We start from the raw sequence: 288,358 nt of genomic DNA on the forward strand, positions 1-288,358 counted from the left end.
GGCTGTGTCATGATTCCTGATTATGAATTGAACATGGGTGGACCAAACTCATTGCTTAGAAAATATTTCAGATGAAATAAACATAGGTAATTTAAAATATGAGTTTTATTTTTATTTTTTAAGTTTATTTATTTATTTTGAGAGAGAGAGAATGGGTGGAGGAGGGGTAGAGAGGGAAGGGGACAGAGGAGCTGAAGCAGGCTCTGTGCTAATAGCAGAGAGCTCGATGTGGGGCTCAAACTCAGAAACCATGTGACCATGACCCGAGCCAAAATCAGACGCTCAATTGACTGAGCCACCCAAATATGAACTTTTTAGGCTATAGTTTATTTATTATTATTACTTTGGGAAAAATGAGTTGTTAATACTATTACTTAAAAAATTGCCACACACTTTCCTCATTCTTGCCCCAAGGCCTTTTCCTTCCTCCTCTTGCCATCGCTGCTCACTTTTCTAGTCGCACGGGCATGCAGTTGTATTGTTCCTGAAACATTGGCCACCGGAGATATGAATTATGATTGATTTGAGCAGTTGGTAGTATGGAATTGAAAAACACAGTCCTATATGTTGATAAAATAGACACTGTTTATAACTAAAGAGTTTAGGGGTAAGGTTTGAGTTTTATCATAAACAAAACTTCCTTTGAATTCTTGCCTAAAAATTTTGACTGACTCCCTTTAAATAAAGTAAAGGACTACAGTTTAGTATTTATGTTAAAGATAATCACTATAATATTGTCTAAAAGAAAGTTGAAAATATGCATAATTTTTTGTAGGAGTTAGGAAGCCTGTCCCTGAAAGTTTTGCGTTATCCCAGCTTCTGACTTTATCTCATAACTTGAGGTTGGCCGACATTATGCTTTTAGAGATTTCCTGTCTGTGTGTTAAGGGTGAAATAAGTTCAACATTAGTACCCATTTTTCTTGAGACAAGGGAGAGAAAAGAAAGTGACATCACCTTTGGTGACATCATGCAAAAATCAACCTTCATTTTGCATTGGTTCTTGAAAAAGCCTGTCTTCAGTGAGAAGAATCTTAGAACAAACTATGAGTAACATCATATAAAAAGCAAGTTGAGAAACTCAGGACCAGAATATGGTGTTACTTAATGTGCAAACATGGTTTGTTTAGAGGACTCTGCTGTTTAGGACACACACACACACACACACACAAACACACACACACACACACACACACACACACACACACACCACTGAGCTGCAAAGTGTATGTTGCCTTTTGTATTTTGCAGCTTCTGACAGTTGATGCCTCAATTTTGCTAGAACTTCCAAGGGCTTAGTTTGGGGTAAATAATAATCATTTAGTGCATTAATCTTACATTCTCAAAAATGCCATTTTGTTTCCTCAGGACAAGACTGTCAAATCAAATTTACTCATAGACCAATTTCCCCTCATGAAAATCCTGGTGGGCTGAACTAATATTTCATCAAAAAAAAATATGCCAACTGAAGTAAAGCTGTTTACAATGAGGTTGTGTCATTGAATGATGACCTTCTGCAGGCTAAAGCTGGCCCACAGGCTCAATGTTTGACATTTATACTCCAGAATATTTCAGGTTTACTTCTCCTAATAACCAAGGTAACACTGTTTCTAGGCTTTTAGGCATGGAAGGGATTTTGAGAGCCCTTTTATTGATGATGTAGGAGGACTGAATCCTTTTCTCTTCAGTGGGACATTTTGTACATATGTGATATGGATGACAACATGGATCCTGTTTGACAACACTTTTGGAGAAATAGCAAAAGGAAATAAGTTTAAAGCGGAGGATAAGAAATTTAAGTTGAATACAAAGAAGGTGCTGAAAGAACAAGCAAAGGACGTGAGAAATAGCACTGGCTTGTGAATCTCTCTCTCTCATTTTGTGGTTGCATATGTGTGGATGCAGTTTGTTAGAGCACATGACATAATCATAATGGTTGCATTTTCTTTTTCTTCTTATTCAGATTAACTCAATTCATAGTGATATACACTAAAGAGGTCATAATAGTGAGTAAAAACTTAAACCTGAGTGAAAGTAACTTGATCCAGTGATTGGGTTTGGCCCTTAGCCTTGACAGACATGGTTCTAATCCAAGGGAGTTGATTAAAAATAAATCACAAGAGACCAAGGTGTAACTGAAATGCCAATGTATTACATTCCAGTGGGAAATAGTCTTCTCTGGTGAGCAGAATGATCCTATCCTCCACCCAAGGTACCCACCTCCTAGAATCTGAACCAAATATAATGGGAAATGTTGGCTGTCATCTTGGCATCCACTACCTCCTTATCCATTTCTAAACAAATCTCTTTTATCCAAGGGTCATTCACTCCCACACATAGCCCCTGTGCCTCAGGGGAAGCTGGTTGAGACCATATCTTGGGGTTCTGATTAGTCTAATCTAGTCCTTTCTGCCTTAGTTTGCAGACAGTCTGGCCCAAATCAGTTTGGTTCAATCGGAAACAAGAAGAACTTTTCTCAGAGTTTTTGGAAATGCAGCTGTCTTGTTATGAGGCATAGCTACAGGAAGCCAGCCTCTTACTGTATATAAATGAGTAGCCATTTAGCCCGAGTTGCTATAAGGGGCATCCTACAGCCCTGAAGGGAATCCGCCTTTAGGATGAAACTGCCAGTGTTGGTGTCAAAATGGAACGATGGAAACAATCTGTGTCCTTGATGAGATCCTTGGTCAGTTAACCCTAAAGCCTTTTCTACGGCTGGAATTTAGTTTTGGTTGCCAGTATACTTTATTATTGTCACAGATATTTTGGGTTAAGTTTTCAATTTTATGCAGCTTAAAAACCCTAACAGTTATAGGGTTTGTTACCAGAAGTGGGCTCCATCAAGTAACAAATCTTAAGCTATGGAATTGGCTGAGTGTAGGAGGTAAGACAGAAGGAAGCTTGGGTTTTCTATCATTGACATGCCAGAGTGAAACATGTGTCATTTCCCCATTAAATAACATACCTTCCAGAGCTTTGGGATGAAAGGATTTGGTAGAAAAAAAAATCAAGCTATTGATTACTTCTTGCATCTTCCAATAAGATATTATAAGAACAAAATAAGACCCAGTACTCATCTTGGATGTTGCCATTGGAGGAAAATGGGGTTTCTTTTAGAGAGAAGCATTATGGGGTGCTAGATTGGTTCACTCAGGAAGTCCCTTCACTACCAGAATGAGAACCCAACCCATAGTTAGAGCAACTACCAGCAAATGCCAGCTTATCCCAGCAGAGCCACAGTCAACCCACAGACTGTGAGCAAGAAATAAATCCATGCAGTTTTATTGCAGTTGGGGCTTGTGTGTTACACACAATTATTGTAGCAATAGCTGACTAGTATAGTGAGAATGAGAGATGAAGGAGAGGAAGCAGTTTCTTAGAATCTTAAAAATTACAAATTACCCCCACGTTTGTTTTAGGAGTAGATGCAGCCTAAATCTATTAGGAATGTGGTGGTGGGGGTGGGGGGAAAGTAAGGTTTAGTTTGAGGGACCATTTTCCCTTTTCATGAGAAGGAGGAACTATGACTATGTTGGATTCACCCGTCAAGTTTTCTACCTATCCATGTGGATGACCAAGCCATGAAATGGAATGCAGTGAAAGGAGGAGAGGAGAAAAACGGGAGGCCCCTCAGCTGTCTCTGTCTTTGCTAACACCGCTAACAACCCGAGCAAGAAAGGGTTGTCTTTAGAAATGACATATGGCTAGGTAGGTTTTGAAAAATTAAAAATGGAAAAGGATTTCTAGTGTTTCCAGCTTATTAAGGCATAAAAACAAGAACCAATTTGCAAAGATGTGGGCAGTAGCAGAATGGATAGTGGAGGCTGATTAGGTATGTCTGCTCAGGGCGACTCATTAAAAGCACCCGACTAGAGTCCTGAAGCCGCTATAATTCCCACTGCCTCCCACCATTACCACTTTATCAGCTTCAGAGGGAAGGTCCATTTATTCTTCAAAAAGGCCCACTCCTGATGTGTGTTGTTCCCTTTTCTTGACTTGTAGAACCACACCAGGATCATTCAGTTAATTTTGGATGGAGGTGCATGGCAATACATCTCCTGAGGCAGGAGATTGAAGCTTGACCTTGCACTTCTGTGCCTGACACTTCTAGGCCTTCATCTTTCTTCGAGGCAACAACATACTATTACAGATGAGGTAAGACACCACATGCTCAGTCTCCATGTGTGTTTAAAATGTGGATTCAGCAAGTTTGTCTCTTCTCTTTGCTTTGACTATGGGGATGGGAAGGCTGCTTTGATCTTCAAAAATTATGACTATAAGTGATGCCTATTCAAATATTGGCTCAAGATTAAAACAGTGATTGCTTTTGAGTTGTTTTTAGAATCTTTCCTTTCCAAAGCCCCCTTTCTGTCTTTGGACGTGTTAGGTGCTGACCAAGTTCAAATTTCCACATGATATCTATGTATCTGAAATGTATGTGACACACAAATGCTGGGTAAATATTTTATGTTTTAGGTTTTTTTTTTCTTGCCATGAAAGTGATGCATGATTATTACAAAAGTGCGCTGTATACTGAAAAACTGTAAATAAGGAAAAATTTAAAACCTGTGGGGGCACCTGGGTGACTCAGTTGGTTAAGTGTCCGACTTCGGCTCAGGTCATGATCTCAGGGTTCGTGAGTTTGAGCCCCGTGTGGGGCTCAGAGCCCGAATCCTGCTTCGGATTCTGTGTCTCCCTCTTCTCTGCCCCCCGCCCCCACTCATGCTCTGTCTCTCTCTCTCTCTCTCTCAAAAATAAATAAACATTAAATTTTTTTTTTAAAAAAACCTGTAAACACACTACTCAGGAATACTGCTTGCATTTATATCTATATATTTTTATAAATATGTGTATATGTAAATCTTATATATGTATATAAATCTTTGATATAAATTATTATATTGGTTATACAGCTTTGAATTTTCCTTTTTAAAATAAGCTGTCACCCTGTGAACTTGATGGTGCTTAATTCAGTGTGCCTGTTGTATTCACGGTGAGATTTATTATTTTTCCTATTGGTGCTTTGTTTAAAGAGCTTTTTGTAGCCTCGTATTTTCAGTCTGGCTTCACAGTGTGTGGAGACATGCTCTCCCATGTGTGTGAATGAGTATCTTTCATTTGCTACTCTTGCCAGAGAGAATGACAAATCCAATTCTGCAGTTTAAGATTTATCTCCAAGATTGATATGTCTTTGGCCATAAACTTAAGTGCTAGGTAGTCAGGCTTCCAACACGTATTAATCCCATGCCACGTGCAGAACTGGATGCTAATTGGTTTAGAGCTTTTGGTGGATGTAGAAGGACATGGGTCCTCAAGTGACCAGCAGTTCATGAAACAGCTGCTGAGGGCAGAATGGGTTACCCTGGCTTCTGGCACTGGCTGGTTTTGTGGGGAGATGAACGGAGTAGGGTGGCCGAGCTCTGGGGTTCATCCTTAGAGCAGGGAATGCTATACTCACATGCACAGAGGCAGAAAAATTCTTTACAAGTGTAAGGAATGGCGAGCAGCTCCACTTGGCAACAGCAGAGGAGCCACGCGGGGGAGAACAGACTGGAAGCTGATTTGTTTGGAGGGCCTGGACACAGGGCTGACAAGCCTGCATTCCACAACACAGATGGGAAGGATCCCCAGCAGGTTTCCCAGCTGGGGAGTGACATAAAGACGAGGACATTCAAAGCTGATTATTTTATTGTTTGGGTGTATCTGCAGCTCCCGTTATTTGGTATGATCATTCTAAGAGCATGCTTGCTAGGCTTCTGCCCTGTCAGAGTCTGGCCATTGAAGTTGTGTGCAGCTTGTGCAGCTAGCATCATATCCTGTCCCACCAGGAAGGTCCAAGGTAGGCCAATTCCAGCCCCTTGAAATAATTAGTTCCCACTGCTCTTTGTGTACAGAACCAAAAAGATCAATTTATTGGCATTGTGGGTAATTTTCAGAGACTGCCAATAGAATGTATTAAACTAACTGGATTGTAGGAGGACAAGGGGGATTATTTTCCAACCACAAACCCAACTCAGGGGGGAGTTCTTATCTTCCTTTGTGCTCGGAAACTAGCACAAATTTTACCGTACAACGTGCATGTGCCTGCTCCCATACATTGCTGGTGGGATGCAAAATGGTACCTGTGTAGGAGAATTGGGTCATTTCTAACAAAATTACATATGCATTTACTCTTTGAATTATTAATCCCACTTCTACGAATCTGTCCCAAAGATATAATGGCAAAAACTACAGGAAGACATATGCCAGGTTGGTCGGTACAGTACATTGCAGCAAAAGATTGGAAGCAACCTGAATTCCACCAATGGGAGACTGAAAAGTGTTGGCACATCTACACACAGGAGTACTATGTAGCTATAAAGAGGAGTGAATTATAATTCTATATGTTGCTAGGAGTGGTTTTCAGCATATATTATGTAAAAAAAGCAAAGTGGAGAAAAGTGTGTATGTTTTTTATTTAAGAAAGGGGGTTATGAATAAATATATGTATTCATACATAATATGTGTATTTACTTTCATTAAAAAGGAAGAATAAGGGGCACCTGGGTGGCTTAGTCGGTTAGGAGTCCGACTTCGGCTCAGATCATGATCTCACAGTTCATGAGTTCAAGGCCTGCATCGGGCTCTATGCTAATATCTCAGAGCCTGAAGCCTGCTTTGGGTTCTGTGTCTCCTTCTCTCTCTGCCCCTCCTCCACTCACTCTATCTCTCTCTCTCAAAAATAAATAAACATTTAAAAAAAAGGAAAGAATAAGCCTAAAGCTAAAAAATTTTAAAAAAGAGATTACCAGTGGGGAAGGAGTCAGAAACAAGAAAATAAGATGAAAGGGAAGGGATAGAAGTGGGACTTCTCTGAATATACCTTGTTTTGTAGATTTGAATTTGGGAATGTGTAATTATTTTATGTAATTATAATACAAAATTAAGTTTGAAAAGCAATCTCTAACAATAAAAAAAATGATGTGAAACATCTAAAACAAACTATGTGACAAGTTTTTAGATAAACATACAGAGAGGAACTGTTCCATGTGATTTCAATTCAACATAGTAATTTGACTTTACATTCCTAGAAGAATACATGCGAAGGACAGAAAGAACTGTAAGAATATTTTGGTCATGTTGGTGTTGTAATGTTGACATTGTTGTGTGTGAGGGTGGGACAAAGCAAATGTGTACTTATATTGGCAATGTTTGGGGTCAGTATTTTCAGCATGGAAAAAAGGAAATACAGACGTAATATAGATAAGATTAAGTAAAAATCTTATATTTTTGAATTTGAAATGGAAATATTAGTATACACTTGTGTTGTTTTTCATCTTTAAAAAACCCATTTTCTAGTTTTGAACATGAAAAGTTCTAAAAACAATGATCAACCCAGTAGCAATGAACATCCTTGGTGTCCAGGTTTTATGGTCAAGTACCATTTTCCATTAAAAGGAACCTGGGCTCCCTGGGAAAATAGCTGCTGCCAGAACTGGGGCAGAAAATGTACCAGATAAGCCCAGAACATCCTGTTATACTAGGAATCAAGGAAACTTTCAATGACTATTGTGGGCTTCTTAAAAGGACACAAAAGCCACTTGAGGAGGGACGATTTGATCATCAATAAGAATTGCAATTGCAATAGATCAAAACATTTATATATGTGTAATCCATGTGCGCATTCTGATTAAAAACCCCACAAAAGTCATTGGTCACCTTTGGATTTCTTTTGGATGTATTAGAGAAGTAACAAGATATTTTGAAAACCAGAATATAATGGGAAAAAATCCTGCTTTTGTCTTGTCTTCTTTACATGAAAGGCACATGGTGATAATCAAATAATTGATAAGAGCAAATTCCTCTTTAGAGAAACATATTAGCTAGTAATTGAAGGAGGAATGATAGAATTATAACACTACTCTTGCAACCTCTAACGAAATACTGACATTGATCATTAATGACTACTAACAATGCGAAAAGAGAGAACACCAGCCTTTTTTGGCCTTCTAATGGGTGATTACAACACCACCTATTAAGGATTATGGCCAAAGAATTGTAACTGAATATCATCAAGACTTTAGCTTTAATTACCAATTTATAAGAAATACAGAGGACAGAGGAACATTTTCAGGAAATATAGGAGACAGGTAAATAACATCATGAGACACAATGAGCAAAATCTAGACTGGAAAATAATATGGGGCACATGACTTAGTAATTCAACAAAAACATTGCAAGAAAAAAAGTTTGGAGAACTAAAAGAAGTAAACCAACTTCTCCATATAGATCTTATTTGGATTCTGATTCCATCAACACACTGCAAATATACAAATATGAGACAGAGAAATTTGAATATTGGCTGATGATATTAAGAAATTGTTGTTAATTTTTACTCCTGATATTGGTATTATCTTTTTTCTGGTAAGCACTGAGATATTTTGCAGGTTGTATGATAGAAAAAAAAATCTCAGATTCACTTCAAAATAAGTATCATGCAATGGAGAGGACAATGAGTGAGGCAGGGTATGAAACAAGATAGACTATGCATTATTAGTTGAAGGTTGGTGATATGATGACTATAGGCATCACAAAATCATGATAAGCAGGCTTAATTCTTTCAAATAAATATAAAGAATAGAACACAGAGGAAAAAAAGCAATGTCTTCATTTCTTCAAAGTTTACCAATCTGCATCAAAGTTCATGAGTAGTCTTTTAGGATTCTAAGACTCTATTATCATGTCGAAAATACAGTTGATTTCACTTTTTGGCTCTATTAAGACAATCAATTAGAACTGAGAACTTCCATAAAATATTTGAATTTTACCTCAGTATTCAGTGATGAATTAGACAATCCCAAATGTATGGGCTTACTAGACAAGGTGACATTTCTGACCGTGATGTTTATACAGAAGTCATCTCTAACATTAGAGTGCACTGTTGATAGTAGTCTAGGCTTTCGGTAAGTGTATTTGCTGCGGACTGTGGGCTTTATTTCTTGCTAAGCCTTGCTGGGTGTCAGCACAAACACTGCTCATTTGTCATCTTTTACTAAGCAAAACTTTTCCGTACAGATGGCACACACATCTACTCTTTTATCCCCGACCTTCCTGGGACCTTTGTTCCCATCAGCAGTCTTTTCCTTGACTGCCTTACTGTCATCTCAGAGAATCTACCAATCCTCTTATTTCTTCTGAAGTGCTTCCCTCTTGACAAAGCCTAGCACTTGATGACCTCAGTCCCAGGAAATATTCTTTGTGTTTGTCTTTCTTTGCCCATGACTGCAGGGCAGTCATCTGGGGAACTGTTTACGGTTTCAGATATCACCAACCACTACTGAAAAGGAAGAAAAATAAAACTCTCTTTCTTTTGAACTCCGCAGAGATATAGATATTTTAAACTCGGGAAGACAGGAAAGGAGGGCCTCACTGACACCTTTTTACCCTCATTGTCACAGTGATCTGTCTACTTTTCATTCTTATTTCAAGGTGGCTTCTGAATTGATTTCAATAGTGTCCAATTCAAGTATAATTTTATGGTAAGTAGGGTCTGAGTTCTTTTTAGAATTTTGTTAAATGGATAAGTGAAAATCACCAAAGCTTACTTGGGAGTTAGATAGTTTTGAATTCACTGTGATAATTTATGCAATTAATAGATAAATCTGTGCCGCCCTCCAAACAGAGATTAATTGAATTCATTTTGATAACCTTATTCTTCAGACTTCTTTGTTATGTGCAAGCACATTAATAATAGACATTAATAATACCTTGGATTTGTAAAGCGTTGCTATATTCAAACCATCTACATCGATGTTATCTCATTTTAAAAGGTGGGCCCAGCAAATATTTGAGAAATTAAGAAATTTGGATCCAAAGATATCGGAAAACTTACCAAAGCTAGTAACAGAACACAGAATCAAGGAATGCTCTTTTATACATCTCCTTTCCTACTTCTACCCGTCCCCTCAAAAAACCCAGTATGTAGGCTTGATCCCTACTTTACTTCTTAAAGAAGCAGCTTTTGGTTTTATCGATATTTTTGTAATTCAGAAAACATCCCTTTATTATCTCTCAGTTTTTGTGGAGTTTGGACAAAGCTTAGTTGAATACTTTGTTTAGGCATAGTAGGTGTCAGCTGGGCTTGTGGTCTCATCTGATGCTTGAAAACCTGTTACAAGTTCATTCAGCTTACAGACAGTTCCTCACAGCTGTAGAATTCATGGAAGCTTTCATCTTCTTTGAAGCCAGTAAGAAACTCTCTCTCTGGTGCTTCTTTTTTTTCTTTTTTAGAACTCCCTTAATTAAGTCAGGCCCACCCAAAATAATTTCCCTTTTTATTAACTCAAAATCAACCAATCAGTAATCTAATTACAGGAGTGAAATCCCACTCCCAAAAGGAGGAAGTTATATAGGGCATGTAGACCAGGAGGTGCTAAACTTGAGGCCATCTTAGAACTCTGCCAACTACAGCCTGTGTACTGAAAACTTCAAAAACATTGCTTGAGAAATTTAAAAGGAACTAAATAAATGGAGAGGCATACTATGTTCATAGGTTAAGACTCAATATTGGTAATATATCAATTCTTTCCAAATTGATTCATAGATTCAACTCGATCCAAATTAAAATCCTAGTGGGATTTTTGTAGATGTTGATAAACTGGTTCCATAATCCAAATAGAAATGTGGACCCAGAATAACCAAAACAGGTTTGAAAAAGATCAAACTTGGAGTACTAATACTACCAAATTTCAAGACTTATCAAAAGGCTACAGTAATCCAGTCAATGTGGTACTGACACCAACATCAACAAATGGAATAGAAGAATGATTCAGGAAATGGACCTGCACATGTATAGACAACTACTTTTTATCTTTACCTTCATTAATCCATTTTCTTTTCTTTTTTTTGCATTAATCCCTTTTCTAATGCTCTTTTTTTCTTCATGCAATGTTTCTGACCTATATAATTTTCCTTCTTTCCAAAGAATTCTTCAACATTTCTTGCAATGGTTTCATTGATTTTTTCTTTTGTTCTTCTGTTTTCAGTTTCATTGATTTATGATATTAAATTTATTGTTTCCTTTCTTCTGTTGCTTTGGATTTAATTTTTTTTTCTTGTTTCTTAAGCTTGAAGCTGGGATCATTAATTTGAGACCCATCTTCTTATAAGCATTTTAATGTTGTAAATTTCCTTCTAAACATTGCTTCAACTACATGCCACACATTTTGATATGTCATATTTTATTTTCTTTCAATTCAAAATGTTTTCTACCCATGAATTATTTTGAAGAATGTCACTTATGAGGTTATTCACTTCTCGTTCAATTCCATTTTGGTCAGATAACATACTTTGTACAATTTCACTCGATCATATTTTGTTAGGCTTTGTTTTTTGATCCAAGATGTGATCTGTGTTGATGAATACTCTACGTTCACTTGAAAAGAATGTGCCAGGGCACCTGGGTGGCTCAGGAGGTTGAGCATCCCACTTCGGCTCAGGTCATTATCCCACAGTTTGTGAGTTCTAGCCCCACATCAGGCTCGCTGCTGTTAGCCTGTCAGTGCACAGCCTGCTTTGGATCCTCTGTCCTGGTCTCTCTGCCCTTCCCCCACTTGAGCTTTCCCCCAAATAAATAAATATTTGAAAAGAAAAGAAAAAAAAATGAAAGGAAAGAAAAGAAAAGAATGTGTATTTTACTGTTGTTGGGTGAAGTGTGCTATAAATGTCAACTATGTCATATTGAATGACAGCACGGTTCAGGTCTTCTGTATCTGTATTAAACAGCTTGGGCTGCTATAACAAAATATCATGGACCAGGTGGCTTAAACAACAGAAATTTATTTCTCCCAGTTCTGCAGGCTGGAAAGTCCAAGAACAAGGTGCCAGCCGGGTGAAGAAGGGCTCTATTCCTGGCTTGTAGGTGTCCCCCCTTCTCATTGTGTGGTCACATGGCCTTTCCTTAGTGTATTTGGAGAGAACTTTCTCTCTTCCTCTTTTATAGGACCTTTCCTCTTTTATAGGACCTATAGTCCTTGTTAGGACTCCATCCTTATGAACTCATCTAACCTGAATTACCACCTGAAAGCTCTATGTCCAAATATAGTCACAATGGGAATCAGGGCTTCAACATATAGATTTTGGAGGTATACAATTCAGTCCCTAGCAATATCCTTGCTAATTTTCTAATGATTCTATCCATTACCGAGAGAGAAGTGTTGAAATCTCTGAGTATAACTGTGAATTTGTTTATTTCCCCTTTCGGATCTATTTTTGTTTCAGATATTTGAAACTGTATTAACAGTGCATTCATTTTGGGGCAGCTGGGTGGCTCAGTCAGTTGAGCATCTGACTCTTCATCTCAGCTCAGGTCATGATCTCAAAGTTTCATGAGTTCGAGCCCCATATCAGGCTCTGTGCTGACAGGGCAGAGCCTGCTTGGGATTCTCTCTTTCCCTCTTTCTGCCCCTCCCTCATTCACGCCGTCTCTCTCTCTCTCTCTCTCTCTCTCTCTCAAAATAAATAAATAAACACTTAAAAAAACAGTGCATTCATTTTTAGGATTGTTATGTCCTGTCGGTGAACTGACTCTCGTGTAATAAACTAATGTCCCTCTTTACCCTGGGTAATTAACCTTGTTCTGGAGTCTTTTTCTAAATATGAATGCAATTACTTCAACTTTCCTTTGATTAGTTTGCATCATCTATCTGGTACTCTGTTCCTTCTGTTTTTCTGTTCCTCTGTGTCCCCTTTCCTGCCTGCCTTCTTTTGAATTTTTTGAATTCCTTTAATATTCTATTTTAAATTATGTCTTTTATGGCATAATGTTTGCATTAATTTTTATGGTTGTTCTAGGGTATAGAACCTTTCAATTTAGAGCTTATATATCACTACTTCAAGTAAAATGTAGAAGCCTTACAGCCATATATCTCGTTAGCCTCCCTTCTTTAAGTTGCCCTTGTCATATGTATTACATCTATACACATTGAAAACTCTACCAGACGTTATTGTAATCTTTGCTCTTCCTTATTTTTGATGTCCTAAGTTTTACCCATGTATCATTTTGCTTCTATAAAACTTCCTTTAACATTTCTTTTAGAGCAGGTCTGCTGGCAATGAATTCTCTTAGTTTTCCTTCATCTGAAAATGTTTTTATTTTGCCTTCATTTTGAAAGATATATTTGCTTCGTATAGAATTCTAGGTTGACATGCTTTTCTTTCAGCACTTTAAAATGTTCCCCTGTGTCTCTGATGAGAAATCTGTGGTAATTCAAATCATCACTGTCCTATATGCAATGCATCATTTTTTTTTTCGGGTTGCTTTCAAGATTTTTTCCTTTGTTTTGTTTTCCGAAGTGTGATTATTGTGTCTCTGGTGTGATATTCTTTGTATTTTTTTAATCCTGTTTAGGGTTTGACGAGCTTCTCAATTCTGTAAATTTATATATTTTATCTAACTTTTAACATTTTAGGAAATTACTTCTGCACCAATTTCCTTCTTATCTTCTGAGACTCATTGACATAGATGTTAGATATTTTGATATTGTCTTATAGGTTCCTAAGTCTGTTCACTTTTTAAAATCTTTTTCTTTAGACTGTTCTTTTGATTGGACAGTTTCTATTGACTCTTCAAGTTCTCTTGCCTTTTTCTTCATTTGTCTCTATTCTGTTATTGCACGCCATCAGCGAATTTTTTAAGACATTGTATTCTTTGTTCTAAAGTTTCCATATCTCTGTTGTCAACTTCTGTTTTTCCATTCACATTAAATATGGTTTACCTTTTCATCAGGGAGCATAGTTATAAATAGCTCTTTTAACATCTTTGATGATTTCAACATCTGAGTAATCTTGGGGTTGGTTTTCATTGGTTACTGTTTTTCTCACAAATGGGCCACGTCTTCCTACCTTTTTATATATTGAGTAATATTGGGACATTGAGTAATTTTCCTGGAAATTTTGATATTATGCTGTGAGGCTCTGAATCTTTTTAAACTCATCTGGAAAATGTTGGTGTGAGTGTGTGTGTGTGTGTGTGTGTGTGTGTTTGTGTATCTTGTGTGAGTTAATACACAGAATTCAGAAATCATCTTCTCCAGATTCCTTTTCTCTGGGATTCTTCTGCCTTGCCCCCCTATCCTTCCCCCCATCAATCTGCATAGATTGCTTTTCTTGGTCCTACAGCTAAGAAGATAGTGTTTTCCTTTGAGATTTCATTGCCTATGAAGCCATTGCCATAGCCCCTAACCAGTGCCAGTATTTGGGTCAAAGCCATGAGAGAAAAGAGGGAAAAAAACTTTAGGAAACTCACCCTCCCCCCCATATGGGTCACTTCTTTAATTCCTCTCCCCAGTCTGCCTGCTTTTGTTTACTTTTCAGAATCCTCAGATAGTTGCTTTTGTATTATATCCAGAGTTTTTAGTTACAATCAATAGGCTTACTCCATCTTGACGAGGACTAGAAGTCTCTTCCACTTCACTTTTAGGAAGAAACGCAAGCTTCGTATTTGCTCTATAGTCTCTTGCCAGATTCTAGGCCAAATACAAGCCCTTTAAACAAGTCATAATAGCCCTTTGTCCACTAGGAGGCAGCACTAACAAGCCCCACTTGCCCCAGGCCTCTGCAGCCTCAAGATCATGGATGTAATCTTGGTAGCCTGTGGCTTCAAAGTTTTGCTCGACACATCTCCAAAGGCAAGGGAATTAAACGCAAAAATGAACTATTGGGACCTCATCAAGATAAAAAGCTTCTGCACTGCAAAGGAAACAATCAACAAAACCAAAAAGCAACCGACGGAATGGGAAAAGATACTTGCAAATGACATATCGGATAAAGGGTTAGTATCCAAAATCTATAAAGAACTTACCAAACTCCACACCTGAAAAACAAATAATCTAGTGAAGGAATGGGCAGAAGACGTGAATGGACACTTTTCCAAAGAAGACATCCAGATGGCCAACAGACACATGAAGAGATGCTCAACATCACTTCTCATCAGGGAAATACAGATCAAAACCACAATGAGATACCACCTCACACTGGTCAGAGTGGCTAAAATTAACAACTCAGGAAACAACAGATGCTGGCAAGGATGTGGAGAAATGGGAACCGTCTTGCACTCTTGGTGGGAATGCAAACTGGTGCAGCCGCTCTGGAAAACAGTGTGGAGGTTCCTCAAAAAATTAAAAATAGAACTATCCTATGACCCAGCAATAGCACTGCTAGGAATTTATCCAAAGGATACAGGAGTGCTGATTCATAGTGGCACATGTACCCCAATGTTTATAACAGCACTTTCAACAATAGCCAAATTATGGAAAGAGCCCAAATATCCATCAACTGATAAATGGATAAAGAAGATGTGGTTTGTATATACAATGGAATACTACTTGGCAATGAGAAAGAATGAAATCGTGCCATTTGCAGCAACGTAGTTGGAACTGGAGGGTATTATGCTAAGTGAAATAAGTCAGGCAGAGAAAGATAGATATCATATGTTTTCACTCATATGTGGAATTTGAGAAACTTAACAGAAGCTCATGGGGGGAGGAAAGGGGGAAAATAGTTATAGAGAGGGAGGGAGGCAAACCATAAGAGACTCTTAAATACAGAGAACAAACTGAGGGTTGATGGGGGGGTGGGGGAGAGGGGAAAATGGGTGATGGGCATTGAGGAGGGCACTTGTTGGCATGAGCACTGAGTGTTGTATGTAAACAATGAGCCATGGGAATCTACCCCCCCTCCCAAACCAAGAGCACGCTGTACACACTGTATGTTAGCTAGTTTGACAATAAATTATATTTTTAAAAAATTTCCACAAAGGGAAACACTGGGGCCTCAAGCTCCCCTTCTGCACTCTACCCACTTCCTACTTTTTCCTTGTGGGTTCTGGGTGGCTAGGGTGTTTGCTGATTGCAAGTGAGTTCATTCTAGGTCTGTTGCCAGTGCTGCTGCCTTGTCCACCTGTGGTCGCATCCATAGCAGTTATGACTTCCATTGCTTGCTCAACTCGCCATGGTTGCTTGGGTGGAAGAAGCCTTCTCTCCCTGGTCATGTTTACAATTTGTTCAGTAGACTACCAAAGCTGACCTTCAATATTTTCAAAGCCTTTCCTCTTCTTTTTTTCTACATATTAGGTTGGAAACTGTGGGAGTTGTTAGTTTCTGCTCATCAAATTATTTCTGGCTCTTCAATTTCTCAGTACTTAGTAGGATTGTTTTCTTGGCCCTCTTGTAGTTGGGTCAGGTCACATGATTAATTATGGCTTATAAACTGAGTTGGAAGTGATAAGTGATACTTCCAAGTGATAAGTGGAAGTTCCAGCCTGGAAGTGATTAAAACATTAATTGTGAGACATCCTAGAGTTCTGCTTTCCTCTTTCAAAGTGATTGGTAATGGTCCAGGTTGTATCTCCTTTAACAGTCTAGGTCTCAGAGTGAGAGCTACATGGGATAGAGCCACCTGAACACTGACAATGGCCATGTAACAGGAATGAGCATGAGTGAGGAATAGACTTTTGCTGTTTTAAGCCACTGAGACTTGGGGGTTATTTGTTAATGAAGCATTACCTAACCTAGCTTAACCGATACAGAAACTGCATGAAAAGGACTACCTAACATCGTACTAAAAAGCATTCCTTCTTACCCATTTCAAATAAGGGTCTCAGGGCAGAGGCTCTTCATCTTGCCTTGGTCCTGGCTAATTGTAAGTTCTCTGTCTATCCAGACATTTCTCTTGGAACCTGAAGCTGTCTCTGTCTTGCTGGAGTTTAAATCTTGGTTTCCAGAACCTGACTGCCAGTCTTGACATTTGTAATCAACTTTCATTCCATGAGACCAAGGGGATCTTCATGCAACCAGAACAAGTGGCAGCCTGCCATTGAAATCTGGAATTCAAGATATGGGCTGTAATTTAGACTTTCCTCTCTTCCATTCTACACTAAAGTTGTTTACTTTTTCCCCCTACCTTTGTTTCAGCTATTTTCCACATTTTTTCTGATTTTTGCACTTTTCTCCTTTATCTCTCTTTTATAACTTCCCACATGGAAGACATCTGGTTACTTATTGTTATATTCCTATATCCTTCTTTCTCTTAGTGGATTACCCTTTTCCTTATTTAGATGACACTTGATGTTATCATTTCAAGACCCTTTAACAATTTTATTAAAGTTAATTCTGTGACCTGTGTGGCCCTTGTCTAATTCCTGCATCCCAGGCCTGAAGAAGCAATATATTAAATCTCATGGCATAAGAGTATATATAGAGAAAGTATACTACATAGTCACAACAGATAACCCTTATATATCACTTATTATGCACCACTTGTTATGTATGTACTTTTATAACCTCACTAGTATCTATGAACTCATTCACAGCTCCATATACATACATGGGTATTATAATCTCTATTTTACAGATGAGGTAACAGGCACAGAGTGTTATATGACTTGCTCAAGCCACACAGCTTATAAGTGACAGAGCCAGAATTAGAAACCAGGTGATCTGGCTCCAGAGTCATGTAAGTCTCTTGTTTCCATATATACACAGAAGGTTTTAAACCGTGAGTCAGTAAATCATGATCCTCAGGCTATTTATGATTTACTGCATGTTTATGTAAATAAAGTTTTATTGGAACACAGTCATGTCCATTTGTTTAATATCATCCATGACAGCTTTCAAGTGATAAGGGCAGAGTTGAGTATTTGTGACAGAGATTGCATGACCCACAAAGCCTGAAATATTTACTATCTGATCTCTGTTTTAAAGGATGAATAGGGATGTTCTAGACAAAGTGTTCCTGGCAAATGGAATGACATGCAAGAACGCATGGGGCATCAATCGCAGAGTTTTTCTGCACCTGCACCATAAATTTTTAAGAGAAGAGATTCTATCTTCTCATCATGGTAAGAATACCACAAGTGCTCAATATTCTTGTTGAAAATATTTATCCAGTTTACTCACATTGTTACACCACTCATAAATGTATTAATGACTGCTGTACTTATTTTTTATGTTTCCTGGCATTATTGAGTATGGCCTTATGGGGCAGGAACCTGAGAGGGTAATGAGTAGCCCAGTGAACTGAGCATATTATGAATTCACGTTACGGTAATTTAAATTACATTTATTCATCCAAGTATTTGTTGATAGGTTGTATAATTTGAGCTCAAATGCGGCTTATAACAGAAAATAATCCTAGTGAATCTGATGAAATTCCAAAATGCCGTATTTGTCTGTGCATTTCTGTTGCTGGTGGTAAGGGAGTTAGAACATGTACACGTGTGTGCAACCATGTGCACACACGCTCACTCACAAAACCTTCCCCTCCCCAACAAACACACCCACAAACACATTTTAATAATTGGTGTTTCGTTTAAACCCATTTCCAAAATGAGCATTTTACTAAAAATCATTTAAAAGAGAAACAAGATCAAATGGCTCTGTCATAATATCTTTCTTGCCTTGGAACTGAGGTGGATCATTAGAGGGACTCACATTGCTTGTTCACGTCTCACAGTTGTTTATTGGTTGCAACGGTAGAAAGGAAGAGTTTTGTGTCATAATGACTTCACAAGGCTTTGATACTTCATACAAGGGGAAACTGTTGCTTGGAAGAATGTTTCAGGACAGAAAGGAACGATTGCATGTAATAAAAATTGTTGGAATTTCATGTATATGCTAGATTGAAGTTTATAGGTAGAAACGTGTTTGATCTCTCTGTTTGATAGATCGGGCTTTTGTTTTGCTATATCTGATGAATAAGATAGTGCTTTCCTTTGTACCTATTTCTGCTGAACACCTGAGATAGATGAGTCATTACATAAAGTCTTATGGCAATAAAACTTAAATAGATAATTCCATAGTTCTTTAATTATTATCTATTTAGACCACTCTTAGACACTAGAATATCTTATTTATATAATATGTAAAAAGTATTCCATAATATGTATGAGTATACCAATCAATGACTATTTATGAATAGGAAAACAACGTACGAATTGAAAAACACTGTTTTTAATAGCCCAAGGATGTGGTAACTTCTCTTTTTGTGTTTCAACACTATTGGATCATTTCTCTCAACAGTGTCATCTAATAATCTGAGATCTTTTGCACAAGCACCTTCATCATTTTCTGAAATATATGCTACCTGAAATTATATTTTGCTTGTCCATACAGGTAATACTTGATGAAAATTTAAATGGGGCTCTATAAGAAACACTATGATCTGTCCCCCAGGTATTGAATTCTTGCTTACTAACTGTAGCTGAATTAATTTAATATGCTACTTTTGTTAATTTTTAAGATAGACTTTTTTTTAGGTTACTATAAAGCAATTAAATGAGATGAATGGTTTTCTTTTTGGCAGAAAATAGAAGCTGGAGAACCTAAAATTGGGTGGAAATTCCTTAGGGAACAATTTACCCAATCACTCACTATTTTATTTTATCAGTCAACATGAATGTATTAAGCACTTACTATTTGCACTGGCATTGTGACAGGCCTAGGATTAGAGCGATAGAAGACAAAGGCCCTATCCTCAAGGAGCTTACCTTCTACTTAGGAGACAGATAGATACCTGCACAGTGGTAACACAACATGATAAATGCTATCAAAGAGGTGATGTGCTTGTTGTGGGGCTGTGGGGCTTCAGACTAGGAGGTCTACTATATAATTAAGGTACACTATATAAGATAGAATGAAACAATTAATAAAATTGGAAATTTGAAAACATCTTCCTAAATAATTGATGAGTCAAATAAAGAAATAAAAATTTTAATTAAAATTTAAACTATTAAAATTTAAATAAAATTAAAAATTAAAATCAGATATTAGAAAAAATTGCTCAAGTTAGAAAAGAAAGACTGAGGATTAATGAGTCATGTATCCAACTCAAGAAGTTTTTCATAAGACAAGCTACTTAAGCCCAGAGAAAATACAAGTAAGGGAATAAAAAGGATGAGAATAAAACTTTTTAAAATAGAAAACAGTGATGTAAGAGTAAATATTATCCACCAATAGCTGGTTTTTTGAAAAGAGAAGAGATGTCTCTGGCAATATGGTCAAGAAAAAAGAGGACACAAGGGAATAACTTGTGTTATTAAAATATATAAAAAATTACAAAAAACTTTATGCCAATGATTTTGAAAACTTAGATGGAGAAATTTCTTTTTTTAATGTTATTGTCTTTTTCTTTTTTCTTTTAGACAGAGAGAGAGAGAGAGAGAGAGAGAACACGGGTGAGTGGGTTGAGGGTCAGAGGGAGAGAGAGAATCTTAAGCAGGCTCCATGCTCTGTGCGGAGCCCGATGTGGGGCTCAATCCCACAATCCTGGGACCATGACCTGAGCTGAAATCAAGATTCAGACGCTCAACCAACTGAGTCCCCCACCAGGCGCCCTGAGAAATTTTTAAGTAAATATAACTTACCAAGACTAATTCATTACAAAATTCAACAACCTGATTAAGATTATAAAATTAAAGGAATTGAATAGGTAAAAATCTACCTTTGATCCATACACAAAAATAGTCAACCAAGATTATTTTTACAAAGTAATTTCTACAAAATACTCAAAGACCATATAAACCCCATCTTATACAAATGGAACTAGGATATAGAAAAAAAAAGGAACATATTCCACAATTTTTTTTCATGAGATTAATTTAACCAAACTAAACAAACCCAACTTGACCAAGTTAGCCTCACAAAAGAATGGAATGAAAGGAGAGCTTAACATGAGCATCTCTATTAATGTATTACGTTGAGCCATATGAAATTGCCCTTTTCATCATTACAAAACAGTCATATATGAGCAATTTCTTTTGGCTCAACCTAATAATTCCCCACCTTAGTGGGCTGAAGAAGAAAACAATTTGATCATCTCAGCAGATAAAGAATAAAGGCTTATTCTGAACATCAAACTTAGTGGTGGGGGCGCCTGGGGGGCTCAGTTCACTAAGCATCTGACTTCGGCTCAGGTCATGATCTCGCAGTTTGTGGGTTCAAGCCCCGCGTTGGGCTCTGTGCTGACAGCTCAGAGCCCAGAACCTGCTTCCAATTCTGTGCCTCATTCTCTCTAGGTGCCTCCCCTACTCACGCTCTGTCTCTGTCTCACAAATTCACACAATTTCATCTAAAAAAACCCCACAATTTCATCTAAAAAACTTAGTGGTAAAGCATCAATAAGCATTTCCTATAAAATCAAGAAAGAGACAAACAGCCATCACTACTTTTGTTGGGCACTGTACTAATATGGATTGGAAAAAATAAAAGAAACAAATTGTACAATATATATATTTTCTATATAAATAACCCAAGAGAATCTACGAAGTATGCAAAAATCAATTCAACCATGTGGCTTGATATAAGATCATCAGGAAAAAACTGAGTTTTTACAAAGCAAAAATAAACAACCTACAAAACAGCAATGACAAACGTAAAAGATCTAGGAAGAAAAAAACTAACAAAAATATGTATTTTTTTTTGGAGAAAATTACAAAACCTTTAAGAAAAGCAATTAAGATGGCCAAAATAAATGGAAAGCTATAGATAATACTACTTGGTATTTTAAAGATATTTATTATTTCCAAGATATTTGATAAATTCAATGCCATTCATTTTTTCAGTAATCTCTACATTCCACATGGGAATCAAAGTCACGAGTCTGAGATCAAGAGTCAGATGTTCTACTGAGCCAGCCACACACCCCAAATCCAATGCCACTCAAGTAGAATGGAGAATTTTCATGGAAATTTACAGCTTAGTCATCAAATTTATATAGAATTTTAAGAAGGAGGCCAAGAATAGTCAAAACAATGTTAGGAAGAAATAGTTGGAGGACATACTTTATCAGATAACATGGTTTATTAAACGTGAAAGTAATTAAGATAACATGGTATTATCTTGGAAACATACACATAGACCAGTGAAACAAACTCAACAAGTGCAGAAATAGCTCCCCTGTATCTAGGGACTCAATACGTGACAGAAGTGGCAATACAGGTCAGTGGCATTGTATTAGTTTCCTAGGGCTCCTGTAAAAAATTGCCACAAATTTGGTGACTTAAGACAACAGAAGATTCATCTCACAGTTCTGGAGACCAACAGTTTGAAATTGAGGTGTCAGTCGGGAGGGCTGTGCTCCCTCTGGAGGCTCTAAGGGAGAATCCTTCCTTGCCTCTTCTAGCTTCTGGTGGCCCCAGGTCTTTGGCTTGTGGTAGCGTAACTTCAACCTTTGCCTTCATCTTCATATTGCCTTCCCTGATGTGTCTGTGTCTTCTCTTTGTGCAAGAACACTTTGTTGGGGCACCTGGGTGGCTCAGTCAGTTAAGCACCTGCTTCAGTTTCTGTTTCTCTCTCTCTCTCTGCCCCTCCCCTACTTATACTCTGTTTCTCTCTCTCTCTCAAAAATATATAAACATTAAAAAAATCCACTTTGTCATTGGATTTAGAGTCTATCAGCTTAATCCAGAATGATCTCATCTCCACATCCTTCACTTAATTACTTAAGTGCAAAATAAGGTCACATTCACAGGTACTAGAGGTATGGACTTGGACATTTTGGGGGGGACATTTGGGTGGTGCACAATTTAACCCACTACAGGGAGTAAAGGAGAGATAGTTGAATAAATGTTGCTAAGGCAATTGGTTTTCATGTAGAAAAAAATTTGCATTCCTAAATCACACCATATTCACACCAAACCTCCATGTGGATAAAATACCCAAATGTGAAAAGGCGAATTTTAAATTTGGAAGAAAATATGTGGAGTTTCCTTATGATTCATGTAGGAAATGATTTTTCAAACAAGGTCCCAAAAGCACAGGCATAATGGGAAAAAATGGTAAATTAGAATTTGAATTTAGAACTCCTATCTATGTATCAAAGCTACCATAAATAATAAAAACAAGTCATATTAGGAGAATAGATATTCAATGCACATAACTGATAGTATGTAAAAAGAAAATAAAAAAACAATAAAAAATGGGCAAAGGTATGAACAGGCAGTTCAGAAAACAGGAAACCTGAATGGCCAATAAACCTAAGATGCTCCAATTCATTACCAACTTGAGAAATGAAATTCCAAAGAGAAATGAGATTCCATTTTATAAACATTGGAGTTGTAAAAGTTGAAAAGCCTGAGCTTACCAATACTTGGTAATATAAATTGGTATAACCACTTTGGAGAGCAAATTTGCACTGTCTAGCCCAGCGATTCCACTGGAGACATGTACATTGCAGCTTTGAGCCCTTAGCAAGAGAATGAATAATTTGTAGTATATTCATGCAATGTCATACTCTCTAACAGTTGAAATAAATGACTTAGTGGTATCTCTGTCAGCCTGGATGAGTCTTTTAAATATGTTAAGAAAAAAAGCAAATTTCAGAAATGTAGACACAGTGTGATGCCATTTATACAAAGTTTTAAAACATGAAAATTAATGGTATATATTGTGTAGTGATACCAACATTTGTAGCAGCAGCATGAAGATCTCATGAGAATGCTACTCATACTCTGGAGAGTATTTCCTCTGCTGGAGGTGGCAGAGGGAAGGAAACTTACTAAGGAAAGGTGACATACAGGGTATAAATTTCATTTGCCATGTTTTAATTAGGCTAGCTCATGAGTACGTGAGTATTCATTATATTATATATATTTGCTAGACTTTTTGTATTTGTGAAATCTTTTAAAATCTTTCATAACTTCAACAGAGCAAGGTAAGGGATGATGGAGTTGTTATAAAGAGGATATTGTTCTAATGATCTGAGTCTTCTCAGATTTAAAATATGAAGAAGATGTAACTAAAATTATAGCAAGGTGGGATTTAGATATAAGGAAGAATGAGTGAAGGAAGAACATGGGGAGTCTGTAGGCCTGGGGCTCAGTTTTGATTCTGTCATCAATTAGCTCTGGTACCATGGACACATCTTTTAAATCATCCAGACCTTTGGAAAGTTGGATAGGATAATGGTCTTGATCGAATATAGGTAAAATGTCTTACGTTTGCAAAATTTACAAAAACGTGGCCATGTGAACTTACAAATTAGAAGGCTGCACTGGAGTAAGTAGGCAAAAACCAGACCTTTGTTGATTAGAGTTCCAGAATACAGTGATTCTTTGGGGCTGAGGCTGTGGAGTGAGGAGGTCGAAAAGGTGGATAACTTCGGGGCTATCTAGTGAAAATGTACATACCCCAGGATCCGGCAATTCCTCTGGAGAGTTGAACAAAAATGTTTACTGCAGCTTTGAAAGAAACTAAAGGAGAAATAGAAATATGGCAGAGATACTCTTCTAGTACAGACATTAAACAATCAAAGACTGGACAAGAGAAATTGGGAGGGATTTTGTGTGTGATATTTCTCATCTTGCCAATCATGTTACATCTCAAATAACACTTGTACTGACACTTTGCAAACTGTAAAACAAGATGCGGTAGAATAAGTATTAACTGCAAACTCCTTTGAAGGATAGAGCTAGGAGGTTGGTCGGGTGGCAGGCTGATTCCTAAGGATCCTCAAAGGGTGACATTTGTCAAAGCAGACCAGAGACTGCTTCTCAGTCAGTGAAAACTTCTTCTAATCATTGCATGTGTCAAATTGAAGCTGAGGATTCTTATCAATGCCTAATCATAAATGGAAGTTCTCTCCTTGAAAAAGATTTTCTGTGAACCTAACAGATAATCTTAAAAGTAAATGAAACAAGGGGCACCTGAGTGGCTCAGTTGGTTAAGTGCCTGACTTTGACTCAGGTCCTGATCTCACAGTTCACGAGTTCAAGCACCATGTCGGGCTCTGTGCTGACAGCTCAGAGCCTGCAGCCTGCTTCAGATTCTGTGTCTCCCTCTCTCTCTGCCCCTCCCCTGCTCATACTCTCTCTCTCTCTCTCTCTCTCTCTCTCTCTCTCTCTCTCAAAAATAAATAAGCATTAAATTTTTTTAAAAAGTAAATAAAACAATAAATGACATTATTAAATTATAAGCTAAAGCTTTTCTAAATTATTAATAAAAAAGTTTTGAACAGCCATCTGAAGGAACTGAGTTATCTTTCTATTGTCTGTATTGAAATGATACTACAAAACAATTATCACATGAAAAGGCAATCAAGGCCTATATATGTATCAAAATGTGAGAAAAAGTATTACAGAGGTGGGTCAGGCTTTCAATTAGTAAAACCATTATTGTTTTACATATTGTTTTACTTATTGTATTTTTCGGCTCTTTAAAATGTGTACTTTATTGTGATTTTTCTCCTTCTAAAGAAACATTTACCTTTATGTGTACCTTTTTATTCTTAATTTTGTATTCTCTTCCTGAAAGGTAGTTCCCCAAATTGCATAAGCCTCAGATGCCACAAAACCTAAGTTCAAGAAATTGTAAAATCCCAAATGCCAATTTACCACGTACATTACAGATCCTAACTGTGTCAGGAATTATGATACTTGGCATCCTTATGCCTAACCTGTTAGATGCCTCATTGTCACACTTACTAGAATTATCATTATTATTTGAAAATGAGCATAATCTGTTGTAACAAAATCAGAGTAGTTGAAATCCATACAACTTGGTTATGAATCTATGTTGGTAGAGCTGAATAGAAATAATAATTACAAAAATGACAATATATCTAACTTTTGTGGAGCCCCTACTATCTGCCAAGCCCATAGTGTGCCCTTCACATCTAGTCTCTGTTCATCCTCATGTTAACTTTGTTAAAATCGTCACGTAAATAAGGGCAAATGTCCAGGCAACACATGTGCTAAATCCTGCCGGATCAAGGATCATTGGGAAAATCTTGTGGAGCCAGGATCGGTAGCAGATGTGCTGGTCTTCTCTTGTTTATCCATTCTAGGGAAGTCCATGGTGATCTAACAGAGCCAAACATTCACTTCCAGGGAAGGTGTCCTGATTCTTGGCTGTGGGGCTTTTAGGCTTCGTGATTAAATGTGAAGGCTTTATAATGTGTCAACTTGGCTAGGCTAAGCTACATTTCCCAGAATTCCTTTCTTGTATATTTCCAGTTAGAGTGAGCACAAGGAAGATTCTGGAGAAACTTGGAGGGCTGAAAGGGAGGCAGCCACCATTTTGTAGCATATACACATTGTTGCTGATCTGCTTACTTACCTCATAGGTGGAAAACATTAGTGGTCTAGGTGTGTTTTTAGCTCTTTGACGAAGGGCCGTTGTTTTCTCCAGGATAACCTGGTGAAGGAGACGAGAAGAACAGATATGAATTTTAGTCCATCCTTGACAGTTTCTAGCTTGTGCTCGTGGGGTTCCAGCCTAATTAATGTTCTTTCCTTCCTGACTGCCTGTGCTGTAGACTTCAAGATCCAGCATCAGATATGAAGACGGTCTTACAGAGGTTGTTTAATGAGTTCCTACAATTGTGTAAGCAAATCGATAACAAATCCATATCTCTATTTCTTCTATCTATCTATCTATCTATCTATCTATCTATCTATCTATCATCTATCCATCCATTATCTATCTATCTATCTATCTATCTATCTATCTATCTATCTATCTATATCATCTATCTGTCTATCTATATCATCTATCTATCTATCTATCATCTATCTATCTGTCATCTGTCTATCTATCTATCTAAATATCATCTATCTATCTCCTACTTTTATGCTTTTCTGGTTGAATTCTAACTGATACAATTGAACCACCCCTCTCTCTGATACAGCAAAATAGTGCTAAGATTCACTACTTCACTATTGATGGTTAGGGAAGAATTTATCCTTTACCTGCCATAATTACAGAACTAGAGCCCGGCCTTCAATTGAGCAGAGTTGATTGCGCTCATTACTGGGTCATAGCTGGTTTTCATGGAGCTTTGCTAAAGGCTAGCTTCTTTTCTGAGAAACCAATTTTCAGGGAATTGGTCTTAGACAAATGCGGCAAACTGTATTTTCCAAAGATGGTTGTACTAATATGAATCACATCCCACATACTCTTCTAACCATGTGACACTGCTACTCCTCCATTTAAAGATGAGGCTTAATGTTCCGTCCCCTTGAACCTGGGAAAAAGTTTATAATTTCCTTCACTAACAGAATGTAGCAGAAGTGATACTGTGTGACTTCCGAGGCTAGATTATAAAAGGTGGTATGGCTTCCATCTGGTTCTCTCTCTGTCTCTCTCTCAGGACACTTGCTCATGGAACCCAGCCACCATTCTATAAGGAAGCCTAGACTAGCCCATGCAGGGAGACCATATGGAGCAACCCATGTGAAGAGGAGCTTAAGTCATCAACTGATACCCAGCATTAGCCACCAGACACATACTGAGTGAGGCTTTAGAAATTTCTGGCCTACAGCTTTTGAGTCTTCCAGCTGAGGCCTCAGACGTAATAGTGTAGAATGGAACAGAGATGACCTTTCTGTGCAAACCCCTTGGCAAATTAAATATTTGTGAGCAGAATAAATATTGTTTTCTTTGCCACTAAATTTTGGAGTAACTTGTTATTTGGCGCTAACACGTGGAAAAGACAAGTTAGCGTCGTGTAATAGTTATCTGTTGCTGCATAACAAATTACTCTAAAATTTAGTGATTTGAAAGCATAAATATCTAGGATTTCATGCAGTTTCTGAGGGTCAAGAACCCACGAGTGGCATAGATTGGTGGCTGTGGCTCAAGGTTTCCCACGAGGCTGCAGTCAAGATGTTGGTCAGGGCTGTAGTCGTCTGAAGGTCTGACTAGGCTAAAGGATCATCTTCCAACATGTCGCTCTCATGTGGTTATTGGCAAGAAGCCTGGATGTTGGCAATAGGCCTCAGTTCCTTGCCATGTGGGCCTCTCACAGAGTTGCGTGAATGTCCTCATGATGTGTCAGTTGCTTTCTCCTGGAGCAGAGAGAAAGAGAGCAAAAATGAAATGAAAATGCCTTTTAAGGTCTCATCAGAGAAGTTGCACACAGTCATTTCCACCACATGCTATTTGTTAGAGTCACTAAGTACAGCCCACGTTCAGGAGGAAGACATTTAGGCTCCACTCTTTGAAGGAGGACTGTCAAAAAATTTGTGGATATATTTTAAAACCACTACTCCCTGACCTCAAAGGTAGCCTCAATGCCTCCCTCCCCCACTCTGTGCTCATCCCGTCCTCTTTCAACAAACAGAGGCTGTGGGGCCAGTTATGCCATCTTCCTGGGAAACACTGGAAAACAGTTTGGAAGGGTGCAGATTACATTCACCCGATTCAGTTAGAGAAAGGCCGTTGGTAAGAAGGATCCGGGGTGGGGGGGGGGGGTGGCTGTGTTGTCTAATCTGGAAAGTGTGATAATTCTGGCACCTTTGGCTGCTGTGCAGAGGGGGTTGAGAAAATCTTAACCAGAATTTTCAGTATGGCTGCTGAGTCTCTTCCAATGACTGGGGAACATGTGTCATTCTGGATGAAGAAACTGGCTCCCTGAATTGTTGCACAGCCTTGGATCCGTTGTCCTCATGTTGATCATGTCATTGGTAGGGATTGCGTGTTTTAACTCAGTGGAGTTTGCAAGAGGCCACGAGATACCAGTAGCGAAGTAGTGTTGTTAGAAGAAACTAGAATGGCCTACATTCTCAACTTCCCCATGTCTCCACCACATCTGGGACTGAGTAGAAGGGCTGTTGACAGATGAAATGAAAAGAACACTTCTTTGAGAGCAGGGTTATGTGGATGGCAGTTCTCCTGGAGAGCAAGATGCTTAATGGGCACTGTCCTCCAGCCCCCCAAGTCTCCTGTAATTTCTGATGTTATGACAGAGATTCCTTTGAATATCTGGAGTTTAAAAAAAGAGAGAGAGAGGGAGAATATAAGCATCTCACTATCCAGCTTTCCTTTCCAGGTTTTCAGTATGTCTAATGTTTGCTTCAGCTGCAATCTTTTGCCCCAGGCAGCAGTGGGTTGTTATTTGCCTTTTGATGTTTTTAAGGAATACCTTCTGTGTAGCCTCTTTGTAGCCTAAGAAAGCACTGAGTTAGGCTAAACAAAGACAAGCATCTTGTGTCCGTCCTTCAGGTAGTCCACCCTACAGGTCAAAACAGTTCTTGGAAAACAAAGTCTGCTGTCTTCCCCTGTAATAAGGGTTCAGAGTTCTTTTTTAAAAAATGTTTAATGTTCATTTATTTTTGAGAGACAGAGCATGAGTGGGGGAAGGGCAGAGAGAGAGGGAGACACAGAATCCGAAGCAGGCTCCAGGCTCTGAGCTGTCAGCGCAGAGCCCGACACAGGGCTCAAACTCATGAACTGTGAGATCATGATCTGAGCAGAAGTCAGACGCTTAACCGACTGAGCCACCCAGGCGCCCCAAGGGTCCAGGGTTCTATACTAGGAATGTGGGCTGATGTCTTCAAGGCTTACCAAGCCAGGTAGCATATGGGGCAAGGGCAAGTAAAAACACTGCAAAGCTCTCCCACCATTTTTAAATTGCTTCTTTCTGGGTTCAGCATTTGCTTGGTTGTTGTAGACCTTTGACTATTTTCCAGAGTTTCCTGACAGTTTTTGCTCATCTTTTTGGTGTTTTTGTGGAGGGGCAGGCCCTTGGAGCTACTTGCTTTTCCATTTTTGCTAACCTCACCCCTTCACAATTTGGTTTTGATTCAGCTATTTTTTTTAATTAAGCGTTTGCTATTCACCAGACGATGTGTTACATTTTTACTTTTTATTTAGCCCTCACAGTAATTGTAGGAGGGCAGCACTATTATCTCCATTTCACAAAAGAAGATATACAGACTCAGAGAATTGTTCAAGGTGATACAGACAGGAGCAGATACAAATGAGCTTGAACTCAGATCTGTTTGATTTCTAACCCTAGGCTTTCAGCCACTAAGTTAAAACAATATGTTAAGATAGCCAGGCACACATAATCAAAGGTGTTGCCTGACCTGATTCTAAAGACAGTTTTATGCTCAGGGATTAATTGTAATTTGTTTTTATGAAAGGTAGTGTCCATTTTCTATTCTTCACACTTTGCATCTGAATGGCATTAACTGTGTGTGAAGAGTCTCAATAGAAGTAAGAGAAAGAAAAATATATCCTAGATGATGCACCAATCGTCATGCAAAGTGGATGAAGAAGCTTTGAGGATGGCCAAAGTCAATGGAAAAGGGGCCAAGAGATGATGCTTGGATACTTGACACATGATTGATTATCCTCTTCTTGCTTCTAATTCTTTAGATGGAGCATTATTATTAGGGAAGGTGCAAGGGCTCTGAATCCAGATTCCCTGGCTTCAAATTCTGCCTGTGTTATTGACCATCTCTGTGACCTGGGGCAAATTAATTAATCTGTCTGTGCTTCGGTTTCCTTACTATGAGGTATGGAGATAACAATGGTATACACATCATAGTGTGCCTGAAGATTAGAGAGCTGGCAAGGTAAAAAGCATTAGGAACATTGTCTGACACAGAGTAACCATTTAAAAAGGTTTCCTATTATTAGTAGTATAAATCTAAGTAGAAAAAAACAAAAAAACCTCATTTTTCCCCATCAAGATTTTATTTTATTTTATTTTTTATTTGAGAGAGAGAGAGAGCAAGGAAGAGGGGCAGAAGGAGAGAGAGAGAGAGAGAGAGAGAGAGAGAGAGAGAGAGAGAGAGAGAGAGAACCCTAAGCAGGCTACATGCTTAACATGACCCTGGGATTTATGACCTGAGCCAAAACCAGGAGTTGGATGCTTAACTGGCTGAGCCATCCAGGCGCCCCCCCCCCCCCCCCGCATCAAGATTTTAATGGTCATACTTCATTATCACCTCCCTTTGCCCAGGCTTCTCTTGTTTTGCATTCGACCTTGTTAGGGTGACCATAAATCAAAGGGGGAAAAAGAAAATTGAATGTGTTTCCTATCAGGCCTCTTCCTGACAAATTCTTCAATTCTCCTTCATCTCAAAGAGGATGAAAATGTACAGACAGGCAATTTTTTTTCGTAACTGAAATTGTACAGACAGCCTTTGCGCTTCTATCGAAAGTTCCATTTTCATTTAGCATTTATTTCCCTCTTTCTAATTTTAAGTTACAAAAAATCCTAGATAACGTTAATCTCAACAAACTTTTATTAATGGTGTTACCTCTGGCATACCAGGATGATGAAGCAAAAATATAAATAGAAGGAAGAATCTTTTTTTTGAAGATTCCTCTTTGAAAATGATTTTGGGATCCCATGGACATGAAGATTTATATTATTTTTCCACCATGATACATATTAAGAGTTATCTTGATGAGAGTAACACAGTCTCTTGGAGTCACCTTAAAACACAGCACTGAGACTTGCACTGTAGTAAAAATTTTGAAGCAAATCGAAACAAAGGAAGACAATATGCAGATAGATGCAATAACTCTTTGCATTGCTGTGTTTGCTATTTTCAATTTTTGAAACCTTAGAATCCCATTAGTTATTAAGAACCAACTAGGTGGGAAGTTGTCAATTTTTAAACTAATTTTGGACTTCTAAGAGGAAAAATAAACCTAATAATTTACAGGAGCTGCAAGCCTCTCTCACACTCTTAAATATAATTATGCCACAACAAACATGGATAACACTGCCCAAAGTGCAACTTTCAGACTAAACAAGAACATTTAAGCCCTAAGGAAAATATTTACGAACAGTGTAAAAGGGGAATAATGGTAATTTATAAGGTAGATTGGGAAATGAGATTCAAAGGAATATTATATTCAAATGCTGCTATATTATAGTTAGAGAGTTAGTGTCCCTGAAGCTTGAAAGAGAAAGAAAGAAAGAAAGAAAGAAAGAAAGAAAGAAAGAAAGAAAGAAAGAAAGAAAGAAGAAATTAGAAAGCTAGTTCTTAGTAGTTGAAAGATATGGCAATTATCCTGGTTGTAGTTAAGGGTACAGGTAATTCATTTTAAGTAACAAACCACTGTATTTCCCTTCCTGAGATCTCAGTGAAAAGCAATTTCAATAAGATAGAAAACACCAAATTGAAAAAGTGGTTGATTTGGCTTTTTTCATCACCTCATGGACCAAATCAAAAAGATTGTAAAACTGATTGCCCCAATTGTAAAGAAATGTACTGGCCAAGAAGAAGGAGTCGTCCTGAAGTTAATTCAGAAGCAAATGCTAAAATTGATGAGTGTTTTTCTTAATTCTTTTTTGTTTGAGAATGGAGAGCTGATATTGCTCAGATTTAAAAACAAAAACCAAAAAGAGGGAACTCAGGAGTCACAACTGGATTGCCATGAAACATTACTAGGAGGTCTGATAGACTCAGGGTGGGTCACTGAAGACAGAAGACCTGGTATAAGATACTAGAGAGGTCTGTGTTCTATGTGTCCCTTTGTTTTGGAGAGTGAGAGATGCCATGTACTCCATAGTGGAAAGGTCTATAGCTTTCCTAACTCTGGCTTGCTGCCTTGTGTTAGCAAAAAGTTACTTTGGGAGTCATGGCTCCAAGATTTGACACTCCTATTAAGAATTTTAGTTTTTTAAGTTTATTTATTTATTTTGAGAGAGTGAGAGAGAGAGAGAGAGAGAAAGAGAGAGAGAGAAGAGGGGAGGCACAGAGAAAGAGGGAGAGAGAGAATTCCAAGCAGGCTTTCCACCATCAGCACAGAACCCAACACGGGGCTCAAACTCACGAGATCACGACCTGAGCTGAGATCAAGAGTCAGATGCTCAACCAACTGAGCCACTCAGGTGCCCCAGCACTCCTATTAAGAATTTTAGAAGTTAGAAGTTTCCCATAATGTTAGACTCAAAGGGAGAAAAAAATTACCAATGGGTGGTGAAAGATCTGGCCCTTTTTTGAAGACCTTAACATGTTGTAGGGCTGACTTCTGCAGTCCCCCCCTGCCTGCCCTTGCCACCTCTCTGACAGACCCCCTGTGGCTTCCTCCTTCTGTGTTTTCCAAGGGCAGACACTGAGACAAAGTTTGGGGTACACAGCATTTACAGATATACACCATTATCTGGGAAAGGAAAGGAGGAGGAAGTAGGACAGGGAAGAAGAAGAACTCAGAGGTTGATGTAGCCCAAACAAAGCCTCAGCCAAGTCAGGGGGAGGTCCGGAGTGAGTTTTGCTCATCTGTGTTGTCAAGCCTCTGGCCTTTCTATCCCACCTAGCATGATCTTGGGCATGACCCCAGGTGTGAACTCTGGCCAAGTGGGTCTCTGCAGTCCTGGTGGATCATGGAGGAGCTGACAACCGGGGCAAGTCCTTCCCTGGAGGGGGTTCCAGGTGTCCCCTCTCCATGTCTACCACACCTATACTCCAGCCATATTTGAATTTGCCAATTCCTCAAAACTCACAGAGCACTTTCCTGCCTCTTACCTTTGTGTCTGCTGTTCCTGTTCTCGAAACACTCTCCCTCCCCCCATTATATGCCTAGTTACTTCTCGTAGCATGTCTCATAGTTTGTAACGTGTACTATTTCGGGGACTAGATTATTTGACTAATTGGTCTGCATAATTATTTATCTATTGCTTATCTTCCCTATTATGTTATATATACTATAAGCTCCATGACAGCAGGATCGTGTGTAGTTTCTCTTCAGAGACTGGTGGAGTGCCTAGCATATAGTAAATACTCCATAACCATTGAATAAATAAATGTACAATGGGAAACGCACCCTGGAGGCCCTGAGGTCCTACTGAGAGAAGTATCAGAGGTGGGAGAAGGGTATTGGTGAAAGGTGGAACCACACTCAGCTAGTACATAGAGCTGGCTCTTCAACAATGAAGCATATGTTTTCCATTCAGAAGTTAAAAATGCAAATCATTCTACTCTTTAAAAAAGTCACCATTCTCCCAATATCATTGAACTGAACACATATTTGGGAGCTGGTAAGCCATTCTTGTGGCAAAAATCCAGGTCGGAATTCTTCCTTCCTAGCACTACACCTCATGGGACGTTTTGTCCCAATGTATGACATGATGACTCTCAGAATACTCGATAATTCTCCTTTCAGGAGCTTCTGTAGATAAAAAGGTCTAATTCCCATTGTCTGGCTAGCTCTGAAATAAACCAGATTCAGGTGCTTACATAGCTGGTCCACCCCACGGGGACAGAAGGATCTTGCACCTGTTACCCAGACCCTACACCCATGAGGTCCCAGCATGGCAGTTCATTAAGACCTGTCTCATAGGTAGACAGGGTAGGAATAAGTATAGTTACCATGTATGTATAGTTACTATCAGCTATACCTAGACTGTGCTAGTAGTTTCCATGTGGGATTTCTTTCTCGACATTACCCAAGAAACACGTGTTTCCCAAATTTGGAATCCTCAGAAAAATCAGCTGAGAAATTCAGAAAGTGAGAAAATGTATTATAATTCCCCTGAAAGAATTAAAATTTAAGAGTCAACAGAGAGACATCACTGTTCTGAAGGAATTCACCGACATCAAATGGAAGGCAAGAGTAAGAAACGCAGACACACTGGGTAGAAGGTATAGGTCAACATTTTCAGGGCAGGACCATGGAGAAAAGTGATCATGATCTTTTCAGTCTTGTTTTCAGCCGTTGTCACTTAAAAAGTGTGTTTATGGCCGTATCTGCTGCCAGTGGTGAGTCATGCTTCTTGGAAATAAAATAAGTATTAGTCCGTTCATATGCACAGTATACTTTAGAATGTTTAAAAAAATTTTTTTAATGTCTACTTATTTCTGAGAGAGAGAGAGACAGAGTACAAGGGGGTAGGGGCAGAGACAGATGGAGGCACAGAATCCAAAGCAGGCTCCAGGCTCCAAGCTGTCAGTACAGAGCCCGACGCAGGGCTCGAACTCTGGATGGATGAGATCATAACCCGAGCTGAAGTCGGACGCTCAACTGACTAAGCCACTCAGGCACTTCTACACAGTATACTTTAAACAAATCCTATGAGTTGAGGCTCAAGAAATAAGTTTTGGGAGCAAAATAGGTCCTCAATGTGGCAATTTTCACATGTGATTTTATGTAGTACTGTTAAACTTAACCTTGCTAAGAGATACAAATATTATTTGAATACTGCCCAATCATGACAGCTGGCATTTCTGACTTCGAATATCTGTTGTTGGCTACAGTTCTCTGTAAATATTACAAAACTTAATATTTCTTATTTGTTAAATATTTTTTTTTTAAGATATCAGTAGTAATGAGTAAAGAGTATGAGCAATGTCAGAAATTTGGGTTAGATTTTTGGCCAGTGGGCCAGATCCCATCCACCACCTGTTGTAGATAAAGTTGTATTGAAACACGGCCTTGATCACTCATTTACGTATTGCCTATGGCTATTTTTATGCTGTAGCTGCACAGCTAAATAGTTGCAACACAGACCGTATGGCTTACAAAGCCTAAATTATTTACTACCTGGCCCTCTGTAGAAAATGTTTCCTAACCTCTCGGTTAGGTCAACGGAGACTCTGGCATCCTACCAGAGCTCAGCTCTGGCACCAGCGGCATCTCTCCTGGCCTATCGCTCCCACCAGGAGGCTCCTCCAAGCTTCCAGCTCTCCTGAGCTGGAGGTCTAAGGCTGATAATGGCTTCTTGCTAGTGTTAGTGGCAGGGTGACTCGATGTCCCTCGTTTGTTTTCTTAATTCTCACAATTTTGTAAGTAGACCTTAGTTAAAAGTCTTTTCATCTGGATCATCTGGGGTGAATTTTTCCTCCCTGGACCTGACCAATGCAACATGACTGCATGCCTCACCTTGGCCACATATGTGAACAGACCCCACTGGCAAGGGACGCCAGTTTACGCTGAGCCAGAGTGCTGCACTGCCATGGCTAAGATGACTCATCTGTTGGCTGAGGAAGCCAACTAGTCTTCACTGTTGAGTTAGTGTCCCCAGTCTAGGTTTTGCCTTTAAGAATAGCTGATCCCTTTCAAACACTGTTGAACCATCCTCAAGGTCCCAGCATGCTTGGCAACTGAGTTTTGTACAAATTATACAAAAGCCAGTAAATTTCCATATCCCCTTTTCTAGTAAAATACGATGAATTTAGGAATCTCCATGAGTTAAGCTGGTTTTAGTTTCTCTGCTGGTGTCTAGATCAATTTCTTCTAAAAGGGAGCTGACATAGTTTTTTCTTTCAAGTTTATACTATCAGAAGAACAAGTGAGTCTCTGTCTATATTTATAGGATTTTGGCTGGGATGGGAATGCCATGACATCAACTCCAAGTCTGGCTTTTTGCAGTTTTTATTTGATGAGGTGACTTACAAATTTCCTGTCCTTGCTGGCATTTCTTTTTCAGGAAAGTTTTGAAGAAACGATTTTTTGGCAATGTTGATTATAACCCAGGTTGCTCCAAAGTTTTCCCAAGAATAAAAATATTATTTTCACATTTTCAATTAGATTTGCCATCCAAAGTATTAACTTCAGAACATACATTTGACCAAGGGAGGTTATGGAAGAGATAAATTCTCATTTCTCATTGTGATGAGAAATCCCAAAATATGAAAATCCTAGATGGTACTCTTGACTTCAATAATTTTGTGTCCCATCTTTCTTTTGCCTCTTTTTTTGGATTATTTAAAATATTTTATACAATAATTAGTTAAACTAAATCCTACACTCCCATTCAAGGAGTGTTAATAAAAATTTTAGGAATGTCAGCACTCTACAATATTGATGGTTGTTAAGTTGTTACTTATGAGGAAAACACCATGAGAACAGTAAGTACTAAGCAAACTTAGTAACTAACACTTCCTTAGCTCCTTATAGTTTACAAAGCATTTTCTCACACATTGTCTCATTGATCCTCACAATAATCTTGTAAGGTAAATATTCTTGACTCCCACTTTACAAATGAGGAGAGTGAAGTGAATTTATTTGCTCAATGTAATCTGCCTGGCAAGTTTTCATATTGCTAGTGGGCTCAAGACTGGTGTGGAATTGTGGGGTTGACTGCTGGATCCTCCATCGGGAGGAATGGGAGTTTGGCGAACTGAACCAGCTGCAGAGAGTAGCCCCGGCAAGAACACCTGAGCAGGCTGATCCCAGAAGCTGACAGGAAGAGAAAGTTTGGGCATGCTTTAGGCAACCATTGGTATCAAGGCAGAGGCTATTCTAGCAGGTAAATCACAGCAGTGGAAATAGACACTGAGTTATTCTGGAGTGTTCAGGGAGAATTCCAGGTAGAAGCTTGGTGCCATGAACTGGGCCAACAAGGAGGGTAGGGAAATGCCTATCAGTGCTATTAATTCTGGGTTTCACCCATGGGGATACAGAGACTCCTGTTATATATCCTGCCGCCATTCCATTGACTGACTTTCTTGGTGGGCGCTTTTGGTGGCAGGGACAGGGACAATGAGGGTAAGAGACATTAGGCAGAGGCTAAGCCTCGAGGGGCTGTTCTTAGTTCTCTTCTTCCATAGCCTGTGTACTTTCCACTGTACCTCACTACCTGTCATGGATGAGGCAGGGCAGAAAACGAAGAGGGTAAAGAGACAAAAGTCAAGTGACCAGTTGGTAAAGACAAAGATGGGTCTCATCAGGAAAGGCTCAAGGTGCAAGCGAGTTTTTAGCTTATTCTCAAAGGAAACAGAACATATGGCCTGTTATTTGTTGTGACCCTTAAGAAAGTTAACCAGTAGGGGTGCCTGGGTGGCTCAATCAGTTAAGCGTCCGACTTTGGCTCAGGCCTTGATCTCATGGTCCATGAGTTTGAGCCCCGTGTCAAGCTCTGTGCGGACAGCTCAGAGCCTGGAGCCTGCTTGGGATTCTGTGTCTCCCTCTCTCTTTGCCCCTCCCCTGCTCATGCTCTGTCTCTCAAAAATAAATAAACGTTAAAAAAATTAAAACAAAAAAGAAGGTTAACCAATAATGTTAATTGTACTAAGGCCCAATCATATTTTATCATCTTTTCCAGGGAAGTCAGTTTGGTCAACTTTCTTCCAGTCTGTCTTCTTTTCTAAATATCTATTCTTAGTTCCAAAGACCGATTGAAGCAAAGGATCCTGTCTTGCATTTTCCATGCATATAAAAAGTCTTTAGAGCTGCACTCTTCAATTGGGTAGTGATTAGCTATATGCGGCTATTGAGAACTTGAAATGTGGCTACTCTTAACGAAGATGTACCATAAGTATAAAATATATACTGGGTTTTGGAGACTTAGTATGAAAGAAATGTAAAATCTCATTAATAATTTTCATATTTATCACATTTTGAAATAATATTATTTTATATATAATGGATTAAATGCAAATATTATTAAAATGAATAACACCTGTTTCCTTTTCTTTCTCTTTTTTTTCCTCCAAGATTTTATTTCAATTCAAGTTAGTTAACATATAGTGTAGCATTGGTTTCAAGGATCCTTTCATTTTTCTCGTGTGACTACGGTAACTTTTAAAATTGCATGTGTGGCAAACATCGTGTTTCTATTGGACAGTGCTTCTATAGGGAGAAACACCAGCCTCCTGAAGGGTTGCTCTCTTTCGACCTTTGCCAGATGATTCTCTTTCCCCTAGGCCAGTTCTAGCAAGTCAAATCATGCAGATTTCATAATTGGAAGGAAGGCTGCAAGTCATTTGGAAATTAGGTGATGAAAATGCAATAGGACCATAACTCCTGCATGACAATTTGCTTTTCTGAGCCTTTCTTATTCCAAATGGAATAGTCCCTGCTCTGTTCTCTCCTCTGGCTAATTTACATCTTATTTTCTTTCTGTCAGAAGTGTCATTTCCTGTGATTGATGAAACCGGCTTGGTTAAGTGCAAAAACAAGGCCACCATGGTATTCAAACTGGATTCACTACAAATATTTTCCTCCTCTGGATTGGGAAGAATTCATATAGTGGCTTGGAAACCCTTTGTAAAAATTGCAGTGTTTGGTTACTTTCGGAAATTGTAATCAAGATTACGGGAACAAAAAAATATATGATTATCCTTTACAAATATGAAAAAAAATCGAGATGCTATGTGGCAGAACAATTTTTCTTCAACCCTAGGTCGTGTCTATACATGGCCTCTGAATTTATCATTTTTTGACTCAAGGGTTTAGGGTCATCTTAGTGATGGGTTTCTACACAATTAATTAGATTGACCATGCAATAGATTTAATTCACTTGAGTTGATTCAGTTTTTAGAAATTATTTTAACAAGCCCACAGCCTTTATTTTATGAGCATTTCTAAGTCAGTAACAACAAAGTTAGAACTCTATAATTATTATTACTTGAAAATAAGTAGGGTACCTAGATGGCTCAGTCGGTTAAGTGTCAGACTTTGGGTCAGGTCACAATCTCATAGTTCGAGCGCGGCATCAGGCTCTGTGCTCACAGCTCAGAGCCTGGAGCCTGCTTCAGATTCTGTGTCTTCCTCTCTTACTGTCCCTCCCCCACTCTCATTCTGTCTCTGTCTCTGTCTCTCTCTCTCTCTCAAAAATAAACATTAAAAAAATTTTAGAAAAAGAAAATAAGAAAGATATGTTAATCAAAAGGAAGCAGACCCTTTCTCTTTAAGAGGCAGCTGGGACCAGCTAAATGGTAATACATACTCCCATGATGCCTTTTACCTGCTTTGCTTGAGTTTCTTTTTAAATTATCTTTATTGAATTTATTAAAATATCAGTAGCTCAGACTTGTTTATTGTTTTGTATTACTATGTTAAGTTACATATAGTAAAATTCACTATTGAGTTTTAACACATGCATAGATTTTTGCCACCACCACTAACAGGATATAGAACGATTCCAACACTCCCCCAAATTCTCTCCTACTATCTCTGTAGGCAGACGTTTGTCCCACCTATGATCCCTGGTAACCACACTGATGCGTTCTTTGTCCCTATAATTTTTGCCTTTTAAAGAATACCATATTAATGGAATCATGAAGTGTATAATCTTTTGAGACTGGTGTGCTTTAATTAGCATAATGTATTTGAGATTCATTCATGTTGTTGCAGCTATCAATAGTTCCTTTTTATTGCTGACTACACTATGTTTACCCATTCACGTAATCAGGGATGTTTGGGTTGATTCCAGATTTTCACAACTACAAATTATACTGCTATAAATGTTCACATACAGGTTTTTGTGTGAACATAAGTTTCATTTCTGTAGGACTTCTGGGTCATACATAAGTGTGTGTTTAAATTTATAAGAAATTGCCAAGCTGTTTTCCAGAGTGGCTGTGCCATTTTGCATTCCAGCCAGCAACATCTGAGAATTTCGGTTGCTTTTCAGACTCTCTGGCAGTAGGCAATAGCGGTATTTTTTTATTTTAGCCATTCTAGTAGGAGTGTAATGATATCTCACTGTAGTTTTAATTTGCATATCCTTAATGATTAATCATGTTGAGCATCTTTTCATGTGTTTATTTGCTATCTATATATCTTCTTTGGTAAAATACCTATTTGAATCTTTTGCCCAGTTTTTATAATTGGTTTATTTTCTCACAGAGTTTTGAGATAGGACTTTTGTCAGATATGTGACTTTCAAATATTTCTCTCAGTCTATGGCTTGTCTTTTCATTTACTGTGTCCTTCACAGAGCAAAAATGTTAAATTTGGGAGCTGTCTATTTTTCCAATTTTTTCTGTCCTGTGACTTTGTTATGCTTGCTTATTACTTCCAGAAAAAAATTTTAAATGCTTATTTATTTTTAGAGCGGGGGGAGGAGAGAGAGAGAGAGAGAGAGAGAGAGAGAGAGAGAGAGGGCATGAGCAGGGGAGGGATAGAGAGAGAGAAAGAGAGAATCTCAAGCAGGATCTGCACTGTCAGTGCAGAGCCCAATGCGGGGCTCCAACTCACAAACCATGAGATCGTGACCTGAGCCAAAACCAAGAGTTGGACGCTCAACTGACTAAGCCACCCAGGTGCCCCATTCAAGGGAATTTTTTGTAGATTTAAAAAAATTTTATACATAGATAATCATGTCCTATGCAAAAATTGTCCTTTCTAATCTATGGACCCTTATTTCTAATTCTTGTCTTTTTTCACTACCTAGGACTTCTAGTAAGATGCTGAATAGGAGTGGTGAGAGAGAACATTCTTGCCTTGTTTCTGACCTTGGGGGAAAGTGTCCATACCGAAGTACAGTCTCAAGTATGATTGTAGCTGTAGACATTTTGTAGATATTCTTTATCAAAGTGACAAAGTTACTCTCTATTTCCTAGTTTGCTGAGAGTTTTTTATCAGAAACGGATGCTGGATTTGTCAAATACTTTCCTGCATATATTGATATACTCATGACTTTTAGCTTACTGATGTGATAGATTATATTGATTTATTTTTGAATGTTGAACCAGCCTTGCATACCTGGAATAAATCCTATTTGGTCATGGTATATAATTTTTTTTTTAATTTTTTTCAACGTTTATTTATTTTTTGGGGGGACAGAGAGAGACAGAGCATGAACGGGGGAGGGGCAGAGAGAGAGGGAGACACAGAATCGGAAACAGGCTCCAGGCTCTGAGCCATCAGCCCAGAGCCTGACGCGGGGCTCGAACTCACGGACCGAGAGATCGTGACCTGGCTGAAGTCAGACGCTCAACCGACTGCGCCACCCAGGCGCCCCGGTATATAATTTTTTAATATATTGTTGGATTTAATGCTAATACTTTGTTGAGAATTGTCGCATCTATGATCATGAGAGATACTGGTCTATCGATTTCCTTTCTTGTAATGTCTTTATCTGATTGTGGTATTAAGGTAAATCTGGCCTCATAGAGTGAATTAGAAGGAGTCTCTCTGCTTCTATTTTCTGAAAGATATTGTGGAGAATTGGTATCATTTCTTCTTTAAAGATTTGATAGAATTCACCAGTGAAATTATCTGGCCTGATGCTTTCTTTTAGAAGGTTACTAATTGGTGATAAATTTTTTTAGATGTATTTATTTTGAGAGAGAGAGAGTATGAGCAGTGGAGGGGCAGAGAAAGAGTGAGAGAGAAAATCCCAAGCAGGCTCCATGCTGCCAGCACAGAGCCCAACTCCGGGCTCAAACTCATGAACCCGTGAGATCATGACCTGAGTGGAAACCCAGAGTCACATACTTAACTGACTGAGCCACCCAGGTGCCCCAATTTAGTTTTTTATTCAGCATACCTACTTTTCCTTTTGTGAGTTTTGGTAGTTTGCATCTTTCAAGGACTTGGTCTATTTCATCTCAGTTATCAAATATGTGGGCATAGAGTTGTTCATAGTATTCCTTTATTGTCCTCTTAATGCCCATGGGATTGGTAATGATGGCCCATCTTTCATTTCTGATATTAGCAATTTACGCCTTTCTTTTTTCCTTGGTTACCCTGGCTAGAGGTTTATCAACGTTATTGATCTTTCCAAAGAAACAGCTTTCGATTTTGTTGAATTTCCCTATTAAGTTTCTGTTTTCAATTTCACTGATTTCTGCTCTAATTTTTATTACTTCTTTCCTTCTCCTTGATTCTAGATCTTATTTTCTTTTTTTAAGAATTTTTTAATGTTTATTTTTGAGAGAGAGAGAGAGAGACAGAACATGAGCAGAGGAGGAGCAGAGAAAGCTCTGAGCTGTCAGCACAGAGCCCAACGTGGGGCTCGAACTCACGGACTGTTGAGATCATGACCTGAGCCGAAATCGGACGCTTAACCAACTGAGCTACCCAGGTGCCCCTATTTTCTTAACATATATTTAATGCAACAAATTTCCTTTTACACACTACTTTTGCTGCATGGCACAAATTTCGGTAAGTTTTATTTTTATTTTTATTTAGTTCCACATGCAGATCCTGAACATGTTTTGTTAGATTTACACCTATATATTTCATAGGGAGGGGCATTATAATTGGTATTGTTTTAAAATTTCAGTTTCTAATTGTTCATTGTTAACATATAGAAATGTAGGTGTTTGTTGATCTGGTGTCTGTGAGCTTGCCAAATGCACTTAGTAACTTTAAGTGCTTTGTTGAAGATTACTTGAGATTTTCTATGTAGGCAATAGTGTCATCTGGGAATATGGATAGTTTTATTTATTCCTTTCCAACATGTATAACCTTTATTTCTTTTTCTTGATTCATTGCACTTGCTAGCATTTCCAGTATGATACTGAGTAAGAGTGATGAGAGTGGGCATCCTTGCCTTGAACCTGTCATTGGGAGAAATCATTCTTTCACCATTAAGTATGATGTTAGCTATAGGGTTTTTATGGCTACCTTTTATCAGATTGAGAAGTTCCCTTATATTTCTTGCCTGCTGAAAGTCTTTAATCATGAATGGATGTTGAATTTTGCCACATGATTTTTCTGTATTTTTTTTTTTTTTTTTGGTATCATCATTTTTTTCTTTTGTCTGTTAACATTGGTTTTCTAACGTTGAACCATCCTTGCGTTCCCGGAGATAAACACCACTTGGTGCGGTATGTCGTTCTTTTACTTACCATATTGCTCGTTAAAAAGCTAAGATTCTATTGAAGATTTTTGTATCTATTTTAAGAAGGATGTTGGTCTGCAATTCTCTCTTCTGGTATTCTCTTTGTTTGGTTCTTGTATCAGAGTAATGGTGGCTCATGAAATGAATTGAGAAGTGTCCCCATATCTTCTTAAATGCTTAGCAAAATTCTACAGTGAAATTAGCTGCGTCTGGAGTTTTCTTTTTTGGAAGAATTTTAACTATTAAGATCAATTTCTTTAATAGATACAAGGCTATTCAAGTTATTTATTTTTTCTTGTGGTGAGTTTTGGTAGGTTTTGTCTTTCAGGGAATTGGTCTAGTTTATCCAAACTGCCACATTTATGTGCATAGAATTGTTTTTAGTATTCTTTCATTGTCCTTTAATGTCTGTGAGTCAGTAATGATATCTCCTTTTTAATTCCTGATATTTATCATATGTATCTTCTCTCTTTTGCTTGATCATCAAGCTAGAGGTTTACCAGTTTTCTTGATATTTTCATAATATCAGCTTTTTGCTTAATTGATATCATCTATTTTAGTTTTCTGTTTTACTGATACCGTTGTTTTCTCTGTTCTCAATTTTATTAAGTTTTTTCTCTTCTCTTTATTATATCCTTCCATTTGCTGGCTTTAGGTTATTGTCTTTTTTTGATTTCTTTGTTTGGAAGCTTAAGTTATTTATTTGAGACCTTTCTTTTCCTTCTGTTTTTAAACATTTTTTATTTGAGTATAGTTGACACACAATGTTACATTAGTTTCAGGTGTACAACATAATGATTCAAGTTCCCTATACATGATGTGTATAGATACATGACCTTTCTTTTCTAATTTAAGCATTTAATGCTATAAAATTTTCTCTAAGCACTACTTTGGGCACATCTCACATTTTGTAACATACTTTATTTCTATTTCTATTCAGTTCAAAATATTTTCTAATTTTCTTGAGACTTCCTCTTTGAACCATAGATTATGTATGTGTTTGTTTAATTTCTAAATGTTTAGATATTGCCCAGATATCCTTCTGTTTATCAGTTTGTAGTTTAATCATGTTATATAGTCAGAGAATATCCTCTGAGTAAACTTAATTCTTCTAAGTTTAACAAAGTTTGTTCTGTGGCCTGGCATATGGTGTAATTTGGTAAGTATCCCCATAAACATTTGAAAAGAATGCGTATTCTCCAGTTGTTGGGTGGAGGGAAGGTTGTATAAATGTCAATTAGATCCAATTAGTTGGTGACGTTTATCCTTTAGTATCTTTGCTGATTTTATGGCTATTTGTTCTATGAGTTGCTTAGAGAGGAATGTTGAAATGCACAGATGTAATTGTGAACTTGTTTCTCCTTTCAGTACTGTCAGTTTTTGCTTCACTTATTTTGCAGTTTGGGTGGCAGTTGCATACACATTTAGAATTTTTATGTCTTCTTGATGAATCATTATGTAGTGTTCCTCTTTGTCCCTGGTTATTTCCCTTATTCTGAAGTCGACTTTGTCTAATATTAACATGCCCACTCCGGCTTTTTTCCTTTTGATTAGTATTTGCATGTTATATCCTTTTCTATCCTTTCATTTTTAATGTACTTGTATCATTGTGTTTCAAGTAGGTTTCTTAGAGACAGGATACAGTTCTTCCTCTGTGTGTGTGTGTGTGTGTGTGTGTTGTTTTTAAATCCAACTAAATATCCCTGTCTTCTAATTGGTTTGTTTAAACCCCTTACATTTAATCTAATTACTGATATAGTCATATTTTGGTGGAGCATTTTATTATTTGTTTCTGCTTTTTCTCTCATGTGTTTCTTTTTTTCTCTCCCTCTTATTTGTTTCATTCCTCTGTTTTCCCTTACTTCTCTGAGTTATTCAAATACTTTCTAGAATTCCATTTAAATCTCTCTATTGAGCTTTTCATTATATCTCTTTGAATTGTTTTTTCAGTGATTGCTGTAGGGAATATAATATATACGTCAAACTTTACACAATCTCATTAGCGTTAATATCTTACCATGTCGCACAAAATAAGGAAAATTTGTAGTTATATAGTAATTTTAGTCTTCCCCCTTTAGAAAGTTTTCATATGTATTCTGTCTACCTATATTGAAAATTTCATCAGACAACATTATGATTTTTGCTTCTGACAAATATTATATTGTTACACTAAGTTAAAGGACAAAAAAGGATCCATTTTATTTAGGTAGATATTTACTATTTCTGTTGCTGTTTAGTCATTACTGATATTCAAGGTTTCCTTTAGTCACTATTTCCTTTCTAGTTGAAGAATTTCTTTAAAGCAAATTTATTAGTAAGAAAGCCTGTTAGATTTTTTTTCATCTGAAAACATCTTTATTTTCCCTTTATTCCTGAAGGATATTTTTACCGGTTATAGTAGTCTGGGTTGACAGGAAGGTCTTTTCTTTTAGCACTTTAAAAATATTGTTCCATTCTTGGTCTCCATGGTTTCTGATGAGAAAACTCTGTGCTCATTTGGATCTTTGTTTTCTGTATATAATATGTTGTTTTTCTGTGGATGCTTTTTAGATTTTATCTTAATCTTTGATTTCCAACAGTTTGTTTATGATGTGCATAGACATGGTTTTTGTTCGGTTTATTCTCTTTGGGGTTCACTGAGCTTCTTAGATTTATAAATTTTGGTTTTCCACAAAACTTTGAGAGCTTTGTGGAAATAGCTCTCAGCCACTATTTATTCAATTTTTTTTTCTCCTCTCCTTTTGAAAATTTCATGATACGAATGTTAGACCTTTTGATACTGTTCCATAGGCCTGGAGGCTCTGGGATTTTTTTTTATCTCAGTTTTTCAGATTGCATAATTTCTAGTGATGTATCATCAAATTTACTAATCTTTCCTCTGTCATCACCATTCTATTAAGCGCTTTTGATTTTCCAATTTCTGTTATTGTAGCTTTCAAGGTTAGGATTGTCATTTGGGTCATTTTAATAGCTTCTATTTCTCAATAAGAACTTACATCTTTGCATTTCTTTCTAGATTGTTCACCCTTACTCCTTATAGCATGATCATAGCTGCTCTAAACTCTCGTCTGGTAATTACAACATGTGCTTGTCTCCAGGTTGGCATCTGTTGATTGTCCTTTCCCTTGACAATTATTCAAATTTAGCTGAATCTTTGTGTGTTGAGTAATTTTGGATTGAATTTGGACAGTTTGAATACTATATTGTAAGACTGAGTCATATAAAAAATCTCCCAGAGAATGTTATTTTTAAATCTTGTTTCAACAGGCATTCAGTGCTGTTCCATACAGACTACAAGTCTTGAACCAGCTTCCGTGGACTGGGGTTCTGAGGTCAGCTCAGTTTTCAAAGCCATTGCCATACTCCTCCAGTTTGTACTGTTTTGCACATCTTTGCCATGTTCATTACAGCTGGCTTCACACATGAGCAATTTGGGACTGAGGTAGTGCTTCATAGAGAGAGTTAAAAATCCCTATTTATAACTTCATCATTTCACTAATTCTCTCTGATTCTTGAGATTCTTTTACTAGTAGTTTGGTTACAAAGTCAGTGCTTTAATGTCCCTGCATTTTCATGCATTACTTGTGACCAGGCCTCACTTAGGGCAAAAGAGTGCCTTTTCTTTGCTGGCACTCAAAATAGCTTGGGACCATCTGCATCTTGCTGGGGGCAGGGGACTCCTATTTTGTTGCTCATGCTGTTGAGTCCAAAAGGGTTTGTCCCTCACTTCTGCTTCTCTGGCTACAGAGAGTGACTGGATCTGACTTTATTTGTGCCTCTTAGTTATTTTGGTTTGGGGTTGCCACAGAGCTTAAGCCAGGATGTAGAAGACAGGGGAAAAGACCCCAGGCAACTCATTGCTGGGTTGTCCTTTGAGTATTGAATTCTATATCTATCCACCTGCTCTTATTCTTTTATAGTCTTCTAATGGCATCTTTATGTATTTTGTGCAATGTTCTCTGTTATAATCACTTGGGGAGATAGGATAGAATGTATTTACTCTATTTTTACTAGATCCAAACTCACCTGCTTTGCTTTACAATCACATGATATTCATGCTATGAAAAGAAAATATCTGGTTGGGTCGGGGCAGGAGGAGTGTTTTTTAAACATGAAGATTCTCAGGGCCTATCCCACAAAATAAAGCAGAATGTCCTGGGGTGGACTGAAAAATCTAGATTTATGGAATATCCTCAGGAGATTCTGATGAAACTGTCAAGTTATGAACCTACTTTCTGGAATCTGATTTGCAGGTATGACAATTGAGACCTAGATGGTACTCTGTCCACAACCCAGCTCATCCTTCATTACCCATGTTTTTTCACCCTGTATGGCATATTTTGTGCTAATGGGAAATATTTTACTACTGCATTAGGGGCCAAGCTCATTAGTGCAACCACTGCGTGTTTAAACCACAAGGTAATAGAATAGGGCAAATGAGTAAAAATGGCTCCTTGTGACAGTTGGAACTGGTTTCTTATAAACATTTTCCACTAGGAAAAGCTTTGTAGACAATGAGCAGAGAAAAATAAGCAGAAAAAAAAAGCTTACAGAAATTCAGAAAATTGAAAATTTGGGAAGATTGCCCAGCTGAGCTATTTGGCTAAAAGAAGCCAAATTGAAGGAATGGATCTGAGTCCTCGGCAGAAAAGGAGCCAGAGGAGAAATTTTCAGGTTTGGGCTGAGACTGTAAGGGAAAGATGAAGAAGACAGACTGGTAAACCAAGGCCCAAATGTAACCTAAGAATTGAGGTGAGAACAGGATTGGCTGAACTACTTGTGAAATCACTTCCAAAATAAAGGAAGACCACGATGGGTAAGTTAAGCTGAATCAATCTAGTTTAATTTAACGGGACTCTGTGCTTGTTTGTTCCCACATATATATCATCTTGTCCACCGTAGATGGCCGTGCAGATTGTATGGCACACAGTTCCACAAGGCATCTACTCACTTATGCATCCTCCCTAGATTTGTGTACAGCTATATGTGGTAGCCTTTCTTATATCCCTAAGATTTTTTTGCTAAGCAGGAAAATGGTAACCTCTTCTAGATGACAAAGTGTTTACTATGCTTGAAAGTCACTTGGTGTTGGGGGAGGGGGCGGTGGCTAGTAGTGGAAAGTAACTGGAAAGGCCTTAGTGTAAATTGATTTTAAGATGTATTGGAATCCAGGGGCCCCTGGGTGGCTCAGTTGGTTAAGCCTCCAGCTCTTGATTTCAGCTCCAGTCATGATCTCACGGTTCGTGAGCCCCTCATTGGGCTCTGTGTTGGCAGGATGTAGCCTGCTTGAGATTCTCTCTCTCCCTCTCTCTCTGCCCCTTCCCCACTCACACACACAGTCTCTCTCTCTCAAAATAAATAAATAAATTTAATAAAAAATATGTATTGGGATCAAGAAATGGTGAGGACTCATAAGCTGCAATCATTAAATTTTCTATTACTATAACCCACTTCCCTCCTTCAAATTCTCCCTCATCACCTCCCAGAATGCGTTCCCAAGGGAGACATTTGGCTACAGGACAAGGCCCAACAAACATACACTTTTTGTTACTATCATTCCAACATAACTCCCTGAGCCAACATGGGAAATCTTTTTTTCCCTAGGTCTAAACCTCTAAAACTATTTTTTTCTTATCCTTCTGTGCTAACCCCCAAATCTTTCAAATCTTACCACATTTGTTGCCCAATCTTATGAAAAATAGACTCAAAGCAAGAAGGATGGAGGGTGTATTGGAAACTGGGGGATGCTGTGGAGTGGTATGAAAAATCTTATATAAGGATTGTTTTTCAAAATGCAATTCTTTCTAAGTATTAGGGTCACCCTGGTATTTTGTCAAAAAAGGTATATTCTTAGCACGTAGTATCTTTATATGTCATGTTGGTACCTAATACTGCAAAGGTGTATTCCTGAAGGCCTGTCTCTGTCCCAGAAAAGAATTTTAAAGGATGTTTTGATTTTGTCAAAGAAACATTTGCAAGTCACTTGGGGACTTAATTTATAAATTATCAAATAGTCAGCTACTTACCCTTTGGCCTAGAAATTCCACTGCTAGGTAATTTACCCAAGAGAAATGAAAACACATGTTCATACACACACAAAATTGTAAAAATCAAAATAGTCATAGCAGTCTATAATACTTGTTGGACTTGAAGCAAATCAAATGTCCAGCTTTAGCAAAGTAGATAAATAAATTGTGGTATATTCATACAATGAAATACTAGTCAGCCAAAAAAAAAAAAAGGAATATACTACTGTTGTATACTTCCTAATGGACATTGTGCTGAGCAGAATGTTTGTGAGTGAAAGATCCCAGACACAAAGAAGTAATAACAGCACATACTGCATAATTCTCTTCATGAAGTTCTAGAATAGGCAAAACTAATCTGCGGTGTGAAAAAAAGCAGAAGAGTCGTTGTCTTTGGGTTGGGGTGTAAACTGACTCGGAAAAGATATAAGGGAACTTTCTGAGATGATGAAAATATTCTATATCTGAATAGGGCATGTGGGTTACCTACGCATGTATATTTGTGCAAATTACAGTTAAGATTTTTGCTTTCCAATGCATACAAATTTTACCTCTATGAAGAACTGTATATAAATAATAATTGAGTGGGGAATACAGAGAAGTATATGATGAAACAAGAATGGCTACATGAGATTTATTATATTAGTCTGTTTACTGGACTTTTTCCATAATACAAAGTTAAAAAACCAGTCTGGAAGTCTTGGAATCTGATCTGATTTCTTTTGCCTGTGTGACTTTTTTGTTGGTTTACTTAAAATTTTGATTTTTTTCAATATGAATTCAAGAAAACAAGAATATCATTAATTCATAAATCCTGAAGTCATTGGTGCTCTCAAGGTTACAAGCTCCATCCATGCTAGGTTTGTAGTTACACTAGCCTTCAGTTTTTATCAGTTACATGCTTTTATAAAATTGATTTTAAAAACCAAATAAATGAATGCTTGAAAGACTCAGAGGACTTTATCACATGTTAGGAGTTGGAGGTGGCAATTCATACTTTTTATTTATTTTTTTTAAGTAGACTCCACACCAAGCATGGAGCCCAACCTGGGGCTTGAACTCATGACTGTGAGATCAAGACCTGGGCTAAGATCAAGAGTCTAATGCTTAACTGACTGAGCCACCCAGGTGCCCCCAGTTCTTGCTCTTAATAATAGCCAGACTTTTTAATATCTATGCTTTGTAACTAGTCATGACAGGTATGGTGATCACTCAGAGAGTTAGATAATTAGGGTCATCAGCTTGTATCAGGGTACAGTGTCTTCTGGTGCACTTCATGGCGTCTGCCAGTAGTAGACAACCAAACACTTGTTGACTGAATAGCTACTTGACAAGAGGAAGGCTCAGACGTTGTGGCTACCATAAGTTTCCATATAGTCAATAAACTCAATTTTCCGTTTACTTTGTAAGATATTCTTGGGTCACCTCGGTGGCTTAGTTGGTTAAGCGTCTGACTCTTCATTTCAGCTCAGGTCAGGATCTTGTGGTTTGTGGGATCCAGACCCCGCATCAGGCTCTGCACCGGTAGTGTGCGCTGCTTGGGATTCTCTCTCTCTCCCTTTCTCTCTGTGCCTCCCCTGCACGCCTGCACTCGCTCCCTCTGTCTCTGTCTCTGTCTTTCAAAATAAATAAACTTTAAAAAAAAAGGCTTTTTTTTGGCCTAACATGGTGATTTAACTAGTGTATGCAGTGTTATTTGTCAATAAACGCACTAAGGTTCAAATAATTGGCTTATGTGTATGTAACACATACAAACATAACATATTCATTTCCAGGGGCTGCTGTAACAAATTACCACAGGCTTGGTGGTTTAAAACAACAGCAATGTATTCTGACACATTTTTGAAGCCAGAGTTCAAAATCAGCTTTCCTGGTCTGAAATCAAGGTGCTGGCAGGGCCATGCTTTCTGGAGGCTGCCAGCCTTCTTTGGCTTGTGACCTCGTCACTCTGCTCTCTGCCTTTGCAGTTACATTGCTTCTCCTTTTCCATGTATGTTAAATTTCCCCCCGGCTCCCTTTTATAAGGATGCTTGAGGATAATCCAGAATAATCTCCCCATCTCAGGATCTATAACTTAATCACTGCAAAGTCTGCCATATAGAGTAACATTCACAGGTTCCAGGGATTTAGATGTGAACCTGTCTTTTGGGGCCATTACTTAGCTTACCACACAGAGCTAATCTAAATTGAAGATTGACTGTAATATATACATCCCAGTTGCCTTTTCCTCATTCACAGAAGCTCATGACACTAAGGATATTTACCATGTAAATATCAACCGACTGGACATTGTCAGTGAAGAATGAAATGTCATGATTCAATAAACTGTTGTTAATAATTCCACAATATGCTTCCGAAACAGATAAACTCGATCAGTTATAACCATTTGTAAACATTGAAAAGAATTCATGAGCATCTGGGTACCTCTGGGAATAATTTGGCCATTAAAAAAGACAGCAAAATAATAAACCAATAGAGCAACTTACAAAGTGTTTAGAAAAAGAAACACTGTTTATACCAGCTACCCACTTCCTCTCTGGTTTAAATTCAAGCACTGCAGAAATATGTTAAATAAGCACATTTAGCATCCTCGGTTTATAAAAATGTCTTTTGTCAGTTTGATGCAAACTTCATTGGGAGAAATAAACAATAAAGTCCAGAATTACTGTTCCAAATTGCAATTGCTGAAAGCAGGGAAGGACAGTGAAAAACCTCGAACAGAAATGACACTTAAAAATAAATCCTTCAGTGACTTCCAGGCTGTCTAATAATCTATTTCCCATAGCACAGAGCATTTGTTGTCTCTCATCTGAAATGGATGGTTTTGTCTGGCTGGAGCTTACACATATGTACATTTGTTTATTCTCTGAAGGTGATTCTTCATCATAAGGTATTGGAAACAGATTCTCCAGGGAAAACATCTGTTCAGCTATAATGCTAGCATCTGCCAAGTTAGGTGTCCTAAGAAAAAAGAACTTTATCTTGGTGGTTCAGGGACCTCAAATCCACAAGCTAACTCAATATCAGAAATCCACAAGCTACCATAGTATCAGACAGACAAGCTGCATTTCTCCTCCATTGCTCCTACACATAGTCTGGCTCTGGCTATGCCAGGCGCAGAACACATCGTGAGATGGCATTCATTGGTCCTGGGGTCAATTCTGGAGGCAGAGGCCATTTGGTCCACTTAGCAAAAGGTCCTCAGACCGAACTAGACACTGGCTCTGCATTAACATTTCCTTAGAACTTTCCCTGTTGCTTCAGGTGGGCTTGATATTTATGGATCCAACGTCTTGGGTTTGGCACAACATGAGAGAGATACAGTGTGGTGAACAGGAACATGAGCCCTGGAGCCAGACTGCCATGGTTCAGGTGCTCAGCTCGGCCACAACTGTGTTACTTGGACAAGTTACTTAACCTCTCTGAGCCTCTATTTCCTCATTTGTGAAATAGAGATAATTATTTCGGAGTTGGATGTAAATACACAAGAGGTTTAAAAGCACTATATGCAATCTGGAAGTATGTGCTCTTAGAACTGTTTAGAATGAATAACAAAATCACTGCTGCTGACCTAGTTAAACCTAGGTAGTAACTAACCCTTTGATAAAAGCTCCCTGGGGAGCAGCTCTGAGACTCCAAAGGATTTTAATCTACATATATCCTTACTTGACTTCAACTCTCTTTAGTCCAACACAATCTATGGGCTTCCCTCACCTTTAGCCTGTGCTCCCTGCCGTGGGGATGGTGAGAAACGGGAGAACTTTCTGGAATTCACAGAGGATTTGTAAGACCTGAGCTGATGGGTCTTCAGCTCCCACTCAATTCCCATTCCACAAATGTTTTCCAAGTGTTTCTGGAAGGTAAGGCATTTTGGTGCTGAGGAGGATTTTGGTACTGGCAAAAACAATTTTTGGTTCTAAAATATGTCTACTGTCCCCATTTTTCTTGATCAGCCCTTATCTGATTCTGCCTCTTGTGTTTAACTCTGTGCTAACAGTTTCCTTTGCTCCTTCTTCTGTATTGTTCCTTTATCCACTGTAATGCAGACCCACATTGCTGTCATTCCTGGAGTCCATAATGAGGTGCCAATGAGAAACTTAAAAAGTTGAAATGAGATTTCTTCTTGACAGTTAAAGTTGAAAAGCCATATGCAATCGATTAGAAGGGAGAATTCATTGCTTAAAGAGGCAGCATGGCTCGGGGCGCCTGGTTGGCTCAGTTGGTTGGGCGTCCAACTTTGGCTCAGGTCATGATCTTGCGGTTCGTTGAGTTCAGGCCCCGTGTCAGGCTCTGTGCTGACAGCTCAGATCCTGGAGCCTCCTTTGGATTCTTTGTCTCCCTCCCTCTCTCTCTCTGCCCCCTCCCGCTCATGCTCTGTCTCTCTCTCTCAAAAATAAATAAACGTTAAAAATTTTAAAAAAAGAGGCAGCATGGCTCTTGGACCAGCAAGCCTGGACAGCAAACTCTGTTGACATTCCTGAAGAACAAAACAGTCTTGATAGTGGTGGAAAAGGACTGCCACACCTCAGGAATCTGGGTTGAGTAGAGTGGTCGGATCCTTGGCAAGACTCTCCCTATGCTGGGTTAGAAGGCTCAGGCTGCTTCAGCTGAAGAATATTTCTCAGGCTCACCTAAATTCTCTTGCTCTGAATCCGTAATCATCAAGACCTCTGGCCTCCCACACAGAGTGAATGTGCTGATCTGCCCCCAGGAGTCTTCTGTTACTCTTGACATTTTTATTTCTCACGGTACATGGATGAACCATCATTTTGTCAGGTCTACCATTTTGGTTCCATGAACTTGCTGAGTGTGAGGATACATCTCAGACCGGGGGCCAAGAGCAATGTCCAGGCCAATCAGGTTCTTGGGTCTGCCACCTGAGGCCTAGGCTTTGTTCCATGCTAGTGTTGCCCAGTGATTACTACCTTTGACAAACAAATAACTTCTTGGGGCACCTGGGTGGCTCAGTCCATTAAGCTTCTGACTCTTGGTTTTGGTTCAGGTCATGATCTCATGGTTTATGAGGTTGAGCCCTGCGTCGGGCTCTGCACTGGCATTGTAGAGCCTACTAGGGATTCTCTCTGCCCCTACCCTGCTTGTGCTCTCTCTCTCTCACACACACAAATAAATAAATAACATTAAAAAAATTACTTCTTGCTTGGATTGACACATCACTTTCCTAACTAATTTCTCATTTTTTCTGCCTCTTGGTTCTTTCCCGTCTAGTCCTAACTGCAAAGGCTTCTCCATACCAGTTTGCATTTTATCACGTCACTTACTCAGGACACTACAATAGCTAGCTATTGCTTTCCAAAAGGATTTAGAGTCATGGGGTCACATAACAGATTCCCACCAAAGAATGTTTTGTCCCATTCCGACTGCCAGACTACCAGAAATGTGATGATCAGAGCTCCATTCCCTTGTATATAAATGTGTTTTTCTCTTCTGGCTGCTTTAAAATTTTTCTCTTTATTTTTGTTTTTCAGCATGCAGACTATGATGTACCTATATCCTTGCTTCTTTTGTATTTACACCACATGGGGGAGGGGTCACAGCTTCCTGAATATGTGGGTTGTTGATTTTAGTAAATATGGAAAAATTTGGTCAATGTTTCTTCAAAGAATTTTTAGGCACCATTTGTTTCTCTTTCCTCCATCTGAGAATCCAGTTACAGTAATGTTAGATTGCTTGATCCCATCCTGCAGGTCACTGTGATTCATTTCACTCTTTTTTCAAATTTTGTTCAGTCTGCGCTTCAATTTGGGTAATTTTTTCTGCCTTGTTCTCAGTTTTTTGATTCTTTCTTCTGTCAGATCCAATCTACTATCAAAATCATTAAGTAAAATTTTTCTTTTTGATATCGTATTTGTTTTACTTCTAGAATTGTTATTTGCATTTTTTTACAGTTTAAGAATCTCTCCTGAAACCTCCTATTCCTCTACTATTTACCCATTTTTTTTTGCTGTGAATTATTTAACAAATTTATCATACTAATTTACAAATCCTTGTCTGCTAATTACAACATCTGAATCATCTAGGGGTCTGTTTATATAGACTGCTTTTTCCCACATATTCCTCTTTGGTTTTTTAATTTTTTTAAGCTTATTTATTTATTCTGAGAGAGAGAGAGAGAGAGAGAGAGAGAGAGAGAGAGAGAGTGTGTGTGTGTGCAGGGGAGGGGCAGAGAGAGAGGGAAAGAGAATCCCAAGCAGGCTCTGTACTGTCAGCACAGAGCCCAACACTCGGGGCTCAATCTCACCAACCATGGGATCATGACCCGAGCTGAAATCAAGAGTCAGAGGCTTAACTGAGAGAGCCACCCAGGTGTCTCTTAGTAATTTTTGATTGTATACTGCACAATACATTATAGAGATTCTGGATTCTCTTATCTTCCTCTAAAGGGTGTTGAGTTTTGTTTTGGTAAGCCATTAAATTACTTGACTTTTTTGGAGATTTGGTTTGATGCTTCTGTAAGCAGCTCTATCTTAGTTTTGTCTTTTTTCCTTAAATAAATCCCTTAATCTTGCCATATGGTACATATTACAATGATGCGACATGGACAGAATTACAGTGGAAAGTCTGAGGTGTTTACTAAGCCCCTCTAACCCAAGACTACCCAACTGCAAATTCTTTCTCCTTTCTAGTGGGCAGCTGTTAAAACTGCTATTTAGTTTTCAGCTTTCCAGCTACTGTTTTTCTCCTAGGCTCCATGGACTCTTATCCCCTGTGTTACAGTTCAGATATCAGTCACAGATTTGAGGGAGGTTTGCATGCACACTTTGTGACTTCCCTCTCTGTGCTCCGTCTTCTCTGGGATTTTCCCCTCCTCAATTCCCAGTTGCTCTGTCAGGTCTAAATTCTGTCTTAATAATCTTCAGGTCAAGAAAACTCAAGATTTCTGCTTTGGCCGTATCTGGCAGATTGCAAGACTGAAGAATACCCTTTCAAAAGACAGATAAAAAGACATATACAAATGTGAATCTCAGCCAGTGTGATTCCTGTTGCATAGGCCAAATTTCCTCCAGTTTCTTCCTGCTTTGGGTTACTGTCCAGTGCCTCCAAATAGCCATTTTATATGTTGTTCAGAGTTTATAGTTGTTATCAGTAGAAGGGTTAGTCTAATATCAGCTGCACCACCATGATTAGAAGTCCTAGGTTCCCTCTCTGACATTGTAAACTATCCCTACAGTGGTTAATGCATGAAACTCTTATTGCCTATAAGTACATTTTCTAGGACAGCAGCTGGGGTTCTCTTTGATTGCTTGACCATGGCCACGGGTCCCTAGTGACCAGCTATTTCCTGCCCATCTCATCTGCCCACCTACGGCAGCTATTTTGGCACAACGGGAGCTTGTGGGAGTGATGTTTTTAAAGTGATGTGAATTGTTATAGTAACTGACCAACTACTATGAGGTCAACTGGGTGAGTATCAGAAATATACAATACACTCATGGAGCTCTTTGGGAAGCCAGTATAACAATTTGGGACAAATACGTTGGTGTCAGATAGCCTATGGTTGATTTTGAGTGATTCACTTAACTTTGGTGAGTGTCCATTTTCTCATGGTAAAAGAGGGATATTATCTCACAGGGTCATTGTGAGAATTAGATAAGTGGATACATCTAAATATAGGTGTAGATCTAAATATAGATGTAGATAGAGATACAAACTGATACGTATGCATACACATACACAAAGCCTCTGGCATTAAGTGTTCATTAAATTGTTGCTAAAAATTTGACAAGTCAAGAAATCATCTTTGCTATGACCACACTGTTAGAGAGGGTGAAAGGAACAAATTCAGGATGAATTTTCCCTGGATCACCGTTTCTCAAAATGTGATCAATAGACTCCCTGAAACAGAATTATCTGAGGTTGATTGTTAATAAGTAGATTTCCTGGATCCCATCTTAAAACTACTAAAACCAAAACCAAACTGGCAGGGGTGGGTCTAGGAAAACAAATTTCTAATCAACTCCCCACGTAATTCCTATTCTCATTAAGTTATAAAAACTGGATAATTCAGAGACAAAGAGATGTTTCTTGTGTGGGAATGGAGGGTCTGGAAGACTTTGAACTCCTGCCTCACCTTCCAGAAGTCTAGATTTTATTGCCGTTTTGGCATTGATGTCTATAAGCTTATTATTTTAGATGGAGACTGAAAAGTTTTAGTCATCCTTAAGTGTCTGGCTGGAGGGCGATTGCAGAATGATTAAGCCAAAAGAGGTTATAATTCATCCTTCAAATTCACGGTTAAAGGCATTTTGCTGTATAGCTCCTCACCTGTAAAGTATTCCACAGCTCTTAAATCATCCTTTACTAAGTGGAAATCCCAGCTTCCTAAAAGAATAGATATTGATTTAAATCTTTCATTTCTCTTGCTTTCAACAAACATGTTAAAAACAATTAAATTTTGGATTCCACTTTGCATTCCCTTTTTTAATATATATTTTTGAGAGACAGAGTGTGAGCGGGGGAGGGGCAGAGAAAGAGGGAGACATAGAATCCGAGGCAGGCTCCAGGCGCCAAGGTGTCAGCACAGAGCCCAACGCAGGGGCTCGAACTCACGAACTGTGAGATCATGACCTGAGCCGAAGTCAAACGCTTCACCGACTGAGCCAGCCAGGCACCCTGGCGTTTTCGTTTTTAGTGTGAAATCATGGCAGGGTTTTGTGATATACTTCATACTGATCTGAACTTAACACAGCATAGGGTAATTATAAGGATCTTGGACACAGTGAGATCACGGTTTTTAAAATCTGAGGGTTTTGGGGGGAAGGAAACAGAAGTTCCTATTTTCAGTGAACAAATAAGACTGAGTGTCACCAAAGTCAGAGGGAAGAGAGGCAAGGATAAGGGCTCACAAGGATGAGTCATAGGTATGTAGTATATTGCCTGTCCCTCAATAGGTACTTCCCAGGGACTTGGTGCATGGGCAAATGAATGAATACACGTTAAGTGCTTGTATTTGGAACTGATGTTATTCCACTTGTGAGTGAGTGAATCACTACATCCTGTCTTAGGAGCCTCCTTCTCTCACTTTCTCCGCTGCTGGAATAGAGAGATTTTAGAAAGTGTCAATTGCTGGGGGCTCCTGGGTGGCTCAGTTGGTTAAGCGTCCAACTTCAGCTCAGGTCACGATCTCACAGTTCGTGGGTTCAAGCCCCATGTTGGGCTCCGCACTGATGGCTCAGAGCCTGGAGGCTGCTTCAGATTCTCTGCTTCAGATTCTGTCTCCCTCTCCACTGCCCGGCTTGTGCTCTCTCTCTCTCTCTTTCTCTCAAAATTAAATAAGCATTTAAAAAAACAGTGTCAATGGAGCGCCTGAGTGGCTCAGTTGTTTGAGCGTCCGACTGAGCGTCCGACTTCAGCTCAGGTCATGATCTCACAGTTCGTGGGTCCAAGCCCCGCCTCGGGCTCTGTGCTGACAGCTCAGAGCCTGGAGCCTGCTTCGGATTCTGTGTCTCCCTCTCTCTCTACCCCTCCCCCACTCATGCTCTGTCTCTGTCTCTAAAAAATGAATAAACCTTAAAAAAAATTTTTTTTAAAAAGTGTCAACTGCTAAAGTTGCTGAATGGCCACCAGGCTGGGACAGAGCTGGAGATGATCTATCAATGCCCCCCTGCCCGTGGCTCCCTCTATGGGCATGCTTCTCTCTATCACCCCACAACCCACTTCTCAGAATTCTCCACTATTGCTTCCAGCTTACTCATCTATATTGCCTCCCTGAGCACTACTCAACTCAGGGGTCTTTCCCTACTGCCCTTCAAAGGAACCTTCCTGAAAATCTTACCAGACAAGTGATGAGCAGAATCTATAACCATGAAACAAACCCCTTTGATCTGGAAAAAATAAATCCAACACCGGGCGAGAACTGACAGATACCTGCTCATGAGCAGCGGTGGTGGTGTTGTGGATTTGCTTACTAGCTGTTTCACTTGCTGAGGGAATTGTTTTAATTTTGCAGGCTGTGGCAGACCTGGAGAAACATACTCTAATATGCAAGGCACAGGCCCCAATTAATGTTTCACCCATTGCGTGCAGCTTGACAGTTCTCCTGACTCGTTGCAATCATAAGTGTGAAACTCTGGGGGTTTCCGTTAAATTATGTTGTGACACGCAGACTAATTTTTTTCATTCCCAAACCTTACCTTCTATTGCAAGAATATTAGGGCACTGCCTTTATGCAGTGACTGCCTACCTGTACACACATAAATAGTAAACCATGTTTTGTTCGCAAAAAGACTTGTTGGAAGTGTAAGGCATGTCCCATCCCTGTTTATTGTGTTTTTAGGCAAGTGGTCACACTATGAAAAGTTGGCAGCTAACACAGGATACTACAGACCGATAGCTGATGTTTGGTGAATGATTTGTATTGGTGGACCAGGTACCGAACAAATTGAAGGCCATTGTTAAACATTCCTAGGTTATAGCAGACACTGTCGAGGTCCTGCTCGTATCCCCTCATTCACAGCACCGGGAGTGGGTTGAATAGAGGCCTCCCAAAAGATATGTCCGTGTCCTAACCTCCAGAATGTGCAAGCCGTGACCTTGTTTGGAAAAAAAGAGTCTCTGTAGATGTAAGGAAGTTAAGGATCTTAAGATGAGATCATCTTAGATTTAGGGTGGACCTGAAATCCAAAGACAAGGATCCTTGGAAGAGAAGAGGAAAACACAGAGAGACATGGGAGAGAGATGGGGACATGAGGACAGAGGAAGAAACTGAGGTGATGTAGCCACAAGCCAAGGAAAGCCTGGAGCCGCCAGAAGCTGGAGGAGGCAAGGAAGGATCCTCCCTGAGGCCTTCAGCAGGAGTGTGGCCCCATTGACACCTTGATTTCAGACTTCTAGTCTCCAGAACTGTTACTGTGAAAGAATCCATTTCTGTTGCGTTCAGGCCCTTGGTTTGAGGTCATTTGTTATGGCGGCTCTAGGAGCCGGACTTCAACCTGCCAGAACCTGCATTTCTTTACCCAAAGCCTTCCTCTGGATGCCAAGACCGACCCCACCCACTTATTGAGCAGGCTAGGCCAGCTGCGTGTTGTGGGGGGGGGGGGGGGGTAGGGAGGGAATGAATGCCCCTGATTCAGCAACTCTCATCTAAGGACTGATGGGAGTCAGTGCATGAAGTCACCTTGGCAAGGGTGACTCTGAGGCATATAACCTCTATCCTGGCTTCTAGAATTCAGCTCCAGCTCTGAACAGTGGTAACTAATGAGATGAGTTCTGTACCGACTTTGCTCCCTTCCCCACTTTCAATTGTCTACTCCCATACCAGTTTTTGCTGGTATAATCTCCCAAATAAACTATTTCTACTTAAAGGCTTGTCTCAACTCAAGGTCGGCTTCAGTGGGGGGAGGGGGGAGGGGAGAAGGGGTGGGACCCAAAATAAAACATGGATATAAAAGAAAGAACACATTGTTCTGGTAGCCTAGAGAAGGTACAATCTTAGCGATGTGGTGCCTTGGACAGTCTCCTGGTCTGTTTTATGAAAGTTGTCTGATTCTATCCTTATTTGTACCAACATAAACCTACTGTCATTAAAAACGATTTCTCAGGGCGCCTGGGTGGCGCAGTCGGTTAAGCGTCCGACTTCAGCCAGGTCACGATCTCGCGGTCCGTGGGTTCGAGCCCCGCGTCAGGCTCTGGGCTGATGGCTCAGAGCCTGGAGCCTGTTTCCAATTCTGTGTCTCCCTCTCTCTCTGCCCCTCCCCCGTTCATGCTCTGTCTCTCTCTGTCCCAAAAATAAATAAAAATATTAAAAAAAAATGATCTCTCAAGATATATATCTATCCACAACCTCCTTTTGAAAAGGATGTGAGGTAGCTTTTGAATTGTGATATTTAGGGGCACCTGGGTGGCTCAGTCGGTTAAACATCTGATTCTTGATTTCGGCTCAGGTCATGACATAGGACAGAGCCCCGCATCAGGCTCCACGCTGAGCACCGGAGCCTGCTTAACATTCTCTCTCTCCCCCTCTCTCTCCCCCTCCCCTGCTTACACTCACTCTTTCTCAAAATAAAATGAACTTTGAATTGCGGTATTTTATATATCATGTTGAATTCTTTTATTCTCTCCACTACAGAAGAATATTATGGTTTCCTGGCACATAATTGGTGCTCAATAAATATTTGTTAAATGAATGATTTACTTAAGATATACATATTTGGATATAATATCTCAGAAAGCCTACCATATGTATCATAAAATTATTGTAGAGAATATTATGAAAATGAGTAGAACATTTGTCTTTCCTTTCAAGTGAAAATGTTTGATTGATACTGTTTTCTAGACCACTGTTCAATGTAAAATTCACTTTAATTTAGTTAATAGCCATAAGTAGTTTATCATATTTCAACTTTCAACTGTTCATCAGTCTCTGCTTTATGTGATAAATGATTAATAATATCCCTGCCCTCAAGTTTGGGGTCAGTGTTAGTGAATGGCAACTTGCCATTTTTACCTTACACCAACATGCTTTTCTCTCTCTTAACAATCAGCTGCTCTTTTGCAGACTTTAAAAATTCTTTATCTTCAGTTGTTCAAGTCTAAGTTAGTTACTTCTTCCATACACTGTGAAAATGAAAAAAAGTTATGATTTAATAATAACTAAAATGCCATAATTAGTTTTCCAGATATCATATTGCAACTTTCACATTATTTGTTTTTATTCAGTATATTCTCCCCTTCTTGGTTCCCAAAGACTCTTCCTTTGCTTCCATTTATTTATTTATATATTTATTTTTTCAAAGTTTATTTATTTATTTTGCGAGAGAGACAGTGAGTGGGACAGAGGCAGAGAGAGACAGAGAGAGGGAGAGAGAGAATCTGCTTGGCATCCTCACAAACCATGAGAACCTGAGCCGAAGTCAGACACTTAACCGACTGAGCCACCCAGGTGCCCCTTCCTTTGCTTCCATTATTTATTTTATTTTATTTTATTTTATTTTAAAATTTTTTTTGAATGTTTACTTATTTTTGAGAGACAGATAGACAGAGAGTGAGCAGGGAAGGGGCAGAGAGAGAGGGAGACACACAATCCCAAGCAGGCTCCAGGCTCTGAGCTGTCAGCACAGAGTCCGACATGGGGATTGAACCCACAAACTGTGAGGTCATGACCAGAGCCGAAGTTGGATGTTTAACTGACTGAGCCACCCAGGCACCCACCTTTGCTTCCATTTAAACAAGTGAACTGGAGGGGTGCCTAGGTGGCTCAGTCGGTTAAGCATCCGACTTCAGCTCAGGTCATGATCTCATGGCTTGTGGGTTCGAGCCCTGAGTCAGGCTCTGTGCTGACAGCTCAGAGCCTGGAGCCTGCTTCAGATTCTGTGTCTCCCTCTCCCTCTCTCTCTCTCCCCCTCCCCTGCTCGTGCTCTCTCTCAAAAATAAACATTTAAAAAATCTAAGTAAGTGAAGTGGAGTGCCTAGATGTTAGTCAGTTAAGCGACCCACTCTTGATGTTGACCTCTGTCAAGATCTTGCAGGTTCGTGGGTTGGAGCCCCACGTAGGGCTCTGCTCTAACAGTGCAGAGCCTGCTTGGAATTCTCTCTCCCTCTTTCTCTGCCCCTTCCCTGCTCTCTCTCCCTCTCAAAATAAATAAATAACAAGTTTTTTAAAATAAAAAATAACTGAACAAGAGAACCAAAAATTCCCAAGTGGAGAAAAAGGTGACTATTTTCTCAGAACACTTTTCACTAAATGCTAAGTCTGTCTTCGTATTTAACAATGCTTGCTTGCTTAATGTTTGCCTGAAATGGTTAAGTGAATCTTCTCCAAATATTGGTAAAATGTTTGTGAAACCACTGATTTCATTGCTCTTTTTTTTTTTCTCTTCTCAAAATACTGAGGAGGCAGCCTGAAGTTCAAGGAAACAAGTTCATAAACAAAAGGTCATAAGCTCTACAGGATTTTAAAAACAGAAACTTTTAGTGCAGTTAGACCCTGCTGTTGCCAAAGTGTTTTAGTTTCAAAACTACCTGGAAATAACCGCACAGTCGACTCACTTTTAAAAAAAATATTATTTGTAGCCTTTTAAAAAGGTACTGCCCACTCAGTGACATTTTTTTTCCCTAAGAAAATACAGACAATGATGAGGTTCAAGTTTGTTGAAGAAAAAGGACAACCGACAGTGGAAAAGTCTGCTGACCTCATACAACAAATAAATGACTATTTCCCTCATTCCAAAAGCAGCAGCCTCTTTGTAAATTCTTATTACTCATTTCTTAACAAAACACTTTTGGGTTCATGCATTCAATCAAGAAATCTTTATTGGAGGTTTCATAGATCTTTAGAATGAAGTAGATAATCCTTCCTGCTTCCATTTATTAATTTATTATCAAAATGCCATTCGCTGGAAAAATATGAGCACATTTTATATTAATGTAACCAGACAGTGTATTAACTTTAATCTTTAATAAAAATTACAGAGTGGGACCGAAATGTGATAATGTTTCAATAACCCATTCTTATTGTCTATGTTCACAGTGAACCAAATGCTTATCCCTGTTTTCCCAGAGCAGGAAACAAAGTAGTTTTTATCAAAAGGAAGCCATTTGCTGACATGTGGATTTGCGTGAGATTTTAAACGTGGTGTGGAAAGTGCAAAGTCTGGGGACAAATGTATAAGAAAGAAATTAAACTGAGCTATTTGTATTGAAGTACAAAATTCCAGGCATTAAAAAACTGATTGATCCAAGGATGAAACCAAAGTTAAGATCCCATTATTGTGTCAGTCTTTGAGGGAGAAAAAAAAAAATCTCATCGTCTAGATTTTATCATAAATGCCGGTGCAAATAAGTTTTCAGTTGGGGGTTATGAATTGAATTTAAAGCAGCACAAAGTACTGTATTAACAACTTTTAAGTATGTTATTACCTTACGCAGCAATCTGTCCAGACATCACACAAATAAAAAGGGAAGCCTCAGAGTTTCTGCAGAAGCAAGAATTTCACATGATTTCCGTTGTTCATTTCTGGGCTAATCTGCTATCAGTGCACTTCTCCCAAGGACCTGGCTGTGATTTTTACTGGGTTTTGGATGGCTTCATTTTTACACTTGTGATGCCATTTCAGGTGTAGAGATAGAACATTTCTTCCCAATTATCCTTTGCGAAGGTGAGGACTTACTATCAGTGATAATCTAGTAATTTGTAGACCATCCTGCAATGCATGAGATGGTATTCATACCCAGATCTGCCTAATATCCTGCTGCTTATGCTCACTGAGTAGGATCCTGACAGCTTGTTTGCATTTCCTGAGTGGGCACTGGGCGCTGGTGGCGTGTGTGTGGAGGGCAATGTCCTGCGTGGTCGGGTGGTAAGAAAAACCCAGTTCAGAAAGCTCAGGGATTCTCAGACCTTGACTGTAGGTCTTAGGTTATAAAGTCTTACCTGGCCATCTAGTGCAGCAGTTGAGATATCAGGAATATTTCCTATTCTTTGCTCTGGGTCAACTCACCAGGAACTGTGTGCTAATCTGGCCTCTCCCCTGGCCAAAATGTAAAGTCAGGGCTCCTGGGTACCGTTCCATCGTCACCTAACACAAGGGGGATCTGTGACAAATCTCTGCTAACAGTGTATCCTTGCACAGGTAGTTTGGTTTCAAAGACTTTGCAAAGAAATTTACAAGAGAAACTCCAAGCTTCTCGCACAGGAGACTGGACCCAACCGAACCGTCAAGCTTTTCCCCAGGACTGGGTGGTTGCTGAGGGCCTATGTGAAGTAAGCTTCCTGTCAACACTCAACACAAAATACCGTGCTTTGAATTAAGTAGGATATCAAGAGCATGTGAGCTGGGGCTCACGTCACCCAGGTCTGAATGGGATGTTTTCAGGGATCCTGTCACTGTTTGTCACTCCTCAGGATGTTCGTGAAGAAGGGAAACACTGAACAGGAGAGTTAGACACTCTTGTGCATGGAGTAGGCTTCAGCAGATTACAGAGAAAGCCATCCGTCCTTGTCAACAGCTTGTAGAAAGAGCAGCGAAATGGAGACCACGGCGTCTGATTGTCACCATTGCATCGCGGCTGTCTGCCACCTCTGAGCCTCACAAACATTACAGCAGAGTTACAGACGTAGTCCGTCCACTTAGAACGGCTGCCTGCTGGGCAAGTGTTGGTTAAAATAGAAAAAAAAAAAAAAGCAAAGCACAATAAAGGTGTTCTCAGGGCTTGTGCAGTCAAGCAAATCCGTTTATAAAGAGTGATTTGTTTTAGAGGTTAGGGGAGACACTGTCATTCAAGACATTTCCAGACACGAAGTAAATGATAGCTTAACAATTCAAATACACATGAATCTTTCCCCCCTCCAGATTTCAGCTTTATGATACTCAAGGCATCGATACTTGTGTTTGGTGAGAGATATTCTGTCCATAGCACTAATGATTTATGGCAACTCTATAATCCCACCAACCCTGGCCACCGTCTTCTGTATTCCTTGCGGAGCTGGGCCCCCAAAGTAGGGTTATAAAGAGCAGAAATTGTATCAATTTTCTGGACTATGCCATTGCAGCTTTCCATGACAAGGCTCCAAATTACACTTACCCCTCAGATCAACTGAGATGAACTCCTTTTTACCTTATCGAAGCCTACTTACGGTGTCCAAGTATAATTTTCAAAAAGTTAAAAACACGACTCATATGTACAGAGCATGAACACATGTCAAAGATTTATTAACCTATCAGAGAATTGGTGACATGATAAAAACTGGTTGAAAGAGCAGTTTTGAGCATTTATAGGCATTTAAAAGGGACGTTAAAATACATTGCTGTCAGATGCAGAACTGATATCCCCCAGGACAATGAAAAGCCATAACCTTTGGGACTGGCTTTTCAACCAGATAGAAATTATTTGCATTGTTACTGGAAAAGATCAATAAGTTAACATGTAACTTCATAGAATGCGAGCCAGTAATTAATACTAAATAGCAAAGTCCAGCAAAAGTGCATTCCTATAGATAAGCTTGTTCCAATATGACATTGAAAGAACTTTATGACCAAGCTTCAGATATTTTTTTCCTTCACGCCTTGTGTTCCATTGACAAGATGAATCTAGATTTCATTTTCTCCTGCCTCCCTTTCCACCGCTGCCCCAGTTTGATTTAAGGCCTTCTGGTCCTGCAAAAATATCCACTTCCCTCTGCCAATAGGAATCTCCGGGGCTAACGAGAAGAGATCATCTTTTTGACCAACTATAGATCTACTCTGCTGGGTGCCTCGGCTGCTACTTCTGCCTCCCTGGCCATCACAGGATCGTTCATTGCTGCTCAGCTATTGATTGGTGGGGCATTTGAAGCCTCTACAGGTACAAGCCTCTACAGACCCTTTGGCCCTGGTGTTGAGCGCATAGTGGTCTCTTCTCAGGAGAATCTGCACTGTGCTGATAAATGTTTAACAACTGGCTTGGAAAAAAAAAAACCCGAAAGCCCTGAGTTGTCATGTTGGGCAATTTTTATGGTATAAACACTTCCACCACGGCTGATTTCAAGCTGCCAATGTGATGTCAACCAGCTAAGCCTGCGCAAGCCAGCTCTAGAGGTAGAAGAGATGCCGCTCACCATTGGGATAAACACTGCTCAAGAATCCTACAGCAGGATTCCTGTGGCCGTTCCCAGGGTTTTAGTAGAGCAACTCTCATCACCTTTTCTTACCAGCTTCCATGTTCCTCTCGATGACCCAGTAGGAAAGCCTCAGTCATTGTAAGGAAGAGGCAGTTCCAGTGAGACCCAGAGCGATCTGATGGCCGGCTTTGCTAAACCTGGCCAGGACTAGGTTCACCGCTGGTCTTAAGAATGGAAAGCTACAAGAAAAAAAAATGTTTAAAGTTGTTTTACTAAAATCCTGGGAAGCATTCAGCCTCAGGAGCACCACCGTGAGATCCCTCAGTAGTCGGAACTTGTTTGAAACTGCTATCAACTATAGGTGTTTAAATGTGTACAAGCCAAATATAAATGTACTCAGTGTTCTGTCTTAAATCTAAGTAACCTGCTCCAACATTTATGCCTTGCTATTATATCTAATCTCTGAGCTCTTGCCAGTTCAGAAAGGCAGAATAACCAATAGAGTTTTTCTCTGTTGTTATGGCTAAAATTGACCAGCCTAAGGATTGCCTGTCAACCTCAACTCCCTTGAAGAATTGTTCCTGTTTCACTACATCACCTGGAGCATTTTGTTTTCTTGGACCTCCTCCTGGACTTTTATGTACTTCTTGAGCACTGTATCAGCGCTGTGCACGATGTCCCAGCTGCAGACACATTGCATTTGGTACAGAAATAGGAATAATTTCTCATTTATTTTCTATACTCCTTCAGAGGTGTGAGAGAATTTTGTTACTTTCTCTTATTTGCAGAAGCATGCCAAATCAGTTGTCTTCAGGAATTCAACCAGGTATCTTCATGTTTTAAGAAATTTCTGTTTATTACACCCCTCACATGGACAGGGACTTAAGTCACCCAAGGCTCCCGCTAGCATATTCAGGGCCTTTGTCCGGAATAAAGATGCTCCTTCCTCTAATTGAAAGTAGCTCTGTGCCAAGGCCCAAGACCTGTTGAGCAGAACATGAGCTGACTTTCAGCGTTCATTCCTAGCGTGTCTGATGGCATTCACCTTCCTGCCTGGAGTGATGCTGAACATCCATCCTTGTCTCCTGCCTCTACATCAGACCTTCAATCTCTACAAGAGTCCCCTCAAAAACAGAACCTTTTTTAGATCCCCTTCTGAAGGAGAAACGCTATAAAGGCAGTTCATTTTTTAGAAGCTGAGACATGAAGCAGGCTGAGACTTGTGTCGCCGAGATATCCACTCCCTGCCCCAGCCCAGACCTCTGGACCAGGCAAGAGGTCTTCAAACTTTTAAAATTTTTGCATACCTCCTAAAATAAAAATACTTGCAACAAAAGCTATGAAGCCCCTAGGACATTTTAAGTTGACATGTAAAATTTTATATCTTAAGCCTAAACAGCTGCAAAAGATGTCGTTTGTGGTATATTATAAATAATTGACATTTAAAAAGAAAAAGAAAACTCTTACATTCCCCTTTTGCATGTGTCTTAGCCCGTTTGGGCTGCTCTAATGAAACACCAGAGACTGAGTGGCTTATAAAGAACAGAAACTTAGTTCTCGTGGTTTTGGAGGCTGACAAGTCCAGGTTCAAGGCGCTGGCAGATTTGATATCTGGGAAGAGCCCACTTCCTGGTTGACAGATGACCACAATTTTGCTGTGTCGTCATGTGGCAGAAAAGAGGAGGGAGCTCTCTGGGGTCTTTTTTATTAGGCTACTAATCCCATTCATGAGAATTCTGCCCTCATGAGCTAATCACCTCCTAAAGGCTCCACCTCCAAACACCATCACATTGGGGATTGGGTTTCAACATATGGTGTGTGTGTGGGGGGGGTGCGGGGCAGGGGGAAACATTCAGCATACAGCAGAAGTTTATCCAAAAGAATCTAAACATCATAGTTATTCGATACCAGCCATCACCCTTTTAAAAAAAGAAGCTCTTCTTTAACAGAAATCTTATATCTTTCCTTCATCTTGTTTGAGCTCCTGGTTCCATTGTGCTTCCCCTGCAGGATTTTATTCTAATGTAATACATTTCGCGTTTGAAAAAAATTTAGTAACCACCCTATTATACTCTCTACAACATAATGTATATAAATTGACATTATTATTATTATTATTACTTCCTGTGACCACAAGGCTGTATTCAAAAATGTCCTCTGGATTGAGTCTTTGTTACAAAAATTAGTTGTTCCCAACTGATTAAAATAACATAAACATACTACATATTTTGATAATCATTAAACAGAAAATGTAAACTTTTATTGAAAATACATTTCCTAATACAGTAAATGGGGATCTTCAAGACAGTATTTTGTGTGTTTATGGATGAATATTTTTTATCGCCAGGAGGAAATAGGGCTTAGCATGAGTTTATTCTTATTTTTTAAAATAATACCAGCCATAAATAAGATGAAAGGAAAGGGTTTGTTACAGTAATTTTACTCAGTTGTTTGAATTCCTTCCAAGTATATACCAAAAGAGCAAATGGAAATCTATTTTCAAAAATAATCTTAAATAATCAGCTGACAACTCAATAATCTGATAAAAGGTGGAACCACTTGACTTGCAAAAGTTTTATGTCCTAGTCTTAAGAGTTCTTCATTTTTTAATTTTTTAAATTATTTTTTGTTTATTTATTTTTAAGAGAGAGAGAGAGAGAGCATGTGTGTGATTGGGGGAGGGGCAGGAGAAAGGGAGACAGAGAATCCAAAGCAGGCTCCATGCTGTCAGCGCAAAACCTGATGTGGGGCTCAAACCCACAAACTGTGAGATCGTGACCTGAGCCGAAGTCGGATGCTCAACCGACAGAGCCACCCAGGCGTCCCAAGAACCCTTCATTTTTTTTTTAAGTGCCAATCCCAGTTATATTAAATTGCACCTTTGGCATTTTGAAGATTTTCATACCCAAGCACAATGCACCAGAGTAATATTCAGAAAGGGAGAGGTACCCCTTTCTTCTACAAAGCAGGAGAAAGGCCGCTGTGAAAAAGGAGGTCAAAAGGGACAGAACTTCAATCACGAGCCTGTTCTCAGGCAGATCACACTTGGAAAAATTGAGATCTGACACTGTTCCCATTAAAATCCCGCCATGTCCACATCATGGAAAGTTTCCATGTGCTTCCCAGGGAGGTACCAGTTTGAAGACCAGTATACCTGCTACCTACAGTTGCCAGATTTCGCAAATGAAGGTGCAAGACACCCAGTTCTATTTGATTCCATTTAAAGAACAAATAAGTAGTAGAAGGATGTCTCACGCACTAACTGTGCCATGCAATATTTGGGGCATACATACGCTAAAAAGTATTCATTGTTTATCTCAATTCGAATTTAACCAGAAGTCCCGTATTTTCTTTGGTAACCCTAGTTACCATTCTAGTGCAAATTACTATTTCAGATCTTGGGGAAGTGATCTCTGCTTGCTGACAACGAAACTTCTCAAAGGGCAAGTTTATGTCCTACTCATCTTTGTAGTTTTTGTTTCTCAGCGTCCAGAGAACTAGTAAACATCCAGGAGTTCTTGTTGAATGCCTGAACACAAGAATGGTTGCTCCTTACTTTATTGAATGGTAAAGAACTAAGCTGGTGCCCTCCACGTGAATAGCCAACTGCTCCTGGTCTTGCAAATTACTCAGCCTCCTGCTGCTACATCTTTGCTTGCATAAATTCTCATGCCTGGATATTTATTTCTTTAATCCTACATCCCTAGGCATAGCAGTCATTTTACTCAGTTTCCATGCCCCTACACATCGAAGAACCTTCCAGTGGCTTCCCAACCCACTCTGAATCAAATCCGAATGCCTTATCATGGCTGACAAGGCTGCATAGGATTTAGCTCCCTTCTGTCTCTCTGATCCTACTATTCTTCCCATTCTTAGTTCTGCCCTGGCCACACTGATTCTTACCCCAGGGCTTTGCATTTGCTGTTCTTTCTGCCTGAAATGTTTTCCTCAAGATCTTTGTGTGTCTTATTTACGCATCTCATTCAGGTCTTTGCTCAAATGCTGCTTCCTCAGGAAGACCTTTGTTGACCACCCTGATTGGAATAGCTCTCCTCCTCCCTGCACCTTAAAGGCTGCCTGGCTCTTCCAGTTGTGACCAGACACTGGGCTTTCTGCTAAAGATGCTGGAGAAAAAAAACCCTGAAGTGCCTCCAGGCCTGAGCTTCCCAGCCCCAACAGCAGGGGGCTCAGAGGAACGTGTTTCTCTCACTTCCACCTTTCAAACCTCAGTGGGTGCATCTGATTAGTGGAGCCTTAATCAGAGCCAAAAATCCTAGTTGCAAAGCAGTCTGGGAAATGTACTGTTTAGCTTTTCAGTTGCTTATTTCAGCAAGATAAAAAAGGAGAGTGGAATGAATGTCATATCCACCATATCCACCACAACTATGTGGCCATTACCTATAGTGTTGGAAAGAATATTTATACGTGAAAAAATTTGGGAAACAGGAATAAAATAGACAATTTTGTTTCAAAAATTAATATGGTACCTATTTATAGTAAACTGGAAGAATATATAAAAAGCTAATGGTATTTCTGAGTGGTGGAATAGTGAAGGAATAGTGAAGGAATAGTTTCTTGAATAGGATGGAGGTGGAGAAGGGGTTCAAACATGACAGAAGGGCCATCTCCTAAGAGGCTGGAGAGAAGATAAAGCCAAGTGTACAAAGACGAGTTGCAGTTGAGGAAGGAAACAGTGAGGTGCCTCTTAATTGTTGACTCTGTTTTGCTGTGAAGTGGAGGCAAGGCCATCACTAAGAGTGAAGGGAGAAGCTGTAAGGTTGGAGACACTAAATTAATGGGGAGAGTTCCAGACTACAGATTCGGAGAATGGCAGAGACAGCTGCTTAGGCTCCAACACAGTTGTTTCTGGTGGGCATTGACAGCCTAGCTTATGTAAAGAACCAGCCCGTCTTGCTGAGGCCATTTCTCTAGCAGTGACTCAACAGCCACTGAGGCTCGTTCGGCCTGGGGTGTCACATTCTTCAGCCTACCTGACATTTCTTGAGTGAAGTAAAGCTTCCTATCAATAATCATTGACTTTGACCACATCAGACATGACTAGGCATCAATAAACAGTTTTTTTTTTTAAATTACGGACGTAGATACATTGTAAGCAATAAGAGTTTGGGTTCTCAAGTACAACTGCCTGGATTACAAATCCAGCCTGTGTCACTTATTAGAGTTGTGTGCTTTCTTTATGCCTTAACTTTCTCATCTGTATGGTGGAGGCGATAATTGTATGTATTTCATAGAGTTGCTGTGAAATTTTTTTTATTATTTTTTTTAAGTCTATTTATTTTAAGAGAGAGACAGAGCATGCACACAAGCAGGGGAGGGACAGAGAGGAGAGACAGAATCCCAAGCAGGCTCCATATCATCCACACAGAGCCTGATGAGGGGCTTGAACTCATGAACTGCGAGATCATGACCTGAGCCGAGATCAAGAATAAGATGCTTAACTGACTGAGCCATCCAGGCACCCCAGAGTTGCTGTGAAATTTAAGTGAAATAACACAATGTGTTAAGAACAATGTCTGCCACATCATATGCCCATAATACAACCTGTTTGCCATTGCTATTACTGTTATCTGTTAATGTGGGGGGGGGGGAGTGTGAAAAAAACTGTGATTTAATTTATTACCTTTTTCCATTTGCCTACTAGCTCTGACCTCAGGCTTCTTGTTATACTGACACAGTTGAGAATTAAGGGCCTTTAATTAATCAAATATTCTGATTAAGAGATCGTGGACATATATATTGATTAGCAATTTTCAAAGCAGTGCTGCACAATAAAATACACACAACATGAATTTTTCATTGTAGATAATCTACGCTTTGATGGATTAGGAGGGTCTAAGTACCCGTTACAGACTGGCTTCTCCAGGAAGCAGATTATGAGATGGATATTAACACACAGGAAGTTTATAAAGGAGAGCCCCTGAGATTAACACCGGTGGCAAGAAGGGGAAGGAAGCAGGAATGAGCAGGGAAGGGAGTCAAGCCCTAATGCAGCCTCTAGTGAAACAGCTCATCTCATGGGGGAGCTCTGACCCTCTGATGGCCCCTCAGCCTTGTCTTGAATTGAAGTGAGGGAGGACAGCCTTCGTGTCTGTCTACTTACCAAATACTTGATGCAGGTGACCCCTGAAAGAAAGCGTGACCATGGGCACGGTAGTTTACTTTAGCAGAAGCAATCCTCAGAGAGGGCTGAAAGCAGAGGGCCACCTTCCAACAGCCCTACCAATGGCTGCGGGGATAGTCTTTCCTTCTTTCCAAAGGGGGGAAACTGGGTGCTACATTAGAGAGTCCACCACTTGAGCCTTTAAGCACTGTCATTTGAATGGCACTTACCTGCATATGATAGATATACAGTTCTAGTTTTTTAATTTTTTTATAATTTTATATTTTTTAAATTTACATCCAAATTAGTTAGCATATAGTGCAACAATGATTTCAGGAGTAGATTCCTTAGCACCCCTTACCCATTTAGCCCATCCCCCCTCCCACAACCCCTCCAGTAACCCTCAGTTTGTTCTCCATGTTTATGAGTCTCCTCTGTTTTGTCCCCCTCCCTGTTTTTATATTATTTTTGTTTCCCTTCCCTTATGTTCATCTGTTTTGTCTCTTAAAGTCCTCATATGAGTGAAGTCATATGATTTTTGTCTTTCTCTGACTGACTAATTTCACTTAGCATAATACCCTCCAGGTCCATCCACGTAGTTGCAAATGGCAAGATTTCATTCTTTTGGATTGCCAAGTAATACTCCATTGTGTGTGTGTGTGTGTGTGTGTGTGTGTGTGTGTGTGTGTGTGTGTATACCACTTCCTCTTTATCCATTCATCCATCGATGGACATTGGGCTCTTTCCATACTTTGGCTATTGTTGATAGTGCTGCTATAAACATTTGGGTGCATGTGTCCCTTTGAAACAGCACACCTATATCCCCTGGATAAATACCTAGTAGTGCAATTGCTGGGTCGTAGGGTAGTTCTATTTTTAGTTTTTTGAGGAACCTCCATACTGTTTTCCAGAGTGGCTGCACCAGCTTGCATTCCCACCAACAATGCAAAAGAGATCCTCTTTCTCCTCATCCTCGCCAACAGCCGTTGTTGCCTGAGTTGTTAATGTTAGCCATTCTGACAGGTGTGAGGTGGTATCTCATTGTGGTTTTGATTTGTATTTCCCTGATGATGAGTGATGTTGAGCATTTTGTCATGTGTTGGTTGGCCATCTGGATGTCTTCTTTGGAGAAGTGTCTATTCATGTCTTTTGCCCATTTCTTCACTGGATTCTTTGTTTTTTGGGTGTTGAGTTTGATAAGTTCTTTATAGATTTTGGATACTAACCCTTTATCTGATATGTCGTTTGCAAATATCTTCTCCCATTCCACCAGTTGCCTTTTAGTTTTGCTGATTGTTTCCTTCGCTATGCAGAAGCTTTTTATTTTGATGAGGTCCCAGTAGTTCATTTTTGCTTTTGTTTCCCTTGCCTCTGGAGACGTGTTGAGTAAGAAGTTGCTGCGGCCAAGGTCAAAGAGGTTTTTGCCTGCTTTCTCCTCGAGGATTTTGATGGCTTCCTGTCTTTCATCCATTTTGAGTTTATTTTTGTGTATGGTATAAGAAAGTGGTCCAGGTTCATTCTTCTGCATGTCACTGTCCAGTTTTCCCAGCACCACTTGCTGAAGGGACTGTCTTTATTCCGTTGGATATTCTTCCCTGCTTTTTCAAAGATTAATTGGCCATACGTTTGTGGGTCCATTTCTGGGTTCTCTATTCTGTTCCATTAATCTGAGTGTCTGTTCTTGTGCCAGTACCATACTGTCTTGATAATTACAGCTTTGCAATACAACTTGAAGTCTGGGATTGTGATGCCTCCTGCTTTGGTTTTCTTTTTCAAGATTGCTTTGGCTATTCAGAGTCTTTTCTGGTTCCATACAAATTTTAGGATTATTTGTTCTAGCTCTGTGAAGAATGCTGGTGTTATTTTGATAGGGATTGCACTGAATATGTAGATTGCTTTGGGTAGTATCGGCAGTTTAACAATATTTGTTCTTCCTATCCAGGAGCATGGAATCTTTTTCCATTTTTTTGTGTCGTCTTCAATTTCTTTCATAAGCTTTCTATAGTTTTCAGTGTATAGATTTTCACCTCTTTGGCTAGATTTATTCCTAGTTATTTTATGGGTTTTGGTGCAATTGTAAATGGGATCAATTCCTTGATTTCTCTTTCTGTTGCTTCATTGTTGGTGAATAAGAATGCAACCAATTTCTGTGCTTTGACTTTATATCCTGCAACTTTGCTGAATTCATGCATCAGTTCTAGCAGTTTTTTGGTGGAATCTTTTGGGTTTTCCATATAGAGTATCATGTCATCTGTGAAGAGTGAAAGTTTGACCTCTTCCTGGCCGATTTGGATGCCTTTTATTTCTTTGTGTTGTCTGATTGCAGAGGCTAAGACTTTTAATACTATGTTGAATAACAGTGGCGAGAGTGGACATCCCTGTCTTGTTCCTCATCTTAGGGGGAAATCTCTCAGTTTTTCCCCATTGAGGATGATATTAGCATTGGATCTTTTGTATATGACTTTTATGATCTCAAGGTGTGAGGTGTGATCCTTCTATCCCTACTTTCTTGAGGGTTTTTATCAAGAAAGGATGCTGTATTTTGTCAAATGCTTTCTCTGCATCTATTGAGAGGATCATATGGTTCTTGTCCTTTCTTTTATTGATGTGATGAATCACGTTAATTGTTTTGCGGATATTGAACCAGCCCTGCATCCCAGGTATAAATCTCATTTGGTCGTGGTGAATAATTTTTTTAATGTATTGTTGGAGCCGGTTGGCTAATATCTTATTGAGGATTTTTTCCATCCATGCTCATCAGGGAAATTGGTCTATAGTTCTCCTTTTTAGTGGGGTCTCTTTCTGGTTTTGGAATCAAGGTTATGCTGGCCTCATAGAAAGAGTTTGGAAGTTTTCCTTCCATTTCTAGTTTTTTGAACAGCTTCAAGAGAATAGGTGTTAACTCTTTCTTAAGTGTTTGGTAGAATTCCCCTGGAAAGCTATCTGGCCCTGGACTCTTGTTTTTTGGGAGGTTTTTGATTACTAATTTGATTTCTTTATGGTCAGAAGTCTGGTCAAATTTTCTATTTCTTTCAGGTTCAGTTTTGGTAACATATATGTTTCTAGGAATTTGTCCATTTCTTCCAGATTGCCCATTTTATTGGCATATAATTGCTCATAATATTCTCTTATTATTGTTTTTATTTCTGCGGTGTTGGTCGTGATCTCTCCTCTTTCATTCTTGATTTTATTTATTTGGGTCCTTTCCTTTTTCTTTTTGATCCAACTGGCTAGGGATTTATCAAGTTTGTTAATTCTTTCAAAGAACCAGGTTCTGGTTTCATGATCTGTTCTACTGTTTTTTTGGTTTTGAAAGCATTAATTTCTGCTCTAATCTTTATTATTTCTTGTCTTCTGCTGGTTTGGGGTTGTATTTGCTGTTCTTTTTCCAGCTCTTTAAGGCATAAGGTTAGGTTGTGTATCTGAGATCTTTCTTCCTTCATTATGAAGGCCTGGATTGCTATATACTTTCCTCTTACAACCGCCTTTGCCGCGTCCCAGAGGTTTTGGGTTGTGGTGTTAGCATTTTCATTGGCTTCCATATACTTTTTAATTTGCTCTTTAACTTCTTGGTTAGCTCATTCATTCTTTAGTAGGATGTTCTTCAGTCTCCAAGTATTTGTTACCTTTCCAAATTTTTTCTTGTGGTTGATTTTGAGTGGTCTGAAAATATGCACGGTATGATCTCGATCTTTCTGTACTTGCTGTGGGCTGATCTGTGTCCCAGTATGTGGTCTATTCTGGAGAATGTTCCATGTGCACTGGAGAAGAATGTATATTCTGCTGCTTTAGGATGAAATGTTCTGAATATATCTGTTAAGTCCATCTGGTTCAGTGTGTCATTCAAAGCCATTGTTTCCTTGTTGATATTTTGATTAGATGATCTGTGCATTGCTGTGAGTGGGGTGTTGAAGTCTTCTCCTATTATGGTATAACTATCAATGAGTTGCTTTATGTTTGTGATTAATTGATTTATATATTTGGGTGTTGCCTCATTTGTCGCATACATGTTTACAATTGTTAGGTCTTCTTGGTGGATAGACCCCTTGATTATGATATAATGCCCTTCTTTATCTCTTGATACAGTCTTTATTTTAAAGTCTAGATTGTCTGATAGAAGTATGGCTACTCCAGCTTTCTTTTGTTGACCATTAGCATAATAATTTGTTCTCCATCCCCTTACTTTCAATCTGAAGGTGTCTTTAGGTCTAAAGTGGGTCTCTTGTAAACAGCATATAGATGGATCTTGTTTTCTTATCCGTTCTGTTACTGTATGTCTTTTGATTGGAGCATTGAGTCCATTAATGTTTAGAGTGAGTACTGAAAGATATGAATTTATTGCCATTATGTTGCTTGTAGAGTTGGAGTTTCTGGTGGTGTTCTCTGGTCCTTTCTAGTCTTTATTGCTTTTGCAATTTATTTATTTATTTATTTATTTATTTATTTATTTATTTATTTATTATTTATTTAATCTTTTCTACCCTCAGAGAGTCCCCCTTAAAATTTCTTGCAGGGCTGGTTTAGTGGTCACAAACTCCTTTAATTTTTGTTTGGCTGGGTAACTTTTTATATCTCCTTCTATTCTGAATGGCAGCCTTTCTGGATAAAGAATTCTTGACTGCATATTTTTCTGATTTAGCACATTGAATATATCCTTTCTGGCCTGCCAAGTTTCTGTGGATAGGTCTGCTGCAAACCTGATCTGTCTTCCCTTGTAGGTTAAGGACTTTTTTTCCCTTGCTAGTTTCATGATTCTCTCCTTGCCTGAGTATTTTGTGAATTGGACTATGATATGCTTTGTTGATGGTCAGTTTTTGTTGAATCTAATGGGGGTCCTCTGTACTTCCTGGATTTTGATGTCTGTGTCTTTCCCTAGGTTAGGAAAGTTTTCTGCTATGATTTGCTTACATAACATTTCTACCCCTATTTCTCTCTCTTCCTCTTCTGGGACCCCTATAATTCTGATGTTGTTCCTTCTTAATGAGTCACTGATTTCTCTAATTTTTAAATCATGCCTTTTTGCCTTAATCTCCCTCTTTTTTTCTGCTTCATTATTCTCCATAAGTTTGTCCTCTATATCACTGATTCTCTGTTCTGCGTCATCCATCCTTGCTGCCACAGCATCCATTCGAGATTGCAGCTCAGTTATACTATTTTTTTTCAGCCTGATCAGTTTTTACTTCTTTTGTCTCCATAGAAAAGAATTCTAATCTATTTTCGACTCCAGCTAGTATTCTTATAATGATTCTAAATTCTGGCTCAGACATCTTCCTTGTGTCTGTATTGGTTAAGTCCCTCACTGTCGTTTCTTCCTGCTCTTTCTTTTGTGGTGAATTCCTTCGTTTCGTCATTTTGGAAGGAGAAAAGGAATTAATAAGGTAGAAAAAATTAAAATTAAAAAACATTAAAATTAAAAAATTAAAAACACCCACACACAAAATTGAATAAATGATTCTAGATCCTAGGTGTGTTTTGGTCTGGGTGTTGAAAGTGGCTTGATAGATTAGAGAAAAAGGGGGGGGAAAGAAAAAAAAGGAAATCTTGAAAATTTGAAAAAATGAATACACTGAAATAGACTAAAATGAAATGATGGAAGTAAAATAGAATTTGAAAAAATTTACACAAAAGTAAAAAATATAGTAGAAAAAAATAAAGAAAAATATTGTTAATAAAAATTGAAAATAAAAATGAATTTTTTCTGTTTCTGTATTCAAGAAAAAGAAAAGAAACCAAAAAGAGAAAAGAAAAAGAAAAAAAGAAAATTGAATAGTTGGACTGGCTAACAGACTGAAATACGACTGAAATTACTGCATTTTCCCCTAGAAGTCAAGCCTTGAAGCACTTTATAGTCCATAAACTAAGCAGGCAGTGACTCTTGTGTTCTTGAAGAGCGAGGTTGGCCCAGTTGGGCGGGGCTTAGTGTAATGACTCCCTTCTCCACTAGATGGCGCTGCTTAGCTTACTGGGGTGGATTGTTGTGGCACTTGTAGGTGCATATGCGCATGCGCGGGAGGGGTGAAAATGGCATCACCCAGCTACCCAGTCCCTAGTGTCAGAACTCTGTTCTCCCCAATCAGCAGTTACACCCGTCCTCCGTCTTTGGCTTTCGTCCATTCCCCATTTCCACTCTGTTACCAAGCCCCAGGCAGCACCTCCCTCCCGAGTTTTGTCTCAGATGCGGCTGCCTTCCCTGACCCCCCTCACTTCTGAGGGACTGCTGCTTTGACCCGCTCTGCCCCTCTGCAGAGGGTCTCACCGAGCAATGGCTGGGTGCCGGCCGCACCCTGGAACGCTTGTGGTACCGTGCTGCTGCCAATTCCCAGAGACTGCGGCTGGGTGTCAGCCCACTCCAGAAAAAGTTTGCGAGATAGTGTAGCAGCAGTGCCTCAGGGATTATGGAAAATCACAACACACATCTAGCCCCAGGCTTCACCCCCAATGACCTTGTTCCAGCACCAGCAAATGTGGCCATGTCTGGGGTCTGCTGGGCCAAGGTGGCCTCACAGCCTCTACCAAATATCCTTTCAGCAGTGGAACCGCTTCTCCCCGTGTGGCCCGAGAACCTCCCGGACCCCACTCTGCTCCTGGGGATTCGCCCTTCCCACCAGAGCACCGCCAGGTATCGAGCTGCGGAGTTGCAGACTCTGCGCTCACCTCGTTTACAGTCTTAATGGAATGTAAACCCTCTCCTTTCTCTTTTCTCCCTTTTTAGTTCAGTCCCTGTGGCTGTTTCCAATTTTCCAGTTTCTCTCCAGCTGCTTTTGGGGAGGGGTGCTTTCCCCATTTTCTCCTCCCCACCCCCCGTCGTCTCTCCAGATGCAAAAACAGCTCCCTGTTTTCTGAGGCTTCTCTTTCCCCCAGTTCACCTCTCTGTGCCATGTACCTGCTGAGTTCTGTGGTTCAGGTTGTACAGATTGTTTTGCTAATCCTCAGATCAGTTTTCTGGGGGTGCAGGATGGTTTAGTGTTGGTTTGGCTGTTATTTCATGGACGTGAGACACACAAAAAACTTCCATGCTGTTCTGCCATCTTGGCTCCTCCCCCTTTTAAAAAATTTTTTAAATGTTTATTTTTTTTCAAGAGGGATAGAGAAAGACAGTGTGAGCAGGGGAGGGGCAGAGAGAGAAAGAGAGACAGAATCTGAAGTAGGCCCCAGGCTCTGAGCTGTCAGCACAGCTGACATTGCAGCTCAGCTGTCGTGAGCTGAACTCACGAACTGTGAGATCATGACCAGAGCTAAAGACGGATGCTTAACTGACTCAGTCACTCAGGTGCCCTGATGTACAGTTCTATTAAAAGAGAACTTTGAGGGGCATCTGGGTGGCTCAGTCGGTTGTGTGTCCAAACGTTGATTTTGGCTCAGGTCATGATCTCACCATTTATGGGATCAAGCCCTGCATCGGGCTCTGTGCTGACAGCTAGGAGCCTCCTTGGGATTCTCCCTCTCTCCATCTCTCTCTGCCCCTCCCCTACTCATGCTCTCTTTCTGTCTCTCAAAACTAAATAAACATTTAAAAAAATGAAAACAGAGAACTTTGATCTGTCAAGTATCAGAGATTCCGCAGTGCTTTGGCTTTACAGGGAAACAGAATTTAAGAGGTTTATTTTTTGCCTGTGAAGCAATGTCATCCTTCTACCATGGAGTCCTGAGAACATAAGCATCTGTACATGTGTGCGTGTGTGTCCTCCAAAAAAACCTGGAGGCCCTGTTCTCTTCTTCTCTCTTCCTGTAAACCATCTCTCCCAGTCTTGCTTTATCTGTCTCTTCTGTTCAGTGTTCTTTAATCCTATACTTCCTTGTAGCAGAAGGGAATGTAAACCAGAGCCACTGGGGAACTGACCTTCTTGGGTCATTTTCTACAGATGCAGAGGATTAGCTGAAACAGGCAGTCTTGAGGGGAAGGATTACCTGAAGGACACGGTATGTCCCAGGGGAGGGAGGTCAGTGTTCTGGCAGAGATGACAGTCACAGTAGCTGTTGTCCTACGGTGATGGCGGCCTGGGGACAGTGTGGTGAACACTGGCCATTGGGCTTCTGTTTGGGAATAAGAAAGGAGTGGCTGTCTTGGCAGTGAAACTATAGTATTTCACCATACCCACTGTGTCTGCTAGGGCTCTGGATTAAATATGGGGCTGGCACTAACTTACACCTTCCTTCACCTTCATATTACCTTGTTCTATCTGGGACTTCACGTTTTTCAAGGGATTGAAAAGCATTTCTCTTGCCCCGGCTGCCTGTTAGTAAGGGCCTGAGGAGGAAGGCAAGACACAGTTATTGCTTCTACCACTATTTCAGTCCTGATGGTGGCGCAGGTAATTATGCTTGGAAAACATTTACGGTAAAGTAGAACAGAGAAAATCTCCGTGGCCGACTCTGCAACGAATAGGAAATGGCGGCCATAAATAGTGGTGTCTAAATGAAGGGCTCCAGCATCATTCCTCCCTGCTCCCCGTTCCCACCTCCATTCCAACCCCACCCAGGATTTCTTAATTTCTTCTTCCATACACAGGTGTTGAGGATTGAGAACTGGCTGGTAAAATGCGTTCCCTTTTCACAGAGGGAAAAAGTATGAGTTATGGTGGAGGGTAGGATGTGGTAACGTAGGATGCCACGGTCAGCTAGATGACAAACGTTTGTTGCGTGGCTACGGCGGCACACGGCACAAGGAGGATGCACATGAAAAGCAAGGGGTCTTGCTGTTTACGTGCTGCCCCTGTACCTTGTCTTTACCTCTCCAGTGCATTCAGGTGTCACTTAGAATTGTTGGCATGAGTATTTTGTTGTCCGACATCTTTCTCTGGCTGTTAGAGCCTACTAACCTGTGTATAGGGCATCCCAGAAGTACTGGGAATTAATGCTCCCTATGATTGACAGGAGCAGGTGCATAAACAGCCCACCTCCATCCCCCTCTACACAAGCTCCTACAGGTCCCCACTTGATTCAGCTTAGGGTAGCTTGCTTGATAATGGACCTTTTATTGGCTGCCTTGTTTTTCTCAGTTTCACTTCCCCACTCCTCTGTGGGTGTTTCCAGAAATCATCTCCCAAAGCAACCACTGGTACTTGGACCCTTACCTCAGGGTCTTCTGGGGGAACCCAAACTAAGGCCTAGCCTGTTGGAAAAGGTAGACATACTGTCGAGCGTGAAGAAGTACCATTGGCTTCAAGTTACAATCCTTCTGCTTAATTTTCTGTGTGGCATGCAGAGTCCTCTGTCGTGAAGAAGAGAAATAGGTAAAGAAGCACTTATTTTGCTCTTGACAATACAGGGAAGAGGTTTCACTGTTTTATTGAAAAAGGAGGAATACAATCATGAATCCAGCCATGGGCATGATGCCTCTGTCCTCCGTGGGGAGAAGGTTGAGAAGGCTTCTGGTGTGCGTGGCAGAGTCTGGCTGGGGGTGGGGCTACAGGGCTCTGCTGGGCAGCAAGGAGAGGGGAGATGCAGGTCACATTTTCAAGACCTTGGTGGTAGATTAAGTAACCTTCAGCCCACGTTTGATAACTTGATATGTAATGCTCTTTGTTAGCCTTTTTTTTAACTTTATTTTTGAGAGAGAGAGAGAGAGAGAGAAGGAAAGCATGAGTGGGGGAGGAGCAGAGAGAGAGGGGGACAGAAGACCCGAGGCAGGTTCTGCACTAACGGCAGAGAGCCCCTTGTGGGGCTGGAACCCGCGAGCTGTGAGATCACGACCTGAGCCGACGTCGGACGCTTAACCAACTGAACCACCCAGGCGCCCCTTTTTGGTAGCCTTTAAAACTAAAAGCAAAAGGCTCAAAAGTAATAGGATTGGGACTAAGAAAAAACCCTCATTTTCCAGGCAGTTACTGACCCTTGCAAAGTGGCTTCCTTGTGTTAATAGTGACAAGCCACCAGCCTCCGAGTTATTTATTACAGTGGAACAGCTGCAAGTCTATGAGTATGGATGTGTTCTGTAAAACCCTTTAAGCTTTCTTTCAAATACTGATTTTATTAGCATCAGTGATTGTCTCTGTTGAGTAGTTCAGCATGTAGTGAGCTGCACTGTTTATCTTTAGCCAGCGCTCAGAAACTGTTACTTAAGTAATGCAAAGGAAAGCCATTTTTGTTTGGGGCGTGCTGGCTCAAATCCCTGCCTGCTCTGTTCACCTGCTATTTACCTAGTGTGCAAGCAGGGCACTGCAGAGCAGAGCTGAGAAGTGGGATGCGAACCCTCCTTGGCATCCGCATTCCCCCTCTCCACAGAGGAGCTCCTTCCTTCCCTCGGGAAACGGGAAAGAGGTGCTAATAGCATCTGGGGTAAACTGCGTTCAAAATCTTGCTCTCAGGGGCATGGCTGCCGGCCAGCCCAGCCACCGTGGACTGGTGTTTCATTTCCCTTCTCTTCCAGCTGGAGAGAAGCGGAATCTCAGGGTTCTACCAGGCAGGGAGGGGCCTGGAGGAAAAAGACTGGGTCTGAGCGTCTAATTGAATGCTTGCCCAGGTGCAAGAAATCAATTCTGTCCTCCCCACTGGAGGGATCTCCTCTGCGGTCACGTCCCCTTTTATCCAAATATATGGCACATTCGAAGGCACGCATTCAGGAGCCGACACCCGCAGCACCTTAGTGTCACTTAGTTCATCACGCCCCCTTCGACAAGAACCTTTCTTCTGAGTAACAGTAGAAAGTTGTTATTGTTTCCCTGGAGGGAGAATAATAGATATCTTGATGTGACACGTTCTGTGCAACGGGGACCCTGGCAAACAGTCTGCCGATTTCACAGAAAATAATTTGATTTCTGAAATCGTTATTTCAAGAGCATGCTTTTTTTTTTTTTTTTAATTTTAAATGAGGATTCCACCTGCTGTACAGGGAGGAGTGAGGGAAAGGTGCCAGGAAGTGAAAGCCTGGTGAGGGAAATTAGAGACGGCTAAGTATTCTTAAGGAGCTGCGGCAAACACTGGGCACAGAGGCTGGCATTGGAAGGGGGCCAGCCTGAGCAAAAGGGGCTGACTGTCCTCCTCGCCAGCTCCAGTGGGCAGAGCTAGCAGAGGGGAAGCTGAAAAAAAAAGGGAAGTTGAGGAGGATAAAAGTGAATAGAAAGGAGACTATTAATTCAGAGTCTTTAGGAAGAATTTGTGCTTTTACGAGGCAGCTGTTAAGGGGACCAAGGGGGAAAGATAGGATAGAACCACAAGCCTTCTTCTAGAAGAGTTACCAGTTGAGAACACAGGCCTCTCTCTGTGGCTTCATCGTTATGCTTTATTTGCTGCATAATTCTCCCTGGGTCTTGCTCCTCTATGGAGATTTCTGATGAATTAAGCTACGCTGGTGTGTTATTTGGGGCTGGACACTCACTGTGTTTCTCTGCACAGGTCGTATATTTGCATTTGAAAGACGGTCTAAACTTGAAGAAATAATGTATCATGAGGGAATGGCAAACTCAATGAGGCCAACGTCAAGTGTTGTCCACCGCATCCCCCCCTTTCTTGTCACAGATCCATTTGTTGTGAGCTCAAAAAACATGATCTCAGGGTGCCTGGGTGGCTCAGTCGGTTAAGCATCTGACTCTTGATTTTAGCTCAGGTCATGATGTCATCGTTCATGAATTTGAGCTCTGCATCGGGCTCCATGCTGACAGTCAGTGGGGAGCCTGCTTGAGATTCTCTCTCTCCCTCTCTCTACTACTCCTTTGCTTGCACTCTCTGTCTCAACAACAAATAAACATTAAAAAAAAAAACCATGATCTCTCCAAATTTCTGTTGAACTGTTCATCACATTTCTTAAATGTGTGGAATGCAAAATGTAAAATATCATTCCAGAAAAAGCACAAAGAAATCACAGGCAGGTTACAAGACCTGATGTCAGAGACGTGTGAGCTGAACCAATGCCCTCACCCCAACTAGCCCAATGTTTGGCTGAAGGCATCTTCAGAAACTGCAAGTTTTACTTACTGTCATGTGAGGTCTGAATCAAGCATCGAGCAGAAGGCTCAACCTCGGAAGTTATCCAGCCACAGTTGGCCTCTTGTCAGAGTTTTCCAGGATACAAAGGCTTGTCCTAGAGCCTCTCTATACCTGTGGCACCTTGACAGGTAACCACCTAATTCATAATTTACACTCTGGGGTACTAGGCAAGGTACAATCCCCCCCACGCCCCCCCAGATTCCAGTCTTCCATGAACAGATTTATTTCTAATGTGCTTTAAGGTAGGCCAGCACTGTTCAATCGAACTTTCTGGGATGGTGGAAATGTTCTATGTCTGCGCTGTCCATACATAGCCTCTGGCCACATGTTATTTAGCACTTGAAATGTGGCTAGTTTGACTGGGAAGTGCATTTTAAATTTTATCTAAACTTAATTAATTTGCATTTCAATTGCAACATGTGGCTAGTGGCTACCGTGTTAGACACAGGGCAGAAGCACACCCCAAAATATGATAAAATGGAATAATTAGCAATATTTATCTTTAATGTCAAAGAGAAGCCTGGTACTGTGGAGTCCCCCATTTAAATGGCCATTTTTCTGGGTGGCCATGTCTGTCCGTGACTTTCACTGACTGCTACCCAATGTGTCTTCAGGGAAACATGTAAATTTGGTGTTAAGTGTAGAGTTCCCTTGTCCTCTTTTTCAGCCTCCAGGTCAGACTAACATGTAGGGCTGTTTTCTCCTCCAGACAATAGGCATTGCCTCCCAAAGCTGGATCCTTTCGTTCCGTAAAAGCGAGAAGCTGGAGTCTTTCCAAAGAATAAAAGCTTTCCTTGAAGACTCTGCCTAGGAATGACAGCATTAGTGGTTTGAATACATTAAAGGCCGGATCACTCTATGCCCACTCCAGGCGGATCACATATATACATATTTTTAATTCCTTGCCCTTGGTCAACCAACATAAGGGAATTGGGACTGAAATCCCATGTGAGCCTCCTTGGAATTTAAAGCCCACTTTGCTAAGACAGGATTAGGCAAGATAAAGGAAAAAGCAAGAAAATGAACACAAACACAATTAGACTAGACCAGCCCTCGAGTCAAGTCATGTGTAATTTCCAATACAAGAAGATTTAATTATGCCATCATGACCAAAATCACTTATTAAGTGCCCATTTATATGTGATGCTGGACCGGGAAGATATACAGAGAAAGTCCGCCTCAGTCTCAGCCCACTAGACAGACAATAATGAAACAGAGAGATATTCAGGATGGGAATTAAATGCATTAATGAATATTTACATTCAGTGCAAATGTAGCCCCCACAGAGCAGGCTTGAAACTCAAAAGACTAAAGAACAAAGCTCTGGACTGTTCTGTTGGATGCAGAAGGTGGGGGAGGAGGCTGTTTGGATCTCTTGTTCTCTTTGCTATGTGCATGAACGTGCTGTTTGTCCTTTGGGAAAGGTGTGTGTGTGTGTGTGTGTGTGTGTGTGTGTGCGTGTGTGTGTGCGTGTGTGTGTGGCGCAGGGGGTGGGTTCAGGATTTCTGCAGCCTGGAGGCTGTTCTCTTCCTGCTCCAAACCAGAGAGACACAGCGAACCACCACCTCTCCCTGCAGCATGCACTAATATAGGTTACAGAAGGTGAGTGGCTGAGAGAGAGAGAGAGAGAGAGAGAGAGAGAGAGAGAGAGAGAACAAATGAGAACTCCAGCAAGCCACACAGCAGTAGAACTCCACTCAACACACAACACCGGGAATCCCTCTAGACTAGGGGTGAAACAGGGATCTTCTTCCCCAAGGCGATGGAGGTGAGAGGGACAAACTAGGCTTGGGGAAAACCCAGGGAAGAGACACCAGAGCTGGTAATCCAGAAACTGAGAAGACGGGGGGGGGGGGGTGGGGAAGAAAATAAGGAAGAAAAGGAGACATTTGGGGGCAATTTCTTATAAGTCACAGTTTTTCAAAGTGTGTTTTTAGGATGGCACATGCTGAGGTGGCTTGGCTAACTTGGAAAAGTTCGATGGTTTCAGTGAGCTAATGACAACCAGCGGCTTGGTCAGTTAGGAACGGGCAGTTCCAGCATGGCGCAGAGAGCTGTGCAACAGTCAGTTAGGAGCCTAAGAGTTTTGAGATCATCCATATCCAAACTGAGGTGGCATCCTTGAAAGATTAGGAAAAGCATGAGGATTCTCTAAGTGTGATGGCTCTGATGGGAAGAAATGGCAGGAAAGAGATGTGATGGATTGACCTTTTCAAATATCGCGCCTGGGTGGCTCAGTCGATTGGGTGTCTGACTCTTGGTTTTGACTCAGGTCATGATCTCGCAGTTCATGAGTTCGAGCCCCACATCGAGCTCCGCACTGGCAGTGCGGGGCCTGCTTGGGATTCTCTCTCTTCCCTCTTTCTCTGCCCCTCCCCCGCTCATGTGCTCAGTCTCTCTCTGTCTCAAAAATAAACTTAAATAAAATAAAATAAATCAAATACCAGATGGGCCCCTTGTGTAGAAGAGCTATCATATTAACTGTAAGAATTCAGCTGGTCTGTTTGTGGTTCAGTCTCCACACGTGGTATACACTGGACCAGTGCCTTGCTCACGGCGCTCTGTTATTCATGTTGCTAAATAGTTTATCGTATCCCTCGCCTCATGTAATGCAGAAACTCTTCTTTCTAGAGCACGCTGAAGTAAATCCCAGAGCACGCTCCAGCTACCTGTTATCCCAAATTCCTCTATCTGTCTGCCTTGGGCTTCTGCTCTGAGTGGCCGTGGAGCCCATTCTGCCTCATGGTAGGTAGATAGCTCCTGCTAGTTATTATAGTTACAGCTGTTATTTATTGCTAACATTTATTGACTTCTTACTGTGTATTGGGGCTATACATGTATTCTTTCCTTTAATTTTTACAGTAACTTCATAGGGGAAGTACTATTATCCACATTTTATAGGTGTGGAAACAGATTGGGAGATGGATGGAATAGTGGCCCTCCACCCCAAAATGCGTGTCCACCCAGAACTTCAGAATGTGACTTTGTTCGGAAATAGGGTCTTTGCAGATGTAATGAGTTAAGATGTGGTCGTGTAAGAGTAGGGTGGGCCCCTAGCACAATGATGGGTGTCATTGTAAGAAGAGGAGAGGGCACACGGTGATACAGAGAGAAGAACCCATGTGAAGGCAGTGAAAAGATAATACAGCAACCATCACCGGAAGCCAGGAAAGAGACATGGGACCCATTTCTTCCTGAGAGCTTCCAGAAGGAAGCAACCCTGTGGACCCATTGCTCTAGGACTTCTGGCCCCCTGAACTATGAGAGAAGACATTTCTGTCATTTTAAGTCACCCAGTGTGTGGTAACTTCTTACGGCAGCCCTAGGAAATGAATACAGAGGTGTTAAGTACCTTGTCCCAGATCACACTGTTAGTAAAGATCCCACTGTAGAAGCCAGGGCTTGAAACAAGATCTGTCTGATTCCAGAGCCACCATACTGAACACATACACTCTCCTTTTTCTCCATAGTACAACATCAAAACACTTCCACACTCCCCAGAAATTATCCCCTCTGTGTCATACTGAGGAAGCATTAAACATTCTCCTTGGCCCTGGAAACCTGGGTTCTGTTACTTGACCATTTCATACCTACTTTCTGTGAGCTACACCAGTTTCTCTGGTTAAAAACAGGTATAGGCAAAAAAAAAAAAAAACCCACACACAAAACAACAAAAACAAAACAAAAGCAGGTATAGGTACAGGTGTACATGTAAATACAGATATAAATAGATATAAATAAAATTCAGCGTAAGGAAGGTTTTCACTCCTATTTGCCTTGGTTTCCCAGATACATGGCGTGGTGTTCTCCATATCTAACAAAAGTTCAACAATGTCTGTTAATTAATTAGGAAAGAAAGAATGGACATCTTCTCTTGAGGGCCTTGTAATCTCATTTCAATGATTAAATAAATCTCTAATCCCAAGTCTGTGCACCTTGTTAAATAAAGTGAGGAAAGCTTGGAAATTAATTTCTTTAATATGTAGCGATTAAGAGCATGGGCTTTTGAATCACTGGTCATGGGCTCACTCACCTCTTCACCACTGCCTAGCTGTGTGTCATCGGGCAAGTTGATTTATCTCTCCGAGCTTCCTTGTCGTTGTTTTCAAAATGATGGGAACACTAGCCACTGTATAGGGTTTCATTACTATTAAATGAGCTAATGAGTAGAATACACTTTACATGGTACCTGGCTCATACAAAGTGATCAGGCATGGTGGTTCTTGGAGCTGTAGGTGTACATAAATATACAGCATGTGCATCGCTAGGATTTTAATGCTATTATCACATGAAGATATAGAGAGCAACATATATCTTAATTGCTACTAAAGTTGGATTCAGTCAGTTGCAATGGAACGTTTGGTTTTCTGCCTCTAAAGTCCTCTGTTAACAAATCCCTGTAGGTCACACTAAATGTAGCTAATTCAGACAGGAAGCCCCAGAATGGCAATGGCTGCTAAGATATTGGTGCACTGAGTGAGCAGGGGAGGTAAGCAGCCCCCTGCCCCCAGGAACCTGGTTGCCTTCATTCACTACCTGGACACCTATGGCTGTCCCATGCCTTGTGCTATCAAGGTACCTGTGCATAGTAGATGCTATTTCAATGTGTCTGTGCCTTTAACTGAATTCTTATTAATACCAGCCTCTCAGAAAGCTGTTGGTTGGAAATTGCTGGCAATCACATATCTAAAAATTTCTCGGTAGCAAAGAGCTGGGTAATATCACTTAATTGGAAGATACCAGTGATCTGGCTGCAACTGTGTTTGCAGAACGTCTGGCATCTCCACCATTTCTGAGCCTTCTAGATTAAGCAAATGGCTGAAATTCTGATCTTCTGCATGCAAACTCCCTGGTCAGCCGGTTACTCTGATGCAGGCCCAGATAAATCTCCAGAGCTCTGTTTCCCTTCCTGCAAAATAACATTCTTCTTCCTCACCTCTCATTTTTCTTGCTGAGTGGAGAAAGTGATATCTTTATGACCCTTAGAGGCAATGCATGATTTAGAATGGCTAAGTAAAGAGAGCCGTAAACAATGGTTGGGATGCAGAACGCTCACCACCTTCTAATTTATTTCCTCTCCATCTGACTTCAGACGGGAAAGGAAAAGTTGCTGTTTATTTGCAAGAACAATATTTTTATGGCTCAGCTTTATCAAGCTAGGTTCTGAGTCTGTTTAACGTAAATTTCTCAGAGTTAAATGCCAATTGCATCGAAATGCTCTAAGGCCGAGGTATAAATGAGGTAAAAGTGGGGCAGGGCAAGAATTTCAGCAAAATCATCCGTACAGTACCGTCTGTGGAGGTTTTGGGTCCAGCTGGGCCAAACATATGCCGAGGAAGGTGAGTAGGCCCTCTCCCCCTGTTCCTCAGACTCTGGCAAGAGGGTCTATGTTGACCCTGCAGTGTCTTTATATTATGAAATGTTTCCTACTTCTTCTCCTCCTTCTTGCCAGTTATCATTCATGTCTAGCCTGCTGTGTTGATCTGGATCATCCTCTACCATTCCCCAAAGCGGATCCTGAGATGGGGATGATTTGGGGGCAGCTTATTTGGGAGGGGACCCCAGGAAATGCCGTGAGGGAGAAAGAGGAAGTGAGACATCGAGCAGAGGATACCAATAAACGGGGTGCAAATGAACAGGTTAGTTCTGTGGGCAGCGGGGGCAAACTCCCACTGAGGAGCTTCTAAGAGACTGTGTGGAAGGTGTCTGAGAATCGAGAGGCAAGGAATGGGGGGCATTTATCCGCCAACTCCCATCTCTCTTTGGTTGATGGCTGCTCCCAGGGGATGTTAATTCCTGGCCACTTCCGGCCTGTCCTGCAGTTGGGGCTGTGCTGCAGGACAGGCCCAAAGTGGCCAGGAATTAACACCCCCTTGGGAGCAGCCGTCAACCAAAGAGAGATGGGAGCTGGCAGATAGGTAGAGTCACAGATGCTGGCTGTAGAAAGTCCCTGGAGGTGTGCGGTGACAATAAGGAAACTGTGCACTGAAGCTGCAGGTGACTTCCCGGGTGGGTCAAGGCAATATGGACGGGGAACCAACAGCGGATGGAACACCTAATATCTGCCTCCTTCATCTCTGCTCAATCCTATCTCCAACCCCAACCCCAAGCCCACTGCCCTTGCCTCTCAAATCTCATCCCAATTAGTTCGGCTCCCCCCGGCAAGAAACACTTGCTATGGTCCCACACCAGCCCCAACTCACATATTTAAGCTCACATGTTCTGTTTTGTTTTTAATTGTTTAAGCTTAGTTATTTTGAGAGAGAGAAAGAGAGGGTGAATGAGCAGGGGAGGGGCAGAGAGAGGGAGAGAAAGAATCCCAAGCAGGGATTGGTGCAGACAGTTGCAGAGCCCAACATGGGGCTCAAATCCACGAACCCGCGAGATCATGACCTGAGCCGAAATCAAGAACCGGATGGCTTAACCAACTGAGCCATCCAGGTGCCCCTACGGTCACATGTTTAAATTCTCTGCCTGGTCTCTGGAGGCATTTTTTTTTGGTGATCCCCGGAATAATTAAAGTGGGGATAAGAATGATAGTGGATAAGGTTTGGGGGAAGTGAGAAGTAATTGCTGACTGTGGGTAAGAAACTGAAACTAGGAGTGGAGATCAGGGACAAATCATGAGGCTTCGGAAACCTTGCTAAGGAGGAGGTGGCCGCATCACCTTACAGTTGTCAACTGGGTATCAGGGGTGGGCTGATTAAACATTTTGGACAGAGACAGAGAAACTGCTGTGAGCTCTCCATGGGGAACCTTTCCGTTTGGAAGTTTCTCGCTCTCAGGACTCATCTGCTGTCTAGCAAATAACGCTGACAGCATTTAGATACTGTGCATTCAACGGGACATTTTATTTTCTGCCTTTTCGTATTTGTTTTCATTGTTGAAATAACAAGCTTTGAAAATATCATCGATGTCAGAGACATATGCCTTGACCTTCACCACTGGTTCCTGGCAACCTACAGGGAAAGCAGACGGTACAGTGAGCAAGGGCTCCATCCAAAGCAGGATTTTAATTTATCCTTTCTGGAACTGGATGCCATGAAAGGTAGGAGGAGGTGTGATTACTGCTTAGTGAGTTTTACCACATACATCTTCTTGGCGGTCAAGCAAAAATAATCACCACCGAGAACATATAAGATAATAAACCATGAAAAACAATAATGTAATGAAATACACTTTTCCCACTAATTCTCCAGCACTAGTTTCTTCTTCACTGTGGTTGAGTAGGAGAGTGGTTTTTAGGAGGCTGCTTTGTTCACTCTTTAAATAAATGTTGGGCCGCCTGGGTGGCTCAGTCTGTTAAGCCTCCCACTCTTGGTTTCAACTCAGGTCATGATCTCATGGTTCGTGGATTCGAGCCCTGCATCGGGCTCTGCACTGACAGTGCAGAGCCTGCTTGGGATTCTCTCTCCCTCTCTCTGCCCTTTCCCTGCTTATGTGTGTGTGCTCTCTCTCTTTTTCTCTGTCAAAAGAAATAAACAAAAAAATGTTTATTGAGCACCTACTGTGCACAAAAGATTATTCTAGGCTGTATCCTAGACAGCATTACAAGGCCAAGAATAAAAAGAGACAAATGACATTACAAGGAAAAGGGTGAGAACAGACTCGTGTTTCTCTCTTCCTTTGTCTTGTGTTGATTCTTTTTTTTCATTGATCTCAAAGGATATACTGGTAACTTGACAGCTTGTGATGTTCCTCCTAATCCCCTTGTTATTTCTGTGGCAAAGAAGGTCTTAGAACTTATACTGAGCGGAGAGTCGGGGGGAGCCTCCTCCCCAGTAACATTCCCCTAAGGCCTGGGGGTGAGGGCAGCTGAATGAGAAAATACCACTTTCGTCCAGGAAGCATTTGAATTGATTTTGGTGCGCCCACACCTACTTCAGTAATACACCATTCTCTAGAGCGCAGACTTTCGGGAAAGTCAACTGCAGTGAATACCAGGACGTGCTGATCCCCCTTCAGGAACAAGCACTTAACTCCCCCACCTGCTAAAGTGCTGCCTGCAGGCGGCCTTCAGGTGTTAGCCCTTTGGAGACTGCCTCAGCTGAAGAGAACTGCCTGGCCCAAGATCTTGCCAGGGTAAGTCTGCATCCTATGACCAGCTGACCAGTGCAGATACGAGGGCTCAACCCCCTTGTCGTAACTTGACACAATGCTGAGGGCCATCTCGGCCTGCAGCACAGCCGAACTCCTGCCTGCTCTAGCTTCTCTCTCCTGCCCTTCACAGGGACAAACCCCCAAGACACTCCTAATAAATGTCTCGGCATGCTAATCTCCATCTCAAAATTTGCTTTCCGGAAACCCAAACTATGACATGAACCCTCCAGAACAGAACGTAGGCTAAACTCAGAAGTAACTAGGAGTGGGACATGAGAAATGACCATAATTATCATGAGCCTCTTACATAAAAGGCCGGGGGGGGGGGTGGAGCATGGAAAGCAACAATAGGCATAGAGGTCGGTGAGCGAAGTAGTCTTTGTTCCTGTGTGCACTTGGGGAACACCTGTGTTACGCACACGAGTGGGTGTGAGGCTGTGTGTATGCTGTTAATGATTTCCTCTCCGCACTGGAATGACAGTTGGCTGGTAGAGATGGAGGTAGGGATGGGTACGACTATAGCACTTGGCTGGAGGATTGTCTGTAGCTGTTTGCAAGCAGAGAGGCTCCAAAAACCCGATGGCTCTGTGGATGCTGCATGTGCCTTTCTGGCTGGTGTATTTGTCAGTTTTGAGCATTGCACATGCATTCCGCTGTCTTTGGCAGATGGCATTGGGAAATGCCTATCAAACCTCTGGCTTATTTGAGAACACGGAGGGTTCCTAAATGGAACGGAGGAAAGAACAGAAGGGAAAGAATTGCTTCTAAGAATATTAAAGGGCAAGGGGACCTAGAAGTCCAACTCAATAATGTGGGCAGGCGCCTACTATGTCGGTAACTGCTTCAAAGCCAGTATCAGAGAGTACGTGATGGAGTCTGGGCAGGAAGGTTGAGCACATGTGACAGGGAATGAGAACATGCTGTTGAAAAAAATAGAGGCCACCTCCGATTTATTCATCTCTGCATCACTAATGCTTAGCTCCATGTCTGGTATGTAGCTGGCGCTAATCACGTGTTTACAGCAGGAATGAACCACTGAGGTGATGCGTGAGTGAAAGCATATAAGGGCTGCAGGGGAGGAAAAGAACAGATAGTTGGGGTTGACTTAGGAAGGCTTCGTGGGGTTTGAGATGGGCATAGGTGGGAGTGATATTTGGCATGGTACAGAACTGTATCCTAGGTGGAAGGAGCAGTAGAGGTACAGGTAGAGAGGCTGGACTTTCAGAGTAGAAAATGAGAAAGGTCTATAGGAGGACAAGTTCTGAGCTGGCGACCAAGGAAAGAGAAGGGTCTAAAGGTTGGGTGAGGCCAGTTGGGGCACCTGGGTGGCTCAGTCAGTTGGGTATCTGACTCTTGGTTTTGGCTCACGTCATGATCTCACAGTTTGTTGGTTTGAGCCCCACATGTGGCTTCAGATTCTGTATCTCCCTCTTTCTCTCACTCTCTTTCTCTGCTCCTCCCCTGCTCATGCTCTCTCTCCATCTGTCTCAAAATAAATAAGTAAAACTTAAAAAAATATTAAGGTTAGGTGGGACCAGTTAATGGGGGTCATTGAGGGCTCCATCTGGCTTTGATCTGATGATCAGGGAAGACCCATCCAGAGCTCTTAAAGAGAGGACACAAGGTGGTGTTTTACAAAGGTAGGTATCTTTATTTTGCTTTGCAGGACTGGTGTTCTCTAGTTATCATTCTTGTCACCATCACTGTCACCACCAAAGAGATGTCTTCAGCTACTATTCGATACTCAAACCATAAAAAACAAGAGTCAAATTCCCCGTGATATTTGGTGAATTGACCACATGCATGTACTTCCTCCTTCTCCCAACACCAAAGTTATAGAAATGGAATAAAAACTCACTGCAATAAAGAGAATGATAGAGAGGGCTGGGAGCAGGTGAGATAGTTCAAAAAACTTCTGGAAGGTAGAAAATATAGTCAAGAGTTCACACTAATGAAGTAGGTAAAGGATGCCACACAGCCCAAGCATGCATGGAGGGGCTACAATTAAGGGGGGAGGGCACAGCCTGTTTTGGAGAATTGCAGACGTAATGAAGGGGGACAAGGGGGAGACAGTGAGGATTCATTGGCAGTCTGAATATGAAACAGAAAACTCACCCACTCATGTCTACAACTCCAAGCAAAAAATAAGAGATGTCTTCTCAAAATAAATCGAATGTTGCCAGGTAAAAATTTTCTACATCCATATCCAAATATGCAGGACTCCCATCCTTCATCCCCTCCCCCCCACCTCCAGCAAGCATTTAAGGAAAACCTCTTGCAGAGGCAAGAGATAATTGGGGGAGGAAAGAAGAGAGTTTGAAATCCAGGAGGAGTAAAGTAAATATTGTATTAATGAAACAAGGGCAGGACACCACGAAAAGGTGAAAACCTGAGAACAAGGAAGTATACTTAGAAATTTAAAATATTATGGCTAAAATAAAACATGTGGAAAAGAATTAGAAGATGATGTAAAGAAAACCATTCAAAAAGTAGAATTAAAAGAAAAGACAAATATATAGGCTGGAACTCTTAGATAGGAGCTGCCCATCCACAGGTAGAATATCCTCTTCCTCAGGGAAACTCCAGTTCTGCTCTTTAGGCCTTTCAACTGATTACATCAGGCCCACCCACACTGTGGAGATGAACTCCTTTACTTGAAGCCAACTGATTGTAAATGTTAACCATGTCAATAAAATACCTTCATGGCAACACCCAGATCAGCATTTGATCGAATAAGTGAGCACTGTAACTTAGCCAAGTTGATTCAAAAAAATTGACCATCACAGATGAAAACTATCACCACCACAACAAAAGAAGATCCATCCAGGAGGTCCAACATCTGCCTGATTAGGAGTTTCAGAAGGAGAAGATAGAGAAAAAGAGAGGGGAAGTTACCAAACCAACAAGGTGGAAAGTAAAACTGATTCCCAAACTGCAGATCGGGAACATGATATCCACATTCAAAATGCCTGTTGTGTGTCCGGCATAAGGGATATACAAACAAAGAGAACGGTGATCTAAAGAAATCACCAAGGATAAAGTTAGAGTCTTAAACATTTTCAGAGAGTAAAAAAAAATCACTGCCTACAGGAAACGAGAATCACACTGGTATCAAACTTTTCATTGTCAATACTGGACACCAAAGGATAGGGAGCATTGCCTTAGAAGGGATGACAGATCGTAATTTTCAACTTGTAGCTTTCTACGCAGTCAGATGCAATCTCCCCTCAAACATGATGGTAAAATACACTTTCAGAAATGTCCAAGAACTTGGTCTTCCACACATCTTATCTTAGGATACTACTTGAGGATGTGTTGTGACAAATCAAGGGTATAACCAAGGAAAGACGTGGGATCTGGGAAATGGTGACACCCTGGGGCAGCAGGGAAGGGACATCCCAGGATGACAGCCATACATTGCCCCCTGAGGAGGATGGAGGACTGACGGAGAGAGGTTTCCCTAAAACATACACACATACACACAGCAACACACCATGATAGGTTGGGGAGTTTAATCATCTGGGAGAGAGATATCTCAAAGGGGACGGGGAGAGACTGTTATTAGTATAATTTGGTTTGGCCACATACTGTATGATTTCATTTATATGAAGTGTCCTGCATAGGCAAATCCATAGAGACAGAAAGTAGAGTAGTGGTTGCCAGGGGTGGAGTGGGGTGGAGTAGGGTGTGTGGGGAGGGGGATGGGGGTGATGGCTAAGGGGTACATGGTTTGTTTTGGGGGTGGAAAAATGTTCTGAAACTGGTGGTGGAGTCACACCTATGCGAATTCACTAAAAGCCATCAGATTGTATGCTTAGATGAGTGATTTGTGTGTACATTATATCTCAGTGAAGCCGTTGAGTAAAAAAAGAGAGGCACCTGGATGGCTCAGTCTGTTAAGTGACCAACTCTTGATTTTGGCTCAGGTCATGATCTCACGGTTCGTGGGTTTGAGCCCCGCGTCTAGCTCTGCACTGGCAGCAGGGAGCCTGCTTGGGATTCTCTCTCTTTCATTCTGTCTCTCTGCCTCTCTCTCTCTCTCTCTCTCTCAAAAACAAATAAACTTTAAAAAAAATTCATGAAGGGGCACCTAGGTGGTTCAGTCAGTTCAGCATCTGACTTCGGCTCAGGTCATGATCTCACAGCTCATGAGTTCGAGCCCCATATCCGGCTCTGGGCTGACAGCTTGGAGCCTGAAGCCTCCTTCAGAGTCTGTGTCTCCCTCTCTCTGCCCCTCCCCCACTCATGCTCTGTCTCTCTCTTTCTCTCAATAATGAATAAACATTTAAAAAATTAAAAAAACAACTCATGAAGATTAACTGGAAGCTCCTCAAGGGAAATTCATGCCGTTGTCTTGCCAGCCTGGCGCAATATTTACAAAGGGCACTCTACCATACGCTGGCCATCTTCCGTTCTTCTCTGAGCTTCTATCAGCCACTTTCCTAGGCTGCTCCCAGCAGCTCTGCTCCTCGGCTGAACTCTCCCATCTCACACCCAGCCTTTTCCCCGTGGTTGGACTTTGGTGCCTTGTCCCTTCCCCCACTGCCGATCAGACTGGCTCCACTATTTCCCTTATTTCCACCAGTCTCAATACCGCTCACCCACCTCCTGCCTCAGTCTGCCAGGCAATTTCTAGCACATCATGAAATTAGCCTCCCTCAAACCCATGCTGATAAATCTCTTCTACAAAATAACGTCCTCCATGCTCAACTCGCGAGATGCTAGGACACTCCCTGCCAGAGATGCTTGGAGAGAGGGGTTCCCCCACTGGGACAGAGATTGGATTCAGAATGACCAGTTCTTCTTAAAATTTAAAGTGCGCACAAATCAACGGAATCAGCTGGCGATCTCGTTAAAAGGCAGATACTGATTCAGCAGCTCTGGGGCCTGAGGTTGTACATGCCCAACAAGATCCCCAGTGGTGTTCCAGCTGCTGGTCCTGGGACCCCACTTTGAGGATCAAGGAGATAGACCGTCTCTGAGGTCCATTTCATCTCTGACTTCTCATCTTATACCTGACGAAACTGATAGGGATCCCAGCTACATTTCATCTGACTCTGCTAATGCAGCTCATGAACACGAGCTCTCTCTGGAGGTCCTGCCAGCATAAGTTACAACTTAACAGAAAGGAAAATGGCTTTTCTTTTAGGCAAGATAACCTTGCTAGCATTGAGAAGCTATGGACCAAATACGGAGCATAAACTATGATTATAATACTATAGAATCTTCTTTATCCCATAGAAGTTGATTAATTTCAGGGGAATGTTTCTATTTGACTGATATTTAAGCATCATTTGTGAATGAATGGCATATAAATCATTTTTAGGATCTGGCAGACTGGGCCAGGACGAAGAGAATACACCATGATCATTTTTAACTCAACCACGGATTCACAACCCTAGAAATTCAAGAGGGTAAAACCTATAGATTTCCAGGTTACACTTCACACTAATTATTATCATCACTGTTGTTATTACTTTTATTATTTTAAATCAGAGTAATTCGGGAAAATAATTGAAAAACTCAATTTGTACATAAAAGTGTGTGTCATAAAAGGCTATCATTACTGATATCACCCCTTCCCAATTGCATCTACTTTTCAAATGACTTTGCCCCGTCCTTTTTTGTAGTTACCGCCACATCACTAAAGACAATAGATCTTCTACAATTTCTTGATTTATCAATTGCGCACTTTGTATATTGGCTCCTTGCTATGGGAAACGAGAATTTCACTCCGGTGTTTCTTCTCTCCTCAGCTAACCAATAAATTCATCTCTCTTGTTTGGTTCCATTATTAGTTACTTCTGTGGCTTTAAGTAATGTATTTTAATCTCTCTTTTATCAGCTAGAGAAGAAGTAAAGTATCCTTAGTTCTTCGCTTTTTAAGGTGAGGCTCATAGGGATGCTACCCTTTCTCAACTCCTTCTCCAATGCCTACCTCCTGAGTTTTGCCACCATATACTTATTTACATTTAGTCTTGCATTTGAAGGTTGATGACAATGATAAATACACAATTCAAATAAACAAATCTTTGTTTTTTTCTGTGGGGTGGTTCCACAAGTGGAAAATCAACAATGTTTACATTACTGTGGCTACGTAAACATTGTTCATCGGCAGCAAAAGAGTATATGGTATCTCCTTTCTCCAAAACGATTTCTTGAAACTTCGAATTGTTTTCATATTGCACTAACAAATTAGGCCCTCAACTTATAGAGATATTCTTAATTGAAGAGTGCTTATTTTATGAGTTAAAAGTGTCAGAAAATTCTCAGGTCTTTTTTCTGACCTTAACATGTTTGTGGGGCCTGTTTTAATTTTGTTCAGGCCCTGACTCATCCTTGTCTCTGGTTCTTAGTGAAGGCTGAGCTCAGGTTGTTCCAAGACACAGGATAAGAAGGAACATCTGGTTCTTCAAAACTCGCTCTGCAGTAAAAGACCAACAAACCTTTGATTATTATTCAGAAGCTGAAAGGTCAAGATTCCCTTCCCTTACTTGCATTAGTATTTTTTTAATTGAAGTATATTTGGTATAGAATATCCTATAAGTTTCAGATGTGCGTCATAGTGATTTGATATTTTTGTACATCATAAAGTGATCCTCATGATAAGCCTAGTTACCATCTGTCACCATACAAAGTCATTACAATATTATTGACTATATTCCCGATGCTGTACCTTTCTTAAACTGCACGTTATTACCCAATAGTGGGTCATGAAATCAGTTTACTGGGTCACAACTAACAGTTCTAAAAAGCGAAGTAGAATAGAATAGGCAGACTTCATTACCTATAGTAACATTTAGGCATTGTTTAAATAATATGTGTGTGTTCTGGTTGCATGTGAAATACAGATTTTACTTCTTTTAGTGTTGGTTGCTATTGAAAAAGCTTCAAAGATTCTGTCTTGTGTGCTGAATTGATCTCCTTTTGGACTAATTTCCAGTTTGGGAGTTGCCCTCCTTAACTCTGTGGTTTAAGGAGCTGGGACCACACCTTCAGTGTGTCTAATGGAGCTCCGGGCTCTGCTCCCCCTCTTCTCTGAGATGTATTTTCCCAAGAGGGTTACTGGCTCAAGTTCCTCTTGGATTTTTAGACCCCCAATTCCAATGGGACTCCTGGTGGGAAACTGGTCGTCTCTGTCAGGCGCTGTGCCTTGGCATGTTGAAAACCAGAACAGATGATTCCTTTGTTTTCTTTTATTTAAAAGTTTATTTATTTATTTTTGAGAGACACAGAAATAGAGCAAGCCGGGGGGGGGGGCAGAGAGAGAGGGAGAGAGAGAATTCCAAGCAGGCTCCATAGTGTCAACATAGAGCCCAACCTGGAGCTCAAAACCACAAATGAACGCTGAGGTCATGATCAGGACCGAAATCAAGATTTGGGTGCTTCACCTACTGAGCCACCCAGGTGTCTCTGAGCAGACCATTTCTTGAGAAATTATCTTTGGGAATAACCATGAAATAAAATGAATAATAATACTAGGTAGAAAAGAAATGTAGACAGGGAGCATTTTCTTTGATTTAACATTTGATATCTCATGCCAATAAAAAAATTAATAAAATAAATTTACAGTACAAAACAAAGCCAAAGGTATCAGATTAACACTTTTAGATGACATTGCTGTCATTTTTGAAAACAAACAAACAAACAAAAAAACAACAAAAAAGGGAAAACGCCATGGAGAAATACTTCCAAAGGGTGACCACAACCGGGTTCAGAGATTTCATCCATGGAATGACATAATTAAGTAACTCGATTTTTATTCTTTGTCTCTACAGTGCTTTGGTTCTCACTGTTTATTTTGAAAAATTTTTTAAGCTTATTTATTTATTCGAGAGAGGGAGAGAGAGAGCAAGTGCATGCCACATTTGCTCCCGCAAGTGGGGGAGAAGCAGAGAGAGAGACAGGGAGAGAGAGAATCCCAAACAGGCTCTGTGCGGCCAGCACAGAGCCCAACGTGAGGCTTGAGCCCACAAAACTCATGACCTGAGTCGAAACCAAGAGTCAGACACTTAACCGACTGAGCCATCCAGGTGCCCCTTAAATCTGTTGTTTAATTGTGAGGATGTGCAACACCACGGGGGTTGGAGACAGGAACGGCATTCAGTGTGAACCCGGGCGATTCAGAACTGAATTTTCTCCAGAAATGAACCCATGTAGCTTGGTCAGCATGTGTCAGGGCTAACTCCAGAACTGTGAATTCCCTCAATTCACTTCCTTGTGGAATACTGTGTTGATTGAAGAATAACCACTAAAAAGTGCCACGGTGAAGCTTCCATGTATATTACAGTATGAAACCGTAAAAGTAACAGCGCCAAAAGATTGTTTGGAGGAGGAGTATTTTATCACTGACTTGTATAGACATGCCACTGCATGGTGAAAACAAAGCCGACCCCAGTAGCTAGTGTTATTATTGTTTTAAAATTATCCGTACACAGCGCACCCCTTATAGCCTGCACCTGGGACTGACCATTCCTGCTCCCCCACTTGTGGTACACCCAATTTCAGAAACAAAAGTTGTGCCCACTCTTTCACAAGGTTTTTTTGCTGATTTGTTTAGGGCCCTTCAGTAACATTAGGGAAATAAATGTGTAAGGCACAACCCAGTGATTCTTGCTCACAACTAGCCCCTCATTTTCCTTTGCTGGGCTCTAAGCCAGGGAACAGGTTTCTGGACTTTTCTTGGCTCTGAGGTAGCACTCCCAGTGTGTGTGTGTGTGTGTGTGTGTGTGTGTGTGTGTGTGTGTCTGTGTGTTTAGCAAGTTGCTGGGGAAAGAGGGTAAGTGTTGGGTGGAATGAAGAAATCACAAGACAACAGATTTCACTACACAGTGTACCTAGGGTATACGTATATGCTAAGTGGAAGGAAAGCCTTGAGCATTCCCTAATACTCCTAAGATAAATTAAAGTACAATCAAAATTTTGTGGGGTTTTTTTTTTGGCTAATATACAGTAGTCCCCTCTTATCTGCATGGAGGTATGTTCCAAGACCCCTGGTGGATGCCTGAAACTGTAGATAGAACCAAACCCTATATATATTGTGTTTTTTTCCTATACATACATACGTGTGATAAAGTTTAATTGATAAATTAGGCACAGTAAGAGATTAACAATAATAATAAACATAGAACAATTATAAAACAATATACAGTAAAACCTGGGATTGTGAGTAGCTTGTTCCATGAGTGTTCTGCAAGACGGGAAAACATTTCTAATAAATTTTAACTTGATAAACGAGCGATGTCTTGCAATACAAGTAGTTCTTGATGCCGAATGTCACATGATCACAACTGAGCCGATGGTTCTTGAAATTCACTTTGACATACCAAGTGCTTTGGATTTGCAAGCATGTTTCCGGAATGAACTATGCTTGCAAACCAAGGTTTTACTGTACTGTAACAAACTTTATGTGAATGTGGTCTCTCTCTCTCTCCAGATATTTTGTTGTGCTGAACGCACCCTTCTTGTGATGATGTGAGATGATAAAATGCCTATGTGATGTCATGAAGCAAGGTGCATGTCACAGGCATTGTGACGTAACGCTAGGCTACTATGGATTTATTGATGATTCCTCAGAAAGAGGATCATCCACTTCCCAACCTCAGCTGACCCCGGGTAGCTGAAATCATGGATAAGGGAGAGCTACCATACATGCATGTTCCCATGGCCATCCTCAGGGACTGTCTCTCTGTTTCCCACACCCATCCCCAGTTGTTTTTTTTCTCTCAGTTACAGAAAGCAACTCAAAATAAACTTTCCTTCGGATTCTCTAATGAGAGCCACACTTCCATCTGGCCTGCCCTTGTTTTCTTTTTCTTCACCTTTCAAGTACGAGAACATTTGAGACTGACTCAATCTGCCTTCAGCATTATAAATGTGCCTTCCCAGTTTACGTGCTTACCTCTCTCAACAACAAAGGTTTCCTAGCTTTGTATGCATGCGGCTTACCACGGCTTACCATGGCTTACCACGCTAATACCACCCCCCAGCCTAGCCTGGCATTCAGAGCCCAATGGATGGATTTCTTCCAGAGGGAACACAATGCTGAAAATGGAGGAATATCTTGGTGCCAATAAAATGTTCTGAAACCCTAACTCCCTGACTTCAAGCAGCTTTCCCATCTTCTTTTGAACTCAGCATTCTCCAGATAAGAATCAGCCCAGGCTTCTTGATTTCTCCTCTTGTTTTATATGCACTGTGGCCTGAAATGTGGCCCTGGGACTCCCTCTGTCCTTAGGACCAGCTCAGCCTGTGCTTCTCCTTCAGCTTCAAATAGTGAAGAAAGTCCTAAACCCCTTACTTTCTTATTGTCCATGTGATTGGCATAGCTTGCTGCTCGGCAATGGAGATATCCACTTGGGGGTCCTAGGCAGCCAAAGGGAGTATAAGCCTCTTGAGGGCAGAGTCTGTACATCTCGAAGAGTTTCGCGTCCACCATCATGTGCAGCATATATCCTTGGGCATAATGTATACAGAATAAATTTGCCTCATGAATAAAAAGCTTAAAAATAGAAGGTACGAGAGAGCCGTAAAATGTACTCCCGTGTTAGAGTGTGTGTATGTATGTGAAGTTATCATTTAAAATTCTTCGGGGAGCACCTGGGTGGCTCAGTCAGTTAAGTGTCTGACTTCTGGCTCAGGTCATGATCTCACAGTTTGTTAGTTCGAGCCCTGCATCAGGATCTGTGCTGACAGCTCAGAGCCTAGAGCCTGCTTTAGATTCTGTGTGTGTGTCTCTCTCTCTCTGCCCCTCCCCTGCTTTCTTTCTCTCCCTCTCTCAAAAATAAATAGACATTAAACATTTTTAAAAAATCTGTGTATTTGTCATTATAAAGCAAAAGCTTTCAAAACAACAAGAAAAAGATAAACACACCAATAGATAATTTGGGAATGATGTGAACATTTTTTTTTGTATGTTTCCTGGTTATTTATGTTTCTTCTTGTGTAGAATGTCTGCTATCAATAGCAATAAAGGAAGTACAAGTTTAAACAATGGCAAGAAACCACTTTTTGACCTACCTAAGTGGCAAAGATTTTTTAAAAATGTGTAATACTACCTACTGTTGGGAAAGGTTCCACGTGGAGTCTAATATACTAAGACACTGTAAGGGCAGAGAATCTTCATGAATGGCAGTTTTCATCAAGAGACTTAAAATGTACATATTCTACAACTTATTTGGAAAGACTGTTTGACAGTATCTTCTGAAGCTGAACATATGCCATCTTTTATGATCTAGCAACTCCATTCCTAGGTACACATCCAAAAGAAATGTGTACATATGTTCACGAAGAGACATGTACTAGAATGTTCATAGAAGCACTATTCATAACAGCCCTAAATTGAAAAGTACTCCAGTGCCCATCAACAGTAGAGTGGGTAATGAGCGGTGGCATATTCACACAATGGAATACCATCCAATAATAAGAATGAATAAATGATTACTAAACCCAACGACAGAGATGCGGTGCACCAACGACATCATGTTGAGTGATAGGGGCCAGATAAAAAAGAATACATACCGTATGAGTGATTCTGCTTATATGAAGTTAAAAAAACAGCAACACTCATTTATTGTGTTAAAAGTCAGTATAATAGTCACCTTTGGGGTGTTTAGAAACTGGGACAGTGGCTTTGGGGATGCTGGTGATATTTTTTTGATCTGAGTATTGGTTCTATCAGTGTGTTCATCAAGATACAAATTCATCAAGCAACACACACGTGATTTGTGTGCTTTTCTGGATGGATGTTAAACTTTAATAAAACTAAAGTCTGCATACTCTTTTACCTAGTAATTTCACAACTAGTGTTTTATCCTGCTGAAATAATTGTAGATGTTCACTGAGGATTTATATGCAAGGCTTTTCCTTCAAAGTGTTACTTTTAATAGTGAGAAATGAAAAACTACAGAAATGTCAAATGATAGTGAAATGGTCAAATATATTATGGAACAATATGTACCACCCTGAAAGGTCATGTTTAGGATGAATACATAATGACATGGGAAAATATGATTTCATGTAAAGTGATAAAAAGCAGGATGCTAAACTGTGTACAGGGAATGATCACAATTTCATTAAGAAATGTATCCACATTTGGGGCACTTGGGTGGCCTAACGTTGGTTAAGCATTGACTCTTTTGGCTCAGGTCATGATCACATGGTTTGTGGGATTGAGCCCCTGCATTAGCACAGAGCCTGCTTGGGGTTTTCTCTCTCTCTCCCTCTCACTCTCGCTCTCCCTCTCTCTGCTCCTCCCTCACTTGCACATGCACACGCACAAGGGCACTCTCTCTCTCTCTCTCTTTCAAAGTAAATAAGTAAACATTAAAAAAAATGTAGGGGTGCCTGGGTGGCTCAGTTGGTTGAGCATCCAACTTCAGCTCGGGTCATGATCTCACGGTTCATGAGTTCAAGCCCGGAGTCAGGCTCTGCACTGACAGCTCGGAGCCTTGAGCCCACTTCGGATTCTGTGTCTCCCTCTCTCTCTGCCTCTCCCCCACCCCTGCTCACAGTCTCTCTCTCTCTCTCTCTCTCTCTCTCTCTCTCTCTCTCTCAAAAATAAACCTTAAAAATATTAATGACCTGGTGTCATATGAGAAAATATATTTTTTAAAAATTAAAAAATAAATAAATAAATAAAAGAAATTTATCCAGTTCAATGCCAACACCAATCATTTTGGAGTGGTTGGTTTTTCAGGTGGTCTTATTTTCTTCATTATACTTTCTTTAACTTATATTCTAAGTTGTATGCAATAACAATATTATTGCTTTGTAATCAGAAAATGTATTTAAAATTTTTATAAATTCATGATCCAAAGAGGATTCTGCCATCCTCAGTCCATGCTTTCTCACAGCTTATGAAAACAGAAAAGTCAAACAGCCAAACTCCATTCTTGCTGCCTTGGCCCTCAAGCCAATTTTCTCTCTCCAGGCCTCCTGACTCCAACAGAAGTATTCGAAGCCCATGGAAAACCTCACAAATCCTAGAGAGAGTTAAAGAGGTAAGTGAATTCACCTCCTTTCTGAGTAGCAGGTGTGGACCCGTGGTGAAAGATAGGAACTGCTGGAGGAAGGAAGCCAGGTGAGAGGAATATGATATCTGCTCCTTTCCTAGGCTCGCAGCAAAGTGAGCCCTCTATAGGCTTGGAGGAACCATCGTTGCAATAGCTGCTTATTTCCTTCGGTCCCTGAAGTTCCAAAGCTGGAGAGTGACAGCGGACGGCAAACACTGGGTGATATTTTCTGTTTGTGAAGCTCAGTGACAAATTACCTTGTGCACGCGTTGGTGGAGATGGTCTGATCTGAACTGCATTGTTGAAGCCAATCGGAGGCAAAGCAGGGTGGCATTTCTTAGACCCGGGCATTGAGACTTTATCAATGGGTCTATATCACAAGCCAAACATTCTACTTGTTAACTGCAATGTAGTCAGTTCATCTTAGATATGATAACTCACGAGGCACCTTGAACATCTGAGTACAGAAGTTTACGGTAATTCACAAGGCAGCACGCCATACCTAACAGTTCATTGTATGGTCAGAGGGACGCTGTGGGCAATTATTTGCACAGTGTCCAGAATATTTGTCCACGTCACAATCCCTTTGCCAAATGGAAGGTCTCAGCCCAAAGTGTTACAACTGTCAAAACTATTCCTGTTCAAGTGCCCAACATCTGTGATTTGGTTCCTGGCAAACCTTATCATCTTAAATATTATGTGAAAGATATAGCTACATGAGGCAGTAGTCAAGAAGTTGGTAAGAAGGTATAAAACGGGGTGCTCTGTGAGAGCTAAACAAGGAAAATATATACAAGCCTAATATACTTATTTTATAATATTTTCTAAATGTTAAAAATTCTATAAATATAATGTATATTACATTTTATTAAAATATAATAAAAATAAAGCAGTTGGTGAGGACAAAAGAGGAAGGGAAAAAAATACCCTTCCAGCTGACAGCAACATCAGTCTGTCTGCAAGTTGTATCATTCCACTGTGGCAGGAATACAGACGGTTGCTGTTTTTTAAGTTTATTTATTTATTTTGAGAGAGAGAGAGAAAGTGCCAGTGGAGGAGGGGCAGAGAGAGAGAATCTCAAAAAGGCTCCACACTGTCAGTGCAGAGCCCGACGCAGGGCTCCAACCCACAAACCATGAGATTATGACCTGAGCCGAAATCAAGAGTCAGACACTTAACCGACTGAGCCACCCAGGCACCCCAGCAATACAGAAGGTTTTGAGGCCTGATGCCAACAAATCATATACCTTGCCACCAGCTGCTTTGATGTTTCATGAAGATGGAAACCATGTGGTTTCGGTTGCCACTATATTCCTCACGTATGCGCTTTGTGGCCTGTATTAGTTTCCTATAACCGCTATAACAAATTGTTACAAACTTGGTGTCTTAACACAGAGGAAATTGATTTACTCACAGTTCTGGAGGTCAAAAGTCTGAAATTGGTATCGCTGGGCCTAAGTCAAGGTGTGCATGAAATCAGGACTGCATTCCTTCCAGAGAGAATCCACCATCTTGAAATCCCCCTGTGCTCCATCCTTACCTGGCCTTCTCCTCTGTGTATGTAGTCAGATCTCCCTCTGGCTCTCTCTCTCTGTCTTTTTTTAATGTTTATTTTTGAGAGAAAGAGAGAGACAGAGCACGAGCAGGGGAGGGGCAGAGAGAGAGGGAGACACAGAATCCAAAGCAGGCTCCAGGCTCTGAGCTGTCAGCACAGAGCCCAACGTGAGGCTCAAACCCACAAATTGTGAGATCATGACCTGAGCCAAAGTCAGACGCTTAACCGACTGAGCCACCCAGGTGCCTCTCTGGCTCTTTCTTATATGGAGACTTGTGATTGCATTTACAGCCCGCCTGGAAGGTCTCCCTATCTCACATTCCCTACCTTAACTCTATCTGCAAACACCCTTGTCCCAAATAAAGTAGCAGTTATAGGATCCAGGAATTACAGCCTGTTATCTTCGGGTGTCCTTATTCAGCTTACTACAGTGCTTAATAAATATTTGTTGAACGACTCTTCAATCCATCTAGAAATTTCATTTCTAATGGCAAATTAAATTTGCACTCTGAATTTACAAATCAATCCCTAATGAGTTTTGTCAGCTGAAGGCAGCATCCAGCATAGAAGCAGCTCAAATACTTTGAGAAGTCTGGGTTTGCTGAGGAACACCCTGGGCTGTGGAGAGATCACTAAAGTGCCTTGTGAGCACCAACCAGGTTCTGAATTTTACTGAAGATAGCTTTCCTCAAGGAAAGATCTCCTAAACTGAAAACTCTACTTCTACAGCTATATATTGAAAATAAGCAATTTGATAAAATGCTTTAGAGAAACTTTGCTGCTGGCTCAGCATTGCTCAAAAATTAATTTTAAGTGAATTTAAAAAGTCATAGCAACATAAAAATGAAAATGCATGCATGGGGAGCCTGGGTGATTCAGCAGGTTGAGTGTCTGGCTCTTGATTTTGGCTCAGGTCATGAGCTGTGGGATCAAGCCCCATATGGGGCTCTGTGCTGCGTGTGGAGCCTACTTAAGATTCTTTCTCTCTCTCTCTCTCTCTCTCTCTCTCTCTCTCTCTCTCTCTCTGTGTGTGTGTGTGTGTGTGTGTGTGTCTTTCCCACCCCTTCCCCTGCTCACACATGCTCTGTCTCTAAAATAAATTAAAAAAAAAGAAAATACATATATGTACTTTTTGTTTCTTTTAGGGGTTAGCATGAAGTACATCTTTATGTCTACTGGTAGGATCAAACTCCCCGGGTCAAACCCTGCCCATTGTATATGAGAGTGAACTTCAGAGTGCGATATTGCTAAGCTCTATGTCCTTCTGCTTTCAAACTAGGTAACTGGGCTGTTTTGGTCCCATAAGTCTCCCCTTCCTTCTCTGGTCTGCCTCTGCACTTTTCCTTCTCCCTGATGCTGGGTGGGGACCATGCCACTCACCAATCTGGAGTCTTCTTCCTCAGTGGGTGGCAAGAGTGAGCCGACTGGGTGAATGGCGTTCCTTATTACCATACCTTGGATTTCACTGAAGGCCTTCCCTGAGGACTCTGCAGCGCTTACACATATATGCTTGTCATGCTGTCTACAATCTTTTGAAGTGGCAGAGACAGTGAACATTTATAAGAGACAGAGATGATGCCGGCCCTCCTCTTAAGTTGACTTAAGCATACTATGTCTGTATCTGGCATTCCATCAACCAGGACTCTCCATTTATGAGCAGATCTGAACATCAAAGTAGGTGGAGATAAAAACCCGTGTTATTCATGTAACCCTAAGTCACTTAAGAACCCTGAAGGGGTTTTAGAATTAGCTAGGAAAAACTTTGTTGTATTCATTGTGGTTTTAATAGTCAGTATGGATTTTATCATAGTCAAATCTTTGAGAATTTTTAACCCCCAAATGCTATATCCTATTGCTTGATCAATGAGAGTGCCAAAGAACTTTGGACCTTTAATAAAATTTGGATGCCCAAGTTCTGCCCCAGATTCACCAAGTCAGGATGTCTTGTAAGTCCTATCATCTATCTGTCTATCTATTATCTATCTATCTATCTATCTATCTATCTATCTATCTATCTATCTCTATTTCTATATCTCTCTCTGTATGTCATATTTATGTATATATGTATATGGTATTCATTTTAACTTGTTATTAAGGAATTTTTCAAATATACACAAAAGTAGAAAACACAGTATCCCCCATCCAACTTCAACATTTGTCAACACTCTGCTGTATTAGTTTCAACTCTTCTCTACTCCCCACACTTTTTTTTTCCTGGAATATTTTTGATGCAAAAATCAGACTTCAGATAATGTATTTTTAAAAATATATGTCAGTATCTATCTCTTATTTTAAGAAAACATGACCAAAATATTATCATCAACACCCATAAAGTTAATAATAATTCTTAATTATATGACATGTAATTTCCCCTAGTTGTCTCAAAAAAAATGTCTTATATGGTACAGAAAATCAGACAAGGTTCACACATTGTATCTGGATGATGTGTTTCTGAAATCTCTTTTGTGATAGTTCTTCCTCTATTCCTTAGCAAACTCTACACATGTTACTCCACCTAGCGGTATATAGAAATATTCCTATTCCTTTTTAGAGCTGCATAGGACTCCATTGGGTAGATGTACCATATTTTATTCAGTCCTTCTCCTGGAGATGAATATTTGTGTCATTTCTAGTCATTGGCTATTACAAATAATATCTTTTTGCCAGTGTATTTTAAGTATAGATTCCTAGAGGTGAGATTGCTGGGGCAATTATTGCATATTTGATTTTGCTTTCTCATCAGGAGATTCTAGTACTTTGAAAATATATTTTGCCTTTATCTCAACTTCCATGCAGTTTTATGGAGAATGATGTCAATTGTTAACCTTCTGGTTTGCTTGCCAGCACCTTTCCTTCTGCCCCCTGTGACTTTTTTGCACTGGGATCGATGACTAGTTTCAAAGTCTTGAGGTCTTTGTTCTTCATGGTTACCAGGTTCTGAAGACTATACATAGCCAAAAAGCCAACTCACTTATGATGCAGTTTATTGGCGTTGTTAAATTACACATGTTATCCATTTGGTTAGAAATTTCCTAAATACTCTATGCCTAAAAACTGGTATTTAGTATTTCGAAATCCACAAATGGCAGCCATATGAGATTTCTATCCACCACCACCCTCACTCCAGTGTCATCACCATTAAGATAATTACTCTCAGGAAATTTGCAAGAACAGCAGTTATTCTGCCTCAAAGTTCCTGACTGAGGTTGAATGATTCAGCAAATATAGGGGGGAAAGAAGGTATTCTCTATATTTTATTTTATTTTTTAGTTTATTCATCTATTTTAAGAAAGAGTGCTAGTAGGGCAGGGACAGAGAGAGAATGGGAGAGAGAATCTCAAGCAGGCTCCATGCTGTTTAGTGCGGGGCCCAATGTGGGACTCCATCCCATGAACCATGAGATCATGATCTGAACCAAAATCAAGAGTTGGATGCTTAACTGACTGAGCCACCCAGGTGCCCCTCTACTGTATATTTTAGAAATCAGATTCATTATTGATAGCCAAACACATTCAAGCTTAAAACAGAGGCTGGAAGAACTTGAGATGTAAGAAAATAAAAATATAAGAACAACAGCTATTAAAATATTCAAAGCAAAAAGGAACAAGTTGTTATGTATAAGTGACAGTCCAAACATTCAAGAACGCTAATATGCATATTAAGATCTTCCTGTTAATTTATCTAAGATGTTTCTGTACTTTTTCTGAGACTGAGCTAGAATGAGCCAAATCACAGCTAAATGGGCTATATAGGCAACCAGGTAGGTGCCTTGGCATGAGCCAATAGTGGCTATCTCCACCCCCAAATGCAAAGCATTTGTGGTGATTCCTTCCAAGCAAATGCTGGTGACTCAGGCAGGTGGGGAAGAAATATTCTGCCGTACATTGACTTAAGCCGGAAAATGGTACATTCTTTACTTTCCACTCTCATCCTTCCCTGAAGTCACACTGAAATGTTGATTAGAAACTGAAAATGTTCTATTACACATTTGTAAGTAAAATACAACTTTGAGGTCAGAGAGACCAGAGTTTAACCTCAACCTCTCAGTGACTGTGGGACTTTGTCCATGCTATAGGCATCCTGAACCCCATTTCCTCATTTATAAAATGGAGATAGTGATGCATATTTGTTGTGTAAGGCCTACGATTAATGCTCAACATTATGTGCTGCCTTGATATCTGGTAAAATTGAGGAGATTTGGATGACCTATCCATAAATTCCCTCCCTACTCTGCTCTGGTGCATAAGGTCCCCTACGCAAACAACCTCCCTTATCAGAGGGACCAGAAACAGTTCCTGCTTATCCCTGAGGGGGGAGATTGCAGTTCCTTGCCAGCCCATGGAATTATGCAGAGCCAATCACATTCTTCTGTGGGAACCAGGGGGTATCCCACCCTCTTGATACTACAAACCCTACTTCTTAAAGCACCTGATGGCTCAGTGTGTTCTCAAGTGCAACCCCCATGGGGCCCTGCATGGCATGGTATCCTTTTCCTCTGGGCTATGAGTATATGTGACAAGTAGAATGCTGTCAATCTCATCTGTGCAGTATGGGATGTCATGCACTCGGCCATCTCCATTACCTTAGGGTGGGAATCCTTCCTTCACCAACGGGGTGAATAGGAGGCTATTAAAACAATATCTCAGGGCACCTGGGTGACTCAGTCAGTTAAGCGTCTGAATCTTGATTTCAGCACAGGTCATGATCTCACAGTTTGTGAGATTGAGCCCTGAGATGGGCTCAGCGCTGACAGCACAGAGCTTGCTTGCGATTGGCATCTCTCTCTTTCTCTGTCCCTCCCCTGCTCGCGCTCTAAATGTCTCTCTCTCAAAATAAATAAATAAATAAACATTTTAAAGAAAAAAACCAGTATCTTATAGGGCCATTATAAGTAATAAGCAAAATTAAGTTAAATACTTGGGGGAAAGATCTGTGTTACCTCTCAGGGTATGTTGAAGTACTGAAGACAGAAAGAAGGATTTCTGCCCTCAAGGCATTCAAAGCATAGTGGAAGAAAGGCATCACATAACACTGTAGTCCTTGATTTACTTGTGGAACCCCGGGTTCCCTGTGAGCCAAAAGAAGACATACAAGTTAGTTAACCTTCATCATCTCTCCTATAAAACGGAGATAATCATACCTGCCTCATAAAGCTGCTTTGAAGATTTAAACAAGCAATGCATAAATCCCTTATCCCAGTTTCTGGCATGCAGTAAGGGCTTAATAAGCAGCAGATTGAGTTGAATTTGAAGGACTAATAGGCATTACTAGATGAAAAAAAAAAGTACAGTAAAACCTTGATTTGTGAGCATAATTCGTTCCGGAAGCATGCTTATAATCCAAAGCACTTGTATATCAAAGCGAATTTCAAGAACCATTGGCTCAGTTGTGATCATGTGATTCGGTGTCAAGTACTACTCATATTGCAAGTTAAAATTTATTAGAAATATTTGCTCATCGTGTAGAATACTCGCAGAACAAGTTACTCATAATCCAAAGTTTTACTGTTTTTTACAAATGCAAAAGCCCCCAGTTTGTTTCCAAGGGTTGCCTCCCCCCCCCCCCCCCCACACACACACACACCAAGAATATCTTTCTTTTAGGGGAAAATAGGCAATTAAGATGGACAGAATAATGCTGCATCTTACACTAGGCAATGCCACACTGTACGTACTAATACCACTGCCACAGAAGTTCCCAAGGAATCCTACAAAAACACATGGAAGGTGATCATTTTGCCCGCCCTGGTATGTTTCTTAGGCAGGTAGGACTGGTTGAGTCTGTGGATTTTGTTTGTTTCTTTTTTTTCCCCTTTGGTTTTTAAAAAAGGCTTTTTGTAGCCTTTGCATCATTTTGTTAATGATGAAAAACACAGGCAGCGTTCATGGTGCAGCGTGATAAATATCACCCCTGTCTTGTGATGCCTCCTCAAAGACGACCCATATGCACTGAATCTCGTAATAGCGCTATCTTATTGTGAACTGAAGTTTAATTGACAATTACTTGCAACCCTTGGCCATTTATTCCCACTTATTAAATGAAAGGGCAGCATGGCAGAGCAGAGAGTGGCCCATTCAGGTGTCACTGAACCGTGTCTTTTGTCTCAATTCTGCCCCTAGAAAAATGGTAGCACCTAGAGAATGTCTCTTAACCTCTTTGGTTTCTTCTTCCGTGGAAAGAAGTGAAGATCCCTTGTAACTAACAGGTTGGGAATGGGAGAGTCAGTGTTAGGAGTTCAGAGTCTGGCAGATTTGGCTTTAAATTTTGATTTGTCACTCATTAGCTCAGGGACCTAGATATGATCTCCTTGAGGGTCAGTTTCCTACTCTCTCCTAAATTGTATTACCCTTATTTTACTGAGGGTAGTTATAAAGGTTAAATAATGTAACCAATCCATTTGTAATTCTATTGGGTCTACCTTCAAAATAATTCCAGAATCTGATGACATCTCTTTACCTCAAAGCCACCATCGCTTCTTGCTTGGATTATACCAATGACATCCTAAATTCTCTCTATAGCTTCTGTCTTTTTCCACCCAACAGTCTGTTTTCAGCGCAGCAGCCAGAGCAATCCTTTTAAAATTTGTGAATTCATGTCATTCTTCTTTTTTGTAAGTTTATTTTTATTTATTTTGAGAGAGCCCATGCACGTGAACAGGGGATGGGTAGAGAGAGAGAAGGAGAGAGAGAATCCCAAGAAGGCTCCATGCTCGGCACAGAGCCCAATGTGGGGCTTGATCCCACCACCATGTGAGATTATGAACTGAGCCAATGTCAAGAGTTGGGTGCTTAACTGACTGAGCCACCCAGACACCCCATGTCATTCTTCTAATTGAAAAATTTCCAGTGGTTTCCAACCTTACTCGGAATGCAAGCTCACATCCTTACCATGACTGATGAGGCTTCCCACTGCTGCCTCTCTTGTGACTGTCTCTCATCACTTCACTGCAGCCACACTGGCCTTCTTCATGTTCCCTAAAATACATCCACAGGTATCCTATGGGGGCACTACCTCACTGCCTTTGGGTATCTTTTCAAATGGGGCATTGTGTTTATAAAGGTGTAATGGATATGCCAGGGATCAAGCCTAGGACCTCAGACATGCAAATCTGCCCATCTTCTTTTAAATGGCATCCCTCAGCCTCCATCCCATTGCTCTCTATCACCCACTTTTATTTTTACTTTATAGAGTTTGCCTTCTTTTTCTATGTCTCACTGACAAGAATGGAAATTTCATGAAAGCAGGGATGTTGTTTTGGTCATTGAGGTAGCCTCATCCCCTAGAATAATACCGGGTACATAGTAGGGGCTCAACCATTATTTGCTGATCTAATTAATAAGTTATATAACTTTTTAGGCACTTCCGAACTCCTCTCTTAGAAACATAATACTTGGCGTCTTTTCGCCATATTATTTAATTAACATGCAGTGCTGGACAGACCCTGGTTTCAGCTCTACATGTAAAGAGCTTGGAAGTCCTCACTCCTGTCCTTATGAAGAGAAAAATCGAGACACACTGTAAATCACCAACTTTTCTTGGACCCACTAGAGAACTGAGTTTCCTGGGCAAAGCATCACTCAGAAATCTATACAGGCAGGAGCATGCAGATAGTCACAACAGGGTCTTCTCCATAACAAAGACCCACCCTCTGGGGGGAAGAGATGTTTCTCCTGGAGCCTCATCTGTCCTGGGGAAGAACATTCCTCCCACAGGAGCCAGGCCCCTCTAGTTCTTCTGAGTCACCTAGCAGGGGAAAAAGCACAGTCAACAAGGGTCAGGGCTTCAAGGAAATAGATTGTGAGTGCTGCAGTCAGTAAAGGAGTAGGGAGCTGTGACGAACAGCTATGGCACTGGAGAAATACTTATAAAGGTTAACGATCTGAGACACAAAACCGCTAAAACACTGAGATTTAAGCAGAAGATTAGACAACCTAACCTCTCACATACTTATCACCAGACCCACAGGGCTCCAGTATAATAAAGGTGGATTATAGTTAAAAGAGGGGCAAGACAGACTTTTTCTGAGAGAGAATACTTTGGGAAGTGTCCTTGTTTTTGTCTTGGGGAAGGACACTAGAGGATTTTGAAGTCTCTGGCACCTAGAGTCCAACTTCTAGCCAGATTAACATCAGTCCTTACACTAAAGACCTCTTTACCTCAATTACTATTACCCAATACAACGTCTGGTGTTCAACAACGTATTATAAGCCATGCATAAAGGCCAGATAAAACACAGTGTGAAGAAATAAAGCAATCTTCAGAGACAGACTCAGATATGACACAGTTGTCAGGATTATTAGACAGGGAATTTAAAGTAACAATGATTAATATGTAAGGACTTTAATGGAAAAAGTAGGTAACATGCCAGAATAGAGGCGTTATGTTACATATAGATATGGAAATTGTGGAAAGAATCAAATGGAAATGCTAACAATAACAAGCATTGTAACAGAAATAAAGAATACCTTTGAGGGACTCATCAGTAGATCTGACATGGCAGAGGAAAGATTCAATGAGGTTGAAAATAGGTTAACAGAACCTTTTCAAACTGAAAGGCAAAGAGACTAAAGAATGGGAAAAAAACAGAAAAGAGGTATAAGACAATTTTAAGAAGTGTAACATACATGTAATTGGAATACCAGGAGAAGAGACTGGAGTGGAAGAACAATTTGAGGTAATAATGGCTGAAACTTTCCAAAACTAATGGTAGACAGGAAACCACAGATCAAAGAGGCTCAGAAAACATCAGGAGGAAAAAATACCAATTTCTCAAGCAAAACAAAAACACAAATCCATACGTAGGTACATCATATTCAAACTGCAAAAAAAGAAAGAGAGAATCTTCAAAAAAGCCAGAAAAGTTGGGGCAGGAAGAGTGGAAACCCTTCACCTAACCAGAAACAAGGATAAGAATTACAGTGGCTTTCTCATCAGAAACCATGCAAGCAAGAAGAGAGTACAGTGAAATATTTAAAGTGTTGGAGGTAAAAAAAAAAAATCACCTACCTAAACTCTATATCTAAAGAGCGTGGAGAAGAAATAAAAACTTTCTCAGACAAACAAAACCTGACAGAATTCATTGCCAGCTAACTTGCCCCGCAAGAAATGTGAAAAGAAGTTCTTCAGGCAGAAGGAAAATGATATAGGTCAGAAGCTTGGATCTACATAAAGAAAGGAAGAGCAAAGGAGAATAAGTAACTGAAAATACAATAAAATCTTTAATTTTTATTCTTAAATAATTGAAGTAGTACTGAGTGATCATAACACATGAATAAATGAATGACATCTGAAGTGAAATGAATGTATGACAGAAAAGTTACAAAAATGTGAGGAAAGGATTGGAAATACTCTAGAGGCTTAAGGTACTTGTACTATATGTAAAGCTTGTTCTTTAAAAGATCAATGAAATTGATAAAACTGTAGCCAGGCTCTAACCAAGAAAAAAAATAGAGAAGACACAAATCACCAATATCAGAAATGAAAGAAGGACCGTCACCACTAATCTGATCTCATGGACATCAGAAGGATAATAAAGAGATACTATGAATAGCTATATGCCCGCACATTTCTTAACTTGGATGAAATGGATCATTTCCTTGAAAGACACAAACTACCAAAACTCACAGAAGGAGAAGTAAGTAATCTGAATATCTCTATACCTTTTAAAGATATTGAATCAACAAATAATAACCTTTTACGAGAAAGCACCAGGCCCAGATTATTTTACTGGTGAATTGTACCAAGTATGTAGGGAAAAAATGATACCAATCTCTGTGATCTCTCCAGAAGAAAGAAAAGCAAGGAATACTTCCTAATTCATTCTATCAGGCCAGTATTGCCCTAATACTAAAACCAGATAAAGACATTATGAGAAATAAAAACTACAGACTGATCATCTTTCATGAGCAGACATGCAAAAATCCTCAACAAAATACCAGCAACTTTAATCCATCAATGTGTAAAAAGAATCATATACCATAGCCAAGTGGGATTTATTCCTGTTATTCAAAGCTCATTCAACATTTGAAAATCAGTTAATATATCCATCATATTAACAGACTAAAGAGTAAAAATCATACAATTTTACCAACTGATGCAAGAAAAACATCTGACATTAAACAATACCAATTCTCTGCAATCTCTTCCAGAAAATAGAAATGGAGGGAGCATTTCCTAATGCATTCTGAGGCTACCCTTGCCCTAATACCAAAACCAGATAGAGACACTACAAGAAAGAAAAAGAACAGATTGATATCTCTCATGAACAGAAATGCAAAAATGCTCAACAAAATACTAGCAGTGTGAATCAATCAATGTATAAAAAGAATTATGCACCATAGCCAAGTGGGATTTATTCCAGTTATGCAAGGCTGATTCAACATTTGAAAATCAGTTAATGCAATCTATCATATCAACAGACTAAAGAAGAAAAATCACATAATTTTATCAATTGATGCAGGACAAGAATATAACATGATAAACACTGTCAGCAAACTAGAAATAGAGGGGACCTTTCTCAACTTGATAATGAACGTTTACAAAAAAATATCTACAGGTAAAATAATATCTGATGGTAAGGAGACTTCTTCCCTAAGATCAGGAACAATGCAAGGATGTCCTCTCTCACCACTCTAATATCATACTGGAAGATCTAGCTAGTGAAATAAGACAAGAGAAAGAAATAAAAACGTATACAGATTGGAAAAGAATACATAAAACTGTCTTTATTTGCAGATAACATGATTATCTATGTATAACCAAAGAATCTACAAATAACCTCTTAGAAATAATGTAGAGGTTGTAGGACACAAGGCTAATACATAAAAGCTAATTGCTTTCCTGTATACCAGCATTGTACAAGTGAATTACTAGTTACATCAGCACCCCCCAAAATGAAATACTAAGGTATTTCAAACAAAATATGCATAAGATCTATATGAGAAAAAAAAACTACAAAATTCTGATGAAAGAAACCAAAAATCTAAATAATTGGAGCCATATTCTGTGTTCATGGATTGGAAGACTCAATATTGTTAAAAATGTCAGATCTTCCTAATTCAATCTATAGATTGAATGAAATCCCAAGCACATCCCAGTAAGTTATTTTATGGATATCAAAAACTGGTTCTAAAGTTTATGTATGGAAAGGCGAAAGATCTAGAACAATCAAAATAGTACTGAAGAAGAACAAAGTTGGAAGACTCACACTACTTGATTTCAAGACCTATTATAAAACTATAGCTTTCAAGATAGGGTGGTATTGGCCAAAAGATAGACACATACATGAATGGAACAGAACAGAGAGCACAGAACTGGTTCTACGCAAAAATGGTCAACTGATCTTTGACAAAGGAATGAAGGCAATTCAATACAGAGAGAATAATCTTTTCAACAAATAGTGCTAGAACAATTGGACATCCACAGGCAAAAAATGAACTTCGACTCAAACCTTACACTTTTCACAAAAATTTACTCAAAACGAATTGGACTATAGACTTAAATTTATAATGAAAATCTATAAAACATCTAGAAGAAAATATAGGAAAGAACCCAGGTGACTGTGGTTTTGGTAATGCCAAAACATGAAATTGGTCAATTTGACTTCATTAAAATAAAAAATCTTCCTCACTCCAAAAGATACTGTTAAGAGGATAAAAAGACAAGCCACAGATTGGGAGAAAATATTTGCAAAATTCACATCTGATAAAGGACTTCTATCCAAAATATACAGAGAACTCTTTAAAAAATTTTTTTTAATGTTTATTTATTTTTGAAGGAGAGAGAGACAGAGTGTGAGTGGGGAGGGGGCAGAAAGAGAGGGAGACACAGAATCTGAAGCAGGCTCCAGGCTCTGAGTTGTCAGCAAAGAGCCTGACACGGGGTGTGGGGCTTGAACCCACAAACCGTGAGGTCATGACCTGAGCTGAAGTTGGACGCTCAACCGACTGAGACACCCAGGTGCCCCTATAGAGAACTCTTAAAACTTAATAAGAAAGCAAACAACCTAATTTTAAAAAAATGAGTGAAAGATTTAAACAGAGATCTTACCAAAGAAGATATACAGCTGAAAAAAGGAGATGAAAAGACACCTGCTATCATTTGTCATTAGGGCGATACAAATGAAAACAATATGATACTACTACAGAACTATTAGAAAGGTTCAATCCAAACTCTGACAAAACTGGTGGCTAAGATATAGAACAACAGGAACTCTCATTCATTGCTTGTGGGAATACAAAAAGGTCCAGCCATTTTTTTTTTTAAAGTAAGCTCTAGGCCCAACATGGGGCTTGAACTCATAATCCTGAGAGCAATAGTCACGTGCTGTACTGACTGAGCCAGTCAGGTGTCCCGGTACAGCCGTTTTTGAGGACAGTTTGACAGTGTCTCACAAAGCTAAACAAGAGTCTTAACATATAATCCAGCAATCATGCTCTTCGGTATTTACCCAAATGATTTGAAAATTATGCCCACATAAAAGCCTGTATGTGAATGTTTATAGCTGCTTTATTTATGCATAATTATAAAAAACTAGAAGAAAACAAGATGACCTTTAATAGGTAAAGGAATAAACTGTGGTACATCACATAATGTAATATTTGGCAATAAAAAGGAATGAGCTATCAAACCATGCAAAGACATAGATGGACCTTAAATGCACTTCACTTAGTTAAAGAAGCCATTTTACAAGGTTACATTCTGTATGATTCCATTTATATGACATTCTGGAAAAGGCAAAACTCTAGAGACAGTAAGTAGGTTAGCAGTTGCCAAAGGTTTGGTGCGAGTACAATGGTGGGGTTGGGGGAAGCTTGAATAGGAGAAGCACAGGGGAATTTTTAGAGCCGTGAAACTATTCTGTATGAGACTATAATGGCAGATAAATGAGATTATGCATTTATCAAAACCCATAGAACCACAACCCAAAGAGTGAACCTTGTTGTATGCAAATATTAAAAAGTCATTTAGCAGGTCAGCGAATCCCAGGATGGAATGCAGAATATGACAAAAGAATCTAACTGTATTACAAATGTATTAAACAGCATAACCAAAGAGGGTGGGGAGAAATGTACTAAGCTAATGAATACAGTCTATAAGACTAAAAGATAAAAGGAACTGTATATAAGCACTATAGTTGATAAAATTGTTTCCCATTAGGATATTGGTTAACAATTCTGAAACTACTATACATTTATACTCGGATTAAGCAATTAAGCAAATGGACGGTAGATGGCTGAAGCCAGGTTTCTCGCTGTTGAAGTGAAAAAGTTATAGGGAAGCAAGGAAAAGTAACTTGAATAATCCACGTGGTAATGGATTGGATTTGGAAACATCAGTATGAACTCATGTTTAGCTTAATATAGATACAGATGGTGACACATAAAAATATTTATAGATACGTGCACACACAAGTTAGTATACACACATATATTTCCTTGCACTGTCTGTTGATAAGGCCTAGAAGCAACAATTCCCCAGTGGCAGTCATCACACCCAGAACCCAGGTCTTGGTTTGTAGCACCATTCTCCAATAAAAGGAACCAGAGCTCCTTGAGAAATGGCTGGTTCTAGGACTGGAGTAGGAAATATGCAGATGATCCTAGAGCATCTTTTACTGCGAGAAAATAAGGAAGTGTTCAAGAAGATCCACAATGATGGTGATATGTCAAAGAGACACAGGAACCAAGTGAAAGAGCTCCGTGATGGCTAAAACTGTGATGATTTGAGGAACAAAATGCAATAGTATTGGATTATAAGCCAGAGTATAAAATAAATATCCATGAGTCCATACTGACATGAGTCAACAATTCAGTACATAAATGGGGGAAATAGACAAATATCCCATGCAGAATCTATTTCAAATAATTCATGTAGATACTCTGCCCTCTTATAGGCATAATCCTCCAGTCTCTAAGTGTGGGCTGCGCGTAGTGACTGCCTTCCAAAGAGTTCACTGATAGAAGGGGGGAGAGAGGAAATAGGGTAGAGAAACCTGATAAACACTAGCTCAGCGAGGTGGTCAAGGTCAACGTCAATAGTGGTAAGTCATGTTGATAGTTGCTATGACACCCCGAATATGATATGATGACATTGGTGCTTTATCTTTGTGGTCTTCTTCCCCCAAATTTATAATCCCTGTCTACTAATGAGAAAAACATCAGAGAAATCCCAATTGAGGAACTTTCTACAAAATATCTGAGCAGTACTCTTCAAAACTGCCAAGGTCCTCAAAACTAAAGTCTGAGAAATTGTTGCAGCCAAGAGGAACCTAAGGAGACATGATGATTAAATAGAACGTGGTGTCCCAAATGGGATCTCAGAACAGAAAAGGGACATTAGGTAGAAACTAAGGAAATCTGCAGAAAGTATGGACTTTTATAAATAATAATCTATCAATATTGGTTCATTAAATATGTAACACATTAATAATAGGGAAAACTGGGTGTGGGGTATATGGGAACCTTCTGTATTATTTCGGCAATTTTTCTCTAAGTTCAATACTATTCTAAAATGTTTAAAAGTTTACTTAAAATTACAATGTTGATATAGAACTTTCAATTTTTTTAGGTGAGACCTTTATTTTTGAGCACAAAGCAGTGTGCTCAAGAATCTATTGCTGAGGCAGAGAATTGGAAATTCAATACACTGGTATTATTCACTAAAGCCCAGATTTTATCAGCAAAGTCTTCTCATTTTGTTCCTCTGCCTTTATTAGCATTTGCAACACTCTCAATTTAGCATCGTTTGCAATGTCATTACCATACTGGTTATTTCCTCTTCCAGATCATTAAGTTAAAATAGACCAACTCTGATACCACACCCTGTGGCAGTTCTGAGACCTTGTCCTCAAATGGCTGCAAAGCTATGAAGTTAGAAACCAGCTAAATAATAATTATCTGCAAATGGCAATTTCCTAACTTAATTGGTTGAATTTCATTCTGCAGGTGGTGATATTAAAGCAAACACTTTCCTGCTGTCCAAACAGACACGCCGTGGTTCTGAATTCTGATGGAAAGGTAACCAAGTGAGCTTGTTGTGGCGTTATTATTTGTCACTCTCCAGGGCTAATTGTTTATATCTCAGAAAGCTGGCTGTTACCAGATCATATTTCATTGACCCTCCTTCATCAGTTTGTACTATTTTCCTGTGTGTGGACTGTCTTTGTTTAAGGTTTCCCCATAGTAGAAACTAAACCATGTGTCTATTACCCACTACTTTCTTCCTGTGGAGTCACTAGCCGTATGGGCAGATGTACCTCTCAATTCATTTTGCACAAGTGAACATATTCTTGTCACCAGGACCCAGATCAGGAAATGGAACATTATCAGCACCCCAGAAACCCTCTTGTGCCACCATCCAGGCTTCACCCTCCACCACCACTTCCCAACCTCAAAGAGTAATCGCTACCCCAATTTTAAAACCATAGATTCATTTTGACTGTTTTTCTGCATGTTTTAAATGTGTAAATTGAGTCATAAGTTATGCGCTCTTTTGGGCCTGACTTCTTTTGCTCAGCATTTTGTCTGTAATAGTCATCCATTTGTTACGGGTAATTGTAGATAATTCCTTCTCATTGCTCTATCACATTCCATTGAGTAAATATACTTCGGTTTGTTCAACTGCCGATGTGCATTTGGGTAGTTTCTAGTTTTTGGCTTTTAAGAGCAGTACTGCTATTTAACTTTCTAGTTAGTATGCATCTTTGGGTGACTATGTGAATGCATTTTTCCTGGGTGATGTTTAGCTTTAGTAGATACATGAGACGATGAAGTGTAAAGTACTTGGAGCTTAAATTCAGATCAACCTGGTTTTACATTTCGGCTTTATGACTTCCTAAGAACTTGGACAATTTACTTAACCTCTCTTGCTCCCTTTTTTAAAGTCTTTCAGGGGGTGGGGATTCAAATGGTCCCTGCCTCCTAGGGCTGCTGTTCAGATTAAAAGAAATAATATCTGAACAAAATGTAATGCAGTGTCTGGCATAGAAAAAGTACTCAATAAATGTCAGCCATTGTTATTTATAAATACCATTTATTGAAAAGTCGCTCAACATTACTTAAGCTTCACACAGAGGTGAAATAAACAGCTTATTTATAGATTTTTTTTAATTGTAGGATCCTGAAAAAATGTGTGCAGACTGCATAAATACTATTTAGACTTCTCCATTCAGCTACACCCCAACTATTGTTCCTCATTCTCTCAAATTCTGAGCACACAGGGACATGCCTGCAGCTAAGCCTTCTCCATCCCACAGGCTCCCATGAAAGCTGAACATAAAATAAGGGAAATAAGTCTTCATTTCTGTCACAGTTTCCTTGCGGAAAGAATCGAAAGGATATTTGATACCTGGGACTCACTGCCAAATTTGTATCCATTTGGAACTTTTCATCTCTTCTAGATTATTCAGACCAGATCTTTAGTATTAAAAATATATTTCACAGTACAAATACTACGTTGAAATAGAATGCCACACACAAGAGATAGTCTTGTCTTCTTTGTGGAAAAAGGAACTTTTTCCCTTTCAATAAAAATAATTCATGCTGTCTATAAAAATATAGAAAGCCTACAGAGGAGCATTGAGACAAAAGTGAATAATATTTGTAATCTTATTGCCCAGAGATTTCTGGGTATTCTTTGAGAATTCCCCATTACAAAAATGTGGGAAAAACATTTAAAACACAGAAAAGCAAAATGAAACAGCAAATAAGAAATCACTTGTTCTCTCCCTCTCTAACTTTTTTTTTCCTTCCCCTCCCCCACGGTCTTCTGTTAAGTTTCTCAGGATCCATAAGAGACTCTTAAAAACTGAGAATAAACTGAGGGTTGATGGGGGATGGGAGGGAGGGGAAAGTGGCTGATGGGCACTGAGGAGGGCACCTGTTGGGATGAGCACTTGGTGTTGTATGGAAACCAATTTGACAATAAATTTCATATTAAAAAAATAAGTAAACATAAAAAAAAAGAAATCACTTGTGATGTCACCGTTCTGAGATATCTCTGTGGCTATCAGAAGTTGCTGTTTTTATTTTGTTGCTTTCTTTCCCTTCTTCCCCCCTCAAAATAATAATATCATACTATAATACTCTTTTGTAGCTTTTTTTTTTTAACCTCTTTTGTATTGCTTGATGTGTACAAAGTATCAAAAGACTTGGAGTGCCTGGGTGGCTCAGTCGGTTCAGTGTCCTACTTTGGCTCAGGTCATGATCTCATGGTTTCTGAGTTCAAGCCCTACATCAGGCTGTGTGCTGACAGCTCAGAGCCTGGAACCTGCTTCAGATTCTCTATCTCTTTCTCTCTCTGCCTCTCCCCCACTCATGCTCTGTCTCTCAAAAATAAACAAACATTAAAAAAATTTTTTTAATATCAAAAGCCTGATTTTTATTTTTGCTTTCATCGAAAGCCTGAGTTTTATTTTTATTCTTTTTTAAAGCCTGATTTTTAATGACTGCATAACATTCCATCTTATGACTTATTTGCTTAACAATCTCCTGGCTTTGAGTATTTAGTTCACATTTTTTTCATTATTATCAAGAAGCTTAAGAAGAGGTTCATTGTATATATATGTGTATATATATATATATATATATATATATATATATACACATATATATATATCTTTTTGCATCTCTGATTGTTTCCTTACAATGATTTTCTAGAAACAGAGTTACTGATTCAAAACCTATGCACTTTAGACAGTGTTGGATAACGTTTGTCAAATTGCCCTTCTAGAAGTTTTACCATTTTAATAGCTACCGTCAGTTTACAGGAGGACTATTTCATCATGCTTTTGGCAGTATTGAGCATTATGATTTTAACTCTTACAAATGTACTAGGAAAAAAAATGAAATATTTCAGTGTTTTTATTTTTCTTTGATTAACAGTGAGGTTGGGTATTTTTTCAGCTATTTTCCATTTTAATTTCTTCTGTGATTTAGTTTTTTAATATTCTTTGACCATTTTTCATAGTGTATTTATGTTTTTCTCATTGAGATGCTAGCTTTTTATATGTTAAGTGATTTTTATATACTTTTTATATTTTTTAATATGTTAAGTGGTTAATCTTTGTTTTTTTAGTTTATTATTAATACATTTCCTAGTTCATCATATGACATTCATAGTGTCCTTGTACATAGAGAAATACAAAAATTTTAAGCCAAGAACCAAGTCTTTTTTTAACGTAATCATGTGATTAGTTGTTCACAGTATGATGTCTTACATTTTATTTAGATGTAGAAATCCCTTGTCAGTCAAAAATTAATAAAATTATAATTTATAGTTAGTTTCTGCCTTTAAAAAATAATTTTGTTCTTAACATTTGACTCCTTGGTTCATCTGGAATTTTCTTGACATATTGAGATTATATCATGAAATAGGGTTCTAACTTGATTTTCTCCAACTAGTTCATTTTCTAAACCCCTTCTGTTAAATAACATCTAATTCTATTTCTTTGTGATTCCTTCTTTACCACGTTTGAAATTAAAATATATACTAAGGTATGTTTCATGGTTATCTATTTGTTCCCACTGATCTTTTATTTATGTGATAAATCTCTATTATGCATCTATACCTACTGTGTCCTAGACCCTGCTGCAGGCACTGGGACATATAAACTCTATAAGTTCAAGTCTTCTTATCACTTCCTATTTTTTTTCCCACTTGCTTCTTAACATCCAGTTAATTTGAAAGCCTTTGAACCGTAGGAAACAAATCTTCTTTTTCCACTCATTCTTCCATGACACTTTTGCCAGGGCCAGATGGATTATAGGGTCTTGATTGATTGGGAAAATCAATCAAAAAATGTTTTACTCCTTCCCTTTTTAGCTTTAGCTAAAGCAGAAAGTTTCTTTTTCAAGATGCAGCTATGGTAAGTGAGAACATTAAACCTATAGTCAGAAACCCTGGGCTGGTGATGTGATTATATACCAATTTCATGGCTTTAGAAAAATGTCTTTGCTTCTTGGGCCTCCGGCTTTCTCATCTTTAAAATGGAATTAATTGGGGCGTCTGGGTGGCTCAGTTGGTTAAGCGTCCGTCTTCGGCTCAGGTCATGATCTCAGGGTTTGTGGGTTCGAGACCGGGTAGGGCTCTGTGCGGACTGCTCAGAGCCTGGGAGCCTGCTGCACATTCTGTGGCTCCCTTGCTCTCTGCCCCTCCCCCACTTGTGCACGTGCCCTCTCTCTCACGCGCGCTCACTCTCTCTCAAAATAAATCAATAAGCATTAAAAAAATAAAATGGAATTAATTGTACTTGTCTTACAGGAATCTTTGAGGATGAAATGAGAATAGGTATTAAAACTCTTTGAAAATTGTAAAATGTCTTGAAAATATGTATTATTATTGTTATTTTTAGTCAAACTAACGTAAAATCGCCTGAAAGCAGGGCTCACATCGTGCCGCCTCTCTGATCCCTTGTCTATTAGCACTGTTTATTTAGTACCTATACTCATAGGGAACCTTCTGTAAACACATCAATACATTTCCCTGCTCAGGTAGATGCTGTTCTGATATGACCTCATGGAAACATCCTTTGCTTAGAAGATCTAAGTAAATAACTCATTATTTGCTATGGATTTCAGTTGCTTTTAGTAGCTTAGACAAGCATCCTGCTATCCCCAAGTTTGGGGACCATCTTAAATATTGTTTAAAAGAATAGACAGGATCTATAAGATAATACGTTAAGCCATTGACATTTGACAAGGATACCTCCCTAAACCCTCACAAATCTCCAAATTTGCACATACTCTGATAGCGTATGCTTTCCATCACTGAATGCACTAAATGTGACTAAAATACCTATGGTCGTATTTTTGGTGATTGTATATGTCTATTGGCCCCTTGGTCTTGAGTCAAACTGGTTGGACTTTGTTTTCCCTTAGAAGGTGGTCTTTCCTGTTAGCTCCTTGACCTGCCCTTAAACAGATCCCTGATTTGCTCGAATGCTGAATCCAGGATGACCAGAGCTTATGCCCAAATTGACATCCCTGCTCAAACGTGAATCATTTCTACCAGGAGGACAATTCAAAGACTTTGCAAAGTGGGTGAGGCCAAACGAATAGTCAGGAGGTTGAGGAGACTTGAAAACTCCAGCTGAAAAAAAATGGGGAGATGGAGTTCATCGGGCCTGTCAGGGTTTCAATCTCATTTTACAGACGTGAAAAAATAAGACTCGGGGATTTTGAATACCTTGCCCAAGGTCAAAGAGCTTAAAGGGTCAGAATTCCAAGCCCTGTTAGAATCTGTACGTCACATTCCCAACTACTTTGTTCTATGGTAATGTCAAAGACTCTTCTGGGTCTCAGATTTCTCCTGCTTAGGTGCTTAATAAATGTCCAGATAAATCAGGAATTGTGGGGAAAAATTTGTGCTTGTTATGTAATTGGAAGGTAAATTTTATTCTGCTTCAAATATCTCTGTGAACAATGGGGAGGCTTAAGCAGCTGGTAAGCAATTAGGGTTCTGGACAGCTGAGTTCCACACTGAGCAAGACAGGCTGGCAAGTGGCTGTGAGGGCGGGGCCTGGCTGCTCGGTGCCAGCGCTATCTGGCAACTTGGTGACCCCAGGATTCTGATCCCTGCAGCCCCACTGCACCTTCACTACTATGTTTGATTAATTCCTGCATCTGTCAGCGGACATGCAGGCAATTGCAATCCTCATGCTGATAGCATTTTCTCTTTAGAGAATTCTGGAATGGGGAGGGCCGGCTTGGAGCCCCGTCTAAGATTTAATTTTGTTAAGAACCAGAGAGTTCTTTTCTGTGCCTCTTCTTATTACCTGCTTGGTCTGTTAAAGATACAAAACGTGCCTCCCGATCAAAAAGCCACTTCCCTACACCTGCCTCATTGTCAGGGAGGCCTCATCTCACTCATCTTATTCCTTTAATTAGAGTAAAGGATGTAGGTCCATCTTCCTGTCCATCCAGCCCTCCTCTGGGAGAAACAAACAAACAAACAAACAAAAAACAAAACCCTCTCAAGACTTCCCTTCATTCAAATTTGGAGCCACAGACCTCTTCCAAACATGGAAGGGATTATCTATCTCCCATTGGGATTCATAGTTTTTATTACTGTACATTAAATACACATTGTGGCCAAATGCTAAAAGGCCAGTGTTAAAAATCATATTTGGTCAAAGCTAAAGCCAAACGTGAAAGCCACTATCATAAAATGAACCTCCAAGTCATAAGGAGAAATCTGAAAATGTACCGAAATATTTATTATTAAAAATCTAATACTCAACTTTTACAAGACTGACATTGTAGATTAGAGATGGCATTTTCTCAGGTGCTCTGAGCCGCTTGATTGATTGTGTGATCATCAGAATGTATATTTGTGATACCGAAAGGATGCTCACTGTCAAATGAGGCTGGGGGATTAGCAAGATATTTTGAGGCTTGTTCTATTAATATAGGATTCTGCTGGGGTAAGGCTGCCATCAGATTATTAAGCCTTCTTTCCTTTCCACTAGTAACCAACTAAGGCTAAGGAGGTTTCTTTCTCATCTGTTGGACTTGAACTTTGGTCATGGTGAGGCATTAATTGAAGCAATCCCCCTAAATGAAGTTCTGTGAGTTTCTTGAGAAAGATGCTTTCTTAAATGTTCAGACACACGGGGCGCCTGGGTGGTTAAGTTGGTTGAGCTTCCAACTTCAGCTCAGGTCATGATCTCATCATGATTCGTGGGCTTGAGCCCCGCGTTGGGCTCTCTGCTGTCAGCGCAGGGCCCACTTTGGATCCTCTGTCCCCTTCTCTCTTTGCCCCTCCCACACTCAGTGCTCGCTCACTCGCGTGCTCTCTCTCTCTCTCAAAAATGAATAAATATTTATTTAAAAAAATGTTCAGAAACAGTCTTCTATGTTATTTGGTTTAATGGTATAAATTGTAGCACTGAAAACAATCTCTTAAAAAACAGGCTTCTGATATAGTTTAATCTCTGTCTTTTGGACTTGTATTATTTCTGAATTTAAGTGTTTATAAAACATTTGTCGGTTCAGAAAGGAATTAATGTTCTTCTTAAACTTACCAACGAATACTCTGTGATTGTGGTGTAAACTGTCAATCTAAATCTCTACTTAACTATTTGAAAGTTCATAATAATTGTTTTGGAATATAAAATTAATAGCTTTCACATCATCATTAACTGCAGTAGTGTTTAACTTTTGCGAGGATCAATATGCGTTTATACTTCAACAGATTGAAAAAATTTCAATATATGAAGCACACATGATTTTTTTACTCCACATTATATGTAGAATGCCTACCTCCAAATTGCATCTAGAATTTGAATGCTAACATTTTGATAATACAGTAAATAAGAATTCTGTATCTTATTCATTTCATAAGTATTATCTTGACTAAATAAGAGGATGATCTACATTAGCACATGATCTTTGTGCACAAATATAGATAGCAGAAATGATATAGGTGAGGCATGTAGGTGGCTCAGTTGGTTAAGTGTCCAACTCTTGGTTTTGGCTCAGGTCATGATCCCATGGTTCATGAGATCAAGCCCTGCATAGGGCTCTGCACTGACAGCACAGAGCCTGCTTAGGATTCTCTCTCTCCCCCTCTCTTTGCCCCTCCCCTGCTCATGCTCTCTCTCTCTCAAAATAAATAAATAAATAAATTTTAAAAAGAAATTAAAAAAAAAGAAATTATATAGGTGTTTAGGCTTTTTAGCCTTCCAAGGGCCAAGACAGACACAGATTTTGTCATTATACTGGGTCCAAAGCCTACTGTTGGGTCCATCCTTAGCTTCCAGCTTAGATGGTTCTAGGACCAAGTTCAAACCAGCCTTCCTTTGAAAGGTCATCCCTTCACCTGACTCTAGTGCTCTCCCTCACTATGGTTCTACTGCTTCCCTTCTTCCATGGCCACACTTCTCAACAAAGGTCTTTCCCTCTTCCTTCTATTTCCATGTTCCTCCCTCTCCCGTTCACTCATCAAAGATTCTCCAAGCTTCTACAGTATGCAGGAAGCATGCTAGGTCCTGGAGACATGGCTGAGAACCAAGCATTCCCTTCTCTAGAGCAGCTGCTACTCTAGAGGTGGAAAGATGGGCAAATATGGGATTCCTGTCTACAGTGTGTGATTAAATATTGTGTGGCAGGAGAGCACAGGGCGCTGAGGAAATGCATAGGAATGTGGCACCTAGCCCAGCCTAGAAGGGCAGAGGAGACTTCCTGGGGATGCCCAATGAACTCATCCCTAGAAATCTACTGAAAAAGACCTGGGGGAAAACCAAATCAAACCAAGCCAAAGCCAAAGCAAGCATCAGTTTGGTTCTTGTCTCCCATGCTCACCCCAGTTGGTATTTTGAAAGACCATTACATGACCTTCTTGTAAAATCCAATGGTCTTTTTTTGTTTTTTTTTTTTTCTTCTCATGGCATCTGAAACTTTTGACCATGCCTATTTTCCCTTCACTTTCCTGACATGCTAATTGTCCTGGCTATCGTGGTCTCAATCTGCCACCACTTTTCCCTATCCTTGCTGATATCTCTTTTTGTGCTTTCTTTTTCATCCCCTCTTTCTCTTCCCTCCATCTATTTATGCAACTCACCCAAGGCTGAGCCCAGGATCCTTGGAATGTTCTTCTCCCTCATGGGAGAGTTCATTAATCCTCAGGGTCTCTACACCTCTAGTCTAACCATTCTTTCATTAGAATCTCCTGCACCATACTTCAGACTACATGCAAACTCATCCCATTCTATGTCTTCATATCTACTTACCTACCATAGTCCTCCTCCTGCAGCAAAACCCACCGTCAGGGAGAGAATAGACACCAGCCACAAACACCTCAGTTAGAATTTCTTTTCTCCTTCGAGCAATGGCACCAATGGTCACATTTTAAGCCTCATCTCAAACTGTAGAATACAGATTTTGGCCCCTGGGAATTTTATACCCCACTTCCCACTACCCTGAAGGAGATCAGAATATGCCACCTCAAAATATGCCACTTTGGCATAAGGATTATTTTGAGCTGAAGGCAAATGAGAAACCGCAGATGTGGGAAAAGTTCTCTACCCTCCCCTTTCTGCCTAAAGACAAGGTATAAATTTCCCTTTGCGAAGATGTTCCCCCCACCCTGCTCCCATACCAGCAAGAGGAAAATCACCAGAGGCACTCTTATCACCCCAGAGATGGCATGAGATTGAATCTGAGTAACAAATGTCACTGAAATAACCTTTATCTTCTATTAGTTTTCCCTTTATATTTATCACCCACAATTTACCACCTCTAGAGGCCCAAACTGTTTTTCTTTGCCTTGTCATTTCTCAAAAATTTCTCAACTGTTTGTTAAAGCGGTATATAATCTCTCAGGCCTCCTCACTTCCTTCAATTTCACTTCCTTTTCTGTGAGACCCCCATGTGTGTGTAAATATTTTAATATTAATATCAAATAAATTTGTATGCCCTTTTTCTTGTTAATAGGTTTGTTGTAAGTTTAATTTTCCCCAGAAACGAATCTAAGAGGGTAGAGGGAAATGTTTCTTTTCCCCCCTCCAAGATATACAGAGTAATTAAAAAAAATTGTTCTTGGCGGTGGCTGCATGTAATTCCTGACTCTTAAAATCATCACTGAGGATACATATGAAAAGGACTTCATGATACATTATTATTAATAAAAAATGAAAGGGTGCCTGGGTGGCTTAGTCAGTTAAGCATTCGACTTCGGCTTAGGTCATGATCTCCTGGTTCGTGGGTTTGGGCCCCGCATTGAGCTTTGTGCTGTCAGCACAGAGCCTGCTTTGGATCCTCTGTCTCCCTTTCTCTCTGCCCCCTCCCCTGCTTGCATGTGCATATGCACGCTTTCCCTCTCTCTCAAAAATAAATGAACGTTAAAATTTTTTTTTAAGTGAAGAGGGTTACAAAAGAATATATGAAGTGTTTTCCCATTTCTTGGGAAATATATATAGTGTATATTGTGTGGGTGTTATATGTATGTGTATTAATTATTTATTGCTGCTTTAAAAATTACTTCAAAACTTAGTGGCTTAAAACAACAAACGTTTATTATCTCATAGTGTCTGTGTGTCTAGAAGTTGGGAATGGCTTGTCTGGGTGGTTTCAGTTCAGGGTAGCTCGTGTCTTTGGACTCAGAATGTTGGCTGGAGCTACAGTCTCTGAAGACTTGACAGGGGCTGGAGGATCCCTTCCAAGATGGCTCACTCATGTGGCTGTTGGCAGGAGGCATCAGTTCTTCACCATATGTGCCACTCCATTGTGCTGCTTGAATGTCCCCATATGGCAACTGGCTCCCCCAGAGAGAGTGTTGAGACAAAGAGAAAGGCAGGGAGAGAAGGAGGAAGGGAGAGAGGGGGCTAAAGAGTGAGAGAGAGGGAGAGAGATGGAGAGACACCGAGATAGTTTTAGAAATCACATACCACCATGTCTTCCACATTTTAATAGCTACAAGTGAGTCTTTAAGTCTGACCCATTCGCAATGGGAATAGAATTAGGCTCCACCTTTTGAGGGAAGGAGTGTCAAAGACTTTCTTGGAAAAAATTTAAAACTACCACAATTTATGGGAAAATGTCTGTAAGAATAAATGCAACATTTTTAACAATGATTATCTCTGGGTGTTATTTTTAAGTTTCCTATATGAACATGAATGTATTAAAATAATACACATTTTTAGGTAGACTACAAAAAATGTGATAAATGCTGATGTTGTAGAATGCTGAACACATTTCTTGAGACATTCTCAATAAATCCACTTGAAATGATTTGGCCAGAAGTGGTGCCATGACTCACACCTTCCGAAGTACATATCATATTATCCTCAGTTTATAAAACTGAGGCATAGAGAGGTGAATTGAGGTTGACTAACCGCTCAAGGTCATAGAGTAAATAAGTGGTATATATGGGACTGGAATCTGGGCAGCCTGGTTCTACAGCCCCAGCCCTTAAACTAAATGAGACTTCCACAGTACATACTGGACTGAATGTAACCACGCTGGAGATCATACAAACAGTAGCTCAGAGAAATGAAGGAGTCAGAGTTCATCTAGTCAGGGAAACCTTCACAGAAGAAGCAAACAGTGAGCTGTGTCTCGAACAAAAAGTGGGATTTTAGGGAATCTAGGGATGACATTCCAAATGAGGGGAGCAGATGGGCCAAGGTCCAGAAAAATTTGGAGCCTGGCCTTTCCAAGGATGTCCCACCGAGAAGAGTGCTTCTGGTAAAGTGGAGGGGTTTCTGGTGAGTTGTGTGAGTTAACAGAAAATGGAGTTAGGTAGGGGTAGAGGTGGGAGGCTAGATTCAGAGGAACCTTGGCTGCAGGTATGAGGGCCTACCCTTTAAAAAAAAATAATAATGTTTATTCTTGAGAGAGAGAGCATGAGCAGGGGAGGAGCAGAGAGAGAGAGAGGGAGACACAGAATCTGAGGCTGACTCCAGACTCCGAGCTGTCAGCACAGAGCCCAACATGGGGCGCGAACTCACAAACCATGAGATCATGATCTGAGCCAAAGTCGGATGCTTAACCGACTGAGCCACCCAGGCGCACCTGAAGGCCTACCCTTAATTTATGTTGACACACAGACTTGGAGATTTTGGCCCTTGGCCACCAGGAAGGAACTTAGAAATTTTCTGGTCCATGCCTTTTACTTTAAATATAGGAACCTAAGGTGTGTAGAAGAAAATGATTCAGTCCCTTTCCAAATTTATTTTACTTACTTATTTTGTTAGGAGTTGTTGGACTGCTAAGACAGCCATGTTTTCCTTTAAAATTCTTAATTACCATGTTTTTATCATTAACTTTTTTCTCTAATAAAAATTATAAAGAATCCCTTTTGTTTTTTCTTCATGTTTGTTTACTTTGGGGGGAGGGGCAGAGAGAGAGAGGAGGACTGAGGATCTAAAGTGGGCTCTGCGCTGACAGCAGTGAGTCCAATGCGGGGCTTGAACTCGTGAACCATTGGATCATGACCTGAGTAGAAGTTGGACGCTCGGGGCGCCTGGGTGGCGCAGTCGGTTAAGCATCCGACTTCAGCCAGGTCACGATCTCGCGGTCCGTGAGTTCGAGCCCCACGTCAGGCTCTGGGCTGATGGCTCAGAGCCTGGAGCCTGTTTCTGATTCTGTGTCTCCCTCTCTCTCTGCCCCTCCCCCGTTCATGCTCTGTCTCTCTCTGTCCCAAAAATAAATAAACGTTGAAAAAAAAAATTAAAAAAAAAAAAAAAAAAAAAGAAGTTGGACGCTCAACCGCCTGAGCCACTCGGGTGCCCCTAAAGAGTCCCTTCTCTAAAATGGGCCACTGCAAGCTATAGCTCATTCTGCACTAATTGAATTTATATGAAGTCTGTGTTCTAGACTAGGACACTGCCATCAAAGAAGATCCATTGCCAAAATCGCCCAGGGCATTGCCTGTTGATATGGGAGATTTACTTATTTGTTTATTTATTTGTTTGTTTAATGCATGTTCTGGATGCAGAGCCTTTTTCAAACCTGATATACAAAGCTCTCCCCAAAGGATTTAGCAATTCATGGCCCATGGAAACTGGGAAATCACTGACGTTAGATCTACCCAGCAGACATTTGTAATTTATTAACTCTCAGAAATAATTTCCAGGGTGGAAAATGTTAGAATATTCAAATAACGAAAATACCCTATTCGCTTTCTGTTCTGTTTATCAAAGTTTATGTTGAAATGAAGCACCAAAAGAGCTGACATCAATTCTCTGTGATACTTAGTACCCATTTCACACCACAGGCTCTTAGATGATGTCATGTTAATTACCTAGAAAGGCTGGATGAAAAAAAAGTTTTTTCCTTTGATGACTAATGATAACTGGTGGGTTCTGCCCTGCTCCCCATGTTTTTCCAGCAAGGAGTTTTTGCTATAAATTAGGTATGGGTTCCAACTCCTGAAGATCAAAGTAATTCACAGTATGCACACACGGCCCCGGGAACTAAATAGGACATCTTTACCTAGCTGGGTAATTCCCAGGGTACCAACACTGCCTTGCACATAGCTACCAGAAGTGAATTATAGCTTACTCTTTGCCCTTCTTGTCTCCTTCCTCCCACCCTTGCTCCTTTCCTTCCTTCCTAGCAACAAGGTGAGAGAAACAATATGGAATTATTATGGGGGGCAGGGGCACTCCAAAACCAATCCGGGAACAGAACTGTATATGTGACATTATCAAAGAGGTCAGGCCATTAGCAAGGGCGATTAATGTACCCAATGGTGCCTCTCATTGAGGGTCAAGTGTCCTCAGTAGCTAATGTGGACAAAATGATCTTCAAGCATCCATTAAGGCTCTCAGATAAATGCCCAAAGGAATTAATTCAATAGCTACCTCTACTTGGGCACACTGTTCTCCCATGACCTGGGCCTTCTTACCCAGCCACAGCACCAATCTCCCCTCGGTGACTCATCTGGCTCAGCTCCACATCCAGGGTACTGCTCAGATTTTCACTCTTCGCACTCTTCCTGCCCCTTATTTATACACCTCTTATTTATACACCTCACGTGGTTATCTGTTTGTCTTGTTGACAACGCTTCCTTTCTTACACCCCGAATCATTCAATCAACCTAAATTGTCTCCATTTTGTGTAACTTCTTCTCAGGCTTTTCCTTGGATGCCATTTCCTCTGCATTTTTCTGCTTCTTTGATTTTTCTGCAGTCATAATTGTTATTCTTTGAAACTTTACCATGTTATTTTATAAATGAAAATTTCCCCCCACTAATGGGAGTGAGGTTGTGGGTATATAAGACACACGTTTAGCAAATGTTTCCCAAAGACAGAATAGGTGATTTCCCTCTTCATGTGTATTTATGTGTGAGTTTTTAAATCCATGACTTTATTTTGGAGTGAAATTGTGCTATAGATGTTATATTAGGGGGAAAAAAACACTTCAGCTCAATACCTGGTTACTCAATTACAATCTCTGTCACATATTATTCAGATTTCTGCTGAGATAATGTTGCATAAAAAAACAACTCTCCAAATCTCAATAGTTTGCAATGTCAAACATTTTTTTCTTACTCTTGGGTCTGTAGGTTGCCTAGGGGAGCAGCAAGTAGATGCACGTGATTGAAACACAGACATGGGGAGGGGACCAACAGGAAACAGTTGGAGGAAGGTGAGATTCCATGGGTAGGCAGGTGGCAGGTTTAGAAGGTCCTCGTGCAACTAACAAGCAATGGGGAGTCCCAAAGCTTTTAAAGTAAAGAAGTGGCATGATTTTATCCTAGAGCATAGGTAACATAGATGCTGCGTGGAGGATGGACTGGAGCTGGAATTGCATAGAGTCAGGTGCCCACCTGGAAGGCTGTGATAAGGAGTTGAACCAGGAGCTAGTGAGCCTGTGAAATAAGACCTTGGCCATAAGAGTGGAGCCTAGGGGTTCCTGGGTGTCTCCATCAGTTGGGCATCTGCCTCTTGATTTTGGCTCAGGTCATGATCCCAGGGTTGTGGGACTGAGCCCCACTTGAAACTCTCTCTCTCTGCCCCATTGCCCCTCTCTCCCACTCCTGTGTGCACTCTCTCTCTCTCTGAAAAAGAAAAGAGTGGAACCTAAAGCGCAGATACTAGAGATTAGTTTCAGGAAGCAAAATTAGAAGTCTATTTGATGTAGGAAGTAAGGGAGAGGAGAGGCTAGGATGAACCCAAGGTTCAGAGGTAATCTGGAAGAAAGTAGTACAGCCTTGGGGAGTGGATGAACACAGGAAAAACATGGAGGAAAGTGAGACCCTTGGTATCCTGTGCTGACCTCTTCAGGATATAACAGGACAGGCACAGAAACTTGTTTCCTTAGCCACAGAATTAGTTCAGAATGTGGGAGAGGTAGCTAGATGGTGACGATGAAGTTGACAATTACCATTGATATTGACAGTGAGCCCAGTACCGTCTCTTTCCATGCATTATCTCATTTGATCCTCACAACAATCCTATGGGACAGGTATGTTTACTCTCCTCATTTTTTACAGATGAGGAACCTGCCAAGCAGAGTTTGTGAGGCTCCAAAGGCACACAGCTGATAAATGGTAGAGTGGAAATTTGATTCCGGGTATGTATGTTTCCTCTTCACCTCCACTATGGTGAAGTGGTTGTTACCCCAAGGCTAAGCTGATATTTAGGTAGGCCTGGCTGGCCTATGCCCAGGAGGATGATTTCACACCTCCCTGAAGTCCTCCTGAAGCAGTCTGAATCATATAATTCGACGCTTTTTTTTTTTTGCACAATCATTGAGTGATTGCAGTGGCTTCATGATAATCATCTTCCTAACTAATAAGGTTAACCCCTTTTATGAGTAGCATTTTTCACTTCACAAAGATCTTTCATGCATCTTTGCCTTTGTTCCTTACAAAAATGCTGCAGGGAATGTAGACCAGATATGATGATCAGGAAGGGTCAGCAAACTTTTTCCCTAAAGAGTCAGATTGTTTATATTTTAAGCCATGAGAGCCATATAGTGTCTGTTGCAACTACTCAGCTCTACCCTTATAGCATGGAAACAGCCACAGAGAATTATGAATGAATGAGCATGGCTGTGTTCCAATAAAACTTTATTTACAAAATTAGGCAACCAGCTATACTTGGTCTGTGAGCCATAGTGTGCCAACTCTTAATTCTACATGAATATGCTTCCATTCAAAGTGCTTAAATGGGAGCGCCTGGTTGGCTCAGTTGGTAGGGCATGCAACTCTTGACCTCAGGGTTGTGAGTTCAAGCCTCACATTGGGTGTAGAGATTACTTAAGAAATAAAAAAAAAATTAAAACAAAGAAACAAAACCCACAAAGTGGTTAAATGATCCTCCCAATTTCATACCGCTTGGAGAAGTAGGGATGGAACCTAGTTCTCCTGCTTGCTTTATTCATTCAATAATTATCTGAGTCCCTGTTATGTGTCAAGCACTGCTCTAAATAGTGAGGACAAAGAAGCTCCCTATTTCCATGCAGTTTCCATGCTTTGGGGAGACAGATGATGGATAACTTGAGAAAGCGAAGAGTACCGTGAAGAAATTAAAGCAGTGCTAACTTGAGGATGACTGTAGCTATGGGAATCAGAGAAAACCTCTCCGAAACAGAAAAATTTGAGCTGAAACCTGGAGGAAGGGACTAAGCCAATTACACAGAGATTTGGAAAAGATGATTCCAGGCAAGTGGAATAGCTTTTGAAAACAGAACAAAACAAAACAAAACAGTGTGGCTGGAGCATAAGGGCAGGGGGAGGATAAGACCTGACAAATAGACAGGGGGTAAGGTATATAATATAATATAAAGGTAAGGATTATAAGCCATAGCAAAGAATTTGAATTTTATTCTAAGTGAAATGGGAAGCCAGTGCTTCTATGGCTATGACATGCCACTCTTAAATCTCTGTGCCTCCTCTGCTGCCCAAGCACGTGACAGATGTTCTCAGAATATATTCATTGATTGATGGGTTCTGTCACTTAGGTTCCCACAAGGCGGGAAGACCCATCAACATGCCGGGATCACTGAAGACCCTTGTGAGGGGACATATTTAATAGATCCTGTTTTTAAATAGATCCCTTTGTCCCCTCCTGGGGTAGTGCTGGGCACCATCCAGACCATCTGCTCTGGCCCAGGCTCCCTGGCCATAGGCTCTGCCACCATTTGCCAAAACACTCCCAAAGCCAGAAGTGAGATGTCTGTGACATCACAGCCACTTTGTCAGAAGGAGCCATCATGGCGGACCAAGAGTTCTGTGGCGATCTCATTCTAAGCATACAATGGGTCAGCTGTGGATAAGTTTTCTGTCTACATTTTCTCAGCTGTAACCTCAAGCTGTTGAAATGAAATTATGGACGTAAAAGGTCTGAGCCAGAGACTGCTCAGTGTGGCAGTTCTCTTTCCTTCCCAAATGTTCTTAGATTTAGCGATTACTAGCCAAGTCCCATCGAAAGTAGCAATTCACTCTGCATCTTCATTTTGTTGGAATTTTAAAAGTACTAGAAAGTGGCATCAAGCCTGAAAGTAACTGGAAATACACTGAAGCTGTGCGCCCATCTTTGGTACGATTGACTTCAGAGAGGATTGTGAGAGACCCCTGTGATACTCCCCACCTAGATGCCCCTTCAATGAAGAATGGTTTGCTCTCGATGTCAGCCCTTCAGAGCATGCCTCAGGCTGTAGCGCCATCCCTCCAAGGCCACCCCCTGCCCAGGTGGCCCATTTCCAGTTGCTGATTGATGAGGAAGTACTACAATTCAACTATCTTGGCCCAACTTGGGAGAACTCTGGAGGCTCGGACCTCCTCCAGGAGTTAGCTGAGGTTGTTGCTGGTCGTGCGTTTGCAACTCCATTTCTCTGTATTCAATCCTGCTGCTTTTTCCTTCTTCCCACTGTTGTTGATCCCAAGATCACTCCCTACAAACCATCATGCACTTTAAACTCCATCTCAGCCTGCTTTCCAGAAAATCTTAACAACCATTGTGTATCGGTGTTTTGCTTCCTTAGCATTGCTGTGGCCATCTAAGACCTTTCTTCTGCAACGTTTAAAAAATGACACAGAGAAGGAAGACATTCACTCAAGTACCTGGAACATATAATTTCTCCAATTAAAAGAGTTTTAAAGGATCCTTGATTACTAAATGCTCATTAATGAGGCATGAATGCCATGAGATGTATATCAAGCGAGAGATTAATCACAGAGTTAGCTAATGAGCTTATGTATCATAACAATATGCAAAGGAAGAAGGAAACACTGGCGTTTAAGGGGTTAATTCAGGATCAGAAAAATTAAGAAATTTAGAAAAGTATAAGAAAGATGGCACACTATATTTGCTTGAATCCCAAGCAGCCTGAGAGGTTGCAAAGGATTTTAAATACAAGTGCATGGCAGTGTGTGCCCTTAGCAGAGAATATCCTTGGGCAAATTAGTCTTAGAGAGGTTAAATGAGGGTTGTTGTGGTGATTAAATGAGAAAATGGATGGATGGTACTTGGTAAGTGCTCAATAAATGTTAGCTGCTGCTGCTGTTGTTATTCAAAGTGGCATCTGGCTAACAGTCCCCAGGGAAACCTCTCTCAACATCTAACAACAACAACAAAAAAAACCACTAATGAAGGCCTGGGGTGGGGGGTGTGGGGGGCGGTGGATAAAGCTCCCAACATGGAAAATAAGACTGATAAGTAATAGAACACCAGAACCTCAAAGAAACTGGAACTAATTTCAAGACAACAGGAGCTGGGGTGGGACACAAAGGCAGCTTCATAAAACGTAGGAAAATAGTTTGTGCTTCAGTCACTAGAGATTCACCCAGAGATTCAGGATTTGAACCAGCCCAAAGCTGAGGCATCTTTCTTTCTTTTCTCCTGGGTTTGGGAAGGAACAGTACATACACAGAACATAGGGTTACAGGGCATTATTTACCGGGGGCCATTGTAGGAAGAACGCTGCTAGCAGTGCATGCTGGGAATTGTAGTTTTTCATGTAAGACATCAATTCAGAGCACCAAGTAACCAGATGGTGGGGTAGGAAGAAGACTCCCCCTCACGTGGTGCAAAGGTACACAAAGTTAAATTTTGTTTATGCTCGTACATCGGCCTGTCATTTTCTGGTAGGTAGGAGGAGGATATTCTACCCCTAACAGGGGACAGGGGACAAGATGAAGGGCTAAGATGAATAAGCAGTAAGGAACAACAAGGCCTGTGAAAAATACTTCAGAAGAAGGAGAAAGAGATTTATCTAGAGGACTCAGAAGAATAACAAATTTCTGATAATCATCTACCAGTGAATCCAGAGGAAAACTTCAAGAAACTACCTGGCATTGACAATAGAGCACAGGAAGACATAGGCCTTGTGAAATAGCTGTAGGATGGAAGAATCGTATATTATAAAAATATCTGATTATCAAATCAAATCAAAATGTGAAAAATCATTCCAAAATGAGGAGATACATGATTATTTTAAAAGATGGTGGATCTAAAATTCTTTATTATGTTATTAATAAAAACTCAGGTTGCTGGGGCCAGGTGGTGAGAGTCAGCAATGTAAGATTGTGTTATACCCTTTGTCTCAAACAAGGGAGACTCAAATGGTATCATTTCACTCCTCATTCATACAGAGTAGTAGAGTGTAAACTTGTTTATAAAAGTAACTTCTAAATAACCTCTATCAGAATTAAAGCTAGTTATTGTCAAGGAATGAGAAACAAAGGAAATCAGAAGGAAGAAGTAAAAATATTAAGGTAGAGGGCTCCTGGGTGGCTCAGTTGGTTGAGCCTCTGACTCTTGATTTTAGCTCAGGTCATGGTCTCAGGGTCATGGGACTGAGCCCCACATCAGGCTCTGAGCTGAGTGTGGAACCTGCTTGAGATTTTTCTCTCTCCTTCGCCCTCTGCTTCTCTACCCTACTCGTGTGCTCTCTCTTTAAAATTAAAAAATATATATATACTAAATATATATATTAAATAAATAAATTATATATGTGTATAAACTGTATGTTAATATATAATTATATTACATAATTAATTATAATTTATATTATATAATTAATATATAATATATATGTATATATATTAAGGTATAAAGTAAGATGACAGAAGCAAAATTAGTAATAATGATGTCAGTAGGGTAAACCAGTATGTTTCAAAATTTTAAGCACAAATCTTATTTTCTAATGAAATACTGCATTTAATCCCAAATTACAAAGATGTACTTTTCTTCAGTTGCATCTGTTGAGTATAAAGTCAATCAATGTGACCAAAGATAATGAGAAAGTAGCCTCCACTGTGTGTAAACCACGATCTTGGACTGTCAGTTTATCTGGCAATTAATCTACGGATTAATGCAATTGCGATCAAAACACAATGCAATTTTTATCAGAACTTGCAAAATTGAGTCTAAAGAACATTCTGGAAAAGAAGAAAAAAATCAACAACAAAGATTTAGAGAGTATGAGTAGTGTGAAGTTGCTCTATAAGATATCAAAATGTACTAACAAACTCTAATGTTTAAAGGCTTGCTGCTAGCCCCAGAATAGTAATAACATTTTAAAGACCCAAGTATGTGTGCAGGTGTCCATATTTTTTAATTTAGAAAAGTTTGCAAGTCAATTCAGTTGGGAAAGTATGGATTATTCAATAAATGATCTTAGGCCAGATGGTAACCCATTCGAGAAAAAATTAAACCAACAAAATTAATTATAAATGTATTAAAACCAGAAATTTAACAAGTGAAGCCATAAATGTAAGAATAGAATACAGACCAGAATGGAATATCGAATAATATATCCTTGTGGTGGAGAACCACTTTCAAAGCATGGCACTGAGAGCTTAAAGTCAAGGTAGGCAAACTACTGCCCACTCATGGCCAAAGTTAGAATGAAGACATATGCAGTCATTGATGGGTGTCTGTGACCACTTCTGCTCTGCAAAGACAGAGTTGGAACAGAGTCTGTTTGGCTGCCAAAGCCTAAAATATTTATTCTCTGGCCCTTTGCAGCAAAAGGTTGATCACCCCTGGCATAGATCATAAAATAATTTTATGTGGTCAAATCTAAAAAAATTTAAACTGTGGTATGGAAAAGAACATCATAAACAATCAAGAACTGGGAAGCATATTTGTGATATATATGATAGATATATAAATAGCTTTTATAAACAATAGTAAAGGTTGTACAGTAGTAGAAAAATGGGCAAAAGACAGAAACAGGTGGTGCACAGCCCAGATAAACAAATAGCCAATAAACTAGTGAAAACTGTCAGCTCTCATTAGGATTTGTTTAATTACATCTTTAAAAAATATCACAAATAGGGGCGCCTGGGTGGCTCAGTTGGTTAAGTGTCTGACTCTTGATTTCGGCTCAGGTCATGATCTTAAGGTTTGTGGGTTTGAGCCCTGCATGGGGCTCTGTGCTGACAGTGTGGAGCCTGCTTGGGATTCTCTCTCTTTCAAAAAAATAAATAAACTTAAATTTTAAAAAGTTAAAAAATATATTACAAATAGATTTTGGGCAACCCAGAACAAGGAATATACTCAGTGTGGGCCAAAATGCAGAAAAACAGACTCTCTCGGGCTATTGTTGGGTGTGTAGACTGAAGGGGGATTAGAAGCCTATAGGAAAAGCTTTGAATCTATATACCTTTTGATAAAGTGACTCCATTACTAGGATTTACTGAAAGGAAATAATTAGAGACACAAAAATTCAGTTCTAGGGATGTCCAGTGCAGGATTTTATATAACGGTAAAGCATTGGAAACAACTCTAAACATACAAGGTTATGGCATTGCTTAAGCAAATTATCATCAACCCATAGTATAAAATATTCTAAGCTATTACAAATTATGTTATATGCTTTTTTTAAGCACAAATGTTCAGAAAATATTCTGGAGAATAAAAGATAGGTTAAAAAACAGTGAATACATTATAATTGCATTTTTGAAAAGAAATCCCCATAAAAATCTCTAGCAAACATCGGTTAATATTAGTTATAGCTGCCTTGTGGGATAACAGATGATTTTTATTTTCTCCTCTTTGCTTATTCATAGTAAGTGTTTTATTGAACTGTCTCATCTCTGTGGGATACAAAGAGGAAATGGTTTTATTTTTCTCCATTCCCAGCCGTCACTCCCACAACTGTGCCATATGAAAAGTCCCTCCCCTGCTGGGTCACAGACCCCTTAAGGACATTTGGGGATGATTCCTTGACTTCGTTTTTAGATGCTATTGAAAACCTGTCCGTTTCATTTACCCTTTCAAACCCCATCTCCTCCCCAGCCCAGCTCAACCACCAGCCTGCCGCTGTGGATACAGCACCCCGCGTGGGGGCACCTGCAAACTTGCTCAAATTTGGTTTCCTCTGAAGTCCGATCATGTGATCAGCGTGAAACTCAGGCATTAATACCCAACCTGGGGGGCGCCTGGGGGGCTCAGTCGGTTACGCATCGGACTTCAGCTCAGGTCATTATCTCACAGTCAGTGAGTTTGAGCCCCAGGTTAGGATTCTGTGTCTCCCTCTCTCTCTGCCTCTTTCTCTCTCTCTCTCTCTCTCTCTTTCTCTCTCTCTCTCTCTCTCTCTCTGTCTCTCAAAAATAAATAAACATTAAAAATAATAATAATGGGGCGCCTGGGTGGCGCAGTCGGTTAAGCATCCGACTTCAGCCAGGTCACGATCTCGCGGTCTGTGAGTTCGAGCCCCGTGTCGGGCTCTGGGCTGATGGCTCAGAGCCTGGAGCCTGTTTCCGATTCTGTGTCTCCCTCTCTCTCTGCCCCTCCCCCGTTCATGCTCTGTCTCTCTCTGTCCCAAAAATAAATAAACGTTGAAAAAAAAAAATAATAATAATACCAACCAGGAATGTGCAAACTGCTGGAAGACTGACCCTGCAGTCTCCATCTCTAACGGGGCCCCTCAAAGTCTCTACTGGCCTTACCCTTGGAGCCTCTTCCCTGACTTCACTGTCATCGTGTTTTGTTCAGCTTTGGTTGTGGGCAAGATTTTGGGTTATTTCATAGAGGGGAGGGGATTGAATGGAAGGGAATTCCACAGCCCTCCTCACTTCTCCAAAGGCCTAGGACTCCAGCAATGCCTTCCTTTGCCCTTTCCCTGCCCCCTCTTATCAACTGGGGATAAGGAATTTTTTAAGTCCCAGTGGAATTGTTTTCTGGAATGTTATAGGAAGTTCTGTGTGAAGAAAGCACTGATGAATAATGTTATGAAATGTGAAAATGTGGGCAGTTGGAACGACTTGCTTTACCAAATATCAAACATATTATACAACTACAGCATCATTATGACCAGAAGTACTGAATGATCAACACAGGGGAACAGATAGCCCTCAAGCAGATCCTAGCATATGGAAGAATTTAGTGTATGCTAAAGTAAATATCACAGACTAATGCCAATGGATGACACACTCAACAAAAGTGCTGAGAAAAATATTTGGAAAAAAAATATCAGGTTACATTCTCATCTTATATCATACATGGAAATAAGTTTCAGATGGATTTAAAGTTAAAAAATATAACCACAAAATCTCTAGAAGAGCATTTATCATGGTGAGTACTGAGCAATGTATAGAATCATAGAATCACTATGTTGTGCACCTGAAACCAATATAACATTTATGTCAACCATTCTTCAAAAAAATAAAACACCCTGGAAGATAAAATAGGTAGTATTACAACTGATCCTGAGTTGAGAAAAATATTTCTCAGCTTAAAAGCACTGGAAGAAAACACAAAGGAAAAACGATTAATCACTTTGTGTTAAATAAACAAATAAACATGCAAATATTTTCTAGGTACACTGAAAACTCCATTAAAATAGAAGCAAGTGAGATGTGTTGAGTACATTCTGGCGTAATAGGACAGGTGAAAGGTTAGTATATTTAATACATAAGTCGAGTGCCAATCAGCAACCAAAGCGCTAACGTCTCCATAGAAAAATGGGCCAACACACAAACGGAAAAGAAAAATGTACTCGTGCTCCCAAATTATATCAGAAACATATCTGACTTCCTTAGTAATAAAGAATGCAAACCCAAACAACAAGATATCTTTTCACCTAAAAAATAGCAAAAGGTTTTAAAAATGTACAAAGATGTTGACAGTGCAGTGAGATGATCATTTTTATCCACAGCCAGTGGGAAAGTAAATTGGCCTAACCTTTCAGGAAAACAATTGAGAGTGATGTAAAAAGAACCTTAAGATTGGTGGTTCTCTTCTGCTCAGTTGTTTCACTCCCAGGAATCTCAAGGGACCATCTGGATGCACAAAACAATTTATGCACAAGAATATTAATCATTTATTTTTATGATCATCAAAAGTTGGAAAGAAGCCATTATCCTATTATTGGGTACTCAGGTAAATAAATTACAATCTCTTCATTGGGTGTTTGAGCATCTGTGAGATATCCCAAATATTCCATGTGTTGGGGAATTTTAATTGATATGGCAGAGTGCTTATGTGGAAAAAACTGACTACAAAGCTATTTATAGCATGACTGATTTTTTTTTTTAATCTCACAAACATGGCTCTGATTGCTTTGGTTATCATGTCTGTTAGATTATGCTTTTTCCAGCCAAACAGAAAGAGACAACCTTCCCAAGGTAGGAGAATTTCAGCCCCAAACCGAAACAAGGAATCCAGTTCTGCATTTCAGTTACAATGATCATTCATGCCCTCTTCATTCTCCTTTGTCAATGCATTCATTGCCGAAGATTTTTAAAAAATTATAGTAGATTCAAATACTCAATTTCAATTGCCTTAATTATATTTCTGAATAATATGTATTTCTCCTTATATTGTTTACATTTTAAAAACAGCTTAATTGAGGTGTAATTGACATACAATAAACTACATGTATTAAAGTTTGCAATTTGATACATTTGGCATATGTATATGCCTATAAAATCATCACCACAATCAAGATAATGAACATAGCACGATTGGAATTTGATTATGAAAACATATGGCCTAGCGAGAGCTACTCCACAATGCTCAGATTATTTATATTTAGAAAATTTTATTTTACTCTCTTCGAATGTATTCTCAAAAATTTCTGCAATATGCGTGTGTTAATTTTGATGAACAGAAAAATCCTGAGGGAAAGTTAGTGACAGTGACTGAGAGTAGGTGGCAGAGTGGTAGGTCAGGAGATGGTGCCTTCTGGAAATCAAATAAAGAGAAATTTGAAGCTAAGGAAGGCTCAAGAATTTTCAATGCCATATATTAGGTCACACATATATGTAATAATATATCAAGGCTCTACTGAAAAAGGCCCAGAGTGGTTTTGTAAAAACTGACAGCAGAGATAGAAAATAGTGGGTCAGGGAATAAATGGGCTTGACAGAGTGGAAGAGGAGGGGCCAGGGGCCAGGTGACAAGATAAGCCTTCACCATGAGAAGAGGTACCTCTTTCCCCAAGATCGGCAGTAATGAAGGTAGGGCGAGGGGAGGAGTGTTAGACAAAATTCCACATTGGAGGGTGGAGAGTTCACAGCTCCTCTTTTGCCCATGGTGCAAGAGGCAAGGTTGTGTCCGACCAATGATGTGATTTAGGTGGCATGATGGAGAACACTGGTGAATTTTGCCAATGGCAACTAAAAACACGTAGTATAAGCAATGCATACCTGCATGGAAGAACTACCTGGGGACCAAAGACCACTGGTTGAAATGGTTCCTATTTCCTTGTTTTGATTAATTTCACTGGTAGACTAGAGAGCAGAAGAGAAAAAGTGAGTTGTGGAATTAATTCAATGTAGCGGGTTGACAAAGAAGGGAGAGGTGGGTAGACAAAGACACAAAGAATTAGGGGTACAAGTTAGGTAAGGGATGCTTTATTATTGGAAAAGCAATCATTAGCTTCTCCTAATATAAATTAGGAATGCCCGGTGTTTGAAAAAAGCAGAAGTTATATATATATATATATATATATATATATATATATATATATACATATATATATGTAGCAGAAGTTATATATATATATATATATATACATATATATATGTATATATGTATATATGTATATATATATATATATAAAATCTTTTTTAATGTTTATTTATTCTTGAGAGAGAGACAGAGCGTGAGCAGGGGAGGGGCAGAGAGAGAGGGAGACACAGAATCCAAAGCAGGCTCCAGGCTCTGAGCTGTCAGCACAGAGCCTGACTCGGGGCTTGAACCCACAAACCAAGAGATCATGACCCGAGCCAAAGTCGCTCGCCCAACCGACTGAGCCACCTAGGCGCCCTGAGAAGTTATATATTTTTTAAATTAAAGTTATTATTTTTGGTACATGGTTGATCTTGGTCATATCCCAAGTTGGATAAGCACATTCCTCTCTCAACTAATTCTTTATCCAATATCACATTTTTTTAACACTCATGCTAACTTATTCCATTGTTACAATGTAGCAGTTAAAATAGCTCTTGTCTCTCCAATCAAATGCTAGAAGTAGTGTTTGCATCTGGGTAAGCATTCAACAAATGTATCGAACAGATGACCAGACATTCTCATGTATCTATAATCATACATAAAGCAGTGCATCATTGAATAAGGGCTTTGAGATTCTTTCCAACAGACCTAATACATGAGGATTGTTTACATTAGCTGCAATGGATACTTGAGAAGGAAACTAATTTGTAAGTATTCCAAGCAGGGTCTCCAAAGTGGAAAAACAGCCCAACCAACCGAATCAATGGTGAATCTGGTATTGTCCTCAGTTCTATGCAGATCATATGACAACAACAAATGGGTGTTATCTAGTGAAAGTTTCCCACCATATTATACTGGCTTGCTTCAGGCATCTCCATGTTTTATTAACATACTAAATAAATTGCCATTTCCTTAACTTGCTCTTGGAATGTTCTAAAGTTTCTGAGAGTCATTACTTTTTAGAGAGCACATGAAATTATAGAACTTGTTTATCAGCGCTAGGTATTTCCTTTGAGGGTTGAGCTTTAGGGGTAGCATATATTTATTTCCAGCAATCATGAAAGCTAAAGGAAATTGTCAAGGACTGATATTAAACAGCCTGAATATATTTGTGCAACCCAAGATCTAGCATTCACTGAAGATCATTTTGGGCAGTTTTTTGTGCTGCCTCTCTCTGCGGTCCTTATGTAAGCTCTCTTCATCCTCAAAGAGTCACTGTCTTGAGATTATATTCTGAAAGTTGCCAGCCTGTTGTTGATTTATAGAGTATTCTCCGCCTGAGTTTCGGTTCTAGGTTTCCTTTTTTTTTTTTTTTTTTTTTTTCCCAGGAGGAACTTCAGACAGCGGCTGAGTGAGGTGACTTTCATGCTCTGTTGCTGTCCCGCCAAAGGCACTTGAACCTTTCCAGGCCTCAGTCTTCCTCTGTAAGATGGTAATAATATCTTTAGTTTTATCCTACAGAACTTTTCAGAGACTCATAAGATTTTTATGGAAAAGGACCTTGAAAAGAATTCAGGACAAAGTAAATATATTTCCTCTTCGAAGGAGAAGTCAGCCCAATGTCAACAAAGGTCTTTCTATTAGAATGTTGGTGTTGGCATTCTGGTCTCATTTCTTTCTCTCAGTGTTTTCTCTCCTTTGTTTCTTTCATTGTTTAGAATGCACTGTGCACTATCTATTTTTAGTCTCTTCTAGGTGGTAATTTCCATTCTCCTGTCCCGGGCTATAAACACTTGGGGCAAAACAGCACCCGAGACTCCAAGAGATAACATTTAAGAAGAGTCTTTTGAAAATTTGATAGTTGGAACTCATTAGTCTCCTACTGAAGGGGCAAAGCCATCTTGAGTTACTGGAGAATAGTTTTTATATTCAGTTTGATTTCATTCCTGATAACTTAATTGTTATAGTGATTTGTTTATAATATTGAAATTACCTCTCAACTCAGTCAGTAATGATTTATTTTGATATTATAAAAAGTCATTAAAGGTAAGATAATACTCTTTCTTCTGTTACTTTGCTATTTTCCTAAAGATAATTGCCTTAGGATTTATAGTTCTCCTATTCCTAAAATAAGAATATTTGCCCACACAAAACTATTTGCCTAGCTCTAAGAAAATATTATCTATATAGACTTTTTTTTTCTGTAGCAAGAAATATACTTGAATGCTGAACACTTTCACTCCGGATTTAATCTCTACTGAGAACAACACAGGTTGTCCATGTGAAGATAGGGAGCTGGCATAGTAGAATGAGTAGTAGCATTTAATGGTGGGATGTGGCATGATGGGTGTAGTTGGAATTGTTAGTACTTTGCATGAGGATTTGTATCTGTTTCTTTTCTTTTGTAAAGGCTGCTAAAAGGGCTTTTCCACAGATAAGCAGAGTTACCAGATTACCCCTGATTGGTTGAAGTAGCAGATGCTGTCAAGGCCCTTCCCACATCTCCTCAGCCTTAACTATTTCATTGCCTGCCAGTCCAACTTTAAATGCCAGAAATTGCATCTGAGGGCTTTCTCTGGCTACCTGAGTCAATTCTGAAGTGTGTTCGGCAGTATTTCCCCCAGTTTCCAGTGGAATTGAGCTCACATTGCCTCCAATGGTAACTTCATGGTAATGCCCCTTCTGTTGGCTTCCTTTCCTTTCCTGTCTCACTTCCCCCACTCTCTTTCTGGTGTTTTCTGGGATCACTTCCCAAAAAACTACTTGCACTGAGATTCTTGACTCAGAGTTTGCATCTGGAGGAATTCAAAGTAGGACAGTTGGGAGTCTAGATTCTCTGTCCATACAAGTATGTTTAGGGAGGGAGGATGACAGCTGAATCAATAAAGGGATCATAGGAGGATGGTGAGTGACTTTGTCGATTCTGATCAGACAACTGTTCTTGAGGGCTGTGATTGCATCTGGGAGAAAGCTTTCTGCTTTTAAGTAAAGAGGCAGGTGGACGGACAGACAACTGAGTTCATGCAGCTGAAAGCATCTGCAGGGCAGGAGCAGAGCTTGAAGTTGGTGGGGGGGGGGGGCGGGGAATGAAACCATGGGATGAAGAGCTCTTCCCTCTCATACCCTACAGTACCCCACCCCATGGGAGGTGGGGCTCGGACTTGGTTTCAGATTTCCATGACCTCTCCCCAACCGTGTGATTTAAAAAACAAATATGGAGAGGTATCTGAGTGGCTCAATCAGTTATAAGCATGGGACTCTTGGTTTTGGCTCAGGTCATTATCTCATGGTTCATGAGTTCAAGCACTGCAGGGGGCTCCTCACTGACAACGCTGAGCCTGCTTGGGATTCTCTCTCCCTCCCTCTTTGTTTCTCTCTCTCTTTGTTTCTTTTTTCTGCCCCTCCTCTACTTTCTCTCTAAACAAACAAACAAACAAACAAACATAAAAACAAATTTAAAAAAATAAAAAGCAAATATGGAGAGATCATAATGGTGGGAATGAGAAACCTGTAGGTAGTTAGTATTCCCAGTTTAGGGGCAGTGAGCGGCACTTTAAGAGGAGCAAGATGTTGTTTGACATTTAAAAATAGACCTACCTCTACCAATTAGTCTGTTCTGCCCATGGTAACCTTATTCAATGTTATGGTGGTAATCGCTTCTGGAAAGCTTTGACATATTTTATAATTGAACTGCCAGGTTCACACTTAGCTATAATTCATTCACAGATAAGTGTGTCTTGTTAACCAAATTATGTTGACTCCCCTGGAAAGCCAGTGTGAGGACTTTTCCTGTTTCCCATCTTCATGTGGTTTTACAGTCTCATGACAGACCATTAACATGATGATCATTTTTCTTTTTCATCAGCTGCAGAATCATATGCATTTATCAAAATGGGTGTCATCTGTTGTGAAATTCATGAAGTTAGATTGCACACTTGTCAAACTTTTTTTTTTCCTGGCATTGACAAAAATATCAACATCAAGCTTTACTTAAGCTATTTTGAAATAGAGATGTCCAGGTGAAAGAATGGTAGAATCAAAATAAAAGACTAGGGGCTCGAATGGCTCACTCATTCCACCAACATTTTCTGAATGCACCCAGTGTCCACAGCAACGTGCCAGACATGGGCTGAAGTTGTGAGGGGTTGGAGGAGTGTGAGCTCCCTCATTCATTCCAAAATATTTAGAGCCTACAGTACCTGACACTGTACTTGGCACTTGGAAAACAGCAGTAACAAAATAGGCAAAGCCCCTTCCCTCATAAAACTTATATTCTAAAGAGTTTATGGGAGATAAGAGAAAGGGACTGTTTAGCCCTTATTCTCAAAGATCTTACGGTCTACTTGGTCTACTTGGAAAGACGAAGGAAATGCACTTAGTTAAAATCCCAAAACAATGCAAAAATGAGGCAACTGAGTAAAGAATGCATTTCAGAGGTAGGGGATTAACACAAGCACCCTAAAAGAATGGCCCAACACTGCCGATGCCAGAGACTGGCCAGGACACCTCAAGGAAATCACTTAACTGTCTATCTGTTTCCCAGAGCAGCACTCCAGGGGCAGTGTTACTGCTGATGAGTGCCTCTGACTATCCATCTCGAAGGCCATTCGCAATGACTAATCTGGAAGATTAAAAAATCTACAGCAAATGCCACACTGAAGAGTGATGCCTGTGTTCCTTTAAAATTTACTAACACGATAAGAAGGCCTGTTTTCACTGGATTTAGCATGGCATCAGAGGTTGTAAGCAAGGCAACAAACAAGGAAGAGGAATAATGGCTTTAAGAATCCAGAGGAAGAAGTTAAATTGTCATTGTTTTCAGAAACCCAATTGCTTCCATTGAAAATCCAAGAGACTCAACAAGCTATCAGAACTAATAAGAAATTTCAACAAGGTGAGTGGATAAAAATAAGATTTTAAAAGTCAACAATGTCCCAATCCATAAGCAACCACTAATTAGAAAATGTAATTTTAGGAATCCTGTTCATAAGAGCAACAAATCTTACTGACGAGGAAATCTAATCAGAAATATATACAACTTCAGTGGAGCAAACCAGGCAGAGAGCACTACGTGTGTAGATGTTGTGTCAATAAAAATCCCAACAATTTTGTACGTGCATGCATGCGCACATGTGTGTGAGTGTGGTTGTTGATAAGATGATCTTAAAATTTAAACAGGACGGGGATCCTGGGTGGCTCAGTCGGTTAAGCGTCCAACTTCTGCTCAGGTCATGATCTTGCAGTCCATGGGTTCGAGCCCTGCGTTGGGCTCTGTGCTGACAGCTCGGAGCCTGGAGCCTGCTTTGGATTCTGTGGCTCCCTCTCTCTCTGCCCCTCCCCCACTCATGCGCACGCTCGCTCTCTCTCTCACTCTCTCCCTTAAAAATAAATAAGCATTAAAAAAATTTAAACAGGATATAAGAAGCCAAAAGCATCAAGACAATTTTGCAAAAAAAATTAAGGCAAAATGGAAGAACCTGCCCTACCAGATACATATATTGCGAGACTACATTCATTATGAAAGTGTAGTGTTGGTGCAGGGAGGGAAACACACGTTTATCATAGGACACTACACATATTTCCATGAGAATGTGTTTGTGTATGTGTGTTTAAGTGTGGGAGAGTGTGTCCTACTTTAAAATGGGACTCTTCTTGGGGCGCCGCAGTGGATCAGTCGGTTGAGCTTCCATCTTGGGCTCAGGTCGTGATCTTGCAGTTTGTGGGTTCAAGCCCCACATCAGGCTCGCTGATACCAGCGCAGAGCCCCTTTTGGATCCTCTGTCCCCCTCTTTCTGTCCTTCCCCTGTTTGCGCTCTCTCAAAAATAAATAAACATGTAAAAAAAAGTTTGAAGAAGCCGAGAGAGTTGGAGAATAAAGAGACTGTAATTTAGAGAACGTTCTTGTGCCCTGTGAGTGCCTCATCACCATGGAAAAGGGATAGAGACCCTTTCCCATCACCTCAAGTCTCTTTTGAGAAGGCTATCTATGAAACCACTTCAAGATTCTACTAAAATGTCCTGTCAAGTTTGGGAGGCACTATAGATTGGTATATTGCTACATTTTTGAGGAATTGAAAGTTCGAGGACTTGGCTGAAGCAACCCATGGCTGTGACTGAGAGTAAGTGATATCTATTGATGACTGATCAAAGATTTGAGTTTCTGATGGACTAAATATAGGGCAGTGAGTAGGTGAGCCTGAAATTACTTAAAAGGACTTTGCCCAAGAGGGCATCTAAAGGAGTAATGGGAGAAGATGTATGTCGAGGAAGAATCCCAAGAAACAGTGAATCAATGGTAGATTTCACAAAAGGTCAGGCAGAGAATGCATCCCCCATGTCAGGATCCAGCAGGTGGAACATCCTCAGTGATGGGTGTGGAGGAGTTCTCCAAAGAACCCATGGGGAATCCCACAATAGACATAAAAGTAAAAATTCACCACAGCTAGAGGAAGCCAATACTTGCTCATATTGCTACCAGGAAGCAGCATTTTGGTTTTCCTTATTTCTCCTGGCCAGTCCCCAGAATTTGACTCTAGAATGGTCAGAAACTGTGCCTAGCAAGCTTGGGGCAGAGGGGTATATGTTCGAGGTGGTAAACTAGAGAAAAAGCAAACCTTGTGCCTTTCTCAATGCAGGTTTTCCACACAGATCATGTCTCAGCTGGGAGAGGGGAGAAGCTCTGAATCTGATGAGTTTTAAGTTTTGCATATTATTCCAGAGTGGGATTGCTGAAGTGAAGTTGTTTTGGGAAAAGAAGAGGGCTTTTCAATCTATCTGCGAGCGAAAAGAAAAGCTATGGGTCTTGCCATAGTTTTCCTGGAAGAGGCAAGGGAAGTGTCACAGAAAAGCCTATTGGATGAGGAAGCTACTGGTAACTGGGTGTCCAGTGTGGTAATTTTCATGGTGTGTGTGTGTGTGTGTGTGTGTGTGTGTGTGTGTGTGAAGCAGCTCAAAATTAAAAATCTAGCAAAAAAAAATCTAGCAAAAATCTAGCATCTGGGTAGCTTAGTCAGTTAAGCATCCAACTCTTGGTTTTGGCTCAGGTCATAATCTCACAGTTTGTGAGTTTGAGCCCCACATCGGGCTCCATGCTGACAGCACAGAGCTTGGTTGGGATTCTCTTTCTCCCTCTCTCTGCCCTTCCTCCCCTCTCAAAATAAAATAAACTTTTAAAAAAAATCTAGCAAAGGAAAATAAAAAGATCAAATGGCCTCTAATTGATCAGCTTTATGTAATGTCTTGCCCAAGGCAAAGAATCTCAGTGTCAAATTTTGGAAAATGCTAAGAAGTGATTTAACTGAAATTCTTGAAAGAAAAATTTCAGTAAAAGCACGAAGGATGCTCACCGGCACATCAATCCATCTAGCCTCTTATTTCTACATCATCACTTGTCCAGCTTGGCTGATGCGTTATCTCACCAGCCATCCTTTGCCCTTTGCTTGGCCCTCCATCTGCTACTCAGCTGTCAGGCCCAAGGCTCCATGGTCTGTGTCTAATTTGTGCGCTGTTTCTCATATGTCTTCTTTTCTTCTCTTTGTTTCTGTAGGTTTTAGTGTGATGCCAATATATATGTGTAGAAACATAAAAACCACTAACTGGACTATAAAATCAATAAATACATCCAAATATCTGCTAAAACCTCTAACATTGTGGTTGGGATACCTAGATCTAAGAAATGATATTATGTAAAATTTTAAAAATTCAGTTCGACAGCAAAAATGTACTAGATGCTTGGAAAAAAGAAATATAGATTTCTCTAACACTGAACACTAACTATAGGTAGACACATCTATAGCAGGAAAGAGTCAAGAGGAGGAGGTGACCAAAGGGAAAAAGGGGTGGATAATAAGACAAAGAAGGTAGAAGTTAACCAAGCTGATTTATAGAGTCTTTGTTGAAGCCTGTCCTTTCCTTCTGCCCCCATCTCAGCCTCCAACAGGGCACCTCTTTCCCTGGTGACCAAGTCTCCTGGGTCCATTGCATACTTGTTTAATACGTATCTTGACTGCACTAGGTTCTGTTGATTGTGAATATCTGGCTTTTCATAGCAAAATTTCCAACCTGTAAAAGCTGGGTGATTGTGAGAATTGCAGCCTCATGTTTCTGAGAGGGCTGTAGAGGTAAAGTCAAGTCTCGGGGAACACTGTGTTTCTATTGAATATGTAATCTTTCATGGTCCTATGGAATCCAAAGGAAATCTAACCTTGTGACTTCATCAGTGATCACAAATTCATTTCTTTTTAAAGTTTATTTATTTATTTTGAGAGAGACAGGAGAGAGAGAGAAAGAGAGAGAGAGAGAGAGAATGGAAGACAGGCAGAGAGAGAGGGAGAGAGAATCCCAAGCAAGCTCTGCACTATGGGTGCAGAGCCCCATGTGGTGCTCAAACTCATGAACAGTGAGATCATGACCTGAGCTGAAATCAAGAGTCAGACACTTAACCGACTGAGCCACCCAGACACCCCAGTGATCACAAATTAAAAAAACAAAAACAAAAACCTAGGATCCAAGATAAGTAACTGCTGGTACTCAGGTTTGATAAGACACAATGGATTTAAATAATTGCTGAGGTTAATCTCTTTTCCTTGATTTAAATGAAATTATTTATTATTGGTCAGGGATCCATGTTTCCAACACATATCAAATAATGAAACAGGTATCACGGTTCTCACCCACTTGTTTCCAAAGCCCAGGCTTAAGTAACATGATCATCAAGTTTAGAATAAGGGGCACCGTTTGCTAGGGAAGTTAAGAGTGTGATATCCTTGCGATTTGATAGGTAGTGTAACACTACAAAAGGAGCAAACTCCCTATTACACAACATGAGATCAGAATCCTAGCAATGATTCTTACCTGTTATGACCTTGGGCAAGCTTCTTAACTTCTCTGAGTTTCTACATCTGCATAGAGGAAGTGATGATTTATACATTGTGAGGTTGTCGGAATCAAATGAAATCACGCATGTAAAACACCTCTTACAATGCCTAGAACATTAGCCAACACTCAAATAACACCTTGCTACCTCAACTTTTTGAGTCTCATATTACTTTTCTGCATTGAGCTGATTGGGACAAGTATTAGATGGGACAAATATTAGGTAGCAAAGCAGCTTCTATCTGGAATATCACCTGTAGTTGTGACAGACGGAAATGAGAATATACTGAGGAAATTGTTGGTCTTTAAAGTCTCTACCCAGAACTGATAATTCTGCTCATTCATTGGCCCATGCAAGTGACTTGGCCATACATGGATTCAACAGGATGGAGAAGTCTACTCCTGCCATATGGAGAAGCAGCAAATATTGGTTAAGAATAGCAATTTACCACAGGGTTGATCTAGCTGAGTGCTTACTTCCCCAAACTGTCCAGAACAACTTGGAGAGATAATGAGCATCTAATTCTATGATTATCCATTCACTTGAAAACTTTTTTTATATAATTCCATTTACTTATCTTTTAAGTTTCAATTCAGAAAATTCTTTCACCTTAGTCTCCCTGGACTTTTCTTGATGGAAAAAAAAAAAACTCTTTCCACTGTGGTGTACCATTTTTTTCTCTTCCAAGAGCATGCATCACACTCTGCCACATGTTATAATGTATTGTTTCATACATATTTTCTTAATGGTATGTATCTTCAAGGAGTCTACAACCTGTGTCTCATTCATCCTTTGGACTCCCAAGTTACCTCATTCAGTGTTTTGCACACTATTGGTTTAAACATTTGTAGAGATTCAATGAAGGGCTGAGATGAGAGGCAAACTGGTATGTGTGGGCAGGGTGGAGGAAGTGAGGGCTACACAATGGAGAAATGTCTCCCCCTTTTTTTTTATAAGTTGATGTGGTTATTTTGTTTTAAGTTTATTTATTTATTTTGAGAGAGAGCATGAGCAGAGGAGGGACAGAAAGCTGTGAGAGGGAGAGAGGGAGGGAGGGAGAGAGAGAGAGAGGGAGAGAGAGTGAATCCCAAGCAGGCTCCACACTGTCAGCACAGAGCCTGATGTGGGGCTTGATCTCACGAACTGTGAGATGATGACCTGAGCCAAAATCAAGTCAGGCACTTAACAGACTGAACCACCCAGGTGCCACAAAATGTCTCCTTTTGAAGTCAAATATGTTTTCTGGAAGTCCTTGGTGGTGATCATAGAAAACCCCTGAGGGAACTGGAATGTCCGCTGAGACTCTTGCAGGGTTCAGAAAAGACAAAGGCTGTTAGAGAAAATTAAAGCCATCAGAGAACTGTATCAGCTAGTTTACAATTAGCAGTTACTGCAGCAAGGAGATGCATTCGTTCCATTCTGACAACAAAGGCTACATAACTGCACCAAGACTGTTTGTCCACACCCTTTCCAGGATGCGTTAAGCATTTACAAACAGAAACAAATAGCCTTAGCACTGGTGGAAGCAGCCAGAAAAGTGGCTTTCTTCGGCTGTCCCTGATCCATGAGCATCGGGCACCAGCATGTGATATAGTACGGTTGCCATGTGGGTGCATTATCCATATCTTCCTGTTCCTTTTTTTACTGACAGTCTTTAGTGCTACGTCAGGTCTGAGAAAGAGCTAAGGAAGATCAATCCTTCCTTATTGACTAGAGATACTCAGGGAATGACCTGTATTTTTTTTTTTTAATTCGACGACATCTTTTTTAAGTTCATTAATATATTTTGAGAGAGAGGGGAGGAAGTGGAGGGGCAGAGAGACAGAGGGAGAGAGAGAATCCCAAGCAGGCTCCACACTGTCAGCGCAGAGCCCGACATGGGGCTCAAACACACGAAACCGTGAGACCATGACCTGAGCCGAAATGAAGAATGGGATGCTTAACCCACTGAGCCACCCAGGTGCAGCTAAATTCAACTACTTTTTATTGAGAATCTACTATATGCCAGACACTGTGACAATTTGAGTCTATTCAGTCCCTTAAGCAATCCTAGAGTCTTATTCTCAATGTGTCTTTACACATGCTGTTTTCTCTGCCTGAAATACTCTAATCTCTGCCCTGAATAACCACTACTTCTCCTTTCTGTTTTGGTTTAGACATCCCATCATTTGGGAAGAATTTCTAGGCCTCCAAGCCAACTTTTAGGTTCCCCATCTCTGTGCTTTCATAACTATATAGACTTCCCTCATCACAGCACAAACATTGTTGTACCCTCTGGTTGAATTTTCTGTAGCTTCTGTTGGCCTATTTGCTCTGGGGGGACAAGGCCTCTTTCTAGCTCATTGCCATATCCCCTGCATCACTGTAATGGCTGATGAAAGTTGATTAATGTATCATCATATTTTTATGGCCATCCTATGATTATATTGTTACAATATATTACCATGTCAGTGCCCTGTAATAGTGCTGAATGTCTGTGTACCTTTGAGGGATTTAGCCATTTGTAGCTAGCTGTAATTTTTAAAGAGTTGTCTCTAGAACTTCTCTGGACTGCTTTGTCAGAGCAATTTGAGTAAAATGCTCTTTTTTTTTTCAGTGAGATGAACAAAGCCAAAAATCAAGACCTGTGTTCTGTGTTTGGCTCTGTAACTATCTTGCTGTGTGCTCTTGGGAAATAAGTTCACCTCTCTGAAGGGTTTTCAGCATATGTCAAAAAAGAGAAAAAGAAGGTGGAATAAAATATGTCATAGACATTCTATGACTACCATTGTGTGGTGATTTTACAACATAACCCAAACATTTTTTTACTTTCCTCCAACGGAGTGGTGGGCTCTATGTTCCCTCCTCCTCTTCAATATGGGCTCTGTGACTGATTATTCAATAAAATATGGTAACAGTGATACTGTGCCAGTTTCCAGGCCCAGGCTAAGAAATTGACAGCTTCTACTTCCTGCCTTTTGGGATGTTCACACCTGAAACCCAGCTACCATTCCATAAAAAGGCCTAAGCATCCCACGGAGAGGCTCACCATGGAAATAAACTGAGTTCCCTGGTCCCCAGCCCCAGCTAAGCTCTCAGCTGACTGCCAGCACTAAGTTACCAGCCATGTGAGCGACCCATTTTGAAAGTGAATCCTCCAGGCTCCACTTGAACTGGCCCAGCCAATGCTGCATAAAGCAAGGAGGAACTGGCCCTGCCCAGACCTCCTGAAATTGCAGATTCACGAGCAAAACCAATGATTGTTGTTGTTTTGAGCCACTAGGCTCCGGAGCGCTTTGTTACACAGCAATAGATGGCTGATACAACTTTTGTTACTTCACAGCGTCTCAGACCTTTCATCCACTAGAATATTCTGCTGCATGTTAAATTAGCTCCAGACCTTTGACAAATCAATGCTCACTCCAAATTTATAACAGGAACAAGAACAGTAAGGGGGATATGCCATCAAGTGATCAAATGTTGAGCCTTCTGTGCTTCTCAGCAGAGGTTAATGGAGAAAGCTTTGGTTAAATCAACTGACGTAAGTGACAAATGGGCCAACCACTCTCTATTGGAATGCTAGTTCTATGATCGATGACAGTTCTTTGCAGGACTTTCTGGAGATGACTGCCAATTATAGGTAAATCCCCAAACCGTAATGAAAACTTTCTTTTTATTTATTTTGTGTAAAGTGATGTTCTCCACAGTGGCACCGAGGTGTCCACTTACATCTGTGTCCCCTCAGTGACCTGGGGCTTGGAACCCTGACCGTTTCTTTAAAAATGGCATTATGCTGTATGTAAAACAAGATTTTTACACCCCAAATAAATAAATCTCTAGCTAAAATAGTTCAGAGTTTATAAAGAAGAGAGGGTCTTCTTCCTTAGTAGCTAAGTAGTTCACTGTCAATGGGCTTGGGAAATAAGGATTGATGGCTACCAGTGGTTCCTGGGAATGTGGCTTCTGGACTAAATACCAGGACTTAACTTTTGGGATGATCCCCCTTCTAAATGAGGGCAATGCCCTTTTTCCCTTGGGACATACTGATTATGAGCAACAACCATGAGGCCAGATAATCTGGGTAAAAGCCCAGCTCACTAGCTGCATGACCTTAGACAAATTACTAAGACTTTTTATGCCTCTGTTTGCTCATCAAAGTGATAATAGTCGTGACTACTTCATAGGATTTTTTTTTTAAGGTTAAATGAGTTAATGCGTATAAAGAACTTGGAACAATGCCTGCAACCACAGAAAGCACTATATAAATGTTAGCTATTGTTGTTACCGTTAATATTGCCTTTGGTTACTACTACTTTTATTTCCTCATTACTTTATAGCTAAGAACCCTACTTAGAATTAAATCCTTTATATGTGGACACCAGACAGAGCCTGCCATAACCAGGAGGCCATTTATTAATTTTAAAAGTCCTGAACATACCACTGAAAGAGGCATGTTTGGGCCTCCCTTTTCTTCTCTTACTCCTGGGGCTTTGACACCCCCCACCCCCCGCACACACACCATTTCTCTTCCCAGGATCTGTCCACTCCCATCCGCCTTCCTCTAGTCGATCTTTACGCCACCATTTAATCAACACAGTAGATTTGGGTTTTGAGGCCTGGTGGGTACTTGTTGGTTTTCCCTAACACTCAAGTTTAAGTCCATGCCTCAAACTGAGTTCCCTGGAAATTGTGAGACAGAGTTGCGTGTGAAGGTTTATTGGGGAGTGCCCCAAGGGGATACACCCCTGAGGAAGTGAGGGGGGCAGGACTGGACATAAGCCTCAGCTGATCCTACAGGGAACACTGGAGCTGGTAAGGGTCTCCAGAGTTGTCCCAATTTGAGAGGTTGAGGAGGCCGGACCGTTGAATCTCCAAGTCAGACACTGAAGCTGAACTCGCTGGAGGGGTGTGAACATGGGCAAGGCTGCTTCGTGTAGCCAAGGGCACCTCCCAGCAAGGTACACAGCTGTGTCTGCAGCTGAGAGTCCCAGAAGCTGGGGATGGGAGCACCAGCTCTGACAAGAGGATCTGGATGGAGCACCACAGCATCCACTGAGTGGAGACAACTTATTTCAAGAATGATACATTTTCTGGGCACCTGGGTGGCTCAGTTGGTTAAATGTCTAACTTTGGCTCAGCTTATGATCTCGCGGTTTGTGGGTTCGGGCCCCGCGTCGGGCTCTGTGCTGGCAGCTCGGGATTCTGTGTCTCCCTCACTCTCTGCCCCTCCCCCACTCTCACTCTGTCTCTGTCTCTCTTAAAGACAAATAAACACTAAAAAAAAATTTAAAAAAAAGAGAATGATACATTTTCATATAAATCAAAACGACAATGAGATATCACCTCACACCTGTCAGAATGGCTAAAATTAACAAGTCAAGCAACAACAGATGTTGGCGAAGATGCGGAGAAAGGGGCCCCTTATGCACTGTTGGTGGGAATGCAAACTGGTGCAGCTGTTCTGGAAAACAGTATGGAGGTTCCTCAAAAATTTAAAAGTAAAACTACTTTACGACCCAGCAATGGCACTACTAGGTATTTATCCAAAGGATACAGGAGTGCTGATTCGAAGGGGCAATGCACCCCAAATGTTTATAACAACACTATGGATAATAGCCAAAGTGTGAGAAGAGAAGAGCCCAAATGTCCATCAACTGATGAACAGATAAAGAAGATGTGGTATATATATATATATATATATATATATATATATATATATACACACAATGGAATGCTACTCAGTGATCAAAAAGAATGAAATCTTGCCATTGCAATAATGTGGATGCAACTAGAGTGTATTATGCTAAGCAAAATAAGTCAGTCACAGAAAGACAAATATTATATAATTTCATTCATATATGGAATTTAAGATACAAAACAGATGAACATAGGGGAAAGGAAGTAAATATAAGGTAAAAACAGAGAGGGAGACAAACCATAAGTGACTCCTAAATACAGAGAACAAACTGAGGGTTGCTGGAGGGGAGGTGGGGGGAGATGAGCTAAATGGGTGATGGGCATTAAGGAGAGCACTTGTTGAGATGAGAACTGGGTGTTATATGGAAGTGATGAATCACTGGGATCTACTCCTGAAACTGATACTATACTATATGTTAACTAACTTGAATTTAAATAAATAAATTTTGAAAGAAAGAATGGTATCTTGGGGTGCCTGGGTGGCTCAGTCGGTTGAGCGTTTGACTTCAGCTCAGGTCATGATCTCACGGCTCATGGGTTCGAGCCCCATGTCGGGCTCTGTGCTGACGGCTCGGAGCCTGGAGCCTACTTCGGATTCTGTGTCTCCCTCTCTCTCTGCCCCTCTCCCACTCACACGCTGTCTCTCTCTCAAAAAGGAATAAATGTTAACAAAAAAAAATTAAAAAAAAAGAATGGTATCTTTTTAGCAAAAAGTGCTTCAGTATCTACAAACAAGAAGCAAACAACTCAGGCCAATTACTCTCTGAGTCTCATTTTCTCCTATACATTGGAGATGAGATGGTTTGTAAGGACAAACAGAGCTCTACCACTGCATCTGTGCCATAGGAAACGATCAATTCTAGTTCTTGTCCTACCTTGCTCAGTTCCACGAGTCCAAGAGTCGCAGGTCCAGAATTCTAGCTCCTACTTTTGCAAATGACACTGGGAGCCTGTACTTTGGCTCTTGCTCAGGGCTGGCTCTGAGGGCAGGAAATGAATGTCACGTAAACACCTGCAATGAGCCAGGCTGTCTGCCAATTCATTTAACCCTCACCACGACACTGATGGGCAGGCATTAGCACCCTCATTTCATACAAGAGGAAAGTGAAGCTCAGAGAGGTGAAGTGGCTTGCTCAAGGTTCCATGGCTAATGAGGGGCAGAGACAGGGTTCCGATCTAGGTTCACATACCGCTTCAAGTACTGCTGCCCTAGCCCAGGCATGGATGCCCTTCACTTTAAAGCTCAGGCTTCCAGAATGTAGCTGGGAACAAGAAATTAAAATTTTAAGGGGGATTAATATTTTAAAAATATTGATGTAATATTCTATTCTGCCTTCCTGAGCACGTGATCTTACCCTAGTTGACCCAGGATACTGAACTTCCTAGATATTTTTCTTGAGGTTTTGTGCTTGTGTGTGTATGTGTGTGCATGTGTGTGGTAGAAATGTTAAAGAAGGCGTAAACCATGATCATGTTCCCAAAATACGGTGCAGCAGGACAAACAGCCTTGTAAGTTCAGCTATGGTCTTCAGGAAGGATTTGCTCAATTTTTAGGACAGATTCTTCTGTCTCGTTCCTCTTTTGCACTGTAGTATCACCAGCCTCAAGGACTCAGAGCAGAACAGAAATCGAGGGAGTCCACACAGCAAAGCCATGAGTCTTGCAGCTCAGTGCTAGAAGCAGAATGTGTTCCAGGGGAAGTAAGAGGCAGCCAAGCCCCTTTCCTTCCCAGAGGAAACTGGCAAGGAAAAAGAGCAAGAAAGAAATGGAAGAGAAAAACCCAGTAGTTCTGAATCGCTGATTCTTTTCTCTCTGTGCTCCAGTGAGGAGACAGGGAGGTGATTTAGAGAAATTAGCGTTACACCAAGAATAAGTGAGGAGGCCCAGCATGGCAGGATGAGGGATCCTTCAGCTGAGTCTTGGGGTGGACAGTTGGGCCAGAAGATGAGATGGAAAACTTGGCAGAAATCCAGGGGCCAGTCAGCAACTAGTGAGGGTGAGGGCAAGTCACCACTGAGCTTCAAATAAGCTGAGGGGGTTAGCAGCCTGGGGTTATACCACCCACAGCCATCAACGGATGGTGTAGGCAGGGCAGGTAGAACATTCCAAAAGGGAACTGAGGTGTTCCCCTTGTTGCCTTGAAGGCAGGGGCCACCTTGCCTGAGGACCTCAAGCCTTTCAAGTATCATGATGACCCGTCTGTCCATTTCCCCCATTGGACCATAATGTATTAGCGATTCTCCACCTCCTGCCCCAACACAAAAACCATCTCCACCCTTTTCCGCCTTGCTCTGCACAACAGAAGCCTGACTTTCATAGATTGTGTCAACTGGGCTCCCTTACCCTCCCACTTCGGGATGCCTTTTGCCAATGGAAGACACTCTCCAGAGTCCAGAGTGTGGGTAGAAAGAGAGATAGGGGTTCTTTGCTTCCCGTTCCCCCCTTATCTCACAGTGGGTTACAAGTGACTGCCATCCCCTGCCGACGGTCCAATGGATAACCTTCTCCCTTGACTACAAGTCTCACTAGGCTCTACAATCTCTTCCTCTTTTTACCCTTTTCGACTTAGGGGCAGTAGCACTCTCCTGCTGTGAGCCTTGGATGCTTCTCCATCCTTCCTTGGCTTCTCACCTTTGGAAAGAGCCCCCTAATTCAACAAATCCCTTTTGCGTGTGGTTTCCTGCTGCATAGAAAGACTTTCTGTCCTAGTTTGCCCTCAGACAGTCCCAGTCTATCCCAGATGTTCCAGTGTAAGGGGATCACAGCACCCTCCTTTTACTCTCAGAAGATCCTTGCTGGCTAGTGTCCCACAGCTGGCACCCCACTGCTGTGCCGTCTTGGGGAGGGTGGCAAGAGGAAGCACTGGTGAACAGGGTTACATTGGAACCAGACTGGGCTGTCAACGAATGGGCTCTTCTGCTCACTCACAGGAGGGTGTCAGATTATAGACACAATCAAAGAAGCTAAATTTCCTCTACACTTGCGGGTTGTGGCGTGAATGATTTTTCAAGCCCTATTGCTCCGTTGTCACTCCTGGGGGACAGGACTCTACCTTAGGCATCTTTGCCAACTCCGCCGCATCTAGTGCCCTGCCTGGCCTGTGGTTCATAAACACAGTATGGATGAACAATAAGGGAATGGAGTCCCCATGTTCGATCAGTGTGACAACTCATTCACACAGGACCTGCATAGACTTCACAGAGGGAGCAGCTGATAAAGGGAAAGGAATTGGCAGAGCAAGTGTGTGTGTGTGTGTGTGTGTGTATGTGTGTGTGTGTGTGTGTGTGTGTGTGTGTGTGTGTGGTGTATATGGTTGTATGTGCGTGTGCTTGTGCATGTGTGTAGTTGTGTATGTGTTTGTGGGTGGTTGTATGTGTGCAGTTGTGAGTGTAGGTTTGGGCATGGGATTATAATCTAAATAGGAATTCACAGTGAAGAGTCGTTTCTGTTATTAGGACGAGCATGAAGTTTAGAAAAGCAGGATGCATCTTATATTTTAAAATCCTCCCGCTTGGGGCGCCTCGGTGGCTCCGTCGGGTAAGCGTCTGACTCTTGATTTCAGCTCAGGTCATGATCTCACGGTTTCATTAGTTCGAGCCCCTTGTGGGTCTCTGCGCTGATAGTGCGAGGCCTGCTTAGGATTCTGTCCCCCTCTCTCTCTGCCCCCCTGGCTCTCTTCCTCTCTCTCAAAAATTAATAAAATTTAAAAAAATAAAATAAAATCCTCCTGCTTTGCCCTTCTTCCTGCACACACCCCTTGGGGCCAGTCAGGTTCCTTGGATCTCAGTTAGGACTCACCGCCTCCACCTCCTGCCAACCTCATTTTCTCTTTGGATGAATAAGTAGAAAGATCACCATGGAACTCATCGGTTCCGTGGAAGGGGCTGTACTCAGTCACCCCACCACTGCCTATGGCGACTTCTCAGAAACTCAGCCCTGCTAAGAGCCACCTTATTTCCTCCTGGGTGGTTTTGCACTTTCAGGCAGTGGTGTTCATCAGTGAGACGTGATCAGAGGCAGACACTGTGGCAGGAAGCCTCCTGTGTACTCAGTACAGGTCTGCTCCCAGGAAAAGCCCTGCTGCCTTTCTGGGCTCCTTCTCCCTGCCATGTATGGGTCACTGTTCACATTAAACAGCCTCTACCTTCGGGTCGGAGTTTCCTTTAGTGCGGGTCACCGTTCTATTGCAGCGACTTGTGCTTACCTTCCCGTCTCTTCTACCGGCTCCTTTTCATCTTTTCTCTGGTCATGGCCACAAGTGACCCTAAAATCCCTGACAGTCCCCCTGAGTTCTGACTCTAGCCCCTTGTGTCTGGTCCCACCTGCTTCCTACATCCTGAAAGGACAAGAGATTTCCCAACTAGAGAGATAGGGTCACGGTCTTAACATGTTTTGTTCATCGTCTCTTCAAAGGGTGGAGTCTAATTTCCCCTCCCCTTGAACGTGGGCTGGCCAGAGTGATTTGCTTGTAACAAACCAAATGTAATGAAAGCGCTGTTTTCTTTTTTTTAATGTTTATTTATTTTTGAGACTGAGAGACTGGGAGCAGGGGAGGGGCAGACAGAGAGGGAGAGGGAGACAGAGAGAATCCCAAGTTGGCTCTGCACTGTCAGCACAGAGCCTGATGTGGGGCTCAAACTCACAAACCATGAGATCATGACCTGAGCAGAAGTCGGGCGCTTAACCTGCTGAGCCACCCAGGTGCCCTGAGCCAAAACTAAAAAAAAAAAAAAAAGATTTTATTAAAATTGTTTTTAATGTTTATTATTTATTTTTGAGAGAAGCAGAGAGAGACAGAGTGCACACAGGGGAGGAGCAGAGAGAAACAGAGACAGAATCGGAAGCAGGCTCCAGGCTACGAGTTGTCAGCATAGAGCCCGATGTGGGGGTCAAACTCACAAACCGTGAGATCATGACCTGAGCCAGTGTCGGACGCTTAACCGACTGAGCCACCCAGGCGCCCCGAAAGTGCTGTTTTATGATCACCAAGGCTCCACCATAAAATACAGACAGCTTGGTCTGACTCTGTCTCTCTTGGCCCTCTCACTCCTAGAACCCATCCCAGACCCCAGGGATAGGCCACATGCAGATGTTCTGGCTGAAAGCGGGCATCACTCCACAGACACGTGAGAAAAGAAGCCTTAGTGATGACTCGTGCCTGCCCCAGCCACTGTCTGACTGCAACCACATAGGAGAACCGCAAGGGATAAACCAGCTAGCTGAGCCCAGTCAACCCCCAGGCCCACGAGGAATATTAAGAAATGATCGCTACTGTTTTCATGCCACTGTGTGTTGGGGTGGTTTGTTAGATAGCTATAGACAACCATAATGAGAAGCAAGAAGAACTTGGAGAAAGTTCACAGAGAGCCAGAGGGTGATTTAAAGGTTATACATAAAACACAATAACATGCTGGGGAGTCTGAGCTTTTTCGTCAACCAAAGGAAAGATCAAGGGGAAATTTTAAAATGTCTTTAAAAAAAACACACACAGCAAAGGAGCTTAAACCTTCTGATTAAATTGCAGCATGACGAATTTGGGATTGATGTAATTTTGGGATTGGCGGTGCTTTTTTGAGTGAGGGTGAAAAGCCATGGGCACGCATATTTTAACAATCATGTATTGTCTTTATTGCCTACCCATCCAGTTAGGTGCCTGCCCTCGCTTCATGTGCACTGTAGCCTCTAAAAAATGATAAATACAAAACGTAATTAATACATATTGAAGATGACATGTGTGAATGTCTTCAGATACACATTATTTTGAGATTTAAACATCATAAAAGAAAGAAATCATGCCCAAACCAAACTTCCTTAAAATGGTATCATCTTTCTAAACAGAATAATAAAAAAATAATTGAACAACTCCAGGTTAATTGGTTTGAGCCCATGTAATATAATTTGCCAAAAAAACCCACTGAGAAGTGGGCGGACATGAGGGATATCACTTCTTAGCAGTCTCATTAGACACAGGACTATTTTGCAATTCTACAGTTTTCAACTTTTCTCAACTTGGAAGGTTGCCCCTGTCCCCCCATCTCATCTCATCTGTCTGTCAGTTAACTATTGCTAAGTAACAAGCACTCCTTACCCAAAATAAAATATCATGAAGCTTAATACCCGTTTATGTAGCTCATGAGTCTGTGGGTTGGCTACATCAGATCACCTCCTATGATTTTTTTTAAGTTTATTTATTTATTTTGAGAGAGAGAGAGAGAGGAGCAGAGAGAGAGGGAGAGACAGAATTGTGAGCAGACTCTGTGCTGTCAGCGCAGAGCCTGGCTCAGGGCTCGATCTCATGAACCATGAGATCATCACCTGGGCCGAAATCAAGAGTGGGACGCTTAACTGACTGAGCCACCCAGGTGCGATGGTTTTGAAACTCTAGCCTGAAACTGGTATAGACAATTTTGAGATGTGTTGAGCCATGCAAAAAGTGAGATGCTCTGTAGCTACCAGGAATATGGTAGCTCATGCATGAACAGAGACTCAAGAACCCTTGACTAGACCCCCAGCCCCACTCAGCCTGTAAATATACTTGTGTTCCTATTTCCCATCCCTTCTGCTACTTATCCACCCACTGCCACTCTTTGGGCAGGGCAGAGAGCTAGGTTTACAGAAAGCATCCAGAAGCCTCTTGGAGGAACAAGAGCAGCCCCCACTCCACGCCTTAAACGTAATCACAAAAGCCGAACTCAGAGAATTTTTTTTCTATAGCTTCTGCTGCAATTTTTGATGCTGGAGGGCATTTATTCAGCTTTTATTATTTTCTTGTTAAAGAATATTTAATCTTACTGGTGGGTGGGTGTGGGTGGTGATCACATCAGAGAGAAGAGAAAGAAATCCAAGCGTGTTTCTGAGGGGAAAAAAATGTATTAACCGTTATATGGTGGTGCATTCTTTATAGTTAATATGCAGCTCAGGCAAGAACATAATAGAATAGCTTCCAAACTATGCAAAAAGCAAAATCAACTCTGTGTAGACCCTATCCTGTGTTAACAGACTCGGAGCTGTATTCTCTAGGAAATCAGATTCCTTTGCTGGGGATGGTTTTCAGAGTTTATGTATTGTTTATGAAATGCCCTGGAGCTAGAAAGTTACACTAGCAAAGCAATGGATGGGAGGTCCTCTTGACTACAGTGTTGAAGGCTCAACACAGAAAGCCCAAGAGAGCTAAGAGAGGGCATTGGAATGCTTAAAATATAAGTAATGAAGCCAGAATCTGGGGGAAAAGCATCTAAATGACATTGCCATTAACCAAATCACAGTTCAGTAAAATCCTATCGATTTATACCTACCATATCATTTATTATAGTGGAACTACCCGTTTCATTTGTCCCAGGAAACACTACTCTGCGATATGCTATTTATTTGTTATCTTCCGTTTTCTGATCCATACAACAGGAAATAATAATAATCCCTACTTTGTGACACCATTGTGAGGATTGCATGGGGGAAGACATGTCAAGTTCTTAGCCTAGTGCCTGGTACGTAATACCAGCTAACATTTACAGTAATTCTTATCATTCCTGCTGCAAGGCAGTATAGTGGAGGAAAGAACATGCATTTTGAAATTTGATAGGATTGGATTTTAATCTCAGGTTGTCATTGTTGTTGGTAGGCTTTTTCTTTTAATTTTTTAATGTTTATTTATCGTTGAGAGAGAGAGAGACAGAGCACGAGTGGGGGGGCAGAGAGAGAGGGAGACACAGAATCAAAGCAGGCTCCAGGTTCTCAGCTGTCAGCACAGAGCCCGATGCGGGGCTCGAACTCACGAACCGTGAGATCATGACCTGAGCCAAAGTCGGATGCTTAACCAATTGAGCCACCCAGGTGCCCGGGTTTTTGTTGTTGTTTTTTGTTTTTGTTTTTTCTTTTGTAATGTGTCCTTGGGCATATCATTATAAAATTGGGGTAATCTGGCTTCTATGGTTGCTGTGAGGTTTAAGTAAAATTACTTTCAAAGAGAATTGAATGCAGTGTTGGGCACATGGAAATTGATGAATGAATGATAGCTGTTATCACCTCACAGAACTGTCATAGTCCCTAGAAGGATACGTTTGGCCAATGCTGTACCTGATGTTGTGCAAGAATGAACCACTGTACTTCAGGATTTGCAGTAATTATGGGCTGAGTCCATTCAGGTCCTCCTAGAGGATGGGAGGATGCAAAGGACACTTAACTGGGAGAGAAGCTATGAAGGATAAAGGGGGGAGGGGCAGGAGTAGCAGGGGAGAGACTTCAGATCTCAATGCAAGTCTGACCCTTGAGAAGGGAGAGGGAAGGAAGACGGTTGGGTGAGAAGGGCCGCAGGTATAGTGCAGCTCTGGAAAAGTCTCTGGCAGTTCCGAGGTGGAGCCCCAGAGCAAAGACTGCCCATCGGAGGAGTCCTGCATCAGGCAGAATGGCCAGCTCTGGGCGCCCTCCCCCCACCCCTCCCCACCCCTGTCGTGCTGTCATTGGGTGGGAACAGCCTGGACAAAGTGTGGCCTCAGCAGGACTGCTGCAGCAGATCCCAAAGGGAAGATGCAGCAGCTGGGGGCCGTCAGTGATCTCTGCTCCTCTGAGGGGAGGAGGGACCTGTGAATGGTGTACCTCCATGGCCACCAGTAGGGGCCATGTTCAGTTCCATCTCAGTCACAGTTATCTTTGTTCATCTTAGTTAGTTCCTGGTCTGGGTCAAGCCCTCACAATAGACCCTCTGTAAAATGTGGAGTGGAATAGAATTTTCTAAGGAAAGAAGTACTGCCAAGAGTAGTTCTGGAGAATAATTGAGGCATTTCATCCAACAAATAACGATATTCACTGAAAAATAGATTTGTTGAAAAATCAACTTAATGGTTTCTATTTGGAAAAGAACAATGCAAGTGTCAATCTGTCCTGCTTGGTTCCTTCGAGGAAGGTAGGCCATAAGTCTCCTTTACAGGCATTTAGCTGGAAAAAAAGTGTATTTTTAAGTGACATCTTTTATCCATGAATCTTCAATAATTCATTCTGGTTTCGCTTCCTGTCTCATTGCATGACTCAGATTTATTTAAATTTTTTGTTTTAGGGGGACCTCAGGAAGATAATAGTAGAAATAGATTGGAAGGATATAGCAAATTTACTTCAAGCTTTAATTTCCTCTGCTATGAAACCATTGCTTTTTCCATTTTTCACCTTTATCTACCCCTTCATTTGTGATATTGGAGAGGAAAAAAATTTTCCTCTATCCTCTTAGGTTCAGTGTTTGGGGGTCGTGAATTAAGCTGACAAAAGACAGATTAACACAAGAAAAGGCAGATTTTAATCACGTACACAGGGGAGTTCACCAAGAAATGTGAGTCAAGGGGCAATTAGAATTGAGTCTTACCTGTCATCTTAATAGAGGAAGGGGAGAAGATGAACACTTATGGGAAAGCGAATTATTTTTTAGAAAGATAAATGAGCCCTCAGGAGAGAGAGATATGATAGTGTTTTGACAATGTCTGTTCAGGTGTGTTGTGGAGGCTTCTTATGTCCAGTGATGAGTCAGTCTTCCCCAGTTGCTCCCAGGGAGGGGATATACGACAATTGAATTCTTTTGAGTTCTTTTGGGAAGCTCTGCTTTTAGGTGGATAAGAAATCTCAGGAACTCAAATGCCTTCCTCTCAAAATAATTTTTATGCTACAGTGGTGCACTTTGGACTCTCAGTGGTGTGAATGCTGAACTATAGGTGTGTCACATAATTTGAGGGCCCAGATCAAAGGTGGTATGGAAGAGCCGGTAATGGTGCTCATATTGTCTCAGTAGCTCAGTATTTCTTCACTATTTAATGGTGGTGGAAAACAAACGAAATGGCATTCACTGATGGCATAGGTCATGGAACCGGCTCTTTGGAAAGAGAAAAAAATTACAACCTTTCCAATTAGAACTTTATCGTGATAAGGGAGAGGCATTGGAATTGAGGGCAGGGAAGGGAAGAAAAAGGATGGAAGACACCAGACTGGAGATTCAGGGCCAAGCAAGAGCTGGTTTGTGGCTGAATCCACTCACTGCTCAAGAAGAGCCAACAGGTGTCAGATATATGAAACCAGCGGAAGCATCACCTCCCCAGGGAATCGACAGTGCTAATAAATCAGCAGCGGGCCTGGATAAATTAAATCTTGGCAGTGGAGGCAGAGGCCATGACCGAAGTTGCTTTGACCCCTTCTCAATTTTCTACCCCAGTGAAAATGAGATGAGGGTGTAAACAAACATTGGTGTTTATGCAGCTGGTATCCTGTTGGCATCATTTTAAACTTTTTGATTAAAAACAACGTGGGGGTTTGTTGTTGTTTTCGATGCTGTTTGAAAGTCGGGCATCTCTGAGAGGCAAGGGCAACAGGGTTATATACTGTATATGTTTGCTGACATGACTTTGTCTTTGACCAGAGTGGCGCAGGACTAACTAATTGACTCAAACTTGTGTTAAGAGTGTATTTGATGGGGCGCCTGGGTGGCTCAGTCAGTTAAGCGTCTGACTTCGGCTCAGGTCATGATCTTGTGGTTCGTGAGTTCAACCCCCACATCGGGCTCTGTGCTGATAGCTCAGAGCCAGGATCCTGCTTCAGATTCTGTATCTCCTTCTCTCTCTGCCCCTCCCCCACTCACACTCTGTCTCTCTCTCTCTCTCAAAAATAAATAAACATTGAAAAAAAAATTTTTTAAACAGTGTATTTGAGGGGTGCCTGGGTGGCTCAGTTGGTTAAGCATCCGACTCTTGATTTTGGCTTAGGACATGATCTCATGGTTTGTGATATCGAGCCCCAAGTTGGGCTCTGCTATGACAGCACAGGGTCTGCTTGGGATTCTCTCTCTCCTTTTCTCTCTGCCCCTCCCCTGTTCGTGTGTGCACTCTTTCTCTCTCAAAATAAATAAATAACCTTTAAAAAAAAAATGTATTTGAAATTCACCAGAGGTGAATTTGTAGTGACCAAAAACCTATAAACAATCTGAATATACATCATTGGGGAAAGTGTTGAATAGATTAAAATATGCCCAGATTACACAGCTATTAAAAAATGTATTCGATCAATACCTATTGACCTGGAAAGATATTCATGAAGGAAACAATAACAACAACAGCCTGCTGTTAAAAATCATAGTTCTTTGACTTTAGTTGGTAGAGAGATGAATTTCTTACCTGGAGTTTGGTTCACTTTTCTATGCTTTGACATAACTAAAATAATCCTGAGAAGATGAGGGTTATAATATTAGAAAGATGGGGGCGCCTGGCTGGTTCAGTTGGTTAACTGTCTCACTCTTGGTTTCAGCTCAGTCATGATCTCACGGTTTCTGAGATTGAGCCCTGAATCCAGCTCTGCACCTTGACAACGCAGAGGCTGCTTAGGATTCTCTCTCCCTCTCTCCCTCTCTGCCCCTCTTCCGCTTGTGCTCTCTCTTTCAAAAAGAGTATTAGAAGTACCACTTTTCAAAAGTTAAAAGAGTAAGAGAATTTAGGGAGGTAAAGAGGAGAGAGACAAATGTTGTAAACTATCTGGTTAGGGTGAGGTCCTTTAAAAGAATTTTCTATGGAGAGAAGGAAAGACTAGAGGCTGCACACTGCTGTTTGAGTCTGCATAGAAATGGAGGGGGAAAAAGCAGTCAATGTGAAAGGCCTAGAATCACACACACAACCTCATTTCTGTTTAGAGCATTGCAGTTTTAAAGACATTTTTACATCCAGTTCCTCACTTGTCAGAGAGCTGGATATATGCCTGCCATTTCACAGGGAAAAAAAAAATAAAAATAGAACTTAGATTAGTTCTGCCTAAATTCTGTCTCTGAGTGCCAGCTAAATTGGATAATTGATAAAATCTGTATGTGGAGTCAGTCAAGAGAAAATTAAGGTTTTCTTCATTGGAGTTTAGAATTGAGATAGTCCTCAGTGTAAATAAACGCATGAACTGTGCTGTGGATGAGGCTCTCAGCACTCCTGTATCTTACACGGGCTCTGGCAGATTGGGGGCAGAATGAGAATGGAATAGAAGGGACACCATATGGGTAGTGATGCAGGGCAAGTGAGGACAGCAGAGAACCTGGAGTAAGGAGGTCAGGAAGAATTGAGGTCATGATTGGGGTGATCCAGGGTATAGAAGTTCCTCTTCTGGTAATGGTGGACCAGTTAATTAAGACCAACCTTTCTGCTGAAGACACCTAAAAGAAGAAGCTAGGATCGATCAATCTGTCTATGTATCTATCTAATCTATATCTACAAAACACATACACCCCAGTATATTAAAAATATATTCTAGAAAATACCAGTTCATATACCTAAAACCAGGCTGCGGAATTACCAGGCCATGAACAAAATGAAAGAAGATAGACACCCAAGGAGAAAATCAGAGTTTGGGGCCATTTTCCTCCTAGGGCATTTGCCAATTCCTTACCAGGTGACTGAGAACCTAAAATGCTTGCATTTTAGCAGCCTTAAATGATGCTTTTGAGAGCCTTACAAGGATACAGATACAGGGTTTGGCATTCAGGATTCCATGGTCTTGGAACTGACCATAGGAGGGCTGTCTACAAGGAGAGAGGGTACACCCTCAGATACTGCTGCTCAACTTGCTCCAATCCTGGAATGGATTAAAGGGATCTTGGGTTGCCTACATCTCCAGACCCTGGCAGAAGCAAATGGAAACCCACTCCGGAGAAGGCTAACATTATCCTATGCCTCATATTCTTTCTATAAATACTTGTAAATACAAAACCTGGCAAGCAAAAATTAACCAGATGCATAAAGAGACAAGCCCAAATGCCTTGGAATGGCATCTTTAAAAGGTTGAAAGAAACCCACCACCATCTTGGAATTCTGTACTCAGTGATCATTTCCTTCAGCGATAAAGGTGACAAACACATTGTTTTAGCTATCTATTGATGCATAACAATAGCACCACAAACTTAGTAGCTTAAAAATAACATATATTTATCATCTGATAGTTTATTGGGTCAGGAGATTGAACGTGGGTTAGCGGGGTCCTCTGCAAGGCTGCAGTCAGGTGTTGGCCAGAACTGGGTTCTCGTTTGAGGCACTACTGGGGAAGAATCTGTTTCCAAGCTCGCCATGCATTTTCATTCAGGCTTGAAGACTGAGGGTGTCAATTTTTTGCTAGCCTTCAGCTGGAGGCTAGAGGGTTTAAACCCATGTATCAAGAGGAAGGCTGAAAATCAATGAGATAAGCATTCATCTCAAGAGATTAGGAAAATAAAGGCAAATTAATCTCAGAGAAAGTAGAAAAAGAAAATAATAAAAAGCGGAAGTGAATGAAATAGGAAAAATACAATAGAAAGTATCAACAAGGATAAAAGTTGGTACTTTGAATCAAATAAAATTGATCAAAATCATAAAAATCACTGTACCCCCTACAGATATAAAATAATTTATAATTTCAAAATTTTAGATAAACTGGAAAAATTTATAGAAAGATACAACATTATAAGCCTGACACAGAATAAACAGAGAACCCGATGAATACAACATTTTTAAAAATGGAATTTATAAATTTTTCTACAAAGAAAATTCCCAAATGACTTCATTAGTAAATTCTACTCAATTAAGGGAAAAAGAATGCCAACCTGTCAAAAATTCATCTGAAGTATAGAAAAAAAATGGAACATTATCTAACTCGTTTTGTGAGAGCAGGAGAACTACAGATACTGAAATCTAACAATGACATGACAAGACATAATACTTCAGGTCAGTATCATTGGAGAACATACACGTAATGTCATATCCAAACAATCTGATAGCCATTCAAATTTACCAATATATAAAAATATAATATATCCGAATCAAGTTGGGTTTATTCTAGAGAGGCAAGGTTGACTTAGAAATAGATCATGAAGCAGTGCATTTCACCACAGTAACAAGATTAAGGGCAAAAATCATACGATTGTCTCCATAGACGCTGAAACAAATTTGATAACATTTTGTATCCATCTGTGGAGGTAAAAGCTCCACTGAGTGACCTAGTAATAAAAGGAAACTTTCTTAAACTGATGAAGTTATCTACAACAAAAATAGCACTTACAACAAAACTCTACTTCATCATAAATTACTGAAAGCTTTTACTTTGTGATGAGAACAAGACAAGATTGCCTGCCCTCACTACTTCTACTGGTCATCGTACCTTAATGCTCCATCAAAGACTTGGAACTGACATAGAGAACAGAAATAACCGAACTTTACAAGTGTGCTTGGCTCTACTCTTTGGGGGAAAGGGCATGACCAGGACTGTCTTGTTCTCATTTTGGTGTATCTTTCTATTACATTTTGTGCCTCCTGAAGTTAGTTCTATGCAAATACAATAGAGTATCTGGTGGAATATCTAAAAATATGGTTAATGGCAATTTGAGTTGACTTCTAAGGGGAGGAGACATTTCGAATGGGCCTCTCTTTAATCTAACGGGGCTTTCTGAGGCCTAGAGAAAACCCCTATTTGTGCCTTATCCGGGCCAATGTTGCTAAAGTATCTTCTTTTGCTTTCACTATGGTTGAGAACAAGGTGGAGTACTGAGAGAATACTATTTTAGAAGACATTTTCTCTGGGGCTATTTTTTTGGTTAGGATGAAATCACCAGGACACCAGCATATGTTTGGGTACCTAGGACTGACTGATGAGTATTGTGACTCACGTACTCTTAAAGAAAATAACATGCACCCAGCTCTTACACACATAGGAAAGTGCCTAAGCCTGGTAAGCTTAGCTTCCACAATTGGGATGATGACAAAAGAATTTATTTTAATAGTTGCAATTAGAGATGCTTGCGTGGCTCAGTCGGTTAAGCGTCTGACTCTTAGCTTTGGCTCAGGTCATGATCTCTCAGTTTGTGAGTTTGAGCCCCACATCGGGCTCTGTGCTAACGGCATGGAGCCTGCTTGGGATCCTCAGTCTCTCCTCTCTCTCTCTCTCTGCCCCTCCCCTGCTCTCTCTCTCTCTCTCTCTCTCTCTCTTTCTCAAAATAAACTTAAAAAATTTACGATTACTAGACAACTTAAAGTAGCAGGGACGTTAGTGTTAGAATTAATGAAGGTCTTTGCGTGTTAGACTGACAGGCCATGCAGATACAAAGGAAGCAATAGATGTAATCTACACAGACATCAGTGCAACTCTGATTATATTAAAATGATATTCTCTGCCAAAAAACAGGAAGATTCATCTGCTGTTCTTAGATATCTACTGGGAGGGTAATAGTCAGTAAAGGGTCATCAAGGTGGCCAGTGTGTACATGAAAATTATAAAACAAATAATGATTTGTCAAAGTCAGCATGACTATCCTCGGGAATGTGTTTATAGATCCTTCAATGAATTTAGGATGTTTCCCTAGATGGCATTAGCATTGTCTCCTGTTTAGTCTGACGTAAGTGGTCACAACTAACCATGACAATTCTTTCCACTGATTTGGCTGTTGTCAAGCTGTATGTATGCAATGTCAAAAGAGCAAAGCATTTTTTAAGCTTAGCCAAAGTGGGTGATTGACTCACACCACCAGTTAGAAATAGATATCTAAGTGTCTTCCACAGGGGCGCCTGGGTGGCGCAGTCGGTTAAGCGTCCGACTTCAGCCAGGTCACGATCTTGCGGTCCGGGAGTTCGAGCCCCGCGTCAGGCTCTGGGCTGATGGCTCAGAGCCTGGAGCCTGTTTCCGATTCTGTGTCTCCCTCTCTCTCTGCCCCTCCCCCGTTCATGCTCTGTCTCTCTCTGTCCCAAAAATAAATAAACGTTGAAAAAAAAAAAAAAAACTAAGTGTCTTCCACATACTGAAGTGCCGATCTTTTTTTTTTTAATTTTTTTTAACGTTTATTTTATTTTTGAGACAGAGAGAGACAGAGCATGAACGGGGGAGGGGCAGAGAGAGAGAGGGAGACACAGAGTCGGAAGCAGGCTCCAGGCTCTGAGCCATCAGCCCAGAGCCCGACGCAGGGCTCGAACTCACAGAATGTGAGATCGTGACCTGAGCTGAAGTTGGGCACTTAACCGACTGAGCCACCCAGGCGCCCCGAAGTGCCGATCTTTTAATTCATCTTACTTTCGCCAACACATACAGTGTCAGCCACACACCACTGAGAAGATGTGGGCATGGCCATGTGGTGAGCATCACTAGTAGTTATGGAATGCTTTTTAGATGTCTGTCTCCTTTGGGGCAGGCAACTAAGCCAAAGCTTCTCGAGATTTGATTTTGCGATATGATTTTAGGATTCCAGAACGGTCACTACTCCTCATTACACCTTGCCCCCAGTCTCTGTGTGAAGTTCGATTGTGCACCACACAAGGTTACCAGGGGGCATCATTCACATTGTGGACCTATACAGAATTAATTTGTATGGAGCACTGTGGATGAGTGTAGACATTCCAGGACTCTTGGCTGAGTCCTGGGACAGCCAGAGAGCCCTCTATCCCATTATTCTTTACTCCCCCACTTGTGCCCACACACCCCCACAAAGCCTCCACTCTCATGTTTACTTGGACACACCTGTGTCCACATGGTTGTGCCTTCTCTTGACTGTGCGTTGAGTGTCTGGATTCCCTCAGCAAGCAGTCCCCCTTATTCTTGGTCTTGTCACAGTCACCTCATTGTGGGATGGAATGTGTGCACCCCTTCCAGCTTATATGCTGGGCAGGGTGTAAGTGCACAGTAACGCAGGGTGGGTGCGTACCTATGCACAAGCAACTGCTTCCCTCGGCTCTGGAAAGAGCACAAATGGAGCACATTTGAGCGGGCTTTGTTCAAATTTCAGTGAGATGCGTGTGTCTAGCTGATGACTTACAAAGCGGTTTAACTTATAACGTCACTGGATGCTACTGCTTCAGCCCTAGAGATCGTGTTCCACTCCTTCCTTGTCTCCTTCTCCTGGCCCCCATCTCCTTTATGCAGAGGCATATCTAGCATCACTGAGGTAGCCTGGAACAATGACATCCCCCAAGGTATATACACTTCCTAATCTCAAGAACCTGTGAATATTACCTTATATGGCAAAAGATGTGATTAAGAATCTTGAGATGTGGAGTTTATCTTTGCTTATTCTAGTGAGCCTTAAATGCAAGCACAAGTATTCTTCTTTTTTAATGTTTATTTATTTTGAGAAAGAGAGAGAGCACGCAAATTGGGGGAAGTGACAGAGAGAGAGAGGAGAGAGAGAATCCCAAGTAGGCTCCATGCTGTCAGCACAGAGCCCGGTGCAGGGCTCTATCCCAGGAACCATGAGATCATGACCTGAGCCGAATTCAAGAGTCGGATGCTTAACCGATTGAACCACCCAGGCCCCCCTGCAATCACAAGTATTCTTATAAAAGGGAAGCAGAGGGAGTTTTGAGACAGATAGGGTCACCTAATGTGGCTGGAGGGATCAACATATGGCTGTGGATGATTGATGAGACTGTGTATTTATACATGAGTTTGTTTCCTATTGTTGGATAACAAACTACCAGAAACTTATGGCTTATAATAACACACATTTATTATCTCAGTTCCTGTGGGTCAGGAGTCTGGGCATGGCTTAGCTGGGCCCTCTACCAGGCTGCAAACCAGGTATTGGCTGGAAGCTCTACTGGCAATCGAGCTGCTACCAAGCTCTTGTGGTCATTGGCAGGATTCATTTCCTAATGGCTTGAAGACTGAGGTCTCTAGCTTCATGCTGGACATTGACTAGAGGCCACTGTCAGCTCCTAGAAGCTCCCCACAGTTCCTTGCTGTGTGTCTTTCTCCAAATTCTCTCTCACCACATGGCAGCTTACTTCTCCAAAGCCAACAAGGGGGAAAGATAGCAAGTTTTCTAGCGAGACAGAGTCTTACATAATGTAATGCAATTACAGGAGTGACTCCCCATTACCTTTGGCATATTTTATTGGTTAGAAGCAAGTTACAGGCCCTGCCCACACTCAAGAAGAGGGAACCATACAAAGGTATGAACTCCAGCAGGCTGGGGATCATGGAGCCACCTAAATGTCTGCCTGCTACAATATACTCATTTATTAAGAAATTATCGAGGAAGAAGAACCTTTTTTCTAATCCACACAAAGGTCTCTCACAGGTTAGTGGAGGCATTTTTTTTTTCCATCCCAACCCTCTTTTTTGTTCTGGCCAAAGTGGTGTTAAAATAATAAGCCAAGGGACTGAAGTGTATTTTATCAGATGACAAAAAGTGACTAAAATCTGGGAGAATGTAATCATGGTATAGTTTTACAGGAGTTCCTTCCATTTTGATAACATTTACTAGAATGTGCCTGCTTTTGGAAAAGAGAAATCTCAATAACTAAACCACGACAACTGAAAATATCCCCTCTGGGCTCAAATTCTTTTTTCTTGTTTTCATCTGAAAAAAATATCTCCCACACAGATTCTATAAAGTTGTGTATTCACCTTAGTGAATTTAGAATACAATCACTTTCTGATGAGGTTACTCATTAGTGTTGATCCAGTTTCTCTAGATTCCTCTAATTAGCAAGTATTATGAGCTATCTTGTGTTGGATAGGTAATTCTTGAAAATAACTTTATCCTTCTTCAAAACCTTCTTTATGGGGCGCCTGGGTGGCTCAGTCAGTTAAACGTCCAACTTCAGCTCAGGTCATGATCTCACAGTTGGTGGGGTTGAGCCGTGCGTCTGGCTCTGTGCTGACAGCTCAGAGCCTGAAGCCTGCTTTGGATTCTGTATCTCCCTCTCTCTCTCTCTCTGCCCCTCCCCCACTTATGTGCATGCACACATGTGCACAAGCGTGCATGCTCTCTCTCTCTCTCTTTCTCTCTCTCTCGAAAAAAAAACTTAAAAAATAAAAATAAAAAAAAATAAAACCTTCTTCATTCCCATTGGCCCAAGCAGGGATTAGGTCTGAGTTACTGCTTACCTTGACTGTTGCCACAGATTCCTGACTTCTCATTCTTGTCTACACCTCTCTGATTTGTTTCTCCTCTTGGCTTAAAGGCTTTTTGCAGTGCTTTGTTCCCTTCATCTTAAATTCTGTGCCCTTTTGCCTGTCCTCAAGGCCCTGTATGGTTCCCCTGCCAGCTAATCTAGCCTCATGGTCCATTTCTCCAGACTCTGCCCCAATAATCAGGGCAGCCATATTGAATGAGGATAGCATGTTGTTATATGCCATAGGCCTTTGTAGGTTCTGTTTCCTCAGCCTGAAATACAATTTCAATTCATTTCTTTAGTGCTTTGTCTTGTTTTGGTTATGAGTTTATTAACTTATATTATGAAACATTTCAACCATAGAGAGAAATATAAAGAGTAACATAATAAACAAGCACATCCCCACCATCTGTTTTAAAGATAGTGCTATCTTGCCATATTTACCTCAGATGTATATATTTTTTTTTAATTTTTAAGATGAACATTTTCAAACATACAGGAAGTTGAAACACTAGTTCAACTACCCATATATTTGTTACCGAGATCCAACAATTGTTAATATTTTGCCATATTATTCCCTCTCTCTCCCATTTCTTCTATTACTACCTCTTTCCCTTCACACACATACATGAAACATTTAAACCTTCATTAAGTTGCAGGCATCATTCATGACACTTCACCCCTAAAAACTCCCACATACCTCTCCTAAAAGTAAGTTGTTCTCCTACATAACTTTCATATCATTATTGCATCTAAGAAAATAAATAGTTCCCTTACCTCGGTGTAATATTCTGTCCATACAAAAATGGCAGTTTTCCCCAAAAGGTCTTTTTATCACTATTTTTTCTCCTACACAGGACCCAATCAAGTTTCACTCTTTACATTTTGGTTTGGCTTCCTAAAACTCTTTAATTCTAGAACAGTCATGCTTATAATTCGTTCTTAGGATATTGAGGTTTTTAAAGTTATCAGGACAGTTACTGGTGACATAGCTCACCATCTGGATTTCTGAATCATTTTCCTCATGTTTTTATTTAACATCTACCTTTATAACATGTGTCTCCTGAAAACTGAAAGTGTTCTTCTAACCCATTACCCTTTTGCCTAACGGTTTGGTTGTACACTGTTGCCCGAATCAATGATATCATTTGTGGTTATAGAATGGTTATTTTCTAATTCTGCCAATTATTCTACATTTATTAGTCGCCATTCTGCTGCAAAAAAGAACATTCACTGATCAACGGGGAATGAATTTCAGCTCCTCATCTAGGGTGATTACTTCATTCTTCCCTTTTTAATTAGCAATTTTCAGAGTAAATCATCTCCATTGATGGCAAATGAGTTAATTTTTTCTCCTTTTTCTTATTTTGAGCATTATTATAGGCTCTCTTAATATGGATTTTCCCATTAGCAGACCCTGAGACAGGATGCAAGTACAGGTAGTTATGTGAGAGGTGATTTCAGAAACACTGGGAGGAGGGGCAGGGAAATGAGACCAGGAAGAGAGGGAAGACACTCAGGGAGAGCTGCCTACCCATTTCTCCCTGCAATGCGCTGGAGTCTGATCCTGCTGCAGAACCCAGAGACCAGTGTAGTACCATGTGCCATAGAGTCATCCCATTTGAGAGGCATTTATCCACAACTTTTGTCAGTCATTCTTTGAAAGACTGCTCATCGGGAGCATAGATTCCCTGGCATTATCAGCCCAAAGGGCTTCGAGAGAAGCCCTCAGGCAAAGACAGATGGGCGCTGGCAGCTGAAGTTTACTGACTGGGGGCATGTATGAGTAGGTCACCATCACTTACAGTCATTTGTTTTGAGGCTCAAAGTCCCAAAATTGACCAATGGGAACTCTTTGAATCCTGCTTGCCCTGTATCCTTTTGGCACACTTCCATTAGTCATTAGTTTTGAGCACATCCCTTCTGGCACACAATGAATCAGACTAACATTACAATCTCCCTGGCCCAGGGCCACCTGGGTGGCTCAGTCGGTTAAGCATCTGACTTCGGCTCAGGTCATAATCTCACAGTTCGTGGGTTCGAGCCCCCCTGTCAGCGTGGGGCCTGCTTGGGATTCTCTCTCTCTGCCCCGCCCCCACTTACTCTTTCTCTCCCTCAAAATAAATAAATAAACTTAAAACTTTCCTGGCCCAGTCCTGACATTAACCATTTCTCCAAGGAGCTCTGATTCGTCTTAGGGGGGAAACCAAGATCTGAGAGCTAAACATGCCCATTGCTGCTGGATGTATGATCGCTTCTTGGCCCTTTTAGTGACCTATCTCACAAGTTACACTGCAGTTTTCTTCTTTTATTTTCTTTTAAGATTTTACTTTTAAATAATCTCTATACTCAATGTGGGGCTTGATTCACCACCCCGAGACCAAGAGTCACACACTCCACCCACAGAGCCAGCCAGGCACTGCCACATTGAAACTTTCAATTCAGATTTAACAATACAGATTTTTTTATTTAGTATCTTTGAACTTACCTTTGCTTTGGAAAATATGGTTTCTAATAACATTAACTTAAGATGTCAAAAGTACTATACCAATATTACTGCTCACTGAAGAAAGATTTTCATCATTTCTTTGCATTTCTCTTCGCTCTTACTATATCCCAATAAGGGTATACACGCAGAGCACCACGTTCTACAACCACTTGCAATGATTTTCTCTCTCTTTCTTTTTTCTTGTTTAACCATTTTGACATACGTTTTGGATCATTTTCTTCTACTTGGTTTTCATTTTAGGGTTTTCCTGAATTCTGTTTTTGAATACAGCAGGACATTTACACAATTCATGCATCAAAATACACACAAAGAAGTACTCGGAGAAATCTGCCTTTTTTAGTTTCCTGGTTCACTTTTCCAGCAGTCATTTTTGCATATGTATTTTCATTTCCCCTTCTTTCATATCCATATGACAGCCTACTATATATAGTGTCACATACCTTGCATTTTTCTCTTAATACTATATCCTGGAGGTTATTCTACTTCGACTCGGAGAACTTCGTCATTATCCTCCAAGTTGTAGCACACTCCATTTTGTGGCTGCAGCATGGTTTTATTATACAGCCACTACTGAAGAACATTTGGGTTGATTCCAACCTGTATGTATGTGTATGTGTGCACGCATGCATGTGCACGCTCGTGCACATAAGCGTGTACATGTGTGTTTATGGAGGTGGAAGGTGTGACTTCAGAGTAGATTCTCTGATGTGGGATTGCTTGTTCAAAAAGTAATTCTGTGGGGCGCCTGGGTGGCTCAGTCCATTAAGCGTCTGACTTTGGCTCAGGTCATGATCTCGCGGTCTGTGAGTTCCAGCCCCACGTCAGGCTCTGTGCTGTCATAACAGCTCAGAGCCTGGAGCCTGCTTCCGATTCTGTGTCCCTCTCTCTCTGCCCCTCCCCCCACCTCTCCCTCTCTCTCTGTCTCTCTCAAAAAAAAAATAATAAACATTAAAAAAACTTTAAATAATTGTGTAAAAAAAGTAATTCTATAATTTGGTAATTTTAGGTGACAGTTCCATATTCCTTTTCATAGTAGTTGTGCATTTTATTCTCTCACTTTATTGGCCATAGCCTCACTGGTAGAGTGTGTTGTTTTTGATCCACTTGTTTATTCCGGTTATACTCTCATACTGTTTACAGAGGTAATGTCGCATTTTTCTTGCCAACATTCTTTTGCCTTCCAAAGTTTCCTTTTATCTAATTGCTTTGGCTAATGCTTCCAATGCAATGTTAAGAGTAGTGGAAATAGTGGTGCCTGGATGGCTCAGTTGGTTGAGCATCGAACTCTTGTTGATTTCAGCTCAGGTCAGCATCTCACAGTTTGTAAATTCAAGCCCCACATTGGGCTCTGCACTGACAGTGCAGAGCCTGCTTGTGATTCTCTCCCTGCCTCTCTCTCTCTCTCTCGTCAAAATAAGTAAATAAACTTTAAAAAAAAGAGTAGTGGAAATAGAGGAATCCTTGTACTGTTTCTAAGCTTAGTGGGAAGGCCTTCAATGATTCCCTATTAAGTAAGATGCTGGCTTTATTTAATTTTATTTTATCATAAGGGAGGGGCAGTTCCTATTGTATTAAATGCTTTTTATAAGAATGGGTTTTGACTGTTGTCAATATTGTTAACATCTAAGCAGATAATGTAATTATAGAGATATATTAACACAGAGCATTACATCAATGGATTTTTTTTTAAATGCTGAAACTTTCTTGCATTCCTGGAAAAAGTACTTGTTCAAAAAATATATACATTTAATTTATTATATGTAATATGTGTAATATGCATTTAATATTCTATATTAATCAATTAATATGTTAATAATATGAAAATATGTTTAATATTGCATAGTTTCCTATGTCCTAATGTTCTATCTAGGATTTTTGCATCAGAGAGACTGGTATCAGCACCAGGTGTCAATGTTATATTCATCTCAAAATCAGACCTTAAACATTTTTCTAAGTTCTGGAACTTTTCTAAGTTCTAAAACTATTTTAGTAGCATTGGGATTATCTGACTTTTGAAGATTTGTAGAAATTCCCTGTGGAAACTGTTTGGTCTGCTGGTCTTTAGAGCAAAGTTCTGTAGTAACTTTCTCTATATGAAAAGTGATCTTTTAAAACTTTGTGTCTCTACTGGCATCAGTTTGAAGGAATTATGCTTTTTAAGAAAATCACCTATTTTATGTAGGTTTTCAAATGTATTAATTTTCATAGAAATATACAAAGTAATCTCTTAAGATATTTTATAATTCCATTGGTTTCAATGATTATTGTCATCACATTTGATGTACTTTCAGCCCTTTTTCTCTTGATTAGGTTAACCAGTTGTGGTTTTATTTTTTATTGTAGTGTATTCGTGCTGTTCATTTTCTCAGTCCTAACTTATAATTATCTGGTTTTATATTTATAATTTCCTTCCTTCTGATTTCTTTGGCTTTATTCTCTTATTCATTGTCTAATTTCTGTTTTCCTTCCTTTTGCATTTATTGTTAAATTAACTTGTTTTCGGTTTCCTTTTTACTGCTATAAATATTCAAGGCCATGAGTTTTCCTCTTAATGTTGTAGTTGAATCTCCTAGACTCTACTACATCATTTTTACTTTTCTGTCCCTCCCTTGAATGGTGGATCTATTTAGCATGCAAGACTTCCAATTAATACAAATAAAGGCAACAGTTGAGACATATGTTTCCAGGAATTAAGGCTCATCATCAACCTAGGCAAATTGGAAAGAAAAAGAAGATCTTAAAAGTAAAAAATGTTCTGGGGTGCCTGGGTGGCTCAGTCAGTTAAGCATCAGACTCTGGATTTCGGCTAAGGTCATGATCTCATGGTTTGTGAGACCGAACCCTGCATCAGGCTCCGTGCTGACAGCACAGAGCTTGCTTGGAATTCTCTCTGCCTCTCTCTCTCTCTCACTCTCAAAATAAATAAAATAAAACTTAAAAAAAAAAGGAAAAATGTTCTTTCATCTCTTACCTTTAAGATATCCTTTCTCTCCCCACTTTGCTTAGGTGAATGAGGACCGCTAATTCCCAGGAACATATGTCTCAATTATTCCCCTTGTTCAGAGTCAATGGAAGTCTCATGTACTGACAAAGTTGTGATACAGTTTTGAGCGAAGAGATACAAGGAGCCATGGAGTCTCCTTTTAATATGGGGCTCGGTATCTCTGGATTACCAGGCATTTTAGGAATATGTATTGTAATGTATATTTCATATATTTTTGAGGGCACAGATTTGATTGACTGGTTGATTGATTGATAATTATTTATTTAGCTTTCTTTTTGTAATCTCAGCTCCTAGCAAAAATGTCTCGGGAGTGTTTTTCAAATTGTGGTATGAGGACCATGGAGGTCAAAATCACCTATAGAGAGGAGAAGAGAGGCTGTTCAAATTCGGAGTGCTGGGCCCCATACCAGATACACTGAATTAGACTCTCTAGAAGGTAAGGCCTGGAATTCTGCATTTGAAATAAAATAACCAGGGAATTCTCTCTTTATTAAATGTTTATTTATTTATTTTGAGAGAGAGAGTACGAGTGTACCCTTGAGAGAGGTGCAGAGAGTGAGAGGGAGAGAGAGAATCTCAAGCAGGCTCCACACCATCAGCGCAGAGCCCGATGTGGGGTTCAATCCCACCGACCATGAGATCATGATCTGAACCAAAATCAAGAGTCTGGTGCTTAACTGACTGAGCCACTCAGACGCCCCACCAGAGAATTCCTATACAATTTGCAAAATTCCTGGCCTATAATTTAGATCACTCAATAATCATTTGGTGAATTAAATCTGCTTACCTAAATGACAAATGCGGGAAATGAAGCATGTTGGAAATGTTAGATTCCTGCACATTTGCTAAGACTTTTAAAATGGTTAAAGAATCCTGGCAACATCCTATCCCCCTGCCTGGTGGAAATTCAAATAGTTAACTTCTGTAACACAAATCAACTTAAAATTATGGAAGGAGGCACTGGGAAATCACCTATAGATAGATGCTACCGCTAAATGTTTGGATCATCAGTCATTAGTTAATACTCGGGACGTCAGAGTCCTTGTTTTTTCATTTTTTCCTTTGCTGTGAGAAAAAAAATCCTTAATTCCAGAAATTAGCTGGGATCTCTTATCTGTTGGTGTGAGAGAAATTCAGTCCTAGCAAGTCTCACCAAAATTGATAAGCCATCGCTGATGTTTTTATTGCGGGGTGCAGCAACAGCCTGTTTCCATGGAAACAGACGCCAGCTTGCTGAAAACAGAGGTAAGAACTTTAGCATTAATTACTATTTCAATTTGAATTCAATTGATTTCAGAATAAATCTGGAGACAACTTGGCAGTATTATTGTGAGTGGTGTAGACATGCCCCACACCATATAAAACAGCTTAACAAATATAACAAGGCGCTGTGTAAGAGAACCAGAACTCAGTCATGAAGTAAGCATAAGAAAAGCATAGACTGAAGTCTTAAAAGTCAATTTTCAAACTGTATAGATGAATAAGTGACTTGCTTTTAATGAATCTAAATTGCCCTTGACAAAGCAAAATCATTATGGAATCAATCTTAATGTCCCTCCCACAAGCACTAAGGAAGAAAATACAAAAAGAGACAAAGGAAACAGAAGCCTGATTTTGGAGAGCTCTACGTTTGGCGCTATGGAGTTTGAGGCCGACAGCGTTGAGGTTCCTTAAATTATATCGCCTACCTTCAGCATCACTTTATTGCACTCCTTGGCTTCCTCAGCGCGTGTGTGTGTGTGTGTGTGTGTGTGTGTGTGTGTACACCGAAATGTCAGAGATCGCTTATTAGTTTTGGTGCACTCAGGCTGGGACTTGCTGGCACCGAATTTCTCTAATGCCAACAGATGTGAGATTCTAGCTTCTAGAGTAATTGTGGCATCTACCTATATATATTCAAGAGTTCTTACTTTGAAAGTAAATGTCCTTGGAAAGGGTTTATGTGTTAAGACATTATCCGGCTCGGCCAGGGAAGTGATAGGTTGGGCTTAGTTGTAAGTTGATTCAGAGCTAGAAGTGGGTACAGAATAAATAATTGGTGAGAGGTCAGGATGAGGGGCCCAAAGAAGAGAAAAAAGGAAGAGCAGAGTGTGCCAAAAGCAAGTTGAGACCATTAAACTATTTAACTGAAGCTCAACTCAGACTATAAAAGAATGTATATATATTTTTAAAACTAAAAAGCCAAGACAGAGACAATGTTGGCTAGCAGAATTCTATCAACTGGGACTTTTTAAAAGTCAGATTTCTCTCTAGAGAGGTATGTGAAAGGTGTGCATTTTTTGGTCACAGTTGCGAAACAGAGGATCTGGACCAAGCCAAAAGCCAAAGATTGCAAGATGGGAAACATTCAGGAGTGAGAATTCTAGAGTAGGCATACCGAAAATAGAAGAACATTGTTAGGACCACACCTAGATCCCCTCTGTTCCATGTACCGATTCTCTGAGCCTGTTCTCTAGCTTCTGAGTGCTTTAAACAGCTAACCTCAGAGACCCTCTTCCCATTACTGTGTTTTGGGTTAATGGAGCTGTTTCCTTTACATAGGGAGCCAGAAATGCCTACGAGTTTACATACCATGCCAGTACCTTCCCGTTGTGGGACTATGAAAGCCTAGATCCCTTTTCTTGGGGTGAGACGGACTTTGGGGTGTAATTAACAATCCAGAGTTCACTGCAGAATCAGGCTGAGGCTGGGACTTTGGCTGAAGTCTTATCTTTGCTTGGCTTTTACCTCTTCTTGCCCTGTGTTGTAGTCAGCCTCCAAAATGGTGCCCAACAACCCTCATCTCCTGATATTCATGACTTTGTGTAGTCCTGTCCCACAGTGAATAGGGCCAACCTGTGTAACCATTAGGATATTGTGAAAATGAAGGTGTGTGACTTCCAAGGCTAGACCATAAAAGTTATTGTGTCTTCTACCTTGCTCTCTCTTGGGTTGTCCTTTTTAAGGGAAGTCATTTTTCATTCGAGGCAGACAGTCAGATAACTCTATAAAGAAGTCCATGTGACAAGGAGCAGAGCCCTCTCATCAGTAGCCAGCACAAACTTGCCATTCATGTGGGTGAGTCATTTTGGAAGTGGATCATCCAGCCCTAGTCAAGGCTTCATATGACTACAGCCCCAGATGACATCTTGACTGCATTTTGTGAAAGATCCTGAGCCAGAACCACCCAGAAAAGCTGCTCCTAAATTCCTGCCCCTTGGAAAACGTGTGAGACAATAAATGTTAGTTGTTATTTTAAGCCACTATGTTTTGAGGTACTTTTTAAATGTGGCAATAGAAAACTGATACATCCTGCTTCCCCCCCCCCCCCCACTCTCTTAGTAATTTCTCTGGGTACTATTTGCTTAATAAATAAATCTCATCTCAGCAACTGCTTCTGGTGAACCTTATCGAAGACATTTGGATTCAACCAACGCTGCCATCTATTAACTGTATGACCTTGGGCAAGTCACAAATCTCTTTTGTGCCTCAGTAAAATTTTGTGCCTTGGATAACATGAGCGCTGACCTCTTAGAGTTGCATGAAGATTGAAGGGCTCAGGGTTTGTAAAGTCCACAGCAGAATGCCTGACACATTGTTAAAGCTCATTAGTGTTCATCCTTACTATGACAGTAGTATGGGGTGGCACTCATCAGCCACGAGGTCTGACCAAATGGAATTTTTTTCTCATGGCCTCTGTGACCCCAGTCATCCATCTTGCTGGTTTGTGACCACAAGGAACTATGAAGAGGAGACCGTGGATGCTTCAGCCCAATTTGAGAAAAAACAATTCATGGCAGCAGGTCAATAGCGGTAGGTCAATAGTGTCATCTTTATAAATGAAATTCAGACCATTGCATTATTGTGATAAGATCTGCCATTTTACCTTAGGTAAACAAACCGTGTGTGCTGCCTGATCCGTCACTGTTCCTGCCACAAAGAAGGCATAGAACTCAAGCAGCTATTTCAACAGCTAAGTGACACTGTTTTTCTGTTGGAAACTGAAGACTAGACACTGCCCCTCCTCCCATAGCTTTTTAAATCCAGGAAAAAGTGTAGAAAGCAATATCCCAATTAAGAATCTTTATAAAAGGAGATTCTTTTCTTCCAGTATGCCTGATTCAAAAAATTCTCCATGTAATATTAACACATACATATGAATAGATAGTAGGCAATTGTAATAGACTGGAGAAAAAGATTATCATGTTCCGACAGAGAAGATATAATGAAGAGAAATCAGAATTCTGTGAGCAGACAAGGAGTATGAGATGAAGAGATTCTGGACTTCAGACTCCAGTTAAGTAACGAATGAGAAAGAATTCTGCATTAATGAGGGGTCTAAGGGAAGAGCCAGATGAACTGGCTGCACACACAGGGCCTCCAAGAGAGCTCCCAGTTCCATTCATTTTTCTACCACGGCTGAGAAAAACACCTCCAGCAGCCCCAGTGAGATTTTAGAGAACGTTTCCTTCTGAATTTTGTTTTAACCTCCGCAGTCTATGTAGTAATTACCAGCTGTGAAGACTTGTTGATTATTTATTGTGAGACAAAGCACTTGGAGAATTTAAAGATGAGAGGTAGAAGTAGGAAGCGTGGTTGGAGAGAAGGCCAAGTACCACAAAGCGTTTTGAGACTCGACAGTATGTGGGTCCATAACAGTTTGCTCTATTTCCAGGATTCTCTGAGGAATACTCCCTTAAAACAGGCCCTGCTGGTTATGTTGGTTATTCAGAGCCTTTCTTGAGATTCCTGTGGAATTTGTGATGAAGCCAACACATGAAACTGTCAACTGATGCCAAGAGAGATGTTCCTTTTGGCTCAGTAATAGCTCTGTTTAACACATGTTGGCAAAGCCTGCCAATAGTCATAGAAATGATGCACTGGAATTTGAAGAAGGAACCTTCGATTGAGAGCAAAAGTCACATAAGAGAGCTTTCCTGAAGGTTCTTGGTCAGCTCAACAATTGTTCTTTAATGGTACAGGGAGAGGGAAATCGTGAGCAGCTCTGACCTTTTATCCATCACGATGAATTGACCATCACTGTGTGCATCATTGACTTTCAAACTACTTGTTAAGCTCTTGTTTATACAGTACTCCCTCTAGCAGTTTGCACAGACTGGCTTAACTGGGCACTCTCACGCACTGTTGGTAGGAGGAAAAATGACTATAGGCTCTTGATAGACAATTTAGGAATATGTATCAGAACTTAAAATGCATGGCATCAGTTAGGGTCTTGGCACGAAACAAATGGCACTTCCAATCTGGGTGTCGAGAGCACACAGTACAGGCTTAGGGAAATCAACAAGGGGTGATACAGTCCCTGTGGCTGGCCAGAGCAGGAAACTGTTGCCACCCTAGGACTGACGGGCAAGAGGAGGGAGTGGTTGACAGAACTTGGAGCCGCATGAAAGGTTATGCCTCCAGGAGCTATGGCCTTGAGTAGAAGAATGCAGCCATATTTCCATAGTTTTGCTGGCAGGGAGAGTTCTGAGACAAACAAATACGTCAAATTCACTCTCCTCCCTTCTAGCAATGTCTCGTCAACACCTTCCAGTAGCAAAACTCAACCAGAAGCCAGAGGCAAGGAATGCCATGGTTACAGTCCATATGGGTTCATCTCCTTGGGCAAAGAACAGGGTGCAGAAGGATGCAGAATGGGTCTTTGGGAACAAACAAAAGATCTAGCACATGCACATACCTTTTGACTCTTATTTTTACAATACTTTCTTTTTTTAACGTTTATTCATTTTTGAGAGAGAGACAGAGCGTGAGCAGGGCAGGGGCAGAGGGAGAGGGAGACCCAGAACTCAAAGCAGGCTCCAGACTCTGCTGACAGCACGAAACCCAACCTGAGGCTCAAACTCATGAACTGTGAGATCATGACCTGAGCCAAAGTTGGATGCTTAGCTGACTGAGCCACCCAGGTAGACCTACAATACTTTCTAAAGAAATATTCCAACAGGCTTTCAAAAATAACCAGCATAGGGGTGGCTGGGTGGCTCAATCATTTAAGCCTCCGACTCTTGATTTCAGCCCAGGTCATGATCTCACAGTTGATGAGTTCGAGCTCCATGTCAGGCTCTGAGGGCTTACAGCATGGAGCCTGCTTGGGATTCTCTCTCTGCCTCTCTCTCTGCCCCTTCCCCACTCTTGCTGTTCTCTCTGTCTCAAAATAAATAAATAAACTTAAAAAAATCAGCATAGCATTTCTTCATGAAAAAAACTGGAAAGGACCTAATTTTCCATTAAGAGGATAAAGGTTAAAAAAGGCATATTCATATTATGGAATACTATGTAGCTGTTAGGAAAACTAAGACAGAATCTATATGAGCTGATATGGAAACATGTCCAAGATGTAGTCATGTTTTGAAAAAAAGGCAAAACCAGCAAACAAATGAAAACCCAAGTTGCAAATCAATGTATAGAGCATGTCCTATTTTTTTTTTTTTTTTTTTTGCTAAAGAAAAAAGAAAAAAAACCCTAAGCACTGACATGTGCATCTAAGTATTTACACACATACCTGATTGTGATGAGTAGGTAAAAAGGAAATTTTAGTATTTTTCTGAGATACATTTTTATTGTTTGAGTTGTGTGTGAGAACATATTTATGAATCACTGCTGTCATTAGGTAAAGCAATAAGACAGAGCAAGTGAAAAACTTGGGTGAGGCATAACCTGTAACCCCATGGGAGGCAGAAATGAATCGCCTTCTTAATGCCTTTCCTTCCTTTTCTTCCTGCATCCACTCTGCTTTGTGGGCATTGAGAGTCTTTGATGTTCAGTCTTAGTCGTGCCCTTTGCCAACCCAATACTTGGCAAACCTGGACAACTAGGCTGCATTTTTAATTCTCCTTCAGCCTATGGGGCATAGAATATGCTCACTGATCCGTCTCCTTTCTCTTTGACCCTTACTACATCAGCTAGTTCCTAAACCCAAGCATAGTATGTGGAGACTTAGGCCCATACTGTAGCTGGAATCTTTGGCCTTCCAATCTGAGCCTCACATCTTCTCTGTGGCACATTATTCCTGATTGCTGAAGTGTTACCATTTGGCATCCACACCGTTTGGGTGCTCCGGTTTACCACTGTTGCTTGCTGTCATTGTTTCCTTCTGCCATTTGGTTATCAAGCTTCTGATCACTTGCCCCTTTGGCCAGATGGAGATGCCACTGCCTTTGTTGACAGCCCTGCTGGGTACGGCCCCCTTTCTACCCCACTCTATGACTTTGACCTCAGAAGGCCAGGTCCAGAGCTCTTGCCTTGGTTTTCGAAAAAAATTAAGTTTATTTATTAAGTTTTGAGAGAAAGAGAGAGCTAGTTGGGGAGGGGCAGGGAGAAAGGGAGAACGAGAGAATCCCAAGCAGGCTCCATACTGTCAGCACAGAGCCCAATGCAGGGCTCAAACTCACAAGACATGAGATCATGACCTGAGCCAAAACCAAGAGTCAGATGCTTCACTGACTGAGCCACCCAGGTGCTCCTCTTGCCTTGGTTTTCTGATGCAGTCAGGTTCCTTTGGGTCTGTGGTTGTATCCTGGTCCCAGTTTGCTTGGTTGGGACCTGCCTATCTTGCCTGGATCCTACTGATGTTTTCTCACCAAAGGACTTTGCCTTGCCTCCTATACATCCAACTTCTTCTGTCTTGCTCTAAATCAAACAGACCAGGGCTCCTGGGCCTCTCAGTCGGTTAAGTGTCCAACTTTGGTTCAGGTCATGATCTCACACTTGATGGGTTTGAGCCCTGCATCGGGCTCTGTACTGACAGCTCAGAGCCTGGAGCCTGCTTTGGATTCTGTGTCTCCCTCTGCCCCTCTCTCGCTCACACTCTGTCTCTCTCTCTCTCTCAAAAATAAATAAACATTAAAAAAAACATAAAAATAAAAAAAGTAAATCAAACAGACCACCTGGAGATACTCCTGGCAAATTCTTAAGTCTTATTATTTTTTTTTAAGTTTATTTATTTTTTTGAGGGGGGGAGGGACAGAGAGACAGGGAGAGAAAGAGAATCCTTAGCAGGCTCCACACCATCAGCATGGAGCCCGATGTGGGGTTCAATCTCACAAAACTGCGAGATCATGACCTGAGCCAAGATCAAGAGTCTGATGCTTAACTGATTGAGTCACCCAGGCACCCCTTAACTCTCATTATTAAGTGATTCTCAAAGTGTCCGCCCCAGACCAACAGTGTCAGTATCACCTGAAAACTTGTGAAAGAATGCAAATTCATGGCCTCACTCAGGCCTATCCAATCAGAACTTCTGGGGTTGGGGCCTAGCAATCTGTGTTTTAATAACATGATCACTCTGCATGCCAAGAAAGAAATAATTTCTCAGAGGATTGAGTGATCACAGTGGACTAGAAAATGATCTGGGAAAGGTGGGCTGAAGAAGGCTGGTGGGATTTAGATTACAGGCTGAAGGATATTCTAGCCAGAAGACACGTAGATAAAATATGCATTTGTGGAATGATAGATAAACTAGACTTTTCAAAGCAAGGAAACCAGCAACATTGGGCTCCTAAATCTCATTCTATGAGGTCATGGGCACTCCTAGTGCTACTTTCATTTGCTCAACCATAATCTGGTTCCTGTAGCACTCAAACCCGTTGGACACCAGGCATCCACCTACTGACTTGAGCCAATCAGTTACTTCTCCCTTGGGTCATCTCTGCTGGTAAGATGTGTACCTTCCAAATAGTTTTTTTCCTTCTCTCACACAGTTGCACTTTGGGGTTTGGTTATTCATATCCTCAGAGATTGCACGAGGTAAGAAAACTCAGGCTTAGGGCTCTCCTAGGATCAGTGTGTGCTTGGGGTGGGGTGTAAACCATAAGCTCCAAAATTCCACACGCATTTCCTCCTTTGGGGCCCAGACATCCCCCTATTCATGGAGCCCCAGGGCCTGCCTGAGGACCCCAGGGCTTCCTGAGGTGTGCATGCAAAATAGACCCAAACAGTGACACCAAGTGACACTTAATTTTTATTTGAGTTTGAGTACCTCTTTAAAATAAATGCACATAACATTTAGAAGCACCCCCAAGGGATTCATTTTAACTATCTTTTCATGGAAATAGCTAACAGATATTAGAGCTGAATATTTTAAGAAACAATTTCAAGGCAGGTTTCTTGGGTTTGTTTTTCCTTTCTCAAGGACATTGTTGTGCTCTGCGTAATTGGTAAATTAGATATTATGAAAGGGAAGAAGAAAAAAAGATCAACGAGGCCTGTGAAATGCCAAGAGGGCAGAAGTACTAGCAACTGATGGTGAGGGTTATTTCACGGGCTTGCATTGTGTGGGCACACTTCCTTTTCTAAGAAGAGCCCGTAAATTATGCTGCAGAAAGACAAAACAGGCAAGTGAGAGCATTTGGGTGTTGGTGGATGATTTGCAAATACATATTTAAATTTTTTTTTAATGTTTATTATTTATTTTTGAGGGAGAGAGAGAGATCAGGGGAAGGGCAGAGAGAAGGGAGACACGAATCTGAAGCAGGCTCCAGGCTCTGAGCTGTCAGCACAGAGCCCAATGTGGGATTCAAACTCACAAGTCATGAGATGTGGGATTCAAACTCACAAATCATGAGATCATGACCTGAGAGCCGAAGTTGGACGCTTAACCGACTGAGCCACCCAGGCGCCCCTGCAAATATTTTAAGTGCTGCATTTTTTACTCCTTTTCTTTTCCAGGGCTATCACCTTGGTACTATCATTTATGTGATATTGCCAGGCAGCTCTCTGAGGAATGACACCTTGTTAGATGGGGCTCCGCTGGCAGAAATGTGCCAGTGACAGACATTCAGACTTCCGTGAGAACTCTCAACCACAGAGAACCAATATGATCCCCAGGGCTGGAATCAGAACGAGACCCACTGTGTGCTCATCCAGTACTGCCCTGTTTCCTGTAGTAGTCACAACAGGGCTTGTGTTTCTAATGACTCAGCTTTAATGCAACCAATGTAGCTCCTTTCAAGAACATTGCAACCACTTTTTGCAAGGAAAAAGAAGCTGCTAGAGAGGGAACCTCAGATACATGTGGGGAAGAAGCATCAGCACATCGGGCAATCAGAGTCATGGCTGCAAAAGGAGATAAGGAGTCAAAGTCAGTTTAAGTTTAAGAGGACTCATGATGTCATATATTCGGAGCCAGTTCCCAAGGCCATTAATCCTTGCACAGAAGTTGTGATTTGTAAAGGATAGTTCCCATTTGCCCCAACTGTGCTCACAATCAGTGGATGAGGATCCAAGTGCCCTGACAAATGAAACAAACCCAGGCTGTAGTCAAGTTTACTTTGGGTTCATTGTGATGATAGGTTTTGACTCCATTCAGTTTCAAACTTGAAGAATCAGCAATTTTAATAATTTTTAAGTTTATTTATTTTGAGAGAGACAGAGAAAGCATGAGCAGGGGAGAGAGAGAGAGAGAGAGAGAGAGAATCCCAATCAGGCTCTGCAGGGTCAGTGCAGAGCCCAACGTGGGGCTCGAACTCAGGAAACTGTGAGACCATGACCTGAGCCGAAATCAAGAGCCGGAGTCACCCAGATGCCCCAAGGAATCAATAATTTTAAATGGAAGGATGAGCAATCAGATATGAAGTATAGACCCCTCTAAAGGTAACTTGATTTTTATGTGTCTACCTGTTCAATCAGACTGTGAACTTCTCTGGGTAGGGGTGTGTTTCATTCACCTCTATAATGCCAGGCAATAGCCCAGAGTCTGCCACATAAAAGATGCTCAATAAGAACATTTGTATCAATTAAACAAGTATATAAATAAATGAAGTAAAGAATATTGGGAAGAAAATATGCAGAGACCTTGCAAATGTTTTGGGCTGTCAGGAACTATACAAGAAATCCCTGAGATCTACCTGATGGTAGATTGAACAACTGGGTTAAATACTTGTTCTTATGACCCTAGAACTTTTGGGGAGCTGGGAAAAGTTTCTGAAGTGGAAGAATTCTAGCCAGGATAAATGTGATTTCCCCACTTTAATTCTAAGTAATGTTTTGCAAATTTGTCGGTTTCAGATTTACTGTGGGCTCCCTAGGATATTGACCAGGCTTGTCAATATCTGGTAGGAAGAAAGCTCTTACACTTAGGATTTGTTTACTCCTTGCCTTATTCCAAGGTACGCAAAAGGGTGTACTTAAGGAAAAATGTAAGCAATAATAGGAATAATCTGCTGAACAGGGAAATGGATTAATTTATATGTTGAGATAATAATCTTTAAAATTCTTTGAAGGGAACGGTTCCTTTTTTTTCTGGTGCCAGTCTGGAGGTGGGGCGGGGGAGGAGTTCCCCACAGGAGACATTGTGTAGGGGTATTAACTGATAAGCAGCTTGTGCAGAAGCAACAGTCAAAAGGTTAGATATTTTTTATAGTCACCCATGCTAAAAGTTGAGAGCGTAACTTTAGAAATAAAAATTCAGTGAGAGCTATTCACCAAGAAGCTAGACACCAGGCTCTAGAACGAGGTGCAGTACTGCCTAGTGGCTAAGGTCCGAAGACCTGGAGTTGAACTTGTTTTGGAGAAGAAGTCCAGCTCTGCCTTTTACCCGCAGAGAGAACTTATGAAAATTCACCTCCAAAAGACTTAGTTTCCTCAACCAAAACAAGTATAATCATGTATTTCCTAAAGAAGCCATGATGTTTAAGGGAGGCAATATGTGAAAAGCTCTTAGCCTACTGACTGGCAATATAATTGCTCAAAAATGTCAGCTCTTAATATCCTCCTTCTGGTCTCAGTGATCTTGGTTAACATGTAGAATATCCAACATAGAAAAGAAGTAAATAGTGTATCCCGGGAATGTTATCTTTGCCCAGTTCTGCTATAAAAGGAGCATATTATAATTTATAATTTAAATTTACCTAGGCTGCATCACCTATTGTGTTGAACCATGTTCTCCAAGCATAAAATCTTCCCTCCTGGGCATAGATACTGAAAACAATTTATGGAAAATACTTTCAAGGCTAATTCCTGTGAATCAACACAGTACTTTAGGAGATGGAAATGCAATTTATTTTTTCTCAACAAGTAGCCTTAGAGTAACAAGTGTCCTTGGGTAACACTGAGCAAAAATCTCTCCAAGGCTCTATTGTGACTGGGAAGGTAAGAGCAATGGAAAAAAAAAACCAACAACAGTAGTGCAATATTCTATGAATATCACTCATGCTAAACCTTATTGACTCCAATTTTCTTGGAAAGTTTTATTTCATTTTTAAAAGAATCAACCTCGGATTAATGGCAAACATGCCTGTTCTGAATTGCATCTTGTTTTTGTTAAATTGGGCTTATCTTCAGGTTTTCTGGTTGCACTGTAAAAAGCCCTAATGTCTATTTGTTATGATGGTCACTGGTTTGGTGTTTTGTGTAGGTTATCATAGTGTATTTCACTGAATCTACAATGCCGTTGGTTGTAAGACATGCCATTCTTTTATGTAATGGTAAAATGCTGCCATTTTAAGTGAGGGCATAAATCTGTCTTATCACCTGGAATTTCTATTGGTACCACCTGAAAGAAGTCTTCTAGACTTATGTGAATATAGATTTTATCATATATCACACTTGCGCGTGCGTAAAAGGGGGAACATGAGTGAAATAAACGATTAATATATTCCTAGAACATCTTCACATTTCGAGAAAGTCTTTTGAGTCACTTCTTGGCTCAAAGTTACTGGTGTCTGCACTTACCTTTCCAGTCATAATAGAGCCTTGGAGAGAATTTTGCCCAGTGTCACCCAAGGACACTTGTTACTCTAAGGCTACTGTTGACCGGAAAAAATAAATTGCATTTCCATCTCCTAAAGTACTGTGTTGATTCACAGGAATTAGCCTTGAAAGTATTTTCCATAAATTGTTTTCAGTATCCATGCCCAGGAGGAAAGATTATGTGCTTGGAAAACATGGTTCAACACAATAGGTGATATAGCCTAGGTAGATTTAAGTTATAAATTTTCCTTCACATAGTAATGTCCTCTGTGCCAGCTGGCACAGTGATGGTGCAAAAGTTTTGTACAGGTGCACTGCTCTATCGTCTTCAGAATTTTCTTCCAAAGCATTACACACATTCTGTAGGTGATGATTTGACCATACAATGTCCATGGAAGATTTTTAGACAGCAGCCAGGACTCGTATTCCTTACTCAGACGGTCTTTAAACAGCCTGTTGTTTGACCTGCCCGAGTTGTCCAGTCACGTCACTAGTAAAACAATCAGGTTTTCCCATGTACGGATAATGACAACTGCATTGCAAATGCGGCCTGACAGCAATGGTAAGATGCCATTTATTATGGGCTATATCCAAATTTCAGAGATTGTAAAATATGAAACATTGCATCTTAATATCAATAAAGCATAGCAATGACAATAATGTTTTTAAGCAGCCTATTGCTAATATTAGACTTTAAATATTTCCGTGGCACTGCATGTGTCTCCTTCCATGTGGCTCTGTAGCCTAGCACACAATTCTATGCACAAAAGGACTCAATAAATGCTGAATGCCGGTGCCTAGATGTCTTCCAGATTTTTCACCTTTGTATTTCCCCTGAGGAGCAATTTGCTGTGATGAACGACTGGAGTTGAGGACTGCAGAGGTCTGAATGTTTATTCCCCAACCCCCCAACAAATTCATATATTGAAATCTGAACCCCCAAAGGTGGTGAGTTGGGAGGTGGGGCCTTTGGGAGGTGACTGAGTCATGTGGGCAGAACCCTCATGGATGGGATTAGGAGTTCTGAGAACTCCCTTGCCCCTGCCACTAAGGGAGGATATAAGAAGAAGGCAGCAGTCTGTGATCCAGAATATGACTCTCACCAGAACCTGACCGCACTGACATTCTGATCTGGGATTTCCAGCCTCCGGAGCTATGAGCAACAGATGTCTGCTGTTTATAAGCCACCCCGTCTATCTATGGTATGCTGCTTTAGTAGCTTAAGCTGACAAAACTAAGGAAGGTGGCAAGCTTTTAGTTTAAGTCCTTCAAACAAGAGGAACCACATAAAACACACACAAACACACACACACACACACACACACACACACACACGCATACACGGTTGAGTGCATTCATCTGATCTCAGAGTCAGGCATAAGGAATGTATGCCAAAGACAGCCAAGTGGAAGCAAAACTTCTTGGCTTGTTTTTCAGAGGTGTCTGTTCTGTACAACCCTTGTATCATTCATTATCTCCTCCCTGACCCCATCACTTCCTCCTCCTGTCCTTACTCTTCCCCTATTTTGTTGTTTTTCTTCCTATGTCTTTCAATCACTGTCTAATATTATTACATAGTGAAATATACGTGATTGGAAATACACTCTATCAAAGGAGAAACCCATCTTTGCCAAGGTTAAGTCACATTCATGCTCCATCACGTTTATTTTTTGTATTAACCTAAATTAATTATGTTGATATTTTGCTCACCATTTTTGCACAGAGAGGCAAAAGCCTGTAATATTTCTGGAAGAACCCAAAGGAGAACAATTTCATAAGCTTACATTAGAAAATTTCAAAGAATTCTGGGTTCATCTGCTGAGTATTCATCACTCAACAAATACTTAGTTGACCACCTAGTATGTGCCAGATACACTGTTATAAAATTCCAATTATGAGCAAAAAGAGATGTAGTGTCCTCTGTCATGGAGTTTATAGTCTGGTGATTTCAAGTTCCATCCCTAATCTGATGAAACTCAATATTTCCACCTGAATACCACCTGAAGGTCAACTTGTCCAAGACTGAACTTATGAACCTGAATTTATGGTCACTCTCCACGATCTTTCAATCAAGAGAAGTAAATGTATCTATCTGTCTTCCAAACTTTTGTGTCTTAGTGAATGTTACCTTTATCAATACAGGGTCTCAAGGAAGAAACACAGAGATAGAGATTATGCTTCCCTTTCCTCACTCCAGTTTTGGATCTACCACCAAGTCCTGCTGATTTTTACCTCTTAATATCTCAAAGCTCTGTCCACTGCTCTCCATTTCACCAACCTCACCATCACCCTAAATTAACCCACTACCATGTTGTATGTGAACTGCTACCAAAACTTACAGACTAATTTCTAGACATCAGTGCTGACCGCTAGCCAATCCACTGGAGCCAAGATGGACACAAATGTGATCATATATTTTTTTCATTCATTGCTTTATCCTCCAAATCTAGAAGAGTATCTGGCAATGGTAAGCACTCTCAATATTTGCTGAATACATAAATAAACATCTTCTTTCCCCTTAAGATGTTAAAGACCAGTACCTTTGACATGGTCTATGTGATGCTACATCACTTGTCCCTGTCTAGTGCTCCAGAAATATCTCTCATCAGTGTTCATCCTCGAGGCTTCTTATTCTTTGTAACACACACAGTAACTCTGTGCTTCAACCAAATAGGGCTTTAAGCTTCTCAAAGAAGCCCTGCTCTCTGCAGTCATAGGATCTTGGCACATACAGTCTCTTCAGTATGGATTTGTAGTCCTCCTTAACTTAAGAGTTCTTACCCTTCCTTCAGCTCTTAGGTCACATGCTGCCTCCTCAAAAAAGCCCACCTTTCTGCACCCTCAGGTTGCAACAGGTTTCTTTGTAATTTACCAAAAATACCCAACTCCTTTCTTTCACAACGTTTTTCTCTATTTAGAGTTATATATTCATCAGCATAATCAATTGATTCATGCTTATCTCCTCATTGAAATGGTAAGTTCCAGGGGCGCCCGGGTAACTCATTTGGCTGAGCGCCCACTCTTGGTTTCAGCTCAGGTCATGATCTCACAGTTCATGGGTTTGAGCTTGGCATTAGGCTCCATGCTGACAGTGAGGAGCCTGCATGGGATTCCATCTCTCCCTCTCTCTCTGTCCCTCCCCTGCTCGCTCTCTCTCTCTCTCTCTCTCTCAAAATAAACAAATAAGCTTTCAAAAAAAGAAATAGAACCTCCACAAGCACAGGGAACCCCTTCTTTTGCTCGTGAGCACTTAGCACCATGCCTGGCCTGTAACTGGAACACTATAGAAGTTTACTAAATGAGGCAAATTACTTTCTTGAGAAACTCATCATTAATTGTAACTAAATGTATGATATTTTATAAAACTTCTAAATGTTATTGCAAATAAAATCACAGTTTAGGCACAGTTATGGTGTTCCCTACCTTTGCCATCACTTCTTTCCTCCTGTAGAGTGCAATCTGCTATGGAAGGTGTTGTGTGTGTGTGTGTGTGTGTGTGTGTGTGTGTGTGTGTAATTGAGTTGTTTATCACCTTCGGGAAGACAGTAATGAAAGTATTCATTTAGAATACAAGCTGTAAACAGACAGAATCCTGACTCCTTCTATGTTTATGGAGTTCAAACTTAAGAACTTTCTCATCTATAACTGTCACCAGGTAGCAAAACACTTTTAGTTCACATTTCAGGACCTAAGAGAAAATGTACTGAGTAAAAGCAAACAGAATCAGCCATGAAGTTGAAGGGCTTGATTTTGCACTCTGCCAAGTGTCTGAGGGGGGAATTATTTAATTCAGCCAGTGAGTCAACAAGTCAGTCTAATTCTCTAAATCTGGTTATTTTTCTTTGCAAAATGTACTTGTTCTCTCTACCACAAAAGCATATTTGCAGAAGGCGTTGACTATGAAATTCTCTTTGCCACAGTTATTGAAAAAGAATATACAAAGCCCATAATAATTAGACAATTGATGTTTTCAAAATAAGATTAAGGCTCTCATTCCCATTCAAAGTCATTCTTTGTCAACTAAGCTATAAAAATTCTCTCTACCCAGAAAAGAACCAAATTTAAGAACTTGTAAAGTTTCTCTAAAGTAAATCCTGAAAACTTATGACAATTTTGTCATTTGGTGATGTGTTCTTGCTGAAAATATTTGGAATTATTAAATATTATTTTATTGTATTTCAGAGTTGAAAGCCCCAACTGTTTCCCCAACCCTCCATATGTATCAAATTAAGAAAATTTTTTTATGTGAAGGTAAAGAACTATGTATTTTTCTTTGTGGGCATCCCAGGTAATCAATATGCTATGTAATAAGAATTTCCATATCACTTGACAATTTACAACATACATTGCCTAATTCGATCCTCAGAATAATCCTATGAAGACAACATTCTTATTCTCTCCTGATATTCCCACATGGCAAAGCTGAAGGTGTCCCATCACTATCAGATAGTAAATGATAGAGCTGGTATTCCATTCATGTCTTCAGATTTCAAGTCCCATGCTCTTTTGCTCTATACCATCCTGAAGAGAAAAGCTATCAATATGTTTAAGCTGTTGAGAGAATAAGCCAGAATAAATTGCTAAAACTTCCAGTATCTTTAAGCTTCAATAAGGGAAGTCTGTGAAGGGTGATCGTAATTTTCAGAATAAGAAGAAATTTCCAGAATAAGAAGAAATAAATTTATCTAAAGATTAAGTCAAGACCAGTTCATTTACTGAGCTCCCAGTATATGCCAGGCACTGTTCAAGGTGCTGGGAATGCAAAGGTGGGAAAGACATGGCCCTTGGACCCTGCAATCTCACAGTCCTTAGGAGGAGATGAACGCATAAGCAAATAGTGCTAAATCAATGTGGTTAATGAAGTGAAAGGAATATGTAGAAGGACTTTGAGAACATAGAGAAAACCATCTACCTTGCCCTGCAGTATGTCAGAGAGATGTCCTGACTGAAGATAGCCCCAAAGGCCACCTAGACATATTCTCACGATGCTTTTGGACTGTCAGGTCTGCTTTCACTTGTTTTTGCATCCCCAGCATCTAATATATGACTGGGGCTCAGTGCATTCATGTGTTTAACGACACTGAACTGCTAGGGTCAGAGATTCTGAGGACACTCATGAAATGCTGGTCCCCTCCCTTGGAATATGACTCTCAGGCCATATGATAAATGTCTTTTCAGTGTCTTAGTTTGTCTGATCTTTCTTACCATGAAAGATTTTCAAACAGTGATATCTTAAAAAATTTTTAACGTTTATTTATTTTTAAGAGACAGGGAGAGACAGAACATGAGCGCAGGAGGAGCAGAGAGAAGGGGAGACACAGAATCTGAAGCAGGCTGCAGACTCTGAGCTGTCAGCACAGAGCCCAACGCAGGGATTGAACTCACGAGATGTGAGATCATGACCAGAACTGAAGTCGGCCGCTTAACCGACTGAGACACCCAGGCACCCAACAGTGATATCTTAAGGAAACTTGTGACATTCCTTTCTTTTACAACTTTGGGCCACAGGTTTTCTCCTTTTCCAAAGGTAGCCCTACATGAGAGGCAAGCTCTCAAGGTTTCCTGCAGCCCAATGATCTGTTGACTCTTGGTCTGGATTTCCCTTACTCAATAGAAAAAAAATGTTTTTGTGTGCTTCTTGCATTGAATGGCCTCACATGTTGTCAATGCAGTTGATAACACCATAAATTAAACGACCTCCAATTTAATCAGTTGCTAATTCCTGTCCATTCTACCACAAAATTGACTTCTGAATCTCTCCTTTCTCTCTCTCTTTTTTTTTAAATTGATAGTACCTAGTCATCCTCCTTTGCCTAGAGTTTTGCATTAACATTCTAATCCCATGGCCACAGAGCTTCCAACGTGATCTCCGGACTTTCTTTTTCAAAAAACTTTGATAGCTCTTTGCCGCTAAGGGGATAAATTCAATGCCCTTTTAGCATAGTTTTCCAGGCCTTTATGCCCTGAAAAGTGATTGGGTTGGAATGAATTACAGTGTATTGTTTGTAACCAGGGCAGTCACAGCCCATGATCAGTTAGTTCTTTCTCTAAGTTGAAGTCAATTGATAAAAACAGTCTTGCATATCTGAATTCCTTACCCCACCAAATACAGAGTTGCAAAACAGTTACAAGATGTCTCTGCCTGGATGCTGAGAAGATTTTCTCCAAAAACAAACAAACAAAAATTTTTAAAAACCCAAAAAACAAAAACAAAAAAACCAACCAACCAAACAAACAAAAAACCCCCATACCATTACTCTCTTGGAGAAGTGGAAGCTATGAAAATAACAGCTTTTTCAACTGATGGAAGGCCCTATGCATCCTATGATGGTGATTTAGAAACAGTTATTTTACTAGAATTGAGATTATAACCATTTTCATGCATCAACAGAGGCTCAGGTATCAGCCTCTTAAATTCTATTGTCAACTCTACTGTCAGTTGAACCTTGCCTTTAGGTTCTCCAGGGTCTGCTGGAACTTTAACTGCTGAAAACTTTAGAGATATTGGCTCATTCAAAAATCCTATATATTCATCAGGGTAGGGCTCAGTGGTAGAGCTTTCGACTACAAAAATACTATAGAGGACTTGCTGTGCTGGTTTAAACACCTGTGTGTGTGTGTGTGTGTGTGTGTGTGCGCGCGTGCACTCGCGCATGTGTGTGTAAATCCTATTCTTCACACTCCACTAATGTGACCACTGCCTCCAACAATAAGGGAAACGTGTCTGAACTGTGGTCTAAGCAGTTGTGGTACATCGTACTGAATTCTCCACCTTCTCCCCTCTCCATCAGTCTGGTTTACGTGTAGATGACAAAGAGATTCTTTCAATAAGGAGGAAAATTGTCTACTGAGTCAGACAAAATACATTGATTAAACTCAAGCCTCTTATTTTTGAAGCTGGAGTTTGTCTGGCACAACAGCTGGGGCTTAATTCAGAGGTGATGACACAGTGGTTTGGGTCTTGAAAAGTGAGTTATTAAAGTTCCCTTCTGAAAAATATCTGTTATTTCCGTTCGTTTCTATGCCTTGGCTCTTGTTTTTTTACTGTTCCAAGGTAATAGAAAAAAACCAGTAAAGGGTAAGATCAGTTCATATAGCTCTGGGAAATGTAGAAACGAGTGAGGTCTCTTCTTGTCTGTTATGCTCCTATACTCTGCCAGCAGGATAACTGTGATGGTCTAGATTTGATGCCTGATTCCTCCATAAATGTCTGCGAAGTTGATTCACCCATGGCAAGAAGGGGTTGTTGGTTGATATTGGTGAGAGAGTCTTTGTCTCTGATAGTTGCTATCCTGTGATCCATTCCTGTAACCCTAATAAGGATCTCTCTTTGGATAATGAAGGAGTCTCCCGGCCCCCTGGTCTCCTTCACAAATGAGTAGAAACGATAAAGAAGGGGAAGAGAAGGAGATAGAAAAATGCAACTTGGGCCCTAAGAGCCTACCTCCGATTCTCTCTCATTGGTGCCTCTATGGGCTTCTCTTATCAAGCTTCCTGCGGGACTCAGTGGAGTTTCAGGACTAGGGCTGATGCTGCACTTCCCAGGGAAACAGCCTGCAGCTTTAGTTTAGGGGCAGGGGGAAGAGTGGGCATAATGGCGGAAAGAGGAAGCAGATGTTTGTGTCAGATGGTAGGTCTGCTGAAAGGTGGAGCTCATGATTGGCACCAGAGGTAGAGCAGAACTTGAGGTGGTCAAGAATGAAAAACACCCTTGTGTTGACCACAATAATTATCAGGTACTGAATAACTTACTGTGTGCTGGGAACTTCTCTAGATGCTTTAAATGTGTTAACTGATGGAGTCCTCAACAACCCTGTGAGTCGGTATGATTAATCACACAGTACATACGAAGAAATGGAGGTTAACTAAGTGACTAAATAGCTTGCCTAAGGTCTTATGACTAATAAGTGGCAGAAACAGGATTCAAACTCTCATATGACTATATTCTTAACCACTGTTATCTTACATGGCCATGATCTGATTTTCCCCTTTATCAGAAAATCGGGATGATAACAGACGTTGCTTAAAACAAATGGGGTTTAGAAATCACTCATCAGAAACTCTCTGGCCACCTGGATATAGATATGCAAATATTGGAAATAACTAAGAAAGAATCTGCAAAGTGTGTGTATAACCATGAATATGAGCAGACTGTGGACGTCCCTGGGAATGAGTTGTCAGGGTCCACCAGCCTTTTGCCGCTAAATTCTGATCACTCGGATCCATCCAGAGCCTCCTAGTTAACTCCATTAACTCCTTTATTCACTTATCTATAAATCCATTTCCTCAACAAATATTTATTGAGTGCCTGCTAGATGCCATACCTTATTTCAGGTATGAGGATACATCAGTAAACAAAAACAGTTAAATATGGCTTCATTTATGGAGCTCAAATTCTAGTACAGAAAGACAGGAACAAACAAAATAAGTAAAATAAGAGGGATATATATATATATATATACACACACACACATACATATAAGGATATATATGTATATATATATATGGGTATATATATATGTATGTGTGTGTGTGTGTGTGTGTATATATATATATATATATATATATATATATGAAAACAACAGGTGCTATTGAGAAAAAATAAAATCGGAAAGCACTGAAAGGGTATTGTACTTTTAAATAAGATAGTCACGGAAAGCCTAACTGAGAAAGTAACAGTTGAGCAAAGCCTAAAGAATGTGAGAGCCAAGTGTATATCTGAGGGAAGACTATTACAGGCAGACAGACTCGATGGTCTTAGATGGCAGTGCGTGTCTGTATATATAGGGAACATTAAGGGAGACACAGTAGCACTGGAAAAGAGTAAGCAAGGTTAAGAGTAGTAAGAGTATGGGCCAGAGTAATAATAAAGGATCAGACCGTGACCTTAAAGGCCATTGTAATGACTTTGGCTTTTATTCTGAATAACCTGAAAAACCACTGGGACATAAGCAGACAGGTGATGTAGTCTTACATGTTTTTTTTTTTTAATTTTATGTATTTATTTTGAGAGAGAAAAAACACACACACACAAGTGGGAGAGGGGCAGAGAGAGAGAGAGGGAGAGGGAGAGAGAGAGAGAGAGAGAGAGAGAGAGAATCCCAAGCAGGCTCCGTACCGACAGTTAGATGTGAGGCTTCAAACTCATGTCTCGAGATCATTACCTGAGCCGAAGTCGGACACTCAACTGACTGAGCCACTCAGGCACCCAGTCTGACATGTTTTAAAAAGACCACTCTGACCTCTGTGTTGAGAATACACTACAGGGGGATAAGGATGGAAACAGATCAGTTAACTTGAAAAGGCTTTTGCAATAATCTAAACAAGAGAGTATGGCTGTATTAGTTTCTTTTTGTTACTATAACAAATTATCACAGACTTAGTGTCTTAAAGCTATCCAGATTTATTATCTTACAGGTTCTAGGTCAGTAGTCAGGTACAGGTATCACAAGACAAAAATCAAGATGTTGGCTGGCTCTGTTCCTTTCTGGAAGTTCTAGTGGGTGAATTTATTTCCTGCTCATTTTGGGTTGTTGATGGAATTCAGCTCCTGTGGTTGTAGGATTGAGGTCCCTGTTTTCTTGCTGACTGTAAGTTCAGGGTTATCCCAGCTTGTAAAGGCCTCTCTCCAGTCTTTTCACATAGCCCCTTACATCTCAGAACCAGCCACAGCGTGTTGGATGTTTCTCATGCTGCCATCTCTCTAACTCCTCTTCCACTGTCACATCTTTCTCTGACCCACCTAGGAAAGATGCATGTGGTTAGATTGAACCAACTCAGACAATCCAAGTAATCTCCCCATCTCAAGGTTCACACTCTTAATCACATCTGTAAAATCCTTTTGCCATGCAAGGTAACATATTCATAGGTTCCAGGGCTTAGGGTGTGGATATCATTGGAAAGGGGGTAATTATTCTGCCTATTACAGTGTCAATTTGGATCACAGTGTAGTGGTAGTGATGGTGAGAGGGAGTAGATTCTGGAGATATATCTATATATCTGTATATATCTGGATAAATTGCAGATATATACAGATATATACAGATATATATATATATATATATATAATTGATATATATATATATCAATTTACATGTGATCCAGATCTGGACCATTCATTCTCAATATCTGAGTGTTTGTTCAACAAAGGACAAATAATGTCCAACAAAGAGAGATGGAAGATGTTTGGGAAAAGAGGAACTGATGAAGGACCTCTCCTGCAAGTTGGGAGAGGTGGGCGCTGAGATGTCAAAGCATCCAGAAGGAAGAAAGATACGTGCTCTTCCTAAACAAGACAGAATGAAGTTGATGACTTTAAGCACAAACATCCTCTGAGGTGGTAGAAAGTGATAGGTGAGGGAATGCAGGCTGGATTGAAATTCCAAGAGTGTGGACTCACCTTTGTTCATGCGCTGCGTTCCCTAATTATGTTATTTACTTCAGTTCTGTAACTCAGGTCCTTCATATTTTAAGAGAGAATTTCAGGCTATAATTACATATTTCCCTTGGAGGTGGGAAGGGTGAGGAGTAGGTTTGGGGGACTCTGGCTAAGTCTTGGATGGATGGAGTCTTTTAGTTTTTTCCACCTGCCTCAGAGTTTCTCAGGTATTTTCTTCCAAAGCGATGCCTTTTCTAACAATACCCTTGTTCCTATACATGGATAGAATCACCTACAAGTCTTCCATAGCCCTGAGAAGAGGCATTATCGCTAACAAAACCACTTGATTGCTTCTCATTGTAAGCCCACATTTTGTCTCTCCTGATGGGAAGATGCTCCCCTGGAAACCGGATTTCTTAGTAAGTATGAAATCCACCGAAGCATGGTACAGCAGGCTGGGAATATGGGAGCCGAACACCTTCCCATTGTGCTGTCAGGCTTGTCTTGACCAGTGTCTAGGAGAAATGATGTGAGTCACCTTTGGCAGAAGCTTTAGGAACCCATGCGAGGCTCTTTTTTTTCCCTTCTGCCCTGGTGACTGGCAATATTCTACATTAGTGGCAGCTCCATCAGCCTGAGACTCAAAGTGAGGCTGATGGTAACAGCATAGCCCCAAGCCATCCTTCTAGAATTGTCACAAAAATGAGAAATCGACCTTTAGGCTACTGGGGCTGGAAGGTTGTTTATTACTGTGGTGTACCCTGGTTTATCTTGATTGGCACAAAACTCTTCTATTGAGTGCAGGATTGTGTAACCCACCAACTCAGCAACCAACTAAAGAAATGCTATAGATGATGCCCTCCGCCTTTGCTGCTTTAATTTCAACATAAGGTGATATATTTGCAAAGACTATGGTGACTTTCGCTTCATTTCCCCCCTTCCCTTCCATTGTTCTTTCTCTATCTTCTACCATACCTCTTCATCTATCATGTTAGAGATGTTAAGACTCTTTCTTTTATTCTGTAGGAAAGCGTCACCCATGCTTGGCCCAAGGATCTGCAAAATTACATATCATCTCTTTCATTACAGGCATTGAGACATTTTTAAACGCATATTATTCAACAAATGATGGTCTCAGTTCCAGTGCATAATAAGAAAATGGAAAACCCAATGCATTTTCTGCCTATGCCTGTAGAAACAGACAACCAGTGATTTATTTTATCATAATAAAAAAGTATTTATGCTGTGATTCATGTCTCTAATGCGGTGTCATTATTCTGTGGCTGTGCTAACTATAGAGGAAGAGTTGTTTATAGTCACAGACAGAGCGTCAGACTGAGACCCAAGAGTTATTCCAAGAACGGTGACAAGAACAGCGTGTGTTAGAAGAAACTGCCCAGCTGGAAGTAGGATTGTGCGAAGTAGAAGTAACCTAAATATTCTTTCTATTATCCTCTGTGCTTTTCTTCTCTCAAGGGAGAATTTCTTTTGTGTGGTCTTTATCGGAGCAGCTAGCTCTTTCATATTCTACTCCTTAATGGTGACTTTTAAAAATATCTAAGTTTGTGATGAAATCACTCTCTAAAGATCCCTTTGGGATTTCCACAGAAAAAGGAAGTACACATAGCTAGCTTGAGAGTATACACAACAGCCTGGACAGGTCTGAACCAGCCACAGAACATGAACATTCAGTGTATATTCTTCCTACTTGACCACTTCTAACAAAGCCTTAGTATTCTCTTCCCTTGAGACAGATAGAATAACTATGTTTCCAGAATAATGCTAGGCGACTTGAGTTTTCTTTAGAAAGTCATACATTTGGGGCACCTGGGTGGTTCAGTTGCTTAAGCGTCTGACTTCAGCTCAGGTCATGATCTCACGGGTCCACGTCGGGCTCTATGCTGACGGCTCAGAGCCTGGAGCCTGCTTCAGATTCTGTGTCTCCCTCTCTCTCTGCCTTTCCCCTGTAGGCAGAGGCCATGACCGAAGTTGCTTTGACCCCTTCTCAGTTTTCTACCCCAATGAAAATGAGATGAGGGTGTAAACAAACTTTGGTGTTTATGCAGCTGGTATCCTGTTGGCATCATTTTAAACTTTTTGATTAAAAACAATGTGGGGGTTTGTTGTTGTTTTTGATGCTGTTTGAAAGTCGGGCATCTCTGAGAGGCAAGGGCAACAGGGTTATATACTGTATATGTTTGCTGACATGACTTTGCCTTTGACCAGAGTGGCGCAGGACTAACTAATTGACTCAAACTTGTGTTAAGAGTGTATTTGATGGGGCGCCTGGGTGGCTCAGTCGGTTAAGCGTCCAACTTCGGCTCAGGTCATGATCTCATGGTTTGTGGATTCAAGCCCCGTGTCGGGCTCTGTGCTAACAGCCTGGAGCCTGCTTCGGATTCTGTGTCTCCCTCTCTCTCTGCCCCTCCCCCTCTCACGCTCTGTCTCTCTCTCTCTCAAAAAAAAAAAAAAATAAGAAAAATAAATAAAATGAAAACATTAAAAAAAAGAAAGTCATACTTTTCAAAAGAAGGATATATAACAAACACCCGTATTATCATGTCCCCAATTTTAAAACTGTTCATAATTTCTATATTTCTTTCTGGCCTTTGTATGTGTGTGTATTTTTTTTTAAACACGTTTTATGTGCATCTTTTATTTTTAGAAAAAAAATGGTAAGATGTAAAATTCCCCTTTGATCTTATCTCCAAACCTGTTGTTTTCTCCATTTCCTAGAGACAGCCACTATGATAAGTTGATATTCATCCATTTGAGTACCTTAACATACATCAATAGAAATCCAGAAACAAGATGTAATATTTCCAGGGATTTTGAAAAAATTATATAAAGAGTCATTCTATACATTTCATTCTGCAGCTGTTTTTTTAAATTTATATTTAATAAATATAATAATATTATAAACATAATAATAAATATATAATAAATATCATATTGGGGCACCTGGGTAGCTCAGTCAGTTGAGCAACCTACTCTTGATTTCAGTTCACGTCATGATACCAGGGTCGTGGGCTCGAGCCCTGCATCAGGCTCTGTGCTGCATGTGGCACCTGCTTAAGATTCTCTCTCTTCCTCTGTCCCTCTCCCCTGCTTGCCCTCTCTCTCTCTCTCTCTGTCTCTCAAATAGATAATAAATTTAATATTAAGTGTTTTAGACCTCTTCTTATTGATTCACATACCAGGGTCCCTTTCTTTTATATAGATAGCAATGCATTGCATGAAGATTTCTTTATTAATTGGCATTTGGGCCATTCCTAAACTTTTTGCTGCTTCCAACAAGGGTGTGATACACATCTATTTGTGTGTCCTCCTGTGTGCATGTACAGATGTTTCTGTAGGGTATGTACCCAGAATGGGAAATGCTGGGTTACGGGGTTAACACCTTTCTCATTTTACAGTCATACTGGTGTCCCAAGTGGCTGTGTTCCAGGTTACATTTCCACAAGCCCAGTATAGGATTATCTGTTTACCCATCCTCCTCCTGTATACTGGTGATTGAATGTTATACTTTTTAATTATGGTTAGTCTGGTGGGTAAAAGATGCTCTCTCATTGTCGTTTTAATCCATGTTTCCATGATTACTGGTCAGACTGAGCATCTTTTCATATATTTATTGGCCATTCGTGTTTCCTCTAAATTCATTGCATGTCTACATTATCTCTGCCGAGTTTTTCTGGCACACAAAATAAGGACACTCAAAAAGCATTTATACATAAGAAGAAACCGAAGAAGAGGGAAAATAATCTTCAGTCTTGTTTATTAGTGCGATTCTCCTGCATTTATCTGTAAAGAGTGACTGCATTGTACAATTTCATCCTAGGAAGAGAACACTACGTCATCACACTCATTGACTGCCTAGCTATGCTATTTAGTCACAAAGCACCTTCAAAATGGAACAAAAAAAAAACCTGTGTAACCTCCTTCAGAATTAAAACATTAACATGCTTTAAGTACACGTCACTGTGTAATGACGAAAACATGGGCTTTGAAGTCGGAAGGAGGTGACTTCCTCGTTCAGCTACCTCGTCAATTTCTTTCTAGGGAAAACTTGGGAAGAGCGCTTAGCATCTCTGAACCTCCGGGATATTTTCTTACTTTACTTGGTCTTTCCAGCACCTGGCTCAGCGTTCCCTCTCCATCCCCTTCTTTGTAATTATTCCTGGTGACTTTACCATCCATTTTCATGATAATTCTACAGCCTGGCTTCACAGGTTTTTTTTTTAAGTTTATTTATTTATTTTGAGATAGAGAAAGCACAAGCAGGTGAGGGCAGAGAGAAGGAGAGACAGAATCCCAAGCAGCTCCCAGCCATCAGCACAGAGCCTGATGCGGGGCTTGAACCCATGAACCATGAGATCACGACCTGAGCCGAAGTCAAGAGTCAGAGGCTTCACAGACTGAGCCACCCAGGTGCACCCTGGCTTCACAGTCTTAAGCTTTTCCATTTTGACACCCTTTGTCTCTCTGATAGTTTTGCCAAATACAGAATTTTGGGTTGACCCATCTTCCCCCCCAACCCAGCAACTTAATATGTCCTCTCTCTGTTTTCAGGCCTCCTTGTTTTTATCATAGAAAGCAGTTGTTAATCTTATTGAGGCTCTTTGTGTGTGATGATTGACTTTTCTCTTGCTGCTTTCAAGATTCTCTCTTTGCCTTTGACCTTTGACAGTTTGCTTATGGTGTGTGGAGGTGTGGATACCTTTGAATTTATGCTACTTGGATTTCATTGAGCATGTTGGATGTGTATTTTAACCTTTTGCATGAAATTCGTGAAGTTTTCAGCCATTATTTCTTCAAATAGTCTTTCATTCTGTTTCCTGTCTCCTCTTATTTTGAGACTTCCAGTATGTGTATGTTGATGTGTATGATGGTGTCCCACACCTCTCTAAGGCTCTGTTCAGTGTTTTTGTTTGTTTGTTTGTTTTCATGTTTATTTATTTTTGAGAAGGAGAACAAGAGGGGAAGGGGCAGGGAGAGAGGAAGACAGAGAGTCTGAAGCAGGTCAGTGCCAAGTGCGATGTGGGGCTCAAACCCACAAACTGTGAGATCATGACATGAGCTGAAGTCAGACACTCAACTGACTGAGCCACCCAGGTGCTCCTGTTCAGTGTTCTTAAATTATATTTTTCTTTCTGTTCCTCAGACTTGAGAAACTCAAATGGCCTTTACGCAAGTGTGCTGTTTTTCTCTGATACCAGCTCAGACCTGAGGTTGAGCTCCTCTATGACATTTTTCATTTTCAGTATTGTACTTTTCAACTCTAAGTTTTCTATTTGGTTCTTTTTATTAAATTTTTTTTAACATTTATTTTTATTTTTGAGAGACAGAGAGAGACAGAGCAGAAGCATGGGAGGGGCAGAGAGAGAGGGAGACACAGAACCCGAAGCAGGCTCCAGGCTCTGAGCTGTCAGCACAGAGCCCCACGCGGGGCTCGAACCCATGGACCATGAGACCATGACCTGAGCCGAAGTCAGACGCTTAACCGGCTGAGCCACCCAGGCGCCCCTATTTGGTTCTTTTTTTAAAATCATCTCTATCTCTTCGTTAATATTCTCTTTTTGGTGGGACATCATTCCCATACTTTCCTTTAGTTCATTACTCATGGTCTTCTTTGGTCCTTTCAATATGTTCAATGTAGCTGATTGAAAATTAGGGGAGTAGGTCCAATGTCTGAGCTTCCTCAAGGACAGTTTCCATTGACTGTTTCTTTTCCGTGTATGGGCCATATTTCCTTGTTTCTTCTCACGTCACATAATTATTTGTTGAAAACTGGAAGTAATAGACTGTGGTAACTGGAAATCAGATTCTTCCTTCTCCCCAGGGTTTGTTATTGTTGTCACTACGTGTTGTAGTTGTTATTGTTTGCTTAGTCCTTTTTATAAACCAATTCTGTAAAGTCTGTCTTCTTTGTCATGTGTGGCCATAGAAGTTTCTGTTCTGTGGGCTTAATATTCAGCTAATGATTAGACTGAAATTTCCTTAAATGCCTGGAGCCAATAATTCTCCTGGTCTTTGCAGACGAACTCTGTATGTGTTTTGAGCTGTGCCTTCAACACTTAGCCAGGTGTCTTATGATGTTATCACAGCTTTCACTTTCTGCTTGTACAGAACTTCAATGCCTACTAAAGGTGAGCGTTTGTAGCCTTCGCAGATCTTTCCTGGACGTGAGCACACCCTTGGGATTATACACTGCCCCGTGCATGTGCATGGCCTTATAGATTCTCAGGGAAAGTGCTGGAGCTTTTCGAAGTTCCCTATGACCATCTTATTCTCTAACTTTTTTTTTGTTTTTTTGGCTAGCTTCTTGTTTGCTCCAATTGTCATCACTACCTCAGCAGCCTCATTGTTCAACAATTGCTGCTGATTATTTTCACAAAGGCCTCCAGGGAAAAGGCTGTTTGCACTTAGTGAAGTCTGAGTCAAGCCAAATAAAGACAAGCTCTGAGAATGGGGATTTCTATGTATCTGCCAGACAGATCAACTAATGACAATTCTCTGAAAATGGTGTTTTGAAGGGGTTCCTAACACAATCTACCCTGTCCAGTGTATGGGAGGCTGTTGGTTTTCCTTATGATTGTGTGGCTGCTGGAACGTGAACAATGAAAATAAATGTTCTTCAGATAGTTGCAAGCCTTTGGTTAATTTCCAGAGTTCTGAAAACATTGATTTTGACTTTTTAATTTTACTTATTTATTTAGAGAGAGAGAGAGAGAGAGCGAGTGTGAGCAGGGGAGGGGCAGAGAGAGAGAATCCCAAGCAGCTCCACGCTGTCAGTGCAGATCATGATCTGATCTGAAATCAAGAGTCAGATGCTTAACCGACTGAGCCATGCAGGCGCCCCTTGACATTTTTGCCAGAAATCCCACTACTTTTATTGGGGGAGGGGGGTGGCTTTGTGGAGGTCCTTACACTCTGCCTTTCTTACTGGCATCATGACCGTGCGTCTAATATTGATTGATTGCTACATCTGTGTTCCCATTTCACTTGACCTTCACCCGATTTTCCCTCGATGCTTACCTCAAACTCAATATATTTTAAATAGAATAGTTGCTTTCCACAAATTTGCTCCTTCTTCCCATGTCCCTGTTAAAAGCTTCACTTCAAGGCCAGAGAAAATTAAGTTGGCAAAGCAGATGGAGGAGTCATTAGAATGATAGTAGAATCTAATTATAATTATCTGTTTTAATCTGGCACTGCTGGGTGTGAAAAGAATAAAAAGATTAGAAGTTGAAAGTTTAGGAATGTGACTCACAAGATTAACACCAAACTCTCCCCTGCCCTCATACTCTCTGACTCAATTTAATAATTCTCTCTCCTGTCCGATTTTTTGCTCCATAGACCAGGTGACTTGTGACCCAGCTCATTAAATCCCAGGAACATAGCAGGTGTTCAATAAAGGACTTTTTAATAATACTATAAAATTTAAGTAAATAGCATAAATTGTTTATTATTTATTATTTGACTGTGGTTATTTATATTTATAGCCATATGTTTTATTTTAATTGTTTTTTATTTATTATTTGTATTTTATTCTGTCTCTCTCAAACCAGAGATCTAGCCTCATTCCCAGCTAGAAACTTCCCCCAAAAGTCATGAATATAATTACCTCTTTCAATATTTCATTGACATGTCAACCTGAATTATATACCAAAAAGAGCCAAAATTAGAATTTGGTATAAGACATAAGTTCTAATACAATTTCATGCCTCCTTATGGGCATTCAGTAAATATTAAATGTGCTGGGAGTCCAACTAGCAAATGATGGCAAGTTTGACTCCCAACATCTTTGCTATTATCCAGCTTTGACATTTCATAGAAATTGACACAGACCACTGGAAATCAAGGACAGGCATCTGCCCAGTGAGATAAACGACAAAATTATTAAGCAGGGAACTTGGTCCATGGTGCTTACGTAAAAAAGCAAAATCTGTCACTTAGGTCTTTAAGAAAAATTTGCATTGAGAGTCTGAAGACAAACTCATACGACATAAATATATCTAAACTGTTTTTATGGTGGAATTTTTTCACATTTCTTTATTATTTCCATGTATGTGTTTGCTTCTATGCATGAGAGAGAGAGAGAGATTTGAATATGTTTATCTTCTGTATTTTCTGTTCAAGCTAAAAGCTATAAAGGCTGACAATAGAACATAAGAAAAGAATGGAAATTCATTAACAGACACCTAGTATAAAATACTTAAAAGATTTAAACACTACTTGGATTTATTTTGTTTCCTTATAGCTAAGTAAAAAAGAAAAATACGTTTTCTGAGGAAATGAATTCTTGGAAAAAAATAAGTTAGTATTTATTGCATGAATGAATGAATGAATGAATGAATACTAAGCAAAACTTTTTGCCTTAAAAAGTAAGTGAAAGGATGATACTGCATGTTGGTAATTAAGTAAATAACATTTTGGTCTTTTGCAAAAACATAATCAAGTACACTGTTTAGTATGTTACTTAATGTCCTTTATTAAACGATATATTTCTTCTTTTTAGCCCCTTATAAAAATTAGGGCTATAGTATTATATATTAACTGGCTGAAGACATGTCTTGCCAAGGTCCAAGCACACTGTTTTTTAAATTAATTTTTTAAAACTAGGTATAATTTACAAATTGTAAAGTGCACAGATCTTAAGTGTATACAACTTGATGAATTTTTTACCCACGCTAAGATATAACACATTTACAACGTTTCATTAGACTCCCTCCTGTTCTCTCTCAGTCAAAAACCTTGCCCAAAGGCAACTGCTTTCCTGACTTCTTGTGATGTAGATTAATCTTGCCTCTTTTGGAATTTTATATAAATGGAATCATACCTTATTTACTCTTTTGTGTGTGGATACTTTTACTCCACAATATTTATATTGTTGTGTGTAGCTGTAATTTATTTTTTTTGTTGCTGTGTTATGCTCCACTGGATGAACATAGCCCAAATTACTTATCCAATCTACTGCCGATGGAAGTCAGCTTGGTTTTCAGTTTTTTACTGTTTTGAATACTACTCTATACATATTCTTGTACATATCTTTTGTAGATATAAGCACACATTTGGTGGGGGGTTGGACCAGAACTGCTGTGTCAGAGGGTATGTGTATATTTTGCTTTAGTAGATACTACTAAACAGTTCTCCAAAGCGACTGTACCAAATGTTCGTTTCCATCAGCAATATATGAGAATTCTATTGCTCTACATCATCCGCATTGTTTTTTAATGATGTAACACAGGAACATAGGTCCTCTTTATTTGTTTGAGTTTTACTAGAAGCAAGTTTTTTTTTAAAGTCACATTTCAACTCATTCTAAACCTATTTCAGTTGATGGTGGTAAAGGCATTCTCCCAAGCATAGTAAAACCTTGGATTGCGAGTAATTTGTTCTGCAAGTGTTCTGCAAGATGAGCAAACATTTCTAATAAATTTTAACTTGATAAACCAGCGATGTCTTGCAATCCGAGTAATAGATGATGCCAAACATCACATGATCACAACTGAGCGAATGATTCTTGAAATTTGCTTTGGATTACAAGCATGTTTCTGGAACGAATTATGCTCACAAAGCAACGTTTTACTGTATGTGACCCTTTTATAACTGAGAAACCCAGATCCCTTTTTCAATGGAAGTGATGATACAGACTTCTGCAACAGATTGCTTTGTCCCCCAGGTCTGTGAATGAGAACGAAATCCCAACTGAAATTTCTGTTTAAATACCCAGTCCATTCAAGGAAAATAGATACATTGCTTCATATGCATGAAATAAAACAGCAGACCAATCACCTCTTTGTGATACCCAAGTAAACAGTTTGGAAAGCAAAACCTCAAGCATGACGTTCTCTGGATTGGGCCAGGATCTCCTTGATGCAGGTCTCGGCTCTTCTGTTTGCTTTTTATTCATCTCTCAGGCAAATCCTTTTCAGGGTCAGTAAAGAATATGCAGACTTCACACTTTGCAGCTTCTTGAGTTCTTATCAGGTCTCATGGGAGTGGTTGAAGAAAACCAAGCACAGGCTCCATCATGCTGGGATCTTCACTTAGAGTCATAGCAATTTTCAGTATATTTCATAATGAAAGCATTATTTTTAATCTGGAAGTTTTAGGTCATTACCACCAATCAGGCTCCTTATAGTCTAGCTCCAACTGTTAATAAGTACTAGTGTTAGCATAATCATTATTTTTGCTCGCTTTAAACAGTATACACTATAAACAAGAGTGTACCTAGTTAATGCTTTGAAATGTCTCAGCAAAATTAGACAGCATTAAAAGATAGTTCCTTCTGAAGAAAACGTGTGGCTTCACACAAGAGTGGAAAGGTAAAACTGATTAACAGATTAAACATGATTTCATGGTTCATGGAAAACAGAAAAGCAATGCTAAATTTGGACATAATTCATAAACTTTTATGTTGCTCCTGTAATCTGTATTTTCTCTTAATGATTGATGATTATAAATTGGATGCTTATGTTTTACTTTATAAATTACATCGTAATGTGTAGGATGATCAGGCCATGCACATGTAGACAGTTACAATGGCATGAAATTGTATTTTGGGGCTTGTTTCATTCAATCAGTTAACACTTGTTCATCTATCAAATGCCACTCGGTCATGTCCTGTGTGTGTATAACATTGGCCTTGTCAGTATAATGTGGAAAGTCTGTGAAGAATCCCTTCGTTTCCTCATGAGCTTGGCTTTTAAATAGAAGTTATGTCTTCCAAGGCTCACCAGAGTCACATAGTATCCAGTAGTACTGAAGGAAGAATGGTTTAAGGAGTATATCATCTTTAATACTTCTACGTGCTAAATTCTGCCTTTGAAAATCAAAACAGCTTCAAAAGATACACACAATTTGGGCTTCAAGATGCCCAGCTTGCGTATGTCCCATAAAGATCCCAGTTAACAGTTTATCTCATTAACAGCCCTTTGTACTCATCAGTTCAGGCTGTGTTTTCCCACTGGGACATCATTTACAGTGCCCTAAACATATTTTCACAACATTCACCTGACAACATCAGCTGAGAGAAAAATCTTCAGACTGCAGGGAAACATCAGGAGGCCATGAATTCTTAAACAACACACCAAATTACAAAAATGGTTTCGTGGATCTCTTTGAAAATATCCTTAACAATAATTAACCAGGAGAAGAAACAGTAGATAGTTCAAGGACTTTGACTCAGTCCCCCTCCCCAATTGAGAGGATACTGGCGGTGTTTGTGCGGTGGTCAAGCTTCATGCTTCCTGTCTACCTTGGGGTGAATGGTCCTTTCAAGTTCACATAGAAGCAAAAATAGACTAATCAAGTATCATCTGGTGTAAGGTCTCCTTTAATGAGCAAATCCAAATGATTTATAATTCGTGTATGTACATGCTTTTTTAATGAGTCCCCACCAAAAAGCAATCCATTCCCTTAATAAGTAAATGAATAATTTCTCATCTAATCTTCTTTAACACATCCATTTGTTCAATAAGTTCCTTTCCCATTGCTTTATACGGTGACCCTTCAGCTTTCGTCAGAGTTTCTGTATTGTATGTTACTCAAATTGCATTTTATTAAACTGAAAACATGGAGATGTATGATGTGGTAACTTGAAGTGTGCATTTAATCTATGGGAGTATCCCCTGGAGATGTGATTGACACCCAGTTATTGGATGGCATTTCACGGTGATCTAAGTCCTTGCTACCAAGACTGACTCAAATGAACGGTATTCAGACCATCAACATTAGTATCACTCGGGAACTTGTTCCAGTCTCTAGGGCCCTTAATCACATCTTCTAGATGGCAATCTTGGGGGGGCGGAGAGAGGACCAGTTATCTTTATTTTAACAAATATTCTAGGAGAACCACCTGCATGCTAAAATGTAGGAAGCACTTGTTTAGGACGTAGTCTTCATTGTTTTAGAATATTTATTCTGCCATAGTGCCTCACATCTCTTTACCTTTGGATGGGCTGTTCTATCTGAAACTCCTCTTCCTTTTTCTTCTATAGAAAAAAGCCCACGAGCCCCTTTGGTAGCTAGTGCTTACCCACTGTTAGTAAGTTTCTTCAGGGAATCATCTCCACACCCTGAGATGCACCTTTCCTTCCCTTGAAGTTAAAGTAGATGCCTTTATACTCACTCCCGTGGCATTCTGTGCACATGACAGTAACCACATAAGCCCATTGACAATTGTAACACAATGTAAGTTCCTCCCTCCCTCTTTCTATGGTCAACTTCTGGAAGGCAAGCATTAAATCTTATTTTGTTTGGTATCCCTGATGCTGAAATTAAAGCTTGATTTAAAAAAAATTTTTTTTAACGTTTATTTATTATTGAGAGACAGAGACACAGAGCATGAGCAGGGGAGGGGCTGAGAGATGGAGAGACACAGGATCCGAAGCAGGCTCCAGGCTCTGAGCTGTCAGCACAGAGCCCGACACGGGGCTCGAACCCACAAACTTTGAGATCGTCACCTGAGCCAAAGTTGGACGCTTAACCGACTGAGCCACCTAGGCACCCCTAGAGCTTGATTTTTAACAGGAAGGAGAAAGAATCAGTAAACTGGAAGACAGAACAATAGAAATTCCCTAAAGAGAACCAAAAGAAAAACAGACTAAAAAAAGTCATAAAGTTCCGGGGACATGTGGGACTATAACAGAAACTGTAACATTTATTTCACGAGAATCCTAGGAGAGGAGGAAGAGGGTGGGGCTGAAAAGAACTAGAAGAAACAGTGGCTGGAAATGTCCTATGTTTGGCAAGAAACACAAACCTACAGAGTCAAGAAACTGAGCAAACCCCAAACAGGAGAAGCCCAAAGAAATCCATGCCAAGACATGGCATAATTAAACTTCTGAAAACTAAAACAAAGAAACAACAATCTTGAGAGTAGACAGAAAAAGTATACCTTGCTTATAGGGGAGAAACCATTTGTATGCCTGCAAATTTGTCTAAGCCATGGAAACAAGAAGGAAATTGAACAGTCTTTTTCAGGTGCTGAAAGAAAAGAACTGGGAACCTGTGTATGTTCAGAGCAACTTTATCTGTAGTAGCCAAAAATCAAACACAAGCCAAATGTCCCACAATGGGTGAATCACACACAATAAGTGGTACAATCCATACTATGGAATACTACTCACCAATAAAAAGAAATGAACTATTGAGACTTGCAACAACTTAGATGGATATCAAGAGCATTACGCCTAGTGAAAAAAAAAAGAAACTTCAAAAGGTCAGATGCTGTATGATCTCATTTGTATAATATTCTTTACGTGACAGCATTATAGCGAAAAGATTCATGGTTGTCAGAAGCTAGGGATCGGGGAGGAAGGGGAGCAGGTGTACCTACAAAGGCAGAGAGTGAAGGAGGGTCTTTGTGGCAATGGAAGAGTTCTGTATCTTGATTGCAGCGGTGGCTACATGAATGCACACGCGTGCTAAAATGACAGAGACCATGCACACACATTGTATCAACATCAATTTCCTGGTTTTGCTATTGTACTAGAATTACATTAGCTGTAACCACTGTGGGAAACGGAATGAGTGTATGTGGAACTTCTCTGTACTGTCTTTGCAACTTCCTGTGAATCTATAATTGTTTTACAACAAAAAGATTTTTCAAAAAACCATTAGGCTTAATAGTTGGCAAGAGACAACGAGAGAGGGAATGGAATTGAGGATGATGGCAGGACTTCTAGAACCCAAGTGTCCAGAGCCAGAGACAAGTCAAGAATGTGTGAAAACTGACTTGAAACTCAGAGAAGGAATCCTAGAGAAAGTTAGGGGAGAAATTTTCTTTCTGTAAGTCATAGGATGCAGAGAAGCCCCCGACTGGACTGTGAAATCCTCCAGGGCCATGATCATGATGTATTTGACAGTTGTTCAAAACAAAGAAAAATTATTTGTGGACTGAACAAATGAATAAATGAGAGTACCAAGTCACAGGGAATGGCTTGTTGGCTGCAGTCGCTTTGGGGAGGATGGAGAATTCCAGCAGGTTTCATAGAGGTGCCTGTCAGAAGCTACCCTTTAACCTTAACCTTAACCTTCTAGATTGCTGAATGTATGGTTTCTAGCATTCCAAACCTGGAGAGTGGGAAGGAAGAAGATCAGGTCCTGAGTTAATATGGTCAAAGAAGTTGATCTCTGGCTAGACTTGTAGTATCAGAATCAGGAGTCTGTACATTGAGATGCTTGTTATCCTTCTGTAAGTTCTCCATTCCCCTTAGATTCATGGAAGAGTTATTTAGAAAGTTTGAATTTGTCACGAATATTATGAGGTGGAATGAACTGCTTATGTCCTGCAGAGCTCAGGAGACAAGTATAAAGACTGCATCATAGAGGTGTGGGAGATTTTCAAGCTGCACATCAGGAAGAAATCTAGGGGAGACGGTGCAGTTAATGAGGTGGACCCTCTGAGGCAGAGATAGATAGAGAGAGAGAGAGAGAGAGAGTTGTCAGAGAAAGCTGTGATCTCTGTTTTCATCCCAAGAAACCTGGTCATTTCCACTGGCCCCAGGAATTGTTCAGTGTATAGATGTATTAACATCATCTGATTTTCTTAGGCCTGTCTACAATAAAAGTACACAACAAGAGGATAAAATATACTTACAGCACTGTTACCCTTCTCCAGCAGGGATCAGCATGCAATTCAGAGAATAACAGATAGCAAGAATGTCCCATAAAATAGTCAACAACCTATAAAATCACTTCATGAGGAGTGACAAATAAGGCTTGATTTAAAAGCCACAAAGCTACAGTGGCCACTTGGATTTCAAAGCTAATACAAAGTGCATTAAAAATCCATCTTAACACATTTTTGAAATAAGGGGTGCCTGGGTGGCTCACTCAGTTAAAAATCCGACTTCAACTCGGGTCATGGTCTCATGGTTCATGAGTTCGAGCCTTGCATTGGGCTCCATGCTCACAGCTCAGAGCCTGGATCCTGCTTCGGATTCTGTGTCTCCCTCTCTCTCTGCTCCTCCCCTGCTTGCACTCTGTGTCTCTCTTTCTCAGAAATAAATAAACATTAAAAAAAACTTAAAAAAACATTTTTGAAATGAATACTCAATCTATGTAAATTCAGTCAGTCAATGCTTTTGTAACAGTCATGTGAACTCTAGGGCATCAAACAGATATTTGTTGAATGCCTACTGAAGCAAAGGATTTTATGTCTCAAGGATCATAGGAAGATGTAATGTTACTTGAGTTTTTCAAAAGTGTGTGTGTGTGTGTGTGTGATGAGACCTTCCAAACTTACTCCAACCAAAATATTCTTTCCTTTACCTCTGCAAACCTCTGCCCGCACAGTCTTAAAACTCATTTATATGCGACCTTAGTCCATTTAGATACTCATCCATTCTCTGAGATTGTATACAGCACTAACTATATGTCAGGGATTGTGAAGTGACAAAGGGTTCCTAAATGACGGAGAAGAAATATTAAGGAAGAAAAGTACATGTGAGCAGGTGAAGGGAAATGCAGGCCAGGGGACAGGACACTGGAGGATGGAAGCATGGAAGGAGAAGAGACCAAAAAAAAGGTGGTATGTTTGGAATATCCAACAGAAGAGGGTTCTGAAGTCTGGAAAGAGATATACAGGTAACAGCAAACGTGAGTAATCCAGCGCCCATCTGAAAGGACTGTGAGTTTCCTGAGGTTGGGAATTATGTCCTCTTTGTCCCCTCCTGATTAGCCTATGCTTAGAATAAAAGTTTATGCATAGTAAACATTCAATAAGTATTGATTCAACAACAACAAAAATGAGTGAAGAAGCAGCACCTTTTTTTCTGGGGAATACAGAAATGTTTACATACCATCTGACATGGCATATTGTATGACACTGCCTTCCTACAGAACTTGTCAAGACTTTTCAAAACCCTTGGCTGGTACCCAAACAAGAAAGTAAAAAGGGATAGAAACACCCCTGAGCCCCAGAGTCCTGTACTTCCCCTGCTCCTTCACAGTATTGCTTTCAAAGTCTTTAGAGAAATTCTTCAATTTCTTCCAAGGTAAGTGGGTAAAGATGGAAAACTATGACTTTCAAAAAGAAAATGATCATAGCCTAGTATCTTCTGTCTTCGAGTTTTTGTTCTTTTTTAACTTTTATTTATGTATTTTGAGAGAAGGACAGAGAGTGGGAGGGGCAGAGAGAAGGATAAAGAGGGAATCCCAAGCAGCCTCCACACTGTCAGCGCAGAGCCCGATGTGGGGCTCAAAGTCATGAACCATCAGATCATGACCTGAGCCAAAACCAAGAGTTGCATGCTTAACTGACTGAGCCACCCAGGCACCCCAACTTTGAGTATTTGGAAGACTACTATGGAAAATTAGAACGTACAATAGGTATTAATATACATATTAATATATAGTAGGTTTTGGAGAAACCTCAGGGCTGAATGTTGGCATTTAGCAGTTCCCACCTAGAACTAGAAGCTGGAAAAGAAGCTGCTTGGGATATTTGAGATACAGGTCACTCTTCCTGCCAATCAAAAGACAGTTACTTCCCTTTGCTCTGTGTCTGTGTAAAAGTCACTAGAACAAAAGAAAAGAAACTCTCTTAGTAGAGAATTTTGAACTGGACCATATGACCAAATGGATGTAAGCCATACATGCTAGATCCTTCTTGCCTTTTCCATCCCACCCCATCCTCTTTGTGATACGTTTTCTGGAAGATTTTCTTTTTAGAGAGGGGCAGGGGCAGAAGGACAGCAAGAGAGAATGTTAAGCAGGCTTCACACTCAGTGTAGAGCCCAAAGTCTTGGCAGCTCATGACTATGAGATCATGACCATGATCAAGAGTTGTATGCTTAACCAACTAAGCCACCCAGGTGCCCCTCGGAAAGATTTTCTTGACTTCACATTCCATTGTCCACATACGAGAAAAAAATTCAGCAGTCATTGTCTTCATTTATTTCGTAAAGCTGGTGCTTGCTCTTTCTTCTTTTTTTTGCTGTCTTCTTTTCCTGTTTCACCAATAAAATAGCATTGTTAATCTTTTAAAAATACTAAGTGCTTTTGCTTTTCAACTTGTCTCTTTTCGCTGAGGTTTATTTTTGTTGTTGCGCATGTATCCTGATCTCTTTGCTTTACTCAAATACCCAGTGATGTGTGGTAAAAGGAGTCAAAAGAAAAAGAATAAAAAGCAGATTTGGAGATTTCAGTGTATTCGATTCGAGAGTAGAGAGCTATTTATTTATTGATTTATAAACGTAATTCCAGCCACAGTCCTTGCTGGTCACTGGCTTGTGACAGGCTGGCCACAGAAGGATTTTATCTGGAGTAAAGAACTTGCAAATCAGTGTCAGATCTCTACTTCTTTCTACAAGTTCTATTAATGTCTCATTTACTAATGATTGTTAGACGATTGCACTAGTTTAAAAACGTCTTGCTTGCTAAAGATGGACTAAAAGTGTTTTGACAGGAACATTAATTTTGCTGAGATAATCCAACTTTTAGTGGTATGGCAAATAAATATAATGTGTTAATGATGCCAGTTACCTTTTTCCTATATTGCAAAACTGAATCATCAGTCTTGAATAATAAAATGAAATAATCAGCTACATAAGAAATAGCAAGCTTGTTGGTTCATGTTCAAAATTTAAAACCAAAATACCTTAGTGTTTCCTGTTCACATTTGCTCCCTAGTTATACCACTGTGCTCTCCAGCTGTACATCATAACCCTTGTTTTCTCTAATTTTTTTTTTCAATGTTTATTTATTTTTGGGACAGAGAGAGACAGAGCATGAACGGGGGAGGGGCAGAGAGAGAGGGAGACACAGAATCGGAAACAGGCTCCAGGCTCCGAGCCATCAGCCCAGAGCCCGACGCGGGGCTCGAACTCACGGACCGCGAGATCGTGACCTGGCTGAAGTCGGACGCTTAACCGACTGCGCCACCCAGGCGCCCCAACCCTTGTTTTCTCTAATGTGGAGTTCTGACATTCTCTAAAACCCTCCCCGGAAAGGGTGCTTCTGTGGGAGTACGGGCTTATTGTGACCCTGGAGTACTCTGAGAGGAGATGGGGTTTGGGGATCCTGAGATGCTGACTCTGCTCTCTCTCATGAAGATGAGGATGTGGCCTTGCTGTTGTGGAGTGGGTTTTTTTGTTTGTTTGTTTTCTGTTTTTGGTCAGAATTTCAGCAGAATAAAGGGCATAATTCAAACTGGGCAATTTGGGGAGAGGTTAATAAAAGGGATATTTACAAGTACATGGGCACAAGGGATAAGAAAATCAACAAAGGGTAGTGTAGTTCACTACATCTGGCAATAGTGAGACCTATAACCACCCTTTGGCCTAAAAAGTCAAGAGGAGGGCACAGTTGTTGGAACTCAGAGAGGAGAACTATGGGAAGAGGGCTTTCTGACAGAAGCTGCGGGCTTCAGGAGAGAGGAGCAGTTGACCCATGGTGATCCTGTAGAAAGGAAGACCAAGAAATAAAATATCCCATCCTCATTCTCCCATTTTCCCATTTCAGCCAGCGTCCATTTGGCTGAGCCCAACGTGAAGCCAGAGGGTAATGAAGCCCATTGATACAGTTCGTACAAGCCAGTTTCCTGGGGAGCAGACCAGGGCGGGGTCAGAATGGATGTGGGTCAAGCAATGGAAAATACCCGGCACGTCATAAAAATCTCATGTTTGTAAAATAAATTTCTTAAATAGAGTAATTGGTGTAAGTTCTTCTGGAATGTAACATAAGGACATAAAATTCAGAAGGTAGTAGCATAGCAAGATCTGGCTTATTTCTCAATTCTGGAAGGATTCTACCTGCATGGAGAGTGACATAGGCAGTTCTGTATCCCATAGTAAAGCCAGAATGAAAGGAAATCCATGTAAACATAAACTGCATCTCTGCTCGTGCTCTGTGCGGTCACCTTTTTCTATAGCCTCGGTAGAATAATTAGGAACATCTATCCTAACTGTATGTTTGTCTGTGCACTTTTTCTACCCATCAATTCACAGCCTACCTGAAACACTACACCTGCATATTTCTCAAACACGTTTCATAGTACATATATAGTTGTCCTTTAATCATGGAAATAGATATTATTTAGTTTTGCTATGGGTTATTCTTTACAAAATACAGGTGGAGTATAATTCCTCTGATGACTGCTGACTCTAGCATTTAATTTTCATAATTAATATCCATAATCATTGAATCATTGAATGTCAATAAAACGATTTGAAATATCTTTGGATGCAGAGGGAATCCTGGGACATGACCAGATGAAGACAGGAGAGATAGCTGGGAAAGAAGGAAACTGATAAGGAAAGCGGAAGTATTTAAAGGGGAAGTGTTACATTTGTATTCCTGTCGAGCCACTCCCAACATGGGGACATGGGCGCATTACCTTGGAGTGAGAGTTATTGGCCGGAGCCAGATCTAAGATCCGTGGGGCCTGAAGACTATTGTGTCATTATTACATTACAATCTCTGGCCTTGCACTGGCATAGCAGTGCCAGGAGTATTTCTGGAAGCCATTCTTACTCTTGACTGGCTAACAATACCTTAACTCTACATGGCACTGACTGTCCCATATATATTCCCACATAAATATACTTCACTAACTCTATATTAAAATTAAGCCCGGGGCGCCTGGGTGGCGCAGTCGGTTAAGCGTCCGACTTCAGCCAGGTCACGATCTCGCGGTCCGGGAGTTCGAGCCCCGCGTCGGGCTCTGGGCTGACGGCTCAGAGCCTGGAGCCTGTTTCAGATTCTGTGTCTCCCTCTCTCTCTGCCCCTCCCCCGTTCATGCTCTGTCTCTCTCTGTCCCAAAAATAAATAAACGTTGAAAAAAAAATTAAAAAAAAAAATTAAGCCCAACTCAAGTTCCCTCTAACAGAATTCCCCAAAATGTCTGTGGCCACTCCATTGTTACCTGGCATGAGTGCAAATGTGACAGAAGGAAAGTTGTCCTGAAAGGAGTCAATGGCTTAACTGACTATGGTTAAAATAGCTTATTTTGCAATTTTTACTAAAATACGGGATGTGAATATCTTGCTCAGGCCTCTTCTGTGGACTTGGAACTGTGCAAGCTTTATTAGCTTCATGATAAATCCACATTTAGGTAATTGAAATAAACTGGACAGGACCTCACCCTCCACCCACCGAGGTAATAGGAAGAGGATCCAAGGCCAAGTTAGTTCTGCTGCTTTTTCCATAGAATGAAGGTAGAATCTGGAAATTCAAGTTCTCAGTCCTTCCTTTTCACCACTCATGGTAGCTTAGACCAGTGGGTGTGCGGAGCACCTGTGGGTAATGGCTATAACTTTCTCTTGTATTCATTTATTGAACAAGTATTTGCTAATTGTCTATTATGTGCTAGCTACTATTTGATGTGATGGGGATAAAATGGTAAGTAAAACAGACACAGTCTCTTGTCGTCAGTGATCTTAAAGTCTAATGGAGGATATAGACAACTTACTTACCATTGCATCTTTATGCAAAACAGGTATGTGAAAAGTCATGGAATAATTCATCTACCATCCTGTACACACCTTGGCACCAGAGCACTGGTGATCCCTGAAAAGTACTTCTCTAAAGCTCCATCCATGGCCTTGATATCTCTGATCTCTTCTTATTCCTGAAAAATGAGAGAAAAAGAAGGCAAGAATTTCAAGAAGTGGATAATGTAGAAATGGAGAAATCAACTTCTCTCCAAATCTTTGCTCTTTCTTTTAGAATATCTAGTCTTGTGCTCCTTTGGACTATGGACAACATAGAGGAGGTATAGTCTTCTACACTCAACCAATCATCAGTGGTGGATAACAAGAGAATAGGTACCATGTGAGATGTCTTCTTTTAGGCTCTCTTATCATTCCTATCGGAGTGGCTGCAAAGCATTTGTAGGAAATGTAATGGCTCTCATTATTGAATGGCATGAAAGACAAAGACTTCACTCACTGTTCACCCGTGCCTCAGACTTTTAGAAAGCCATCTAATTTCTTAGTACCTCGTGTGCATAGCATTGAAACAAGGTCAACTATACAAATTTCTTACTTACAGCTGTGCATTAGCACGATTTCCAGAAGGTTTGTCTATGTTTGAGATGAGTTAAGCACCACTCCATGGGCCCTAAAGAAAGAATAACCATACAAAGGTGTACGTAACAGCAACAACAACAAAAAGCAATGAATTAAAGAAGGAAATCCTAGGGCAGGAAGAGATTTAATTAATATTGAATATTGAATCAATATTAACATCAACACTTCCACTGATCAAGCCATGCATTATCTATTCTCATGGGTCTTTGACTGCTTGACTATTGTCTGTCTTCAGATATACCTTCCCAAGAATGTTGGTATTCTGGAAATGGTGATGGGAATTCCACCGTCAGATAAAACTTGTACTGATGTCATAAATACGCAAACCTATATGATCTTAAGAAGCACTAAAGCATGGGAAAAGAACACTGAGTCTGAATCCTGGCTCTGCAAATTTCTGGGTGTATGTGACCTTGGACGAGTTACTGGACATCTTTGAAGTACAATTTTCCTGACCTATGAAGTAAGGTTAACAATAGCTCTTGCAATAGAATTGTTTTGATGATTTAAAAAAAAATTTATATTCACTTAAAGCATGTGCCATAAGGTAGGTGAAAAGGGAATGGTAGGTATTACCAATTATAAATTTTAGCACAATAACAAGCTATTTTTTATCACTTGTTATTTTGAGTGCTTAAACGTTGGGCTAAGAAAGACTTTCTCATAAGATTATTATGATCTGTAAACGTGAGCCAGCTTCTCTATAGCAATTATTTTGCTGGGAAGTAAGCAAGGTCATAAATCAATAATGACTCTTGCAACCTCAGGACTTATTGATCTTGCTGTTTATCTTCTGTAATGTTCCTGGAAAACCCAATTATTTTGGGAAGTTACCCAAACTAGTTTACCCATTATTCTGTATTAGTGTTATTAGTAACAAGTTATGAAAGCATTTGATTGATTTTCTTGAAAAAACAACCCCTTTATAGTACAACAGAGATATTATTTTATCCAATAGATTGCTTAACATATTATATATTTTTTAAAAGAACAAATTGGGCTGAACATCTAGAGATTCTTTTCAGTGCATGTATTTATGATAAATTCTGCTTTTCTGGGCACTGCAGTTGAGCGTTAAAGAATGTGTTAGCTAAGAAAATCTCTAGGAATACATGGGCCCAGTTCATCTTATGGGGCTGGCCACTGGCAATGATTTCAAGTAGAAGTATCTTAAGAGTCCTGGTTTTGTGGGTGCCTGGGTGGCTCAGTCGGTTGAGTGTCCGACTTCGGCTCAGGTTATGATCTCATGGTTTGTGAGTTCGAGCTCCGTGTCGGGCTCTGTGCTGACAGCTCAGGGCCTAGAGCCTGCTTCGGATTCTGTGTCTCCCTCTCTCTCTCTCTCTCTCTCTCTCTGCTCCTCCCCTGCTCACACTCTGTCTCTCTCTCAAAAATCAATAAAGATTAAAAAAAAATTGAAAAAAAGAGAGTCCTGGGTTTGTTCCCCAATACTCAGTGTAATGCTTGGTGTGGAGTAAATGCTGAGTAAATGTTTGTTGAATGAATGAGTAAATGAACAAATGAACAAATAAAATCACGAAAGCATAAAGAGTTACCAACTATAAATTCTTGTGAGGGTGGCGTTACTTCCCTTCCCAGTGCAAATGTTGTCTTGGATTTATAGACATGTTTAAAGGTGTATGTCTTTCACACTGGACTCTATTGACAAATTCAACTGCCTCTCTCTGTTCCTTCTTTCGGTTTAGTTCATTGGTTGACAAGCGGTTGTCTCTGACACGTACAAAGCTTTCTTTTGTGATTGTGAGGTACCTTGAATTTGAGCCTAGTATTTGTAAGGCCAAGGGGAGCTATTTATTAAAACAAAATGCAGTATGAAGGAGGGTAGTAGTTTCCCAAACTGGGCTAAGAATCGTGTGACATATATGTTAAAAATGCAAATTCCTAACCATCATCTGAGAGTCTCCGAAGGCAATATAACCAAGTGCTTCTTATGACCAGGCAGGTTGGGCAAAGGCTAGGATAGCAGACAAAATCATCTACCTTATCAGAAGACTGATGGGGCTTACTTGGGATAACGATCATCCCTTACCTTCTGTTTTCTGCTATTTAATATAGAGATACCAATATCTCTCCAGACCACATCAAGGAATTTCTATGAGAATCACAAGAGGTTGAATTTTCAAACCTATATATTTCATGCAAAGTTTTGAAAACTATCCTACAGACACTAACAAATCTATTAAGATTGCAATGCCTCTACTGATGAAGCACTAATTCACAGTTTGACAAGTACTTTGTAGCAACTTTCTTATGCGACCTTTCCAAAATCACTGTGACAGCCCACACTAACCAGTAGATCCCAAAGTGTGTGTTACTGTTTCCCTGAAAACAGGCTAATATATATTTTTCCACTTAAAAAATATTGAGTCTAGAAATGAAAAATAGAACTACTATATGATATAGCAATCCCGCTTCTGGGTATGTATCCAAAAGGAACAAAACCATCATCTTGAAGAAATCATTGTACCCCCATGGTCACTGCAGCATTATTCACAATAGGCAGGGTCTGGAAACAACCTAAGTGTCTGTCACTGGATGAACAGATCAAGAAAATGTGGTGTATACAAACAGTGGAGTATCATTCTGCCCTTAAAAAGGAAGGAAATCCTGTCATTTATTTGTACAACATGGGTAAACTCAGAGGGCATCATGCTAAGTGAAATAAGCCAGAGAGAGAAAGTCAAATACTGTGCGGCATCACTTACATGTGGAATCTAAAAAAACATTGTTTTTGTTTTAATTTTTAAAAAGTCAAGCTCATAGAAACAGATAGTTAGAATGGTGGTTGCCAGGAGGTGGGGAAACTATGGAGAGATTGGTAAAAGGGTGCAAACTTTCAGTTATGAGATGAATAGCTTCTAAAGATCTAAGGTATAAAATGGTGACTATAGTTGATGACACTGTATTATATAAATGAAATTTACCAAGATAGTAGAACTTAAATGTTCTCACCAAAATAAAATAAGCGAAGTGATGAGTGTGTTAATTAACTTGATGGGAGGGGCACCCAGGTGGCTCAGTCGGTTAAGCATCCGACTTTGGCTCAGGTCATGATCTCACAGTTTGTGAGTTCGAGCCCCACGTCGGGCTCTGAGCTGTCCTGCTTCTGATTCTGTGTATCCCTCTCTCTCTCTCTCTCTGCCCCTTTCCCATTCGTACTCTGTCGCCCTCTCTCAAAGATAAATAAACATTAAAAACATTTTTTAAATAAATAAACATTAAAAAAAATTGGTGGGAGACTCTTTCCACTATATATATATATATATATATATATATATATATATATATATATATAAAATCTCAAGTAAAAAATATATCAAAATGTTGAAAAAATGTATATCATTGCTTTAAAGGAGAAGAATTGAGTCTACTCCCAAGTTGCCATTAGGCATTAACTGTTTGAATTGGGCTTATTTCCTTGGCTAAACTAATATTCTGTCTTTAACAAGTATTCTACAGTTATATTGAGAAGAAAATAAAAATAACTGTTGTCATTATATTAATGACCATTTTGGTATTAATAACTTTTTCAGCTCAATATGTATCTGGGCATTTTGGCTAGAGGCAGGAATTTACATTAATAGAATAAGACTTCTGTAAAGTAAAGGGGATAAACACAATATTAATCTAGCCAAGAAAATATACTTGGCCCCCTCATGGTTATTGCCTGTTAGGAACCAGGCACTAAGAAAGATTCTCACTTTCTTTAAACAATAAAAAATATTATTAATACCAATATTATGGAAAAGCCCTGAGCTAAGTGCTGTACATGCTTTATTTTTCTTAAATGTCATGGCAACCTTCTGGAGTAAGTATGATTATCAACGTTCTGCAAATTAGTACACTGAGACTAAAAAAGTTATAATTTTGGCACAAGTCTTGCAGTAGTAAGTGACAAAGTCGTGCTATGTACTAATCTCCATCTAACTCCAGAAGCCAAATATGTAATCACTATTATGTACTGATTCTTAACCAAAACGAAATAGAAATTTGATAGTCAATATTTCTGCTTTGCAAGGTAATGTATCTTCATTTATTTACACTTTCTTCTTGATTTAAAAAAAAAAAGAACAACTCAAGAAATCAGAAAAGTACCACTATCAGTGGCTTTTAGGCTAAAATTTTTCTTTATTTAAACATCTCTTGCTAACTTCTTTTTTTAATGTTCATTTATTTTGAGACAGAGCAAGCAGGGGAGAGGCAGAGAGGGAGAGAGAGAATCCCAAGCAGGCTCCACACTGTCAGTGCAGAGCCCAACATGGGGCTCGAACTAACAAACTGTGAGATCATGACCTGAGCTAAAATCCAGAGTTGAATGCTTAGCCAAGTGAGTCACCCAGGCACCCCTTTCTCACTAATTTCTACTACAAATGGATGTGCATGCATGTGTGTGAAAATGTATTCATATGGATGCAAAAGTCATAAAATCTAATTATGAAATCTGTTATCTTTGTTCTGAAGCCTTTCTTCTGGGTCTTTCCAGCTTCAATATTTGTCTCAAGAGCTGCTAGACACTAGTAGGTGGTGAATGATGCTGGGTTTGTGCCCACGTTTGAGCAACCTTCCCAAGAGATGACAAGATGCCTTTACCTGGGTTTAACTATCAGTGTTGATGCACTTTGGATTCTCTGTAAGCGGGCGTCGACATAGAATTTGGCACGAGAAGTACTTGTTAGGAAGGGGAAGGAAGGGCGAGTCAGCAGAGGGAGAGTTGAACAGCAAAGCACACCTGACAAAGTCTAGGGGGACCCACCAGGGGCTCTGGACACCATAGGGCCTATCAGAATTGCCCCTCATTTAAGACTGCCAGATATAGCAAATGACAATATGGAACACCTATTATTACCTTTGAATTTCAGATGAACTACAAATAACATTTTAGCATAAGTATATCCCATGCGATATTTATCCCATGCAGTATTTTGTCTGACAACCTTTCCCCAGTTGGACCAAAATGTCTGGGTCTTTATACCCCACTTTTGATCAGTCTCTATCTGTGGGCCAGCCCAGGAGAGAAATGAACTTGGGAAGCGTGGCTCTCTGCAGCAGACCCTGCTCGGACAGCCCTCTCTCACATAGATCCCGAAGGAGTGGGGAGCCAGGGCACAAAATCTTCCTGGAAGGGAGATCTTGGAGGCATACATCCATGTTCCCCACCAATTCACAACAGTTAAGGAAGGGAAGCCTTCGCGGAACTTAAAGCTTCAAACAAGGGTTTTAGCAAAGGAACTCTAGCAGCTTGAAACTTGGCTGCTTGGTACCTCGCATTGGAACTGCCAATGAATAAATGAACGAGAGAGCTCTTTTCAGCCAACTGTGCGAGCATATATCCACGGAAAAAATTAGATAACCTGAGAGGTTCAGAGCAGGGCCAGCTTATGCGTGTGCTACTCTTGCAGTCACGCAGGGCTCGTGCTCAGCAGGGCCTTGCACTTGGCTTCGTGCTCTGCAGTGGTTGTCTTGAAATTCGGAATAATTTTATCTTCGATCTTTTATTTTGTTAGTGAAGTCTGACGGGACAGTGGAGCGTGCCTGGGAACAGAAGAGGTGCACACATCATATGTGCGTCCACAGATTCTTGTGTCCCCATTCATGAATGGTGTGAGATGACCCGAGAGCGTGGAATTTCAGTGGGCCCACTCTGCTTGGGGGTTCAGTGAGACTCAAAGTGAATACGACGTTAAGTAGGCTACATCTATGACTGAGAAGCCGGGGCACTGACAGCCTCAAGGGGCCGTGTTTTCTATTTGAGTTAGAACGTTCTTTGAATGCAAAAAGGCAGTAGCATTCTCGGAAACACAAATGGCCGAAGAACTTTACTATATTCTTCCTTACGTTATTTCCCCGTGGTAGCCAAACACTTAGGCTGAAAATGATGATGTAGAAGGAATGGGACAGATGGGGCACTCCATAGTTATTTTTCCCTTCCTCTCCTCTTAGACCTTCCTAACTCATCAGTAAGCAGAAGGTAGAGTGTTGGTAGAATATATGTATATCAAGAAGTGAAGGGAAAACAGTGGAGTGGCTTTGTACAGTGTTCCCACTATTCTGGAAGGAGTGAAATATATATGTTATGTATGAACTACAAAACATGAATTGTGTCATTTCGGTGAGTCTGTATAAGAGTTAAACGCTCTTGTGCATTTAAAACCAGCACTGCACAATGTAAACCTGAAGAGTAAAATTCATAGCAACAGTTTGAATTTTTTATTTTTCTTTGTTTCAAATGACATTAAACGGCTGATAAAAAGAAGTCATGGCAAGTCCAGAGAGAAACTGCAGAAGAAAGGAAAAAGCTTTATCTTTTAGCACAGGCATTTTTTCTTGTGTTTTGAACAGGGGGCCCTGTATTTTCATTTTGCACTGGGGCCCACAAATTATGCAGCCAGCTTTAGGTCAGAGGAATTAGCAAGTACAAATGGAGTAGCAGGTATGAATGAAGTGGAACAGGACCCCAAAAATCAGTTTCAGGAGAAAACACTGGCCTTCCAGGACCATGAGTGTGATTTTCTCTCCTTATTTTCTTATCCATTTATTGAATATTCATGGAGAGTCTATTATGGATACAGCAATGTGCTAGGAAATATGAAAGAAAACCAAGTGACCTTGGACTGCTGAAACAGTAAACATCAGCTACCTTCAAGGAGCTTGCTTTTGAGTAATGGTACTTTTCAGAACGATGTTTATTACCACCATCACTATCACCACCCTGAAATGACTGGGGATCTAGGAAGAAGAAGGATCTTCTTCTGATACATACCTATACACATACACATATACATATACATACACAAACACACACTCATACCTGCCATTTTCATTTTCTCTTCTTTTTTTTTTAATTTTTAAAGTTTATTTATTTATTTTGAGAGAGACAGAGACAGGGCAAGTCATGGGGGAGCAGAAAGAGAGGGAGAGAGAGAGAATCCTAAGCAGGCTTCACGCTGTCAGCACAGAGCCCGACACGGGGCTCGAACTCATGACACAGTGAGATCATGACCTGAGACGAAACCAAGAGTCGGATGCTTAATGGACTGAGCCACCCAGGCTCCCCACCTTTCTTTTCTTTCAATCATATTTTTGTTCCCCTTCTTCTTCCCAGATCCCCAGTCATTTCAGGATGGTTATAGTGATGGTGGTAATAAACATCGTTCTGAGCACTTTGCACTTATTAATTCAATTAACCTTCACAGTAGGCCCTGTGACATATGTGCTATTTTTATCTTCATTTCACAAATGAAGAAGCTGAAGCACAGATAGGGAAAGTAATTTGCCCCAAATCGAACAGCTGGAAACTAGATGAAGCAGGATTTGAACCTAGGTAGTCCCTATTATGCTGCACTCCAGACTTGCCCCAAAGTTTTGGGCAACAGTGATTTTGAGCAGTAGGCTTCAAATTTACTTATAGGGACTGTGGCAGAAGGGAGGTACTGAAAATTCCAACAGAGTTAAGGGATGAATTTCCAGATCCTCAGCCTCACTGAGCTCTCTTTCCTAAAAATGGCCTGCCTAGCACAAACTTGTAGTTGAGGCTGGTTCCCTGTCCCACCTCCCCTTTTGCAATAGCCATTTTCCCTTTTTCCAGAAGAAAGGCCCTCATACTGAAATCTTATTATGGTTCACTGCCCTGGGGTCTAAAACAGTCCAACGTGCCAACCACAGGGGAATTTAAAGTATCCGTAATAGTGTGGAGAAAGCAAATGATTTCTAAGACTGGGGTCTTAAATTTATAATGTTTAGTTTATAATTTAGGGGTTTCTAATCCTTCATTATCAATCAAAATAAAGGAGACCTAAACAGATTATTGGCTGATAGATTATTAAAAAATAACTTTTGATGACAGATCACTAATGTGAATTTTGTCATACAACTTGGAAGGAATTATAAGCATTGCATGGCAATTTGATAACAAAGCTCGTTCTATTCCCATTCTCTTATTGAATTGAAGAGACAAATTTTCTTAGCATATAAATAGAACAGAGCAAGTGAATTTATGCCATCTCCTATTTTATCCTAAGGATAAGTATCTTTCATCTCGGATATATAAACTATGTAAAAATATTATTTACTTTATTAAGAAGGGCCACTTTCATTAAGATTTTAATTTATGTTTAATAATTATGTATCAAAACCTATAATATATTTGCTGTTTCTGATCATTTTTCTAATAGTAACTGTAATGACAATTCAAACCTGAAAACACTTTTAATATGTAATGTTACCTGATCAAAGGAAATTTTTAATATGAAATTAGATTTCCACTTAAATACATGCATTTATTGCATAGAAGATAAGTAGGTTGGTAAGTAAAAGACTTTCAAGGATGAAATATAGTAGGTAAAAATTCTGAGGGAAACGTAACTGGAAAAGTAAAGTGAAGAAGAAGAAATACTATAAAGTTTTTGACAGTTAAAAAAGAGCTTGTTCACATAATTTTTTAAAATAGATGATGGGGAATGACACTGCTGTAACAAATTCCATTGGGTACCTTCAGGAGTGATGTAATAGCTTGTTTTAAAATGTCAGAACTTGGGGCACCTGGGTGGCTCAGTCAGCTGGGTGACTGACTTCGGCTCAGGTCATGAGCTCGTGCCTCGTGACTTCGAGCCCCACATCGGGCTCTGTGCTGACAGCTCAGAGCCTGGAGCCTGCTTCAGATTCTGTGTCTCCCTCTCTCTCTGCCCTTCCCTCACTCGTGCTCTCGCTCTCTCTCTCTCTCAAAAATAAATATTCAAAAATATTAAAAATTTTTTAAATGTCAGAACTTAATGGAGCGCCTGAGTGGCTCATTTGGTTGAGTGACCAACTCTTGATTTCGGCTTAGGTCATGATCCCAGGGTCGTGGGATCGAGCCTCACATCTGGCTCCATGCTGAGTGTGGAGCCTGCTTAAGATTCTCTCTCTCTCACTCTATCCCCCTCCACCGTTTCTTTGTACATATTTTACATTATAATGAAAAAAGTTAAAGGTCAACTTAAAAACATCTGAAAAAGTATTTAATTTAATAAAGCTTTATGAAGATACACTAACATAAACATTGGAAGACCTCATGACCTGAAGAATTGTCTTGTAACCTAAGTATATTATGTTCTATTCATCTCCATTACACACTCCTTCAGCTCTTTTTAATGCCCAGAGCATTCTTTGAAGTTGATGAAAGCCTTGTGCCAAGAAAGAAGGAAGAATTAGAGAAAGGAGTGATAGAAATTCATCAATTGTAGTGTCTCCAGAGGGGATGTTTAAATGAGTAATCAATTTTATTCTTCTCTTCATCATGTTCAGGGAACTTTTGGCCTGCTTACTTATTCAATTTCAAAATTGCATCTCTCATAATTGCTTTTGGGCCTCCATACAGCATTGATGAGTAAGAAAAGTATTTACCTCACCACTTCCCACTGGAATGGTTCTAGAAAAAGAGAAAAGAGAGTAAGATTTTATAAGTGAGAAAATGAAACAGGACAATTGCTTTCACCTTGGAAATGGAAAGTGAGATGACCAAAAGAGGTGTAATCATGATATAAAGAATGAGGAACCAAATCATTTGTGACCAGCTGTGTGTGCTTAAAGTTAGTTATTTAACCCCTCTGAGACTTAGTTTCCTCATGAGAAAAAAGTAATAATGCATGTCCTAGAGATTTCTGTCAGGTATGAGTGAGAATAAGTGTGCAGAGTTTGGCAAAATGCTCAATCTAAAAAATGCAACAGAGTGATGTCACCAAGATGGCGACTAAGTGGTTCTTGACTTTGTTTCTCTTCACAAGAACAACTAACACCTATTCAAGAACATGATGCCACTGAGAGAATCCTAGAACACAAGGGTGAGTCTAAAGCCTTCCCTGCACCACAGAGACCAAGACAGACTGCATTAGAAGGGTAAGAGAAGTGGCTACATGTAGACCACATTGGCCCTCCCCCAGGCCACCACAGCACCACTCAGAGAACCCTCCCCTGCACTTTCAGTTTCTGTGGGAAAAGAGAATGGGGGACGGGGGACACAACTAGCTCCCCCAGCCTTGTGGCTTACTTTGCAGGAACCTCTACTCTGATCTCATACCATGGGATTGCCGAGGAAACTATGGAGTCCAACTACTGGGAGTCTAACTGATGAAGCTTGCAACAACCAGCACAGGGATCTTGACAGACCAAGTTCATACCTGTAGTGTCCAAGTGGCAATCCCAACCAGATCATTGCCCCTCTGCAGGATCAAGTCGGGGGTGCACTCTGACCACAGAACTTGGCTGTGTACAGATCTACCTGATTTGGATCCCCAACGAGAAGTTTGCCAACCCTAGAGCCTTGTCTGCCCACATCCAGGCAAGGAGCCAAGTCATAGTCTCACTGTGGAGAGTGCTTTCTAGCTCTATCTGACCAGAAGGACTGGTGACAGCTCCCGGAAGCTGTGTGGCCCAGTAGCAGTTGAGCCTGGGAGGCAGGCAGATGGAACTGATTGCCCCTGGAGCAAAGCCAGTACCAGGCATGGAGGCTTTTCATGCCATTCACAGGCAGGAGGATTAATTCATAGCCAGGCCTAGGGTAAGTCCTGATCCTTCCAATCAGAGAGCCTGTTTGGGAAATTGAGAATAGCCAGAGCAGCTCCCATCCCTCCACTCTCATAGCCCCCTCCATAAAACTCTGAGAAAAAAAACCATAGGAACAAAGCTGCTTGACATGAGTCTTGGTAATGACGTCTTTAGATGTGAAACTTAAAGTGCAAGCAACAAAATAAAAAATAAATGAGGGAGACTCTATCAAACCAAAAATCTTCTACACAGCAAAGGACACCACCAAAAAAATGAAAAGACAACCTATGAGATGGGGAAAAGTATTTGCAAGCCACACACCTGATAAGGGCTTCATATCCAAAACGTATTTTAAAAAGCTCACCACAGCCAACAAGGAAACAAATAAAAAACTCAATTAAAGAATGGGCAAACCTGTGGGAATTCAAGCTGGTGCAGCCACTCTGGAAAACAGTATGGAGGTTCCTCAAAAAACTAAAAATAGAACTACCCTACCCAGCAATTGTACTGCTAAGTATTTACAGGATACAGGTGTGCTGTTTCATGCACCACCCCCCCATGTGTATAGCAGCACTATCAACAATAGCCAAAGTATGAAAAGAGCCCAAATGTCCATCGACGGATGAATAGATAAAGATGTGGTATATATATATATATATACAATGGAGTATTACTCAGCAATCAAAAAGAATGAAATCTTGACATTTGCAACTACGTGGATCGAATTGGAGGGTATTATGCTAAGTGAAATTAGTCACTCAGAGAAAGACAAATATCATAGGACTTCATTCATATGAGGACTTTAAGAGACAGAACAGATGAACATAAGGAAAGGGAAACAAAAATAATATAAAAACAAGGAGGGGGACAAAACATCAGAGACTCATAAATATGGAGAACAAACTGAGGGTTACTGGAGGGGTTGTGGGAGGGGAGGATGGGCTAAGTGGGTAAGGGGCACTAAGGAATCTACTCCTGAAATCATTATTGCACTATATGCTAACTAATTTGGATGTAAATTATAAAAAAAAAAAAAGAAAGAAAGAATGGAAAAACCTGAATAGACATCTCTCCAAAGAAGATACATGAAAGGCCAGCAGGTACATGAAAAGATGCTCCACATCACTCACCATCAGGGAAATACAAATCAAAACCACAATGAGATACCACCTCACACCTGTCAGGATGGTTAAAATCAAAAAGGTAAGAAATAACAAGTGTTGGCAAGGATATAGAAATAAAGGGAACTCTCATATCTCATGCATAGTTGGCAGAAATGTAAATTGGTGCAGCCACTATGGAAAACAGTATGGAGGTTCCTCAAAAAACAAAAACAAAAATGAAACAAAACAAAACAAAAACTAAAAATACAACTCCCCTGCGGTTCAGCAATTCCGCTTCTAGGAATATATCCAAAGATAGCAAAAACACTAACTCAAAAAGATATCTGCACCCCCATGTTTATAGCAGTGTTATTCACAATAGCCAAGACATGGAAACTTCACAAGTGTCCACTGATGGATGAGTGAATAAAGATAATATATATAATATGATATATATTATATAATATTATATAACAACTGATATCTATATTGGAATATTATTCAGCCATTAAAAAGGAAATACGGGGTGCCTGGGTGGCTCAGTCAGTTAAGTGTCTGACTTTGGCTCAGGTCATGATCTCACAGTTCACAAGTTCTAGCTCTGAGTCAGGCTCTGTGCTGACAGCTCAGAGCCTGGAGCCTGCTTTGGATTCTGTGTCTCCCTCTCTCTCTGCCCCTCCCCTCCTGTATCTCAAAAAACAATAAATAAACATTAAAAAAAAATTTTTTTAAGGAAATTCTGCCATTTGCGACAAAATGGATGGACCTTGAAGGGCATCATCTTACGTGAGATAAGTCAGACAAGAAGAAAGACAAATGCTTTGTGATCTGACTTATATGTGGAATCTCAAAAAAGAAACTGAACTCAAGGAAAAGAGATCAGGCTTGTGGTTACCAGAAGTGGGAGGTGGGGGGAGTTGGAGAAAGGTGGTCAAAAGGTAGAAACTTCCGGTTATTAGATAAATAAATACTAGAGATTGAATGTACAACACAATGTCTATAGCTAACACTGCTGGATGATATATAGGACAGTTGTTAAGAGAGTAAAAATCCTATGAGTTCTCATCACAAGGAGAAAACTTTTGTCGTTTCTTTTTTTTTCTTTCTTTTCTTTCTATTGTATCTATATGAGAAGATGGATGCTAGCTGGGTGTATTGTGGTAATCATTTCATAATATATGTAAATCAAATCATCATGCTGTATACCTTAAACTTCTACAGTGATATATGTCAATTGTTTCTCTATAAAACTGGGGGAAAATATAAGAAATCTGTGAAGTTGCCCATGTACAGAAAGAGTCTTCTTGAAAATATAAGGCCAGGGGATTCACTTTAATATATTAGAGTTCCTTTTCTAAGTAGTGTCCTTTAAAAGCTATATTATTATTTCAGAGATACTGTCATTGCTAAGACTTTTCAGTAATTTCTCTTTGGGGATTATCTTCAAAACACAGTAATTTAGAATACCCTGTGGTTTAAAGATTTTTAAGAAAGTTTTTATTTTGGGATAATTGTTGATCCACATGCAGTTGCAGAAAATAATACAAAGAGATCTTGTATATCCTTTCCCCTGATTGTATAACATCTTGCAAAAGTACAGTGCAATATCATAACCAGGGATATCAATACTGATACAATCCGCTGATCTAATTTACATTTTTCCAGTATTATTTGTGCTTGTGTGTGTGTAAGAAGATATTTAATTTTGCAAAAAAAAGCATAGATGAAACCTTTAATAATCTCCAATTATGAGGCCCAGCCTACTTAATCAGAATCTGGATCAGAATCTGAGGACTCTTGAAAAAGAAAAACAGATGGAAATTCACAGAAGCTTCACTGCTTGGTAAAATGTCATTATGACCCTGGGAATGAAAAAGGCTTCTTAATAAAATACAAAATGTACAAAACTTAAAGGAGATTTGTGGTGAGCATAGCAAAATGAATAGACTTGTCAAATCACTAAGTTGTACATCTGAAACTAAAGTAACATCATGTGTCAACTATCCCTCAATGAAAAAAAAAACCAAAAGGAAAACTTTGATATATTGGAATACATCAAAATCAAAACCTTTTGCATAAGAAAATATACACTAACAAAGTTTAAAGGCAAGATAAAGTCTGGGCAAAAATATGGGCTACAGATTTAAGAGAAAACGCCCTAGTATCAAGAATATACAAAAAGAGGGGCGCCTGGGTGGCTCAGTCCATTAAGTGTCCGACTTTTGATTTCAGCTCAGGTCACGACTTCACGGTTCATGAGTTTGAGCCCCTCATCTGGCCCCAGGCTGACAGCTCAGAGCATGTTTGGGATTCTCGCTCTCCCTCTCTCTCTGCCCCACCCCCAAAAATAAAAAAATAAACTTAAAAAAAAAGAATATACAAAAAGATTCTGTAAATGAATATGAAAACAAAACCACTATAGAAAAATGAAGACCCTAGGCTAGCACCTGATTCATAGAAACAGGAATATAAACGGAAGTATAAGTGAGAAAATGCTCAATCAGGGAAACGCAAGTTAAAATAACAAAAATATTACTTTTTATTCTTTTTAGAAATTGGGAAGTTGACAACATAAAGTGGAAACGGGTAGTAGTGATAATAATGCTAATAATAATAATAATAACATCTATTAATTGAATGCTATGTGTGAATGATCACATTTAATCCTCAAAACAGAGCTATGCGGTACGTGATGGCAGTGCAAATCGGATCCGCTGCACTGGAGGGCAGGTTGGTAGTATCTATTAAAACCAGAAGTATGCATGCCCCAGGACTCAGCAATTTCACTTCTTAGCATCTACCCCGGAGCCATACTCGCACATGCGCGCAAGGAAGCTTGTTTGAGGATGGTTGCTACAGCAGTTATCTGTAACAGTGAGAGATTGGAAATGAACTAAATGTCCAATAACAAGAGAATGGCTAATTGTCTATTCATACAAGAACTCAAATGATTGCATAGAGTTATAGATGCTGACGTGGATAAATCTCAAAATATAATATGGAGTCGAAAAAGCAGCTTATAGAATCGTACCATTTATGTCAAACACATACATGAGCACTATATATTTTACCACACTATACGTATATAAATATATATACAAATACATACAAATCACTTGTATTAATCTTAATAAAACTTAATCTTCATTAAGAAGAAACTAAAGGGGCGCCTGGGTGGCGCAGTCGGTTAAGCGTCCGACTTCAGCCAGGTCACGATCTCGCGGTCCGGGAGTTCGAGCCCCGCGTCGGGCTCTGGGCTGATGGCTCAGAGCCTGGAGCCTGTTTCCGATTCTGTGTCTCCCTCTCTCTCTGCCCCTCCCCCGTTCATGCTCTGTCTCTCTCTGTCCCAAAAATAAATAAACGTTGAAAAAAAAAATTAAAAAAAAAAAAAAGAAGAAGAAACTAAAGCTCAGGGAGTCTAAGGAACTATTTATTTGATATTTATACTTTTTGAGACGTCTCAAAGGATTGTGATTACTAAATGCGGCAGCGGGATGCACACGAATAAACCAGGCTTCTAATCCCGGTTCTACTACTGACTGTATTATTATTGATAAGTCAGTTACCCTCTCTGACTCTTATTATTCCCGTTGAAAAAATGCCAATAATAATATCCACCTCTCGTATAGGATTGTTTGCAGGATAAAATAAGGTACCATATATAGAGACCTTAGTACTGTACCCCGCACAAAGTAAGCCCTCAAAACATGGTAGCTATTCTTAATAACGTTGTGGAAGAGAAAGAAAAACAGCACCAGTGATTAACTCTGGGCATGTTCAGCATTTGTTAGGAAATAAAATCTTAGTTGAGATTTTTTCATAAGGATAGAAAGCATACCTGCATACTGGGGTGCATGCAGTCAGAGGTGTCAGGGAAATGGAGTTTGGGTAACGCTGTGAAAGAACTTGCTAGCCTTGCTATGCTAGTTGGGGTTAATTAATGCTATTGATTAAGAGGAGGTATTGAAGGATTTGAAATAGAGTCATGGTTTGCCCAAGACAGGAGAATTGAGTGTGTACTGTAGGGAGAACTAGGAGGCTGTAACTGAGGAAGTAGCAGCAGGAGGGGGAACCTAGCTAGAGTCTGAGTAACAGGTCCACACCAGTCATTAAAGGCAAGGTATTTGGGGAGCCTGGGTGGCTCAGTCGGTTAAGCCATCCAACTCTTGATTTCGGCTCCCATCATGATCTCACAGTTCCTGAGTTCGAGCCCCGCGTTGGGCTCTGCGCCGTTGGTTGTGGAGCCTGCTTGGGATTTCTCTCTCCCCTCTGTCTCTGTCCCTCCCCTGCTTGCTCTCTCTCTCTCTCTCTCTCAAAATAAATAAATGAGCTTTAAAATTTTTGTTTAAATCTGAAGTCATTTAAATTTCTGCTATAATGTCATTCTTCCCTAGCTGCTTTCCAGAATTTTTCTTTATCTTTGGTTTTCAGCCATTCGATTATGATGGGTCTAAGCATATTCCTATTTGAATTTCCCTGCTTGGGGTTTGATGAGCTTCTTAAATCTATAAATGTATGCCTTTTGTTAAATTTTGGGAAATTTCTCTCATTATTTCTTCAAATACATTTGTATATCAACCATTTCCTGCTTACATTCTGGGACTCCCGATGACACCTATGTGACCCCATTGGTATTGCCCCACAAATCCCTGAAACTCTGTGCAAATTTCATTATTTTTTCTCTCAGTTCCTTAAATTGTATATTTACCATTGAGCTAGCTTCAAGTTCATTGACTCTTCCCTCTGTCATCTCCATCGTGCTATAGAATCCATCTGGTGATTTTAAAATTTCAGATATTACAGTTTCAGTCCTAAGAGGTCTATTCGGTTATATTTTACAGCTTATATTTCTCTGCTGAGAACATGTCCTTTCCATTCACCTCAGGTGTGTTCACCTATACCTCATGGAGCATAGTTAAAACATCTGCTCTAAAGCCTTTCTGATGTTTTTGTTGATACTTCTAACATTTAGGTCATCTAGAGATTGATATCTGAATATTGTCATTTCTCTTAAGAATTAATTCAAATTTTTCTGGGTTTTTTTCCCATATTGAATAATTTTGGATTGTATTGTGGACATTGTAAACGTTCTGGGCCATATTATAATCCTCTAAAGGTTTATTTGATTTTATTTTTGTTTTAGTAAGGTATTAACTCACTTGTTTCAAGACACAATCTGTGTCTTACCTGCTATAGATTGTGAGTTCAATATTGGTTCAGTCTCCTAGGACTTTGATGTGCTGGTTTGGACCTATTCTACACGTGCAGAGCCCAGGAGTGAGTCTGAGACTGTGTGGGTTCATACACAGAATTAGGGGATCTCTTTCTTTGTTCTCTTCTCTCCAGGGTTCTCCCTACACATCACGGTCCACAAACGTTCCTTCTCCTGATTTCTCTGGCCAGTAAGACTTGGTTACTGTTTAGTTAAAAGAAATAGGTCTACTTTGGGGCAGGGAGGCAAATTCATATGAGAAAAGAGATCTTAAATATTTAGCAACTGGAGGCACCTGGGTGGCTAGGTTCGTTAAGTGTCTGACCCTTGATCTTGGCTCAGGTCATGATCTTGCAGTTCATGGGATTGAACACTCTGTGGGGCTCTGAACTGACAGTGCAGAGCCTGGTTGGGATTCTCTCTCTCCCTCTCTCTCTCTGCCCTTCCCCACTCATGTGTGCGTGAGCCTGTGCGCTCTCTCTCTCAAAACAAATAAATAAACTTAAATAAATAAATAAGTAAATATTGAGAAACTCATTCTCCTGGTCATTTCTCTAAATTTTTACTTCACTTCGTAATCTGCCTGCTACTATTTATTCTTTAGAGTCTCCAAGTTGTTGTTGTTGTTGTTGTTTTGTGCGTGTGTGTGTGTGTGTGTGTGTTACCAATGTTTAGTTGTAATCGGCAGGAGAGATGGTCTGTCACTGGGATAAGGCTGCCATGTCAAAAACAGAACCATGTTTATCTTATTTATCACGTTTTTATGATAGTTTTTTAAATATTTATTTATTTTTGAAAGAGAGAGAGAGAACATGTGCAAGTGGGGGGAGGGAAAGAGAGAGAGGGGGATAGAAGACCAGAAATGAGCTCTGTGCTGACAGGAGAGAGCCCGATGTGGGATTTGAATTCACACAAACAGTGAGATCATGACCTGAGCTGAAGTTGGACGCTTAACCGACTGAGCCATGCAGGCACCCTATCATGCTCACGTTAGTGTTTGTCAAACTGTCCCAGAATGTGATATTCATTTGCTAATTGTTGGTTTTGTTGGTTTTCTTTACTGCCAAAAGTTTCCATTTGCTTTGAAATTTTGTTTTCTAAATTCGTTTTGAGAGGGTATCTTTGTTATATCTTTTCCTCTCTTGTCTCATTTCATTAATGCAATCTGTAACTTATACATGAACTATCCTAGCAACCTTCATGTAAGTACAGTATAGGAATAATAACTAACATTTATATCTTATACTACCTGCCAGGTTTTAGTTCAAGAGTTTTACATTCAATTTTTGTACTTTAAAATAACCTTCTACATATGTGCAAAGTACCTTGCTGGCATTTTGATAGAAATGGTATTAAACCTATAGTTCATTTGGGTTAGAACTGACATTTTGCTATGTCCAGTGCTCCAATGCATGAACACAGTATGTCTCACCATTTATTTAGATCTTCCATCATTATTTTGTAGCTTTCAGCACACCAGTCCTGTACATTTTTTGTTAGATTTATACCTATGTGTTTCATTTCTTAAGTGATTATAAATTATGATTCTTTTTCTATTTTAATTCCAGTGTTGCTGACATACAGTGTTACATTAGTTTCAGGTACAATATAGTGATTCCACTCTTACGTACATCACCTGGTGCTCATCACAGGTGCCCTCCTTAATCCTCATCACCTATTTCACCCATCCCCCCCCGCCTACCTCCCCTCTGGCAACCACTAGTTTGTTCTCTATAGTTCATGATGCCATGTTTTAAATTTTGGTTTCCATGTATTCATTGCTAGTGTGTAGAAATACAGTTGAATTTTGTATGTTGATTTTGTACCCTGTGATCTTGCTGAGCTCACTTAATAGTTGTTAAGAGTTTTGGGGGGGAGGAGGAAGCGGGGTGTTGGTATATTCCTTGAGATTTATGATATAGATCATCATGTCATCTGTCCAGTTTCTTTAATCATTAAGTATGACATTAGCTGTAGGGTTTTTGTAGAAGCTCTTTAAGTTTAAGAAGTTTCCCTTCATTCCTAGTTTGCTGAGTGTTTTTGTCATGAATGGCTGTTGAATTTTGTCAAATCCTTTCTCTGTCTCAATTGATAGGATCATGTGATTTTTCTACCCAGTCTTTAAAAAAATTTTTTTTTTAACTTTATTTCTTTATTTTGAGAGAGAGAGAGAGAGAGACAGCATGAGCAGGGGAGGGGCAGAGAGAGGGAGAGATAGAATCCCAAGCAGGCTCCGCGCATTCAGTACAGAGCCCGATGCCAGACTTGAACTCACAAACTGTGAGATCATGACTGGAACCAAAATGAAGAGAGAGACGCTTAACCAACTGAGCCACCCAGGAGGCCCAGTTTTAGACACACAGATACATGAACATTAAGATTGGGGGAGGATAAATTAGAGGAAGTTATTCATTTTACAAAATGATTGAGTTGCTTTAGTAAATAAATTTTCTGGGACATTTAAAATTCAATGTTTTTACCTTATTATATTAGAAGGGATAAATCAACTTTCACAGTCTTTTCAGCATTATATCTAATGTATAGAGCCAAGTGCACCTAATCATCATTACTGATTACATTTTCTAGAATTTTCTAGAGCATATGATTTAACAAAGGAATTTGGAATATTTCTGGATGTGAAAAGCCATCATAGATATATAACTTGGAGTTCAAAATTTTGAATGTCTGGCACATTTAGATGGCTTATGGATTTGCTAGAATAGAATATTTGAAATTAAGCCACTGCAGAAAAATCCATGGCCTATGGGCACATCATTGTTACGATCCACAAGAACCAAATGACAGTAAAGAGTAGCTCTTATCCTCACTGTCTCTTATCAAGCTTCTTCTGCCTGTTCTTGTGGTATATTAGGTCATCCACTGGAAATGGTTACTAAAATGCCCTGAAGTCTCTATTCAAACCACATTTTTCGTTTTAACACCCAGCTTAGAATTAGTTCTGCCGATACAATGCTAGACTGCCTGAGGGGGGTGTGCGTGCAGGCGCGTGCGTTTCTGTATCTTTTTGAGTCTCCAAGGTTGCACTTGCTGATGAATATGTTTTTATCTGGTGAATATTTCCACAGCCCTTCACTTTCCAAGATTTAGTAATGCTTACTTATGATTAATTTTATCGGGCACTTAATGTAGTTTGAAATTAGACTTAGTATGAAATTAGTCCCTCAGTTTTGTAATCTGGCAATAAATATTTTGGCTTTTTTTGGCTTCTCTCTCTCTCTCTTTTTAGGTTGAATGACTTTCTGTTTCTCAGCTTAGGGTGACACATGACCCTTGTTCACAAAGTAGGGTGTGAAAAGTAATGTCATAACAGTTTTGTGTCTTATAATCACCTGAAATTTACAACATCTGAATGCTTTGTCTTTCTAGTGTAAATAGAGACCATATCTCTAGACCAGCGGTTCTCAGATTAAGCATGCATTAGAATACCCTGGAGGACTTGTAACACACAGAGTACTGGGCCCTATCCCCAGAGTTTCTGATTTGTAGGTCTAGGGTAGACTAGAGAATTTTCATTTCTTACAAGTTCTGGGTGAAGCTGAGGCTGCTTCTTTGGGGGGGCCATGCTTTGAAACTCCTGTTCTAGGAAGATGGGAAAATGGGTTTTAATCTTGGTTTAAGTACAAATTATTTGAGTGTGCTTAAACAAGTCACATATGTTCTATGCCTCGGGTTCTTCATCTGATAATCAAGATCAGTATTACCAGTTCAACATATTTTCTTGGGAGTTGAGAGTTATTGGGAGCAGCCAGTGGAATAATGCATACGAAAGTGTTTTTGAAAATTAAAAGAAATAAACACTTGTGTGAAATTGTGACATGTATTCAGACATTCTGAGAAGAGCAAATGATAATGTCAGAAGTAGTCACTTAAGAATACTGTGGCTCACATGATATTTGTGATTTTATTTCCCTCATATTTCTTCCTTCTCCTTCCACTTTTATAGCACATCGGTGATTGCCTTTTGGTTATTATCAAGCAGCAGATAAGAGGTTGGTGAATCAATAAACTTTTTGGTCCTGAGTTTCTGATTTTTTTCCCCCACCCATGGTCCCCGGGTAGCCCTGTCTTCTCTCCCAATGCTTATTGCAGAAATATTTCACAGGGAATGGGGTGACACTAAGCTTCAGGATATTGCTTCTTTTTCCTAAACAAACACTCTTATCACTAGGGGACAATCCTGCCCGTAGTCGATGACATATTAGTTGATATAAATAAAGGTGCTCCTGTTAGGCTCTTTTAGCTATTCAGGTTTCCTACCTATAAATCAGTGAAAGATGTAATTTGAACTTGATTGCTTAGAAAGACACAAAGGCAGAGAGGATAGGTTGCACTCAACACTAAATATTAAAGGACAAGCTTGCTGTGAAAGCTAGACCACTTGGTCCATTGGATCTATTGGCTTTAAGCTGAAGGGAGTCTAGAAAAAGGGATGGTCACATTGTGCCCACTACTAATAAGGAAAATTTTTCAGCATTTTGCATTTGTATCAAATATGATAAGGAGATGGGGGTTGGGGTTTCATACAAAGCTGTACAGCAGTCATTTCTTTCATTTGAATGCTAATTACATTCTCAATGTGTGAATTAATTATAACCTCTATTGACTATGCTGATATTGTTTAGAAAAATTATCTCTGAGATCAGATGAAAAGTTTTTTCCCGTGTATGAAAGGCTCAAGTGACTTGTTCTGGCATATGGCATTAATATTCCTTGGTGTAAGCTTCATAAAACATTAAAACCAAATTAAACTCAGAAGAGGGACCAGCCCTGCTGATTTATTTATCTAAAGCCAAAAGAGCGGAGACCCCCTTTCTTTCAGTATGGGTAGATAAAGGCATATGTCTGTCTTACTGCTGCCATCCATTTGTGTTATTTTTAAAGATTTCATCAAATTCACCAAAAATGATTATCTTCAAAGCTAGAGTGGGATTTATTAAACCCTGAAGTGCTTGGGCAAAGGCAATAATTTTGTGTGAGCATGCTTTGTCTAAAGCTGTTTTGAACATTCGCTGTGCCAGAGAGAGAGAGAGAGGAGAGATTCCCCCAAATAGGAAGAAAGGCTAAAGTAAATGAGAATTGACACTTTCTGCACAAATTTTGCTCAAAAAGCTAGAAGATTTTAAAGGGCTTCATTGCTCCTTCCTGCATACTCTCCTTTGGGACTGAAGTGTAGTGTAGAGCAGACAGCGGTGTGGGGCATAAAAATGTAAAGAAATCCATGATGATAATTGACCCTGAGCCATGCTTCTGGAAGAGGGACAATAAAATTTAACTTTCATTTGTTGTCATTCCCTTTGGGGTCAAAAAGACTCCTAGTCTGGGAAGAACCATTGGGAACAGTTCATATACTGATAACTCCCAAATATATATCTTATTCATTGGCTCATTAATCTATCTGACAAATATTAATTAAAGGCCTACCATGTCCCAAGCAGTGTTTTAGGTGCCAAGGCTACAATAAGTAGGGGGTAAAGTAAAATCTCTAATCTTCTGAAGCTTATGTGAGTGAAAGGAGGCAAATAATAAGTAAACATGTATGTAAAGTTTGAGCATGTCAAGTGTCAAGGAGAAAAATGAAGCTGGGTGCTACGGTCTGAATGTGTCCTCCCCAAATTCTTATCTTACAGCCTCAGCCCCAGTGTGATGGTATTAGGATATGGGGCCTTTGAGAGCTGATTAAGTCATGAGGGTAGAGCCTTCATGAATGAGATTAGTGCCCTTATAAAAGAGACCCTGGAGAAGCCCCCTTGCCCTTTCTGCCATGTGAGGTCACAGTGAGAAGATGGCCGTCTATGAGTCAAGAAGTGGACCCTCAGCTGATCTGGGACTGTCAGCCTCCAGAACTGTGAGAAATAAATATCTGTTGTTTATAAGCCACCCAGTCTATGACAGTTTGTTATGGCAGCCCACACCAACTACGACAGGGGAAACACTGGAGAAAGACAACGTATCAGGAATATGAGTGTACGGGGGGTAGGGAAGTAATGGGTGAGCGGTATACTAAGAAAATCCTCATTAAGTCTGAATTTTGAAATAGGCATAAAAAAAGAGGGAACAGTTTGAGAATTACTTAGAGGTAATATTTCAGATAGAGGGAACACAGGAATAAATATGTAGGGAGGTTGGAAAGTATGACTTGAATAGGAAGTTGACATCTAGAAATCTAGTTTGTTTACTTTTTTGATGAAAAAATTTTTAATGTTTATTTATTTTTGAGAGAGAGACAAAATGTGAGCACGGGAGGGGCAGAGAGAGGGAGACACGGAATCTGAAGCAGCCTCCAGACTCCGGACTATCAGCACAGAGCCCAACTAAGGGCTCGAACTCATGAACAGCAAGATCATGACCTGAGCCAAAGGTGTACGCTTAACCGACTGAGCCACACAGGCTCCCCTAAAAGTCTAGTTAGCTGGGATTTAAAGACTGCATGCTGGAAAGTCAGGAGAAACATGGCTGAAAGGCAAATTGGGGTTCGATTGTGAGGGGCCTCAATTGTTAGCAATAAGTCAATAAGGCAATAAACCATTCAAAGTTTGGGTGACCAAGATAATATTATCTGAGCTGAACTCTAGTGAATTACTTTAGGTCTAGGTGTAGAGTGAATGGTTTAGTGGTTTTAAAACATTGTCCCCAAATCTTTGACATTCCTCCTACCAAGAAGTGGAGTCTATGTCTTCTCCCCTTGAATTATCCAACAAAGTACAGCAACATTGATAAGACTAGGTCACAAAAGGCCATATAGCCCCCTCCATGTTTTCTGTTGGATCTTTGCGATACCACTTGAGAAATCCAACCCTCAGGCTACTTACTGTTTTCTGAGGAAACCCAAGCCACAAAAATGGGCTATGTGTGGGCTCCCTGGCCAACAGTTCCAATTAAACCCAGGATTTGAGTGATCCTAGCCCAGGCGCTGGGCTTGTAAGTGAACACATCTTCAGATGATTCCAGCCTCCAGCTGTTAAATCAACCCCAAGACTTCACATCTTCATCTTCCCTGCTGAGGCCACAGGTGTCATAGAACAGATACAATCCATCCTCACTGTGTTCTCTTCAAATCCTGGGACCTGAAGAACCCATGAGCATAATAAATGGTTTACACCCCTAAGTTTGGGGTAATTTGTTACGAGCATAGATAGTTGGAAGAGATGAAATAGAGACAGAATGGAAAGCAGAGATCATCCTGGAAGATCTGGTGGTGGTATCCATCAGAGAGATCTCTACTCCTATGGGATCCAGTTCAGAGATTGGGAAACAGGCAGAGAAGGTGATCCATGAGCTATGGGACCATATTTTAATTGGGCCTCATTGAATTTACTGGGATTTGGAGTTTTATTAGTTCCTTGAGGTATATGGGCTAGACAAGGGTAATGAAAAAAATGGCCAGTAACGTCTCTGTGATTTAGGGACAGGGATGGAGTTCTTAAAAAAGCACAATGACATGGCAGACGACATCCAAATTGGAGGCGCTATGGAAAAAAAGTTAATAGCAGCTTAAAAAAATGAGAGAAGGTATTTGCTTAAAACTGACATGGAATTAATATCTAGAATATACAAGCAATTCCAGCAAATAAATAAGGAAAGATGATAATCTTCATGGAAAATTGGGCAAAACATATGAATAAGAAATTTACAGAATAAGAAACTCTAAAAAGCCAACAAGCATATGTAAAGTTGCTCAAAATCAAGAGTAATCAGAGAAATGCATATTAAAACAATAATGAGAATCCACTTTACACCTGGCTGGGAAAAAAAAATGCGGAAACTTGGTAGTGTTAAGTGTTGTTGGTGACTTGGGGATGTGTTGCTAATGAGAGTGAGGACCAGAGCAGCCACCCTGTTGGAGGGCAGTCTGGTGCTCCTTAGGCCAAGTACCGATATGCATACAATGTGACCTGGCAATTCTTCACCTGGGGTTAATCAGAAAGAAGTTCTCACACAACTCCATAAGGGAAACAATAGTGCTAATTATAGTACTGCAGTTATAATAAGCTGATGGCTGCCTGAGTGTCCATTCACTGGGAGACTGGAGAAAAGAAATGTAGTGAATATTCATCTCGGAGTACTGAGCAGCGAGTAGAAATACGAATTGACAACATGTACGGATACTACATGCAGTGCAAAGTTTTTATAAAAGTTGGAGAAAATGTGAGATATACAACAAAGTATTGGTTTCATAAATTAAAATTCCATCCATACAAAATAATGATCCACATTTTACAAGAGCATAAGTGAATCATCAAGAGAATAGTTGCTGAAGGGTGGGGTACCGGAAAGCAATAAAAGATGAAAAGGGAACAAACATGTAAATAAAATAAGACAGAAGCCTCACACCAGCCAATGATGATGATGTGTCATGAACTGAACAGTATGATGAATGTAACCTTCTGCATGTGAGATCCAAAGTTCATAAATACAAACCAATAAACTCAGCTAAAAGCTTGTGAATTCTCTGATTATTCTGATTATTTTTAATTCTTCCTGGAACTAGGCTCTTTTGTTCTCTCTACATTTCTATCTGGACGTACACCATTAAGTCAGACAACCAGATGTGCGTTACTCATGTGCTATACATTTCTATCAGGAAATTTCACTAGAGCTCATTCGGTAATCTTTGATTTTGTACCTTGATTCAAGTGACTTAAATTTTTTCCTTGATTATGAAAATAATCCATATTCATTGTGGAACACTTACAAAATACAGGAAAAAGGTCAAGAACAAAATAATTTAGAAAAAAGAATCAAGAAAAAAATAATCTTTGCTATAATCTCACCACCCGGAAATAATTATAATTAATATTTGGATGTATTTATTTCCAGTTTTTTTTCTAAATATGTCTGTGAGTATTAATATTAAACATGCATATAGATATACATATATATGCATATGCATAATATTTTTGCAATCATACTGTATGCAAATTTCACTGTTTCGAGAATTAAGTAGCATACCTTTTAAAATCTTTGCTTAGTTTGTAGGTATTAATGGCATCTCATTATTTCGGTTTGCATTTATTTGATTACCAGTAAAGTTTTCGTTCTTATGTTTTTTAGCTATTTTTATTTTCTCTTTTGTGAACCATTTGCTCATGAACTTTGTTCATCATTCTACAGGAATTTCGTAAAAAGACTACTGTATATTTTCTTTATATGTGAATATCGTTAAATCTTTGTCATGCTTCTTGTTGTCATTTAATTTAATTTGTGCCAAAGTATTATAAAGTTATTGTTTTATAGGTGGTCAAAACTATCATTCTTTCCTTTCTGTTTGTCCACGTTATTTTTAAACTTAGAATGTCTTTACTCCCCTATAAGTTCTTCTCTCTTTAGTGTGTATATGTGTGTGTTTATTTATATTTTAAAAAATGTTATTCTTTGGCCAAATCAGGAACTTCTTTTATGATACAGTATGAGAGGGGTGTCTAAATTGATTTTGTCAGCCACTGTCATTGAATAATTTTTAATTTTTCTGTTACTGCTCAGTGTTTCTTTTATGATGAATTAATTCACATGCACACATTTGTTTTTGTCTCTATTATGACATTAATTGATTTGTCTATTCTTGCACCAGATTCTCATCTCTTCACTTTCTTACTAATGACTTTTAGAATTATCTTGAGTTTCAAAAACAAATTCATTTGGAATTTTATTGGGAATTACATTGAAACGACACAATCATCTGGGAAAAATCAAAATCTTCAAGCTATAGGATTTTTATGCAAAATGATGTAGCCCTTCATTTATTTGAATCATTCTCTACATATGCATTGTTCACCTGGTCTTGATTAACGTAATTTTTTACTTCTGCTACTGTGTCAACAATCACACAATCTGGCATTGACCCACAACAGAGCATCGGTGGAGACTGAGAGCTGGAAAGTCTCCCATCTGCTTTAGAAGGAAGTTTCACTACAGTATTGCGATGATGGCTATGTGTATTTTTTCCTACAGAGCTTGCAACTCTGGAGGAAGATGGTGACGGTGGGTCAAGGGTCCAACTAACATTCTGTCCTTCAAACCCTGCTGTTATTTCAGAGGAGAGGTCCACAACACTTTCACTAAATTTAGTCCCATCTTCACTGCATTTAGTGGAAATTTCTTGTAGGATTCAGCAAATAATTGAGCATCACTCGCATATTCCTTGTTGTTATTTATGGCTTTGTATCTCATTTTGGCCTTTTAGGGGCATTCTAATGGAGACATGGGTCAGAATAAACTAAGTGCTGCTGCAGTAACAATCAATACCCACATTTTATGAGCTTTAGACAAGTCTGTTTTTCATTTCTACTATCTGTCCACTACTGGTTGTTGGAGGAATCTCATTGTTGTAGGCTTATGGAGATTCCATGTCTTCACATGCCGGTACTATCTCTTCAGCAGGGGAAGAAATGTGGTGAATCACATACTGGCTCTTAAAGCTTCCACACCAGAGTATCACTTTACCACTCTTTCATTAGCCAAAGCAAGCCACATGGTGCTACCTGATTTCAAAGTGGGGAGGGAAGTGCAATCCTACCCTGTGAAGAGAAGGGGAGCAGGCTATCTGTGAACAGCCCTAATGACTAGCACGCATTCGCATTTTGGAAATCTTGTTTCAGTGGCTTTAAAAATGGGGTCATCTGGCTTCTTCATCATTTACAATAAATACACGGAGTCATTTATCAAGCGAGCAGTGCATCTGAAGTGAAAAGGTGGTAATCCTTGTAGAAAAACAATCTATTTGTGAAGGCAAAGACCAAATAAGATAGAAGTTATATCTTTGATACTGGAAGGTTTATAGCTCAGCATCCGGCATTCAAATGGGGATTCAAGGGGATAAACATCTCCGCTGTTCTAACCATGGAACAAAGGTAAAGCCCATGCATTCACCACTGTCTTTCATTGCCTGAATACTTTATTATGTATATTGACTTCTTCCTCTTGCCTCCGAAGGCAGATCTTGGAGCACGAGGGTAATCACTTGAATGCTGAGTGTCCTTTTCTCCTGGCTTCTAGGCATTCTGTTTCCTATTAACGACAGAGGGGAGGAAAATCCTGTGGCTCCAATATGCCATTGCAAACAATCCTGGACTGTGAGGCTGCCAATCCTGGCATCAGTTAAGCCAGGATCAGGGTGCAATGGGTAGTGAGTGGGGGGAGAATCCACCGAATACATGCCTCATAGTGATTAAAATAAATAAATGCTCTGTATCTCTAAATGGTGTCAAAAGACATTTACAGTTTTCCTAGCCTGTTTTCCCACGTCTGCTTGGCACTGAGACTGCCAGGATCAATGGTCCAATTTTAGTTCCACTTTCTTCTTCCATCATGCCCCGCATTCAGCTCTTCGGAAGTGAGTTAATAATGTAAAATCTGGCTGAATTAAATTCATTTAACTGTGCTGCCAATTCTCTTCCCTTCATGCATTTTTAAAGAGATCTCAAACCGGTGATGGATTTCTAATGCTCTAGGAAAAGAAAGCAAGGATGGGACCGTAAACCTGAATAGGATAAATTGTTTATTATAATTACTCTGTTGAATTATCTCACTTTGCACCCAGAAGGAAGAGGAAATATCAACCTCTATAGGCTTTGCAAACGGTAATATGAGCGGTGGGGGAAAAAATGGTAGAAACTGCTTCCTCAGTCAGTCAAAGAAGCGACATAGTGCGGCTTCACATGGAAAGCTGTGAACAGTAAAATATGAGGTGGGAGAGGGGTCTGTTTCTATAGCAACCCAGCATATTCCAACTCGGAAGATGAATTTTTTTTAAACTTACAGTTAGAAACAAATTAGCAACCAGGCCTCAGACTGTGCCTCTGTTTGACACTGTAAGTATGTGAGCTACCTGTAAACACGGTGTAAGTTGAACCCTATTTTTTGTTCTCATGTTGTCTCCGGTTCTCCCCCAAAGCCTATTGGCTTGTTACACTGACTGACGGAATTCGAGCAGGGAAGAGAACGCTCAGAAGAAGAGCGAAAGGCAAAGTTTCTGTGAATTGTTGAATAACAAAAAGTTAAGATTTCAGTGAGCAGAGACCTCTTCATGAGGGAATATTCCTTTAAATGAAATGCCCATGCATTTATTAGCCTGATTAACTTGAGTGACTCTACTGGCATTCCACTGTTAAAGTCGCCTGCTTTCAAAGCCAGGCATCAGCAGAAGCGACTGTCAGCAGAAGAGACTGGAACGTCTCCTATTCACAAGGTTTTCCTCCCCTGGGAAGCAAGCATCGTCTGGAATTTGGACTGTGGTTGATTTCCATTCTATGCTCCCATTATTTCGTCCCTTGGATGGAACCAGGGACTCTCTTGCAGCTCGATGAGTTCTTCATCACCACACGGTTCCTGAGACTTCATTCGTGCAACACGGAGGAAGGTTACAGTGGCTCTGGAAACCAGACTCCTATTCACTTCATGTTTAGCAAGACTACTCTGGAAATCCGGCTCATGGCAATAGTGAACAACTGGGTGGCTCATTCGGTCTTTCCTCTGGCAAAACTCAGCACTCAGTGGCACTTTAAGAGTGCAGGTGTTCCTAATAAAATGGAAAATGCGTTTTCTATTAATAATGCAGCACACTCTGTCCTCTTTTCTCTGGATCCTTTTGCTGACTCAAAAAAAAAAAAAAAAAAAAAACCCAGACAAAAAAAGAAAGCTGTGTTGTGCTTTCACACAAATCCCAAACACCTCTGGAGAGAGCACTATATTTCAGCCAGTGACAGAGGGAAGATTTGAAATTTGAGATGCAGGATTTAAGAGGGGTTTTCTATGACTCGCAGTTTTTCTCCTTTTCTGTTCTCCACTGACCATCTGCTACCTCACCCCTGAGAGTTAAGATCCTGAAAGTGTCTCACATAGACCCTGAATACATTCTTGGCGATTAGACCTGTCAGTTTCCCTTACTACTCTCAGAGCCACACTCCACTGGAGCCAAATGGGGTTTTTATGCTACATCAATGCAAAGACTGAGAAAATAAAGCCTGCCACTACAACAGCTCCTCCTGACAAGTGATTGGAAACTTTGAAAGGGCCACATGTCAATGTTTTCCCCGATGACTGGGCTCTTGAGGTCCATGAAACTGTCCAAGTCCTCCATTTTGCCAACCCAAGCCATCATTCAAAAAGTAATCCCTTCCAGTAACCTGTCGGCCAACGTGCTCCTCTCCCATGATCCTTTGCTTTGCTGCTGCTGTCCTCAGAGCCAACCTTCTCCTCTGAGCACAGAGCTCCTGTCTCTTTGTAAAGCTCTAGTCCACTCTCAGCCTTGATGTGGAATTTCTTACTCCCTCCTGACTCTAACTGAAAAATGCTTCTCTCTAAGGCCTCTCCTGTGGCCTTCCGGAGTGGCGATGGCCACTCACAGTTACCTCTTGCAGCATAACAAATTATGTCAAGACTTAAGACCTTAAGACGCCCATTTATTTTGCTCCAGATATTGTGGCTCTGGAGTTCAGGAAAGGCTCAGTTGGCATTTGTTTTTCTCTGATCCATGTGACATCAGCTGGGGGGGTGGGGGGGCAGGCCTGGAGAATCCACTTCCAAGATAGCGTCTTCATTCACTTGGCTGGTGCCTCAGTGCCGGTAGCCTCAGAGGAGACAGGTTTGTTACAGAGTGGATGGCTTTCCCTAGAGTGGGTGTTCTAAGAAACTCAGGTAGAAGCTACAAGGCTTCTTACAGTTCAGCCCAGAACATCACTTCAGCCATATCCTATTGGCCAAAAAAAGTGACTAAAGCCCCCTCAGATTTAGGGGAAGGAGAATTAGACTCCATCTCTTCATGGGAAGAAGAGCAAGCAAACGGTGTTCTTTCCTAATCTACCACATGGCTCATATTTCAGAGGTCTGAGATTTTCTTACCTTCCGCCTCACTCCTCTATCCTCTCCAGCTTGAGTTCTGGCTTCCTCCCTTCCCTGAAACGGCCCTCCCAGCCATGAGAAAGCTTTTTCCTGAATCACTGCATCCAGTACATGTTTTCAGCTTACTGATCACAGCAGCATTTGACATGTTAACCGATTTCTTTTTCTTTCCCTTCCATGATACAACAGTCCTGCTTTTCTTCTTCCTACCTCTCTGGCCATATTTTGTTTCTTTTGCAAGATCATCCGTCTCTGCTTGGCCACCACAAATTGAGTTCTGGGGCGCCTGGGTGACTCAGTCGGTCAGGCGTCAGACTTCAGCTCAGGTCACGATTTCACGGTTCGTGGATTCAAGCCCCGCATCGGGCTTTATGCTGTCAGCACAGAGCCTGCTTTGGATCCTCTGTCCCCCTCTCCCTCTGCCCCTCCCTCCCCTCAAAAATAAAAAATAAACATTAAAAAAATTTTGAGTTCTAAGAAGTAGGGCCCCGGAGTCCCTCGTTGTATTGTAGAACAGGAAGTAAACAGGGGGTGGCCAATTATAGCCTGTAGGTCTGGCCACCAGTTTTTGTAAAGAAAGTTCTATTGGAACCATACACATTTATTTTGCATTGTCTATGGCTGTTTTTAATCTATGGTGGCAGAGTGACAGAAACTGTAAAGCCTGTCAGCCTGTAGTGTTTACTATGTGGCACTGCTGAAAAAAAAAAAAATCAAAACCTAAACATTTACCAACTCTCCTCTAGAACCAGTGGTTGTCAAAGCCTGCTACCTAGATGAGATGAGCAGCATTAGCATGCCCCTCGGGGACGTGTTAGAAAAGCTAATTCTCAGGCCCCACCCCAGACCCTCTGAACCAGAAACTCTGAGGGGGCGGCCCAGGCACCTATGTTTTTGCAAGCCCTCAAGGTGATGTAAATGCAGGCTCCAGTTTCAGAATCACTGCTCCAGATAGTAATAAAATCAAGAAGAGAGCCAGACATAACGAAGATCGGACGCATCCGCACGGTCTGCCTTGTTTGAGCAGGGCTGGCGCGGGTCGTGGATCCGTCCGTCCACACACAGGAACTACAGCGTGGGAAATCTGCTTCCGCTCAGGGCTAGAGGCAGCAGCCAGGGCCATCCTGCAGGATGGGGGAGAATGGGGGGGGTGGGGGGATGGGGTGGGGGTGGGGACGGGGTCTATAGCTTAGGGGATTGTGTATTGTTATTTGGGGTCGCTTTGTGACTTTACATGTGACCTGAAGAGTAAGCATTATGATTCGTTATGTTCCCGTGTGAGGCACTTTATGCATTTTATATACCCATATTGTGGTTAACCGCTGAAACACCGGGAGTCTCATAGCCAAGCCCCTGACTTCAAATTCTGGCTCTGTTACTTTGTAGTTGTCTTCTCTTCGTGGAGTTACTTATGCAAGTTACTGGTCTCCAGCACCATTAGCTACAAAATAAGGACAATGGCTGTCTCTACCTCATAGGGTCATTAGGAGAATTAATGTATCTAATGTGCTTAAGTCACTGCCTGGCAAATAGTAAATGTTCAATAAATTAGCTATTTAGTCCTCCATCAGTTCTCCAAGAGTAGGTGTTATTACTCGCACTTACAGGTAATCTCTCTGGGCTTTATTACGTAAGTAAATTTTTTTTGAGGTCACACGTCTAGTGAGTGTCAGAACCAGGCTTCAAAAGGCAGATATTTTGCAATCCAACGATCAAGCTCCCCACCACACACACACACACACACACACATACACGCAAACAATTTGGGGCTCTCCAGAAATGAGTTTTTCTTGAGAGTCAAATTTCTCATAGCTGTGTTAATATATAAAATATTGATCAAACCTTTAAAAATATAAATCATTTTGAAATGTCCCATATAATTTAATTTCTTTTATTTCATCTCACATAGCATGGCTGAACTTAATTGAACCTGTTTTGATCATTTGGCATTAGTTATTCTTTTTTAAATTTTTTTTAACGTTTATTTTATTTTTGAGACAGAGAGAGACAGAGCATGAACGGGGGAGGGGCAGAGAGAGAGGGAGACACAGAATCGGAAGCAGGCTCCGGGCTCTGAGCCATCAGCCCAGAGCCCGACGCGGGGCTCGAACTCACGGACCGTGAGATCGTGACCTGAGCTGAAGTCGGACGCTTAACCGACTGAGCCACCCAGGCGCCCCTGGCATTAGTTATTCTTATACTGGGGAGTATACATTAGCTAACATAGGAGTGGGTAAGACATATGACACGGGAGTCCATTTTCATTCAACCCTTAATACCTCTCTTCTTGACAAATTCCCTGTAGCAGTTTTACAAATTATTATTTGCTGTTTTGAAGTAAAATGTATACTGGCACACGGCCCCTTCACTACCTTTCTGCAAAATCAGTTAGTGAAACAAAGACCAGAAAATATTTCTCCAACATGTTTTTCTCACCTTCGAGAGTATCCTCTCAATTCCTTACTTCTGGTAACAGTATTCGAGTACATTTTAGTACAGTTTAAAACACAATTTCATTACTTTGAAAAATGGAACATGCTCAATTGATAACAATACTACCTCCCTTGCATGTTGAGGGTATGAGGATGGGGTGGGGCATCTCTGACCATTTAGTCATTTTAGAAATTTGTGCTGAAAAGTTGTATGGAGGACTTACTCAGAACTTCATTTGTTCTTCTTTTTAATGTTTATTTATTTATTTTTTGAGAGAGAGAGAGAGAGAGAGAGAGACAGAGTGCAAGTTGGGGAGGGGCAGGGAGAGGGAGACACGGAATCCGAAGCAGGCTCCAGGTTCTGAGCTGTCAGCACAGAGCCCGATGCGAGGCTCAAACTCACGAACTGTGACATGACCTGAGCATAACTCGGACACTTAACCAACTGAGCCACGCAGGCGCCCCAACTCCATTTTGTTCTTTATGAGGACAAAAGACATGTAAACAGAACTGTATGTTGGCTGGCCCAGCATTTATGAAGGATCAGGCAGTGGGTAAGACACAGTCTTCACCCTCAAAAAATTAGTCTTGAGAAAATAGAATCTTACCATTTATACGGGGAGGCATGTATGGCAGGAAACAGGACAAAAGTGGTTGTATGCAGTAGAGAGTAGACAATGCCCAATGCTCGGTGGCCTCTATACTCAAAATCCCATTGTTAGATCTCCATTGCCAGTCTGGGAATTGCCTTGTCAATTCTGAGTACGTGTGTGTGCGTACACACGCGCGAGCGTGTGTGTGTGTGTGTGTGTGTGTGTGTATGTGTGTTGGACCTTGGGTTTTATTCCTTGATGTCTGTACTTATTTCTTCCATCCATATTTATTTATCTCTGAATCTTTTTCCCTTTGCATTCTGGCAGAATTTCTAAAGTTATCTATTTACATTGTCGATTTAATTTTCTATGGAGTCAATTGTGCTAGTTATTGTCTCCAATGTAGATTTCAATTCTATTACTGCCTTTTTTTTTAATCTTGTCATCTTTTCACATGCAACATTTGTTTTCTTTTTGTTTGATCCTACTTGTTTTTTCTTGTCACAGGTCATTCTAGATGAACACTAATAAGAATTGTATTGAGATAAGAGCAGAAAATTTTTTTTTAATTTTTATTTCAATTTCTGTGGCCACCTCATTTGACCTTTTTTTCCCTTTTTTTTCTGAGTTTTCTTGGAATTGCCTTCTCTTATAAGTACAACAGAATGGTTCCCAGGCCCTGCATTATCAATTGCTTTCTTTCCATTCATACCAAATGAGGAGAAATCTATACTGGTCCCATGTTTGCAATAGGTAGTGGCTTGATCATCCTCATTCACTCTGACCATCCACTTGGAAACTGAGAGAATTCTCTTCACAGCTGTAAAGCCAGATGCTAGTTTGATTTGCATAACCCTGAGCCCCACATTCATTGGTCTTTAAGCATTAATTTCTTACAGATCTGCTGAACCAAAGTAGAAACCCGTTTTCTTCAAGTGTCTTCTTCTTTGACTCTGCACAATGCATGTGTGATAATGGTGTTGGAGGAAGAGGAGGAGGAGGAGGGGGAGGAGGAAGGGGAGGAGGAGAGAGAAAATAGTCTTGGCTACTCTACCAGGCACTTCCCTAAGATCTTTACATTACTTGTCTCGTTTAATCCTCTTAAGAACTTTTAAGAGAGAACTACTATTCTTATCCCGTATTACTTATAAGAAAACAAAGGTTTGGCTAAATTAAATAACTCAAAACCTTGTGACAAGTAGTATGAAGAGATAGGACTCCACTCCAAATCTGTCTGATTCCACAGTCTATGCCCTTGAACATCATGCAACACTTAATTCTGTAGAAGCTCTTTCTTGATCATGTTGCTTCCTGCCAGTCTACCCCTGTCCTCTGCATATAGCCTGCCTTGCCCTAGAGAGCGTTCCACGATGCCCTGGTTTATCTCTCACCCTCCTCACTGCCTTCAGTCGTTCATCAGGCTGCACATGGAACTCTACAAGAGCAGGCTGAAGTAGGAGTTGGGAAGATGGTATCTCCCTACAAAGATGGTCCCCATGTAGTAGAGGGGATGACAATGGCTTTCGTCCTTTGAGCCAGAGGCAGAGAGTGGTGGTGGCCCTAACCTCTTTCCACTCACTTCCAAACTGTGCTATTCTGTTCAAGTTTGAACGTGCCTTGGTTTGTGATTGGGTTTCTTTTTTTGTTTTAATTTAAATTCAAGTTAAATAACGTACAGTGTAGTCTAGGCTTTAGGAGTAGAACCCAGTGATTCATCTCTTACATATGACACCCAGTACTCATCCCAAAAAGTGCCCTCCTTAATGATGATCATCCATTTAACCCATCCCCCCACCCACCTCCCCTCCAGCAACCCTCAGTTCATTCTCTGTATTTAAGAGTCTCTTATGGTTTGCCTGCCTCTGTGTTTTTATCTTATTTTTCCTTCTCTTTCCCCTATGTTCATTTGCTGTGTTTCCCAAATTCCACATATGAGTGAAGTCATATGATATTTGTCTTTCTCTGACTGCCTTATTTCGGTTAGCATAATACACTCTAGTTCCATCCACATTGTTGCAAATGGCAAATTTTCATTCTTTTTGATCACCAAGTAATGCTCCATTGTCTTTATCCATTCATCAGTGTAGATGGACATTTGGGCTCTTTCATACTTAGGCTGTTGTCAATAGTGCTGCTACAAACATTGGGGTTCATGTGCCCCTTCGAATCAGCATTTTTGTATCCTTTGGATAAATACCTACTAGTGCAATTGCTGGGTCATAGGGTAGTTCTGTTTTTAACTTTTTAAGGGGCTTTCATACTGTTTTCCAGAGTAGCTGCACCAGTTTGCATTCCCACCAGCAGTGCAAGAGGGTTCCCTCTTTCTCTGCATCCCTGCCAACATCTGTTGCTCCCTAATTGGGTTTTTTGATCCACACATATCTGTGATATCATTGATGAAAATTTCTTGTTGCTTCCAAGCGATGCTGGACTCTCCACTTTGGTCTCTTGTGCTACCTTATTCTCATAATTAGTTATCATGCAACCACAATGCTTTCCTTTGGTCGAGTTACTGCGCATTTCTAAAAGGAAGCTGAGAAAAGTTTGAATCAAACACTTGGCTAGCTATCATTTTGATGCTAAACATCCACTCTCTTCTCGGCTTGTTTTTTAATAATTTCCTAAGCAGAAAAAGACATTAAGAATTGCTATCTTTGATGCTATCAGTGTATTGATATTAATTCAAATTAACAGATATTCATGAAGTACTAAGAATATGCAAAGTGTGGTGCTCAGCAATTTGAGGATATAGATACAAGGAAATCAGGATTCTTATCTACTGGTGTCTAGTGGGAGAGACAGATATATCTACGATTCACGGTGTCTTTTTTATATCCTGTCTGATATTCTCTTTACTGTAACAAGAGTGTTAAGGGAGTCCAGGAGGGGAAGGAGTTATTTTCTGTGGGGTCACTGGAAAAAGATTTTCAAGAAATCTTGGACTGGATTCCCCTAGAAGCAGATGCCAGGTGTAGTATTTGAGCACCAGGTTTATTTGGATGCCGATCTCAGGAAGCAAAACACAGGGTGCTGAGCAAGTCATTGTCATGGGCAATTGGGGCTCCATCCCACTGGGGATCTCTGGGAGTTGATGAAGAACACATCTCAGTGTTGGTCTACTGGAGAGGGAGGAAGATGAAGATATTTATTTACCAAACCCTGTTCATCCTTGTCTGAGGGCTCTGCCCAGGGGTGTTAACTTTCCAGTACTCCTGAGCTGCCCTGCAGCCCGTGAAAGCATTCAGGCAAAGACTTATCAACTTGAGCGGTGTGTGGAGACAGGATTTGGCTGGGGGACACACGGCATCTGCTTCACTGGAGGAGGTGGTATTTAAATGGAACCTTAGATGATGCGAGGGTTTTTCAGCAAGTCGTGATGTGGGGGTAAGTATTTCAGCATGTAAGAGTGGGAAGGGCTAAGGCAGCATGTGTGTGGTCCGTGGCAAATATAATAAAGCACCGAAGTTTGAAAATGATTCACATTTTTAAAATTAGAGAAGATTCAGAGTTGTCCCTATAAATATTCATTCTCACTCCCTTGCTTTGAGTGGGAGAGAACTGAGCGCCCAAGAGTTTGCTCAGAGGGAATCGTGCTCCTCACCAGCGGCTTGCTTCCGCCAGCCAATATCTGGGTTGCTTGGACTTATTATACCTTTTTTGCCTCCCTGCAGAATTTGGGGGTTTTGACAAGATCTGGACATGGCTATGTGAGTTATGTTGCTGCCCATGGGGATGCCATTCCTTAGCTGTGTCACTTGGGGGAAAAGGTTAAGAATTGCTGATACAAGCCTTGGAAACGGGACAGATGGGTTCAAGGAAGAACAGGGAGCCCAGTGGCATAAATTGTAGTGTGTGGGGAATGGGGGCTGAAAGTGGATAAGGAAGGGAAAGGAGAGGTGTGCAGGGGTGTGTAATAACTGGTTACTTCAATAATAAATACATATTACATGTTAATGGTACACACAGAATATTTATATATAATAAATTTACATAAATTATATATATTATGAAAATTGTATGTAAATGATATATATTGCACACATTTATATAAATTGTACATTTTACATATTGTATCATTTCCTAACTGAATATTTGGCAAGTGTTCCCAGGCCTTAAACCCAACATCTCTAAACTAATGACAAAGAGCTACACATCACAAGAGTGATGATGGATCATGTGAATTTCCCTTGCCTTTTACTTGCACGTAGGAGTGAGGAAAAATATCCAATCGTATTATCTACTTCATAAAAGGCAAATGCACCACCCCACCAATGGAATCTATGTGAAGCTTCATTTTACCTTAGAAAATACTGAAATTTTTGACAAGGCAGGTTATTTGTAGGTTGGGAGCCTGCACTGAAATTTGCACCTGTTTGAAAATGCTTCATTCTGGACCGACAGCTGTCATCTCTGATAATACATGCTTGTGAGTCCCTGAAGCTTTGGAAACCTGAGTCACAGCCACACCACATCACTGCAGTTCTTAGCCTGAATTTCCCATGGGGTGCAAGCCTGTCAGCTGTGAGCAGGTGAGGCTTATTTAAAACATCTTCATTTCTAGTTTGCACAACTTGGAATAGAGCATTCCGCGTCATGCGAAAACAAGGACTACGTATAGGGAGTACTCGTGTGGGAACTAGGCTTCGTTACACAGATCATCACACAAGGGGAAATGACATTCTGAGGGAAGTTAATGAAACAGTGACAGCGTGCGGAAATTCTGTTTAGAGAGAAAAACAAAAAGATGGATGAGTCTGGTTCCAACTTTAATATCGAAGATGAGGGACAGCACTTAATACCCAAGGATTTGCCTCTTGTGCTTTTTTTTTTTAAGTTTATTTATTTTGAAAGAGAGAAAGAGCAGGGGAGGGGCAGAAATGGGGAGAGAGAGAATCTGAAGCAGGCTCTGCATTGCCAGCACAGAGCCCAACATGGGGCTCGCAACCCACCAACAGAACCAAGAGATCATGACCTGAGCCGAACTCAAGAGTCAGGTGCTTAACCGGCTGAGACGCCACCCCTTGTGCTTTCAAAGTTCAGCTTCTTCTAGGGTAAGAGGAAGTTTTAGGTCATTTCCTCTCCAATTGTTCAGCCCATGTATTGCTAGTTTACGCCTCTGGCCCCCTGAGCCCTCGGGGCTATTTCATCATAAAAGCCCTGCTTCCTTTTGCCGCCTGGTGCTTCTGTTTGTTATATCTCAACAAAAGGCAAGAAGGGTGGGATGCATTTTGCTGAATGCTATGCGTGAAGGTGGGCTTTAAGATGGGAAAAAATTTAGTGCTATACCATGGTGTTTTGCCACGGTGCTTTGAGACCGATAAGGTGAACCTCTCACAGGGAAGTCACCAATTCCGTTTCTGTTCCTGACCTGTTTTTCTCCAACCATGCTTCTCTCGAGGAGAAGGGAAATATTTTCCTATTTGCTCTGTAATTGTTAAGGTCTCTTTTTCTCAAATGATTTTCCATTATCCTCCAAGGAGCGTTGAAACCCTCTCATTTACTCTTGGCTCCCTCCTCCCCAATCACTTACCATTGGAACTGGTGGGAATAATAAAATAATAAATAGGCCCCTTGATGAGCTTTTTGTCTCATACCAGTTACTTTATTATTTTTTTTTTTAGTTTATTGGTTTATTTTGAGAGAGTGAGCATAAGTGAGGAGCAGAGAGAGAGAGAGGGAGAATCCCAAGCAGGCTCCCCGCTGTCAATGCAGAGCCCGACGCAGGGCTCGATTCCATGACCCTGGGGTCATGACCTGAGCCAAAAGCAAGAGTCAGACACTTAACCAACTGGGTCACCAGACACCCCTTACCAGCTACTTTCTTAGCTACCGGGAGAGAAATTTGAGATGACTTATTAGCCAAAGATCTTTATTATCTCTACCAATCCTCTTGCCTTGGGGGACAGGAGAGGGAAAAGAGATTATTTGTTAATTTTTTTTATAAGATAATGTAGGGCCCTATTAAAGTGATTTTGAGGGGTGCTGCTGTTTTATGAACCTTAAATGAATCAATGAACTCCACTGTAAAAACTGATCATACACTCCTACACTCCCCCAGTGGTTTTCCTGTGCCTCCTGATACCAACTCTACTGTGGCCCTTATCTCAGTGACTCAGACTTACCTATTCACTGACTAGAGACCATAGCCGATTCATTTTAGCTCAAGAGCCCAGTATTGAGAAAGGCTCATAAACAGAAAATAAACAGATGGCTTGTTGAATGATTTGAATTCAAAATGCCATCCCATCTTCTGAGAGAGTCCCATTCACCAAATTCTAAAATAATGAGATTTATATTTTGAGAAGTTTCCAAAAAAAAAAACCCATTCTAATGTTTGCTACTGGGAAGAAAGGGGATGGAAAGAAGAGAATCCACATTTGTGGAGTATCAACTCTACATCAAGGGCCAAGTGTAATACACCTTGCTTTGTTTATTCTCCAAAACAGTCTTATTAAGTAAGAACTGTTAAATCTCCATTTTACCAATGAGGAAACCGGGGCACCTCAGGTTAAGAACTTTGCGGGTCACAGGTTATTATGGGATAGATCAGAGATTCAAGCCTGAGACTGTCTTCATGGTCCCAGGTTCTTTCCACCTTCCTTCCTTTATCATTCTCTATAAGAGAAAAACCACTCTGTTCCACAGCACATTGCAGAGTGATTTTCTTAAACCTTTCTTTTTGCTCTGATCTCCTTAATCATTCCCCTTCATCTAACATTAGAATCCATACTACTCAGCCCAAATAGCAAGGCAGTATTGCCCAGTGGTAAACAACATCTGTGGGCTTCTGTGTGTCAGCGCCATGGGGAATCTCTAATTTCTTACTTTATCAGGAAACTATTCCCTAGAATGGGTATAGTAAGACTGTCTTAGTCAGTCTAGGCTGCTATGAGAAAATACCATATTAAGCGTCCAATGTCAGTTCAGGGCATGATCTCCCAGTCCATGAGTTCAAGCCCTGCACCGGGCTCTGTGCTGACAGCTCAGAGCCTGGAACCTGCTTCAGATTCTGTGTCTCCCTCTCTCTGCCCTTCCCCTGCTCTCACTCTGTCTCTCTCTATCTCTCAAAAATAAATAAACATTAAAAAAAGAAAATACCGTAAATTTGGTACCTGACCTACAGCAGAAATTCATTTCTCAATGGTTCTGGAGACTGGATGTATAAGATCAGGGTGCCAACATGGTTGGGTTCTGGTCAGTGCCCTTTTCCCTCTTGCATCTTCCCCTTAGATTGCTAAATATTTGTACTAACTAGCTTTCTGGACTCTTAGAAGGGTGGCAATTCCATTAATGAAGGCTTCACCCTCATGATCTAATTACCTCTCAAAGGATTAGGGTCTCGACATATGAATTTTGAGGGAGACAGAAACATTCAGTCCATCGAAAATAGAATCTCTGCCATAGGAGTTTTTTTTTGAAGATTAAGTAATAAAATACATAGAAAGCACTCAGCACAATATACAGTAAGGATTTGAACAATGTAAGCTAGTATGATGCATTGCTGTTATTTTTTATGATTTTTAAAAATTGAAGCAAGATTGACATATTATATTAGTTTTATATGTACAACATGCTGATTTGCTATTTGTATACACAGTGAAACCATCACCACAGTAAGTCTAGAAAACATCCATCACCACACGTACTTACAAAACGGTGTTGTTGTTGTTGCTGTTGGTAGAACTTTATAATGCCCTTCCCTTCTAACCTTTGTGTTTTTCTCAAAAAGTTCTCCATACTTGCCTCCAGCCAGGCTGGGCTCCCCATACTCTGCCAGACTCTATGATTATCCCTGCCTTTACTCTTTTGCTTAAACTAACATCTCTTCCTTTCCATCTGCTCATGCAAATCTGATCAATTTTCTCACTTTCTCAGGCAAAGCTGGTCACTCCAAATAGCTATCCTGTGGATGTCAATTGGCTTCTTTCCCAAGCTACATCGTGGCAGATTGCTCAGTGTGCAAGGGACCATGACAGCAGGAATGGGGGTTAGGCATGGGCTCAACAGCATCAACTTTGCCTTACCATCACTATCAGTTGGCCTGTCTGCCAACACCAGAAATAATCCTCAGCTCTGAGGTGTTGAGGGAGTTGAGGGAAGACCAGCTAGCCACTTCGTGGGAGATTGGTTGCATTCAACCGTGATGAAAGAGCAGCACTTAGTCCTTATAAGAATATATATATATATATTCTAAATACAGACCGGTATCCCTGCCTGCGATATAATTATTCTATTATTTCAAATAACATTGCTTCTCATCAAATATCTAATTTTTTCGGGAAAACAAGTGTGGGTTGGCCTCATGGTCACAAAATTCACTGCTCTTACCATGTGCTCCACTACTCAAAAAGCAGTTGGCCTCACAGAATGCTGAAATAGCCTACTGACGCGGCAGTTCTGGTGCCTGTTACAGCGGGAGACTGTACCTACGAGGTTGGAAAACTGTCCTCAAGGATGTGACATACAATTTAAACGCATGACCAAAACTGGTACCATTTTGCCAAAAGGGGCCTCAAAACCAAGGGGTGACATGGAGTGTGGCCTCTCTTGCTTTTCCACCTCATAATACATTCATGAGATTTTGCTAAAAATCCTTGAAAGTTTGGGCTGTGCTAGCTAAGAGGTATTTATTCCCAAGGGGGGAATGTGTGTCTGCCAGAGGATACAATGAAAGTTCTACTGAATGTAAAGCTGAGACCAGCTACTTGATCTTGTTCCTCAGGCTAAACTTACCACAGGCAAGGAAGGGGGTTACTATAGTAGACAGGGTGCTTAATCCTGATTATTAAGGGAAAATTGGGTTACTGTATATAATGGGGGCATAGAGGATGATGACTAGAACTCAGGGGATGCCATAGGTCTCCATTTTCAGTCATAAAAGTTAATCAAACACTACCCAATTAATGCAGGACCCCTTAGGATTCAGATTCCTTACATTGAAGGTTTTAATTATACACCCAGCTAAAAAAAAAAAAAGTTGACCAGCTGAGGTGAAGGCTGAAGGTAAGAAAACAAAACAAAACACGGACTAACTAGTAGACAAAGGAACTTCAATTTCTGCTATAGCTTAGTGTTCAGTTACAGAGCCAAGAGCCATAACGTATTTCATGCAGTGTACTTGGTTTCTTGCTTGACTTGTATACATTTGTGTTTTTTATTATTGTCTCCCCTTCCTCTGCTATTTTAGATAAGAAATGTTAGTAACAGTTAACAAAAATAGTTAACAATAGATAGGTAAACAAATAAGTAGCAGTTCATAAATACATGATAGTTTAAAAATAAATACTTTTGCAATTTAGTCTTAAGCTATCAAACACCCCCAGTGGGCTTTTTACTGATCAATGGGAGAAATTAACATCACCACAAAGGGATGCAGTGACTAATGGGATCTTGTATTTCCCCCTTTGGGGGAGAGAATAATTTCTGGGAGAAAGAGTTGTAGAGATGATGTGACAGGAGCGGTGGATTAGAAAGCTGAAAGAATTGGTCCCTCCACAGAAACAACCATGAAGTTGGAGAAAACTGACAGAATCAATTTTGATGGAACTCTGGGATCTAATCAAAATCTTGCAGCAACCAAGGAAGTGCTTAACGAAGGTGGATGCTGGTAAATTTCGGTAAGCATATATTATGGCATTTTTTTTCTTACCCGTCTACCATACCCCATTCCCCAGCTCAGTGGTGGTTATAGGGACAGTGGCCCGTGTTCTTGGTATGATTTGCTGGTGCTGGGAGTGGGGGCGAGCAACAGAGTTCTTGTTCTGATAATATTTTGGTTGTGTTTTCACCAGTTCAGTGTTTCCCTGAGGGACTGATGCAGAGACAGACTTTTGTTGGCCCCCATCCTCTGGGTGTACAGCAGTTTTCCAAGTGACATCTCTTGAAAAACACTTGAAGATATACTGCACATAACTGCCTGGGGTAAGGGGAAGAAGGTGGGGCAAGGGGAAGCAGACCCAAAAGTGTGGGAAGGAAAAAAAAAACTGAGGAGGAAGATTCTTGAGGGGAGTAAAGGCTTTTTGAATGGCTACTACATTTACCAGGGAATTCAGAGCACAAAATGCATGCCCAGGGGCAGACAGATGCTGACAAAAGACCCGAAGTGATCTTAGCCTTGCATCTCTGGATGATCTTTGGATTCTGAACAAGTAGGATGTGAAGGCTAACACAGAGCGGTAGGTGACCTGGCTTAGTGTTAAAGGAGTGCCCCAGCACAGAGCCAATCTGCAAAGACTGGGAAGTAGTTTTCCCCCCACCTTTTTGGCCCCAAGTATTTAAAGAAATCTCTGGCATCACCCTTTTTCCTCCTCTGCATATTTAAAGCATGTGTCACACTGTGTGTAAACATTCCCTGAAGATTTTTTTCTTTGTGCATTGCTATTTAAACATAACACATATTATTAAAATTAAATATTAAAACAAGAGAAACCTCTGCAAATCATTGGATGACCTAGGAAATAACAGCACAGAGACTTCCATGACCACACACAACAGGGAACATGGTCTTCGCAAAAAGAGTTTGGAAAAGTCAGTAAGCAAACATGACCGAGGCCCTCAGTGATCAAGAATTAGATTTCCGGAGTTACTACTTTATAACATTCAAAATTTCTAGTTTGGAACAGAAGATTATAAGATATACAAAGAAACAAAGCATGGCCCACTCACAGGAATAAATAAAATTGACAGAAACTATCTCTGAGAAAGCCTATACTTTGGACTTAATAGACAAAGAATTTACATCAAGTGTCTTAAATATGCTAAAAGAACTAAAGGAAAATATGGACAAAGAACTGAAAGAAATGAGAATAATGTCTGAGCAAATAAAGAATATCAATAAAGAGATAAATTAGTCAAGTGAACCAAAGGAGGTCAAAAGTACAATAGCTGAAATGAAAAATTGAGTAAGTAAATTTACTAAACAAAATAAAAAATTCAACCTCAGAGCCTCCAGAAGGAGCAAGTGTTACTGACACCTTGACCTTAACCCAATGAAACTGATGGTAAATTCCTGAGCTTCAGAACTGTAAGAGAATAAATTTGTGTTATTGTAAGCCACTAAATTTGTGGTAACTTGTTACAGCAACAATAGGAAACTAATACAATACCCTTAAACCAACTCCAAGCATTGAATTTCTCTCTGCTTGAAACCTCTAGAGAGGTATCTGTTTTCCTGACTGGGAAAAGTAGGTATTCTATCCATATTTGTGAAATAAATGAAAATATAAAAACCATAAGGTCTAAAGCAAGTCTGTTGACCTCCACTGTCTTAGTTTGGGTTCTTCTGGAAACTGACCCTGAGATAAGGATTTGGTTGCAGTGTTTCCTGGAAAACATCGGTGAGGGAGTGGGGAAGTGAAACAGGGAAGGAGAGATGGTCAAGGCCAATGTATGCTATCAAGTGAGTTATCACTGTGTTAAATCAAAACCTAATCTTAGTGGGGAATTATGTGAGCCCGTGTAGAACATGGAGCTCAATTATTCTACTTGAGGGGCAAAGGAGCTGGAGAATTTATACACCAACTGCCATCATCCTTGGTTGAGAGCTGTATTAACTTGTTGGCACTTCTGGGTAGAGCAGGCTCTGGTGGTCGGAGAAAGCTCTTGGACCAAGGGATACAGATCCTGGCAGCTGGAAGTTGGATGGGAATGCACTGAAGTGGTAAGGGCTAGGAGAAGGGGGGTTATTAATAGTCTCGGCTACACCCACAAGGTCTTTTCTAGCTCATCCAGCCCCAGTCACCTCCATTCTATTAGTCAAGAGACACATATTACATGCGTCACTCCTGAGCAAAGCAGTTCCTTTGAGATAATAATAAGGCATGCATTTTGTCCTTTAGCAGATCTACAGGGTTTTTGAGAACAAAGATCATGACCTACTCGTCTTTCTTATTTCTCACAGTACTGAGAAACACGTTAAGCATATTGTAAGCGCTCAGTATATATTTTTGGAAATGAATTGATTGCCATAATTGTGTCCTATCTATTTCTTACCCTTGAGGGTATCACTCTAGTGAGTTTTCTGTTTCTTCTATTCCATAAAATGTTTCCCCATTTGCCTTAATTGAAATATTTTAATGACACATGAATAAGTGATCATAATGACCAGGGAAATGATCCACAGATTTTATTTTTAGTGTATCTCCCTACTACTTCTGTGTTTACCTTTTGAGGTAACCTGTGTTCATACCATACCATGCCATTAGCTTTCCACAGTTTCTTCCATTTCTTTCCATTTCCTTCCTTCCATTCCCATGTACACACACTCACACACACACACACACACACACACACACACACACACTACGTTTCTGTCTTACAAAACATATGATTATACTACATGCCTTCCTTTACCACTTGGCGATTTACTTCACAGTATGTCATTGAAACCTGTAGCTCAAAATAGATCTAGTTTGTTTATTTTAGTAGTTGCAGAATATTGTCCATTGGACACACTACAATTTATTCAACCATTACTTTATCACTTTATTGATGAATATTCAATTTGCTTGCAGCTTTTTTGCCTCCACCAACAATACTGCAGTAAACACTCTAATACAAACACTTCTATAGATTCCTCAAAGTGGTGTTGCTACATCACATGGGATGTGCATTTGAAATTTTTGTAAATATTGCCAGATTATCTGCCGCTTTGTACCCATATTGAACCTTCTCATTTCCCTTAAACACTCCTTATTTTATTTCTATGTGGTGAGATTTACCTAGCCACTACTGATATAAACTCGATTTTAACAAATAAACTAACGTGGTGCTCCTAAGAGTCATTTGCATTTATCAATCGTCGTTAGGATTTTCTTTTGGAGGAGAAGGGGATTTCTGCCTGCCCCAGGGGAGAGGAATGTAGCAGGAATTGAAACAGGAGGGGATCTTGCTTTTGCCCAAGTGAAGAAACATGGTGCGGTTCGGGGGAAGCAAGACATTTCCCCACTTCTAAGTGATTTTGTTGAGGGCAGTGGACTTCACCAGAAGACTCAGAAAACAACAGCAACAACAACAAAAACGTAGTTGAAATGAAACATCTTAGGGGATTAGCAGGAATAACTGAGTTGTACTTTGAGGGTCATTCATGGATAGCAAGGATCAGAGAAACAAGTGTTGTTGCAATGTAAGTAACATCTCTCCTCCCTCTACATGGGTACCCATTGGCTGGCAAGTTATGGGAATACTTATATTACGTATCATCGGACTTGAATTCTCAAGTTGGCCCCAAAATTCAGATCACTTTTAATAGACCCGCTTCCTGAAATAGCAAATTATTTCTCTCTGTTGATCTTATTTTACTGTGAAAATATTTTGGAGTTGAGAAATATAGTGACAAGATGATTAAACATCTTATAAATATAGTTGTGAACTTCTTAATTGAAGATTATGCTTAATATTATTTGCAAAGGAGCTTCCAAAATCATGAGCAAAACTTTCCTCCTTTCTGGGAAATTCCCACTTCAAAGGGAAAATAAAAGCCTTTCTTAAACAGAAATATTCAACGAAGAAACAGTGTTAATGGATATACCTAAGGACAATTTAGTGGAGTAAAGAGGCATATGCATTTCATGTACTAACCCAGCTTTGCCAATTTTCCTGCTTTGCTGAAAAGTTCATTTTCAAAACATCAGTGCTCTATTATTTGACAGCTTGCTGCTTCTGAAACTCCAAATTTCTAGTGTGCAGCTAATGTATATACATTTAGCAGGCACAAGATCTGAATTCATATGTATGCAACTCTTAAATTACATGTATTGACTTTTATGGTTGATAGCTTTAATATTACTATTTGTGTCTCTATAAATTATTTTTGCAGAAGCCAAAAAAAGAGGAAAATCCGAATTTTATTAATAGACATACTAAGCATAACACTCGAGACATAATTGATATGAATACCAATAGCATGATTTTAATAACATCAAACATCTTAGTGTCATAGGGAAACGTCTTCTAAATGCAAAATGTGAGTGGTGCAGTGAATCAGGGGCAGGATCTTAGAAGAAAATACCTGACTTGAATTTATGAACAGAATAGAAGAATCTGAAAACCATTAGAGACAGCAACAGAAATAGCACCAAAGGTTCACATTTAACATAACCTTGAATTTCACAACCCCAAACAGTAAATTGGCCACATTGTGGTCACCAAGATTCCTAGAACTAAGCAAACAACATAACATCATTATCCTTCTTAAATGTTGCACGGAAAGAAGGGTGTGTGTGTGTGTGTGTGTGTGTGTGTGTGTGTGTTGGGAGGCAGGAAAGGGAGTGCTTGATTGACGAGAGAGAGTCCTTCAGAGAATTTCCTGCTGACAGGAATTTCATGTTTGAGGGATGTTTAGCTTCTTTGCAGGACTAATGTCCAGAGTGGTGGGTGTGGGGGACATGGAGCCTTTGACAGAGTTTGTAGGAGAGGCCAGTGTAACGCAGATATGATGAGGCACAGAAGATCCCTTAATGGAATCAGTAGCTAATCAAGTTTGAAAGGAGCACATGCAGAGTAAGGCCTTGAAGCCAGAGCCCCACCAGTGTTCAACCTCTCTGTCATTCGACTCGTGGGAGAAGGACCATTGAACAAACCAAGACCAAAAGTGAGGTAGGGAAAGTTGATCCTTAATGTCTCCCATTCAATCCTTTCTTTCCATCTAACTTCTAAGCTCTCTGGCCTCAGCCTACCCTCCAATTGCTCTGAACTTCTCAGTTAGTTGTTTCTTACCTAGATATATCCTTCTTGGGCAGTACTGAATTGGATTGGATGATTTCTTCCCCAGCTTTCATTTCCTTTTATCCTAATAAAACCTAACTCTTCCTGAAGTTCATTCCCCCAGAGCTCTACTCTACAAATAAAGCGGTCTGGGTTATTGGCTCAATATGATGTCTCTTATCTAATATAACTTGCATCCTAACAGAATCTCTCAGGGCCTGAAGCAAAAGACAGGTTCAAATTGTGGTCTTTTTAGTTGAACAATATGATCGGGGAGCTATTGTAGAGGTCGAAGATTCTTTGGTTTTCCTCAAACGACGCCGTGTAGATAGCTGCCTTTGCTTGACTTTAGGAGTAGTTCTAAGGAAGTTCCATGCTTTTCTTGTGCTCTTTAACACCCTGGCTGCCCTTTCTGCCATAATCAGAGGAGCCCCCATATGCAATGTTGTCTGACAAGGAGAGACCACTATGCCTGCAACATAGGCAGGGCCTATGGACTGGGCCCACAGAGAACCTGTTATCCCAGGGGCTTTCCAAGAAGATTCAGGTAACTCAGCCCAGCAGTACAGGTAAGCTAATATTCTATAGACCAATAAGGGACTGGAGATAAGAAGAAGCCATTGCTTTCCCTTTCACTCCCAACAGACTGTTCTGAGACACAGTGGTTCCATACAGCCTCTCTGGACACTTTCTATGTGAGCAAGCTGTGTTTTGCTGTAAGGCTGTGGCCAGCCCCATAATGCACCACTCTGTATTTGCTTTCCTTCCTTCTCCGCCTCACTTTTTTGTTGTTGTTGTTCTTGCTTCCCTGGGATTATACTCCCCAATAAAGGGTTAAAGTGTAAGCTTCTACCATTGGTAGAATTGGTTCTGATTTCTAGGGAATCGGGGCTAAAACACACAGTAAAAATTGATTATTAACAAAGATCAAAGAAACACTCAAGTGTGTGTGTGTGTGTGTGTGTGTGTGTATACATGTTGAGTGCAACATAAAGTGGCAGGGAGTGAAGGACATGAATGTGGCAGGAATGTCTGAAACATGGGTTCCAAAAGGCAATGGACCAAAAGCATAAGAAAGTTTAGATAAATTGGGGTGCCTTGGTGGCTCAGTTGGTTAAGGGTCTGACTTCGGCTCAGGTCATGATCTCATGGTCCGTGATTTCAAGCCTCGCGTCAGGCTCTGTGCTGACAGCTCAGAGCCTGGAGCCTGCTTCAGATTCTGTGTCTCCCTCTCTCTCTGCCCCTCCCCCCCTTTACTCTCTCTCTCTCTCTCTCTCTCGAAATATAAATAAATATTTTTAAAAAATTTTTAAAAAAGAAAGTTCATGTAAATGGAATGTGTTCAAAGTGCCTTGCTACAGTGATATGTCATTTGTGCCTCACCCATGGTGTGGAAAAAGAAAAAGGCTAGACAAGATAGTGAGCAAATCCTGGGGGTAGTTTTTCATTCTGGTATCTGTAGACGTCTTGACTTGTTGGTTTGGCCAAGGCTCTCAGAGCTGGATCTAGCTTGGGATGTCTAGGGAGTCCTGGGGAGCAGCGCATTGCCAAAGTTCTCCTCTGGGTCTGTGTGTTCTCAAGGTCAAGTAAAGCTTATATGTGTACATGCTTGACCATTGCTCTGCAAAACTAAGAATCCACCTTTACATGGGGTTCTTAAAACGCTTTCCACTTTACAACCGATTTCTACTTATATTTCTTAGCTAGCCAAAGATTTGGAATTACCATATATGTAACAAGATAAGTGTCTCCACAGGTCCATGTGTGAAACCAGAGGCTGAGAGTGGACAAATGTCCTCTAAATGAAATTAAGGGGAAATGTAATAATGGCTTTAATAAGGTCACATTGAAAGGGAATGACAGGATAAATTGGACCATTTGAGAACTTTGCCAAGTATAAGAATTAAGGTTACATTACTAAAAACTCCATCTAGATAATCTTGGACTCTGAAAAAATTAATGGGAAATGGATCTAATTATTTGAGCTGAGATGCACAAAATGTAGCTGATATACGTATTTAAGGACACATCATTTTTGCCCAAGATATCAGGACTAAAGTGCTGACAAAGATCAATTTAATATTGAATGACATTACTTCAGGAGACCTAGAATCTTTTTTTTAAAGAGATTTAGGGGGAAAAATCTGCTTAAACAAACAAATTGCAATATAATATTTAATTTGGATTTGGGTCAGTGGATGGGATAAGTTTGATTCTCAAATATAAATAAAATTGAGAGACCAAAAAAGATGGGACAAAAATAGACCAAGTGCTCTTTAACCTAAAATCAAGGAAGGATAATGAAAACCAATATGGAAACAGTTGGGAATAACAACATATTTGACTTACTATCTTTAAAAACATGCAGCGCATCTTAGGAATTTAAAGCTTTCAGGCGCTTGTAGATGGATTTGATTGATATTACCTAGCCAATATTGATATTATCTAACCAACGTGAAGGTGGTTAAACTAGAAAAAAATAATTATATAAATATTCAGTCATTAAAGTTTCAGGGATTGAAAATCATGCCAAGCCCTCAGTGTAAGGTTTTTCTATATATGATCTTGTCGACTGCTCAGAAGAACTAAGAGAGGCAGTTCAAGATGGTGGCGTAGGAAGATCCTGAACTCACCTCCTCCCACAGACACACCAAATCTACAGCTACATATGGAACAATTCCCTCTGAAAAGTAGCTGAACAGCTCCACCAGAACAAAGGATAAAAGGGCCACCACATCAAGACAGAAGAAGAGGCAGAGATGCAGTCTCATTAAAAACAAACAAACAAAAAACTCTCTGCTTGTGTGGTGACTCACAGTCAGAAAGGATCTAACAAGTATGGAGCTTCTCCCTGAAGAGCAAGGGTTCGTGCCCCACATCAGGCACCCAGGCCCTTGGACATATACCAGGGAGATGAGCCCCCCAAAATGTTTGCCTTGGAAAACTGACAGGGCTAACGTCCAGGAGACTCAGAAGTCTATAGGAAATGGGATTCCAATGTTGGATTCATGCACAGACTCACCCGCCCTGGAACCCAGAGCAAGAGCAGCAGTTTGAAGAGCACCTAAATGATACGTGAAGAAGGTTCATTTGCTAATCTTCAAGTGTCTGCCGGAGAGGCAGAGACCCGTTGGGGCTCTCTCTGGGGGCAGGATGCACTGGCAGCTGCCATTCTCGTGTTCTCACTCTACCTTGCTGGCACTGGTGGGCCTTCCCTGTCCCGAGTCCTCCCACAACCCTGCTAAAGCTGGTGAGTATGCCCCACCTCTGTTCTCCCCTGCAGGCCAGCTAAAGCAGGTGGGTGTGTGCAGTGCACACAGGAGGCAACCCCTTGAGTACCTCTCTCTTCTTGAGTTTCTGGGCTCCATGGGACTGAAACAATAAGAGATGGTATGGGGCTGGGGACCACATGGGCTAAGGGACATCATCTCTGCACTTTCCGTTGGCCCCTCACCACGGCTCACCAGTATCTTCCAGGTAGGAGCTTATACACTCATCTAGAGCCCGGAGTTTTGCTGCCGTTGCCCAGGAGACCCTTCTACATCACCTGGCCTGGGGGCCAGCAATGTTTATGATTGTGGTCTCACAACATTGTATATATTTGCATCTTTTAAAAAGCTGCTGCCTGAGTGTCTGGCTTCCAATCAGCCTGAAACGAGGTGCTCACTAAGATCCTTCCCTTTGGAACACTGACAGGTCTTGGCATGTCATCAACAACTGGGACCTATTCAGAATAAATTAGTCTGCTTCGATCATCAGCAAGAGAAATTAGGAAAACAATCTCATTTACAATTGTCAATAAGGATAAAATACTGGGGCGTCAGGGTGGCTTAGTTGGTTATGAGTCCGACTTTAGCTCAGGTCATGATCTCATGGTTCCCAAGTTCGAGCCCCAAGTTGGGCTCTGTGCTGACAGTGTAGAGTCTGTTTCAGATTTTTTGTCTCTGTATCTCTCTCTGTCCCTCCCCCGATCATTTTCTCTCTCTTTCTCTCTCTCTCTCTCTCTCTCTCTCCCTCAAAAATAAATAAATATTTTTAGAAAAGGATTAAATATGTAGGAATAAATTTAACCAAGGAGGTGAAAGACCTGCACTCTGCAAACTATATGACATTGACAAAAGAAACTGAAGAAGACACAGATAAATGGAAAACTATTCCATGCTCATGAATTGGAAAAATGAATATTGTTAGAATGTCCATATTACCTAAAGCCATCTACAGATCCAGTGCAATCTCTATCAATATTCCAGTTTTGATTTTTTCACAGAAATAGGACAAACAATCCTAAAATTTGCATGGGACCACAAAAGATCCTGAATAGCCAAAGCAATCTTGAGAAAGAAACAAACTGGAGGTATCACAATTCCAGACTTCAAGTAATATTATAAAGCAGTAGTCATCAAAACAGTATGGTACCAGGGCCCCTGGGTGGCTCAGTCAGTTGAGTGTCCAACTAACTCTTGGTTTCATTTCAGGTCATGACCTCATGGTCTCGAGTTCCAGCTCCGCCTCGGGCTCTACACTGACAGTGCAGAGCTTGCTTGGGATTCTCTCTCTCTCTCCCTCTCTCTGCCCCTCCCCTGTGCTCTCTCTCTCTTTCTCTCTCCCTCCCTTTGTCTCAAAATAAATACATAAGCTTTAAGAAGCTTATTAAGCTTAAGGAAGCTCCATTCCTTACAGTGTTTTGGGTCTCCTGGACATAAGCCAGGCTTATGGGGGGCTTGTCTCTCCAGTGAAGGTCCCAAGGGTTGAGGTGCTGAATGTGGGGCATGAAACACTTGCTCTTTAGGGAGAAGCTCCATATTTATGAGATCCCTCCCAATTGTGGGTTGTCACGCTGGGGTTTTTCGTGAGCCTGTGTCTGCCTCTCTTCCCTATCTCGATGTGGTCCTTTTATCTTTTCTTGTGGAAGAGCTGTTCAGCTTGTTTTCAGGTAGTTTTCAGAAGGAGTTGTTCCATGTGTAGCTGTCAGTATGATATGCCTGTGCTCCCTTGGTGTGAGTCTCTTTTGATACATCTTATTTGGTACTTCGTGGGCTTCCTGGATATGGATGTCTGTTTTGCCTGCTTCCTCTGTGCTGAGCCCCAAGGGGATAGCCACACTGAGTCCTCTAGAGTCCATTAAGAACTTTTTCATTGTTTTCTATAGTGCTATGAGTCTTGTGGACACAAGCTCCATTGGTTTTTGGAGATAGGTGTTTTGGGGACAAATCCCTTAGGTGATATTCCTAAAAGCTGGAGATCTAGATGTGGAGTTCACACCTTTTGCTTCTCAGGGAGACACTGTGAGCTGGCGAGTTCCCTCCCAATTGTATGGCACTGTGCCAAGGGTGGGGTATATGTTAAGAGAGTATCTCAGTTTTTCCTACCCATTTCAATGCGAACATTTTCTCATTTGCCGATGTGTAGGATTCAGTCAGCTGGTTTCCGGATTTCTTTCACAAGGAATTGTCCCATGTGCAGCTGTACATTTGGTGTGTCACTGGGAAGAAGGGAGCTCAGGAGATTCCTCTGTCACTAACTTGGACTGGAACCTCCAGCACTCATTTTTGATGTGATCGCCTCTTGCCGCACATGGAAGAAATTTGTCCATGCTTGGCCATGTTTTCCATTTAATCAAGATACAATTTAGCATGGCAAAGAGGTGAAAAGCTTGCCTCAGTTCAGTAAATCTGCAGATTTTGGACAAAGCAATGGAAGTCGGTGAGCCCTGAGAATGGCTGAATAAACTTAAGTTTCTAATGGCAACATCTAGGGAATTACGGCTGGTTTTCTTTCTCTCCTTTTCAGAAAGTGTGCAGTCTAGCCAAATTTAGGATGCACCACAGGACTCCAGGAAACATGTCACAAAAATTTGCGCATTAAAAAGCAACCTCTCAAAAGCGTGAGATTTCTTAATGGTTAACAGTCTTAGATTCCGTGCTTGACAAAATTTAGAATATTTTAAATGCGGTGGATTATTGTCTGAATATAAAGTTTGCCCAATTTTTAAAAAGAAAATAATGAGATTGGATTCCTTGTGACCTGTGGGGTCACCTCAAAAATTCATTGTCATGGGCTTTGGAATTAATGGAGTTTGAATTCTGTCTCTACCACTCACAAGCTGAGACCTGGGGAAAGTTACTTAGCCTCTGTTTCTTACTTTCCTCATCTCATTATAAGGATTAAAAAGCCTGAAATGCATTCGTCATATAAGTTGTTATTATTATTATTAATAAACCATAGTTCATATTCAGTGTAGCAAACTTGATAATTTTATAAGCAAATAAAGTTTAATTTATATATTTTATTTTATTTAAAAAAATTTTTTTGAAGATTTATTTTTGAGACAGAGAGAGACAGAGCATGAACGGGGGAGGGGCAGAGAGAGAGGGAGACACAGAATCGGAAGCAGGCTCCAGGCTCTGAGCCATCAGCCCAGAGCCCGATGCGGGGCTCGAACTCACGGACCGCGAGATGGTGACCTGAGCTGAAGTCGGATGCTTAACCGACCGAGCCACCCAGGCGCCCCTAATTTATATATTTCAAATTCTCAGGTCAGTATATTGATTTTATGGAGTAAAGGACTTCTTTTTTTTAAGTTTATTTTTTATTTTGAGAGAGAGTGTGAGCAGGGGCGGGGGATAGAGAGAGGGAGAGAGAGAGAATCCTAAGCAGGCTCCACACTGCCAGCGAAGAGCCAAACATGGGACTAGATCTCACAACCATGGATAACGACCTGAGCCGAAGTCCGTCACTTAACCGACTGAGCCACCCAGGTGCCCCTGGGGTAAAGGACTTCTAAACAGTAATATATAAATGTGTATTTTTTCATTTTCTTTTTTCCTCCACTCTCCTTATTACCCACCCTTCATCTGCCATGAGAAAGAGACAGGCAGAAAGGAAAGGAAGGAAGGATGGAAGGAAGGATGGAAAGAAAACAAAGATGTATGTTTCCATGTCTTCATAATTTTTGGAAATTTGACTCCTTCAGCTGTTGCTGTTTAAAATACATGTATAATTCAATATGAATTCAAGAAGGACATTACATTGAAAAGTTTCCCCTCTGGTAAAACTGACACCAGCAGCCCATACAGCTTGTCGGGATCTAAGGTTTCCCTGGGAGCCACTAGAGAAACCTACAGCAGGAGGAGGCATCAAATGGGGCAGCCTGCCTTTCTCAGCAGTGGATCTCAACGGGCCCACATTAGCATGTTTCCAGCAAGAACCACAGACCTCTGGTTGCCAGGAGAAACACAGAGAGAGGCTGCCATCATTTCTGCTACTCCTGTTTGGTCTCCCAGGTACAGAGCTTTCTGATGGAGGTCAAATTTTTCATGCTGCCTACACTACAGAGGAGAAGGACCCAAATTCGCCTCTGCACTCCCTTTGTCTCCTGCTTTTAGTAGTCTGAGGGCTGAAATGTTGTCAGAGAAAGATCTGGTTAGATACTTTGGGTCCTACTAAAACTCTGTCATTTTTACATTTCATGGCAATTGTTAAACAGGATAGGCTTGAATAGTGGCAAAATAATCATTTAGAATACTCTATAAATAACTCAAAAATTAATAAGCATGTCCCTAATACTTTCAGCAGGGAAATTATCTTAATCTTCCACTAATAGGGAGATGGCATGAAAAATTATTTAATCACAAGATACACAACGTTTAGCACTAAAATCAATCCAGGGGTAATATAATAACCAAATATTCTATTGTGATTTTAAAGCTATCATCCAAATTGGTTGCTGAAGAAAGAAACTAAACATAATAACAGCTATGGAACAATTAATATTTTGGTCTCACGAAAAGTTAGCTGTAAGAATTCTCATCCAAAATTACAAGCATAATTCAAAAATCACAGAAGACTCAAAACAAGACACAAAATGACAGTCATGAAATCCTTTGACTGCTCTAATAGCAACTTACATTTATATGGTGGCTTACACTTTGAAATACGATTTCACAGATGTTTTCTTAATATAATAATCCTTTGAAGTAGGTGGATATGCACCATTATTCCTGGTTTTCATATGAATGTACTGAGACTCAGAGAGCTTATGTAACATGGCAATGTCAGACCCTTAATTCTCTCTGCAGGTCACAGATGGGAATATTCGTTAAACAGTGGCCATTGGAAACCATCTGAAGTAGTCTACAGACCAACTCACCTTACACTTGGGGGCAATTTTTCTTTTTTTTTAAAGTTTATTTATTTATTTTGAGAGAGGCAGAGACAACACCAGCAAGGAAGGGGCAGAGAGAGAGGGAGAGAATCCCAAGCAGGCTCTGCACTGCCAGCACAGAGCCTGATGCGGGGCTCAAACCCATGAAGCCGCAAGATCATGACCTGAGCCGAAACCGAGAGTTAGACGCTTAACCAACTGAGCCACCCAGGTGCCCCAGGGGGATTTTTCAAAACAGCTTTATTGAAATATAATTACCTACCACAAATTCACCCTTTTTAAAATTTTCCTTAAATTGAATTATAGTTGGGACACCTGGGTGGCTCAGTCGGTTAAACGTCTGACTTCAGCTTGGGTCATGATCTCACGGTGGGTGAGTTCGAGCCCCACATTGGGCTCTGTGCTGACAGCTCAGAGCCTGGAGCCTGCTTCAGATTCTGTGTCTCCCTCTCTCTCTGCCCCTCCCCCACTCACGTTGTATCTCTCTCTCCTTCAAAAAATAAACATTAAAACAAATTTTTTTAAATAAATAAATTGAATTATAGTTGACACACGATGTTACATTAGTTTCAGGTGTACAATATAGTAATTCAATAAATCTATATGTTATGCTGTGCTCATCCCAAGTGTAGCTACCCTCTGTCACCATGCAACGCTATTACAATACTATTGACTACATTTCCTATACTGTACCTTTTATCTTTGTGACTTCTTTATCCCTGTGACTTATTCACCTATACATTGTGCGTGTGTGTGCATGTGTGTGCATGCACGTGTGTGATCCTGGTGCTTCTGTTGTGTTATTCTGTGTCATCGGTAGCCCCAAATGAACCACACCTTTTGGTATTCATATCTCATGTCTTCTCCCACATTGTATCTGGGCTGGACCTGTGTCTGCTTTCGTCAAAAGAATACAGTGGATTTC

General features: G+C 40.4%; 2 long non-coding RNA genes across 2 annotated transcripts; one reads left to right on the forward strand and one right to left on the reverse strand.

The window, feature by feature from the left end:
• The first annotated feature begins 3,832 nt into the window (after positions 1 to 3,832).
• LOC123383417 lies at positions 3,833 to 150,819 on the forward strand. Its single transcript, XR_006593127.1, has 4 exons — positions 3,833 to 4,154; positions 105,887 to 105,956; positions 122,469 to 122,540; positions 149,207 to 150,819. It is a non-coding gene; the product is annotated as an uncharacterized LOC123383417 (long non-coding RNA).
• A 74,729-nt stretch (positions 150,820 to 225,548) lies between these two features.
• LOC109496498 lies at positions 225,549 to 232,114 on the reverse strand. Its single transcript, XR_002152537.2, has 3 exons — positions 230,791 to 232,114; positions 230,285 to 230,370; positions 225,549 to 226,750 (listed from the first exon to the last, which is right to left on the reverse strand). It is a non-coding gene; the product is annotated as an uncharacterized LOC109496498 (long non-coding RNA).
• Positions 232,115 to 288,358: the final 56,244 nt, after the last annotated feature.

Source organism: Felis catus, chromosome X (genome assembly GCF_018350175.1).
Source record: "Felis catus isolate Fca126 chromosome X, F.catus_Fca126_mat1.0, whole genome shotgun sequence".
In the NCBI taxonomy this organism is placed as follows: Eukaryota; Metazoa; Chordata; class Mammalia; order Carnivora; family Felidae; genus Felis; species Felis catus.